Raw genomic sequence first — 268,831 nt, forward strand, 5'->3', positions numbered from 1 at the left:
TCAATTCTCTCCTTCCGCTATGTGGGACCTAGTGTTCAGCTCAGTCATCAGACTTGACAACAAGCACTTTTACTTGCTGAACTCCAGTACCTGTGTTCCCCTCAGATTAAAAAAAAAAAAATCGATTAACTGTGTATGTGCAGACCAGTGGCAAAGCACTTCCCTAGCATATACAAGTTCCCGAGTCTGTACCCAGCATGGGTGAAAAAAAAAATCAATATTCTTTAGAGCAGTTTTTAGGCTCACGTTGAGCTCTAAGGGAAAGCACTGAGAGTTCCCGTGTGATGCCTGTCCTCAGCCACCCACAGTCGCCCCCACTTCCAACACGGGGAAGCTGGGTGCTCCATCTGCTACAAATGATGAGTCTACATCATCACCTCCTTTCTTGCTGGCAGTGCTGAGGCTGCAGTGTGCACCAGGGTTTCCTCTTGATGGTGTGCCCCTGTAGGTTTGCACACTGGCAATGACCTGAACTGACCACTGTAGTAACTGACTTGGTCCTTCAGTGAAACACTCTAGGCTGGAAGGGATGGCTCAGCAGTTGCGAGCACTCGGTTTTAGCAGAGGACTCCGGTTTGAGTCCCAACACCCAACATGGCAGCTCACAACTGCCTGAACTCCAGTCCCAGGAGATCTGACATCCTCTTCTGACCTCTGTGGGCACTGCATGCATGATACACATGCAGGCAAGACACTCATACCCATGTGAATGTTTGTGTGTATTTATACAAATGTATGTACAGGTGCCTGAGGAGGCCAGAAGAGGGTGTCAGATCCTCTGAAGCTGGAGTTTCAGGTGGTTGTAGGTACTGGGAACCAAACTCAGGTCCTCTGGAAGAACAGCACACATTCTTAACTACTGAGCCATCTCTTTAGCCTCTTGAAAGTAATTACGTATGTATGTATGTATGTATGTATGTATGTATGTATGTATGTATGTATGTATTATTTATTTTTGAGACAAAGTCTCACTCTGTAGCTCTGTTTGACCTGAAACTCACTATGTAGACCAGGCTGGCCTTGAACTCAAAGAGATCCACTGTGAAGTGGCCTTGGAGTCAGCACAGAACACACTCAGACACCAAATTCTCAGCGCAAAGAAGATTTATTACCCCCAGAGGAAGAAGCCAGGATGGGGGAAGTGGGGGGTGGGAGTGGGGGTGAGGAGATTGAGGGGCTGCCTCTGGATTGGACAAAGACAGCAGCAGGCATTTCTACAGGAGTGGTTTTTAAGGAGAAGGGAGAAGTCTGTGCTAGGCTAAGTCAGTAAGTCCTGATTGGACAGGTTAGCCAGTGTAGCCAAATAATGAATTTTGATTTCTGGACTTTGGTTTTTGATAGCTGGACCTTGGAGTTTTATAGTTAGGCATAAGGAAGTGTCCAAATAAGGGAATAGACCTTGGTGACTAGCTTTAGGAATGTAATCTAATAGTTTAGCAAGAGAGAGGGCAGCAGAGAGGGCAAGACCTGCCAGTGCCATGTTTGCTGTGTTTGGGCTGTTAGAGCCCTTCACACTGGACTGGAGAAATGGCTCAGTGGTTAAGAACACCAACTACTCTTTAAGAGGACCCAGGTTCATCTCCCAGCAAGCATATGGTTCCTTTTATAGTGTACTTTTATAAAATCTAAATCAATTTAGCAGATCTTTTTTTTTTTTCTTTTTTTTTTTTTTTAAGATTTATTTATTATGTATACAGAAGAGGGCGCCAGATCTCATTACAGATGGTTGTGAGCCACCATGTGGTTGCTGGGAATTGAACTCAGGACCTCTGGAAGAGCAGTCAGTGCTCTTAACCTCTGAGCCATCTCTCCAGCCCCTTAGCAGATCTTTTTGTAGTGCATTTTGATTTATACCTTTTCCAGTTCTTTTAGTTTATGTTTAGTGTATATAAATATTAATTACTTGGGTTAATACAGCTGGACCACAGTCAGGGTCACAGAAATACCAACTATGTTGCCAAGGCCAACATGACTGTTGAGGAGTAGGGGGCTGAGAAGTGTTTACGCAGATACAAAATGAAGTCAGGACATAGTGGCTTTACCTTCATCACTTCAACACAAACCACTATTTGTGCATGGAGACCAAAGGACAATTTTATTTTCTCCTACATTTTTTGTTTTGTTTTGCTTTTTGAGACAAGGCTTCTCTGTGTAGCCCCAGCTGTCCTGGAACTCGCTCTGTAGACCAGGCTGGCCTCGAACCTGGAGATCCCCCTGTCTCTGCCTCCCCAGTGCTGGGATTAAAGGTTGCCCTAGCACAGCCAGTCTCTACCCAGGCCAGTGATATCTTCATCATATACTACTGACGTGCCTTTTCTCAGAATGTCCTCAAGTTGGAATCCCACAGGGGAGCCTTTTCAGGTTGGCTTCCATTGTTGATTAGTGTGTATCCAAGTTTGATGGCACGCACACATCTGTGACCCCAGCCTTTGGGAAGCAGAGGCAGGAGAAACGGGAGTTTGAGGCCATCCTGAACTAAATAGTAAGTTTCAGGCCAGTCTGAGCCATGTGATACCCTATCTAAAAAACAAAAAATATGGAAAGGACCTGGGAGACCAGTCATCGAGGAAAAGCAATCTCCTCCGTGAAAGCTTAAATGACTTGATTTCGATTTCAGCAAACCATGGTGGCAGGAGAGAACCGACTCCATGGGTCTGTCCCCTACCTCTGCATGTGCTTCTTTTTAACTGATCTGTTTATTTTTATTTTATGTTCATTGGTGTTTTGCCTGCACATATGTCTGTGGGAGGGTGTCAGATCTGCTGGAACTTCACTTACAGACAGTTGTGAGCTTCTATGTGGGTTCTGGGAATTGAACCCCGGTCCTCTGGAAGAGCAGCCAGTGCTCTTAACCGCTGAGTCATTTTCTATCCATCTACATGTGCTTCTTGCCACATGTACTCATACACATACATCATGCACACACATAATCATACACAATAAATAAATAAAATAATAAATGTAATTAAAAAATTAAAAAGAGAGCCTAACCGGGCGGTGGTGGCGCACGCCTTTAATCCCAGCACTCGGGAGGCAGAGGCAGGCGGATCTCTGTGAGTTCAAGGCCAGCCTGGGCTACAGAGTAAAGTTCCAGGACAGGCGCAAAGCTACACAGAAACCCTGTCTCGAAAAAACCAAAAGAAAAAAAGAGCCTGGTGGTGGTGTACACCTTTAATTCCAGCACTTGGGAGGCAGAGGCAGGCGGATCTCTGTGAGTTCCAGGCCAGCCTGGCTACAGAGTAAGTTCTAGGACAGCTAGGGCTACATAGAGAATCCCTGTTTCAAAATTAAATTAAATTAAAAAATAATAAAAAAATAAAAAGAAAGAAATTGCTGGTCGGTGGTGGTGGTGGTGGTGGTGGTGCATGCCTTTAATCCCAGCACTTGGGAGGCAGAGGCAGGTGGATCTCTGTGAGTTCCAGGCCAGCCTAGTCTACAGAGAGAGTTCTAGGACAACCAGGGATACACAGGGAAACCCTGTCTCAAAAAACAAAAACAAAAACCCAAAAAAGTAAGAAATTATTGTATATTGATGGCTGTGATGAGCCAGAGCCCATGGAAATTGTGGACCCCTCAAAATCTTTTGTGGATGGACCCATTCCTCTCCAAAAATGGAGACAGGAGCTCCGTTTGTGGCAGTCTTTATCTGGCATAGGGAGAACCAGCTGATGTGGAGTGATGAGGCTTTCTCAGTGGACTCCACCTAAGCCCTGTACCAGGCTCCACCCACTCCTTCCTCCCAATGCTCAGGCGGTTTTCTTCTCTCTGAAGTAGTTGACAATGCTGAACTGGAGGGTTTAATCAGGGGCTTGAAACCCAGCTTTCCCACTGTGTTCATAAATTATTATTATTAATTTTTATAATTATTCAAAATGTGTTCTGTCCCAAGGAGATAAGAAAGATGTTTGTTTTTTGAAGATGGGGTCTCACTGTGTAACCCTGCCTGTCCTAGAACTCACACTGTGTAACCCTGCCTGTCCTAGAACTCACACTGTAGGCTGGCCTTGAACTCAGAGAGATCTACCTGTCTCTGCCTCCTGAGTGCTGGGATTAAAGGTGTGTGCCACCACCACCCCGAATAGAGGTAAGAAGGATATATTGGTTCCCCAGTAGCCTTGGCTGTCCTGAAACACACTATGTAGATAAGGCTGGCCTCAAACTGCTGGTCCTCCTCTTGAATGCTGAGATTGCCTCCATTTGGTTTAGTTTATATAGTGCTGGGGACAGAATCCAGGATTTCATGCCTGCTAGGCAAGCACTCAACTGAACTACATCCCCTAGCTCCTTCTAAACTATTACCTTAACTAAAAAAAATTTATTTGTTCTACCTTTCTCTTTTTCTCTGTGCACTTGGGCAAGGAAGGGCATGTATGCATGAGAAGGTGCAGACACAGAGGTCAGAGGATAACTTCTGGGAGCCAGTTTTCTCCTTCTACCATTTGTGTCCTGGGGATACAACTCAGTTCAGACGGCCAAGCCTCTTCTCCTGACGAGCCATTTCACCATCTCTAGTAAACATTTTTTCCCCCCCGAGACAGGGTTTCTCTGTGTAGTTTTGGTGCCTGTCCTGGATCTCGCTCTGTAGACCAGGCTGGCCTCGAACTCACAGAGATCCGCTGGCTCTGCCTTAGTAAACCATTTTTAACTGCAATTTCTGTGGGGAAAGTCATTTATTCAACAAATATTTATTCAGTGTTATGACATGCAAAGGACAGTGTTGGTCAGAGCCTCTGCTTAGTTATGGGGCACAGGTACCGGCAGAGCACTTACTTAACATGAATGAGGTTCAATCCTCAGTAGTGGTAAAAAGTAAAAATAAAAATTTATATATATAGTGGCCTAGGCACAGAGGGGAGGTAGAGGCAGGAGGATCTCTTTCAGGCCAGCCTGGTCTACATAGGTCCTGGTCTAATTCCAGGACAGCCAGGTCTACACTTGAGAACTTGTCTCAAAACAAACCAAAAAAAGGTATAGTAAAGTCGGATGGCGCAAAGAACTACTGAGAGTTATAACACAAATGAGGGCCAAGATCAGGAGCGAGTGTGCCTGAAGGTTGCTATGGTTATGGAGGATGCCTGAGTGCTCTGACAGGTGGCTTGGAGCGTAGTGTGCTGCGTGGAGGGCAAATGCAAAGGCTACAAGCTAGAAGCGAGTTGGAGTGACAGCAGGAGACTGACGACGTAGTTTAGTGACCAGTCATTTGTGACCTTCTGGGTGCCTTTCAGTCCTGATAGTATTTATGCCACACCCAATATGGCGGCAGCACCCTGTCCATCCGGGCGCCAGCGGAAGTACGTATGGAGGGGCGCCGAAAGTGAGGCGCAGCCACGCCCCTTACCGGGGTTTCTGTGGAACTGTGGCGGTGCCGGCTTCGAGCATCCCTGCCCTGGCAGGCTGGGGGACTGCGAGGCTGCAGCTCCGGCGGCCAGCTCCGGAGAGGTACGACCGGCGCCTCTCCCGCCCCGGCGGCTGGGGACCCCTCGGTGCTCCCTCCCGACCCTGGCCTTGCTCCGAGGCCCATCCTTGCCCTCTCCTACCCTTCTCCCAGGCCCTCCCTTCTTATGTCCCCATCCTGTTTCCAGGCTCACAATCCGGATGGTCAGTATGGACCTTTTCGCGTGGCCTGCTGAATTTCTAGGCCTTCCCCCATCTCCCTGTGCGTTGGCTCAGCTCTCGCAGCTCCGGGACATTGCCCCTTCTGCTCCTGTTTTGTTTGTTTTACTCTGTAGCTCAGACTTGCCTAGAACTCAGTGTGCAGCCCAGGCTAGTCGTGAACTTAACAGCAATTCTACTGTTTTAGCCTCTGTAATCTGGGATTATAGATGTGCATCACCACGCGGGTTTTATGCCAAGCTGAGGATGGAACCCAGGGCTTCGTGCATGCTAGGCAAGCACTCTACCAACTCAGCCACATCCCCAGCCACCTCGCCCCCCGCCCCCGCTCCTTTTTTTTTTTTCTGTCAGCATAAGTGCAGTCCACTTCTTTCTGGAGCCTGGTTGTGGTGTGGGGAAGGGTGGTAGGGCTTAGGTCTGACCCCAAAGTTCTCTGATCTAGGTCCTCTGGAGAATCCCACTGAGTCTGGTTATATGGGTGTACAGTATTTTTGCAGACAGTAGTATGGGGGAAGGGTGGAGGATCTGGCTACTTCCCTGTTGCTGCCTGCCCATCTGAGTTTATATTTGTTCTTTCTTAGGACTCCCGCCTATGGGTACACTTTATTATATTAGTGTGTATGTATGAGTACCGGCATGTTCATGGCATGGCATGCATGTGGAGTTTAGAGGACCACTTTCAGGTCAGGAGTTGGTTCTTGCATTTCACTTTGTTTCAGTTACTTTTTTTTTTTTTTTTTTTTTTGGTTTTCGAGACAGGGTTTTTCTCTGTGTAGCTTTGCGCCTTTCCTAGAACTCACTCTGTAGCCCAGGCTGGCCTCGAACTCACAGAGATCCTCCTGCCTCTGCCTCCCAAGTGCTGGGATTAAAGGTGTGCGCCGCCAGGACCCGGCTTCAATGACTTATTTTTAATTATGTGTACGAACATATAACTGTGTGGGTATGGTTACATGAGTGCAAATGCCTGAGGAGGCCAGAAGTATCTCATGCACCTGGAGGTGGAGTTATAGGTGGTTGTCAGCCCCTCTGATGTGGGTGCTGGGAACCAAACTCAGGTCCTCTGAAACTGCAGTAGTCGCCTCTAACCTTTTTTCCAGCTTCTGCCTTCCCCTGTGTTGTTTCCACCATGGTGCATACTCCAGAGTAGCTGGCTTCTGTGCTTCTTCCTGATCCTCCTGTCTTGCATGGCAGAAGTGGGCCGGTGCATCCAGCATTTTATGTGGGTTCCAGGATTTGAACTTGGTCATCAGGTTTGCGTGGCAAAGCTCTTTTGCTCACTTAGCCATCTTGCTGGCCTTTGGGCACACTTTTAAGTCTTTGGAGTTACCTTGTATTTATCCAGGGAGACTTTCAAGTGTTTTCCAGAGTAGATGGAACATGGCTGGGGTCTGTTGGATGCTTCTCTTTTGAAGGAAACAGGGCCCAGAAATGTCTCCTCGATTGACAGGGAAGAGTGTGTGGTCCAGCTGCAGATTAATGAGAGAGGAATGAGAAAGGAGAGTGTTATAACGCTTGCCTCCAGCAAGAAGAGTTCTAGGGGAGCACTGCTGTGTTAGCAGCTCTCAAGGAGTTGTATGGGTTAGGAATTAGGCATGTCTGGCCATGTGGTCCTATGGAGTTCTGACTCAGAAGTCCCTCCCTTCCTTGAGTGGGCAGTACAACCAGCCAGTAAGGTTTGAGCCATCGAAATTAGATCTTGCTGTGTTGCCTGGGTTGCTGTCAAACTTACAGGTTCAAGTCCTCTTCCTGCCTGAGCCTTCTAAGTAGCAGGGACAATAGATCCACACAACTGTGTCTGGCTTATTTTGTGTGTGTGTGTGTGTGTGTGTGTGTGTGTCTTGTCTGTTTGTCTGTGCATGTGTGTGGGTGCTTGTGGAGGCCACACCTCTGGATACCAGAGGTCAATGTTGGGTGTCTTCCAGAGTCACTCTCTACCTTAAATTTTTTTTTTTTTAAAGTGGTGGTGCATGCCTTTAATCCCAGGAGGCAGGAGGCAGAGACCGGCAGATTTCTGTAAATTCGAGGCCAGCCTGGTCTACAAAGGGAGTTTCAGGAAATCCTTTGTTACACAGCAAAATCTTGTCTCAAAAAACTAAAAATAAATACTAAGTAAATTAATATTAATTAATTAATATTAATTTGGTTTCTCTGTGTAACAAAAGGTCTCCTAGAACTCAGTTTGTAGACCAGGCTGGTGTCTCTGTCTCCCAAGTGCTGAGATTAAAAGTATATGCCTCTATCGCCTGACTTTAATTATTTTTGAGACAGGATCTCATTATGTAGATTATGGTTGGCCTTTAACTCATAGAGATCCTCCTGCCTCTGCCTCCCAAGTGCTCGGATTAAAGATATGTGCCACCACACCCGGCACCTTTTTTTTTTTTAAAATGTGTATGAGTGTTTGCTTGCATGCATGTTTACGTACCATGTGTGCATGCAGCGCTCACAGAAATCAGAAGAAGGTGTTGGATCCCCTGAAAACAGAGTTATAAGTAATTGTCAGTCATCACGTGGGTGCTGGGAACTGAACCTGGGTCCTCTATAAGAGCAGCCAGTGCTCTTAACAGCTGAGCCATCATCTTTCCAGCTCCTCCACCTTACACTTTTGAGACAAAATCTCTGAACCTCACTGATTGAGTTAGGCTATCTGTCCAGGCATCTTCAGGGGTCCTTCTGTGTCTGCCTCCCCATTACTAGGATTACAGCTGCATGTCAACATTTTTGGTTGGTTTGTTTTTCAAGGCACAGGGTCTCTGTGTGGCCCTGGCTGTCCTTGAACTCACTGGTCTCGAACTCGAACTACTGAACTCGAAGATCCAAATTTGAAGATCCACCTGCCTCTGCCTCCCAAGTGTTGGGATTAAAGGCATACACTACCACCACCTGGCCTCTCTGGGTCTTTTACAAGGGTGCCAGGGATCCAAACTCAGGTGCTCATGCTTGTGTGGCAAACTCCTCACTACTAAGCCATCTCCCCAAAGAACAAGAGAGACTGTCAGTTCAAGGTCATGCTGACCAACCCAGCACTGAAATCCAGGTTGGAAGGAGAACTCAGGAGAGAAGAAGAGGTTGTTGGAAGCCTGAAGGGTATTTTTTTTTTTTTTAATTTTAAGATTTATTCATTGGGGTTGGGGATTTAGCTCAGTGGTAGAGTGCCTGCCTAGCAAGTACAAGGCCCTGGGTTCGGTCCTCAGCTCTGGAAAAAAAAAAGATTTATTTATTGATTGTGTATAATGTTCTGCATGCATGCCTGCATTTCAGAAGAGGGCACCGGATCTCATTATAGATGTTTGTGAGCCACCATGTGGTTGTTGGGAATTGAACTCAGGACCTCTGGAAGAGTGGCCAGTGCTCTTAACCTCTGAGTCATCTCTCCAGCCCAAGGGTAGTTCTTCTTTTCTCTTTCCTTTTTGATTTTTGTTGGGATGGATGTTGTCAAAGCTGGCCTTTACTTTATAATCCTGCCTCATCCTCCTGGGTGGTAGAATTACAGGTGTGTGCCATCATACAGATGCATGGGGTAATTCTTAACTTATGTCCTCATTTTTTTGCTCTGAGACAATGCAGGATCTAGTGAAGAAGAGATTGGCTGGGGCTGGAGTTGAGAACAGAGCTTTGGGCTCAGATGGAAAAGGAGCCATTTGTAAGCATATAGAATCAGTGTATCCCAGGGGCAGTGCCTAAGTCAGCCTAGTGAACCATAAGGCCACATCTTGGCATCTGAGCCTTTTTAAAAATTTTTTCAAGTTTTTTTCTTTTTCTCTGTTTTTCTGTGTTTGCATGTGTGTGTGCACCTATGCCTGTAGGATTACAGAAGTGCACCACCATGCTTAGCTTTTCAAATTCCCTAGCCAGCTTTGGAGTGTCATAGTTCTAAGCCAGTTATATTCCAGTTAAGTTGCCACAAGTAAATCCTGGCCAGAGCCTGGTGTCTGAAGGAAGGGTGGGCATGGCATAGAGTTGCTGTTCTTTGGAGGCAAGTTAGCCTAGTTCTGTGCTTTTTTTCCCTCTTAGGTAGTAAAAAAATAATCCTTGATCTAGGGAGATGACTTAGTAAAGTGCTTGCTGTGTAGATGTGGACCTGAGTCTGCATCTCTAGCCCACAGAAAAAGCAAAGCAGGGTGGTGGGTGTCTGTGGGTCTAGTCCCATGTTAGTGGAGCAGAGACAGTTGGATCCCTGGGGCTTGCTGGCTGGCCTGTCTAGATGAGCTCTAGAAAAATATGATAAAGACTTAGGAAGACAGTCCTTGTCCACCTTGGCTTCCATATACACACTCTCACCATCACATACATAACAACATCTCACACACACAACAACAGCACAACACACACACACACACATACACATATGTAAACAAGGAAACCCTTCTGTTACTTAAATCCATTAATTGAATTTATTAAAAGGCCTTTTAATAAAAAACCCAGAGCTAGATATTGGGGTAAATGCTGAAGATCAGAGAGAAAAAGGAACAAGCCACTGCCATGTCTCACCTTGTCAATTCCACGAATCCTCTGACTGAAATCCTCTGAGTCCTCACATGAGAGGCTCCAGCCGAAAAAGCTTCAGCCAAGAACCCTTTAGTTTCTGTCTCCCCACATCTTATATACCGTTCTCTGCCTGGCCATATCACTTCCGAGATTAAAGGCGTGAGTGCTTCCCAAGCAAAGGCCTGAGATCTCAAGGGCTGGGATTAAAGGTGTGTGCCACCACTGCCTGACCTCTGTGTTTAATCGAGTGGCTCATTCTGTCTTTTGATCTTCAGGCAAAGTTTGTTAGGGTACACAGTATATCACTACACCCTTCTGCAAGATAGGAGTGCTGGTGCACACCTGTAATCGTAGCACTCAGGAAGCCGAGGTTAGACCATGGGGAGTTCCAGGCCTGCCAGCTCCATAGTGAGACCAGAAAACAACAAAAGGTGTGTCACCCAGGGCCCTTCACCAAATGCCCACCCTGAGTGTGGGGAGCCCCAAAGGTGGCAGCTGGGGTCATGCTGCAGACCCAGGCTATGGTGTCTTTTTTTTCTTTCTTTTTTTGAGACAGGGTTTCTCTGTGTATCCCTGGCTGTCCTGGAACTTGCTCTGTAGACCAGGCTGGCCTCAAATTAAGAGATCCACCTGGCTCTGCCTCCTGAGTGCTGGGATTAAAGGCGTGCGCCACCACCACTTGGCTATGATGATATGATGATGATGATGATGATGTATATTTGTGAGTCTGTTTTGTGGTATATACATGTGAGTGCAGTTGCCCACAGAAACCATCAGATTCCCTGGAACTGAAGTTACAGGCAGTCAGGAGCCACCCAACGTGGGTGTTGGGAACTGCCCTTTGCAAGAGCAGTGTGCACTTGTAACCTTGGAGCCCTCTCTCCAGACATGACAACCTTAGTTCTATGAGACCTACATGGTGGACGAGAGAGCCGACTTCCACAACTTTACCAATTGTCATCTGACTTCCACAGGCACTTGTACACCAGCACACACTCAATCTCTCCTTCTCCCACCCTTCTCTGACTTAACACGGGAACTTGTTCACCAACTGTCTCTCTCTCACACACACACAGTATTACATATAGAAATGTAAAAAGAAGAGGGGAAATTCAGTGCTGCATGTACCTGTTAAAATTCCTGAGTGTCGGCCGGGCGGTGGTGGTGGCGGCGGCGGCGCACGCCTTTAATCCCAGCACTCGGGAGGCAGAGGCAGGCGGATCTCTATGAGTTCGAGGCCAGCCTGGACTACCAAGTGAGTTCCAGGAAAGGCGCAAAGCTACACAGAGAAACCCTGTCTCGAAAAAACCAAAAAAAAAAAAAAAAAAAAAAAAAAATTCCTGAGTGTCTTGTGTACAGTCTGCTCCTGCTGGGTAGCTGTGCCTGGAGGCAGAGGGGCAGGAGGGTAGGCTGTGGTTGAGGGGCCTGTATGCACTGTGTGCTGGTCACTGGCAAAGGCTGTAGAGGGCTGGAATGTGGCTTGGCTAGAGTGCTTGTCTAGCATGCATGAAGCCCTGGGTTCCATTCCTAGCACTGACGAGACTCGACCTGGTGGTGCATTCTTGTGATCCTAGCACTTGGGAGGTGGAGACAGGATGATCAGGAGTCCAAGGTCATCCTTGGCCAGTTTGTAGTCACTTTGGGCTACATGAGACACTGTCAAAAAGGAAGGAAGGAAAGAGAGTAGAAGTGATTGTCGGGAGCCAGTAGTGTTGGTACATGGGTATATTGCCAGCACTATGTTCAAGGCCAGCCTGGGCTATATAGCAAGCTGTTTTAACACCTAGGAAAAGCCAGAACATTTGGGAGTTGGCTGAAGGTGACCATCAGAGGTTCTTTATCACCTTGTCTCCTGGTTTGCAGTTCTAAGGGGATTCTGGGAACTCTGTTCTTCACCCTTCAGTGAAGAGTTGGTAGTTTTTCTGCTGTGGGGACAGGGTGGGAATCTCCTGTTCATGAATCCCTAGTGTTGGGATTCCAGACACGTGCTACCTTTCTCAGGTGTTTATGTGGGTGCTGGGGTCCAAACTCAGGTCCTTCTGCTTGTCCAGCTAGCATCTAATGACTGATCCACCCCCTCTCTCTGCTGTCCCTAACTTCTAGGACATGTCCAGCGATGATGATGCTGTCCCCACAGCTGCAGAGGCAGCGGGTGACACCCACCTGCTGGGTTTCTCAGATGAGATTCTCCTGCATATCCTGAGCCATGTCCCCAGCACAGACCTGGTTCTCAATGTGCGGCGTACCTGCCGGAAGCTCTCGGCCCTGTGCCTGGACAAGAGCCTGGTGCATACTGTGCTGCTACAGAAGGACTACCAGGTGAGGCAGGTGTGGGTGGGAAGCCAGGATTGACCTAGGTGCCATCCTCGGGGGGCTGGTGGTAAGGATGTTTGTACAGAAGACTGTGTACCCGGGAACGGTCACACATTAGGATATAGTGACAGAGCCAGGATAGAAAAGGGGAGGTGATGTGTGCCATGGAGGAGGGCATAGAGCCTGTGGATGTAGTTCTGGGAGGGAGGGAGCCTGGGCCCCAGATGCAGGGGTCAGCGGGAGGCCTCCTTCTCCATAGGCACCCTAGGATGAGTTACTGCACCACAGGACAGATTGTAGAAGGTCCTTGTGAAGCAGCACAGTGGGTGGCACAGTGGACGTTGCTGCCAAAGGGCTGCCCTCTCTTGCTCAGGGCGTAAGTCTCTGATTGACCTGAGACACAAGCCCATTGCGGTAGGCTACACGTGTAGTTCCAGCACTCAGGAGGCCGAGGCAGGGTGATCATAGCTCAGACCAGTTTAATAACCCCTTGTCTCAAACAAAAACAAATTAAAACAAAAAACAAACAAACAGATAGGTGTGCCTGATAGCATATGTCTATAATTCCAGCACTCAGGAGCTGAGGCAAATAGATCTGTGAGTTTGAGGCCAGCCTGGTCTACACAGTAAGTTCCACGACAGTCAGGGCTGTACAGAGAAATCCTGTTTCAAACCCTCCCCTCCCCCACAAAAATACAACAACAGTTTAGAGAGAGAGAAAAAAAACAAAAAAAATATATAGTTTTAAAAAAATTAGGTTGTCCCCGTCCCCGTCCCCCCCCCCACCCCCCGCCCCCAAGACAGGGTTTCTTTGTGTAACAGCCCTGGCTGTGCTGGAACTCGCTTTGTAGACCAGGCTGGCGTCCAACTCACAAAGATCCGCCTATCTCTGCCTCCCAAGTGCTGGGATTAAAGGCACGCACCACCATTGCCCGGTAAAATTAGTTATTTTTAAATGTATGTGTGTACCCATGTGAATGCTTTTGCCCACGGAGGCCAAAGTTATCAAATTCCCCTGGAGATGGAATTACAGGCAATTGTGATCCACCTGATGTGGGTGCTGGGAACTGTACTCAGGCCTTCCGGAAGAGCAGCACATATCACTCAACCATCTCTCCTTCCCCAGTTATAGCTTTTAGCAAGCAACTATTTTTCTTTTTGAAACTAGAGTCTTGCTGTGTACCCCAGGCTAGCCTGGAACTCTGTAGTCCAGACAGGTGTTAAACTTGTAATGCTCCTCCCTCGACCTCCCAGGTGTTGAGATGATAGGCATGTGCCACCAGGCCTGGGTAGCGGACATCTTTCTGCTTTTTCTTCCTGGGCACGGGGTCTCTTCCCTGTTGGCAGTGATAGGTATATGGGAGAGGAAAGGCAGGCAGCTTTTCTCAGAGCAGGAGTGGGGAGTAGCCATGGACACCTGTTTCTCCTGCCCTGTCCCCATCCTGCAGGCCAGTGAGGATAAGGTGAGGCAGCTGGTGAAGGAGATTGGCCGGGAGATCCAGCACCTGAACATGGCAGGCTGCTATTGGTTGTCTGGCTCTACCATTGAACATGTGGCCCGATGTCACAGCCTGGTGAAGGTGAACCTGTCTGGCTGCCACCTCACCTCCCTGCGGCTGTCCAAGGTGCTTTCAGCCCTGCAGCACCTGCGCTCGCTGGCCATCGATGTGAGCCCTGGCTTCGATGCCAGCCAGCTGAGCAGCGAGTGCAAGGCCACGCTGAGCCGCGTACGAGAGCTCAAGCAGACACTTTTCACACCATCCTATGGTGTGGTGCCCTGCTGTGCCAGCCTGCAGAAGCTGCTGCTCTACTTTGAGATCCTGGACCGCACACGTGAGGGTGCTGTCCTCTCAGGCCAGCTCATGGTGGGCCAGAGCAACGTGCCCCATTACCAGAACCTGCGTGTCTTCTATGCACGCCTGGCTCCGGGCTACATCAACCAGGAGGTGGTGCGGCTCTACCTCGCTGTGCTTAGTGACCGTACTCCCGAGAACCTGCATGCCTTTCTCATCTCCGTCCCTGGCAGCTTCGCAGAGAGTGGGGCCACCAAGAACCTGCTGGACTCCATGGCCCGCAACGTGGCCCTGGATGCCCTGCAACTGCCCAAGTCATGGCTGAATGGCTCCACCCTCCTCCAGCATATGAAATTCAACAATCCCTTCTACTTCAGCTTTAGCCGGTGTACACTGTCAGGCGGTCACCTGATCCAGCGGGTCATCAATGGGGGGAAGGACCTGAGCAGCCTGGCCAGCCTCAACCTCAGTGGCTGTGTGCATTGCCTGTCTGCGGACTCATTGCTCCGTAAGGCAGAGGATGACATTGACAGCAGCATCCTGGAGACGCTGGTGGAGTCCTGCTGTAACCTGCACCACCTCAATCTCTCAGCTGCCCACCACCACAGCTCCGACGGCCTGGGCCGCCACCTCTGCCAGCTCCTGGCCCGGCTCTGCCACCTGCGTTCCCTTTCCCTGCCTGTCTGCTCTGTGGCTGATTCAGCACCCAGGCCTGACCGTGCGCCTGCCCCGCCAGCTATGCATGCCGTGCCCCGTGGCTTTGGCAAGAAGGTGCGCATTGGGGTGCAGACCTGTCCCAACCCTTTCCTGGGCCAGTCGGCCCCCCAGCCTGCCTCTGTGTTCTGGTCTCTGCTGAAGAAGCTCCCTTTTCTGGAGCATCTGGAACTGATTGGGTCCAATTTCTCCTCAGCCATGCCCCGCAATGAGCCTGCCATCCGCAACTCCCTCCCACCCTGCAGCCGGGCACAGAACGTGGGGGACTCAGAGGTGGCTGCCATCGGCCAGCTGGCCTTCCTGCGGCACCTGACACTAGCCCAACTGCCAGGCATGCTGACAGGCTCTGGACTAGTGAGCATTGGCCTACAGTGCCAACAGCTGCAGTCTCTGTCGCTGGCCAACCTGGGCATGATGGGGAAGGTGGTGTACATGCCTGCTCTTGCCGACATGCTGAAGCACTGCAAGCGGCTAAAGGACCTGAGGTGAGGGCCTGAGGTGAGGGGCTGAGGACCTGAGGTGAGGGGCTGAGGTTGTGAGGGCCTGAGGTGAGGGGCTGAGGACCTGAGGTGAGGGGCTGAGGGCCTGAGGACCTGAGGTGAGGGCCTGAGGACCTGAGGTGAGGGGCTGAGGACCTGAGGTGAGGGGCTGAGGGCCTGAAGTGAGAGGCTGAGGACCTGAGGTGAGGGGCTGAGGGCCTGAGGTGAGGGGCTGAGGGCCTGAGGTGAGGGGCTGAGGTGAGGGCCTGAGGTGAGGGGCTGAGGACCTGAGGTGAGGGGCTGAGGGCCTGAGGACCTGAGGTGAGGGCCTGAGGGCCTGAGGTGAGGGCCTGAGGGCCTGAGGTGAGGGGCTGAGGTGAGGGGCTGAGGGCCTGAGGTGAGCGAGGGGCTGAGGGTCTGAGGTGAGGAGCTGAGGTTGTGAGGGGCTGAGGGCCTGAGGGGTGAAGAGTAGACCACCTCAGGCTTCTCTGAGGCTTCTGGGGTTTGCATGTGCAATCTGCCTGTTAAGGTGGAGCTCAGAGCCAACACAGGCCTGTCCTGGAGATTAAAGGCAGGAGGAGCCCCAGTGTCTGCAGTGAATGGCCTCAGGAAACTAGGGTCATGGTAGTTAAGCAGAACTATGGGAGGTGTGGGAGGCAGCGGTCCTGAGGATCCTGAGCTTAGCATCTCATCTTGTTCACTTCTCAAACTTACTTAGTCCTTGCTTCATGTATTCCACATAGTGCTACTTCATTAACAACCTTACAGTCTTAAAAAAATTTGTTTTAGATTTGTTTACTTTTATTTTTATATGTGTGTGTTTTGCTTGTATGCATGTTTGTGGCATCACATATGTACAGTGCCTGTGGAGGCCAGAAAAGCATGTTGGATCACCTGGAACTGGAGTTACAGAAGGTGTGGGTACTGGGAACTGAACCTGAGTCCTCTGGGAACAGCAGCCAGTGTCCCTAACCATTGAGCCATCTCTCCAGTGCTGTGTCCCGTTTCTCCCACTCCCATATCCCCCATTTGTGTGTGTGTGTGTGTGTGTGTGTGTGTGTGTGTGTGTGTGTGTTGTTTTGTTTTTTTGAGACAGGGTTTCTCTGTGTAGCTTTGCGCCTTTCCTCGAACTCACAAAGATCCGCCTGCCTTTGCCTCCCGAGTGCTGGGATTAAAGGCGTGCGCCACCACCACCCAGCACCATACCCCCCATTTTTTGAGACTCTGTGACTCAGATTTATGTGACTCTGCCTGGCCTGGAACTTATATAGACCAGGCTGGCCTTGAATTCACAGATCCTCCTGTTTCTGCATCCTGAGTGCTGTGATTAAAGGTGTGCTCCACTGTACCCAGCCCCAAATTTTATTATTATTATTACTATTATTATTTGTGTGTGTGTGTGTGTGTGTGTGTGTGTGTGTGTGGTGTGTATATGTGGGGATACATTGCACAATGTACATGTGGAGTTGGCTCTGCCCTTCCCCCTTTACATGGCTCTGAGGATTGACGTACATAGGTCTTAGCCTCTCACAGCAAGTGCTTTTACCCACCGAGCCATCTTGTTGTTCCACACCTGATTTTTTCCAGAAAAGGTGTCTCACTGAAACTGGGGCTGATCATTTTGGCTGGCCAAGGAGTTTCTGGGGGTTACAGATATGTGTGGCCTATCTGGGTTTAACATGGTTGCTGAAAATTTGAATACAGTTTCTTTTTGTTTTTGTTTTTGAGACAGGGTTTCTCTGTGTAGCTTTGGGGCCAATCCTGGAACTCACTCTGTAGACCAGGCTGGCCTCAAACTCACAGAGATCCACCTGCCTCTGCCTCCCGAGTGCTGGGATTAAAGGCGTGCGCCACCACTACCCAGTTGAACTCAGTTTCTAATGTTTACTAGCAAGCACTCCTTTTTTATAAAATTTATTTTATGTGCATTGGTGTCAGGATGTCAGGTCCCCTGGAACTGGAGTTACAAACAGTTGTGAGGTGCCGTGTGGGTGCTGGGTATTGAACCTGGGTCCTATTGGAAGAACATCCAGTGCTTTTAACCACTGAGCCGTATCTCCAGCCCACTAGCAAGCACTATTACCAGTTGAGCTGTCTCCCAAGCACCCTCACAGTAATTCTTGGCATGTGTGTAGCAGTTGGCTAGGGGCTTTAACTAAGGTGGAGGGGATGTCTGATAGCATGTGCACACAAGCCTTGGGGTTCTAGAAATGTTCATTGAGTACAAGCACACCTGTAGTCCTGGCATCCCAACATCCAGAAGGTGGAGGCAGGAAAACAGGCTGAGTTCCAGGGCAGCTTATATTAGCAAGACCCTTTCTCACCAAAGCCAAAAGCACAAGCACAGAGAGATGACAGTGTATTCAAACCTCCTTGATGCAGAGCAGTCAGGCCCCTGGAGGAGGGTGGGAGAGAGAGATGGGGCAGGAGGGCCAGGCAGAGGAGTGCTGAAGAGCTTCTGCTGGGAGCTGCTGCTGCTGGTGGTGGAGACAAGAGCAGGCAAGATGGGAGACAGATCATCTCAGGGTAAACTCAGACTTTTGGGAGTGGTGGCCTTGAGGAGGATAGCAGGACCCATCCTGAAAAGTGGGAGGAAATAGAAAACATAGGCCATTGTCCCTGAGAGTGAGTCTGAGCCCAGCTTGGGTGACTTAGCAAGACCCTGTCTTGAAATCTTTAAGTAAGGATTGAGGGTATAGCTCAGTGGTAGAGTACTTACTTAGCATGCTCAAGACTCTGAGGGGTTAAACTCCAGTACAAAACTTCCGGGTGTTTCCAGAGCCAGCTGTGGAGTGGATTCATGCTGAAACACTGTGAAGTAAAGGGTATTTTTGTCATCATCCAATATTTAAAGGATAGAAGTTCTATTGTATCCCAGCACTACTCAGGAGGCAGAGGCAAGTTTGAGGGCAGTTTGGTCTTCATAGTAAGTTCCAGGCCAAGCAGGGCTAATTAGTGAGACCCTACATAAAAAAAAAAAAAAGGTTCTCCAGGTGGTGGTGGTGCATGCCTTTAATCCTAGCACTCAGGGGCAAAGCCAGGTGGATCTCTGTATCTCTGTGAGTTCGAGGCCAGCCTGGTCTACAGAGTGACATCCAGGACAGGCACCAAAACTACACAGAGAAACCCTGTCTTGAAAAACCAAAAAAAAAAAAAAAAAAAGGTGCTCTTGTGCTGCAGATAGAACATGGAACGAAGGTCTTGTTCCTCTACCACTGAGCCATACCCCAGCCCCTCACTGGGGAATTCTAGGCAGGGGCTCTAACAATGAGCCACACCCCAGCCCCTTACTGGGGGATTCTAGGCAGGTGCTCTACCACTGAGCCACACCTCCTAGTCCTTGGATTTTTGGTTCCTTTTATTTGTGCTTTTGAGAGAGGGTTTCTCTGTGTAGTCCTGGCTGTCCTAGAGCTCTCTGTTGATCAGGCTGGCCTCAAACTCAGAGATCTTTCTGCTTCTGCTTCCAAAGTGCTAAGATTAAAGGTGTGAGTCACTATGCCTTGGATTTTTGAGATAGGTTCTAGATAGGTTCATCTAGCCCAGGATAGTCTCTAACTATGGTCTCACTCCATCTGGAATTATTGGCATGTACCCCCATGATCAGTGAGGGCCTTGCATATTCCAGGGACGCACTCCACTATGGAGCTCTGTCTCCGGCTCTCGTTTTACTGTGTTTTAAACAAGTTGTTTAGGCTTGTTTTGAGCTCACTGTTGTCATCCAGGAAGACCTTTAACTCCTGATCCTCCTACCTCAACCTCCAGAGCATCTGGGATCACAGGAGTGCCCTATCATTCTTCAATTGTAAGCATTCCTTTTCTCCTTCTGGGAAAGGGTCTCATGTGTCCTAGGTCTCATGTGTCCTACACATACTTTCTGTGTAGCTGACGATGACTAGAACTGCTGATTGTCCTGCCTTTGCCTCTCAAGTGCTGGGGTTATAGGGTGCTCCATCATACTAGGTTTATGCAGGACACACCATATAATGAAGTCCCTGCCTCTGGGCAGGCAAGAAGGGGCAGGACTTAAGGATTCCACCAGTCCATAGCTGTTGGTGGGTGGGTGGAGGCAACATTGGGGCCACAAAGTCATATCTTAGCCTAAATGGATTTGTACATGGCTGTCTCTAGTACAATTACTGCTTCTTTGGTACCTGTCTGAGGGTTGCTAGTGCTGTGATGAAACACCATGACCAAAAGCAACTTAAAGAGAAAAGGGTTATTTGGCTTATACTTCTACATCCCTGTCAGGACAGGAACTCAAATACGGCAGGAACCTGGAGGCAGGAGATGATACAGAGGCCATGGAGGGGTGCTGCTTACTGGCTTGCTCCTTTCTTACAGAACCCAGGACCAGCAGCTCAGGGATGGCACCACTGACAGTGGTCTGGGCCCTCCCACATCAATCACTAATTTTGAAAACAGTGCCCTACAGCTGGGCGGCAGTGGTACACGCCTTTAATCCCAGCACTCGGGAGGCAGAGCCAGGCAGATCTCTGAGTTTGAGGCCAGCCTGGTCTACAGAGCGAGATCCAGGACCAGGACAGGCATCAAAACTACACAGAGAAACCCTGTTTTGAAAAGAAAAAAAAAACAAAAAACTAAAAACGAAAAAATGCCCTACAGGTTTATCTGCTTATAGCCCAACTTTATGGAGGCATTTTCTCAATTGAGGTTCCCTTCTGTCAGATGACTCTAGCTTGTTTCAAGTTGACCTAAAACTAGCCAGCACAGGAGCTGTGTTAAGGGCCAGGCACAAAGCTGACCTTTCTCCCACAATATCCATGGATGCTGATGTCAAATCTGAAGCAGGAAGCCTCTCACCTATCAGTCTAAGCCAGAGCTTTGCCTGGTCTCAGGATCCACAAGGGAGGACAGGGCGTATCCTTTGCCTCTCGATCCCCTCCTAGCTTGAGTGTGACAGGAAGTAAGCATGTCCTGTGTTGCTCATGGCCCAGAACCTTCCAGAGCTGCTTAGCCAGGCTGTGAGCTCTGCTTCCTGTCCTCCTTGGAACAGAGCCATGCTCAGGCTGTCTGGGTCTGAAGCCTCTGTCTTTTCTGGTCACCTGCCCTGCTGCTCCAGCTTGATCTCAGCTGAACAGTCCTACAGCTCAGGAGGTCTCTGTGACAGAGCTGGTGTCCATGCTTGGGTGTCCATGTGTATGGGTCCTGTGCCTTCTGGCTATACTTGCTTTGGGAAACTGCCTGTGGGCTTTCTTACTCCCTTAGTTTAGAGGTCCCAGTCAGTTGATTGTGGTGGCATATGGCTAAAATCCCCCAACTTAGGAGGCTAAGGCAGTAGGATTGCCTTGAGTTCAAGGTCAGCCTGAGCTAGAATGAGACCTGTATTCAAAAGCAACAGGACCCCCCCACACACTAAAAAAAAAAAACAGATGTGACTGCATGCCTATCTGTCACCTCAACACTCAGGCGGTGGAGGCAGGAGTTCAAGCTCCTCCTTGGCTCCATTGTGAATTTGAAGCCAGCCTGGGTTACACAGACCCTGTTTTAACAACAACAAAAACAAGACAAAGTTGATATAAGCCTTGAGTTCCCCTCTGTAGAAAACTTTGTAGCTGTAGTGGGAAAGTGCTCTTACAGCAGCCACCCCTCCTCCCTCTCCCACATCTGCCTTTCGCCTTTCCCAGGCGCTCAGATGGGCGCCTTCCTCCTTGGCTGCATCTGTCACTCCCTGTAGTCACCAGGCCTTCCATTTCCTCACTGTTTTCTTTGTGGTGTCTCTCACACTTGTGTCTTCCTGTGCCTGTCCTGTTACACCCCTGATCCTTCCTGAAGCCAGTTAGTGCATGATCATTGTTTGCCAGAACGGCAAATGTATCACAGGTACAGGCTGGGGATGCAGCTCAGTCAACAAAGTCTTGGGTTTCATCCTCAGTACCATACAAACTGGGTGTGGTGACACACACCTGCAAAACCAGCATTGAGAGGTGGACAGAGGGAGGAGGGTCAGAGGTTCAAGGTCATCCTTAGGTACATAGTTTGGGCCAGCCTGAGCTACATGAGACTGTCTCAAGGGAAAAAAAAGAAAGACAAGATGGATCAGAGAATACATTTGATGGATAACCCCTCTGCTGGGCCACTGCTGTTGATTACTTCTTGTGATTGGGACCGTTTTCTGAATTCAAGGGTACCAGGTGAGACTTTGACTCTTTCAGAGCCAAGGTCTTTCCAGATTTTTCTGTCTTGCTGACAGTGTTTTTTTTTTTCATGGGTCCATTCAAACCTTGTGTTTTTGCAGTAGGTGTGGTGGTACACACCTGTTGTGCAGGGAGGCTGATTCAGAGGATTGTGTATTCCAAGCCAGCCTGGGCTATTGTATTGGTTTGTCCCTGGGACCTGGCATCCTCTCCAGAGTTAGGACCATGTGTGCATCATGGGAGGCCTGTAGGACTGGGGTTAAATTTGTCTTGTAGTCTCCCCAAGAGCTTGATCACAGTTCATAGTGGCATCTCTACCCAGGCTCCAGCCTGTGCCCACAGCCACAGAACCGTCTGCTGTGTGAGGTACTGCCTGTTCTGAACAAACACAGGCTTCCAGAACAGCCAAATGGCCCCATTCCTCTGGATCACTGCCTTCTGAGGCTGGCGAGTGAAGAGATGGCGCAGCAGGTGGCAGGAGCTAGCTGTAGGCTCCGGAGGCTTTGTTTGCTCAAGAGTTGCTTTCTGCGGCTATGGGGGCTGTCGGGACACCTGCATTTTCTGGGGGAGTCTTCTGATGGCAGCCCCAGGAATCCCAGGCTCACCTGCTACCACCTCCACTGCAGCCTGCCATGAACCTGAGCTTGTACCAGCCTGGCTCCCTGTGGGCTGGAGGCGCCACAGGGACAGGTTGTTCTGCCTGTGGGTTTGGGGCACACCTCTATGGTGAGGATCACGTGTCAGGCAGAAAAGGGTGCCACCTTTCCCACGACTGGAGGCGGGGTATTACCCTGAGTCACCCTAGGCTGCCTGGGCGGAAGCAAGAGAACCACTTGAGCCAGGCCTGGCACAGTCTCAGGAACAACTTTGATCTCTCCTTCTCCCTCATCCTGCTGGCTAAGAGTGCAAATCAGCCTCCTGAGCCAGAGGGGATGGGTATAGTCACCCCAGAGAGCTGAATGGCAAGGAGAGGTCTGATCCTTGCTGGCTGGTAGTTGAGCCAGTTGGGAAGGGTCAGAGTTAGGATGAGGTCTGATCTGGGTGGATCCCATGTCCTTGTTCCCTGTCTACCCTCAGATGGCACCTCCATTAGGTCATTTTGCCAGCCATCCTGGGTGCTGGCCAGCCTTGTGTACAGGGGAGGGGGTCAGGGCTCACTGGTCCCACAGTTGGAGAGTGAGAGAGATATTATATTCACACCAGGCTGAACACTGTGGCATGACTTCTTTCAGGGCAGGGTTCTGTAAGTGGCTGTCTAGTTGGAAACAGTTTAAAAGTATGTACAGGACACATTGCCACTGTAACTCAGTTGGCCTAGAGACACCTGGGCCTGCAGTGAAAGTCCATGCCGCCATCTAGTGGTGGAGGTGACAGCTGTTGTCTGGCACTGGGATTCCATCCCCTGCTGTTGAAAGCATTGGGGAGGGGGAGGACACACAGACACACACACACACACACACACACACACACACACACACACACACACAGGCTGCTTCTGGGAACACCAAGATTTCCAGGGGCCCTGAACCCCTCCTTCCTGCCACTTTCACACCCAAGAAGCACTTGGGAAGCTGAGGCAGGAGGACCACTGAATTCAGAGCTGTCCTTGGTAACAGTGAGATCCTGTCTCAAAATATAAATTGAGGGGTGAAAATGACTAATATACATGATAGGCATATGCAAAAATTTGGAAGAATAAAAACAAGATTAAAAACTAAAGGGCTGGGGGCTGGAGAGATGGCTCAGTGGTTAAGAGCACTGACTGCTCTTCCAGAGGACCCAGGTTCAACTCCCAGCACCCACATGGCAGCTCACACCTGTCTATAATTCCAGTTCCAGGCGACCCGACACCCACAGCAAAACACCAATGCACATAAAGTAAAAATAAATTTAAAAAAAAAAAAGGAAAAAAAAAAAACTAAAGGGCTGAGAGTATGGTTCAGTGGAAGAATTCCTAGCACTGCGAAAAGCCAGGCGGCGGCGGCGGTGGTGGTGGTGGTGGTGGTGGTGGTGGTGGTGGTGGTGGTGCACACTTTTAATGACAGCACTTGAGAGGCAGAGGCAGGTGGATCTCTGAATTAGAGGCCAGCCTGGTCTACAGAGCGAGTTCCAGGCCAGCCAGGACTACACAGAGAAACCCTATCTTGAAGGGGGGAAGAATCAATTAAAAATAGAAAAAATATGTGAAAGGCTAGGGTTGTAGCTCAGTGGTCGAGTCATGCTTAAGGGCCTGAGTTCAATCTGTGACATCACACTAACAAAAGCGAATAAGAAAAAGGGTGGGGCCATGGAAAAGTGGCTCAGTGCTTAAGAGCATATAGTACTCTTGCAGAGGACCTGGAATCAGTTCCCAGAAACAAGTGGCTCACAACCATTGGTAACTCCGTTTCTAGGGGATCTGACGCCTCTTCTGCCCTCCTTGGGTACAAGGCACACACATAATGCACATATGTGCAGGAATTCACACACATACATATAAAATATAAATAAATAAATATCTTTTTAATTAAAAAGGGTGGAGGGAATCAAAATTCCAATGAGAATGCGTGTCACTTGGGACTCTACAGACAGTGTAGGTGACTGGTATCCTTGGTGAAGGGGAAAAGCTGCATGGCCACCTCCATGGCCTAAAGAGGTCTGCTCATTGTGTCTAAGAACAACAGTGATCCTTCCTTGGAGCCTGTGTGGTGGGGCTTGTGCTCTGAGCTGATAAGATGCTGACCTCAAAGCAGCCCTGAGGGGCTTTCTTCCTTTTCTGCCCCTTCCCCACCCACTCTGGCCTGCTGGACCCCTACTTTCTCCTGCCTTCATCAGCTGATCTGTCTCTGAGTCCTAAGGCTGGTAGGTGTGACAGTATGGGGGTGGGAGAGCATCCTGAGGAAGGAAGGCAGATGGCCTTGAGCCAGTGCATGCTGGCAGGGTCTGTAGACAGTGACTAGCCGCTTCTCATCCTTGGAGTCAAGATCTCCTTGGGAGATCCAAGTCCCTGGCACTCACACCCCTCTCTCTGCAGGCTGGAGCAACCCTATTTCAATGCCAATGCACAGTTCTTCCAGGCACTGGGCCAGTGTTCATCTCTGCAGCGCCTGTGCCTGGTGTCTCGAAGTGGCACGCTGCAGCCGGATGCCGTGCTGGCCTTTATGGCCCGTTGCCTGCATGTTGTCGTGTGTCACATGTTCACTGGAGAATCCCTCATCACCTGCAAGAGCCTGCAGCAGTCACTTCTCCGGAGGTGAGTAGCATGGTCTGCCATGGTCTTTTGGTGGCTGGGAGGTCTTGGATGGTACCAGTGTCCCGAGGACCCATTGTCCTCAGCCCAGTTGCAACTTTGGGGAGATAGAGTACCAGATCCCAGCAGCATGATCAGAGGGCCTGGCCTCCTGTAGGGAACTCAGCCTCTGGTCTCAGCCACTTGGAAGGCTGAGATACAAGGATCCTGGGAGTTCAGGGCTAGCCTCAGCTACAGAGTTTATCCTGGGTTCTAGAAGCCAAAATCTTAGTTCACTGTGTCTCATGTGGGCCCGGGAGGGACTTCTTGATCCTGACCTCATCATTGTGAAGGCTTTGCCTTCAGACCTCCCAAAGCGTCACCTTTTGTTATTGAGACAGGGTCTCTCTATATCCCAGGCTAAGTTGGAACTCACTGTGCAGACCAGATTGCCTCGAACTTGTGGCTCCTTCTGCCTCTGCCTCTGAAGAGCTGAGATCTCATCCCTTTGGCTAGCAACATGTCAGGAGTTAGGGTTTCAGCACGAGGACTTTGGGGGCACAAGCACAGTCCCTGATCATTGCTGATGGTTTTGTTTCCTGTCTTCCCTTTGTTCTGCTTACTGAAATGCCACCATGGGAAAGACCTGCTCCTGGCTCCCCTGGTTTATCCATGTTTTTGGTCATTTTATCAGGTACCAGAATGGACTGTCAGTACTTAAATTTTGTATTACATTTGTACATTTATTTATTTTGTGTGTGTTTGTGGGACAGGTGTGCCTGCCACAACATGTGTGTAGAGGTGAGGGGACAGCTTTCAGGAGTTAGCTCTCCTGACACAGGCATCCTGAGGAATGAGTGTATTAACTACAGCTTACAGATGAGGGAGCTGAGGCACGAAGCTCTGGAGCCAGTTGGCAGCATGCAGGACAGAACTGCACCTTAGAAGGGAGAAAGAAGCTAGGCTTGATGCTACAAACTTGGAATCCCAGCACTCAGAAGGCTGAGGCGGAATAGGGAGTTTGGGTCAGCCTGGGCTACATAGTGAGTTCAAGGCCAGCTTGGGCTATACAACAAGACCATTTTAAAAAACAAGTAAGAGACTGAGAGTTTAGCTCAGTTGGTAGAGTGCTTGCCTAGCAGGCAGCAAACCCAGGGGTCAGTTCCTGCAGCATAGGGCTAGAGAGTAGTTAAGTAGTTAACTCAGTAGTTAAGAGTGCTTACTGCTCCTGCAGAGGACGCACCACCGGATCAGGTGGCTCACACCTGCAGCTGCCTGTAACACTAGTTCCAGGGTACCTCATGGCCTCTCCTGGCCACTCATGCACCTGTATACGTGTGGTGCACATAAACATATGTGGGCTCACATATACACATGAACCTAAATAAATAAATATTTCTCAATCTCTATAAGTACTGCAGATGTACTGGCACATGCTAGTAATCTCAGCATTTGGCTGGTGGGGTAGGATTCAGGTCGTCCTCTGCTACATAGTGAGTTTGAGGCTAGCCTGGGCTACATGAGACCCTGTCTTAAGAAAATGTCAATCAAGGGAGAGGGAGCTGTCCGGCTGGTGTGAGAAGCCCTTCAGGGTAAGTGCTGAGTCCTGATCCAGGCCCAGTTTGCAGGGTGCTCTGCTGTCGTGGTCCAGCAGGTGGCAGTGTTGCTCTCAGTGACCAGCTACTCAGTGCCCAGGGTGTTGTGAAAAGCAGGGCGGCTGCCCTCTTTCCTGATGCTTTTGTTGTCTGTTTAGTTTAAGAACTCTTTAGACAGGGTTTTTGTAGCCCAGGCTGGCTTTGAGCTCACTGTGGAGCTGAGGGTGACATTCAGCTTCTCACCCTCCTGCCTCCATCTCCTAAGTGCTGAGATTATAGGCATGCCACACCACCTTTGGGGTAGCCCAGGCTGGCCTTAAATTTTCTGCTTCAGCCACACGGAGTAACCCCCAATGCTCTTCTTCTGTCGCCTAGAGAGCTCAGGGAAGCACTGAGTACCCCCTCCCAGCTGCTGCATGCTTAGTGACCCCCTCATTGCACAGCGGGGAGGTCTCGGCCAACAAGGCCTTCTTCCCTGCTACTGTAATTGGGGAAATATTACTTCTTTCCAGGGTCACCTCAGGTCCCTGGGCAGTTGCTTCTTTCTCACCCTCCTGTATTGGCTGTCTTTGTTTTTGATGCCAAGACTGCAGCTCAGGCTCTTCATGTTTTGGGGTTTGGATTTGGATTCCTCCCACCTCACAGGAAGCAACTGAATTTAGGTTGCCTCTGTGTCTAATGTCACACACAGTGTCATGGACTTCACTTGTTCTCCATGTTTTGTGTCCCATGTCTTTTTTTTTTTTTTTAAAAAATAAGGTCTCATGTATCCCAGGCTAACCTCTGATGGAGTGAAGGATAACCTTACCCTTCTGATCCTCCCCTTTCTACTTCTCAAGTTTTGGTATCACAAGCATATGCTGCCACATTAGGTGTATGCTGTGCTGGGGCCTGTGTATATCTGTAGCTGAGCCATGTCCCATGGTATTTCATACGTCTGGTGCTGTTCTGGGGATTGACATCTTAACCTCCCCAGTGCTGGAACGGCAAGCGTGCCCCGCCTTGCCGGCTCCTTTTCTCACCTTTTGCACCGTGCAGCCCCCCTGGGTGTTGGATTATGTTCTTCTGCATGTCCCTCCCCTATGTGGACCTCTTTGCCCCTGTATGAATTCAGTGTCTGGAGACCAGACTCAGTGACAGAAATTCCTGGTGGACCCTGGGGACTTGTGGTCTCCCAGGATGATGAGCAGAGGAGTGTGTCTGCCCAGCTTATCCGAGTTCCTACCAGTACCCCTGACCTTCTGCTTTGTTCCTGGCCTCAGGCACACACACCTGTCTAGCACCATCCCTGCCTCTGTCCATATTCCTGTCATTCCTAGAAACTTGTACTGGCCAGTTCTGTGCGTGGCCATCTTGCTAATTGGTGTCTCCCTGCAGCACTGTGGCATCAGGGTCTGGGCCCTGGCATATGGCCCTGGCATATGGCTGAGCCCATCTTGTACTCCTCTTTCTCACTGCCATTTCTCAGACCTGGCAAGCAAGGAGGCCCCATAAGTCCCTGCTTCCATGGACTCTCCTCCTCAGACCTGTTCCTTATTAGCCCTGGGGACGGGGGGGACCCTGTGTCACCTGGTCTCTTGGTTTCCAGTGAGGGCTGGTCACTGTGGCATGGCTGAGGTCTAGCCTGCACATGTCTCACCAGTCCTGAGACCCTAAGTGAGCTTCTCCTACTTTGTCTCTCGTGAGTCGTATCTTCCAGGCACAGCTGGAACCTTTCGGTGATAGAGCAGCTCCGTGCCCTCCCTGGGTGGGCTGTGATGTAGGTGCTATTACCTGCTATTCCACCCAGTGCCGTGTTCCCAGTGGTTTTGAGATTGGCTTCCCGACTTCCCTCCTCACATTCTGCCCACTGTAGGCTCTTCATAGTGCCTCCACATGGCCCAGGCATGCTGGCTTAAATCCTGTGTAGGATTTTTCCAGGTCCTGCCTCTTCTCTGCATCAGAGCCCAAGTTCAGGAGCATGCATGATAGCCCCTGGTACAACCACAGCCAATAGCCAAGCCAGTGAAGGCTAGGGCAGAGCCACTGCTTCCCTGGAGCACGCAGACCTGACATCTATAAGCCCAGAGGCCTGTGCTAGGGTCATGCAGCCTCCATCCTAAAGATTCAGGAATCCCAAACCTGAGTGGGAGGCACTGTTCTCCATTTCCTCTCTGGCTGGTGTGACAGAGGTCTGCTGCCCACTGTGGTAGCCATGCCACTCTCTTTTGAGGCCCAGTTGGCATTGCCTTCCCACATGGGGTCTTAAAGTGTGTTTGTGGCCTGTTGCCGTATGTTGGGGCATATGGCCCTGGGAGGCCAACTGGCCGCCCCAGCCCCTACTGTGTCCCGTGTAGACACGGGGGCATTCTTCCCGTAAGTTTCCAGCTTGCCAGAACCATAGTTACCAACTTGTCCTCTGCTGCTGCGTTCTGGCAAGCTCTGGCCTATGGCAGCCCCAGGGGCCATGCTCAAAGCTGAATGTACAGATGTGACTCTCCATGCCAGGAAAATGGCTTGGTCTGCGTCAGGTCTGCATCTGGTCTGCAGACGTGCAGAGGAGAGAATGTTCTCAGGTGGAACAGGAGATTGCTTAAGTCTGGCCAACACTGAGAGCATGTCAGTTTTCATGAATGGATTAGGGACCGGGGATGTGGCTCGGTTGGTATAGTGCTTGGCTAGCATGCACAGAGACCTAGGTTCCGTCCCAGCATGGTACAAAGTGGGCATAGTGGTTTATAATCCCAGCACTTGGAAGATAGTGTCAGGCGAATCCGAAGTTCAAGGTCACCTTAACTGCATAGCAAGTATGAGGCCAACCTGGGAAACATGAAATGGGAAATTCTGTCTCAAAAACTTAAAAAAAAAACTGGCCATGGTGGATGGCGCACACCTTTAATCTTTAATCCCAGCACTTAGGAGGCAGAGGCAGGCGGATCTCTGAGTTTCAGGCCAGCCTTGTGTGTAGAGTGAGTTCCAGTGCAGCCAGGGCTACCCAGAGAAACCCTATCTTGGGGAGAAAAAAAGAAAAGAAAAAAGAATGGGCTTTGCACTGCTTTGTAGCCTTCACATCTTCTGTACGAGGCAGTTGGGATGTTCCCACTTGGCAAGCTGGCCACATGGGTCTACCTTGGCTATCTCGGTTGGGAGAACTGTGGCCTGGATACTGAACAAGTGACTGCTAAGTTCCAGCTCCATGGAGCATGCTCAGGAGCCAGGAACTGTGAACTGTGAGGCCTGGAGAAGATGGCCAAGGTGCCTGGGCCCACTGTAGCATTGGCAGCATGTAGGGGTCAATGAGGGACATGAGGTGTCTGACTGGGGCCACAGGCTATTTCAGATGCGAAAGTGTTGTCTGGTGTTTCATTTGGTAGTCTGTCATCTGGGTGTGGAGCCAAAGGTGATGTGACCTGGGGGTTCTATTCCTATTTCAGAGCTTCCAGTTGTTTTTATCTTTATGTGCTTGTGTATCTGTGTATGTCCGTGTGGGTCCAGTTACCTGCAGAGACCAGTAGAGGGTGCTGAATCCCCCTAGAACTGTAGTTACAGATGGTTGTGCATGGCCATGTGAGTGCTGGGAATCCAACTCAGGTCCTTTGCAAAGACAGCCAGTGTCAGTAACCACTGAGCCATTTGCAGTTCTCCCAGAGCCTCCAGGTTTCCAGATGAGTACAGAGTCAAGTCACATCACTGCTCCGGTCAGCCAGTGCTGGTTTGAGGGTGGTTAGGTTGTGTGGGTACAGCGCCATCTACCCTGTGCCCTTCCAAGCTTTGGTCTGCACCCCGCCTTTTCTGATGTCTCCTATGGGAACAGTGCAAGGGAATGTTTAAGAACAGTGGGGTGAGGTGTTTCCAGCTTTGGGGCTCCTGCTGACAGGAGCTCTGTGGGCAGAGAAGTGACTTGACCATCAGGCCAAGCGGAGCATTTGGCTGTTCCTGCCCCTCATCTCACCCCAAGTGAGTTTTGCTCTTGATCCCCTGCCTCTGCCTCCCAAGTGCTAGGATTAAATGTATGTGTCACCACGCCTGGCTTGTTTTTTATTTTTTTTTTTTTTTTTTTTTTTTTTTTGGTTTTTCGAGACAGGGTTTCTCTGTGTAGCTTTGCGCCTTTCCTGGAACTCACTTGGTAGTCCAGGCTGGCCTCGAACTCACAGAGATCCGCCTGGCTCTGCCTCCCGAGTGCTGGGATTAAAGGCGTGCGCCACCACCGCCCGGCTTGTTTTTTATTTTGAAGCAGGGTTTTTTGTAGCCCAGGTTGGCATCAAACCTAGTATGTAGCTGAGGATGACCTGAACCTCTGACCCCCAACCTCCATCTCCTGAGTAGTGGGGTTACAAAAATATACCTGTTTAATGGAGTGCTGGGGGCCGAACCCAGGGCTTCAGGGATACTAGGCAGGCACCCTACCCACTGAGCATACCCAGCCTGGCAGTAACTGTTTCCTCTTTTTCCTTTAGATTTATTTATTTATTTTATGTGCATAAGTGTTTTGCCTTCATGTGTGTCTGTGCATCGTGTGTGTCTGGTGCCTGTAGAGGTCAGAAGATGGTGTTGGATCTCCTGGGACTGGAGTTATAGACAGCTGTGAGCCACCATTTGGGTGTTGGGAACTGAACCTGGGTTCTTGGACAAGGTTTCTCTGTGTAGTCCTGGCTGTCCTGGGAATCACTCTGTAGACCAGGCTGGCCTCAAACTCACAGAGATCCACCTGCCATTGCCTCCTGAGCACTGGGATTAAAAGCATGCACCACCACCGCCCAGCTGCAGCCAGTGCTCTTAACTCCTGAGCCATCTCTCCAGCCCATCACTGTTTTTTTTGTTTGTTTGTTTTTTTTTTGAGACAGGGTTTCTCTGTGTAGTTTTGGTGCCTGTCTTGGATCTTGCTCTGTAGGCTAGGTTGGCCTCGAACTCAAATAGATCTGCCTGGCTCTGCCTCCTGAGTGCTGGGATTAAAGGCATGTACCACCACTGCCCGGCCTCATCACTGTTTTCAATGTGTGTACTCATCACTACTCTCTGTTCTTGAACCCTTCATGTTCCAGACAGATGTTCCATATGTGTTATATACTGACTGTCCAGCCCCAGCCCCAGCCCCAGTTCCCTCCTCTCTACTTTCTGGCTCTAGGACTCTGATGACTTAAGTAGAATCAGAAGTATGTGTGCTGGAGACTGAACCCAAGGTCTCCTGTGGCTCCCCGAGCACGTTACCTTCTGACCTGCATCCCCTGTTAATGACTGATCTCTGGTTCAGTTTCCAGGCTGAGAGGCCCGCATTGAACGTCGTCATCTTCCCCCTGCTCCACGAGGGCCTGACAGATGTCATCCGAGATGTCCCAATGGTGCACCTGGACGAGATCACCTTGTTTAAAAGCAGAGTGGCTGAGGAGCCACCGAACCTGTGGTGGTGAGAGGGTTGTCTGGCCCCAGACCCGCCACTCTTGTTAGCAGAGACTCTTTCTGTCTGAGTCTCCACAAGGGTCCAAGAAGCCAGCGGACAGTAGGTCCTTGTTTTGTGATGGGAAGAAAGAGTTTCCAGTTGTTCTGAGACATTTACCCTAGTCCCTTTGGGTTTCCTCTCACTTGCTCTCAGGAGTACTTGGCTCAGTGACAAGTGATCAGGTAGGCCATGGATGTGAGAACCTTCAGGGCCTGGCCACAGTCCCAGGGGCTTTGTGGGCTGCAGGCCCCAATCCACCTGCTTACGTCAGCATGAGGACTGTCCCTCTGTCCCTTTGTCCATGGTCATCTACAGTTGAGTTCAGTAATGTGACTGTATCCACATGGGGTCAGGGTGGGCTGGGCTCTCACTGTGAAATACCCACAATGACATCTCTGAGCCTGTGGCTCCTTTTCCTACTGAGACACATTTAGGGCATGACCCAATGGCAGAACACTCGCCTGTTTTGTGTGAGGCCCTGGGTTCCATCCCCACCACAAAGAAAAAGAAAATGTTTAACCAAATGATGTCTCTGGGATGTTTTCAACCCAATGATACCTGTGCCAGAGGGTCCCCTGGGGCAGGAACTGTGGGATGACATCATCCCCAAGCTGAGCCTGAGGAGTTGGGCCTCTAGCTCACAAGGGTCACTTCTCCCCACAGTTCTGCTTACAAACTCTAGGTGCCGTGGAGGTCTGAACGCTTCCTAGGAAGTCCACAACCACTGGCCTTGTTAGGATAGCTAAAAGCAGTAAAAGCCAGAGTGGGCATAGGATGCTGCAGCAGGAGCACATACCTGTTTAGTCCTTACAGAAATTCACTGAGAGCTGTGGGTACTGCTTTAGTTAGTGAGTGTGCATGGACCCCGGTTTCCATCCCCAGCACTGCTTACACCTTCATGGTGTCTCACACCTGTAATCCCAACATTCAGGAGGTCAAGGCAGGAGGTTGGGGCATCCTCAGCTACATAACTGAGGTAGAGGCTAGCCTGGGTTATGTAAGACCCTGTCTTAATCTCAATAAAACAAAAAGAAAAAAGAAAAGAAACTTGAGAGAGGACCCAGTGTCTGTGGCCTCACCCTAGTGAGACTAAGAGTCGGACGTGTGAGAGCCTGTAGCTGGATTGGTCCAACTGGACTCCTGCCTGGGCCTCTCTTGATGATGGGTCCCCAGTGTGCTGTGGACATTGATCTAGGTAGCTTCCAGTCTGGACATCTCAGTTCATGCAGGTCCACCAGACCTTGCTCACTGCTGGTGACCATCCCAGACCCAGCCTGCCCTCATCCTCTGTCTCCTTGGCAACAAGTCTTCCTAAGTTGTGGTCTCCTCAGCTTCCCTTCTAGGTAAGGAACAGAGTGAACTGGCCTCTGCGTGTGTGACCTATGGTCTCAGGCAGGCTGTGCCTAGCAGTTGGAGCCTGGGGAGGCCTGGGGTGTTAGGGAAACAGCCCTCAGACCCAGGCCCCAAGAGAAGTCCTTCTGCCTGGCCCCTGCTGTTCTAGCCCCGTGTTTATACACAGCCTGCAGTGCCGGCCCCTCCCTCCTCGTCCAGTCTCTTGCCTGAGAGGATCTTCATTCTCTCTAGGTGCTCCCTCCCAGAGGGGTCAGTCTGTCTGTAGGCCGATCCCAGGGGATACCCACCCCACACCCAGAGCTCTTGCCCTCACAGACCCAACACAGTTTCTGAGAGCTATAAGCTTGCCCTGTCTTTTCCTGGCATTGCCTGCCATGGGATGGGCTGCCAAGGTTCCAGAGGGCAGACTGAGGTCCCACACAGCTGTAGACAAAGGTCCCAAAGGTAGTGGGACTCCTTCCCCCAGTTTCTGGGCATGTCTTTAGAGCGTTAAACTGGCACCTGAAGGCCACTGTATAGGCTTTCCAGGACCAACTGCTGCATGTCCTTAAAATGAGAATGTGGCTGGTTACAGCCTAGGAGGGAGACAGTTTGCTTGGAGGTATCAGGTCTCAAGAGGCCTTGTGACTTTTTCCTTTAAAGGAAGTTCCACTCAGCTGGGTGTGGTGACGCAGGCTTTAATCCCAGCACTCGGGAGGCAGAGGCAGGTGAATCTCTGAGTTCTAGGCCAGCCAGGGCTACATAGACCTTATCTCAAAAAACAACAAAAACAACAAACAAACAGCAGCCTCGTTCCTTCAGACAGGAACTCACCTTTCTGCTTGGATTTTATTCCAAAGGCCAGAGCTGTCCTGTCAATCCTGTGAGAGCCAGCAGTTTTAGCCAGTGGTATCATTCATGTCCAGAAACTGGGCTGACAGGAAGGGGCCTGCTCACAGGATGCTGGGGTGCAGACTGTCTGAGGAAGCAACCCCAAGTAGTAGGCCTGGTATTCTTAGCGTCTCTTGCAACAGTCCTTTGACTTCAAGTGAGAATTTTCTCTCTTTCTCCACTGGGGACAGGATCCACCAGATGTCAATAGCGTGCTTATTTTTGCTAAGTGCTATTTTGGCACCGGTGTTAATCGCAATTTATAGCCTGCAGCATTTGACGCTGGGAAAAGAACCCACCCTAATGGTCCCCGATTGGCAGGACTCGGCTGTTAAGTGGCAGACCATATGCTGCCTGCCAGGAAGACAGTGAGTGCTTGTGCCTGGGTATCTGTGTGTCTGATGCGTGTGTGTGCGAGCGCTCAAGTACACATGTGTGTTTGCTCCTGCATGTGTGTGCACGTATACCTAGGTAGGCCTGTGTGCATGCACACAAGCTTGCATCTTGTGGTGTGTGTTCTCTGTGGTAGAAATTGAAGGTAGAGAGGAGGGAGATAGGTGAATTTATCTTTTGTAAACAAAAATCCCCTGACCTCCCATGGCTGCCTGTATCCCTGCCTCAGCCCAGCCCAGGCTGCTCTTGCCTCTGCCTCCTTCTCTAGATCTTGTGTTGTTTCTTGTTATATTTATTTTGGTTTTTCAAGACAGGGTCTGACTGTGTAGCTCTGACTGTCCTGGAACTCACTCTGTAGACCAGGCTGGCCTCAAACTCACAGAGATCCTCCTGCCTCTGCCTCCCAAGTGCTAAGATTAAAGGCATGTGCCACCACTGCCCAGCCAGCCCTTGTGTTTTATGTCCTGTCTTTGATGCCATGTCTCCTAACCCTGTGGCTTGGCACATACCAGCAAACCATACTGAGCTCACCGAGTGGCTTTCCTCATTTTCTCTCTTCTTAAAACCCTATGTGCAAGCGTGCATGTGTGTATGTATGTGCAGGTCTGTATGTGCCATGGCACATGTGCAGAGAACAGAGGGCAATCATGGGTGTCTCTTTTCACCTTCCACCTCTTTTGAGACAGGGTCTTTTGATTGCTGTTGTATACACTAAGCTAGCTGGCCCATGAACTTCCAGGGAGTCTCCTGTCTGTCTCCCATCTCTTGATGGGAGTTCTATGATGACGGATGTGCACTACCATGTCTGGCTTTGTGTGGGTTCTGGGGATCTGAACTCAGTTCCTCATGCAACAAGTACATTACCCACTGAGCTATCTCCCCAACCTGCTTTCCTGATTTTCATAGGGAGGAATTTTATCGGCCAGGGTAAGAAGTGTTCTGCTCTTATATGACAGGGACAGGCTCTGTCCTACCATTGACCCTTGGAGGCCCTGTAACAATGCTATGAGGTTCAGACCTGGTCTAGACCCAGGCTGTGGCCAGGGAGAGCTGGGCCCAGACACTGAACCCACTGGGTGCCTCTCATATTTGGGGATCCAGGGCAAATTCAGTGTCTGTCTACTGCATCAGACAAAGTTAAAAGCTAAGTGCTTAGCAAGATGATGGGGGTTGGGCTGGTCTAGGCTCAGAGGGGTCTGTGTGAAAGATCGGCCCAAGCAGTGGGACTGTGGGTGCCAAGGGCCAGGCCTCTGTGAGCCAAGGCCGAACCCTCAAGGAGGATGGACAGCCACCCTAACATCCCTTCCAAGAGATGCCAGCATGCCACCTTTCCTCCAGCCTTTGCTGTGACCTCCCCCTTAGAAGAGCTGCAAATTGCTGAACTCTTACAAGGAAAAATAAGAGAAGTGTGATGGGGCATACTTGTCGTCCCAGACCATAGGAGGTAGAAACAGGAGGATCAGGAGTTCAAGGCCAGCTTTGGCTATATAAGGAATTTGAAACCAGCCTGGCTACATGAGACTCTGTGCCACATAGAGATGAGAGAGAGAGAGAGAGAGAGAGAGAGAGAGAGAGAGAGAGAGAGAGAGAGAGAGAGGAAATTTTGAATGGGGTATGAAATGTGACTGCAGGTAGTGGGTCCTACATTTTTCCTGTGGATGTCACCAATTCACTGGTACTTGCAATTATTAGCAGCATCCACTGCACTGTTGCAAGGATTTTGTGACTGGTCTCATCTGCATTTGGGGCTGTAGGGTACAATAGAAGTTACTAGGCTCTGTCAATTCAGCATGGGGGTCTAGACCAGCCGTGGGTACTATGTTAGCTGCTCAGTGGTTGCACCTATATCTCTTTGGAGGACCCCCAGTGGGTGGGCTTTTCTTTGAATTGTTGGACCAGGAGCTTGGCTGAACCTGTCCCGCCCCAGGCAGACCCGGCAGGCTCCCATAGGGCTGCCAGCGGCGGTGCTGTTCAGGGAGGCCAGGGTCCCTGAACCTGCTGCTGCTAATGCTGGCCTGGGACCTGCCTCAGAACCTGGGCTGCAGATGGGGCAGGCTTGACTCCATCCAAAGCCCTGACCTCTGTGCTGACGAAGTGTTCACAGGTTGCTGTGCAAGGAATATGTGTACGAACAAGGGTTTCCACAGTAGGAGTGTGCATGCATCTGTAGGTGAGTCTGTGTATATGCACACACAAGAGCACGTGTCTAGGTAATAGCGTGAAGCCTCTCCTATGCCACTTCTGACCATGACACACTATGTGTAACTTTACGTGGCAGCATCTGAGTTGAATGTTTTGTTTTGGGGCATGGGGTAAGGCCTTGTGACCAGGTGCTAAGTGACCATCCCCCCCCCTTTTGATGACAGACTGCCCTGACTCCTGTCTAGCTTGGAGAACTGCCTGTAGTTGGTATCTGGTAGTGACACCCACCCAGGTGTCTCTATGGTGCTGACAAACTACATTCTGAATGGGTGTTCTTAATGTAAATTTGTGGCATGTAGAAAATCTCAAATAAAATGACCTTGATTTAGAAAACCAGGCAACTATGTGGTCCTTCTAACAGGGACTCTTGACTATCCATGTGTGGTCTGTTTTGTAGGCTCAAGTGGGGAGGTTCCTTCATTCTTTTTTTTTTTTAATTGCTTATTTTTTTATGTGCATTGGTGTTTTGTTTTGCCTGTGGAAGGGTGTTGTAGTTACAGACAGTTGTGAGCCACCATGTGAATTGAACCTGGGTCCTCTGCAAGAGCAGTCAGTGCTCTTAACTGCTGAGCCATCTCTCCAGTCCCCCTCCTTCATTCTTCTTTGAAACAGGATCTCAAGTGGCTTAGGCTGGCTTCAAATTTTATATGTAGACAAGGCTGTCCTTGAATTCCTAGTCCTGCTTCTGCCTCCCATGTGCTGGATTACAAGTGTGCACCATCATTCCCATCTGGTTATGGATATCAGTGTTGACCTTGGCCTCAGCAAAAACACCTCCATGTGGCCTCCTCTGGGCTAGTTGGTCTTCTTTACAACATGGCTGCCAAGTTTAAGTACAAGCATCCCAAGAAAACCAACAGATGTGTTCAGCTCTGGCTCTCGCCATTGTTGTCACCTCCACCCTTGATGGGCAGTCACAGAAGTTCACCACATTCAACAGAAGTGGACAGAGACACACCTCCAAGTATACTCAGGGGATTGGGAGTCTCAATGTGAAAGACCTGATGGGGTGGGAGGCAGTCCTGTGCCCATATTAGGAAGGGCATCTGTTGGCACTCTGGGTTTTCAGCCTAAGCAAGGCAGAGGCTGTGGCCTGGCTGTGAGGGGTGTGTGTGTGTGTGTGTGTGTGTGTGTGTGTGTGTGTGTGTGTGTACGGAGCATTGCCTCATGTTGGGGAGGCTTACATTAGAATATGCCTCCCTAGCCAGTGTCTATTTGTGGGGCACACTGGCAGCCATGGGGCCATGGACTGTTTGGAGCACTCCAGGAAGCCAGCTATCCTTAGAGTTAGCTGGGAGGATGAGGCTATCTGACCTTTGTCAAAAAGGAAAAAGAAAAAATCCAGGCGTGGTAGGGGATGGAAGACAGAGGCAGGTGGTTCTCTGTGAGTTCAAGGCCAGCCAGGTCTACAAAGGGAGTTCCGGGACAGCTAGGGCTATTATATTACACAGAGAAACCCTGTCTAGAAAAAAAATTGCGGCTGGAGAGTTGACCCAGTGGTTAAGAGCACTTGCTGTTCTTCAGAGGACCAGAGTTTGATTCCCAGAACTCACATGGTGGCTCACTATCACCTGTAACTCCAGTCCCAAGGGATCCAATTCTCTCTTCTGGCCTCCTTATGCAATGCACACATGTAGTGCATTTACATACAAACACACTCATACACACACACACACACTCACACAGACAGCACACATAAATAAGGATTGGGGCTGGAGAGATGGGTCCATTGTTGGTTTTGCAGAGGACCTAGATTTGGTTCTCAGCACCCACATGATAGCTCACCATCGTCTCTAGCTCCAGTTCCAGACTGATGACCTCTTCTGACTTATGTGGGCACTAAACACACATGTGGTACACAGGCATGCATGCAGACAAAACACTCATGCACATGAAATAAAACAAATTAAAACAATAAATCTTAGGGGGAAAGTTGAGTGTGTTGTGATAACAAGAACTCCCATAGAGACTCTGCCAGAACCACAGCCTTCATAGAGAAGCCTCAGAGATCATGTTCAAGGACATCCATCTAATGTCTGTGTTTAGCTTTGGACTGGCATAACCCCTATAATCAGGGATAACTTTTTAAATAACTTGAGTGACCTTGTTTTACCTTTAAAAGCTTCCCTTTAATGCTGGGCATTGTTAATGCACTCAGCCCACTGTGGGCAGCATCACTCCCTAAGCAGGGGACCCTCCCAAACTGCATGTGTGAGAATGGAAGAAGGCTAGGCAATAGTGGTGCACGCCTTAATCCCAGCAATTGGGAGGCAGAGACAGGTGGATCTCTGTGAGTTCAAGGCCATTCTGGTCTACATAATGAGTTCCAGGACAGCCAGAGCAGAAACACAGAGAAACCCTGTCTCAAAAAACAAACCAAAAAAAAAAAAAGTGTGACTCTAGACAGAACACTCCATACCTTAAATCTTATACTCAGATGGATTTTTGTGAATTTGAGGCCAGTCTTATCAACATAAGTGCCAGACTAGCCAAGGCTATATCATGATACCCTGTCACAAAAAAAGAAAAAAAGGGGCTGGAGAGCTGGCTCGGTGGGTAATAGCACTGGCTGTTCTTACAGAAGACCGGGTGTGGTTCCCAACACCTACATGGTGGCTCACAACCATCTATAACTTCAGTCCCAGGGTATCTGATACCCTCTTCTGACTTCAGGGCCACCAGGCATATGTGCATGGTCCACAGACATGCATGCAGGCAGAAAAGATGGAGAGCAATTGAAGATGCCGGATGTCAACTTCTGGACTCAAATGCACACACATACATGTGTATGCACATATATGAACACACACACAGAGAGGCCTCCATACACACACACAAGAGAAGGCTTTCAGTTGGCAAGACTGTGAGGGGAACAGGAGCTCTTTTGTCCTGGGGGTGGGAATGTCAGTGGGCTCTGCTAAGTCACGTAGACACTTTGAGCTGCAGTTACTGAGATTATGAACTCATGTAGATTTGACCCAGCAATTCCACCTTGGGGGGTTATTTCACAGCTCATTGAGCAGGCGCAAAGTGACAGATATGTAATGTTCATTATCAACATCACATGTAATTGCCAAAGTCTGAAAAGTATTCTAAATGTCCAACCACAGGGGATGGGTTAAATAAATGATCACATGTCCATCCAGCTACAAAGGGAATGAATGCAAAGGAAGAAAATGGCAGATGGAGAAACTTTGAGGCTGGCGTGAACTCAGTGGGAGACCACAGGCTCTGGGTTTTATCCCAGCACTATCAAAAAAAAAAAAAAAAGTCTTAAAAACTCACCAGGGTCGTTGAGATGAATCAGCAGGTAAAGACACTTGCCGCCAATCCTGACAACCTGAGTTCAACCCCTGGGACTCACACGGAGAGAATCAATTCTGAAAAGTTGTCCTCGGAACCCCACACACATTCCATGGTATAAGTTCAAGGCCAACTCACGATATAGTGTGAAGTCCTGTCAAAAAAACTATGCCATCAGCCGGGCAGCCGTGGCACATGCCTTTAGTCCCAGCACTCGGGAGGCAGAGCCAGGGGAATCTCTGTGAGTTCAAGGCCAGCCTGGTCCACAGAGCAATATCCAGGACAAGCACCAAAACTACATAGAGAAACCCTGTCTTGAAAAACAAAAACAAAAAAACTACATCATCAAAAAGAACAGCCAGGTGTAGTGGCACACACTTTTAATCCCAACACTCCAGAGGGAGAGGCAGGTGGATCTCTAGGAGTTCGAGGCCAACCTGGTCTACATAATGAGTTTCAGGCCAGCCAGAGCTACATAGTGAGACCCTGTCTCAAAAAACAAACAAACAAACAAACAAAAAAAAACCCCAAAAGCCCTACACTTCAGGGTTAGGGTTGTAGCCCAGTTGGTAGAGTGCTTGTCTATCACTCATAAAACTGCATAAACCCAGCATGGCGTTGCATACCTATAACCCCAGCCCTTGGGAGCTGGAGGCAGGAGAATGGAGAGTTGAAGACCAACCTGGGCTACTTGAGACCCTATGCCAAAAAAAAAATAATAATAATGCTTTTATATATGTGGATATGAGAAAACACATACAAGGTATTAAGTGGAGGAAATGAATTATAAAATAATTGAATCCTACCATGCCCGTGTGGGCTATGACTGCGTTGGTAGAGAACTGCCTAGCATACACATAGTTGCACATCTGTAATTCCAGCATTCAGGAAGTGGAGCTAGGAGGATAAGAAAAACTCAAGGTCAACCTCAGCTACATTTCCAGCTTGAGTTCAGCCTGGGCTACTACATAAGACCCCATCCTCCCAATCTTTACAAAATAAAAAAAAAAATTCACTCCATAAAAATCACAGGAAAAACTTCCAAAATTTCCTTTTTTTTTTCCCCCCCAAGACAAGGTTTCTCTGTGTAGCTTTGTACCTTTCCTGGAACTCACTCTGTAGCCCAGGCTGGCCTCGAACTCATAGAGATCTGCTTGCCTCTGCCTCCCAAGTGCTGGGATTAAAGGCGTGTGCCACCACCACCCGGCATCAAAATTTCCTTTTTTAATTTATTTTTATTTTATAAGCATTGGTGTTTTGCTTGCATGTATGTCTGTGTGAGGGTGTCGAGTCCCCTGGAACTAAAGTTAGAGACAGTTATGAGCTGCCTTGTGGGGGGTGCTGGGAATTGAACCTGGGTCCTTTGGAAGAGCAGTCAGTGTTCTTAACCTCGGAGCCATCTCTCCAGCTCCCCCAATTTCTGGCATCGAACTCACAGAGATCTGCTTGGCTCTGCCTCCTGATTTTTTTTTTTTTTTCTGTATTTCACTAAAAAGGAATGGACCACCCTGATGCTTGCTCAGAAGGCCCTGTACAGAGATGATGGAGAACTTTGCACATGTGGCTTTCAGGGAAACTAAAAAAGAAAAAAGAAAAAAAAAAAAAGCTCAACTAACTGAAAGAATAGTAATGGCAGTGAGGGCAAACATCCCTTCTCGTCATCTGGGCTGGAAGAGAGCTTAGTCCCTGACCTTTCCATATCAGCTTTCCAAGGAAGGCGATTCGGGAGCTACATGAAAGGATGTACACTTCTCTCTCTCCCTCTCCCTCCCTACCTCTCTTTCTATTTATTATATTTTGAAGCAGGTCTCTCTGTGTAGCCCTGGCTGTCCTGCCAGGGAGATCTTCCTGCCTCTGCCTCCACAATGCTGGGGTTATGGCGAGTAACAGCACCTTTCAGCAAAATGCAGTTTTTCTGTAGTCTTCTCTATTTCCACTCTAATGCTTTTCAGCTCATTGAAGTTGTTCATTTTGATGTGCAAAGAGTTGTCCTTTGACCTACACACACACACACACACACACACACACACACACACACACACACACACACACACCCCATACACACAGTTATAATAAATACTTAAAAAAAATAAAACAAGGGAGCTGAGTGTGTTGGCGCACACCTTTAATCCTTGCACTCCAGAGGCAGAGGCAGAGGCAGGAGAATCTCTGAGTTAGAGGCCAGCCTGTCTACAGAGCGAGTTCCTGTATTGGAAACCCTGTCTTGGGTGGAAAAAGTGTCACATATTCAAAAGGGAACCAAACTGAAATTCTAGTAGTTTCTGGATGATGACGACAATGATAATGACGATGCAGCCTATGTGTGGGATAGGGGCATGCCTGTCACTGTACCCGTGTGGTAAGAGGACAATTTGTGAGAGTTGGTTTTCTCTTTGTTCCAGGGATCAAATTCAGTTGGTCAGGCTTGAGTGGCAAGTGAATTTGCCCATGTAAATATTTTTTAAAAGATTAATTAATTATGTATATGGTGTGCCTGTGTGTCAGAAGAGGGCACCAGATCTCATTATAGATGGTTGTGAGCCACCATGTGGTAGCTGGGAATTGAACTCAGGACCTCTGGAAGAGCAGCCAGTGCTCTTAACCTCTGAGCCATCTCTCCAGCCCACCATGTAAATAGTTTTGAAGGGACAAAAGTGCTCAAAAGTCCACCTTCACAGCCAGGCAGTGATGGTGCACACCTTTAATCCCAGCACTCCGGAGGCAGAGGCAGGTGGATCTCTGTGAGTTCAAGGCCAGCCTGGTCTACAGAGAGTTCTCAGACAGGCTCCGAAGCGGCACAGAGAAATGGGAGTAGAAAACTTGGGAAATGAATGGTAATGATGGCTGCACCACACTGTCAGTTGCTTGATACGTATTTAACCATGGTTGAGATGAGAAATTGTAGCCAGGCAGTGGTGGTGCATGCCTTTAATCCTAGCACTCAGGAGGCAAGGCAGGCAGTTTCTGTGAATTCGAGGCCAGCCTAGTCTACAGAGCTAATTCCAGGACAGGGTTACACAGAGAAACCTGTCTCAAAAAAAAAAAAAAAATTTATAAGGCATTTATATTGTATCACAATGATTTTAGAAGGCTAAAGGATAGGGATGTGGGTCAGCCACAGAGGTCTTGCCAGTGAAGGGCTGCAGTGTGGCTCAGCGGTAGAGCACCTGCCTAGAATCCCCCAGTGAGGGGCTGGGTGTGGAAAGAATTCCTGAGAGTAGGAGTGGCTCCACCATCTTCCCACCCAAGCTCTTCTCTTGGACTGCAAACACTGTGAGCAAAACCGCAGTGGAAGGAGAAAGGCCCTGGGAAGCTGTCTTCCTCCAGGGAACAGTGAACACAAGAAATCTAGGTCCCTTTTCCCCAGAATGCTCCTTGCTCTGTTGCTCTGGCAACCAGCGCCTCCTTATCAAGCTGCAGAGAAATCCTGAAGGCCCCACCTGTTTTTCAGTGTGTGATTTAGGGCTTTGGGTGTTTTTAATTGTAGGAAATGAAATGAACAGTGCTCGCTCCCTCTGCATGGGGAAGATAAAGCCTGAAGCCGCCAGAGTGCTGTCTGCTGGGAAGAAATCTCTTTCAACTTGTGGGCGATTTTCCAGCGAGGCTCTAGTGGGAGCGAGAGGGCTGGCAATACACGTGGTAACAGACTCAGATGGAGGCTCTGCCATTTCAGGGGGTGGGGGTGGGGAGGTCCTCTCCCTATCAGGGAAGGCTGGGTCCTGGCCAGCCAGGTTCAACTTCTGGGACAGCATTCTATCAGACTGGAGACCTAGAGATCCAGGGAGTGAGACTAAAGACCTTGTGTCCCCCTCACCCCAGTCTTTCTCCTGGCCACACTCCACTCGACACTGCAGGCCCAGAGCTTGGACAGGATGGGGTGATGCCGGTCTTTAACTCCAGCATTTGAGAGGCAGAAACAGGTGGATCTCTGTGAGTTCAAGGCCAACCTGGTCTACATAGTGAGTTCCAGCCAGGCTAAATTGTGAGACCCTGTCACAAAATAAAATACAGCTCGGGGGGTGCAATGGCTTTGCAGGTAAAGGCAATTGCTTCCAAGCCTGATGACCTGAATTTGACCCTCAGGACCCACATGGTGGAAGGAAAGAAATGACTTCTTTTGTCCTCTGACCTCCACACATTGGGACATACACACCCCACATACACACACTAAACATAATAACAAAAATAGTTTGACCCTCCCTGACACTGGTCCCCTAGCTTCCTTCCATCTGGAAATCGTCCTGTCTGACTCCTGAAGTGGTCTACTTGCTGCTTGGAGTCTGCAGCAACTCATGTCCCCTGCATCAGGGTATATTTGTTAGCAAAATACAGGAAGCCTAGCTCAAAAGTTTGGTGTGAAGCTCAGTTGGTAGAACGCTTGCCCAACCACCTGTCACCCCAGCTCCAAGGGGGTCTAGTGCCCTCTTCTGGCCTCTATGGGAAACTACATCCATGTGAACACACACACACACACACATACATACACAAAATTTAAAAAAAAAGAAAAATAGGGAGCTGGAGAGATGGCTCATAGATTAAGAGCACTGACTACTCTTCCGGGGACCCTAATTCAGTTCCCACATGGCTCATCACCAGCTGTAACTCCAGTTCCATGGAGATCCAATGCCCTCTTCTGGCCTCCATGAACACTGCAAGCATATGGTTCATAGACGTACATGCAGGCAAATCAGGCATACACATATAATGGAAATAATTAAATCTGGCTGGGCATGATGGTGCACACCTTTTTTTGTTTGTTTGTTTGTTTTGTTTTGTTTTTGGAGACAAGGTTTCTCTGGGTAGCCCTGGCTGTTCTGGATCTCACTCTGTAGACCAGGCTGGCCTCAAACTCACAGAGATTTGCCCGCCTCTGCCTCCAGAATGTTGGGATTAAAAGCATGAGCCACCACAGCCCAGCATGGCTAGTCTTGTTAGGCAGCTTGCTCTGGAGACCCCTGCCTCTGCCTTCTGAGGCTAGGATTGCAGCTGGGCTGCCATGCCCACCCAACATTTATATGGGGATCTGAACTCTAGTTCTCACTATTGTATGTTCAGTGCTTTAACCATGAAGCCATCTTCCCAGCTCTGTGGCAGACTTGTTTGTGGTAAAGGGAAAGCAGACTGGGATCTTCCACAAGGATGAAGAGCCACACCCTTCAGGACTGCTTGGCAGCGTCTCTCTGAAAACACCAAAAGGCAACAGCTTCACATGTCCTGACCTGTGTCTTCACATCAGCAGGTGAAAGGCAGGAAGGAGGGCACAAGGGTGGCACAAGGATGACTCCATAGCAGCGAGAGTGCCCACTGTGACCCAGTGCAGATGGGCCTATTCTTGCTGTGTGGTTTAAGCAGCTTCCTCAACCCCTGAGCTGCTAATAATGGGGCCCAGAAAGCAGACACAAAAGCTTCGTTCTTCCTCAGACCTCAGTTTCCCATTTGTAAAGTGGAATGACAAAGGGGACTGCCATGAGGGCCATTGGGAGGGGACAGAGGGGCAAAGTAGTGCTGGGAACCCGACTCAGCATGAAGTAGGACAAGCATTCATCATTAGGTGCTTGATACGGAGTAGGCACTCAGCACCAAGTAGACACTAGGGATACAGTAGGCCCTCAGCACACAGTAGACACGGTGGTGGCTATTCTTGGTTGTCAGCTTGACTACATCTGGAATTAACTAAAACCCGAATGGCTGAGCCGGGTGGCAATGGCATATGCCTTTAATCCCAGCACTTGGGAGGATCTCTGTGAGTTTGAGGCCAGCCTGGTCTATAGAGCAAGATCCAGGACAGGCACCAAAAAACTACACAGAGAAACCTTGTCTCAACTAGAAAAACCAAAATATATATATATGTGTGTGACGGTATTGGAGCACCTGAAACTGGAGTCACAGGCAGTAATGAGCTGCCATGTAGTGCTGGGCATTGAACCCGGAATCTCTGGAAGAGCAGCCAGTTCTCTTAACCACTGAGCCATCTCCCCAGTCCCAGGATATTTTTCTTTTTTCCTTTTCTTTCTCTGTGTTAACAGCCCTAGCTGTCATGGAACTCACTCTGTAGCCCAGGGTGGCCTCGAACTTACAGAGATCTGCCTGCCTCAGCCTCCCAAGTGCTGGGATTAAAGGCATGTGCCACCACTGCCCGACGGAAGACCAGCTTCTAATCCAGATCTTTGGGGTGGGAAGATCCACCTTTAATCTGGGCCACACCTTCTGCTGGCGGCCTATGTAAAGGGCATGGAAGAAGGAAGCTTGCTCTTTCTCTCTGCCTGCCTGCTCTCACTCTCACTAGCACATCAATTCCTTCACTGGCATTAGAACCTACTTCTTCGGGATTCCAGCATATACTAAAGACCAGCTGAGATACCCCGGCTTGTAGACTGAACAACTACTGGATTCTTGGATCTTCCATTCATAGGCAGCCATTGTTGGACTAGCTGGACCACAGCCTGTAAGCCACTTAAATAAATAGATAGATAGATAGATAGATAGATAGATAGATAGATAGATAGATAGATAGATAGATAGATAATGAATTCTATAAATTCTGTTCTTCTATAGAATCCTGACTAATACAGATACCAAGGACATAGCAGGTGCCTAGAGGTTAATTCATAGTATACAGTAGGTTCTGTGTGCTTGGCAGGTCATGGTGACCCCACCTCCAGGAGGATGTGGCTTCTCTTAGAAGGAGGGCCAGTGGGGCAGAGGCACCATGTGCCTCTTGAATTGCTTTGGGTCATGAAGGTCAGTGGCTAAGTGGCTCTGAAGATGAGCAGGGCTAATCCTCCTGAGATGGGCAAGTGGCTTAAGAAGATTGGAGCAAAAACCTAGCCCTACAAACTCCATCTCAGATTAGAGATGAGAGTCTCCCACAGAGGCGGGGCTGTGAAGACCTCAGAGCTGACCCCTCCCCCACAGGACCACAGGATTGCTTCATCCTTACTACCCAGATGGCCAAACTCCTCCTCTATTGAACATGATAAGAAAGGACTGGACAACCAAACATGTTAGTGCAGACCTGTGATTCCAACACCCAGGTGGAGACAGGAGGGTTAAACTTCAAGGTCATCCTCAGTGAGGCTAGCCTGGACTAAATGAGACCCTTTCTCAAAAACAAAACAAACAAAAAAACAAAAAGCACAAAACCAAACTAAAACAAAAGAATGAGGCTCCTGAACCCGTGAGGTCACTTCAAGGACTTCTGGGAGAAATGGCCATGCCACCATCTCCTCAGGCGCTGTGGAAAGCAGGCTGTGTGTCACCACAGGATATGGAGCGATACAGCTTATCTCTTCCATCCTGAAGCCGTGCCCCTGCCCCCGTGAGTGTCTGTCTGTCACATGGAAACGTGATCCTATCTGATCCATACACAAAATTGATTTTTCTTAGCCAGGTGGTGGTGGCGCACGCCTTTAATCCCAGCACTCGGGAGGCAGAGGCAGGTGAATCTCTGTGAGTTCGAGGCCAGCCTGGGCTACAGAGTGGGTTCCAGGAAAGGTGCAAAGCTACACAGAGAAACCCTGTCTTGAAAAAACCAAAAAAAAAATGTTTTTTGATTTTCTTTTTTTGTTTTTGAAATCAGGGTATAATTATATCATTCTCAATCCCTTTTTCTTCTTCCTCCTAACCCTTCCACTCCTGTACTCTCCCTTGCTCTCTCTTGAATTTATGGCCTCAATTTATTAAATTGTTGTGGTGTGTGTGTGTGTGTGTGTGTGTGAGAGAGAGAGAGAGAGAGAGAGAGAGAGAGTTCAGTTCACATAATGTTACTTGTATTCATATGATTTCAGGGCTTAACACTTGGTACTGGATAATTAATTTAGGGGCTCATCAATGGGGAAGACTATTCTTTCACCTCCCATGTACATAATTTTTGTTGTCAGTACTGGGGAAGGAACCCAGGGCCTCACTAGACAAGAGCTCCTGTACTGAGAGATTCTAGGTAGGTGCTCTACCACTGAGCCACACCCCAGCCCCTCACTGGGGATTCTAGGCAGGTGCTTTACCACTGAGCCACACCCCAGCCCCTCACTGGGGGATTCTAGGCAGGTGCTCTACCACTGAGCCACACCCCAGCCCCTCACTGGGGGATTCTAGGCAGGTGCTCTACCACTGAGCCATACCCCAGCCCCTCACTGAAGGATTCTAGGCAGGTGCTCTACCACTGAGCCACACCCCAGCCCCTCACTGGGGAATTCTAGGCAGGTGCTCTACCACTGAGTCACACCCCAGCCCCTCACTGAAGGATTCTAGGCAGGTGCTCTACCACTGAGCCACACCCCAGCCCCTCACTGGGGGATTCTAGGCAGGTGCTCTACCACTGAGCCACACCCCAGCCCCTCACTGGGGGATTCTAGGCAGGTGCTCTACCACTGAGCCACATCCACTGTGTCTTACTGAGGAATCCTAAGTATTTCACAGCTGAGGCATGCCTTCAGCCTTTAACTAAACTTTTTTAAAATTGTGTTAAAATACACATACCATACAGTTTCTTACCTTAACTATCAAGTTCTTATCAAGCCACAGACAGTGTGGCACAACCATCAATGCCATTCATTTCCACAAGTTTTCCACTTCCCAAACTGTAACCTTGTCCCTATTAAACACTGACTCTCTCTCCTTGACCCCTGGCACCCAGCATTTTATTTTCTGTGTACATAAATTGGAGGATTCTAGGGCTTTCGGATGAGTAGAATCATTTCTTTTTTGTCTGTTTATTATTTCACTTAGCAGTGTGTCCCAAAGATTCACTTACTTGGCAGAATGTGTTGGATTTTTCAAGTTCATCCTCAGCTACCTAGTGAGGCTAGCCTGGACTACCTGAGACCCCATCTCAGAAAACAAGCAGAAAAATAAAACAAAACAAAGAAGAGGTGCCTGAACCCTGTGAGGTCATTTCAAGCCCCTGTGGGGAAAACGTTCATGCCACTGCCTCCTCAGTCCCTGTGGAAGGCAGGCTGGGCATGGTGGCGTACACCTTTAGTCTCAGCACTCTGGAGGCAGAGGCAGGCAGATCTTTGTCAATTGGAGGCCAGCCTGCTCTGCATGTCCAGTTCCAGGCCGGCTAAAGCTACATAGTGAGATTGACCTTAATCCCCACCCCCACTCGCCACCCCATAAGTGGATGGGGACTGGACAGACAGATCAGGGATTAAAAGCATTGACTGCTCTTCCAGAGGACCTGGGTGTGATTCCCTGGACAAAGCAGCTCACACCTGTCTGTAACTCCAGTTCCAGGGGATCCAGTGTCCTCTTCTGGTCTCTTCAGGTACCAGGCACTCATGATACATAAACACACATGCAGACAAAACATAAAAATAATAAATAAGAAAAAAAATTCAACCCCCCCCAAACTGAAAATAAATATTTCTAAAAGGAAAGTGGAAGAGCATTACATCATGTATATGTACACACTTTTGTTTGTTTTTATGTGTATGTATGTGTGCTTGTGTGAGTTTATGTGCCCCATAAGCATGAAGGATCCTGAGGAGCAGAGGGAACCTTACAGACAGTTATAAGTTGCCCTGTGGGTGCTGGGACCCAAACCTGTGTCCTCAGCAAATTCGGCCAGTGCTCTTAACCACTGAGCTACCCCCCAGCCCTTTGTTTTGTTTTTGAAACAGGGTCTCATATATCGCACACTACCCTAGAGCTCACTCTGTAGCCAAGGATCATCTTCATTTCAATTCTGTCAAGTGCTGGCTCATAGGTCTACACCGCCTCAACACACAGAACCTCAAGCCTTTCTCTTAAACTGTGTGCTAAGCTGCATGTCATTCTTGTCCCCCTGCAGGGCCCCTGCAGGAGCCTCCCAGGCCTACAGAGCAGGTGCTGGCCCCATTCCTGGGAGAAGGATGTTCTAGAAGAAAATTCAGCAGCAAGTTTAGGGTGGAACCTGCTGTGTGCACTGTGGGGGGTTATGTAGTTGAGTGTCAAGGAAGAGGCTGGAGCTGGAGGCTGAGGGGCAGCCAGGGTCTGGGAAGATGGCTCAGGCCTTACAAGCCTGAAGACTTCAAAACAAAACAAAACAAAACAAAAAATGCTGGCGGTGGTGGATCTCTGTAAGTTCGAGCCCAGCCTGGTTTAAAGAGCTAGTTCCAGGACAGCCAAGGCTACATACATACACACACACACACACACACACACACACACACACACACACAAAAAAAAAAAAAAAAAACAACCCTGTCTTGAAAAAACAAAAACAAAAACAAACAAGCATGAAGACTTGAATTTGATCCCCAGAACTCATCTAAAAGCTGGGCATTGTGGTGTGTACTTGAAAGGAGGCTCCGACGCTTCATGGCCAGATTAGACTATTCCATGTGCTTCAGGCCAGTGAGAGACCCAGTGTTTGTTTGTTTGTTTTGGTTTTTCGAGACAGGGTTTCTCTGTGTAGCTTTGGAGCCTGTCCTGGAACTCACTCTGTAGCCCAGGCTGGCCTCGAACTCACAGAGATCCGCCTGCCTCTGCCTCCCGAGTGCTGGGATTAAAGACGTACGCCACCACTGCCCGGCTTGATTTGTTTTTTGAGACGGGTTTTTTCTCTGTGTAACAGTACTGGCTGTCCTGGAACTTGCTTTGTAGAATAAGCTGGCCTCAAACTTAAAGAGACCCACTTGCCTCTGCCTTCCTAGTGCTAGAATAAAGGCATGCGCCACCAGTGCTGAGAGACCCAGTCCTAGAAGAGGCAGATGACACACAAACAGAAACGCATATATATGTGTATACAGATACACACACACACACACACACACACAGAGAGAGAGAGAGAGAGAGAGAGAGAGAGAGAGAGAGAGAGAGAGAGAGAAGGAGTCGCTGCCAAGGCAGACCTCACCTCTTCCTGGATGTTTTGTGCAAGGTTCCTGTATTCTGTCTTGGCATGGACCCTGGAGGCTTCCACAGGATCCAAAGAGCTGAGGCCTTCATGGAGCTGGATTGGGCAGAGCCTGGAGACAGGCTGGTGACCTGAGCAGCAGGAGGGTCAGCCCTTCAGGCCACTACGATTCCCCATCCTTATTCAGGTCTGACTCTGCATTTTTGTTTTTTCAAGACAGGATTTCTCTGTGTAGCCCTGGCTGTCCTGGAACTCACTCTGTAGGCCAGGCTGGCCTTGAACTCAGAGATCTGCCTGTTTCTGCCTTTCGAGTACTGGAATTAAAGGTGTGTGCCACCACTGCTGACTAGGTCTGACTGTTTTTGTCTGTGCTACTCAGGGACTGAGGAAGGCTGAGGTCTGTGGCAGGAGCAGGCTCTGAGGACCAGGTATGATGGACCTCATGCCAAGAAGTATTAGGTTTCCATCTCTTCTTTTGGCCTCAGTATCTTCAGCCACCTCTGCTTGAGGGCTCAGGTCTGAGTTGTACCAAGTTAGAGTCCAGACTGGCACTCCTGTGGCTCACTGTGTAGATGCTTCACAGTCCCAGTCAGAGAGCTGTGGCAGCAAAGAGTCAGAGATAAAGACACACACACACACACACACACACACACACACACACACACACACACACATGAAGAGAGAGAGGTAGAGAGAGAGTTAGACAGGGACATAAAGGCAGTGACAGAAGGGAGAAGGAAGAAAGATGAGCAAGTTGGTCTGGGGCATGGCTCAATGGTAGAACACCTGCCTAGAATCCTCCAGTGAGGGGCTGGGAGTGTGGCTCAGTGGTAGAGCACCTGCCTAGAATCCTCCAGTGAGGGGCTGGGAGTGTGGCTCAGTGGTAGAGCACCTGCCTAGAATCCCCCAGTGAGGGGCTGGGGTGTGACTCAGTGATAGAACATCTGCCTGGAATCCCCCAGTGAGGGGCTGGGGTATGGCTCAGTGGTAGAGCACCTGCCTGGATTCCCCCACACACAGTGAGGGGCTGGGGTATGGCTCAGTGGTAGAGCACCTGCCTAGAACACCCCTCCCACCTCCAGTGAGGAGCTGGGGTGTGATCAGTGATAGGGCACTTCCTCACTTGGATAAAGTTGTGGGTTTTATCCCCAGTACTGCCCAAAGGAGAAAAATGACAACAAGCAACTAACCAACCAACCAGATAAACAGGTGGACAAAAAGAGAAAGAAACAGAGGGGAGAGCCCAACGTGGTGGTCCACACCTCTCATCCTATACTTGGAAGGAGGCTGAGGCCAGAGTATGACAAGTTCAAGGCTATCCTGTGAGACTGTCTCAACAACAACAAAAAGGTGGTGGGCTGGGCTGCAAGATGGCTCAGTGGGTCTAGGAGCCTGCTGCCAAGCCCTGCAACCCAAGAGCTGAGTTCTACCCCAAAACTCATTGGTGGGAGGAGAGAAGCAACACTTGGAGCTTGTCCTCACTTTTGCACATGTTCAGTGACACTTAAGGACATGCACATATACATGCACAGAAGTAAATAAATTTAATTTTTAAAAATGGAAAGGTGACAGGCATGGTGGCTGGTGAAAGCCTTTAATCCTAGCACTTGGGAGGCAGAGAAGGTTGGATGTGGATCTCAGTGAGTTTGAGGCCAGCCTGGTCTACAGCGTGAGTTCTAGAGCAGCCACAGCTATGTAGAGATATTCTGTCTCAAAACAGCAATAACCAAAACTGGAAAGGTGAGAAGTGGTACCCAGCAGGGCCGTCAGCAGCTTGCCAGCCCCTGGGTCCCCCTGGAGGAACATGGTCACTATTTATGTGGCCCTATCTAGATGTGACCCAGCTTCCTCTCCCCCTGGGCCTTTCTGGGGGAAGGGAGTGTACAGTAATCTGTCACTTGTGCAGAATTCAGTGGCAAGTGGACAGCCCATCCTGGACTCTCCTTCCCTTGCTGGCAGCATCTTCAGTGGGCAGCTCAGGTTGGGACTTTGGGGGCCATCACCAACACTCATAAAGCATTTACCCATCATGCTGCTGGGAGGCTGGCCATCCAGCATCGTGGCTAGGTCGTCCCTAGGGTGTGGCAGACCAAAGAGAAAGGTCTGGCCCCAAAGGCACTATCCAGATGTCCAAATCTCTTAAAGCTGTCAGGTGACAGTGGGAACGCCAAGGCCCTGATGCAGGTGTGAAGGCCACAGGTGAACCTAGGACAGGCAGAGAGGATACATGGCTCTAGTATCTGAACCCTTTCTCCTCCCAAGAGACTCACAGGCAATCAGACTCCTAACTAGCTAGCTGCTGCTTTGGTCTCATAGAGACCGGGCTGGCCTTGAACTCATTATGTCATCAAGGATGACCTTGAACCTCTAATCCTCTTGTCTCTACTTCCCAAGTGCTGGAATCATGGGTATGCACCACTGTGAATGGTTTATGGGGTGCTGTGGACCCAATCCAGGACTTGTGCATGCTAAGTAAGCAATTTATCAACTGAGCCCCTCTGGAGTCTCCTTGTTTTGTTTTGTTTTGTTTGTTTATTTGTTTTTTGGTAATGGAGGATCAGGGCAGCAGGGAACAGACACAGGAATCAGTCTCAGAAGAGGCCTGGTGCTGTGACCCTTCACCCTCTCTACTACCATTGCCTAGGCGACCCTTCTCCATCTCAGCATTATGGAGTTGCTGTGGTTGCCATGGAGATGGGGCAAGTGGCCAGCAGGTGTCACCAAAGCCTGCAGAATCCAGAGGAGTCACAAAGATGGTGGGGGGCACTGGGGCCCCTCCCCCCAGGCCTCTTCTAGCTGTGTGCTAAGAGGGATCACCCTAGACTGCTAAAGCTAAAGCTACATCTCTTGGGGACAGCAACCTGCCATCAGGAACACAGCCCAGGACAGCAGAGAGAGAGGGAAATGTCCTTTCTGCAGCTGCGGGAGCTAACACCTACAGGGTCAAAGTGGAATGATTGGATGGAGCCATTTTTCCTTGTGAAATTATGCCTGAGGGTTGGCCTGGAACAGGCTGCAAACATGGACTGCTCTTGGTTTTTTGTTTTTGTTTATGTTTTGTTTTTGTTTTTTGTTTTTTTTTTCCCAGACAGGGTTTCTCTGTGTAGCTCTCCTTGAACTTACTCTGTAAACTAGGCTGGCCTCAAACTCAAAGATCCACCTGCCTCTGCTCCCCAAGTATTGGGATTAAAGGCGTGCGCTACCACTGCTCATCTCAGGGACTGCTGTTGTTTTCCAGGGCTTGAAGTATCTCTGGTCAGAAGCCACTTTACCCAGGTAGCCAGGCACAGGGAGGCTCTGTCTTGTACCCACCATCCCTCCACACAGAGACAGAGCCTACCTCTCTTCTGAGCTGCACAGCCTCCCGACACAGCCCTGAACTCAACGCTCAGAATCTATGACACACATTTTTTTTTTGTACTTAGTCATCATGGGCCTGAGGGAGGCCAGAAGACCCAGCCCACACTGGGTTCTCTCTCTCTCTCCTTATTCATTTCCCTGAGAAGTCAGTGGGTCCCTGGCCTGGGGGCTCAGTGGGAGGTCTTTCTCAGTCCCCCAAAATGACTTAGTACTACTCCCAGTTGGCAGAGTGCCTCCCTTGCATTCACAAGGCCATAGGTCCCATCTCCAGCACTGCACACACTAGTATGAGGTCCACACTGTTCATAAATGAACTAGCAGCCATGCTATAACCTCCTTTGCTATAGGAAGCAAAGTAAAGAGGCCACAGTAAGTAGTATTTGGATGACAAGGGCAGCTTTGACTCTGTTCCTGAATCTTCCAGGGGCAGGTACATCTAGTTTGGTGGCTGTTATGGTCCTTGGGGCTTAATCTGGAGCAAAGAGGGCCCGGCTTCTCACTGCATGAGCCAATTTGTGCCTTTCCCTAACCCTAACACAGAGAAGTTTTGACACTTGTTGATCTGCAGGGTTGTATAAATAGGCAGAGGGGTGCATGCCTGTAATCCTAGCACTTAGAGACAGGAGGATGAGAAGTTCAAGGTCATCCTCCACTACACGGAGAGTTTGAGGCTAGCCTAGGCTACATGAGACCTTGTCTCAGAAACAACAACAACAAAACACTATACCTTTTCTGGTTAAGAACTCAATACTTGACCCCAGAGAAACATTGTATATTACAGAAACATAAAGAAGAAATTAAGTAGCACCTGTCCCTTCCCCTGCCTCTGCTGATATGACGTGTGGCTTGAGGAGCCCTGGACTCTGCATCTCCCCTAGGTTCTGTCCTACACCCCTCATCTGCTATCCCAGCTTAGATGGTCTGTTCCCTCCAGTCTGGCAGGCAGGGTGGATGTTGCAGGAGGGGCTGGGCCATCCTAGGGTCCACTGACTTCTTGCCAGGCCTCCTCTCGCCAGCTGGCATGGTTTAAGAAGCAACCAGGTGTGGTGGTGCATGCCTTTGATCCAACGATCCGGAGGCAGAGGAAGGTGGATCTCTGTGAGTTTGAGGCCAGCCTGGGCTACATAGTGAATTCCAGGACAGCCAGAGCTACATAGTGAGACTTTGTCTTGAAAAAAATAAAATAAAATAAAAAGAAGCAGTCTCCTTTTCTCTGTGTCGTCATCACACCAAGACCCACTGGGTGTCAAGAGAGGCCTACCGTGAAGCTGTGGTCCAAGCAAGGCCCAGAAAAGCCAGGTTGGGGCTGGAGAGATGGCTCAGAGGTTAAGAGCACTGGCTGCTTTCCCAGAGGTCCAGAGTTCAATTCCCAGCAACTACATGGTGGCTCACAACCATCCATAATGAGATCTGATGCCCTCTTTTGGTGTGCAGGTAAACATGGAGACAGAACACTGTATATATAATATATAAAACTTAAAAATAAAACTAAAAAAAAGAGAAAAGAAAAGAAAAGCCAGGTGGCTCCCATCTGACCCCTGTGAGGCAGCAGTATTGACATAGGTTTCCCGGACTCTCTCAGTCCAACTGGAGAGTGACTTCCAGAGCAGGATAGGGGCAGAGAGAACATCCACCCATGCATCTGTCCATCTCTCTACTCATCTATCCATTGCCCTGCCTACATGTCCACCCATCCATCCTTCTGTCCATCCATCCACCCAGCAAACCATCTATCTAGTCATTCACCCATCCATGTGCTTCAGTCCATCTGTCCATCCATCTACCTATTCATTCATTCCCCATCCATCTGTCCATCTACCTACTATATATCCGTCTATCTGCCCACCCATCTGTCTACTTACTTACCCATCTATCTCACTAATCCATCTATCCATCCATCCATCCCCCCCCCCCATTCATCTGTTCTCTCACCCATCTACTCGTCCATGCGTCTACCTCAGTGAAGGCTTCCTTCCAGCCAGGCCCTAGAAGGCAAATAAGGACACAGTAAGATGGGCATAGTAGGTCACATCTATAACTCCATCACTTGTGAGGCTGAGGCAGGAGGATTGCCACAAGGGCAAGGCCAACCTGAGCTATAAAGTGAGACCCTATCTCAGCAAGCTGGCTCAGTAATAAAAGACACTTGCTGCCAAGCTTGACAGACTGAGTTCAATGCCCAGGTGGAGGAGAGAACCCTGTCCCTCAAGTTGTCCTGTACCTCCATTTACAAGCTCCATTGTGCATGTGCACACACAAATATGCCATAATAATAAATAAATTGTAATAAAAATTAAATCTCCCTCCCCCCAAGAATGAAAAGACAGTGCCAGGGAAAAAAAGAAAACAAAACACTAAGGAGTCAGAAGCAAACCCCTCTCCCTCACCTGCCCTGTGTTTCTCCAGCCTGGGCATCCTCTCCTAGACCCTTTTCTTGAGTGAGAGATACGAAGTCAGGTTCAAACAAATACTGTGTTCACCGAGGTCACCGAAAGGGACAGGTACTGAAGAGCTTTAAGCTAAAGTTCAAGGTCAGGCCAGTTCAAGGTCATGTTAGCTCTGTTCTCGGAGAACAGCCTGATGTCCCAGAGACAAGGGCTGCTATGGAAGGAGGGGGCACACCTGAATGGCTTTGGACAGTGGCAATTGATTGTCTTAAAGTTCAGGAAACTGTGTAGTCCTGGCTGTCCTGGAACTTGCTCTGTGGACCAGGCTGGCCTTGAACTCAAAGATCCTCCTGCTTCTGCCTCCTAAGTGCTGAGATTAAAGGCATGTGCCATTGCTGCCCAGCCATGGATTTTCTTTTAGCAACTTGTCCATGATGTATGTTGCTCTCCTATTAGCCACTTAGTGACTGTCTTAGTTACCAAACTGATAGCTGTGGTAACACGTTATATTCTAGTAGCCCTTATTTTACTGTTCTATTCTTCATTTTCTACATAAACTCTTATATAGCTTGGGCTAGCATCTAACTCCATATGTAGCCGAGAAGGACCCTGGACTTTCCCATTCTTTTCCTCTCCAGTGATGGGATCACAGACACTCATTTTATAGCAGAAGGACTATGTCTTAGTTAGGGTTTCTATTGCTGTGAAGAGACACCATGACCATGGCAATGCTTATAAAGAAAAGCATTTAATTGGAGCTGGCTTACAGTTTCAGAGATTTTTGTCCATTATTGTCATGACAGGGAGCATGGCAGCATGCAGGCAGACACGGTGCTGGAGAAGGAGCTGAGAGTTCTACATCTTGAAGTGTAGGCAACAGGAAGTGAACTGTGTCCCACACTGAGTATAATTTAAGCATATGAGACCTCAAAGCCCGCCCCCACAGTGACACACTTCCTCTAACAAAGCCACACCTCCTAATAGTGTCACTCTCTACAGGCCAAGCATTCAAAACATATGAGTCGATGGGGGCCATATCTATCAAACCACCACAGAGTGTCAAAGAATTTAGGGGTCATATTCTCAGAACTAAGGCACATCCCAGGATTAGGGGAGGCTAGGCTCCAGGCAAACTCAGGATTATGTAAATCCCTTTGTTAGGTCAGCAATCCCCACACTCCTTTCCTGGGAGGCCTGCAGAGGGCACTAGTGAGCCCAGGTCCACACAGGCATGGATGAGATGATATGATCTTCCACACCAAACACACACACACACACACACACACACACACACACACACATACATGCACATGCACACAGAACCCATTTTTCAGATGAGAAGACTGAGTGAAGCAAAGTGCTTGCTTCTTACCCATTTTCCCTTCCTTGATTAACAATGACCCATTCTGGCCACACCCCCTCCTGCCAGCACTTACCTCTCAGGGGTCCCCACAGCCACAGCTGACTGATGGTGAAATTAGCTGCCATTTAGTACCTTGGGGAAGAAATGGCTGTTGACAGAAGAGAGCCGGAAGCATCCGTGAATAATTCCTTCACATTAACAAAAATGCAAATAAAACGAAAGTTTGAATGAATACTGATCAAGCCAGCCAGCTGTGAAGGGGAAAGCCAACGCCTACATTATCCAAGCTGGGCTCCTATGGCAAGAGGCTGGGAGGGCCTGGTTCCCCCCAAGGCTGACATGCAGGGCTGTAATGGTACCCTGAGCCACTGTGATCTGTAATGGTGGACGATTAGTTCTCTAATCTGGCTTCTAGGAAACCACCTTCCCAGGTCCAGTATCCAAACTGTGAGCCAGGCAGGCTCTGTCCCTTCTAAGTTTTGTCTGCCTGACACCTCTATTCGTATGTGAAAACTCTACCACAAGACTGTCACTTCTTTCATTAAATGTATATTCACTGAAGTCTGCTGCGCCTTTCCATGGGAAAGAGTGATAACCGAACAAAGGCCCCTTCCAAATTCCTATGCTAACATCCTAAACCCCATAGGGGATAGTTCGTGAATTCCTTTGCATGGCTGGACAAAATACCCGGTAACTTATGGAAGGCAGATTTATTTGCGTTCTCCGTTTCAGAGATTTCAGTTCATAATGGTAGGATTTTCAAGGACGAATAGGATTTTGATAAGCAGAGAAAACACGGAAGTTGGAAGGACAGGCCCTGACTGGTTCACAGGTTAAATACTCGGCCTGGGGCATGAAAGCTAGGCCCAGGGCCTTGTCATGCTGAGATAAAATTTTTGCAAGTCAGGAAGCTGTCTCACCGGACACTGTATCTGACGTCACTTCAAACTTGGGCTACCCACTGGGCCATGGAAATGCACTATTTCCCTACTCCAGTCAGTCTTGCTGGAGGGCTGTGTTGGTTGGAGACTGGAGTGCAGCAATTTCTTCCCAATTGAAACCTTCTATCCCGGGGCGAGGCTCCTTGGAACTCAGGAAGTAAGCAACACACGTTTCAGGGAGTCTGAAATTTACCAGATGCAGAAGGCCCCTCCCTCCCTCCCCAAGGTTACGCAAGAGGTAAGGATGCGGAAGACCTGCTGAGCTGCCTGCCAATCCAGCCGAGAGCTCCAGCTTCTCTGAGTCGCCACCCGGAGGAGACTGACCTTAAGTGATGCAGCTGCCTTTGAGTTCAACATACTCCTGTAAGTGACCCCAGTACACTCACTGGGTTACTAAGTTGGACTTTGAAAGAATCGTTGCTTTGGTTCCCTGTCTGGGGTTTCTGACTGAGGGAATTGAACACTATCCCATGTCATTCATACTCTGTCTCTGTTATGGTTTGAGTCTGAAATGCCCATACCTCCCCCTACCCACCTCCATCCCCTTACCCCCCCTCCATCCCCCAACCTCCCCCTCCATCCCCCCACCCCGAGCCTTGGTCCTCAGTTGGGGGCATTGGTTTTGGGAAATGGAAACTTCCAGAAGTGTAGCCTAGCTGGTAGCAGTTCACTGGGGGATGAAGGTGGGGGGCGGGCAGGGGGTTGACAGTTATATTTGCCTCTGATTCCAGTGGGCTCTCTGTTTCTTAGTGAGTGCCATGTTCTTCCGCCATACGACCTCCACCCTGCCACCGTGGACTATATGCTTTTCACTTCATTTTGTCATTTTATCATAGCCATGAGAAAAATAACAATGCAATCTCTCATTCTGCATCCTGGCAGGCTGGAGGTCCTTCTGCTAGCCTTGCTTCTTACCTGCCCTTGTTTGTTTGTTTTCTTTCAAGATTTTATTTTTACACTTGGGAAGCAGAGGCAGGAGGATCTCTGTGAGTTCCAGGCCTGCTAAGGCGACACAGTGAGAAGGAAAACTTGTTTTATTTTATTTTATTTTTGTTGTTTTTTATTTTGGTTTTTTGAGACAGGGTTTCTCTATGTAGCTTTGCGCCTTTCCTGGAACTCACTCTGTAGCCCAGGCCGGCCTCGAACTCACAGAGATCCGCCTGCCTCTGCTTCCTGAGTGCTGGGATTAAAGGCGTGGGCCACCACGCCCAGCTAGGAAAAAATATTACTATTTAAAATATTGTGTGTGCATGTTGTGGTGCGCACTTGTGGGTGCATGGGTGAAGTAACTGAGGAGAGAAGCTGGAGTTTTGATGGTTATGAGCCGAGATCTGGTTCTTGGACCAAACTTGGTAATCTGGAAGAGCAGCGCCAACTCCTTACCTCTGAGCCGGCTGTTTCTCCCTCTTCCTTTCTGTCTGCTTTTCTTTTTGAGACAGGCTATTTCTGTGCAGCCCTGGCTAGCCTGGAACCTGCTATGTAGACCAGGTTCGCTTTAACTGCAGAGATCTGCCTGCCTTTGTCCCCTGAGGGCTGGGATTCGCAGGCCACCAGGTAGTGACAAGATCCAGCTTGCTTCAGTGTACTCTGGAGAAACACCCTCCCCTTCCTGTGCTGGCTCACCTTGGTTTCAGCTGCTTTGTCCCCTGTGCGTGACCCCTCCTTGCTGCTGCATGAGCTTCCCCAGAACAAGGCAGCCTCAGCCTTCCAGCTTCTTCCTGGTGGCTCTGAGTTCTACGAGTTCTACGTGTGGAAGCTGCCATCGAGGCCAAGCCTGGCTGCCCCTTCTGCTTTGCTTTTTGAAGTCACACTGTGTTCCTGGTGCAAGAGGGAGTGTTGAGGGTATTTTGTCATTATATAAGGGGACGTTGTGTGACCGTCCTGGGGAGACATAGTGGGTATACAGTGGGCAATGAGACTGGCCTCATTGCCATGGGAGGACATTCAAAAATCTTTATTTATGCCGGGTGGTGGTGGCACACGCCTTTAATCCCAGCACTCGGGAGGCAGAGGCAGGCGGATCTCTGTGAGTTCGAGGCCAGCCTGGACTACAGAGTGAGATCCAGGACAGGCTCCAAAGCTACACAGAGAAACCCTGTCTCGAAAAACCAAAAACCAAAAACAAAAACAAAACCCTTTATTTATTCATAAATTGTATGTGTATGTGTATGCCTCTCATACAGTGTGTGTCTCTGCACCACATGCTGGCAGGAGTCGACGAGGTCAAAAGAGGGCATCTGAGCGCTCGAGCCCCTGGAGCTGGGGTACCAGATGGTTCTGAGCCACCATATGGGTGATGGGAACTGAATCTGGGTCCTCTTAGGGAGCAGCCAGTGCTCTTAACCACTGAGCCATCTCTCTAACCCCATGAGGAGGGCCTTTTATCAAGTCTGGAATTAAGGAGCTAAGAGGATGGTGAGAAGGGGAAGGGGAAGAGGGAGAAGAAGCAGGGAAGAGGGGAGATTGAAGACAGAGGAGTGGGGGAGGACAGAAGTGAGAAATGGGAACGATGAAAGAGAGGGGAGCAGGAAGGAAAGGAGGAGGGAGACTGGGGAAGGGGAGCGTTCCGGCAGTCTGGATTTGTAGCCCACCACATCCTGAGACAGAGCTGGCCTCCTGGACATGAACACATGGTGACCGGGTCTTTTGGTCAGTCCCTGCCTTAGGCAGACCTGCTGACTCTTTCTGTCCAGTGTGACTCCTCTTAGGACTGACGCTTCCAGCAAGTGTGGCTTTGGAGGACTCTCCACCCCTTCCTTGTGTAAATCTGAGCTTGACCATGTCCTAACCATATGGAGGAAACCCACATCTACATGAGAGAAGGGGCTCCTGGGAAGGGAAACAGTGACAGTGACAGCAGCCAGTGGGGTGCGTTCTAGAGCCATGCATGCCTGAAGAGGTCTGCACTTCGTGGCTGGTTATAAGACTCGGAGCTGGTTTTTTTGTTTGTTTGGTTGTTTGGTTTACAGAAACAGGGTTTCTCTGTGTAGTTTTGGTGCCTGTCCTGGGACTCACTCTGTAGACCAGGCAGGCCTCGAACTCACAGAGATCCACTTACCTGTGCCTTCCGAGTGCTAGGATTAAAGGCGTGCGCCACCACCACTTTTTTTTTTTCCGGTAGCACCTCACATGTGATAGACAAGTGCTCTGCCCCTGAGCTACATACACAGACCCTCCCACTCCCCCCCCCCCCCCTTTTTTTTAAGACAGGGTTTCTCTGTTTAGCTTTGGAGCTCGCTCTGTAGACCATGCTGACCTCCAACTCACAGAGATCCACCTGCCTCTGCCTCCCGAGTGCTAGGATTAAAGGCGAGCACCACCACCACCCAGCTTTCTTCCCACTTTTTATTTGAAGACTTGTCTCATGTACCCCAGGCTGGACCCAAACTCACTAAGTGGCTTAGGCTGGCTTTGAACTCTTGATCCCTCCACCTATACATCTCAAGAGCTGGGAATATGGGACTATACTGCACTATGCCCAACTTCTGTAACTCATTTAAAAAATAATTTATTTTTATTTTTAAATTTTATTTGTAATTATGTGTGTGCATGGGTTAATGCCAAGTGAGTGCAGTGCTTGCAGAGGCCAGAAGAGGGTGTCAGATCCCTTGGCGGGAGCATTTCAGACAATTGTGGGCCACTCCACTGTGGTTGCTAGGAACAGGACTCTCAACCACTAAGCCATATCTCCAGCCTTTAAACAATTTTAAATTACATTTATTTGTTTATTCCATGTGAATTTGCTCATGCTTCAGCTGTGTGAAGAGCTCAGTGGACAATTTATGGGAGTGGGTTCTCTCCAACCATGTGGGTCCTGGAGATTGAACTCAGGAAGTCAGGCTTGGTGGCTGTCACCTTTCTCCGCTGAGCCATCCCCCTGGTAACTTTTATTTAAGACACTGTAAGCCAGGCAGTGGTGGCGCACGCCTTTAATCCCAGCACTCGGGAGGCAGAGGCAGGCAGATCTTTGTGAGTTCAAGGCCAGCCTGGTCTACAAAGCGAGATCCAGGAAAGGCGCAAAGCTACACAGAGAAACCCTGTCTCGTAAAAACAAACAAAACAAAAACCCAAACAAACAAAGAAAAAAAGACAGTGTAGGCTAGGCATGGTGATGTACAACTTGTAATCCTAGCATTTAGAGGGCTGAGGTAGGAGGATTGCCATGTGTTACAGGCCAGCCTGGGCTACATGGTGAGACCCTGTCTCAGAAACAAATGACTGGGCAGAGTGGCTCAAACCTGTAATGCCTACATTAAGGAGGCTGAGGCAGGAAGACTGAGAATTTGAAGTCAGTCAGGGATACTGCTTAGGGTGGTCTTGTATCAAAAATTGAAAAAGAGGGGGGCCTGGAGAGATGGCTCAGAGGTTAAGAGCACCGACTGCTCTTCCAGAGGTCCTGAGTTCAATTCCCAGCACCCATATGGTGGCTCACAACCATCTGTAATGAGATCTGGCGCCCTCTTCTGTATACATAATAAATAAACAAATCTTTAAAAAAAAAAAAATTGAAAAAGAGGAATTGGCAAGATGGTTCAGTGGGTAGAGGTGCCTGCTGCACACACATATCAACCTGCCCATGAGAATCCACGTAAAGGTGGAGGGAGAGAAAGGTGACCCCACAAAGTTGTTCCATGACAACTAAACACGCATACACACTTAATAAAATAAAAAGATTAGCCAGGTGGTGGCGGGGCACACTTTTCATCCCAGCACAAGGGAGGCAGAGGCAGGTGGATCTCTGAGTTTGAGGTCAGCCTGGTCTACAGAGTGAAATCCAGGACAGGTAGGGTTATACAAAGAAACCCTGTCTTGAAAAAAAATTAAATTTTTCATTATATTTTATGTGTATGAATATTTGCCTGCATGTATGCCTATGTACCACATGTATTCCTGGTGCCACAGAGTTCAGAGGCTGTGTTGGGTCCCCTAGAACTGGAGTTACAGATGCTTGTGAGCCACTTTGTGTTTGCTGAGAACCAAACCTGGGTCCTCTGGAAGAGCAGCCAGTACCCCTAACCATCTAGCCATTTGTCCAGCCCCAGATACATTTTTTTTTAATCTCTGTCTTTTAAGTCTCTGTGTATGTGATATATGTGTATGTGTGATTTCCTGTGTGTGTGCATGTGGAGGTCAGAAGACAACCTCAGGAAGACAACCTCAGGTGTGAGTCCTTGACTTCTACCTTGTCTGAGGCAGGGTCTCTTTTCTTTCTCTCTTTTTAAAATACTTTTATTTTTATTTTATGTGCATTGGTGTTTTCCTTGCACGTATGTCTGTGTGAGGGTGTCGGATCCCCTGGAACTGGAGTTACAGACAGTTGTGAGCTACCATATGGGTGCTGGGAATTGAACCTGGGTCCTCTGGAAGAACGGTCAATGCTCTTAACCACTGAGCCATCTCTCCAGCTCTCTTTTAAACTTTCTTTTCTTTTAAGAGAGGCAGGGTCTCTCATTGTTCACCATGGTGTCCCATCAGGCTATCTGGTTAACATGTTTGTTGATTGACTGAGACACAGGGCCTCACTATGTAGACCAGGCTGGCCTCAAACTCACAGAGAACCGCCTGCCTTTGCCTCCGGAGTGTTATTTTATGTTATTTCAGACCTTGCTATTCTCTCTCCCCATTTGTTACTAGAGCAAATGTTTCATCCTGTTTATTTTAACAGCGTGTATACACATGTGTCTATGTGTGGGTACGTGTATGTGAGGAAGTGCTGGCACTCACTGAAGTCAGGAGATCTGGAGCTGGAATTCATGAGCTGCCTGAGGTAGGTGCTGGGAACTGAATTTGGGTCCTCTGCAAGAGCTGTATGTATTCTTAACTGCTTAACTACCTTTTCGGTCTCTCTTTTTTATTCATTTATTTTGTTTTTTTTGAGACAAGGTTTCTCTGTGTAACAAGCCTGACTGTTCTGGAACTTACTCTGTAGACCAAGCTGGCCTCAAACTCACAGAGATCCACCTGCCTCTGCCTCCCGAGTGCTGGGATTACAGGCGTGCTCCCTTCCTCCCAGCTTTTGTTTGTTTGTTTGTTTTGGTTTTGAGACAGTTCTTACTATGTAGACAGTGACTGGCTTCTAACTCAAGTTCCTCCTGATGCAGTCCTCAACCTGAAAGCTGTATTGTAAATGGGCTATTCTTTAGTATTCAGTTACAGCCGCACAGGACAGACGAAGACACCATGCAGGAGCAGATGCCCACATGAACAAAATGTAGTCAATCTACATGGCAGAGTGTTACCCAAACTTAAAAACGACATTTTGAGAGACACTCCAACATGGGTGAGCCTGGGGAACAACAGAAGCCCGTTAGGGAAGAACACTGAAGGCCTCTGACGTGACTCGGTGGGTAAAGGTGCTGCCTGCTGAGCTTATCCCCAAGACTCACACAGTGGGAGAGAAATGATTCCCCAAAGTTGTCCTCTGAGCTCTTAGATACATGTCATGTCATGTGTACACACACACACACACACACACACACACACAGTCTCAACAAAATTAAACTAGACCTGTAGGTGAAGGGGCTAGAGAAGGGACTAGGGAGTTGTATGTAATGGGGACAGAGGTTCAGCTGGAAAAGGAAAGAGTTCTGCGGATGGATGCTTGTGATGGTTTTACAATACTGTGCATGTGGTTTTAAAAATTGGTTAGCATGTAGGGCTGCAGAGATGGCTCAGTGGGTAAGAGCGCTTGGAGCTTTTGCATAAGACCTGGGTTCAGTTCCCAGCACTCAGGTCAGATGTATCATAACCATCTCTAAGACCAGCTTCGGGGGAACTGATGCCCTCTTCTGGCCTGCTTGAGTACTGCATCATATGCACAAATACACACACACACACACACACACACACACGGTGGGGGGCACATAATAAATAAAATATTTAAAAATGGTTAAAATGGCAGGCCAATGACATGTCTCTGCCTTTGTATTTGCCACCAAGCCTGACAGAGTTTGATACTAGGCACCCACATGATAGAAGGAGAGAACCAACTCCTGCAGGTTGCCCTCTGGCCTCCATATTTGCACTGTGGCATGTGCATACTCTGTACACACACACACACACACACACACTGATCATAAACAAATAAATGAAAAAATAAAAAAAAAAACTAGTTAAGCTGGATGTGGTGGTACAAACCTTTAATACCAGCATTCAGAAGGCAGAGGATTCCTGAGGCAAGGCAGGGAGCTAAACTAATCAGATGACTCAGCTCCAGGCTCAGTGAGAGATCCTGCCTTAATAGATAAAGTGGAGAGAGCAAGAAAGACACTTGATGCCAACTTCAGGCTACCATAGGCACGCACAAGTTAAAATGGTAATTTTGTTTCCAGAGACAGAGTATCCCCATGCAGCTCAGGATTGTCTTGAATTTGAGTCTCTGGAGTGCTAGGATGACAGGCCTGTACCATGCCCTGGAAAGCTCCTATTTCCATATAAGGTCATTTGGAAGTATTGTTGCTATAAAGGTGAAATTAACTTTTCCAGGTAGAACACTGACAGTGGGTCAAAGTAACTATTCCAGGAGCTGGGCGATGGCTCAGTTCGGGTAAGAGGACACGCTGAGCAAGCATGAGGACCTGACAATTGTAACCTTTGTTCTAGGGACTTGGGGGGGTGGGTATGGAGACCCATACCAAACCAGAGGATTGCTGGAGCTTGCAAGCAGCCAGTCTAGCTCTTGGTTCAGTGAGAGACCTTGTCTTAAGGGAATAAGGTGGAGAACGATCAAGCAGGTAGCTCCAGACACCTACACCCCTGCACATACACTACACCCCCACACCTCACCCCTACACACAAGTACCGACTGCTTTGAAGTCAAACTTGGTGAACCAAGGAGTTTGCAGGACCGAAGTACAGGGGTTATTTGCAGAAGTGTGGGTGACCCTCAAATAGCCCAGTGGATTGTTACTACTTGTATAATCTGGGAAAAGGTCTGTGACTTCTGTAAGCACTTTTTTTTTTTTTTTTTGGTTTTTCGAGACAGGGTTTCTCTGTGTAGCTTTGTGCCTCTCCTGGAACTCGCTTTGTAGACCAGGCTGACCTCGAACTCACAGAGATCCGCCTGGCTCTGCCTCCCGAGTGCTGGGATTAAAGGTGTGCGCCACCACCGCCCGGCCTGTAAGCGTTTTAAATTGACTTTATTTTGAGAGCCCATGGCTTCCTTCTATGACAGAATGTTTTCAATTTTGAGGAGATTGCTTCCACACACAGGAATTAGGGGTGGTGACGCTGTTCAACCCATAACCGACCCCTCCAGAAGAGGGTGCTATACCAGGGGAACAGAGTTGTGCAGGGGGCATGCTGGGGGAGAATCAGGTTTCCAGCAAAAAGAATCAAGAGGGCAGATCTTCCTGGCCAGAGCAGTTCTGGAAGTTTCTTGGGAGATAATATACCATGGCTGCTGAAGCTGGGCATGTACAGGTGTTGGTGGGGTGTCCTTGCCTCCTGTTCCCTCTTTTCTGGGATATGAACACAGAGGTGTACTGCCCGAAGCTGTGAAGGGTGGGCGCCTGTCAGGTTTAATCTTGGCGGGTTTGTTTTTGACTCTCAGTCGATGGGAAGGGATTGAAGTGGGAGTAGGGAGCTGGCTGGTGCAGAGGGGAGAGAGAGGTTTCAAAGCTGTAGCCATGGGAAATGTTTTTCTTTCCTGCTTGAAAGAAAATGCATGCCAATGAAAGATAAAAGGAAAAAAGGAGCGACGTGTGTGTGTGTGTGTGTGTGTGTGTGTGTGTGTGTGTGTGTATGTGTGTGTGTGTGTGTGTAGAGAGATGAGCATGAGAGAGAGACAGAGACAGAGAGACAGAGACCTGGAAGCATACTGGCTCAGGAGATTTGGCAGGGTCAACCCTTGACATCTCTTTCCTGGCTTGTGTGTGTGTTTTGTGTGTGTGTGTGTGTGTGTGTGTGTGTGTGTGTGTGTGTGTGTGTGTTTACTTAGATTGCTCCCACTTCCCTGGGTCTTAGGGCCTGCCTGATGAGTGTGTCTCTGTTTGGCAAAGATGCCAGATGGCAACATGCAGGCGACAGAAACTGTGGAACTGGGAATGAGTGAGAAATCATAAGACCCAAAGGGAGATGGGATGTGTGATGATGTCTGGACTTCCAAATTATTATGTACTGGGGTCCATGGAGGTGCACAGGAGGGCCCGTGGATGTGCACAGGAGGGTCCATGGATATATATAGGAGGGTCCGTGGATATATATAGGAGGGTCCGTGGATGTGCACAGGAGGGTCCATGGATTTGCACAGGAGGGTCTGTGGATGTGCACAGGAGGGTTGGTGAATGTATATAGGAGGGTCCGTGGATGTGCACAGGAGGGTCCGTGGATGTGCACAGGAGGGTCCGTGGATGTGCACAGGAGGGTCCGTGGATGTGCACAGGAGGGTCGGTGGATGTGCACAGGAGGGTCCGTGGATGTGCACAGGAGGGTCTGTGGATGTGTACAGGAGGGTTGGTGAATGTATGTAGGAGGGTCTGTGGATGTGCACAGGAGGGTCCGTGGATGTGCACAGGAGGGTCTGTGGATGTGTACAGGAGGGTTGGTGAATGTATGTAGGAGGGTCTGTGGATGTGCACAGGAGGGTCTGTGGATGTGCACAGGAGGGTTGGTGAATGTATATAGGAGGGTCCGTGGATGTGCACAGGAGGGTCTGTGGATGTATATAGGAGCACTTAGCTTTCTACCCACACCCATCCCTACCCACCAGAGACTCTCCTTGATTTTTCTGATTTAAAAAGTAAGTATACTTAAAAAAATTATCTATTGTGTGTATACTGAGTATGTCTATTTTCTTTTTCCACCACCTGGGTTCCAGGGATGGCCCTCAGATTGTCAGTCATGGTGGCAAGTGCCTTTATCTGCTGAACCATCTAGCTGGCCCTTTATTGATTTTTGACAGAGGGAGAGAGAGGGAGGGAGAGAGTCTTGAGTGAGACATAGGCCTCCATTAATCAAACAGCAGAGGATGACCTTGAACTCCTGTTCCCTCAACTTCCACCTCTCAAGTTCAGGGATTGTAGCTATGCACCATTATAAGTACCTGGAAAAACTAAAAAACTAGAGTTTTATTTCTTTTCCTTCTTATGGAACAAGGTTTCACTCTGTAGCCTTGACTGGCCTGCTTCTGACTCCGGAGCACTGGGACTGAAGGCCCCTGTGGCCTGGAGTACAGCTTAGAGGTAGACAGAGCTCCTGACTAACGTGTATGAGTGATTGGATTCCATTCACAGCACTAGAAGGGGGGAAAAAAAGATCCTCTGAGACCCCGAACTCGCAGCCCAAGCAACTTCCTAGCTGAGTGGTTGTGACCTCCGGCATCTCCTCCATGAATTCTTTCAGGACAAACTCAGACCACAGAGCTGCGAGTCTGCAGTGGCTTCCTTAGGCAACATAGAAGAAGCTGGGAGGGCTCAGCTACAGGGGGTGGGACAGTCCCAATTTGGAAGCGGCCAGCCCAGATTTGGAGGCACCACGTGGGTTAGGGAGGCGGGAGGCCAGGAGCTGCCTCTGGGCGCCAGGCATGCTGTGGAATTTGCGCCACAGCTCCCTAGCATGCACGGGCTTGCCAGCCAGCCCCGCAGAGGCCCAAACAAAGCTGGGAGCCAGGAGAAAGGGGGAGGGGAAGGAACTTCTGAGATCAGCCAGCCCCCTCCTGGGGCACCGAGTCCCCACCTAGGTGCAGCGCCCCTCCCCAAACACACGTGCTGCCAAACCCTCCATTAGTCACCCCGGCACTCACACACATAAATCCGATTAGTCACACCCCGCACAAACTCGCTGCGGAACACACCCGGTCACACCCAGACAAAGACCCGAGGTCCCCAAAGAGGCCTAGTTTGTCCATCGGGGTCTGTTCCCCGTTCCCCAGGGACTAGCCTGGCGTTTTGCGGGGGAGGGCACCGCAGTCTGGGGTTCACAGGCGTTTTCGCAGCAGCCAACTCTCCCTTACAGGGCATTGCACCCCTTAAATAACCATAGTACCCCTTAAGCTCTTTCCAAACTCTCCTCGGGGCATACATGCTACAATATACATCCACCAATGTCCTTGGCCACCCTCTCTTCCGTCTTATCTGGGTAGTGCGTGGGTTGACACTGGGCCCCCTCCCCCACACCAGTCCTGGGACGGGTCTAGCAGGAAAACATTCCCCCCAAGGTCACCGCAGCTCTAAAGCGGGCAGCCGGGGAGCTGATTTATTTGCGGTTTCTTTGCAGTAACGCTATCGCTCTGATTCCGGAGGGGGTGGAGAAAAAGAAAAACGCTTGCGGTGGAGTTTAACCTTGGATGAAACTAGCAAAGCTTTGTTTTTTGTTTTTTTTTCCGAGGCGCTTCGTTGGGGCCTTGCACGGACTGCTTGGCCCGGAATGTGGATCTGCAGCCTCTTGCTGCTAAGCTACTACCCGGGTCAGTGCTCATATTTCTCTGCGCCCAGCCCAAATCCCTCGGCCCCCCTAAAAGTGCTTTTGAGACATCGTAGGGAACCTAAGAGTTCCGTGGGTGAGAACAAGGTTTCCACGTCCCTGCACCCCGCATCTGACACATGTAGATGCATCCAGGAGGGGATGAATGCTCGTCACCAGTGTTGCTGTCCCCACCCTGAGCCCCATGCACTTACGGAGACCAGCATAATGGGCTGTTGCCTGCCTCCTTGGCAAAGATAATTCTTGTGGCATTAGACGTTATTAACCGCAAATGCATCTACTTGGGTAGTTCCCCCTTTAGGGGTAACCGTCACCCTATGGCCGCCACCACCAGATGACCAATGCCTGCTTTTCGGATGGTTCAGTTCTGACTATTAAGGCGGGTGGTGGACTTGGTTAAAACCAGACCCGAAGGAGACGCTTCGGGGTGTCCTTGGCAAGGAGTCAAGGGAAGCCCACGAGGTCCTGCCTCCAAATAACATGCCTGTAATCACTTCGATCAGTTCTTGGATGCCCCCTCCCCAAAACATCCCGTGTAAGAGCCTGGGATTAATACGGGTCCAGAGTCTCCCTCTTTGGTATAAATGACCACACACCCACCCCAGACTCATCGAACTTTCCTACATGAAGTGCCTGGGCCCAGACACCCCTACCCCAGACCGTGATCTGTGAGGCCCGTCACTCGCGGTGCTGGCACCGAGTGGATGAGGCAGTTCCCTCTCTTTGGCGAATGGGGAAGTTCCTGGCTTGATTCCCTGCGTGGTCTCGGAGTCCCCAGGCCGTGACCAAGGAGAAAAGAGTGCCTGGACCAGCCTCAGGGAGGAGGGCCAACGAGCAGATTTATGACCCTACCGGGTCCCCGCGCACCAAATGCATCTCCAGCCAGACAGTGGAATGTAAGACCCGACCCGGGCCAGAGGAGGAGGCCAGGGTCGGAGGCGGGGCGGAGAGGAGCAGAAATCCGAAGTGGCCCGGTGCCACCGCACCAGGGTTACGGGTTGCGCGCTGGGGTCTGGGTGGCGTGCGAGGCTCTGGCACCATATCTTTGGGCTTGCTGGCGGGCCCGGGCTGCCCTTGGCTGGATGAATCTCTTCAGGATACCCAGCTGCTGATGGGCCAGCTGCAGCTAGAGACTGCGAGCGTGGCTGGGCCGGGCGCGGCCTCTCCGGGTTTTAGCGGCGCCCGGGCCGGGAGCTCTTGGGTAGCCGGATTTAGGATCTACGGAAACGCGCGCCTTAAACTCTACTAAGGCATCTCCAAGAGAGGCACAACTCAGCTTTCTCTTGGTGTCCCTTTCACTTCCGTCTCCAGTGGAGTCCCATTCCTTGGGAGAGCTGGTTCGGGGCAACGGATAGAGAGGGTTGTTTGTGGTGCCCTCTCTTAGGAATGGAAACTAGCTTTGTTTCTTTTTCCTTCTTCCCTTGATGGAGGAGTATGGGTTGGAAACCTGTCCACATCGCTAGCAACATCGGGATTGTGAAAGATGAGGGGGTGAACCTTTCGTGGGGCAGAAGTGAGGAAAGCGCGGGGTTCCCTGGAGCTGGACAAAGGCGCACTGCAGGGGAGGCAGCCGCGCTCAAGGTTGGCCTGTCCTCTGGTTTTACAACAAAGAGCTTTGAGTTTTGTCCGTGGGGACTCGTTCAGAGCGTCCAGACCGGGATCAGGGACCTGGAAGAACACACTAAAAGCCTCAGGAATGGCCGGGGACAACCATGCCGGACCAGACAGGCCAGCCCGGGTGGGTTGTCCTGGAACTGCGTGGAGGTCCCTCACCCCCAGCTCAATTTCCATCCAGTCAGTACAAAACAAAACACAAACACACACACACACACACACACACACACACACACACACACACACACACACACACACACACACACACACACACTGCGTCAACGGAGTTTTTTCTGGCCACGGATCGGTAAACAAGCGAGAGGAATGGGGGATGGGGAGCGAAAGATGGCGCCTGGACCCGTGGTCCGTGCGGTTGTCACCAGCTCCGTTTTAGGACGAGTACACCGGGCTTTTGTAGTTAAGTGTGGCTCAGCCTGGCCTGGAGGTCATTTCTCCAGACCCGGAGACTCTCTGAGGTGGTGGTGATGCAACCTCTGCTTTTTCTGGAAGTCCCCACGCCCCAACATGGCTCCCGGCCGTTGTTAAATGTGGGGAGACACAGGGGCTCAGAGACCAGGGCCCTCGCGTGCCCACCGCAGACAAGTACTTGGCTGCCTAGAGAGACTCGGGAGGGAGCCTGCGTTCCCCTGCCCGGGGGCTGAGAATCCAGCGCCACGGGTTCCCCAGGTCTAGTGCACCGGTGGCCCGAGGGCGGAGTAGCAGGCCGAGAGGGACCCGGGGCGCCGCACATTCCAGAGGGGAGCGGGCCACGTTCCACACCAACCACGGCCCTAATGAAACTCTGGGTCGGTATGCCACGCCAACAGGGCGCACACTTGAAAAATGCAAACGCCATCGGCAAATCCCGGGCAAATTGGAATAATTTTTTATTAGCAGCTAAATGATTTATGGCACAATACCCCGCCGTCACAATTACGGCGTCTTGGAGCATCCAGGGGTGAAAACATTAAACATTTATAAAAACAGGCCTTTGTTTTTTTTCCAACCCCGCAAGCCTTTTGCACAATCCCCCACCCCATCTCTCTCAAGATACATATTTTTTCTTGAGCTGTATTAAAATAAGGAAAACATTCTGGATCCCGGGAGGGATGAGGGGGTTGGGGGAGATCAGGGCCTGCGCTCTGAATATTGGAAGGCGATGGGGGTGGGGGAAAACGGTGGAACTGAGGCGTGGGAGGGTTTAACTGGGAACCCACAAAGGCCTCTGGATAAGGCTCAAGGGCACTAGGCGCCCCCCACCCCCTCATCCCGTTCCTCTCTCGTTTCCAGAAGCCCGCGCAGCTTAACCGCATTTATTTTATTTCTTGCAATCAACCCCCCCTCCCCTAAGGCACATAGACACAATACCTCCTTTCTCTAACCCCCCTCACTCCGTCTTTGCTCCTGGCCGTCCCCGGGCAGCACCGGGCGCCTCCGGTCGCCCCTGGCTGCCACTGAGACCCACGCGCCCAGCTCCAAGCGCTCGGACACCGCCGCTCTGTTCCCCTCGGCTCGGGCTATTTTCATTCTTTTCTCTCCTTCTCACTCCTCCCTCCTCCCCCTACTGAGCTCTAGCTTCCAAAAGAGGGCAGCCTAGAAACCAGCGCAGGAAGCTCCAGGAAGGGCAACTTGAAACTGCCCTCAAGAGGCCGAATTTTTTTTTCCTTCAAATTTATCCTGGAATTAAATTAGACACCCCCAGTTCTCTCTCGAATCTCTCTCCCCCCCTTTTTTTTCTTTCTAAAAGTGGAGAAAAGAAAATAGAACGGATGAGCGCTAACTAGCTCATTAAAAAAAACCCTCAGAAAAAAATGCCTTAAAAATGGATTTTCTTAAAAAAAAAAATAGCAGCAGTGCAAAAACGCTGAGTCCGCAGAGCAGGGCGAAAGAGCGGGCTTCTTTTGTTTTAATTAAAATCCTATAACCACGGTTGCTCTCGAGGCAGGATCTGCAAGCTCTCTGCCTTTCCAAGCTTCTTTTCCAGGGTAGGTAATGCCTAGCTGGGCTCGGGCTCCTGTGGGGCTTGCGGAGAGGGTGTGGGGGACCCTCCCCCCCAACTTAGGACTCGTCCCTTCGGCGAGGACCACACTCCCTGCGTCCCCAGACAGGTAGATCTGCCGTCCGCATTTCCCGGCCACTCAGCCTCGAAAGTGTTTTTTTTTTTTTTTGCTGAAGGAGCAAAATTAAAGTACAAAGTCTAGGGGATTGGGTCTCCCCTCCCCCTCTGGCCGCCGTGGCCAGCCAAGCACTTTTGGGCTTGGCTTGCTTCCTCTGAGCTCAACAGATTTTTTTTTCTCCCTTTCCCGGTCTCGCCCTCCCTGGAGGGGGCGCGGCGGATGGAAGGCGAGAGAGGCCCCCAGCCAAGAGGTTTTTAATATTACACCTTAATAGGTTTCAGAAGGCCCCGTGGAGAAATGCTAATAGGGCTGAAATGTCAGAACCGAGAGGGATTCAGCTCGCGCTCCGCCGACCTAATCCTTTTTTCTGCTCTGGTTTTTCTTGGGGGGTGGAGTGGATTTTTTTTCTGCTCTGGTTTTTCTTGGGGGGGGTGGAGTGGAGGGGGAAGGAGGGGCGCCCACGCCAAAAGGGGCTTTGGAGAGGGGCGCGCGGTACGCAATCGGCCGCAGAGCCCCACAGCCCGGGTTTCTATAGGAACCCTTTTTATAAGATGCAACTCACCGCTGCCTGTCGCCGCGGCCTGTCCAAAATATTAAATAGCAAAGCCTTCTGACACCGCGTTTCAGGGAGGGGACCCGCAGGCTGGGGCAACAGGGAAAAAAAAAGTCGGTCGCCTGCCCACCCTACCAGACCGCGACTGCTGAGGGGACAAGGAATGAATCGCTGCTTTATTTTAAAGAAAAACAAAAAAGAGAGAGAGAGAAAAAACAGGCCTTGTTATTTCGGCGTCTGAACTGCGCGCTTTGGAGTGGCACCCTGGAGAGGGAGCACCGGGCGCGGGCGCAAAGAGCAGCCCACCGGCTGCCGGCCCTTCCCGGCTAGCTTGTCACCTCCTCCCGCTGGAGGAAGCTGACAGGAGGCCTTGCAGAGCCCGGGATTGCGGCGACAACCATCTTCCTATATTTTGATCACTCAGCCCAGACGCAGGAGGAGGGGCTGGGATGGGGGGGAGAAAGAGAAACGGGGGGGGGCCGCTGGAGCTGGTGAGGGGGAGGGCTGCCTAGAAACAGCTCGGAAAAATTCTCACCACCAGTTTTGATCATTCAGCCCCGCCGTGGGGAGCCTGGAAACTGCTGGAGCCCCGAGGTCCGTAATTGGTTTTATAGGAATGGCTGAGGGCCAAGGTGTTTACATACGCGTGATGGGCGGCGCGCAGGGCCAATGCGCTGCGGCCGGGGGCTGGCCCGAAGGGGGGGGCGTGCACCCGGGAACAATGCGTGTTTCTTCGCCTGCGAGGCTCCCCTCCCCCAATCCCTTCTGCCCCCCCCCCCCGCTTTTTTTTTTTTTTTTTTTTTTTTTTTTTAGATCCAGCGAGAGGAACTTGAAAGGGGGGTTGTGTAATGTACCTTTTCCAATCCCGGGCTGTATATGGAGATTTGGGATTCTTTAAACCGGCGCTACCTGGATTTTATTAAAAAGCGGGGAGCTCGGCGGGAGGAAAGCTGGCTTTTCCGGGGGCTGCGGGAGCGGGGCCGCGGGAGGGCGGAGGAGTTGGCGCGCCGCGCGCCCGGCCCGGGGAGCGGTTTTCTACCAAAAAAAGGAAAGGCGGGCAAAAAGTGTGAGGCGGCTGCGGGTGGCGGAGGGGAGCGGCGGCCGAGGGATGGCGGGCAGTACGGGCGCCTAGCCGCGCCAGGAACCGCGGCGGTCGCCGGAGTCGCTGTCGGAGCCTGGAGCCCGGAGCCCCGCCGCGCCAGGTACGCTCCGGGCCCCGATGCTCCCCAAACTTGTGCAGCGCACCCTTCGGGCCCGTTCGGCAGGCGGGCCCTGAAACTATCGGGGTCTCCGGAAGGGACGCGGAGGGCAGGGACCTGGGGGAGAGGGCGCGCCACTGCGCCCTGGGCTCCCACCCGAGCGCCCAGCCTGCAGCGCCGCCGAGGGCGGCGGTTCCCTACTCGGTTCCCGGCAGGCGGCGGGCTAGCCGGGGGACGCCGAGACGGTTTCGATTATAGGCTGTTTTTAATTAAAAGCCGGAATTCAGCCATTTTAGCTGCATTTAAGAGGAGAAAAGTAGAGGAGGACGCAGTGGAGCCCCGCAGATGGCCATGCCAGCTTCTCGGCCATCGCAAAGGCTGCTCCATAGGGCTGGCTTCACCCCGACTTCCTTAAAGTGGGGCGCCTGGGCAGTGCCTTTTTCAAAACGCTGCCTTTAAAGATTATATTTAAGTACATGCGGGAAAGCTCCTCGAGTCTTTGAGACACATCCGGGCTGTGGCGATCGTAGATTTTTTCAAAAGTAAACGCGGATCTGGTAATCAGACCCTGATGAGAGCGAGGGAGGGTGAGAGGAAGAGGGGGTGTTTGTAACCAAAGCCACGTTAAAATAGGCGTCCTTAGCAAAGTTAGGGGAAGAGGACTTTGGGGTCTGGAGAAGGGCGGCCACCCGGGAGCCCGTGGCTTTGGCTTAGTCCTCGGCTACTAGAGCGCCCCGGGCCTCCCGGAATCAGAGGATCTAGAGCTGCCTGGGGCTGGCGGATGGTCTGCGAGGGAAGGGTGGGCTCTCCGAGACTTCCTTCTGCCCCTCACGGGAAAACGACAGATCTTTTAAACAAACAGCTTAAACTGGAATTACAAGGGTTTCTACCCGATGCTGGGGAAGCGCCCCGTTGCTGGCCCGCGCTGCTAAGGTTTTCATTTGTAGGTTATTTTGGGGGTGTGTGTGGGTCGCAAAGCTAGAGTAGAAGAGAGATCCTAGGAGCCCCCTTCTTTCTTCTTTGACGATCCCCCAAATCCTCCATACCACGCCACGTCCTCCCGTCCTCGGGATTCCCAGGCCTGGGCGTTGGAAAATGAAACCAAATCTTGTTTTGAAGGAGTCTTTTTCCAGTCGGCGGGCGAGAATGCCACGTCTCGGGGACTCGGATTCTGCGACTCCCAGTGGCTCAACGGGGGCAGCAAGAGGGGGCGGTGATCTTCCTTTAAAAATAAGCCCGCTTTTGTATCTGACCTTGGTAAACAACAACAAAAAGCCTCGAAACCGAACACTATTATTATTATTTTTGTCAGCTGACAAGGGGATCCACAATTCGGGGGAAAAAAGAGAGAGACGAGGGCCCCAAAAAGGTTAAACATTAAACTTTGCGGATCAGATAGTGGCATGGCGTTATGGACACATTTCGACCAACTCTAAAGAGTTTGCAGTTTTAAACCCCCGGAGCATGTGACGCCTGGGAAATAAAGCACTCTTCGGATTTGGATTTAGCTGAACGGGCGCGGTCGGCTGAGTGGCCTTCCCCAGTTTCAGGAGGACTTAACAGGCAGGAGTCCGGGTTGGGACGCAGCGCGCCGGGGCAGTTTTCCCAAGCCAGGTTCCTGGGAACCCCGAGCTGTTGGACCATAGGTCTTTGCATTTCGCAGAGAGGGGTCGGCGAATCCCGATTTTATTTCTAGCTAGCAGCTTGGTTCGCTACTCTCCGACTCTGAAGGGCGAAGCGACTTTCTGAAACTTGTTTTTTTTTTTTCTCCCCCCTTTTTTTCCCTTTCCTCCTCTTCTGTGACTTCCGCGGCTCATCTTATTCCCTCGCCAAGACGTCGTGTGCGCCTCCTCGCGCATCTCCGCTCGGCCGCCCGGAGGGGACTCACCGCGGGCCGTTCATGCGCCCCGGGCCGCTGGCCCGTGGTTGAGCGCAAGCCCCGCTGGCCGCCGCCATGCACGCCGCGGAGCGCCCGCCACCCGAGGACACTAGGACTACATCGAGGCCGAACTTTTAAAAAGTCCAACTGAAGCAGGCCGGTTGGCCGGGTGGGGAGGCTGACCGCGGCACTCCCGCGGAGGATGGATGGCCGAGATTTCGGGCCCCAGCGGTCCGTCCACGGCCCCCCGCCGCCGCTGCTGTCCGGCCTGGCCATGGACAGCCACCGCGTGGGCGCGGCCACCGCCGGACGCTTGCCCTCCTCGGGCTTGCCAGGTCCCTTGCCGCCCGGGAAATACATGGCTGGTCTCAACCTGCACCCGCACCCGGGTAAGTGTTGCTCACTGAGCTGGCACCCACCCTCCTGCTTTGAGGCGGATCCTGGGGAGGGAGCCCGGGGCAGACCTCCGCGGCTGGAATTGAGAGCCTCTGTTCTGTTTCACCAGAGTGTGCAGGAGGCTCCTCTCCCAGCGCAGAGGTCGGTCCCGAGGCTCTAGGAAGACAGTCTCGGCTTCTGTCTCTGGGGTACCAGATAGTCTCAGTCTTCCCAAGGCTCAAGTGTCTGCAGTCACAGCCACCCTGGGGGAATCCCAGTCCAAGCGCTCTTGAGGAAGTGGAGTTTGCAAAAATAAATAAATAATAAAATAAATGTAGGCGAGAAAACAACGTGTCGGCTCCGCACCTCGGGAGACAGCCGTTCCCGGATCATTTTCTTGGCGAGCTCTCTTCGTTGCATGGGTTCTGTACCCTCGTGGAGCCGCGTCCTGGGCGATTCCACAACTCGGAGGGTAGGGTGGGGAAATGAAGGAGAATAGGGACACCAGTTTTAGGAGCCTGATCTGTGGTGACCCTTAAGATTCTGGGGACCTGGTTATTTGGAAGAAATGAGTGTACCAGGTCTGTACAACCCAGCCGCCAGTCCGGCTGAGCCCGGGCTGCACTGGATACCCTGCGGTGGGGCACGGGAGGTGGTGGCTGAGAAGGCCCAGACCCTCACTGGTTTCCCCGGGCTACTCCGGGAAGAAGCAGAGGGCCAGGCAGGGCCGAGCCAAGCCTTGGCCACTGCGCGCCGCAAGAGAAGGGAGCCTGGGATCTGCAGACCTGCCTGGTGGCGGCTCCGTGAGCCGGTCCCTCCTCCCCGGCTGCTCCTCGCTTCTGCACTTGGCTTAAGGAGAACGCTCCAGCTCTTCCTTTAAAAGCACCACCTTGTCGATTTCACAGGGACCCCGCTCTTCTTGTCCCTGGAACAAGTCTTGGAACAGACACCCTGGGGGCCCACAGCCACCACTTAAGTTCTCTCTCTGCCCGCCAGGGTGACCAAGGCTCGCCGATTTGGCCTCTGCCTTTGATTTTTCTCCTGGAACTTTTCTAGAATCGGGAGTCTGGGACTCAGCGGGACAAAGGGCCTTTGTGAAGCGCCTGGCGGGGGAGGGGCGAGTGGAGATCCCTGCCGGCGGGGGCGCAAGGACCCGGGTCACCTCCCCTGGTGCGCGTGTGCCCCTTGAGAGCTGGAGGTGCGTCCGCACGGGGGTGGTGGTGACAAGACCGGATTCGTACAGGAATGGTGCCCTGTGACCCAAGTGGGGCATCAGAGACCACTCCCAAGGCATGATTTGGGAATGGCCTTGGGATACAAAGGCCATTTGGGCCAACCCCTCTTGAGCGTCTATGAAAGGGGCCATTGGAGGTTCATGGATGTGTGAATTTGCGTGCTTTTTGGGGGTCCCTGGGTTAGTTGGTCTGGCTGGAGGTGGTGGCAGGGGCTCCTCTTGTGGCCTGGGAATCTGACCTCAGGGTGTTCCTGGCTGGCTGAGTCTCAGCTTGTCGCCTGCTTCAGGTTTGCCTGGGATCTGGCCCAGACCTGACTGAGAGCAGCGCCGACGGCCACTCCTTGCCGGTGCACAGCCTTTTCCAACACTGATAGCATAACATAGTTAGACTGCCTCCCGTGCCTAACCCCCCATCTGGTGGATGGGATGGCTGTGGTGCAGACTAGGAAGTCCAGCTGGAAGCCTCCTTGGAATCCTGTGTCGTGGCCTTCTGTGCTTGGAGCTGTGTGACTTATGCACAGGGTGGCTTGAGGGCGTGGAGGAAATGGAGGGAAAGCCACTGCAGTCCCCCTGAGGCCTTGCTTACCAGAGAGGGAAGAGTAGGGGCCCTCGAAGCTCTCTATTACTTCCCGCTGGCCCCATCTGTCCCCCGCTCCAGATGGGGCAGAGAGACCGGACTCCAGGTCAATGCCCAGAGCTGAAGCCACACTTAATCCCATTAACCACGACATGGGACTGCACCCCATTCATCCCCTAGCGATGATGGGGATAGAGACTGGAGACACCCCTCCCCCCACTCCGCTTTCCTTGCGGGGTGCAGGTGCAAGATCTTTTTACAGGGCACCACCCTGTGCTTTTTCTGGCTGCCAGCTCTTTAGATCTTACCAGCCTTCTCAGAGCCATCTTTATTTGTTTACTTTTGTATAAAAAAAAAACAGAGAAGCTGAGCTATTTGCCAGGGTCACACAGCCTGGAGGGAAGAGAGTGTTTGTTACCACTGGGCTGGTCCCACTGGGGGATGTGTGGATTTGCCCATGGCTTCTAGGGTCAGAAGCATCTATGAAAGTCCACTAGACAGAGGGAGCTTGGTCTGGTAACCTTGAGGGAGGAGGGCTGTTGAGTGAGGGCCCGCTGGAGGCAAAGCTGTCTTCTCTGATACGGGTTTGGCTAAGGTCTCTCTCTAGTCCCTTCCTTAGATGAAATAAAATAAAAAACCAAAAACAAAAAACAAATGGGGTGCCAGGTATGGAGGCTCACACCTACAATCTCAGCACTCAAAGAGGCAAAGGCAGAAGGAACCAGGAGTTGTGGGCCAGCCTAGACTACATACCTGGACACTGTATCTTGAAAACGCGCGCTGCGCGCGCGGTTTGGATTAAAGCAAGGGTGGTGGCTTCTTCCTTTTTTCTTGGATATAAGTCCTGCTGTAGTTTGAGCAGTGACTATTCACAGCCTGTCAGTGAGCTGGACCAGTGGGCTGGACTCTTAAATGCCGGAGTTGGAGGGCCTGGGGGAGAATCTGTCTTTCAGTTCGTGTGCTGTTAACAAGATCCTGCACCTGGATACTTATTTTCTCTGAACCCACACCCTGGACTGAATGAGGGGTGGGACTCAGGGCTCTGGACACCGGAGGCACTGCACTTTGACCTGGCCCTTCAACAATAGGCAGCTAGCCATGGGCTCCAACTCCAACCGGGAATCCACCCGGTTAGCCTACTGGGCTTGATTTAGAAAGATTAATCAGTTAGGACCGGCTGGTGGAAACAAGGAATCCAGAATAAGGGGTTTCCCTTTCTTCCTTCCTTTCTTCCTTCCTTTCTTCCTTTCTTTCTTTCTTTCTTTCTTTCTTTCTTTCTTTCTTTCTTTCTTTCTTTCTTTCTTTCTTTCTTTCTCTTCTTTCTTCTTTCCTTCCTTCCTTCCTTCCTTCCTTCCTTCCTTCCTTCCTTCCTTCCTTCTTTCCTTTCTTTCTTTCTTTCTTTCTTTCTTTCTTTCTTTCTTTCTTTCTTTCTTTCTTTCTTTCTTTCTTTCTTTCTTTCTTTCTCTTCTTCTTTCTTTAGTCAGAGGCAGCAAGGGAAGGCCCGGGGAAGGTTCTGGAACCTAGAAGGGCCCCTTGGGTTCCCTGGTTCTTAGAATGGTCACCTCCTGTTCTTTTTTTTAAAACATTTTAAATGTGTGTGTGTGTGTGTGTGTGTGTACACCCCACTGCAGAGATCAGAGGACGGGGGGCTGCACTCGATTCCCTCCTACCCCGTGGGTCCTGGGATCGAACTCAGGTGTGGCCTCGGGCCCACTTCAGCCTCTGAGTCACCTTGTCGGCACCTTTGGTACTTCGGCAGCTGAAGCCTTGATTTTCTTCCTCCCTCACTTGTTCATTGCTTTAGCAAATGACTTCCAAGCATTTCCTGCTCACCAGGCATCGAACTGGGGCCTGGACCTGAGGCAGGGAACCAAACAGAAGTAAGGCTTTGCTCTTCCTTGGGGCTCACTTTCTAGTGTGGGAGCCAGGCAATAAACACACCAATCGGGAGGAAATCATTGTAAATGGGGACACAGGCCATGTAGAAAATAAAATGCCCTGGGTCTGCTGTGGCCCTTGGGGTGAAGGGCCAGGTCAGAGGGCTTGACCTCAGCCATCCCTAGAGTGAACTCTTTTGTGTGTCTGAAGAGCCGAAGGATTGACAGAATGCAGAAGCAGAGAGCTTGGTGAGGTATCAGAGATTTGAGAGCCCTGGGATCCTTCGGCCCAGTGGGAGATAAGAGTGTATGGGGCGGGGCAGATCTCACCCGGTCCCTGAAGACCAGCAATGAAGTCTTGGAATTTTAAACAGCCATTTTACAAAACTGGCCTGTACTCTTAAAAAAAAAAGAAAAAAAAGCCAGTGGTATGCAAGGTGGAGGTAGGCAGAGAGCCGTGACTGCTTAAGAGACAACGGAAAAAAATGGCCATGGCTACAGGCAGTGTGCAGCCCTAGACTGAATCTTGGTTTAAGGAAAAAAACCTGCTCCAAAGATTATGGAGGCAATTGGAGAAATTGGAATATGGCTGTAGATTAGCTGATAGTGATGAATCAACACTGTGTTCCCGGACACCAGTCACTGGGTTAAGCGCTATTTTCACTGTTTGGGAATAAGGATGCCGAAGTATTTAGGGCAGGGGATGCCATGTCTGCCGCTGTCTTGCGAATGGCTGGGATTGAAAAAAGGAATACTTTGAATTTAGATGTCTGGGCATGTTTGTGGGGGACCGTAGGTCATGTCAGATAACAAACAAAGTAAGAGGTATGGTGGAGTGATTGGAGCCCATGAAGGTCACAGTAGTTACGGTAATGACTTCAAACTTCTCTGAATTTGAAATTCTTCCAGAGTGAGCATGTAAGGGCAAAGGGGAGGGGGGCTCCCTAGAATGGCTTAGTGGGTAAAGGAGCTTGTCAATAAACCCGGGGACCGGAGCTTGATCCCTGGGATTCACATGATAGAAGGAGAGAACGGATTCTGGGGAGTTTGTCCTCTGAACTCCAGAAGTATGCGCGCACACACACACACACACACACACACACACACACACACACACACACACACACACACACACACACACACACACACACACACACACACACACACACACACACAGAGAGACAGACAGACAGACACCCCGGGGTTTGGTCAGAGGTGTTCATAGAAGATGGAAGGAAGTTTGATGGGACTCCCCCACCCCCTTTCTCTCTTTCTGTCTGTCTTTCTTTTAAAACAAAGTCTCACTGTGTAGCCCTGGCTGGCCTGGACTTCACTGTATAAACCAGGCTGGCCTCAATCTTAAGGAGATCCACCTACCTCTGCTTCCTGAGGGCAGGGATTAAAGGCCTTTTTTTCTTTTTAGTTTTCGAGATAGGGTTTCTCTGTGTAGTCCTGGCTATCCTGGAACTAGCTCTGTAGACCAGGCTGTCCTCAAACTCACAGAGATCCGCCTCCCTCTGCCTCTGGAGTGCCGGGATTAAAGGCGTGTTCCGCCACTGCCCAGTGATTTTTTTTTTTCCTTTTAAGATAGAGTTTTATGTAGCCCAGGCTGCTCTGGAATTTATGATCCTCCTGCCTAAGACTCTGGAGTGTTGGTAATTGCCTGGGGATGGTGGGGACATACTTGTATTTTGTTGTTGTTGTGGCTTTTTTTTTTTTTTTTTTTAAATAAGACAGGGTCTACTGCAGCCCAGGTGGGCCTCCTATTCACTACATAACTGAGAATGACCTTAAACTCATGATCCTGCCTCAGTCTACAAGTGTACAGCTTGATTTGGTTGTGGCCAGTTAGGATGGATGGTCTTGACTCCTTTGGTGGACCAGCTGCTGTTCACCTGATTTTGCTTCCATCTCATGATGTAGTTAGTATTCATAGTCTAGATTCTAGGCCCATCTATTGTTTGCTAACCATGCATGAAACCCTGGGTTGGATTCCCCCAGCCCTGCATTGTTCGCATATACTTTGTAATCATGGTTTTCCTTCGGTGAAGATAGGTTGAGGCCAGCTTGGGATTTGTGAGACCACTGTCTTAAAAACAAAAAAACAGAACAAAAGAAAAGCCCACCATCTGGAGTTAAGCCTCCCTCAGGGTCCTTTTATTTATTTTTGTATTGCTAGCAATGAAACCCAATGCCATATTCGTAGACCACTGAGTCGGATCCTCAGCCCATGAAGGCCTGGGGACCTTAGCATACATGTTGCCCAGAGAGGCCTGGCATCTAGCTTTGGTGGAAGTGAGAGCCGTCATATAGTGAGATCCTGTCTCAAGACAAAAAGTAGGACTGTGGAGATGCTGCTCAGTGGCAGAGCATCTGCCTAGATTCAGCTGGGGGTGTGGCTCAGTGGTAGAGCACCCTGCCTAGAATCCCCCAGTGAGGATTTTGGTGTGGCTCAGAGGCTCACACACCTTTCCTAACAATTTTACACATTTCTCAGCAGGAGGTAGCTGAGGTTCTGAACCTGCAGTCTTTTGATAAGAAACTGCTTCTTCTGGAGACGGCTGTTTTAGGGCTGAGGTTTCTTTCTTGTTGTTTTTATGACATTTATTTATTTATTTGTGTGTGTGTGTGTGTGTGTGTGTGGTGTGTGTGTGTGTGTGTGTGTGTGTATATATTCAAGTGTATGTTCCGAAGGACAATTTGCACAAATCAGTTCTCTCCTTGTACCATTTGGGTCCAGACGACCAAACTCAAGTCATCAGCTTTGGAGGCAAGTTGCCCGGGTGAGCCATCACACCTGCCCAGGCCTGAGACTGAAGTCTTGATTTTCTGCCTGTGATGAGTCTGTGAGTCTCAATTTTCCCATCTGCAAAGTGGACCAATTAATACTGAAAGCTTCCTTGTCTTGTGATGTTTGATGGAGCAAGCTCAGGCCAGGTGCCTGACCCAAGCACAGCCCTCTGCAGAAGTCACTGAGAAAGTGATTGCTGTAATTACGGACATCATTAGTGGGGTGACTCACAGATTCCTCCGACTCATCCACCACCTCTCCCTGGGCTTTGGAATTCCCTTCGTACTCTCTCTGGCAGAGCACAGTCCTTAGCCACCAGGGGCCAACCTAAGCTTTGATTTTATTTTTGGGTCTGGTGATTGACCCCCAGGGCTTTGCAGCTACCACTGAGCAGTTCCCCAGGCCCTCATCGCTTACTTTATTCTTTTACCTTTTTTGTATAATAGCCAAATTAAAATGCTTCCATTTTATGTAGCTCAAGCTAGCTTTGAACTTCTGATCCTCTTGCCTCTACATCCCAAGTGCTAGAATCACAAATATGTGCTATCAAACTCATACCCAGCTTTAAAATGCTTTCATCTCAAGTTTGTGGTTTATTTGACTTTTTTAGGGTATAGCTCAGGTTTGCCTCAAAACTGGGAACTTTCTGCTTCCAATATTGCCACACCCAGTGGTATATGCCTTTAATCCCTGCATTTCTGGATTTGGAGGCTAGCCTGGACTACATATTGAGAGAGTTTCAGGCCAGCTAGGGCTATATAATGAGACCCTGACTCAAAAGAAATCAAAGTATAACACCAAGCAAGGCAGGGTTAAGCATATATATATAGCTCAGTTAGGGCTTGCCTAACATGTTTGTAGCCCTGGATTTATTTGATCAGTTATGGTGAAGCTCACGGTGGTACATATGCCTGTAATCTAGTACTCAGAGGCCGGAGTAGTTCAAGGTCATCTTCCCTTGAGTACACAGTAAGTGTGAGGCCAACCCTGCCTCAAAGAACAAAACCAAGTTGGATGCCATGGTGCATAATTTTATATAAGAGCCGCCTGGCTCTGCCTCCTGAGTGCTGGGATTAAAGGCATGCGCTGCCACCACCACCGGGCAAGGTGCATAATTTTAATCTCGGCACTTGGGGGAGGCAGAGGCAGCTGGATCTCTGAATTCGAGGTCAGCCTGGTCTACAGAGAGAGTTCCAGGACAGCACAGCCAGGACTACGCAGAGAAACCCTATCTCCAACCCCCCCCCCCCCACAAAAAAAGAAATAAAAAGAATAAAGAAAAAGAAAAAAAGAGGAGTATTAAAAATAATGAAGTGGAGGGGCTGGAGCAATGGCTCAGCAGTTAAGAGCACTTGTTGCTCTTGCCGGGACCTGGGTTCAATTGCCAGCACCTACACAACAGCGCAACTATCTGTCTCTAACTCCAGTGCCACAGGATCCGATGCTGCCCTTTGACCTCTGTGGGCACTGCGTGCATGTGATGGTGCACAGACATACAAGGAAAACACCCATATATATATTAAAAAAAAGAGAAATAAAATAAAATGGAGTATGATAATAGGATATCTGTGAGATGTTTTTGAGGATTAAATGGTGCAAATGAAGCATTTAATAACACTGTGCCTGATATATCCTAGGGACCTAGTAAATGGTTATTATTGTGGTCATTGTTTACTCCCTCCCTGGATTCTACCCCTATCCTGATCTAGATGGAATACAGTTTTGTTTAAGGCTGGTTTTATTACTATGGCTTTGTAAATTTTGTTCCTAGAGTCAACGATGTAATAAAATTAATGTCTTCTGGAGTTACCTTTTTTTTTGTTTGTTTTGTTTTGGTTTGGTTTTGGTTTTTTCGAAACAGAGTTTCTCTGTGTAGCTTTGGAGGCCTCTCCTGGATCTCGCTCTGGAGACCAGGCTGGCCTCGAACTCACAGAGATCTGCCTGCCTCTGCCTCCCGAGTGCTGGGATTAAAGGTGTGCACTACCACTGGCCGGCTTTTTGTTTTTTTCAAGAATCCCTGGGGGCGGGAGGAGGCAGGACAGGGAAATCTGTGGTTGGTATGTAAAATGAACAGAAAATCTCTCTCTTTTTTTAAAAAAAGATTGATTGATTGATTGATTGATTGATTATTTATTTATTTATTGTGTATACAGCATGTATGACTGCAGGCCAGAAGAGGGCACCAGATCTCATTACAGATGGTTGTGAGCCACCATGTGGTTGCTGGGAATTGAACATAGGACCTCTGGAAGAGCAGTCAGTGCTCTTAACCTCTGAGATGGAGCACTGGCTTGCTCTTCCAGAGGTCATGATTTCAATTCCCTATCTGGATACAGCAGTTTATGTTCAGCAGTATCTACTGCCCAAGTCACCCTTGTATTTTCTTGAAGGTTTCTAGTCCTGGGTTATTCCATCTTCCTTCACATGGTTGTCTGCTGCTACTCTATTCCTTGATTTCAGGGCCTTCCTGTTTCCTTGTTTCTATGGAGCATGTCCAGCAGTTGCTTTCTGAGACATGGTGTTTTGAGGGCAGATCTTCTGAGGTCAAATGTGCCTGGAAAATGCCTTTAACCTGCCTTGACATGTTAGTGGTTAGTGATTTTACTAATTTCCACTATTCTAATGCTTTCAAAGGTTATGATGCTGTGTCTACCCCTCCCCCTGCCTTTCCCCTTTTTGGTGGTGCTGTGGATCAAGGCAGTACAGTGTTTCATTATTATGTGTTTAGCTTTGTGAACGATTATATGTACTTATTTTTTTATCCAATGACAGTTTCGTTCAGGTACATAATGAATTTTAGTCATTTGTACCCGCTCTCATCTACTTGCCCTTTTTTTGAAGCTCATCTTCCCAGATCTTCCTCCTGTTTTCATGGCTTTTTTTGTGCATGACCAGTCAGTTTAATTAAGAGTTTCTTTCTTGAGCTTGGGTGGCAGCTTAATTATTGGAACAGCTTAACCAGTGGCCATACCACTGAAGAAAAACAACACGCCACCCCCCTATGAACTGTCCACAGACCCTCAGAGCCTCACCCCCCTGGAACTCACTAGGTAGTCCAGGCTAGCCTTGAATTTAGAGTGCTGGGGTGGTTAAAGCCGTGGACTGCTCACTTTGAATCTTGATCTCTGTATGCAAAGTGCCCCCTCCTCCTCTAAATGCTTGATATCTTTTTATGGCCTCACAATAGTGGCACACGTAGGCTATGGAGACCCGGGGAAGGCTTGGCCTCTTCTAGCTGCGTGGGTATGAACATTTTGCCTAACTGACCCGCCTTTTTTCTCTCTGCTAAAATGGCTGATAATCGTCGCTTTTCACGACTGTGTGGAGGCTAAGTGTGATTAGGCGCAGAAGCACCTAGAGCGTTGCCTGGCTCAGAGAAAGCCTGAGCTGCGAATGGGGATTTTCTTCCCATCCTAGTTGTCTGGAGATTCTGTGCACAACTGACTGCCGTGGCCTCCTTTTGTGTCTGCTGTGCTGCGTGCCCCGGCAGCCGGTCAGTCTTAGAATTCAGTTCTTCCCGTCTGAAATTGTTTTTGAGTTTCTATTTTTATTCATATTTGATCATTTCCTGCCCACCATTCTCTCTCCGTGCCAGGAGTGAGATATCTTGAGGCCCCTGCTCCGGTAAACACATTTTCTGTATCTTTCCTTTCTTTCTTTCTTTCTTTCTTTCTTTCTTTCTTTCTTTCTTTCTTTCTTTCCTTCTTTCTTTCTCTCTCTCTCTCTCCCTCCCTCCCTCCCTCCCTCCCTCCCTCCCTTCTTTCTTTCTTTCTTTCTTTCTTTCTTTCTTTCTTTCTTTCTTTCTTTCTTTCTTTCTTTCTTTTTTTTCTTTTCTGAGACAGGACTTCACTATATTGCCCTGGCTAGCCTGGAGCTCTCAAACGCACAGAGATTCATCCATCTGTGTCTGCCTCCCGAGTGCTGGGATTAAAGGTGTGCGTCTCCAGGTCCAGCTTTATCTTTTCTTTCCAAAAAAAATTCCTTTTTTGGTATTACGGTTCTGTGTGTGTGTGTGTGTGTGTGTGTGTGTGTGTGTGTGTGTGTGATTCAGAGGACTTTTGAGAGTAGTTTCCTCTCCTGCCTGGTTTGGTCCTGGGATCTAACTCAGGTTGTCAGGTTTTGCTGCAATCGTCCTTACCCACTGAGCCATCTCACCAGCCCACACCTGCTTTGCTTTTTATTTATGTTTTGGCTTTTTGAGAAGGGGTTTCCCTGTGTAGCCCTGGCTGTGCTGGAACTCGCTCTGTAAATCAGGCTGGCCTAGAACTCAAAAATCTACCTGCCTCTGCCTCCTGAGTTCTGGGATTAAAGAACCCACCTGGTTTTCTTTGCTATTTTTTGCCTTTCTGTTTCTCAATCTTTCAAGATGTCCTCCTGCCCTCCCTCTTCGGTTTTTCGAGACAGGGTTTCTCTGTGTAACAGCCCTGGCTGTCCTGGAGCTCACTCTGTAGACCAGGCTGGCCTCCAACTCACAGAGAGCCACCTGCCCCTGCCTCCTGAATGCTAGGATTAAGAGCGTGCACCACCACCGCCCAGCTCAGAGATGTCTAGGATTTCTAACCCTTCACTGTCGTTTTTGAAGTTGGCTGTCATTCATCCATAGAATATATGTAATGTACACACACATTCTCCCCCCCCCCCCCAAGTAGTCCAGGCTGGTCTCAACTCGATATGTCTGTGAGGGCAACCTTCAGCTTCTAATCTTCCTGCCTCTATCTTCAGAGAGTGCTGGGATTACAGGTGTGTGCTCCCACAGCCAATTCTGGGGCTAGAACTTGGGTCTTCCCGAATGTTAGGCAAGCACTCTACTCAGCCCTGTTATTGTTGCTGATGTCATCATAGCATCCCGTTCTTTCATGGCTGTGTTAGCTCTCGAGACTTGGATGGTAGTGACTGTGTGTGTGTGTGTGTGTGTGTTTTTCTTTTTTCTTTTTTGGCTGGCTTCGAACTCACAAAGATCCGCCTGGCTCTGCCTCTGGGATTAAAAGCGTGTGCCACCATCGCCTGGCTGTGACTGTATTTTTTTGTGAGGTTTCCTTTTTCCTGCATTTTCTCTGTACCCTCTAGGTCTTTTGTCCTCTCTCGTCTTCTGGTTGGAAATGTGTAGTTATCTGTCTTGGAAGTCTCACTGCTTGGGAGGTAGAAGCAGGAGGGTCAGGAAAGAATTCAGGTCTAGTCTTAGGTCTGTATCAAGTTTTCGGGCAGCCTGGACTACATGAGAATGTGTCTGAAAAATACGGACAGGTTAGAGCCCTTGCTACTTAAGCGTGAGGACCAGAGTTCGGATCCCAACACCCACTTGAAAAGCTGGGCAGGGCTGTGCCTGAGCTTCCGTTAGTTGGAGTGCTTTGGGGCGTGGAGACAGACGGTTTCTGGGCTTGCTGGCCTCCAGCCTCGCTCCAGGTTCAATGAGGGAGCGCTGGAGAGTGAGAGGAGAGGCCACCCAACCCATGCTATCTCTGTAAAAAGATACCCCCCCACCCATGGTTGTTTTGAGACAGTTGTTGCTGTGTGGCTGACCTTGAGGTCTACCCCTCTGCCTCAGCCTTCTCCCCCAAGTGCGTGGATCACAGGGCCAGGCATATCTGGTACAGGCTTTAGCTGCTTTTCTTTTTGGCCTTGTATGACTCAGAAGTGAGAGTACGCTAGATGCTTTGGTGCCTGGGTTTCCGCCTGGCTCTGCCTCTGCCTAAACCCAACCTTGAGAATGTCTGTCTTTTTATAAGTTAATTCACTAATTTAACCATTGTTATTATTTGAGATAAGGTCTCTGACACACTTGTGTAGCCCTCTGTAGGTGAGGCTGTAGGTGAGGCTGGCCTTGAGCATCCTGCTTTCACCTGGAACTCCTGCCTCAGCCTTGGGCATGGAGGTGGGCAGAACCCCTCCCCCCCCCATGAATTCCAGCCTTTTATAGTTTCATCTTTGTCAGCAAGGGCTTGTGGGAGACTCTAAATTCTTCCATGAAAACAGCTCCTCAGGTATGGCAGACAGCCGTGGCCTTTACTGGGCTTTCCATATGCCATGTTCTATCCCCCGCAGGGCAAACAAAACAAAACAAACCCTGCCCAATCAGCTGTGGTCTTAAGCACCTCCCTGCCCCCTGGGTTTTAGAGATGCCAGGGCCTCCAAGTTGGGAGGACCAGAAATATTCTAATTTGATTGCCTTGTCTATTTGTTTTGAGACAGCATCTCACTCAGCTCCTACTGGCCTCCAAGTTCTTGGGATCAGCTGTCCAAGTGCAGAGATCAGGGACATGCACCATCATACCTTGGTGGTTTTTTGTTTGTTTGTTTTTGTTTGTTTGATTTGGTTCTGGGAATGGAACACGGATGCTATATCAGCATTCTGCCACTGTGCTACATCCCTGCCTTTGTGTGTTTGTTTGTGTGTGTTGGTGTTTATTCAGAGGCAGGGTGTTAGTGTCCCAGGTTGACCTGGGCTTTCTCTGTGTAGCTACGTAGGATGGTCTTGTTGCAACCTGGGGTGCTAGGGTAGGGTTATGTGTGCCACCAAGCCTGGTTTATGGGATGCTGGATTAGGCTAGAGTCACACCCCCCTAGCCTTTTGTGTGTGTGTTTGTATTTTCGAGCATGTACACGTGTGTGTGTGTGTGTGTGTGTGTGTGTGTGTGTGTGTGTGTGTGTGTGAGAAACTGGGCAATTGCAAAGTGTGTGTGCATGCATATGTGTACGTGTATGTGTAAAAACGTGGGCAAGAAAGAAGTGTGTGTAGAGGTCAGACAACTTGGGACATGGGCATTTGTTTTTTTTCCTTCCATGATGTGGGTCCCAGGGATCAAACTCAGATCATCAGGCTTGGCGGCAAGCTCCTCTACTTACTGAGCCATCTTGTCAACCCACAGAAGGAATTCTTAACTCTAAAGTTGTGCTACAGCTTCTGGTATGATGCCTCACTCTGAACCTACCGCTTTAGAAGTTCATCCACTCCCAAACTCTTTCACTCCTGAGGCTGGCGTGGTCCTTAGGGGATGCATTCTTTCCATAAGGAAGTCCCTCTGTAATTACCTGCTGATTGTGACCTGTCTGGAGCCTGCAGGCTTAAGCTGAGTGGACCTATTTGCATATTTTGGAGCCTTTGATACTCTTTTTATTTAAATTTTAAGCATCTAATTTTTGGGGTAAAATATCTCGTGTGTGTGTGTGTGTGTGTGTGTGTGTGTGTGTGTGTGTGTGTTTTGAGACAAAGCCTGGGCACCCCAGGGAGGATTGATTTGATTTTGTGATTGATTTGATTGATTGTTTGATTTTGTGATGGTTGAGGGGCTTGGATTTGGGGGGAGGCTGGAGGTCCCGTAGTAGGGTTTGAGTTTGAGAGGCAGGTAGGGTAGGGAGGCAGGGATGGGCTTTAAGTCCCTGGGACTAGCCTTTAGGCTCTCCTCCTAGGGTGGGGCTGGTTTTTTTAAAATTGGCTTTGCCTTAGCTCCATTCCTTCAGCCCAGAGGAGGTAGCAGCCACAAGTCCCCAGCCACTGCACCCAGAGAGCGCAGGGGAAGCCGCCACATCTGCCTCCCCAGCAGCTGCTGTCACCTGGTAAGTGCCAGAATGCCAGGGATGGGAGAGTTTCAGGGTCTTGCTTTCGAAACGCCCTTGATTATTTTGCAGGAGTGGGAAGGCGCAGAGAGGTTGGGTTGCCTGCCTAGGAGCCCACAGCTGGCAAGGGAAGCCTACAGAAGCCAGGCTTTAGCTGTCGCTGGGAAGCTGGGGATGGTGGGGGCAGGGCTTGGTGAGAGGCATTTTTCTTACTAGAGTTACTTAAAAAAAAAAATGACTTCTTATTTATTTGCGTGGATGTGGGACGGTGTATGTGTGCTAAGGTGCACACAAGGAGGTCAGAGGACAGTTTTCAGGAGTCAGTTCTCTCCTTCCAGCATGTGGATCCCAGGCATCGAACTTAGTCATCAGACCTGGCAGCAAGCCCTTTATCCACTGAGCCATCTTGCCAGCTGGTGCGTGTGCTGTGTGTGTGTGTGTGTGTGTGTGTGTGTGTGTGTGTGTGTGTGTGTGTGTGTGGTGGGGGAATGGTTGGGCATGCGGGCTTGCCTGCCGTGGCTTGAGTATGGAGGACACCTTTTGGGAATTGGTTCTCTTTTCGTTGTTGCATCATCCAGGGCTCGAACTCTGGACATCCGGCTTGCTCAGTGAGCACAATTACCCACCACACCATCTCATTCATCGAGACTCAACTTTTATTCATTTACTTGCCTTGCTTTTTTGGTAAATTATATCCATGTCAGAGTTCATGGGAATTAGTCAAAATAGAAAATATCCCAGGCTTCTGAAAGTTCAGATTAGTTACTGGCCGCACGCACCCTTTGTACCCCTTCCTTTCGCGCATTCCCGCACCCATAGTCCCTTCATAAGGAACAGCATATGCTCTACCGCTGAGAGTCCACCCCTCTCATTTCATTATGCGGCAGCGGCTAAGGCTGGCCTTGAACTCGCTCTGTAGCCCAGGCAGACTGAACGTGTGATCCTCCTGCCTCACCTTCCCAAGTGCTGGGGTAACAGGCTTGTGTTTTTACCCTCTTTCTCCCTCCCTCTGTCCCTCCCTATTTTTAATTCTAACTGCACAGTTCAATGCATTTATACTGTACAGCTGTCCTTGTCCCCTGACTTCCTTTCTCCCTCCCCCATCCCCTGGGACCTACCCTTCAGCTTCCTCTTTCAGTGAATTGGTAGTTCTGGGTTCCTTATCACCATGTCCCTCAGACAGCATTTACCCTTTTGTTTGAATAGGTTTTTCTTCCTTTTTAAAGGCAGAATAATATTCCACTGCATAGACATGCCACAAATTTGTTTACCCATTCGCCCACTGCAGAACTCTTGGGCTATTTTTGTCTGGGCTCTTTGAGAACACTGCTGTAATGCTTCTGGTGTGCAGATAACTGTTCATATGCCTGCCAGGGGTTAGCTTTACAGGACTGAGCCTCCAAATCTGGCTTACATTTTTTTATTTCCCCTTTAAGACAGGGTCTCTAGCCCAGGTTGGCCTTGTACTGGCTGGGTAGCCAAAGGTGATCCTATGAACTAATCCTGTCCCCACCTTCCAAGTGCTGGGATCATAGGCAAACACCTTGTCTAGCATTGTTTTTGGTTTTTTGCTTTTGTTTATTGAGACAGGGTCTTACCATGTAGCCGGAGCTGCCTTGTAACATCCAGGATTATAGGAGAGCATCCATACACACAGCTTGAATAGCGTGGCTTTAGGAGTCCAAGCCTGCTTCCTAATCCATGGAAAGGACTAGAACTACTGTGGCCAGTTTCCCTGATGCTTTTGGAAGCAGCATGGGGCAGGGCCTGTAAACAGGGAAGTGAGGCATGTGGACAGACTGATTACCCCATAAGCTGGAGATGTTTGGGAAAGGGGCAGGGAAGGGTGGGCCTCATTCTGTGTGTCTGTGTCATGTGAATCCTTTCCGGTGTCTAACAGGTTGGATTCCCAACTGCTGTGCCAAGGCCCTTAGGTGCCAAGTCCCAGGTATAGCCTTGGGAAGCCCTTTCCTTCTCCAGTGGGTGGTTTCCAGGGTGCCCAGTGCACCCAGACAATCTGAATATGGCCTGTGGACTGACTGACTCTCTCTCTCTCTGTCTCTCTGTCTCTGTCTCTCTGTCTCTCTCACCCTCCCTCCTTCCTTCCTTTCTCTTTCTTTCTTTCTTTCTTTCTTTCTTTCTTTCTTTCTTTCTTTCTTTCTTTCTTTCTTTCTTTCTTTCTTTCTTTCTTTCTTTCTTTCTTTCTTTCTTTCTTTCTTTCTTTCTTTCTTTCTTTTTTTTTTTTGTGGTTCCTAGAACTTGCTCTGTAGACCAGGCTAGCTTCTTAATTCAGAGATCCACTTGCCTCTGCCTCCCGAGCACTGGGATTAAAGGTGTGCGCCACCACCGTTACTGAATTTTCTTACATGTTCATACCCTCTTAACTTGTAAGAGTAGACAGAGTGAGAAATGAGCAATGATGATTGATTGCACAATAGAATAGTCAGAGTTGGGAATGGGGCACCTTTTGGTAGGTGCTTGACTAAAGTGCTGGAAGCCCTGGGTTTTCCCAGCAATGCAGCAACCAGGCATGGTGGTGCACACTGAAATCCCACCACTCAGGAGGTGGAGGCAGGGGATCAGGAGTTCAAGGTCATCTCCTGCTACATGAGTAAGTTTAGGGTCAGCCTGGGCTACATGAGACCCTGTCTCAAAAATAAAAAATGGGGCTGGGGAAATGGCTCAGGAGACAAGAGCATTTATTGCTCTTGCAGAGAACCTGAGTTTGGTTCCCGGTAGCCACAGTGGGTAACTCACCTGTAGCTCGGAAGGCTCTGTCACTCGTGTGTACATACCCACATGCACACATGCATACATAATTCAAACAATAAGTATTTAAGAAGACAATTATAATAAGTACACTCAGAAAGAAAAGTTTCGTTTTCATTCACTGTGTGTGGACGTCTGTGTGCCATCATGCCCTCCTGAAGGCCAGAGGACAACTTAGAGAGGTTCTTCCCCTCTGCCGTTTGGGTGCTGGGGATTGAACTCAGGTTGTCAGCTTGTTGGCAAGCTCCCTTGCGTGCTGAGCCATCTTGCTGGCCCACAAGTACACTTTAATACAAGTAGCGTGACTGTGGTTGCTCATAACAATACCTATTACTTATTTATTTATTCAAGATGGACTTACTATATATCCCAGGCTGACTTCAAAATTGATCCTTCTGCCTCCAGAGTGCTCGGGTCACAGGTGGACATTGCCAAGCAATCTTATGTTGTTTTCACACCCCTCCCACCTCTTCCTGAGATGGTTTCATGGAGCCCAGGCTAGCCTAGAACATGCTAGCTCTGTAGTCACTGATGACTTCGAACTTCTGATCCTCCTCCCTCCACCTTTGAAGGGCTGGGATCCTAGGTGTGGACTCTCCACCCTAATCCTTCTTTTGGGAATGACGTGAGACAGTTTATTTGACAAGATGAAGTGTTTGGAGTAATGTACGGGCACTGGAGGGGTGCAGGTGATGAGTGTTAAAGGCAGCACTGGGGCTTGAATGCATTGGGAAGAGATGCTTCACTTACGGGCAGAATAGATCAGAAGGGTGCACGATTCCATTCCATCAAGGTATTCAGAATGCCATGGGATTTAAAACTTTACCAGTTGTTTATTTCTGGGATTTTTTTCATCTAGCACTTCTGCATTATGGTTGAAATCACGAATAGGGTCAACTTCAGGTTTCCTCATTCATCTGGATTTTATCCAGAGCACAGGCAGGATGCCACTGGCTCTCCAAGAGGCTTGTACCCCAGCCCCCACAGACAGTGCCCCCCTTACGAGGTGATAAGGAAATGTGGTGTCTGGATTTCCCCATCAGTCCCTGGCAATCCAGGCAAGCCACAGCAGCTTTGCTTTCTCCTTTGTAAGTGAGTGCATTGTGACTAACTCCTTCCGGGATGAGCCTGGGGTTACAGGAGCTGGTGAGCTATGTGCTTGGCACACAGCCTGGTGTGTAGGAAAATGACTCGGGAAAGTTGAAAGTTTTATGAATGTCATTAAACCTTTTCACAAGAAACAGAGATACCCAAGCGGGCTCTCGTCCTGACTGTGAGCAAGTGGCACCCTTATTAACCCCAACTTCTGAAGATGTGTTTTTTTCTTGAAGAGCTGGGAATGGAACCCAGGGCTGCTTCATGCATAATATTCAGATGCTCTACACATTCAGCCCAGCCCATCCTTTTTTTCATTTGGTTTTTCAAGACAAGGTTTCTCTGGCTTGGCTGTGTATGTGTAGGCTGGAGAACAGCTTTGGGTGTCTGTCATTCCTCAGGAAGCTGTTCACTTCCTTTGAGGCAGGGTCTCTCTCAATGGCCTGGAGTAGGCTAGGCTGGTTGACTGAGCCCTAGGGATTTGCCTATCTCTACTTCCTTAGCCTTGGGATGACATGGGTGTGTCACTACATCTGACTTTGTGTGTGTGGTTTTTCAAGACAGGGTTTCTCTGTGTAATAGCCCTTGCTGTCCTGGAACTTACTCTGTAGACCAGGCTGGCCTCAAACTCACAGAGATCCACCTGCCTCTGCCTCCGAAGTGCTGGGATTAAAGGCGTGCGCCACCACCGCCCGGCGGTATGAGTCTTTTTAAAGTTATTTTATTGTTATTTTATGTTTATTTTGCCTGCATGTATGTCTCTTTACCATGTGGCCTACAGAGGCCAGGAAAAGGTGTTGGCTGTGAGCCACCATGTAGTTGCTGGGAACTGAACCCAGGTCCTCTGAAAGAGCAGTCAGTGCTCTTAACCACTGAGCCATCTTCCAGTCCACTGGTTTGAGTCTTAGTTTTTGTTTTGTTTTGTTTTGTTTTTTTAGACAGGGTTTCTCTATGTAGCCCTGACTGTCCTGAAACTCTGCTCTTAGACCAGACTTGCCCTGAACTCAAGAGATCTGCCTGCCTCTGCCTCCTGAGTGCTGGGTTATGGCATGCGCTGCTACCACTGATTTGAGTCTTAATTTCTTTGTCTTCTTTTTTTTTAAAATGATTTCTTTAGTTTTATTTTGTGTACATTGGTGTTTTACCTGCATGTATGTCTGTGTGAGGGTGTCCAATCTCCTGGACCTGGAGTTACAGACAGTTGTGAACTGCCATGTGGTTGCTGGGGAACCCAGGTCTTTGGAAGAGCAGCCAGTGCTCTTAACCACTGAGCCATCTCTCCAGCCCCAAAATCTTAATTTCTTGCTTTCTTCTTCTTGGTTTGTTTGTTTTTTTTTTTTTTTTTTTTTTTTTTTTTTTTTGGTTTTTCGAGACAGGGTTTCTCTGTGTAGCTTTGCGCCTTTCCTAGAACTTGCTTTGGAGACCAGGCTGGCCTTGAACTCACAGAGATCCTCTTGCCTCTGCCTCCCAAGTGCTGGGACTAAAGACATGCGCTACCACTGCCCGGCAGTCTTAATTTCTTAATCTGAAATATGAGTAACAAGGTTCCTAGGCTCTAGGGCTTCAGGAGAGTGAGCAAGAATCTGGGAAGTGTCCTGAGGCATGTGGGCAAAAGACACCTGAGGTTTGGAGGTAGAGAAGGGCTTGCGGGCTCCCCTCCCCCCAACTCCCTAAGACAGAGTTTCTCTGTGTAATCCTTGCTGTCCTGGAACTCACTCTGTAGACCAGGCTGGCCTTGAACTCACAGAGATCCACCTGCCTCTGCTTCCCGAGTGCTGGATTAAAGGCGTGCGCCACCACCGCCTGGCAGAAGTGCTTGGGATTTTGATGCCACTTTGAATGTTCTGATCTTGGAAGCTAAGCAACTTGGGACCTGGCTAATGCTTGGATGGGATAAGTACCTGGGTCTTTGGTGGATATGACAGTCATAAGCCTGAGGGTGTGATTGATATCCAGCACCCTTGTGAAAAAACAGAAGAGGTATCACCTGCCTGGAATTCAGGTGCTGGGGAGCCTGAGACAGGGGGATCCCTCAGGATCACTGACCAGCCATTCTAACCAAATCAGAGGCCCCAGTCCAGGGAGAGACCCTGTCATAAAAAATAAGATGAAAAGTGACTGAGGAAGACATCTGAGGTCAGCTTTAGGATCTGTATGCACGGACACACACACACACACACACACACACACACACACACACACTCTACACAATTCAAAGATAGTGTGTCAATAACTTATAACCACTCCTCATCTGAGGAAGGATAAACTATGTGTGGGTAGGGCAAGTGGACCCCCTCAAACCCTGACCTTGGAGAAGTCACTTGTGGCAACAGCTGGCACTACATGGCACCCCGTGGTAGACAGAGCTCCAATCATGTTGCAGAAGAAGCTTCTTAAATCTTTCCGTACATCAACCTCGGCTGTGCAAGCATGGGAGCCCGACTTCAAATCCTGGCACCCACGTTAACAGCTGGGGAGACGTGCATATGCTGAATGAATGTGAGTATATATACACACAGTGAGCCTGGGAGCTAGCACGTGGCCCTTGCTCACCCTAGGAATCCCACTTTGTCCCAGTTCTTCCCCATGGAGACTGACTTTCCACATCCACTCCTTCCGCTTCTAGCTGGGAAAAACCTTCAGCTTAGAACATTGCTGAATTAAATCTAAATTAATTGAGATTTAATAAAATAAAACAGTTCTTCAGTCTCAGTAGCTGCATTTCAGATGCTCAGGCGTGACATGTGGTCAGAGGCTACCACATCCCACAGCACAGTGTCTGCTAGGCCCTGGTCCTCTCGGTGTTGCTGTGCATCGTTTATTTACCCAGTCCTGTACCTGACAGACCCAGCTATGCTTGTGGCTTTGATGATGATGTCAGGCAGGGTGATGAGGCTGGTGGTCCTAGTGTATCTGTTCTGTAGGAGCTATTTAAAGTCCCGTGAATGGGACCCAAGACCTTGATCATGGTAAGTGGGTGCTATGCCACTGAGTCATACCCCAGCCCCTCACTGGGGGATTCTAGGCAGGGGCTCTATCACTGAGCCAACCTTCCCAGCTCTTTATATCTTTTATTGAGACAGTTAGAGCAGCCCTGGCTAGCCTTTGTCCACTCTAGTGCAGAGTGGCTTTGAACTTTCCGTCCTCTTGCCTCAGCCTCCTGAGTAGCTCCAGTGACTGTCCCGTGCCACCATTCCTGGTTTTGCGCCTGCTTTAGGATTGCAGCTCCATGCTCAGAGGGCATCACTGGCTTGCCTGGTCACTGGGAACTCCCCTCCCACCAGCTGTCCTTATTCCCAGCTTGGGAGGCACTAGTTGGGGCCCCTTGGATCCCTGACGGTGACAGGAGCCGTTGGTGGCATCCGGGCCCCAACGCTTCTGGGTTTTGCTTGCTGGGTTTCACAAGCCCAGGCAGGGGAAGGCCTGGGCCCTGCACTTCCGCACAGCCGGGGCAGGAAGAACTGGCGGCTGATGTAAGCCTTTGCGCAAACCCCTGGCGACTGGCTTCCGGAGCCTTCTACCCGCCATCTGCCACATCAGGGAGGAAGCCTAGGGCTTGGCAGGGCCCAGAGGCCCTATTTCCCCGGGACTCAGGCAGCATGGATGTACTGACCAGCCACAAGGGCCCTTGGGCCGCAGGAGTTTGCGCTGGACTCTGGGCTGCAGGAGTTGGCCGCAGTGACGGTGGCTGGACATAGACCATGGTAACAGGCATGTGGTCAGAGGGTGTGTGCTGTCTCTAGCTACCGCTGTCCCTACTCGGGGGGTAATTAATGAGGAAGCCCTGCCTTTGGCTAACTCAGTTTTCCTGTGTCTACCCCAAAGGGCCTGGGGGTATATTTTGGGATCTTTCCCCGTTTGAGAGGTGGTCAGTGGGCACTTGTATACAGGGCTTGCATGGGAGGGCTGTTGGGGGCACAGAAGCTGGAATGTGTATACACATGGGTGGAGTCTGTGATTTCCCTGTGGCTTAGACCAGGGGCCCCCCGGCATCTGAGCCACACGCATCCTGTCTGTGTGTCCAATGTAATGTTACTTGCATGTGTTGTTGCAAACAGTGCCTACCTCTCAGGGACTAGAGAAGGCCCTGTGTGTTTACACGAAGTCCTCCTCTGGGGACTGGCCAGGATGGGCACCTGGCGGGTGCTTGGTTAGGGTGCTGGGCCTAGTTATGTGTTCAGGGCTCGCTGCCTGTCTTGTGGGGTGTATTGGGGAGAGCTTGAAATCTCCCACGGAACATCTGGCCTATTTACTATTATTGTTCCTAAAACTATCATATCTATTATACAGTTCTTGTTAAATGCATGCCTCCCACCTGGTTTTTTTTTTTTTGGTTTTTCGAGACAGGGTTTCTCTTTGTAGCTTTGCGCCTTTCCTGGAACTCGCTTTGGAGACCAGGCTGGCCTCGAACTCACAGAGATCCGCCTGGCTCTGCCTCCCAAGTGCTGGGATTAAAGGCGTGCGCCACCACCGCCCGGCTGGTTTTTGTTTTTTTAAATAGGTTTTTTTTTTTTTTGGTAGTGCTGAAGATTGAACCTAGGTCCTCATGCATACTAGACAAACACTCTACGTTACTTCCCCAGACCGAGGATGGGTATATTAGACAGGGTCTCATCCTGTAGCCCAGACTACCTGGAATCTGCTACATAGCTCAGGCTGGCCTTGGGTTACCTCAGTCGATAACCGATGGGAACTATCATTGGCAGGCTCCATCTTTTTAAAAACTTTTCTCTTTGAGACAAGGGCTTACTGTGTAGCCCAGGCTAGCTTGGAACTTGCCATCCTTCTGCCTCAGCTCACAGGGGCTGGAATTGTACATGTATGTCACCATTCCTGACTTGCTGTTTTCCTCTCACCTTGTGATGGTTCCACATGTCACACCTCTCAGGTTGGGCTCTGAAATGTACCTCTGGGTGTCACTACTCTTTGGCCATGCCAAGACCTTTCCTCTTTGGGCGTCCACTTCTCCACCAGTTACATGGGCACTGTAAGTGTCTAGTGATTGTCCAGTTACAATCACTGGACACTCAGGCTTCTGCACATCATGGGTGACTGTGGGGTCCTTGGGGACGTTGGTGTCCTGTGCTGAGGTCAGAACATGAGCTCCTTCTCCAGTAACCATTGTCTTCCTTACACTCTGTGGGTCGCCTGGGTGGTCGCTGGGGGCCCCCTACTCCCATTCCAGACTGAACTCAGGCTTACATCTGCAGCCAGAGTAGTAAAGCTATTCTGTGTGTGTGTGTGTGTGTGTGTGTGTGTGTGTGTGCGCTCAGGGGAAGTCTAGCTGTCTTCCTTGGTTGCTATGGTGATTGGGCCCATAGGGTGTGGCCCGGGCTGGGTAAGGGGTGCCTTTTGATCTCTCTGGCAGTGAAGGATTCATGCAGTGAGGGGGGGCCTTGGTATGGTGGGCCAGGTGGTTTACTGGTTTGCTGGGTGCCTGACAGGGAACCCCCCCCCCCTTTTCTCTGCAGGCGAGGCCTTCTTGGGCAGCTTTGTGGCCAGCAGGATGGGGCCCTCGGCCTCGTCTCAGGGGAGCCCAGTATCCCTGCCCTCTGACCTCTCCTTCCGCTCCCCCACCCCCAGCAACCTGCCTATGGTGCAGCTGTGGGCTGCCCGAGCCCATGAAGGTAAGGAGTGGGCCAGATGGGAGGGGCTGAGGGCTGCTGGGCCACTGTCTCAACCATGATAGTAGCAATTTTATGTCCCCAACACCATTCTCAACAACTTTCTCACAGTGGCCTTAGTTTCCCCCTCTAGTACTCAGTGCTTATCTTGTTACCACAGGGCCTTTGCACAAGCTATTTACGCCTCTGCTTGCAGCCTCTCACCCCAGCCCACTGGCTCCTCCTTCATGGGCTGCTTAAGCAGTCACTCCTCTCCCTGCTGTTTTGTAGTAGAAGACAAAAGGTTTAACCTGTGTGGTTATTCCCAGGTGGTGTGCGTTTTGAGGTCAGGGGCTGGTGTTTATTCAGTGAGAACTATCCCCGCCCCCACATTTGCTCCCACCTCATGCCCCAGCTATTGAGGGGAGCCTCAGACCTATGTATTCTGTGCTTTTTTTTTTTTTTTTGGCAGTGCTGGGAATTGAATAAATCTAAGGCCCCATGCATGGGAGGCATGCCTCCTCCACCTCTGGCTCTGGATTTGGGGTATTGCTTGGTTGAGGTTAGGGCCCTCTATGTCTTGTGGACCCTGTGGGCTCCCCTAGAATCTGGGATACTGTAGTTCTGGGAGGCCCCTGTTGCCTGCTTTAGGCTGTCTTGGCCATTCCCTGTTTCCTGGGGTTGGAGACAGAATGAATGCCCACCAGCATGGGGTTGTGGGCTGCTGAATTTTGCTCAGTGGTGGCTGGAAGTGTCCCTGTCAGGCATGACAGCGTGGTCCTTCCTGTACAGAGGAGGTCACTAAGGCTGTTCTTCCTGGGCCTTTTGAGATAGGCACCTGAGTCCAGGAACGAGTATATATGTCTTGCAGGGAAGGGCTGTATCCCCTCTGCCAGGTGTTTGCCATGGTCTGGGATAATGGATGCTTGTGTGGGCTGGTGTTCTGAGTCCCTTCCACTGAGTTCAGCCTGGGTGAGTGGTGAGCAGAGGCTTGGCGCAGGTCACCTCTCCTGTGTCACCAGTTCAGTCCTCAGTCCTTCCTGAGATGCTGATAGCAAACACATATGCCACTGACGTGACCTGGTCCTGGGGCTGCGTTTTCGGGCCCGCTCCATCCTCTGCAGCGGTCTGGGAAAGGGACTGAGGTACCCATCTTGCAATATGAAAGCAGAGGGACCCGCTGCAAGCAGCTTGAGCACTGGTTCATGTTTATCTGCGATGCTGTAGACCGCCAGTCTGATTTGTTTTGCGGCTTGTGTTGTGGGTTGCCTTGTCTTGTTTAGTTTTCAAGACAGAGTCTTACTATGTAGTGCTGGCTGGCCTAGAATTCATTGTGTCAACCAGAATGGTCTTGAATTTGATGCAATCCTCCTGCCTCTGCTTTTCAAGTATTGGAATTACAGGTGTGAAGCCACCACTCTGGACAACCCCCTTTTATTTATTTATTTATTTATTTTGTTTGTTTGTTTATTTTGAGACAAGGGGTCTTTCTTACTGTGTAGCCCAGGCTGGCCTCGAACTCACAGAGATTCACCTGCCTCTGCCTCTGCTGGATTAAAGGCATGCGCCACCAAGTGCTCGGCTATCTGGTGGTCTTTAATGTATCAGGTGATGTGGAAAAAAGACGTCAGCCATGCCTTGCATCCCTAACCTCAGACAGACCGAAGACTAGGTCCAGGGATACTGTCCCTTGTTGCTCTCCAGTAGGACCCCAGCCCCAGGCAGGACGTAAGAAGTTTGCCTGGCCCCTCAGTGCCCGTCTTTCTGGCCCCTCATGCCCGTCTTTCATCCCTGCTTGCTCTTCGTTGTCTGCGTTTGATACCTGTCACCACCCTTTCTGAAGTCACACCACTTTCCCCTTGGGCTTCACTGTAGGAGCCCTTTCAGGGGACTTAAGAGGTCTTCCTTGCAAGACGGGGCAGCTAGAGATGCCTGGCTTCTGTGTTCAGAGAAGGCAAACAGTCAGTTCTGAGGCACACAGCAGAGGCCGGTGAAATCCATTCATCCAGGGTCCATACTCTACTGAGGTCTGGGCTGTAGGGTCCAGGCACTTCAGTTCAAAGCCGGGTTTAGCTACAATGTGATCTCTTAGATATCGGTCTATACTGTGAGTCTGTTTTGTTTTGTTTTGCGTTGTGTTTAATGTAAAATGAGATGATAAGTGTGTGGTCCTCTCAAGGTTGCTTTTGAGGTTTAAAATGAGAATCATGGCTTCCGAGTCTCCTCTGGGTTGGGTCCATTCTGATTTTGATTCTGGGGTATTTGAACTTGCATCCAAGCCCTTGTGGGTTTCCTGGGCCTCAAGGAAGGCTTGAGGTGGCAGGGTTTGGAGTGGGACAATGGCCACCCTGCGAACTGGTGTTAACCGCTCAGCTTCTTGTACCAGGGAGCTGACAGGCCACTGTGGTTTTTTTCCAAGGAAAAGAAAATGCTAGAAGGAAGTTCCCTGTGGGGAAAGTGTGACTGACTGGTCTAGACCTCTCTGTCTTCTCTCCTTAGGCTTCTCCCACCTGCCCAGTGGGCTGTACCCATCCTACCTCCACCTGAACCACCTGGAGCCCCCCAGCAGTGGGAGCCCCCTCCTCAGTCAGCTGGGTCAGCCCAGCATCTTCGATACCCAGAAAGGTTAGGAGCAGGAGAGGGTGGGGCTGTTGCCTGGTAGGGAGGGTGTGGCGGAGTGATTCCCTGGGGTTTCTCTGGGGGTGTTCTCTGCAGGATTCCAAATATCTTCCATGTTGTTTCCTTGGGGGGTCCCTAGGATGGAGCCCAGGGCCTTGCAGGTGCTAGGAAAAGGCTCTACCACTGAACTGCAATCCCCCTCCCCCAGCCTCTTCACGAGTATTTACTTTTCTTTTATTGACATAGGGTTTCTAGGTAGCCCTGGCTGTCCTGGAACTCACCATGTAGACCAGGCTGGCCTTGAACTCACAGAGATCCACTTGTCTCGGCCTCCCAAGTGTTGGGATTAAAGACGTTTACCACCATACCTGACCTTCAGCTATATTTTCTTTTCCCTCTTTCCTCCCCCCCTTTTTTTTTTCTTAGACACGGTTTCTCTGTGTAGCTCTGGCTGTCCTAGAACTCACTCTGTAGACCATGCTGGTCTTGAACTCACAGAGATCCACCTGCCTCTGCCTCTTTTTTTTTTTTTTTTTTTTTTTTTTTTTTTTTTTTGGTCTTTTGAGACAGGGTTTCTCTGTGTAGCTTTGCGCCTTTCCTGAATCTCGCTCTGTAGCCCATGCTGGCCTCAAACTCACAGAGATCCTCCTGGCTCTGCCTCTTGAGTGCTGGGATTAAAGGCGTGCGCCACCACCGCCTGGCTTTTCCTTTCCTTTTTTAAACTAATAATTGAATCATTTCCTTCCTTCCTTCCTTCCTTCCTTCCTTCCTTCCTTCCTTTCTTTCTTTCTTTCTTTCTTTCTTTCTTTCTTTCTTTCTTTCTTTCTTTCTTTCTTTCTTTCTTTCTTTCTCAGAGGACAATTTGGAATTCTTTCCTTCTACCACACTGGCCGGAGATCAAACTCAGCTCCTCAGGCTTGAGAGCAGACACTGTAACATGCTAAGCCATCTTGCAGTCTCTCCTTCATTCCTTCCTTTCCCTCCCTGCCTTCTCTTTTCTCTCCCCACCCCTCCCTTCTCTCTCTTTCCTCGTGCAGCCTATAGTGGCCTAGACCTTGCTCCATAGCTCTGGATGCCTTTAAACTTAACATCCACCTGCTTTTACCGCTTTGAATGCTGGAATTACAGGTGTCGGCCTCAAGGTGCCTTTTTGAGACACAGTCCCAAAGTCCCCTCACTGTCACTGTGTCACCCACAGCCTTTTAATACGCCCTGGATAGCTCTGAAAGCAGCCTTTGGCTTACTCCCTTCACAATGAGGAAACAAGCCGGGGAGGATGGGATGGCTAAAGTCAAGTTTTTACTCATTTTCCAGCCGTGCCTGGCCCTTCCCTCGGAAAGACCAGGTCCCTACACATTGTCTCTTTGGGGTGCCATGCACCCTTGGGTGAGGAGTGGGTAATTATTCTAGTTCACTGTGTCCTTTTCTCCCTAGATGGCTTCTACCTGCCTGCGCCTGGGACCTTGCACTCTCATGCACCCTCGGCCAGAACCCCCAGTGGCCACTCCTCAGGTGGTCCAGCCAAAGGCTCCTCCCGGGAAGGTGCAGGGAAGGATCGCTCAGGCCGTGGTGGAGACCCCCCTCCGTTGTTTGGCAAGAAAGACCCTCGGGCACGTGAGGAGGTATCCGTGCCCCGTGGCGTGGTGGACTTAACCCAGGAGGCCCGAGCTGAGGGCCGCCAGGACCGTGGGCCCTCACGCCTGGCCGAGCGTCTGTCACCCTTCTTGGCAGAGGCCAAAGCCAAGGGTGCTTTGCAGCCGTCCACCTTGAGCCTGTGCAATGGCGCGGTGGACGCAGGGCTGGTGGCCGAGTTGGGCCGTGGAGGTGCCAAGGAGGTGGCCAGGCAGGAGGAGAGTGCTCGGCTGCTGCGGCGGGCTGAAGCTCTGCTGCCCACGGCGAGGCCGTGTGGGTCCCCACTGCCACCGCCGCCACCGCTGCCTCCCAAGGGTCCCCCTGCACCCCCTTCCTCGACACCAGCTAGTGTCTACACCGTGTTCCGTGAACCAGGCCGTGAGCACCGCGTGGTGGCACCCACCTTTGTGCCTTCTGTGGAGGCCTTTGATGAGCGTGTGGGACCCATCCAGATAGCATCTCAGGCTCGTGATGCCAGGGCCAGGGAGCGTGAGCCAGGCCGTCCTGGCGTCCTGCAAGGTCCCCCTGGATCTCCACGGCTGGAGCGACCAGAGGTCCTGCGGGAGAAGAGTTCTGTCATCCGTTCCCTCAAGCGTCCACCTCCATCCGATGGACCTCCAGCCCGATCCTCTCGGTCCTCCCCGGATGCCCGCGCCTACCTGCCCCCCAAGGAACTACTCAAGCCTGAGGCTGATCCGAGGCCTTGTGAGCGTGCACCACGAGGCTCTAGCTCCTCTGCTGCCCAGCAGGCTGCTAAGTTCTTTGGCCTGGAACCATCCCGACTTCCCGGGCCAGAGCACAAGTGGAAACCTTTTGAGCTGGGCAACTTTGCCACCACGCAGATGGCTGTCCTAGCTGCCCAGCACCACCATGCCAGCCGAGCTGAAGAGGAAGCAGCTGTCGCCACAGCATCCAAAAAGGCCTACCTAGACCCAGGGAGTACAATGCCCCGTGCCTCGGCCACCTGCGGCAGGCCTGGTGCTGACCTCCACTCCGCAGCCCATGGACCCGGAGAGGCCTCTGCTATGCAGAGCCTCATCAAATACAGTGGTAGCTTTGCTCGGGAGGCCGTGGCTGTGCGCCCTGGCGGCGGTGGGAAGAAGAGCCCCTTTGGAGGCCTGGGCACCATGAAACCTGAACCTACACCCACATCTGCAGCTCCCCCCAGAGCCCAGGCCCGACTTACACACTCTGGAGTTCCTGCAGCTGGAGGGGGCCGGCAGCTGAAACGGGACCCAGAGAGACCTGAGAGTGCCAAGACCTTTGGGCGGGAGGGCTCTGGTGCCCAGGGGGAGGCCGAAGTGAGACACCCGCCTGTGGGCATTGCTGTGGCTGTGGCGCGGCAGAAGGACAGCGGAAGCAGTAGCCGGCTGGGGCTGGTAGACCAGGAGCGCTCTTTGTCACTGAACAAAGGTAGGTGCTGGGTCCTGTTTTTGTTTTATTTTGGTGGTGGGAAGGTCAAACCTATAGGATCACTAATGCACAAGATAGGCAAGTACTGTGCCACTCTGTTATTTTTTTTGGGGGCGCGAGTCTTACATAGACTCCAGCTCACGTTGTAGCTAAGAATGATCTTGAACTTTTGACCCCTTTGCCTCCACTTCCTGAGTGCTGGGACCGGCGGCATGTGCACCCTGACCCTGGTCCATGCAAGGCTGGCATAGACCCCAGGGCTTGCTGCATGCTATGCAAGCAATCTAGCAAGTGACCCACACCTCCAGCCCCCATTTCTCGTTAAGTTGCCCAGACTTGAACTTGCTATGTAGCCTAGATAGGATTTGGATTTGTAGTAGTTGGCATTACACCAGGCCTAGCCCCACTCTTAAATTTTAATCTGTGGGTGTGGGTGTGGGTGTGGGTACAGGTGTTATGCGCAAGTGTGGAGGTCAGAAGACAACCTCAGGAGTTCCTTTCACAGTCTACTTTGAGATAGGCTCTCTTATGATGTTTACCTATTGTGTGTGTGTATGTGCGTGCATGCCCAGACACACACGTGAGTACACTGCACACATGGAGGTCAGAGGACAAGTTGTAAGAAATGGTTCTTCTTCCATGTGGGTTCTGGGGATGGAATTCAGGTCTTCGGGCTTGGCAGCAGGCGCCTTCACCTACTGAGTCACCTCACTGGCCCGAGACAGTTTCTATTGTGGGGCTTCAGAGACCAGGTTAACTGGCACCAGATCTTCTGTGGATTCTCGTTTTTCCACTTCCCAGCTTTACATGCTTCTGTGGGATCTGAACTCAGGTCCTCACACTTGTACTTTGTTTTTTCTGAGTCCTCTCCCCATTCCCTAATCCTTGGATCTGCTTGCCTCGATGTCTCACTTCTAGTTACCTGCCCTCCACCCTTTTTAAAAAACAAAAACAGGGCTTCATTGTGTGGCCCTGGTTAGCTTGGAACCTACTCTGTAGACCAGGCTGGCTTTGAACTCATAGAGATTCACCTGCCTCTGGAGTGCTGGGATTTAAGGCATGCACCATCCACCGCTCCTGGCTGGTTTCCTACTCTTTTTCTCCCAAGCCTCGCCCGTTCCCCAGTGCTGCTTGTCCATTGTGGCTGCTATTGAAACTTTGATTGCCTTTCCCATTATCCATATAGACGTGTAGAGTACAGGAGAGGAGAAGGAAGAAAAAGACCATTATGTTTTCCCAGCACCCCAAACACTTTCCTGGCTTTCCCTGAATTCATTTCCCCGTGCAATTTGTGTCTACCTGCAGAGTGGCTAGCGCGGCATAGTCTTGGTCTTAATGCGTTGTTCCTGCATCACAGTGTGGGTCGTTTCTCCCAAGATGGTGGACTCTTTACAAGTGTCATTTTTTTTTACAGTCTTTAATATTCCATGGGGAGCACATGCCAGCAGGTACCATAGTTAGGTTTCTGGTCCCCCGTGGGCATTTTAAGTTTTTGCCTGCTCTCTTTTGTGTCGAGAATGCTGTGTGGAATATTTTTGCACATAGTACCTCTGTGCTGTTTTGAGTCACTTTGTTATGTCCTGGAGATTTCTAAGTATAGACTAACCTTAAGCCTCCCGAGTCGGGGACGAGGGGGGGGGGGGGACGGGGAATAGAGCTGGGTGTCGCTTCATTCAGTGCCTCTGGTGCCCTGTCAACCATGGGGCTTGGAGCATAGTAGGTGTGAATGCTTGTGGATGGTAGAGACGGCTTCCTGACAGGCTTTAGTGAATCTTATTTAAGTGAAGAAATGTATGTGCATGCGTGTGAGTGTAGATCATGTGTGTGCTGGTGCCCAGAGATGTGAGAAGGGGCCACCATATCCCTTACGCTTGCTGAGCCGTCTCACCAATACCCTGGCTGCTGCTGGTTTTTTGTTTGTTTGTTTGTTTGTTTTTTAAATTATTTCTATCTGTGTGTGTGTGCGCGTGTGAAAATGTGAGTATGTGAGCATGTGTTTGCACATATGGAGGTCAGAGAACAACTTCCAAGTGTTGATTCTTTCCTTCCACTCCGGGTTCAAGGGATCAAATTCAGGTCATTAGGCTTTGTGAGGCAAACAGTTTTATCCTCTGGATCGTCTGTCTCCCTTAGCATTTTTTGCCATTTTTATTGATTGATTGATTGATTAATTGATTTGTGTGAGTATGTGTTTGGGTTTGTGTGAGTATGTGGGCATGTGTGTGCCAGGTTGCATGTTTTAAGGTCAGAGGACAATCTTGGGTGCCAGTCCTAGCCGTCTACCTTGTTTGAAGCAGGGTCTCTCGTTTGTTACTGTGTACACCAGGCTAGCTGGATTGTGGGCTTTTGCAGGGCCTTTCCAGTCTTCGTCTCCTACGTCACTGTAGGAGCTCTGACATAAGGTCAACTATGTCTTTTGGGGATCCAAACTTGTGTCTTCACACTTGCACGGGTGAGCACTGTATCTGTTGATCCACCTCCCCAGCCCCCCCCCCCTTTTTTTTGAAACAAGGTCTTGTTAATAGCTGAGACTAAGCCCAAACTAGCCTCAAACTTGTAACCCTCCTGCCTCAGTCTCCCTTACCGGTGTTTGCCACCATGTTGAACTCATTTTTGAGGTTGGATCTTCTTCCGGAACTTGGTAAGTTGGTCAATATTTTGTGTATTTTGGAGACCTATTTTCAGCATCTTTATTGAGCTCTGCACTCTGTTATCTAAGGGCAGAGCCTGCTGCTGTGCTAAGGGTCTGTGGTTCAGGCATTGAAACTGAGTGTGTCCTGGTGAGGGCTTGGCAGGCTGAGTGAAGGCCGGGAAAAGGTCATGTCCAGCTGGTTTGCCCTTGTGTGACATCTCAAGGCAGACATTGTCTCATGTCCCCAACTTTTTCTCTTGGACCACAGTCCAGGACCACCCACAAAGCTCCCTTTCTGCAGCTTCCAGACTACACACCCATAGCTGTACTGGGACCTTGTATATATATATCTCCTGACATGCTCTGGGTTCCATGGTCTTCATAAGTGTAGTCTTCTCTACGACCTCTCTCTTGGACTGATTTCAGTCCTATTTCTCAGACAAGCTAGCAAGGCCAGGTGTTCTGTGTCACTCTTATTTGTAATGCCTCTGTCATTCAGGTTTCAGGGCCTCACCCAGCCTCAGGGCTGGGGTACTGGGCCTGGGTCTTTCTCCTACCACTGTTTTTATTTTTGGAGATGGGGTTTACTGTGTAGCCTTGATGAGGAACTCATTATACACATCAGGATGGCCTTGAACTCACAGAGATCCTCCTGTACTACCACACCCAGCTTCTAGCAGTATCTTTACCACCCAGTGCTCCAGCTGGTCCATGCTTGTTTTCCTGGTAGAATATCCCATCCTGTGTTGACTGTCCCTAGCTAGTCCCTGGATGTCCTTATGTCTCTTGAGAACATCTGAGCCTTTGGACTTTGAATCAGGATGTGTCTACTGACTTTGAAATCTTCTGTCATAGAGGTCTAAGTGAATGATGCTTAGTGGATGTTTGCTGACTGAACGATCGTCTTGCTCTGGGCAGAGATACCTAGCCAAGGAAGCCAGTCCTCTGACGAGAAGGGGTGGTTGCAGCAGCACATGCTTATTCTGGGATGGTATGATAGTGAACAAGTCTTCTACCCTGAATAGGGTTCTGTGACATGGTAGGTTACTCCTCTTGTGTGTAGGGTGGCTTACGATTTAGTGTCCAAAATACCTGTGCCTGCATGGGTCATAAGTGTGTGTGTGCAAGAAGAGGATATGATTTGAGTTTGGGCTTGAGAAGTTGTTTGTCTCTGGTGCTTTCTTTTACTGATGGGAATGAAAACCACTGTCACATGTACACTACCTGCTTGCTAACTCAGCCATGCCCCGGCCCCTCACTGTCTAGGCAGGTGCTCTACCACTGAACCATACCCCAGCCCCTCACTGGGGGATTCTAGGCAGGTGCTCTACCACTGAGCCACACCCCAGCCCCTCACTGGGGGATTCTAGGCAGGTGCTCTACCACTGAGTCACACCCCAGCCCCTCACTGGGGGATTCTAGGCAGGTGCTCTACCACTGAGCCACACCCCAGCCCCTCACTGGGGGATTCTAGGCAGGTGCTCTACCACTGAGCCACACCCCAGCCCCTCACTGGGGGATTCTAGGCAGGTGCTCTACCACTGAGCCACACCCCAGCCCCTCACTGGGGGATTCTAGGTAGGTGCTCTACCACTGAGCCACACCCCAGCCCCTCACTGGATATTCTAGGCAGGTGCTCTACCACTGAGCCACACCCCAGCCCCTCACTGGATATTCTAGGCAGATGTTCTGTTGTTGAGTTCTCCTTTTCTGTTCCCTCTCTTGCTTACTCCCATTGGCTCTTCACTGTTTCTTTGCAGGTTCCTGCCCCAGGGTTCCTTTCCTTCTACATATCTCACTTTTCTTCCAGACATCTGTTCTTCCTGGCATTTGCTGTTTGTTGATTGCATTTCTCTTCGGTTTTATGTGGACAGCTCTGTTGGGACCTGAGCAGTGGAGTGCATACATCTGGTGCAGGTAGTTGGATGGTGAACTAACCACAAGCAGAGTCGTCATGCTATGATCAGTGCAGTGAGAGAGAGGAATGAGGGATGTGATGGAGGGAGAGGTGGTCAGGAGCTGGTTCCTTCCTTCCTGATGTCAATTTAAGTTGAGTAATCCAGTGGAAGGGCATTCTGTGTGGAAGGAACAGAGTGTCCCTAAGATGGGGAAGGGATGCATGTGATTGACATGCAGAGATTGGCAGTTAGGACTAGGGAGGGCATCTGGACCCCGTGATGTTGGCCCAGGGCAGGGACTTGGCTCTGTGGGTGACTGGACAGAGTGAAGTGTGAACAGGTCATAGGTAGCTACAGAGTGATGTGGGTAGGGTGAAGCCCCTCAGAGCATGGGGTCAGGTGTGGTAGTCATGTCACATTTCTTTGGCAGCCAGCCAGTTTGCTGTCTGTAGTGGCCTGGAGCTCTGTCTAGTGGCCCTGGGCATGGAGGCTGCTCTGAGTTGGTGTCTAGTAGCAGGTGACACTTGGGACAGGAAGTAACCCAGCGCAATTCAGTCATGGTATACAGAATGAGCCTAGGCTGCATTCCAGGCACCTCCCCTTTCTGGGGCCCCAGCAGCAAGCGCCTCCCGCCGTATGCAGCTGGTCTTAGACACAGAGACTGGTGGCACGTGCCCTTCCCAGATGGCTGAGCCCTTGGGAGTGTGTGAGCCTGGTTGACGTGGCGTCTCCCCTGGGACAAGGAAGCATGAGCTCAGGCTCTGATTTCCAGGCACAGCTGTGGAACTCGGGGTGTCTCTCCGAGCCTGGGCCCTGCCTCATACCTGCCGTTCCTTTTCTAAGCTAGTTTCTCAATGGTTCCTGGGCACAGCCCCTTCTAGTTCTGCCATTGTGTGTGTGTGTGTGTGTGTGTGTGTGTGTGTGTGTGTGTGTGTGTGTGTCTGTCTGTCTGTCTGTCTGTCTGTCTGTAAGCTAGAAGTGCCTTCCTCAGTTTCTTCTACCTTTAAATTTTTTTTTCTTTTTTAAATTTTGTGTGTATGGCTGCTTTGCCAGGGTGTGTGTCTGTGCATCACATGTGTGCCTGATGTTCTTAGAGGCTAGAAGAGGGCATCAAATTCCCTAGAACTGGAGTTACAGGTGATTCTGAGTGGTCCTGTGGGTGGTGGGAAGTGTGTCCTCTGCAAGAACAGCAAGTGCATATAACTGCTGAGCCGTCTCTCCAGCCCCTACCTTTGGCGATAGAGTTTATGACCGAACCCAGAGCCCACTGGTTCAGCTAGGCTATCTACCAGCAAACCCCAGGGATCCCTCTGTCTGCCTCCCCATTGCTGGGATTACAGTTTTGTGCTGTTGTGTTCAGTTTATCTTTTACTTTTATATTTATTTATTTATTCTTGGTTTTTTCAAGACAGGGTTTCTCTGTGTACCCCTGGCTGTCCTGGAACTCACTCTGTAGACCAGTCTGGCCTCAGACTCACAGAGCTCCTCCTGCCTCTGTCTCTTAAGGGCTAGGATTACAGGTGTGTGCCACCATTGCCTGGCTTGTGCTCAGTTTTTAAATATGGGTTCAAGGGATTCAAACTCAGGTCTTTATTTCACCAACCCAGCCCTTTCCCGAGCACCTGGTTGGTTCTGTCACTTTTTGCTGTTATTCTTCTTGGCGGGGAGAGGGGTTTGTATTATTTCTCCAGTTGCTGTGATGGAATATCCAACAAAAACATTTGCTTAAGGAAGGAAGGAGGCATTTATTTTGGCTTATAGTTTGAGTGCGCGGTCCATCGTGGTGGGGGAGGCACAGAGGCAGGATTGGGGACATCTGTGGTCAGGAAGCAGAGAGAGATGCATGCTGGGGCTCAGCTCTCCTTCTCCTTTAGAACTTTTATTTGTTGATGTATGCACCTGTGTGCGCATGTGTATTCAGATATGTTGACTGTATGCACGTGTGGAGACTAGAAGAGGGTCTTGGGTGTCGTCCTCCACTCCTCCCCTACCCCGTGTCTTTGAAGCAGGGTCTCTTTCTGAAGGTAGAGCTCCTGTCACCTTGGCTCACCTGGCAGCCAGGCAGCCCCAGTAATCCTCAGGTCTCCAGTCCCTTGGAGCTGTGGTGACAGGTGTGTGCAAGACCTGGCTGGTTCTGTGGTTACTGGGACCCCAAACTCTGGTTCTTACAATGACGAAACAGGTTCTCTTAACTGCTGAGCCCTCTCTCCAGCCACTTTCTTCTCTTAATTTTTTTTTTTACATTTATTTACGTATTTGTGTATATGCACACACATGTCAAGCTCAGAGGACAACTTTCAGGAATTCCTTCTCTCCTTCCGTCAAATAGGTCCTGGGGGTCCCAGGGATCGAACTCAGGCTGTCGGGCTTGCCTACATTGCTTGCTGAGACGTCCCCTGGCCATGCTGTTCTTTACTAGGTCTGAGTCGGCAACCCAGAGCGTAGTTCTGCCCACATTCAGGAGTGGATCTTCTGACCTCTCATGAAGCCTCTGTGGAAACCCCTCATAGACAGACATGCTCACAGCTTTGCCTGCTTATGTCATTCTAGAACCCCGTCACACTGATGATGTTCACCGCCACAGGAGGGTTCCAAGTTAGTTCGAGAACTCCATGGCCTCAGAGGCAAGGAGTGTCCTGGCTGGGTCCCCCCACCCCATCTGAAGGTGGCATTGCTCCCTGCTTCCTGCTTTCCTTCCCTCCCCTCCTTAACTTGCCCTTCCAGTCACTTTGCACTGGTGTAAGTAAAGAGCTTGGTGAATGCTTCTGTGGACTGTGGCTCTGGGGAAAAGGGTCCTGCCGGTGGCCAGGGACACCTCCCTCCCCTGCCCCACCTCTGCCCACTCTCACCACTTAAATTGATCAGGGTTTCCCAGTGTGGGGCCTGATTTTTTTTAAAAGATGTTCTAGGAAGCCCTGAGGTTCACTCCAGGTAGACTTGCTGGCCCTATTCCATCTGCCTCCAGGCACTGGCCCTGTCCCATACTAGGCTGTTTGGCGGTCTGTAGCACGTGTGGCCCTTGGATGGCTGGGCTCATGTGGCTCCTGTGCTCTGGACGGCTGCATCCCCATCTTTGGGGAGACCAGAGGGTCTGCCGTCTCTGAGCTTGTCTTGGGCAGGGACAGTGCTCTTGGGGACTCTGAGGTTTTAGGGGTTCGGGGAGATAGATGAGGTACCAGGAGTTCAGTTGCTGCATCTCAAGTGGGACCTTGGCCTGTGAGAATCCTGAACTTGGCCTGCTCTAGACCCCGAGTTGGGTCTGTTGGGCCAGGCCAGGGGTGGCTACTCTGATTGTGTCGTCACATGACCAGTTTTATTTATCGATTTGCCGAGACAGAGGCTCATGTAGCCCAGATTGACTTCTAATTTGCCATGTAGCCCGAGGATAGCCTTGAATTTAAAATCCTCTTCTGTGTGTATAAACCATGCCTGGTATCCCCCTGTGGGGATAAGGGGATGCAATCCATGGCAGCTAGGCAAGCAGTTTGCCAGCCAAGCCATATCCCCAACCCCTTCTCCTTTATACCATTGTGTGAGTGTGTGTGTGTGTGTGTGTGTGTGTGTGTGTGTGTGTGTGTGTGTGTGTGTGTGTGTAAATGTGTGGGCATGGACATGTCACCCCATGTGTGTCAAGGTGAGAAGGCAACATATAGAAGCTGTCCCCCTACCCCCCCACTTCCACCATGTGGGTTCTGGAGATTGAACTCAGGTTGTCAGACTTGGCAGCAAGCACCTTTACCTGTTGAGTTTCCCCATCTTTCTTCTTTAAATTTTCTTCTTCTTCATCATCATCATCATCATCATCATCATCATCATCATCATCACTGCTTTTCTGAGACAGAGTTTCTCTATGTAGCCCTGGCTGTCCTGGAACTTGCTCACAGAGATCCTCCTGCCTCTGCCTCTCGAGTGCTGGGATTAAAGGTGTGCACCATCACTGACTTTTAAATACATTTATTTGGCCTGGAGAGATGGCTCAGTGGTTCAGAGGGCTTTTTGTTGTGGAGGATCCAAGTTCAGTTCCCAGCTTACAACCATCTGGAGCTCCAGTTCCAGGGTATCTAACACCTTCATCTGAACTCCTAGAGCACCAGGCAGGCATGATCGTAGTACATACACATACATGCAGGCAAAATACTTGTATGCATAAAATAAAAATGAAAAAGAAAAGACATTTATTTTGTGTGTTCGTGTATATGTATAGGCACAGGTATGCCACTGTGCACATGTGGAGGTCAGAGGTCAACTTGCAGGAGTCCGTTCCCTCTACCCTATAGATTTAGGGGATTGAACTCTGGTCTTCAGGCTTGGCAAGAAGTACCTTGATCCACTGAGCCTCCTCTCTGCCTTAAAAAAAAAAAAAAAAGACAGGATCTCACTCTGAAGCTCAGGCTATCCTGGAACTTGATATGTAACCCAAGCTGGCTTTGTACTCACATCTATCCTCCTGCCTCAACCAAGTGTTAGGATCACAGGTGTGTGCTGCCATGCCCAGTTGTTTGATTTTTATTTATTTTTTATTTTTGGAGACAGGGTTTCTCTGTGGAGCCCTGGCTGTCCTGGAACTCACTGTGTAGACCAGGCTGGCCTCCAACTCAGTGATCCATCTGCCTCTTCCTCTTGAGTCCTGGGGTCAAAAGCGAGTGCCACCATGCTTGTGTTTGATAGATTTTATTGTGTTTAAACTTATATCTGCAGGTGTTATTTTCACCACAGCTGTCCATATGAGTAACAGGCAGGCTCCTGGGATGGGAAGTTTCTGGGCCAAAGACCCCGGTCATAAGGATCTGTGTTGCTGGGAGAAAGATCCTCACAGGGAGGGTTCTGTTGGGTGTATGAGGGGAGGGCATCGATGGGTGAAAGATGTAATGAGAGTCTGGACCACTGTAGGCGGGGGACTCACTGCCAACTTTGGCCCCCAGGGCATGGCCGGACTGATGATGACTGCGATCGAGCCAGACACCGGGAGGATCGGCTGCTAGGTACACGGCTGGACCGCGACCAGGAGAAGTTGCTCCGGTGAGGGCTTGGGGTACCTGAGAGTCGGGGCTGGGGACTTTTGGGGTAAGGGTGATGAGGTGACCTCTGAGTTCCACCATGGTCCTTGAGAGCCAAGCCACCTTGGGCTTGGAGGCAAGTCCCCTCCAGCCAGTAGGGAAGAGCCTCAGCTGTCCCAGGCTCACCCTGGAAGCCCCCTCAGCTGTGGCCTTCTGTCTTTCCCTCCCCATTCCTGGGCCACCAGCGGTTCTCATACCTCCGTTTCCCTTTGCAGAGAAAGTAAGGAGCTGGCTGATTTGGCCCGTCTACACCCCACCAGCTGTGCTCCTAATGGTCTGAACCCCAACCTCATGGTGACTGGGGGCCCTACGCTGGCAGGCTCAGGACGCTGGTCTGCTGACCCCGCCGCCGCTCACTTGGCCGCACACCCCTGGCTGCCTCGCTCGGGCAGCACATCCATGTGGCTTGCTGGACACCCTTATGGTGAGTGTAATTCCAAGGGGATTCTCTCCTTGAGGGAAGGCTGGGACCAGCTAAATATCTCTCAGCTTCCTAGTAGAGGTGGGACAGACGCCTGTCCCCAGTCTGCCTGCACTCCTTAGTGTTCTTTTGGGATTCTCAGTGGTGACCAGGGACTAGAGTGCTGTCAATGGGCCTGGAATCTCCTTACATTGATGTGAACTTGGGTTTCTCCCCCTAGGCCTGGGACCCCCCTCTCTACACCAGGGCATGGCCCCCGCATTCCCACCTGGCTTAGGGGGCTCCTTGCCATCAGCCTACCAGTTCGTCAGGGATCCCCAGTCTGGCCAGCTGGTGGTTATCCCTAGTGATCACCTGCCTCATTTTGGTAAGTGACAGCCAGGGACTTTCCTGGCCTCCTGTGGGGGTGGGACAACTCTGCATACGGAGTGGGGACAAGTGGGCCCAAGAAAGCATCCAACCTCAGTCGTGTCCAGAGAACAGATTCTGACCACTCCATGAGAATTCAGTTAGGGTCACCTGTGGGGACTGGGTGTCCCTGTCCCTTCTGAGGCCCACTCTGCGGACCATGGGTTGTAGTCCCCATGGTGACTTTGGTACCATCCTGCATGTTGACATGCTCCAACTGTGACCTCTGAGGACATTCTCCTTGGGGGTTTGGCAGCGGTGTGTGCATATACACGGGGGATGATACTCCAGGCTGAGAAAGCCAGCAGGAGCCTCGGCTCTGGTATTGCCTGGCTGTCTGCACTGGGCCTTAGCATCTCCCTCTGGAAATGAGGTGAGAGTCCACATAGGAGCTAGGGCCGTGAGTGCAGCCCCCCTATTGTCTGTCTCCACAGCTGAGCTAATGGAACGAGCAGCAGTCCCTCCTCTCTGGCCAGCCCTGTACCCACCAGGCCGCAGCCCCCTGCACCATGCGCAGCAGCTGCAGCTCTTCTCTCAGCAGCACTTTCTGCGGCAGCAAGAGCTGCTGTACCTGCAACAACAGGCAGCCCAGGCCCTGGAGCTGCAGCGGAGCGCACAGCTGGTGGTGAGTCCTGGCCCCGTGGTGGGCCATATATGACTTGAAGAGAGTGGCAGTCTGGGAGGGCTGCCTGAAGGAGGCAGCATCTGAACAGAGGAGGACCAGAGAGAAGATCACATACGAAAGCTAGGGTGTGGTAGGTGGTACCCACTAGTGACAGGACCCAGTGAGTAGTGGAGAAACATGACAGAGGTGTGGGTTGGCGATGTTGTGACTGGATACCCAAGGGATCTTGGAGGTCCCCATCTGTCTCTAGGCAGTAGCTACTCGGGAGTAATCAGTTGGGTGGTACAAAGATTTTTCAGGCTCTGTGTCCTCCAGCAAGTGACTTAACCTCTCTGGTCTTGAAGTTTCTGCTTCCAGGAAACAGGGGTCCTAGTAATGGTTAGTTACTTAGCTCTTAGGTACATGTGGCCACACAGTGGCGAGTATGTGGAGCGGTCTTGGGTGTGTTTTGGGTACTAGCTGCCGGGCAGCAGTGAGTACTGGCCGTTGTAGAGCTAGGTTTCTCATTTTGATGTCAAATGTCTCAGTGGCCTGGTTAATGCAACTTAGCACTGAGCAAGTAGTTAAGCACACTAGGCTTCAACTACGAGGGTCCCAGCTGGGCCAGCGTCCTGGCAGCAAGGGATTTTAGGCCACAGGCCATCCTTGTAACAGCCTGAGCTCTGTGCCCTGCCCCCAGCCTGCTCTCTGGGTTCCGTAGAATGCCATGTTTATTACACGTGGGCCACGGTGGAATGTCTATGGTGTATGGGACAGGGAGGGCTGGGTGGCCTGGACCTTGGATCTTGCCTGATAGTCTCTGGAGTGGAAGGCTCCAGGGACCAGGCAGGTGATGATGGCTCCTGCTGTGCTGCTCCTACCCCTTGTCCCATTCCCCAGCAGGAACGATTGAAAGCACAGGAGCATCGAACTGAGATGGAGGAGAAGGTGAATAAGAGGAGTCTGGAGACCACAGGCAAGGCCGGCCTGAGTGCTTCAGGCCCAGGGCTACTGCCTCGCAAGCCTACCGGCCTAGCTACAGGCCCCACAGGCACCCATGGCAAGGCCGTGAGTCCACCCCCGTCTCCCCGAGCCTCCCCCGTGACCTCTCTGAAGGCCAAGGTTATCCAGAAGGTGGAGGATGTGTCTAAGCCACCAGCCTACACCTACCCTGCCACGCCTAGCTCGCACCCCAGCAGCCCGCCGCCTGCCTCCCCACCACCTACCCCTGGCCTCACCCGCAAGGAAGAGGCTCCTGAGAACGTGGTGGAGAAGAAAGACCTCGAGCTGGAGAAGGAGGCGCCCAGCCCCTTCCAGGCCCTGTTCACAGGTGAGTGTGCAGGACAGGGGTCACCTGTCCATGAGACACTGAATTCCTGAGTGTTCAATGGGCTTGGCTCATTCACTCATTCTTGTCTGTTCACTGCACATTCATTCACTCACTGGCTCATTCATTTATTCCTTCCCTCATTCATTTACTCTCTCATTTGTGAACCTGTGTCACTCCTGCTTGTCCATTCATCTTCCACGACAATCTGTTCTCTGCTTCATTCAGTCACTGAACCCTGTCCAGTGGCTCATTCATTCATCCATTCACTCACTCTCTTGATGAGCACTCTGTGGATCCCCCAGTCAACTCTGGAATGAATGTAGCTGAGATCTCTTCCCGGTCCCTTGTTAGTGTAGTGCAGGGAACATGGGTCTGATAGCATCCGTGCAGGCAGGCTACTCAGAGCACAGCGAAAACCCAGACTTGTAAACTCTGCACCGTCACTGCTGAGTCACCCTGGGAACACTTAGAGGTTCCCATCTGGGCAACCTCTTTGACCCCACACACATGCTGTCCCAGTGTCCTGTGTTCATTAGGACTGACTGCAGGTGGCTTTGGGGCCTGAGGTCTGTGTCCTCTTTAGTGAGCTCGCACTTGGGAGGATTTGGATTTTAATTCAGAATCCTGTATTAGTGCTGAGTTAGTTTGGGCAGTCTTTGGTGTAATGCTGACGCTAAGGGGTAAGCACATGCCTGGCCTCGAGCCTACTCTCTGGTAGACTGTTACGCGTGTTAAGCTCCTGTTGGGCATTGCCCAGGCCTGGGTCAGGACTGACGCTGCCACAGTCATTCCTCTCAGCCCCACCTCTTAGGACAAAACTGTATTACCATGAAGGATTTTGCTCTGCTGTGTTTCAAGACAGTGTCTCACTATGTACCCATGGTTGCCCTTGAACTCACAGAGATCTGTGAGCTTCTGCCTCCCAGGTTCTGAGATCAAAGGCATGCGCGCGCGCCACCACGCCCAGCTACTGTGAGATTTTTGAACACATGCTTTATTGGGGTGAGGTACAGCCCGGGCTGACTGACAGATCTTCATAGACCTTGTTTAATCATTTGCTTCTGGTCCAGTCCCGATTCACCTTTACAGTTGTAAGACCCTTGAGGACAAGATAGTGGCTGACTCTCCAAGGCTCAGACATGTAGAAGGCTCTTGGGTTATTTCAGGATCAGAGGGCAGGGTGTTCCCTACCCTGCAGCTGATCAAGCAGGAACGGTTGGTTTTATGTTGTGTCTTCCCTCTCAGGTGATGGGATAGGTTAGAGCCCCGGGGAGCCCCCTTCACTGACTTCTTCTGTCTTCGGCAGATATCCCCCCCAGGTACTCATTCCAGGCCCTGCCACCACACTACGGGCGACCCTACCCCTTCCTGCTGCAGCCCACTGCGGCTGCTGACGCTGATGGCCTCGCCCCTGATGTACCACTCCCAGCTGATGAGCCCGAGCGCCTGGCACTGTCTCCTGAAGACAAGCCCATCTGTCTGTCACCTTCCAAGATCCCAGAGCCACCCCGGGACAGTCCAGAGGAGCCCCTGCCGCTTGTTGACCGTGAGGTGAAGGCTGAGGTTGAGGATGTCGAAGAGGGTCCCACGGAGCTGCCTCCCCTCGAGTCACCATTGGCTCTGCCTGTCCCAGAGACCATGGTGGCTGTAAGCCCTGCAGGTGGTTGCGGAGGTGGCCTGCTAGAGGCCCAGGCACTGAGCACAGCGGGTCAGGGCTGCCGGGAGCCCTCTGAAGCCTCAGACTTTGCGCAAGTGGCTGAACCACAGATAGAACTACCAGGTAGGACAGAGCCCTGCGTGGCTGCCCTGGAGCTGGGGACTCAACTGACACCTGAGCCGCTGGTGGAGACTAAGGAAGAGCCGGTGGAGGTGCCCCTGGATGTGCCAATGGAAGGGCCCATGACAGAGGCAGGGCCTGAGGACAGCCTGCCCCAGCCATCCCTGACTGAGCCTCAGCCCAGCCTAGAGCTCTCAGACTGTGACTTACCTGTCCCAGAGGGCCAGTGTCTGAACCTGGAGGCCCAGGAGGCTGCACCTGCTCCAGGGAGTACCTGCTATCTTGAAGAGAGCTGCTCTGAATCACTCCTGCCAGGCCTGGAGGACCCGCTGGCCGGCATGAATGCACTGGCAGCTGCAGCCGAGCTGCCCCAGGCCAGGCCTCTGCCCTCTCTGGGTACTGGGGTACCAGCCGGGGAGAAGCTGGACACAGCCCCCAGCGTAGGCCTGGAACACAGCTTCCTGCAGGGAATCACCTTGCTGAGTGAGATAGCTGAGTTGGAGCTTGACCGCAGGGGCCAAGAGGTTGTAGGTAAGTCCTGGGGCTGAATGTTTCTGATGTTCTTTTTCAGAAAATTGATAAAAGCCAGTGGTGGTGGTCCACATCTGTAAATCTCAGCATTTCTGAATCTGAGGCAGGTCTGTCTCTGTGGTTCTGGGTTAGCTTGGTATACACAGCAAAGTCCAGGCCATCCAGTAGATTTACAGATCTAGATTTTTTTTTTTCTTAAAAACTTCCAAGGCTCCCAGAATGTCTTATTCACATTCTTTTTGTTTTTGCTTTTAATTGTAAAACCAGGATTGGTGGCACGAGCTATCATCCCAGCAACATGGGAGCCTGAGGCAGGAGGATTGTGAGTTTAAGGTCAGCTTGGGCTAGAGAGAATAGAAGGCCAGCCCAGGCAACTAATTGAACCCTGATCTCATGATAAAAAGTAAAAAGAGGGCTGAGGATTAGCTCAGTGGTAGAACACCTGCCTAGAATCCCCTAGTGAGGGGCTGGGGTGTGACTCAGTGGTAGAGCACCTGCCTAGAATCCCCCAGTGAGGGGCTGGGGCGTGGCTCAGTGGTAGAGCACCTGCCTAGAATCCCCCAGTGAGGGGCTGGGGTGTGGCTCAGTGGTAGAGCACCTGCCTAGAATCCCCCAGTGAGGGGCTGGGGTGTGGCTCAGTGGTAGAGCACCTGCCTAGAATCCCCCAGTGAGGGCCTGGGGGTGGCTCAGTGGTAGAGTGCTTGCTCTATGGGTTCCATCTCAGTATTGAAGTGGAGATGGGAGGAGTGAGAAAACATAACCAGAGGTGCCATTTTGATGAACGTAAGTCTCCAGTTCCATCTCCTTCCTCTGGCATTGTATGAGAGCAGGATTTTTTTTTTTTTTAAGTTAAATTGGCTGGGAGAGAGGTTGGGCGGGAGTGGGGGTGAGTGAGAGGGGCGACTCGATGGGTAAAGGCACCTACCACCAAGCCTTGATGGTCTTGAGCCCAGAACCTACATAATAGAAGAGAGAACTGATTCCCAAAAGTTGTCCTCTGAGTTCCACATGTGTGCTGCAGCATGTGTGTGCGCACGGATGTGTGAGACACACACACACACACACACACACACACACACAAGTAAATAAATGTAATGCAGTAAATGGAACATAGTTCTGCTGGTAGAGTGCTTGCTTGCTCAGCATGCATGAGATCCCATTCTCAGCACCACTTGAACCAAGCATGTGATCCCAACGCTTGAGAGACGGAGGCAGGAGGATCCAGACTTCAAGGTCATCTTCTGGCTACATACTGAGTTTGAGGCTCGGCTGGGCTATGTTAGACTCTCCCCCTCCCCCATCCCCAAAGGGCAGAATTTATTTGCTCATGGAACCAAAGTTGAGCAATAATAAAGCAGCATTAGATACAGCTGGATCTGGGCGCTTAAGTCATCTTGAGGTTTTTTTTTTCCTGTGCATGCCCGGTTGGTTCTTCCTTTTTCTGCCTCTCTCCCCTTCCCTGTTCTACTTTTCTCTCTGTTGACCTCATTTTGCCAGGCTCAGTGCCCTCAGTGGTGCCTTCAGGAATTCCTCCTGTGCCTATGGGCCTGCTCAGCTGGGCTGAGCCTGTCCTTCCCAGAGCCCCAGTAAGAACTCAGACTCCTCATCATGGGCCCACTGGAGTGCATGCTTTTTGCAGTACAAAAACCTACAGCTGAGGGCCTGTGGGGATGGCTCCAGTGACAAAGCACTTGTCACCTAAGTGTGAGGACCTGGTTCAAATCCCAGAACCCATATAAAGCTGGCTATGGAAACAAGCACCCGACATTCCTTTGTTGCTACAACAAAATTGGAGGCGGAGCTAGAATTCCTGCCTGTTGTACACACCAGGAACAAAAACCCTTCCTCAAACAAGGAGGGAGGTAAGGACTGACACCTGATTAGGCATCTGAACGTCTACATGTACTGTGGGAATGCATGGACACGGACACACACACACACACACGTCAGAGTTCTATTGTTGGGGAGCAGGGACTGCCTTCATGCACCTCCATACTAGGTGCCTGTTGCTTTTTGAGGAACCTCTCCTCATACTCCTAGAGATTAATTAAACCCCCAAATCAAAGGCCAGCAGTGAGCAATAGCTGGGCCCACCTCTAGGTCATCTCTAGTTGTGACAGCCACAAGCTTATTCACTTGTTTGCTGGAATTGCTTGAATAGTTTGCCAGTGACTGGGCCCCTTTGACTAGAGATTTTTTTCTTCTCTCTCTCTCTCTCTCTCTCTCTCTCTCTCTCTCTCTCTCTCTCTCTCCCTTCCTTTTTTTTAAAAAAAAAGATTTATTTATTTATTATGTATACAGTGTTCTGCCTGCATGTATGCCTGCAGGTCAGAAGAGGGCACCAGATCTCTTTACAGATGGTTGGGAGCCACCATGTGGTTGCTGGAATTGAACTCAGGACCTCTGGGAGAACAGCCAGTGCTCTTAACCTCTGAGCCATCTCTCCAACCTTTCTTTTCTTTTTCTTTTCCTTTTTTTTTTTTTTCTTGAGTCAAGTATGTAGCCCAGGCTGGCCTAAAATCTGCAGCAATTCCCCTGCCTTATCCTCTTGAGTGCTGGGATTGTAGGCATGCTGTGGACCCATCCAGTCTTTTCTTTTTGGTTTGTAGATGTCTGCCCTTTGCCTGTCTTTGTTTTAAGACTTTGACTTCCTTTGGGAGAAACCATACATATTAGATTAGGACCTACCTTAATCCACCTCTGTAGGAACCCTCTCTTCAGTCGAGGCCACATCCTGATGTACCTAAGAGATTGGTTGGGCTGGTGCACACCTTCAGTGCCAGCATTTGGGAGGCCAAGGCAGGCGGCTCTCTTGGACTGTAATATCTGGGATTAGAATCCAATTGTCTATAAGTTAGGGGTTGCAACTGTACCCATAAAGGCTGGCTTGGCGTGTGTACCCTGGGTAGCTTTGGATCAGGAGGCTGGTGGGAGGGAGATGGACCTTCTGGAACACAGGTCAGCTGTCCTCTGCCTCACTGAGGACCTTGACGTGATGAGGGTGGAGTAGAGCAGCACCGGCCTGCTTCATCTTGATACAAGGAACCTGGTAGGTTCACTACCTCCTGGCCTTCGTTTACCTAAGGATATATAAAAATAAAACCCAGGCCGGAGAGATGGCTCAGCTGCTAAAGCCTGGGCTCACAACCAAAAATAAAAGAATAAAAACCATTGGCTGGGTTCCTTGGGCCTGTAATCCCTGTTATGACTGAAACATGAGGAGTGAAAGCTCCAGGACTGCCTGTGTCACATACACGTCAGTTCAAAGCCAGCCTGAGTAACTGTTGCAAAGTAAAAAAAGGTCCGAAGATGTAGCTCAGGATAGAGTGCTTGCCTAACGCCTGCACAGAACCTTGGGTTCTATCTCTAGTAATGAATAAGCCAGGCACAGTAGGACAGCCTGTCACCCAGCACTCAGGAAACAGAAGCAAGAGTGTCTGGAGTTCAAGGCTAGCCTGGACTACATGAGACGCTATCTCAAAACAAAAGAGGAAAAAAGTGGAGCTGGAGAGATGGCTCTGTGTTTTAAGAGCATCGACTGCTCTTCCAGACGACCTGGTTTGATTCCCAGCACCCACGTGAGCAGTTTACAACCATATGTAAGTTCAGGAGCTTCAACACCATCTTCTGGCACACACACACACACACACACACACACACACACACACACACACACACTCGTGCACACACACAGAGATACACCAGGCAAAACACATTTAAAAAAAAAAAAAAAAAAGCTGGGCATGGTGGTACACACATCTTTTTTTTTTTTTTGGTTTTTCGAGACAGGGTTTCTCTGTGTAGCTTTGCGCCTTTCCTGGAACTCACTTGGTAGCCCAGGCTGGCCTCGAACTCACAGAGATCCGCCTGGCTCTGCCTCCCGAGTGCTGGGATTAAAGGCGTGCGCCACCACCGCCCGGCTGTACACACATCTTTAATCCAAGCACTTCAAGTGGTAGAGGCAGGCAGATCTCTAGGAGTCCTAGGTCAACCTGGTCTACATAGTGAGTACCAAGTCAGCTAAAGTTATATATCTCAAAACATAATTGAAGAGTTAATAATTATATATAAAAAAATTTGATTGAAATAAAACCCCAAACCACTGATTTTCATTAAGGGGAGATATTTTTCTGTCCTCTGGGATGTTGGCTGCAGCAATTCTGGTTGTCACTGGTTCAGAAGGACACTGCTGACATCTAGTGGGAACGGCAGGGAGACTTCAGTGATTCAGCCAGCGTGACACGGGGCAGGCCCCCCCCCCCCCCCCCCCGCTGAGGAGTCCAGCCAGCATTGGGAACCAGGCTTCCAAGCCTTGATTATTATATAAAGTGCTGGGCTTATTCACACTCACTCTCAGCCTTCAGACATGGATGATTTCATTTTCTTTCTCAAGTATGCCTGAATTGTACACAAAAATTGGTTAACTTTTAGATCAAAGAGAAAATGTCAATTTGAAAATGAAAAGAGGGCCATTTCTGTGAGTTGGAGGCCAGCCTGGTCTACAGAGCGAGATCCAGGACAAGCACCAAAACTACAGGGAAACCCTGTCTCAAAAAACCAAAAAAAAAAAGAAAAAAAAAAAAAAAAGCAAAGAGGGCCAGTGAGATGGCTCATCGAGTAAGGTGCTTGCTGCTAAGCTTGAGGTCCTGAGTTTGATTCCCTAGAACTCAGGATGGAAGTGAGAGAGCCAGTTTCTGAAAGGAGGTCCTTTGACCCCCATATAATACTATGTATATGTAGCAATTCTCTTTCTGTTTCTCTCTCATAAAAGACACACACACACACACACACACACACACACACACACACACACACACAGTAAAATAAAAACAAAATTAAAATAGCCCGGCATGGTGATGTAGAATGAAAATTCTAGCACTTGGGAGGCTGAGGCAAGAGGATTGTCAGTTTGAGGCAGACATGGTCTCATGTAGCTCACGTAGCCCTCAAACTCTGTATGTAACCAAGGACAACCTTGAAGTCCTGATCCCAGAGCCTCCACTGCCTGGGTACTGGGGTTATTCTTGTATGTCATTATGCCTGTTTATGGTGTTGGGGATTGAACCTAGGGCTTTGTGAGAGCAAGCACTGTATGACTGAGCCAACATCCCCAGCCCTCCATTGTGTTTTAATATTTATGCAGGAGGCTGGGTGTGTTAGAAACGTTTGAACATGACAATACATTCCTGGAACTCTGGCATACTATGTCACATCTGCCCCCAGGGGAGACTGTGTGTTGTGGTCTTTACATCTTTCTCCTTGATTTGTGCTTTTTAAAATATGTACTTTTAGCCGGGCGGTGGTGGCGCATGCCTTTAATCCCAGCACTCAGGAAGCAGAGCCAGGTGGATCTCTGTGAGTTCGAGGCCAGCCTGGTCTACAGAGCAAGATCCAGGACAGGCACCAAAACTACACCGAGAAACCCTGTCTCGAAAAAACAAAACAACAACAAAATATGTACTTTTTTGTGCATGTGTGTAATTCTGATGTGCATGAACACACACACACACACACACACACACACACACACACACACACACACGTGTTTAATGTTGATTTGCACATGCCACAGCATGTGTGTGGAAGTCTGAGAAAAAACATCTGGTGCCCGTTTTCCCCTTTATTCCCTGTTCGCCACAGGAAGTGCCGGGCTAGCTGGTTCTCCGAGTTTCTGGGGGAATTTTCCTCTGCCTGACTTCTGTCTCACCATAGGAACCCTTGTAGGAACACTGGAACTATGAGTATATGTTCCTGTGCTGGGCTTTACATGCATTCTGGGGATTTGAATTCAGTGCCTCACAGTTGCACAGTGGGCATTTTCCTCAGCTATTTTCCCTAGTCCAGTTTGTGGTTTTTATTTTTGTCTCTCTCATTCATTCGTTTGTTTATTTTATTATTATTTTTTTTCCTGAGACAGAGTTTCACTATGTACTCGTGGCTGATCTGGAACTCACTCTGTAGGCCAGGCTGGCCCCTAACTTCTAGAGATCCACCTGCCTTCCAAATGCTGAGATTAAGGATGTGCCCATGCCTGGCCCTTTTAAAAAAATATATGTATTATTTTTAATGTGTATGTGTATGTATACATGTGAGTGCAGGTGCAGAAGGGTTGGATCCCCTGGAGCTGGTGGCTCTGAGCTGCTAGATGTGGGTGATGGGAATTGAATTCAGATCTTTTACAAGAACAGCTCACTTCCTTACCTGCTCAGCTGTGTCTTTTTTGTGTGTGCTTCCCACCCACCTACCCACCGTTTGTTTGTTTGTTTGTTTGTTTGGAAGGAGGGAGGAGTCTCAGTGTGGCCTGAGCTCAGGCCTTCTGCCCAAGCCATCTGAGTGCTGGGGTGACAGGTGGTTCCCTGGACCTCTTTTCTGATGTAAGAAACAGCATATTCACCAATGAGAAATTTAAGTAGGAACACATGGGGATGGATACCCATTGTCCTGAGAAGGAACCTCTGCCAGCCTTTGGTCATTCTGAGGTAGTCCTGACCTTTCACACATGCTGCGGGGACAAAACTGTTCCATATCCCGGGTCCGAGCATTCTCTTGTCTTTGACACTGTGTCCTACATCCCAGAATGGCTTCAGTCCAGTAGATCACAGTGTGATGTGGCTGTGTGTCCACAGTTGAGCCAGAGCTGACTGCAGTTTCTGGAAGTTTGGTCTGGCCTCAGGATGGCTGGCTGGGTGGGTGCAGCCATCTTGCCGGTGGTCCAGGTCCCAGCACTGACTCCCCTGTCTCTCTTGCTTCCCCAGGTGCAGATCCAAACCTGGCCGTGCGACCCTCGCTGGAGAGCCTGCTGGCCGCCAGCAGCCACATGCTGAAGGAGGTGCTAGACAGCCCCTTCTCAGATCCGTTCAAGAACTTGCGGCTTCCGCGTGAACTGAACTCCAACAAGAAATATAGCTGGATGCAAAAGAAGGAGGAACGGGTGAGCCCGATGGCTTCTCTTCCTCCTGCAGGCTGTCCGTCCTTCCCCTCTTGCTACACTCTGTCAGGCATGTCCCTTGGGTGCAGTGTGATGACCTGGAATGAAAGCAGACTGGCAGCAAGGCCTGGGGCTACCCTTTGCTGCCTGTGTGGTCTTGGGTAGCTGCTGTCCACTGCAAGCCCATGTGTGTAAATAACACACTTGCCCTCATTAAACCATGACCATGTCATCTTAAGTGTTGATACCACCTGGCAAAGTTGGCATTAGGGGGTCCTGGACATAGAGAAGAGGCAGGTCCACAGAAAGTAGGGAACAGTGATCGAATAACCTAGTGGTTTATATATTGTAACCCCAGCAATTGCAAGGCCGATACAGGAGGATTGCTGAGAGTTCGCCTGCAATCTCAGTACTCAGGAAGTAGAGGCAGAAGATTAAGAGGTCAAGGTCATCCTTGACTACATACTGAGTTTGAGGCCAGCCTGAGCTACTTGAGACACTGTCTCTAAAATCCAACCGAAAAGGGGGACAGCAATGGGATTAAAGTCAGTCTTTGACGGGGGGGTGGGGCATCAGCAAACGTCAGCATCCTCATTTGTCTCCCCCTCCTCCTGACCCTCCCTCCAGATGTTTGCTATGAAGTCTTCCCTGGAAGACATGGATGCCCTGGAGCTGGACTTCCGGATGCGACTGGCAGAGGTCCAGCGGCGGTACAAAGAGAAACAGCGTGAGCTGGTCAAGCTCCAGCGACGCCGGGATTCGGGGTGAGTGTCTCCCCAGCTTGCACTCCATCCTGGACATCTGGTTGGTAGGTCGACTGTGGTAGTCATCAGGTGTGTGCGTGGACCCAAGCACCCCGCTCCGCGCCCCGCCCACCCCAGGTTCCCAGCCGAGCCTGTGAATTCTTTTTAAGGGACAGGCACGAGGATGCCCATAGAAGCCTGGCACGCAGAGGCCCTGGCAGGCCGCGGAAACGGACCCACACCCCGAGCGCCCTGTCGCCCCCCTGCAAGAGAGGGAAGAGCCACAGCGGTAGCGGAAAGTAAGGCTGGCCCCTCGGTGGATCGGGGACTGACTGGTACCCAGCTCGGAGGGGAGGAGCAGGGCCCCCCTCTAAGGCGCCCACTACTGGGCGCCAGGGGACCTGGTAGTGCCTGGTGCTCTGATCCCTGAACGGCAGCTCCCAGAGAGCCCGGAGTGCTGCTCAGACCAGGAGGGTGAGCGAAGAGAGTGGAAAGATGAAAGTGGAAAGATTGTCAGTGGCTTAACTCTAACCCAAACACTTGGCCCCGCCTTCCTGCCCCGCCCACTTCTTCCCCACCTGGGACTAATTCTTGCTTCTTTCCATGGCTCCTCCCTGCGGAAGTACCACTTCAGCTCCAGCCTTCTAGGACAGGCTGGATACATCCCTACCCTGCTGGGATCCCACAGGAGACCAGGGCTGCTCTCTGGGGACAAGGTCCTCTTGAGTGGCACTGCAGCCATTTCAGAGGGCCCCTCCTGAGGTGGTCTTGAATGCTGGCTGGGATGAGGGCTCTGTCTCTCCAGAGCCAGGCTTCTGTACAGATGGGCTCCAGCCTCCCCATGTACCTGTATGGGCCATATGAGGTCCGTTGAGGAAAGGGGTCCTGTAGCTTTCCGTGTTGGTACACAAGGGTGGGTGGATACTAGGTTGGCCAGTGCTTTGAAACAAAAAGGAGTCTGGAGGGCTCGGAGTGGCCACAGGCAAGGCAGTGGGATATTCATGGTCTTGTCATGAGAAAATGGCCTCCATCTTGCCACATCTTTAACCTTGGATGATCCTGACTGGGAAAAGAATAGAGATGAACATACAAGAACAGAGATGAACATATGTCTGTCACCAACCACAGGAGGCTAGAAGAGCGGCTGTGGAGAAATAGATCAAGTATCTGGGGCCACCAGCGATGTAGGCCTAGTGACCAGGAGGGTCACCATTATGCTAACCTTCTTGCTCTGAGTTCCAGCTCCACCACTCCTGTGACGCTGGCCCATTGTTAGCTCTCCTGAGCATCCTGTCTCTGTTTTCTCACCTGTTTAAAAAACAAACAAGCCAGCCGCACGAAGGCACTGGAGATACAGTGCACTGGGTAGAGTAATTGCCTAGCAGGCACCAAGCCCTGGGTTTTGCCCCTTCTGTTCTCCAGAAAAGGGAGTCCAGTGCAGGGTGCCCCCTTCACACCAGCATTTGATATAATCACCCCTCCCACCCTGGTAGATTTCCTTAGTATTTCCTGACCTTTACTCTTGGTGCAGTTTTGGTAGAGATATGTCTTAATAGTTCGTGTGTGTGTGTCTGTCTGTCTGTCTCTCTGTCTGAAACCGCATAAGAGAGAGGCTGGTGGAAGATGCCGACTTGAAGCCCCCCTCCCGCTTTGTACTCCATTCACTAGCATTCATCTGTCTTCCCACACTGGTCATTCTGGTGTCCATCACTGTTTCTTTCCACATCTAGAGCCCAACCCCTGAGGGCCACATGGGTGGATGACCCCCTGCCTTTGAGTGTGGCCTGCCTGAGGTGCTGACCCCCACGATGTGTTTGGCTTTCAGGCTAAACAGCAAATCCCTGCTAACTTCAGATGACTACGACCTGGGAGCTGGGATAAGGAAGAGGCACAAGGGGCCTGAGGAAGACCAAGATGCCCTCATCAGCATAGGGAAAGCCCGGGGCAGGAACCAGAGCTGGGATGATCACGAAACCTCATCTGACTTCATGAGTCAGGTCAGTAAATCAATCTTGCAAGACTCTGGGATGCAGTCCTCAACTTGGAGGTCTGGAGGTCATACCAGAGACAATGAACCTTCTCGATAGAGGACGGTTGGTCCCTACTGCTAGTTAACTTCCTCCCTGTGGGGAGAAAAGGAAGTCCCAGGGGAGATCAAGGACCTGGCAAAGTAACAGGAGGTGGAGGTAGGGCTAAACACTACATCAGTTTGTGTGCACTGAGACGCTGCTTAAGCCAGCGGGAGGTTAGATCGCAAGCGTGTAACCAAATCGCAGTTCCTCCGTTGTTTAGCAGTGTAATTGTTTAATGAGCACCTTGGCGTTGCACATGGCCTCGATGCTATTGTGAGTCAGTCTGAGTTCTCCGGGGGTAATTTCTCATTTCTACAGAGCCTTGAGACCGTGCACTTACGGACCCTGTTTCTGAATGGTAATGTGCCTCCTCATTAAGTCTTGTGGGAAGGAGGTGTTTTGATTGGTTTTTGTCATCAGAGGTAAAATGTCACATAAAGGGGCTGGATGGGGAAGATAGTCAGTTTGGAGCCGTGGAGATGCTCAGTGGGTAAAGCATTTCATGTTTAAGTGTGATGACTGGAGTTCAGATCCCTAAAACCCACGCACAGCTGGGTGGGCATGGTGGTTGATCTGTAATTCCTGTTCTTGGGAGGATCCCTGGGGCAAGCTGGCTGTTGAGACCAGCCAGAACAGCCAACTCTGGGTACAGTCCTAGCTTGAGTGAGAAATCCTGCCTCGGTATAAAAGGTAGAGAGTGAAGGAGGAAGATGCCGGCTGTCACCCTACACCTGTATTCAAATACATGTGTGCCTCTCTACATACAAACACACATACCATACACACATACATATGCAAAAAATAAGATTAAATTAAAAAGATATCAGGGCATGTGCAGAGAGTCCAGCCTGGTCTACACCACAAGTTCAGGCCAACCATGGCTTTATTGTGAGACCTTGTCTCAGGAAAAGAAAATCAGAATAAAATTTAACTCCTTTAATCCCAGTATTTGGGAGGTAGAGGCAGGAGGATCTCCGTGAGTTCGAGGCCAGCTTGGTCTACAAAGCAAGTTCCAAGACAGCCTGGACTCTGTTACACAGAGAAACCCTGTCTCAAAAAACCAAAAAGGGGGGGGGCATGAAAAGATTGCCAGTTTTTGTACACTAGGCTCTTCTTTCCTCAGGTGAGCGATTTTGTTAATTATCTTAGCAACGCTATTCCAAACCCTCCCCCACCTCCTGCAATGCTGATTAAAAATATATAGCTAGTACCCTGAAATGGCAGAGCGTTAATGCCTTTGAAACTGCACATTTCATTTCAACAAATGACTCCCATTGGCGATAGACAGGCAAGGAGAAATTTAATCTGTGAAATCTCTAATCATTCTCCCTGGTCTAGGCATTCAAGGCATACTCCAGCCGTTTTCTTGGCAGCTCTGACCCATTTAGTTGGACAGGCTGGTTTAGACTGAGAAGCAGCCTCCGGCAGCTGCCGTGGGAGGTTGAGATAGAAAGCAGATCTGCTCTGGGCTCAATTTCTAGTCTTGGCTCTCATCGCTTCATCCAGCTACCTTCTCCCGCCCATCTGTAGTCCTGCTTTCTCAAAGTTCTTCTATAGGCACTTCCAGACAGGGCTGTGGAAAGCCAGGATGGGAAAGCCGTTGCCAGCTATGATTGTTACCATGGTAACAGCTTTTATAAGTGATTACTAGACCAGGCATCATCTTAAAATATTTTTTTAAGTTTTACATGTTCGGGTATTTCGTTTGTGCGTATGTCTGTGCACCACATGCGTTCATCTCCTGGAACTAGAGTTACAAAATGCTTGTGAGCTACCTTGTGGGTGCTGGGAATCGAACCTGGGTCCTCTGGAAGAGCAGCCACTGCACCCTACCATGCAGTTATCTCTCCCAGGCTAGGAGTTTTTAATAAGTGCTTTATTTATTGCATTTATGTATTTTTAAATAGGTTTATTTCTGTTGTTTTTAAATGTGTATCTGTGTTTGGGTATGTGTGCACATTAGTGCAGGTAGATACCCACAGCATCCGGAAGACAGTATTATATCCCCTGGAGCTGGAGTTGCAGGGGATTTTGTGTTGGGAACTGAACTTGGGTCCTTTGCAAGAATATTACAGGATCTTAACCACTGAGCTGTCTCTCTAAGTCCTCACTTTTTATTTATTTGTGTATGTGCGCGTGCGCGTGCATGCTCATGCATGTTGGGGGCATGTATGTCAGGTACGTGTAGAGGTCAGAGTCTGTTTTCTCCAATCTGTAGGTTGTAGGGAATTGAATTCAGGTCATCAGACTTGGTGACAGGTACTTTACCCGCCGAGCCATCTCACTGGCCTGATTTAATGTTTTAAGGACCTTACACCCTGGTTATCTTCATAATAGACGCAGATAGCCCCATTTTAGATGGAAAGACTGAGGACTAGTTAAACAGTTTCGAGGAGGACATGGGATGAGAGTTAGCCCAGTCTCATAAGCATTGTGACCCAAAACTCATGATTCTCTTTGGCCATATGTCTTAATCTGTGACTCAACCTTCCTTCCCCAGCTAAAGATTAAGAAGAAAAAGATGGCGAGCGACCAGGAGCAGCTGGCCAGCAAGCTAGACCGAGCCCTCTCCCTCACAAAACAAGACAAGCTGAAGTCACCCTTCAAGTTTTCCGACAGTCCTGGGGGAAAATCGAAAACTAGTGGGGGCTGTGGCAGATTCTTGACTCCGTATGACAGCCTGCTGGGCAAGGACAGGAAAGCGCTGGCCAAAGGCCTCGGCTTGTCTCTGAAACCCACCAGAGAAGGTAAACACAAAAGGGCTGCCAAAGCCAGGAAGATGCAGGGGGGCTTCAAGGCCAGAGGCCAGCCCAAGTCTGTCCATTCTCCATTTGCCTCGGAAGTGAGCAGTCACTCCTATAGTAAGTATTGCCTTCAGCGCCACTGCATGGTCAGCGCTAATCTTACGTGCTCCGTAACCTTCCTTGCCCTCCTCTGAGGGACTTCAGGGTATCTCGAAGCATTGCACTATGCCTGAAGCCAGATGAGTGCCAGCAAATGGCAGATGTGGTGTTGGACAGGCACTTGTAATTGGTGGATGGAAGTGGATGCTAGTGGCCAACCTTCCATTGGCCATACAGTGGCCTGGAGAGTGACTTCTTTTTTTTTTTGGTTTTTCGAGACAGGGTTTCTCTGTGTAGCTTTGCGCCGTTCCTGGAACTCGCTTTGGAGACCAGGCTGGCCTTGAACTCACAAAGATCCACCTGCCTCTGCCTCCCGAGTGCTGGGATTAAAGGTGTGCGCCACCACCGCCCGGCTTCTTTTTAGTCCTAGAGGTGATGGGCTCCATTGCCTGCAGGAAGTTTGTCATTTATACCAGACAGAAGTGCAGCCATGGGTGGTGGTGTTAGTGGGTTATGGAGGGATTGGAAGATGAGTGTGGGCCTAAGTGGGAAGAGACAAACTGGGAAGAACCAGGTTCTGTTTGATCTGCTTGCCCATGACAGCTCACTACTATGTCTGGATGTTCTTTTCACTTTGAACACGTCTACTGCAATAGATAGCTGTGTGTGACTAAGGAGCCAAGGAAATGGAGCAGCCTGTGGGACTGAGGGACTGACTGAGCTTTTATTGCACTTAAGTAGAGACTGGAATCGTGGTTGGTGTGTCAGAGGAAGGCAGCTCTCCTTGGCCTCTTGTGGGTCTTGGCCCTCTACCTGTCAAGGGAATGGTACTCACTCTTTCTGTATGGATGAGTACCTGATGCCCAAGACAGGCAGGTACTAAGGATGCGGGTGCTTCGGCAGGCAGGAGGGGTTTCTCTATCTGGTCCCATGTCACAGAGCTTTGCTCTGACTGTCCTCAGGGTTTGCTTGTCTTCCGTCAAGTTCGCTGTGTCTTAGACTTTGCTAAGCTCTGGTTCCTAGGATATGTGTGTGGGTGATTTTAAGTGTCAACTGGAAAAAAAAAATGACACAATATGTCTTCTCCCCTTTTTTGCTGGTAGTGCTGGGAATTTGACCTAGGGTCTGATGTTTGCCAGCCCCAGTCCCCATCTCACTGTATCTCCATCTGGTGTCTCCCTCCGCTTCCCCTCTCAGTGCCTGGTCCCATTCCGTAGCTTTGCTGGTCTTTACAGTGTATCTGTGTATCCCGAGCTGACTTTGAGTTTTCAGTCTTCCCACCTCTACCACCTGAGTGCTGGGATTACAGACATGTGCCACCATGCTTGCTTAATGAGGTGGGGTTTTGTTTTGTTTAATCCTAGCGCTTGGGAGGCAGAGGCAGCCTGGTCAACAATAGCGAGTTCCAGGATAGCCAGAAGTACACAGAGAAATTCTATCTTGGAAAAAAATAAATAAAAATAATTTTTTTTAATTGTGTGCGTGTGTGTGTGTGCGCGCGCGCGCGCGCGCGCGCTCATGAGAGCATGTGTGTGTATCCTTGGAGGTCAGAAGAGGACATTGGATTCCCTAGATCTGGACTTATAGGCAGTTGTGAGCTGCCATATGGGTGCTGGGAACAGAACCTGGGTCCTTTGGAAGAGCAGAGAGTTCTCTTAACCACTGAGCCATCTCTCCAGCCCAGTGTTTTCCTCCCTCCTTCCCTCTTCCTTCCTCCCTTCCTCCCTCTCTCCCTCCCTCCCTCCCTGCCTCCCTCCCTCCCTCCCTCCCTCCCTCCCTCCCTTCCTCCCTTCCTTCCTTCCTTTCTCCTTTCCTCCCCCCTCCTTCCCTCCCTCCTTCCTTCCTTTGTTTGTTTTTGGAGACAGAGTTTCACTACGTGGCCTTGGTGGGCCTAGAATTCACAAGGTTGGCCTCGAACTCGCGGAGCTCTCTCTGCCTCCTGAGTTCTGGGATGAAGGCATATAGTTTAAACTTAGAGCATGTGTGAGCTTTGGAGTTCAGGCTCCCCAGTTATGGTCTTCCCCAGGTGTAAGTGGCCTTGAGTCTGCTCACGTGCAGGGAGGTGGACGCTGTGCCTGCCTCAGGGTTAAGTTGCTGCTTTGTGTGTATTTTTGTTTGTCTTTGACCTGTGGGTCCCCAGGACTGACACTGCAGTGTGTATGAGGCCTGCCCGTCCCCTCAGCCTTACACACGGGGAACGTGTTGGGTGGTATTGGCTGCAGTGCTCCTCACAGCCAAGTGGTCTCTGATTACTTAGGTCCCTGCTCATGAGCAGGCACAAGGAGAGAAGGACTGGGGAAGAGAGTGGTGGCCTCTTGCTTTTCCAGTTGGGGTTGGAGGACAGGAATGTCAGGTCATACCTGGTGTATCCCTATGGGAGGCTAAGTTGGTGAGTGTCACCTGTCGGCAGCTGTGGCCTTGGATCAAGTTCGAACACAGAGGGAATGATGGCTACTGCATAGCTTGACAACCTGAGTTCTGTCCTCAGAACCCACAGTGGAAGACAAGAACCAAGTCCTAAAGAGTGTTTCTCTCATCTCCGTATGTGTGTTGTGATACATGTGAGTGTGTATACACACACACACACACACACACACACACACACACACACACACTAAAACAGAAGAACATGAGAAGGTATTATGGTAAAAGACTGGTGGTTTGGTGAGATTTGACATCCTCCACCAGACTCAGTGGGCTGCCCTGAAGTTGGGGTCCTGGTTGTGGTGGAAAGTGTTTTAGGGACACGCTGTGCCCCTGCATGTTTCTCTTGGACTTGAAGATGTTAGGCGCTGCCAGGCTGTAGCTGTGTGTATTCATGTTCCTCTTGTTCCGCGTGGGTTATTAGAAGATCAAGGGATTACTTACTGTCTTGGCTGTGGGGCCCTTTCTTCTTGTCTTGCTCAACAGCCCAGCAACCGTGTATGGTGTATGTTTGGGTTGAAGTTGGAAGGGACCAAAGAGCCTCCTATGTCGGGCTCCTTCCCAACTCTGGCAACGCAACCATGTGTTAGGACCAGAGACTTAGAGAGAGCCATCGGCGGTAAGCTGGTCAGCTGGCTCTCTGATGGAAAAGAGAGTTGGGGGTGAGGGGAGCCCTGGCTGAGAGATCATTTCATTGTTGTGAATGCCCTCACCTACAGCCCATTTCAATCTGCTGTTGCTGTGAAGTTGAGCGAGAATCTGGGAAGAGATACATAGGATTGGTCCTGGTCAGCTGTGTCCTCCCCTTAGAAAAGCCCCTGGGCTGTGTGCCATGTGTAGGGTGGACAGGAACCACATGCCTCTGGCCAGTAGAAATTGAAGGGTCCTTCCTCAGAATTTTGCTCATGTGTCTTTGCCCCCAGCGCTCATACCCAGTGGCTGGAGAAGTAGATGTATCCAAGGTGGGTGATGGCCGCGGAGGAAAGGGCCTGGACTGCCTCTCAGTGGGCGATCCAAGCTGCTTGTGACAGATCAGAGAAGAGCTGGGGCTTCTTCTCACAATGCCCAGGCTGGTGGACAGTTGACGCTTGGTCCTAGCGCATTTCTGTTTTCAGAGCACTGACCAGAAAAAGAGACAACAGCCCCCCCCTCCTTGTGCTCCACAACTTACCTGTATTAAAAACATACTCCGAAGGGCTGAGAAGATGGCTCAGAGGGTAAAGTGCTTGTTGTGGAAGCATGAGAATCCAGTAGTTCCCAGGACCCACAGAAAAGACAGGTGTGATGGCGCATGCTTGTGATACCAGTGCTGGGCAGGCATAGACAAGGAGGACATCTGGGGCTCCCCATCAGCCAGCCTAGCCTACATGGCAAGTCCCAGGTCCCATTGAGAGACTTGTCTCAAAAAACAAGGTGGGGTCAGTGAGATGGGTAGAAGGCACTTGCTCCCAAGCCTGGCTACCTGAGTTCAATCCTTGGGACCCATAGGTGAAAGGAAAGAATTCACTCCCACACGCTGTCCTCTGTCTTTCTCATGTGTTCCTTGGCATACTCATGTCCCCACACACGGACACAAAAGGTATTAAAATATAACAATTTTTTTTAAAGTGACAAGAATTTGAGGATCCAAGGTCAAGGTTGACCTCTGGTTCCCGTACTCATGCGTACATGCACTCCACACTCACATACACAGACACAGACACAGACAGCACATACATACACACAAAATAAAATAAAAAAACCTACTTTGACCGCAGATACGGACTCAGACGAAGATGAAGACTTCTTGAAGAATGAGTGGTCTGCCCAAGGCCCCTCCAGCTCCAAACTGACCTCATCCCTCCTGTGTAGCATGGTGGCCAAGAACAGCAAGTCAGCCACAGGCCCCAAGCTGACCAAGAGGAGCCTGGCGGGGCCCGGGACTTTGAAACCCAAGGCGGCCGCCAGCAGGAAGCAGTCCTTCTGTTTGCTGCTCCGAGAGGCCGAGGCCCGCTCCTCCTTCAGCGACTCTTCCGAGGAGGACTCCTTTGATCAAGGTTACTAGCGCCAAACACAAAATAACCTTCCATGTTTTTAGAGCGAGAGTGAGTGGGAGAGAGCGAGCAAGTGAGCATGCGGGAGTGTGTGCACACAGCAGGGATGGCTGTAGCCGTCTAGGTTTTTGGCAGCGTAGTCTGCCCTATCCGCCTATATTTTTTTGTGTGTTCACTTTTTATTTTCGCTTAGACTTGTGATAACATCACTGGCCAACCCTTAGGGAGCTCTTACACGGACTCGTTTTTAGTCCCCCAGAATTTCTCACCCTCTTCCCTCTGCACCCCACCGGCCCTCCCCAAAGGGTCTCCCCTCCCCAATCCAAAAGCCTAACCTTGCCTTCCCAAGACCCCCAGGCCGGCCTGGGCTTTCTCTTGGCGTGAGCCTGGCGGAGGCTTGCCCAAGGAGCATTTTGTAAAAACGGACTTCTTGTGTGGGCGTGTGACTTGCTGTTTGTACCGCGGTTTTGGTAATGCCAAGCTTTATTAAACATGCCGAGTTCATTTTTAACTAAACTGTGTGCCTCGTTTCTCTTGCTGTGTCCTTAACTAGACGTCAGGTTGCCGTTTCCCTTCATTCATTGCTCCTCCCCCCTCCTCTCTCCCTCCTCCTCTCTCCCCGCTCCTCCTCCCCCACCGCTCCTCCTCCCCGCTCCTCCTCCCCACTCCAGAAGCCATAGACATGGGTGGACTGCTTTTCTGTTATTCAAATATCCCTGGTATCTTTGGCATCCATTCCATTTTTCAGGTGTACAGTCAAGTGTTGTTTCATCTATCTGTTTTTGTTTTTTTTTTTCCCCTTTTAAGCTGCTTGTCTGTGTTTTAATTTTCTGGAAGCTTCTGCTACTACCCACCAGTGGTTTAAAACAAAACAAAACAAAACAAAAAAAAGAACAACAATTAACTTACCAATACTTGTTTGCTAACACATTTCTGTTTTGAAGGGCATGTGGGCAGTACAGAGTCAAGGCCTTTTGGCCATCTCGTTGATTTTTGTTTTCTTCTTTTTTGTTTTCCTTGTTCAATTTGAAAGTGTTGGCTCGGTTTTCACATTGAGGGTCAAAAATGGTCTTCCGGGGGGCTGCTGACCCGAGGTCCGGCCTCAGCTCAGCCTAGGGGTCCACCACCAAAGAACATTCTGGCTCCCACTTTGGACATCAGAGTTGCAACCTGCAGTTAGAAATTTGAGAGCCCTCAGGCCCTTCAATCAGAAAATGTCCCTGCAAGGGAAGAAAGTGAGACTGTTCATCACCCCTGGCTAGGGTCTGTTTCAGGGTAAATTCCCTTTAGAGCTAGAACTTGAAAATCCCCAGACAGGTAGCAACATGTTACCCATTCCCCGAGCATGGCCCCAGATGTGGGGAGGAGGGTCACAGGAGGGTCAGCCCTGGGCAGGACTCTGGCCTACTTTCCAGTCTTCCTGGTTCCTGGGCAAGCTTTTCTCCTCCCACACCTGCCTTCCAAATTGGCAGAGATGCGTTTTGGGTTGATTGAGTGACGGTATGAAAGGAGCCTGGTGCCTTTTGGGCTGTTCCTGTAATATCTGAGCCAAGACAACCTGGGCTACAAGGCAGGTCACTGGCTCCTGTCACAGGCCTCCTCACCCTGGTCTTCTGCGGATGAGACTGGTTGGCCTCTATTCCCTCCCCATGACTTGGGGTGGGTACCTTTGCCCTTTCCCTACATGCCTTTAAAGTCAGGATTCCAGCCCCAAAGTTTTTGAGCCCCTCCACAGACCAGAAGCAGGCATCCCCAGGCCTCCTAGACAGTGAGTGCCAAGGGACCATAACCCAGACAGAATTTGGAGGGATGAGGGCCAGGGTTTGGCTCCCCAGCTTGCCCCTACCATTCAAAGCAAAACCAGCTGGTGAGGTCTCAGAAAGGGATATTTGGGTAATAGGGCCTTCCTGCCCCTTTGGTACTAAAACACTTAATTGGCGTGGCTTTTCTAGTATGTCTGCTTTCTCCTCCCAGCAGCTTGACCATCCCTCCAACCCTTGACCCCTACCCATGATGCTTTGAGTGTCTGTTTCGGTCTCTCGCATTTGCTCTCACGCTGCACTTGGACGCAAAGCGAAGGCTTGGGAGTAGGGCAGACGGCGTAGCGGGTTACTGAGTTTGAGTCCGAGCCTGGCTCGTTGCTCCGTAGGTAGGCAAAAAACATTTTCCTTTTCTATTCTCTGTTTACTCCCCCTCCTCGGGGTCTGCCCCCACCGGGTCTGGCAGCTGCACATCACTTTGGCCTTTATCAGGTTTTGGGAAGTCAAGAACCCAACCCCTTGCCCTGAGCCAGGATTTAAAAAAAATACATATATTGATATTAAAGTTTTGTGTTTTTTCCCCCCCTTCATTCCCTTGAGAGTCTTTGTTGGGACTTTTCTCCCCCTCTACCCTTGGCAAGCTCTGTGGATCCAGGTATAGACAATTCCAGAAATTCTTGATACTCCTTCCCTCTTCACGGTCTCTCAGCTCTCCTTGTCCTCATAGATGCTGGGCCAGTCAGACTAGACACTGCATGAGTCTTGACAAGCACCCAGTTGTGAGGACCACAGGAGACCTCAGGAGAATCCGGTTTCCCTCTTGGGAAAACACCCATTCTGGGCTTCTACCTTCTGGAATGTTCTGCAGCATCAGAGTGCTGAGACCAACCTGCTCCTGGCTTTCTGGGATCTGACTATGGATCTCAGAAACCCAGAGCAGGGACTCAGACTCGCCTCCCTGCTGGTGGTGCCTACTGCCCGAGAATCCTGGGAAAAATGTTCTGGACTTCCAGTCTCCACAGCTGAGCAGCCAGGACAGAGGGGGAGTTTTTAGAAAGGGGAAGTTCCCAGTCCCCATCCCAGCCAGCCACCCTCCCCATCCCCTGCCCACCCTACCCAAATTGGCCAACTCCAGGGAGGCCTGATGTGGGGTTACCCAGGCGCTGCCGAAAAAGTCTGCCTACACTTAGCCTGCTTTGCCGCTGTGGCCCACTGGGGCGGAGACAGAACCATGTGACGTCGCAATGTGATTGATCGCAAGTGCGCACTGCCTGCCTGCCCCTGCCTGCCCTGCTGGCATCCCCAGGCTGCTTCATCCATCACTCTGGGAACACCTCCCACCTCTCACCCTCTTAACCAACTTGCTCTCTCTCTCTCTCCCTCCCTCTCTCTGCTTCCCTCTCTCCAGCCCCTATGCAGACCCTCCTTAGCTATTCCCACCTCCCCTCCCAACCTGGCTGGCCCGGCAGAAGCTAAGGTTCCCTGCCCTAGACAGGCGGCTCAGGCCTCCACCCTCTGGCACTGCTGGCGCCAGCTGCAGCCACTAGTTGATCTAACAAAGCTGTGATGTGGACTTTAGCAGGAAAAGCAGTGTTTGACCACTATGTCCAGCCCTCACATCTGGGATGAGTGTATCTAGCCATTGCCGCCCAGCCCTGCTTGGGCCCCAGTTCACAAGCCCTGGAGGCATTTCACACCTGGTGCCACCTGCTCCTTGGTGCCATTTCTCTTGGAAGGTCCTAAGCCAGTCTGTACCTTAGGGTGTCCTCACTCTAGTGGAGAAGTTGGTTGCTTGTGCAGAGTAGTGCTGACGGTTAGGTTGTTTTCTGTCAGCCCCATTGCCCAGCCTAGCAGGGGATGCCAGCCCCTGAGCCAGCGGAGCCCGTTTCTGGGGTGAAGTTGTCCTCTTACCCAGCAAAGATCTGGACTGGACATCTTTAGCCTGAACTGCTGCCTGAGGGCTTGGCCTTGTGGGGGGTGGGGTGGGGGGCTTACATCCCTACTTCTGAGTGGACTGGTCTGCCCACCCCCAGGGTAGTCTGAGCCCAGATCCATAGCTGACACTGTTTCTTGTTTTTTCTTTTTGAAACTGGGTCTTACTGTGTAGCCCAGGCTGGCCTTGAACTGTGAGTTCCTCCTGCCTCAGCGTCAGTGTTTGGACCACAGGCATGTGCTACCATAACAGGCCATGCCACATGGGATCCTTTGTGGACCCTCCTAACCAGGCTGATGGGCTGGAGGGTCACCTCAGGCTCAGAGAGGCTCCTTAGCATGGGGGTGCTAGATTCTAGCTCTGTTTTGGTATTAAACTACCAGGGCCCCCTAGTCTCCAGGAAGGAGAGATCAAATTCTGCTTTCTGCTAACAGCTCCCCGCCTCCCACCTCTGCCTGGCCAAAATGCTATAGGCCCCTTGTCTAGCTCCTCCAGCCTGAGCCCAGCCCTCCCTTCTCTTCTCCCCTCCTCTGCCTCTCTTCTTTCCTATTTCCTTCCTCAGCCTCCATGTCTATGTCGGGGCGTGTGTGTGCGTGTGTGGACCGTGACGAGCGCTGTCTCCTGTCTTTGTCCATCTGTGTCTGTCCCCCGCCTACAGCACAGGTGCATGTCGGTGCTGCCCTCCCAGAAGCCCATCCTGACACCCAGAGCCACCCGTCCCCCTTCCCCAGGCTGCCCAGGCTGCCCCTGTGTGGCCTTGGGCCGTGGGTGGGACTGTGGGCTGGTTCTGGACCCTCCCTCCCCCAGAGGCCCTTGGTGAGGACAGAGACTGGAGCCAGGGTGGGTGGTGGGAGGAGGTGGGGGCAGCATGCACCCAGGTCAGGACCTTGATTTGTTCCTTGTTTTCTGCATGCCAGATGACAGCTCAGAAGAGGATGAGGAGGAAGAGCTGGAGGAGGAGGAAGAAGAGGAAGAGGAAGCCGTTGGTAGCTATAGGCTGGGTGCCGGGGAACAGGCCCTGTCGCCGGGCCTGGAGGAGAGTGGGCTGGGCCTGCTGGCTCGCTTTGCGGCCAGCGCCCTCCCCAGCCCTGTGGTGGGACCACCTCTGTCTGTGGTGCAGCTGGAAGCCGAGCAGAAGGCCCGCAAGAAGGAGGAACGGCAGAACTTGATGGGTGAGTGCCATTGGCTGTGAGGTGGGTACTGCAGGCCCATCACAAAGATAAGGAGACTGAGGCTCAGTGGTGGGTGAGAGGGCTGGGTGGCGCTTGTGTCACCTGACTCAGCCCGTACCTGAACAGAGTAGGGCTGGTTGATCCTCTTGGGCTGTTACCTTCTAGGAGGGGTGCCCAGGGTCACATAAGAACAGCTTTCTTCACCCTCATGATGTCATTAAAGAAACTGGTATTGCCAGGCGGTGGTGGTGCACGCCTTTAAACCCAGCACTCGGGAGGCAGAGGCAGGAGGATCTCTGTGAGTTCGAGGGCAGCCTGGTCTACAGAGTGAGTTCCAGGACATGCTCCAAAGCTACACAGAGAAACTCTGACTTGAAAAACCAAAAAAAAAAAAAAAAAAAAAAAAAAAGTAGAAGCTGGTATCTAGAGGGTCTCCGGGAGCTCAGGGAAGGCCATGACCCAGGCTTGGGGACAGGAGCCACTCTAGGGAGCAATCTCTAGGGAGAGAAAGAGTGATGGGTACAGAAGGAGGAGAAGGGGAGACATTTTGTGTCCAGGTCACTGGAGAAGCTCTGAGTCCAGCGAGGCAAAGGGGTGGCCTCGATGGCCTGGAGCTAGCAGCTGAAGGAGTCAGGGTTGGCAGGCTGCCTTAGTGGACTGAGGGCATGACATTAATTGGGGCAGGAGGCTCAGGCTGACCCTGTCATCATATCCTGAATCCTCTGTCCCTGATGAGTCCCAGGTGTCCTTTGCTGCGGCTGGTGATATGTCGCTCAGTGGATAGAGTGCTTGCTTGGCCTGCATGGAACCCTGCATTCTATCTATCTCCGGCATCGATAAACCAGATACAGCGGTGCGTGCCCGTAATCCCAGCACCTAGGAGGCAGGAGGATGATCAGGAGTTCAACATAGCAACTTGGAGGCCAGCCTAGGATATATGGGTCCCTGTCTCAAGTGGGGGCCGAGGAGCAGGCAGGAGGCCTTTCAGTTGTACTTTTGTTGATTTTGCCTGTGTGTGTCTGGGTGCATGCATGCCGCAGCAGACAATGCTGAGGTCAGCGGTTCCGGGAATTGAACTCGGGTCGTCAGGCTTGGTGGCAGGCACCTTTTTCTATTGAGCCATCTTGTTTGGCCCCCTGTTGTTTGTTCATGCTTTTCAACCCCTTCTCCATTTTCCTGGCATGTAGTTTGCTCAGGTCTTGCCTTGGAGTATGCATCCTTCTGGAAGTTGTACCAAAGCATCTTGAGCCTGAATCTTCCTTTCCTTCGGCTTGAGGCCTTAGGGCATTTTAATAGAAAATGAATGGAGGTCGTCTGGTGCTTGGTGTGTCATCCTCTGAACCAGACACAGTGTGGGTCACCTCTCCTCCCATTCGTTTTGTGGTATCCCCTACATCCAGATTTCTCCAGCGGCAGCTTCGAGCTTCAAAAGGAAACCTTCCCGTGGGCATTCTCTAGATGCCCCCAGTCACGTGTGATTCTGAGCAGCCATTGAAGATAGCAGATGTTTTAACCTCTTAGAGTGTCTGTTGGGTCACATCACCACTGGCAAATACTAACAAAGGTTTCCCTCGGGGTAGTTTGCTTCTTAATGTCTTTTAGAGACACAAGTGTCTCAATACCTACTCAATCGTATCCAGCTTGCAGTATCACACATATAGCCTGTTACTAGATCACTAGACTGCGTCTTACCATGGAAGCCAACATGAATGCTGAACAAGACTCCTGTAAGAACAGCAAGCACTCTTGACGGCTGAACACTCTCTCCAGCCGCTATTATATGGATGTGGGTCTTTTGCCCGCGTGTAGGTTTGTGCACCCTTAGGGCAGGACAGAGCATCAATTCTTTGGAGATAGATGGAGTTCCAGATGGTTGTGAACCACCATGTGGATGGTGGGGGTTGAACCCAGGTCCTCTGGAAAAGCAGCAGGTGTTCTCAACCACCGAGCCATCTCTCCAGTCACGCCCCCGCTTTGAATGTAGGTTCTGTAGTAATTTATTTCTTTTATTGCTGATACACTCCTTGATCAGTCTGGATAGAACTTGACTGCTGCATTAATCCCTTCCCCCTTCTTTCATTCTTTTTTATATTTATTTTGTATGTATGTGTGTTTGGACTTCCTATGGTGCTTGTGCGAAGATCAGAAGACAGCCAGGCTTCGGGAGTTGGTTCTCTCCACAGTTTGGGTTCCAGGGGTTGGGGATTCAGGTCATCAGGCCTGACATCAAGCTTCCTTACTTGCTGAGCCACAGCACCAGCCTGGGTTCATTGATTTCTGTTCTTTGCTTCCTGTTCTTGGGGCGTGTCAATCATTGGCAGCCACTTCCTGTTTTGCAGGGTAGACACTTGTGGTTGATTGGAGACCTTACTCTTTTCCAGTAGAAACATTGTTCAAAGATATAAGACTTCTCTGAAGACACAGCTTCAGATGCATCTCACGCATTTTGATGCTTTTGGTATTCTCGTTATTTAGGAATCATTCTAAGTTTCTCTTGCGATTTCTCCTTTGATCCATGATGACTCAGAAAGTTATTTATTCTCAGACAGTAGTTGCTTGGCCATCTTGTGGATCTCTGCTTGTATTCTGTTCTAGTTGGAAAGCACGTTGAATCATTTCAATGAAAAGAAAATCTGAAGCTCTCGTGCTTCCTAGGAAGTAAACACGAAATATGTACTGATAGCCTATTAACTATTAGTCATGCCAGTGTGATTCAGTGTAGTTCAGATTTACTCTTTCCATCATTTTGCTAGAGATAGGCACTAAGATCTGCAGCTGTAATTTGCAGACTTCGCTATTGCTTCTTTTAATTCTACCAAGTTTTGCTTTACGTGTTTGTAGCTCTGTTGTTGAGTGCATACATGTTTTTGATTATTTTGTTACCCTCTTGATCGTCATTGTTACGAAGTGTTTCTTTCTCCCCCCAGAGAATATGACTTGTTCTAAAATCCATTTTTATCTGCTATTACATCCTTGTGTTCTTTCTTTTTAATTTTTAAAGATGTATTATGGTGTAAGTGATGTGTACATATGGACATGTATGTCACAGTGAGTGTGATGGAGAGAACCAACTCCTGAAAGTTGTCTTCTGATCTCAATACACAGCTGTGCACATACCAGCTTCCCTCTTTTCAAACAGACAAGCAAATAAATCCTTTAGTTCTAATCAACTATTTCTTTGAATTTACCTGTTTCTGACGTGTAGAAATGAGACCCTGTAATACATAGCCTTGTGTGTTTGGCCTCTTTCATTCACTACAGTGGTTTTGAAGTTCATCTGTGTGGTAACAGTTGCTAGGACTTCATTGTTTTATATGTCACATGGTATATTTCTGTACCACATTTACTCAGGAGTTGATGCATATTTCAGTTGTTTCCATTTTTAGGCTTTTTTTTGGGGGGGGAGGGTGTTTCGAGACAGAGTTTTTCTGTGTAGCTTTGCACCTTTCCTGGGTCTCGCTCTGTAGACCAGGCTGGCCTTGAACTCACAAAGATCCACCTGCCTCTGCCTCCCGAGTGCTGGAATTAACGGCGTGCGCCACCACTGCCCAGCTCATTTTTAGGCTTTTATAGCAAGTGCTGCTTTAGATGTCTGTGTGCAGGTGTTTGTGTGTGCGTGCGCAGGTGGTTTTGTGTGTGTGTGTGTGTGTGTGTGTAAATATTTTTAATTCTTCTATACTTGAATTGCTGAGTGATTTGGGGAATTAATAAACCTTTTCCTTTTTGTTTTTAAGTATTTATTTTTTTAACTGTGTGTGTGTGTGTGTGTGTGTGTGTGTGTGTGAGAGAGAGAGAGAGAGAGAGAGAGAGAGAGAGAGAGAGAGAGAGAGAGAGAGAGAGAGAGAGAGAGAGAACGCACAGAGTGAGAGGGGAGAGAGAATGTGCACACGAGTGCAGGTGCACACCGAGGCCAGGAGCTGGAGTTAAAAATGGTTATAGTGAACCTCCCATATGGATGCTTGGAACTGAACTTGGGTCCTCTGTAAGAGTGGTACATGCTCGTAACCTCTGAGTCATCTTTCTAGCCCTGTTTATTTCTTTTTAATTATGATTGTGTGTGTGCACGCGCATGTATGTGCATGCATGTGTGTACCACTACATGTGTGTGGAGGTCAGAGGACAACTTCATAGGTTCAGTTTTCTCCTTCCACCTTTACATGGGTCCTGGGGATCAAGCTAAGTTGACTAAGCTTGTGTAACAAGGATCTTGACCCTCTGAGCTAGCTTATTGGCTGGCCTGATGACACTCCTGTTGCTGTGATACACTATTCTGATAAAAGACAATTTAGGGGGAAGAAGGAGTTTGTTGTAGCTCACGGTTCCAGTTTGCAGCTCCTCAAAGCAGGACAGTCAAGGTGGCAGGAATGTCACATAGCTGATTACATTTCAACCACAGTTAAGAGCAGGAAGAAAATGACTGCATGAGCTCTGGTGCTCAGCTTACTTACGTCTTCCTAGGGAATGGTGCCACCCACAGTGGGCTGGATCTTCCTACCTCGGTTAACATAATGAAGACTGATACCCTACAGACATGCCCACAGGCCAACCTGATCTAGACAATCCCTCCTTGAGACTCTTCCTAGGTGATTGGATCGCAGCTGAATTGACCTATAAGGACTTGTCTTAATCAGAGCCATTCAGCTCTAGGTCTCTTTAGCAAATTTCTTATTTCCAATACTGCAGTTTCCAGTTAATTTGTTTCTTCAATGGTCTCATTTCTTTTCTCTCTCTCTCTCTCTCTCTCTCTCTCTCTCTCTCTCTCTCTCTCTCTCTCTTTTTTTTTTTGGGAGGGTCTTATTTCTTTAGTGAAATTTCCATGCGTTGAAAACTGATTTGGGGGCTGGGGGTTTGGCTCAGTTGGTAGACTGTTTAGCATGCACAGAACTCTGTTTCACCCACACATAAGCTAAGTGTGATGGTGCACATTACTCTAGAGCTCAGAAGTTCAAGGTCATCCTGACACAGTGAGTTTGAGGCTGACACAGTGAGTTTGAGGCTAACATAGGCTACCTGAGACAGAGGTGGGAGTGGGGGTGGGGATATGAATTGTGGTTTTTTTTTTTTTTTTTTCTCTCATTCTGTAGCCCAGGTTAGACTGAAATTTGAGGTATTCCTCTCTTCCTCTCTCAGCCTTGTGGATGCTCAGGTTGCAGGCATAAGTCACCATGCCTAGCTACTGAGACATCATCAAAGAGCTCATTTGTCAGCCCCAGTGTTGGCTTCTTAGGGTCAAGTTCTTTATGTCTCCTTTGTCAAGGAAGTGTGGGTTTGTGTGCCGAGCATTATGGAGAAGTTGGTCAGAGTGAGAACATCTTTATTTTTCTGAAGTGAATATTTCTCTTCTTTCAGCAGATGGAGACTTGCCAGGGCTTGTTCGGTGTCTCTAGTCTTTGTTCAAGTTGCGTGTGTGTGTGTGTGTGTGTGTGTGTGTGTGTGTGTGTGTGTGTGTGTGTGCGTGCGTGTGTGTGCGAGAGCACACATGCATGTGGTGTGTGGCGGCTGCAGGATAACCTCCAGTACTGTTCCTCAGGTGCTGCTCACCTTTTCTGAGACAGCACCTCTTACTGGCTGCAACTTCCTAAGTAGGCCAGAGTCCCTGCCTCTGCACCCCCAGCTCTTGGGTTACAAGTACCTGCCACACCTGGCTTTTTTACGTAGGCTCTGGGAATTGAACCCAGGTCCTTAAGCTTGCAAGCCCTAACCATCTCCCTGGCCTCCAGGTCAGTTTTTTCTGTCATTTGAGCTGCGTTGGGTCTGTTCTGTGGGTGGTTGACTGTAGGGCTCATAGTCTGAGGGGTGGCTCGACAGAGTTTGATATGGCCTCTCTCCTACTCTTTAGGTTTCTCTTTCCTGATTTCTGAGATCAGGATTCATTTCTTTTTCACACACACCCCATACTTCCACCTTGCTCCAAATTCCTGATTAGGGGGTGCAAGGTGGAGATCTGACTTCTGTAGCTGCATGCTCTTCTTCCAAGAGCACTTTCTCCAATGTCCTAGTGTTTCCACAAGGGACTGCATATATTGAGGATGACCTTGAACTTCCAGTCCTCCTGCCTCTGCCTCACAGGTGCTGATTACAGGCCTGCACCACCAGGCAGGTTTTATGCTCTGCTGGGGATGGAACCCAGGGCTTCCTACATGCTAGGTTAACAACTCTTCTGGGTTTTTTTTTTTTTTGAGACAGTTTCTCTGTGTAGCCCTGGCTGTCCTGGAACTCACTCTGTAGACCAGGCTGGCCTCGAACTCAGAGATCTGCCTGGCTCTGCCTCCTGTGTGAGTGCTGAGATCAAAGGCGTGCGCCACCACTACCCAGCTAAAGGCTAGCAACTCTCTTACTACTGTGCCACACTCCAAAGCCCTCAAAGCTCCACAAGCCTGAGTTCTATGGCCTGAACCCTCCTCATGTGCAGGAATGCCCCCCTCCCTCCACCGCCAGCTCCTTCCCTGCATATTTCATCAGGGAGAAGCTTATTAACAAGTTAATTAACAAGCTCTTTAAACTTCGAAGGGACTTCTCACAAGCTCCCCCTCTCCCCCCATCCCTGCCACTGTAGCTTCCTCTGAGAGGGCTATGCCTCCCATGGGGATCCCTGTGAATAAACTGCCTGGGAGTTAGTAGGGCTGGGATTGGGCCCTCAGCTCCTTTGCTGGCCTTCTAGAGGACTGTCAACCCAACAAGCTATCTGGTCTGTGTGATGATAGACATCCCTTTTAGCCTTTGTTTCAAAGAGACATGCCACTGACTGAGCCCCCTGAATGTTGCCCCTGGGTGCTGGCTCTGTGCTTAATTTGAGGTTTGGGAACAGGAGAGAGACCCCAAGAAAACTCAACAAAGAGACCTCAAGAGAGCTATTTTTAGACCAGGGCAGGCTAGGATAGGCTACAATGTGGATGGAGAGGCCAGAAGTACAGGGAAGGATTGTTATGCTCTCAGAGGGACTGTGAACAGAGACAATGGGGGATCAGGTGGGTCATAGCATGCTTGTGTTTCCCAAGTCAAGGTTGTTGTGCCCTGGGCTGAGGGAACAGAGTCTGAGAGATCCAGGGCATGGCATAAGGGTCCCCGTTGTGTAGGGAAATGTTAAGTCACCTGAGGATGAGGGGAGGGACCTGAGGAGCCTCCCAGCAAAGAGTGGGCCTGGGTGACTAAAGACCCCAAGAGCAGGAAGGGAATCTGTCCAGGAGGCGGGAAGATGGGCCTCAGGCTTGGGGCTACCCCGACTCCACGCCCACCCCCACCCCCACCCCGCCTCCCTGTGCAGCCCTCACACCAACCTGGTTCCTGGTTTCTGCGTTTTCTGAGAGGCTGTGTAGAGAGGTACATGTGGGCCTACGGCCTACATATTTTAGCAGTGCTCTTGGAGTAAGGGGTGGGGAGCAGCCATGGAGTAGGGGATAGGGGACTTGGGCAAGCCCTTGTCTTTCTCTCTGGTATCAGGAGAGTGTGCTGCTGGGTGGGATGGGTCTGTGGATTTCTTCACTTGCAGACCCAAGTGAACGGGAAGGCCCATGGAGACCCTACCCACCAGCCCCTAACTCCTCCTTTCCACATCTAGGCGCAGAGTTCGAGTACACAGACTCAGAGAGTGAAGTCAAGGTTCCCAAGCAGTCACCTGCTGGGCTGCTGAGGCCCAAGAAAGGGGTTGGGGAGCCAGGCCAGTCTATGGCTGCCCCTGTACCTGGTACCCGGGCTTCCGGTCCCACCAGCCCAGACAAAACCAAGCTGGCCTCAGAGAAGGGACGCAGAGCCCGGAAGATACGTGGCCCCAAGGAACCTGGCTTCGAGGCTGGGCCAGAGGCCAGTGATGATGACCTGTGGACGAGACGCAGGAGCGAGCGTATCTTCTTACATGATGCCACAGCCGCAGTCCAGGCACCCAGCAACACAGCACCAGCACCCAAGCCCAGCCGCTGTGGCAAGGGTGGTGCCCCAAGCCCACGCAAGGACACTGGCCGAGCCAAGGACAGGAAGGACCCCAGGAAGGTAAAGGCTCAGCACAGGTCCCCCGGTGTCCATCCTGTGGCTTTGATGTTAGCAGTATGCCTTTGGAAGGTCCCACCATGTTTGATGGTCAAAAGGAACCTTGTTTTCTTCTCCTGTCCCTGACAAAGGGCCTTAGTCTGTTACCCATCATCTAAGAATAATAATTAAAAATGTAAATAAATATCTGGGACCTGTATTAACTATAACAAAATAGCCAACACAAACAATTTATAAGGAACAGGTTTCTGAGTTTGCTGACTCTTATATGTAACCCCAGCACTTGGATTATTTGATTGGTGTGTGTGTGTGTGTGTGTGTGTGTGTGTTTGGGTGGGTCTGTGTATGTGAGGCCGAAGGACAACTTGGTATAGTTGATTCTCTCTGTTGACTCATGTGTGGGTCCTGATGCTCCGAACACAGGCCACCAGGGTTGCATGAAAAGCTCGTTTATCTACGGAGCCACCTCTCAGCTCTGGATTAGATTTTTAGACGGGATCTCGTGTACCCCAGGCTGACCTTGAACTTCTAATCCTTCTGCCACTGACACATGCTTGTTGTCTCAAGGCTTAAAGCAAGGTTTCAGTGTGCTGGCTCCCTAAGCCGTGGCGTTCAACTCCAAGCCTTCGGCAGAGGCTTATAATGGCAGCACGTGTGGGTGTCACCTGTGACAGTTTGTGGGACACTTAGGTTATTTCCAGTTCTTTATTTGGAAAGACATTGGTCAGTTCCCATCCCACCTGCAGGGCAGAGTGTCTAGATCTCTATATTGAGATAGCCAGGAGGAGGTTCTTCACTGCAGAGCCCTGGAAAGTCTCACACACATCTACAGGTGGCTGGGCAGCAGCTAAGCCGTTTTAAATGCCCTTCCAGGAATATGGCTGCTAGAACTCATTGGTAAGGTTTTTATTATTGCTCTTGTTGGATTTTGATAGCATTTGAGTGAGTACTTAAATAAAGCTGGTCCCTGGATGCTATGAGACAGCCCCCTGCAAAGCAGAGCCTCTGTAGATACCAGAGGTCCTCAGAGGAGACATTTTCTAATAGGACTTTTGTGAATCTGGGTTGAACAAAACAAAATAGAGAGTGCTTGCCTGTAGGTGGTATGTGTATTGCTCCACAGTTTTTAAAAAGGCTAAAAGCTGGAGGCATGGCTTAGCTGTGAAGTGCTTACTTAGGATTCCTCAGTAAGACACAGTAGGCGTGGCTCAGTGGTAGAGCACCTACCTAGAATCCCCCAGTGAGGGGCTGGGGTGTGGCTCAGTGGTAGAGCACCTGTCTAGAATCTCCCAGTGAGGGGCTGGGGTGTGGCTCAGTGGTAGAGCACCTGTCTAGAATCTCCCAGTGAGGGGCTGGGGTGTGGCTCAGTGGTAGAGCACCTGTCTAGAATCTCCCAGTGAGGGGCTGGGGTGTGGCTCAGTGGTAGAGCCCCTGCCTAGAATCCCCCAGTGAGGGGCTGGGGCGTGGTTCGGTGGTAGAGCACCTGCCTAGAATCCCCCAGTGAGGGGCTGGGGCATGGCTCAGTGGGAGAGCACCTGCCTAGAATCCCCCAGTGAGGGGCTGGGGTGTGGCTCAGTGGTAGAGCACCTGCCTAGAATCCCCCAGTGAGGGGCTGGGGTGTGGCTCAGTGGTAGAGCACCTGCCTAGAATCCCCCAGTGAGGGGCTGGGGTGTGGCTCAGTGGGAGAGTACCTGCCTAGAATCCCCCAGTGAGGGGCTAGAGGCATGGCTTAGCAGTAAAGCTCTCTCCTAACATGCCCAAGGCTCTGGGCTTATGAAACATCCCCAGTAAGGAAAACAAAAAGCTCATATGTAAATATTTCTGCATGGTTACCTGGTTGTGTGTGCTTCTGGAAAGTTCTGTAATGATATTCAGGCTGCCGATAGTGTTGTTGCATAAACTCTCACATTTTAGCACTTTTTTTTGTTTGTCTGTTGGTACAATAAAATATACAGTAATGATAGAAATTCATTAAGAGGGCTGGTGAAATGGCTGGATGTGTAAAGGCAATTAAAGCCTGACCATTGACAACCTGAGTTCAGTCCCTGGAGCCTACACTGTGTAAGGAGAGAAGTGACTCTGGCAGACTTGGCACAAACACGCTCTTACTCACATACACTCTGGGTCAAAACTCCCAGAGTCTGACGTCTCTGTTTATTTCTCTTACACGTTTAAGCACAGATTTCCATGTGACAGTTATTACAACAAGGCTTCTGGAGTGGCTACATCTCAACTCCCTTTCAAAGGAGCAAAGCATCTGTGGCCTTAAGAATGAGTCCTATTGGCTGATGAACAGAGCTCAGGGCCAGGGCCTAAGAGAAGGGTTTGTAAATAAGCATAGGGATGGACTCTGTTGATGGAGGATGCAAAGACCTGGGACCTCTTTCATAAGGAAGGCTTCTTTTCACTGAGAGACTAAGCTCAGGATAAGGACTTAAATAATGCCCCAGCATATTGGGGCATTTTGCTCTGTAGAATAGCAAAAGACCACCAGGTTGTTAGACAACATCCACGCCAGCCTTCCGGGTGAAAAGGCATCATTTCATATTCTTTCTTTGAAGAAAAAAGGCCTGGACTTTGTAATGCGTTCTGGGAGCTGTGTCTCCTCCGCCCACCTCCTCGTCTGAGCAGCCTGGGCCCTCTGTGCCTTCTGACATCTCTACCTTTTGTTTTCTTCTCTAGAGGAAGAAAGGGAAAGAGGCTGGGTCAGCAGCCACGCTGCCACCAGCCCGTGTTTCCACCCTGCCTGACTCCAGGGCGCCTCACACAGGGCCCCTGGCGACCGCCAAACGGAGCAAGGCCAAGGCCAAAGGGAAGGAGGTGAAGAAGGAGGTAAATTGAGGCTGGATTGGGGCTCAGTTCCAGGTGTGGGCATGCAATGCTCCTAGTTCACTGTCATTGTCGCGCCGCCCCCCCCCCCCCCCATGCTGTGGCGTGGTTGTGCCAGCTCGGTTCTCAGCCACGCCTCCTATCGAATCGGGAACCCAGGGACACCCGAACTACTGTCCTGAGACCTGTCCCTCAGCGGTGCTCCCCTTGGGAGTCCTGAGGCTTTTCTCTGTTGACAGAGGGCCATGGTGTGCCTGGCTGTGCCGTCGCCATAGCCCTGTTTTCCCTCAACTTCATTATACATAGCTAGAGCTCAGTTTCTCTAAGGCGGAGGCCAAGGTGTCTGCTGTGATCACATGAGGAGAGGTTACTGAGCACTGAGTACCAGGTACTGTGCTGAGTACACAAGGCTTGGGCCACAGTGCTCATATTCATTACCTCTGCAAATTAACCATGGCCCTGGATGTCCAAGGAATGTTCCCAGAATGATGGGATGACCCATGCCTTGTGCAGAGCTATCAGTGTGCCCGTTCTCTCCCAGAACCGAGGAAAAGGGGGTGCTGTGAGTAAACTGATGGAGTGTATGGCGGCAGAGGAGGACTTTGAACCCAATCAGGACTCAAGTTTCTCTGAGGATGAGCACTTGCCCCGAGGTGGGGCTGCAGAGCGACCTTTGACCCCAGGTGAGTGCTCTAAGAGTCTGTGGGGGTGGGGGGGGGGGCGCTACCTAAAGTGTTTAGGTCTCAGCCCAAGGTAAAGCCCCAAAGCCTGGGCAGCTCAGCCAGCCTGTGGTGTGGATGGAGAGGGATGGGGTAGGCCAATAACATGTTGACCTTGGAGCTGGCAAGGAGACACAAGCAGTGTCTCAGTAAGGGGCTCAGTGTATGTCTTACTGTAAACCTAATTGTGCAGGAGGCAGGGAGACAAGCAGGAAGCTGCTGGCAGAGAGCTTCAGCTACCTTTGGAGCAACAGTGGGGATGAGGACAGGGGTGGGGTGGGGAGCGGGACACAACGATGACAGAGACAACTTAGAGCATGATGAACATTAGGTGGGAGAATGGACGGAATGTGGGGGGTGGGTCATATGTGCAGATGCATAAGGATGGAGGCAGGAAGAGGTGAGGGCTGATGTTTGGGGTCCACAGAGGAGCTGTGTGTACAATGGGTCCCAGAAGTGTGAGCGACCACACACTTGAGTTTGGCTACAGTTTAGAGGTGCTTTAAGGATGCTCTGAGGAGGTTACTTGGATCCTGTGGTCTGTTCTAGGAGGAGGAATGATGGATGTGAACTGTGGGGAGCAGGTTGGAAGAAGAGTTAGGCTGCCCCTGTCTGGGTGTCTTAGTCATTCTGGTGATGGAGCAGCCATCTCCATCCTCACATACGTGTCTAGGGGGCAGGGCTGCCCTCAGCGGGCATGCTGAGGGCATGCGATGGGGTGTGAGGGTACATAGCACCCTGCCGGGATGGTCATGCATGGCACAGTACAAGGATAAGAATGGTGCAGCCAGGGCCCAAGGGGATGACTGAGGACCAGGGGGTCCCCGTCTCTGCGGAGCTGGCATTCTGTTCTCTGCTGGCCAACTTACAGAGTTTGCTGTTTCCTCTGCCCATGAGCATGGAGGTAGAAGCCCATGGGGCGGAGAAGTGGGTTTTTCTTCCAGTGCCAGACTCCAGAGCTGCCTGATTTTATTTATTTGTTTGTTTGGTTTGTTCATTTATTTATATTTGAGCTTCACACATCCTCAGACATTGCTTCCAGGGGTGTCCCTTATTCTTGGATTCTAAGTAGGCTGTGTGCGGTGGGTGGAGCCATGCCTCCAGCTCCTCACTGGGGGATTCTAGGCAGGTGCTCTACCACTGAGCCACACCCCAGCCCCTCACTGGAGGATTCTAAGCGGGTGCTCTATCACTGAGCTCTGCCCTCAGCCTTCTTTGTAACTTTTCAAGGTGGAATTTCACTAAGTTGCCCCAGCTAGCCCCAAGCTTACTGTATAGCTCAGGCTGGCCACCACCACCAGCCCCAGTTGGGTTCTTTTTCATGTTTACCACTGACAGTGACCAGGTCTAAGGGTCTTATGGAGAAGAGAAAGGGAGGGCCTAAGGAGCCCCGGGATGGGCCATCTTGAAAGGGGGGGCTCAGGTGGAGAAAAAGAATACCATTCTAAGGACATGGCAGAAGAGGCTAGGCACAGTGTTGGAGGAAGATACCCTTAATATCTGTTAGGGAGCTTCCCAGCTGGGACCTCAAGAGTGTTTATTGATCTAGGGGATGAAAGAGTTTGTTAGTCGTGGCTTTGCATTTACCCGAGATCTTCCTAGTTGTCTGTAAAGGCTGGGAAGAGGGACTGCTTGCCCCCTCCCCATGTGCATGTGGGACCCAGTGTGTATTGGGACAGCCGTGTACACACATGCCCAACAACGTTACCCAGATGCCCCACAGCCTTCATTTCCTTGAGGGGGCCCGAGGAGTCAGCCAGGCAGGCCTGGGATGGTCTCCCTTAGACATCTTCTGATGCTACCTGCCTTCACTGTCCACCTCTTTGCAGCCCCCCGCTCCTGCATCATTGACAAAGACGAGCTGAAGGATGGCCTACGTGTGCTGATCCCTATGGATGACAAACTGCTGTATGCGGGACATGTGCAAACAGTGCACTCACCCGACATGTGAGTGACTTCTGTGGGGTTTTCTGGCTCAGCTCCCACACCCTCGCCTGGTTCTGCCTCAAGGCTACCTGGGCAGGTTGATTTTCCCCTGTCTGAGCTGGGAGATCAGCAGTGTAGGGGTTCTTGTGAGTCACTGAGGCCAGTAGTTGGGAGTTGTACCAGAGTAGACCCCAACTTCTGTTGGGTGGAGCCAGGCCTTTTGGGGCCCAGCAGGACGTGGGTAAGTGAGGTGTGCAACTCTCCTTTGGAATTGGGGGTCTGATTGGACATGGTTTCCAGCCCCTGAATTATATAAATGAGAAAGTGGATACAGGAAGAGTGAGAACTCAATCCATATTAGTAAGTTAATAGACACCCGAAGTTGAATCCCATGGACCAGGCAGCAGAGCTGGCAGGCTGGGTTTGTGGCAGGGCAGTGTCTGGAAGGAAGGGGGTTCTGTGACCACTGCCTCACTGTACATTTGGCCCTGGCCTTGCAGATACCGTGTGGTGGTGGAAGGCGAGCGTGGGAACCGTCCCCACATCTACTGCCTGGAGCAACTACTGCAGGAGGCGGTGAGTGGGAGAGGGGAGTTGACTCCAAGGCCTGGAGGGAGGGGCTCCAAGGCTGTGGCCAAGTGCTTTGCTCTTTCTTGGTCACCCCCTTCCTAGTCACCTTCTGACCCTCAGCCCTGTACTCTACCAGATTATAGATGTGAGGCCGGCCTCCACACGCTTCTTGCCCCAGGGGACCAGGATCGCTGCCTACTGGAGCCAGCAATACCGCTGCCTCTATCCAGGCACGGTAGTCCGAGGTGAGACACCCCTCCTCCCTAGCTCACCCAGCTCCTAATAAGTCGGTCTCAGTTCATCTGGCTAATGAAGCCAGCTCCCAGCTGGCTTAGTTATAGAGGCAGTTGCTGGTTTGCATAACTAAACTCCAGGGAGGGCTTTCTGGTATGGCTTGATCCAGGTACTATTCAGATAAAATCCACAGGACTCAGGCTCTTGGGATCTGATCTGTGGGCTGGCTACACCAGCTTCTTGGGAAGGTATTTCACCTTCACAAATCCTGTCAGAGAATGTCACAACTCCTGCTTTCCCATGTCGGTTGGGGGTTGACTGACTTGGCTCATGAAGTTTATTGAGACTACTACAGTGAGTTCACGGGGGTGGGCCCATTACAATCCTGTTCTTGCTGCTAAGGAACGCAGTCGGCCTCCCTTCTCCATCGACAGTGTATCACGGTGGATTTTCCATTGCTGTGACGAAGTACCAGGCAGAAGATGTCAGGGCAGAAGGACCTGTTTTGACTTGCAGTCTAGGCAGGCACATTGCTCTTCTGGTCCTCAACTCTGTTGATTCTGGGTCTGTATCAGTGTAGAGCGTCATGGCGCCACAATGTGGCCAAGGCCGCTCACAACCTGAGAAAAAGGAAGCAGAGAATGTGAGCAGACCAGATGCCAGGTACAACCTTCAAAAAAGATAATCCCCAGTGACCTGCTACTCCGGTGAGGCCCCACTTCTGAAGGTTTCCACCCCATATTAGCGCCAGCCACTGGGCATGAAGTATTCAACACATGGGGAAGTTGGGATGTTGTTAACCCCACAGAGAGTGGAAGATGGGCAGATGGAAATACATAGGGTGGGGCTGGGATGATGGCTCAGAGGCTAAGAATGCTTGCTTCAACATGATGAAAATCAGAGTTCAGATCCCAGCACCCGTGTAACAAGCTGGATTTCCTATACACACTTGTATTGTCAGCTCTGCAGGGTGTGGAGACAGGAGAATCACTGGGCTCACAGAAAATGTTGGCCTCTGGTTTCAGGGAGAGACCCTGACTTGACAGACTAGGTGGAGAATGATAGCTGAGGATACCTGCTGCCCTCTGCAGGCACATGCGTGCTTGCGCTCTCTCTGTGTGTCTCTGTCTCTGTCTCACACACACACACACACACACACACACACACACACACACACACACAGACATGTATATACAAACAAATGAGTTAATACCTATTTGAAGCCAAAAGAATAAACAGATATGGAGCTGGAGAAATGGTCCAGTGGTTGAAGATGCTTACTGCTTTTGGGTTCCCAGCAGCCCATATGACAGCTCACAAATGTCTGTAACTCCAGTTTGGGGGATCTGATGTCCTCTTCTGGCCTCCATGGATTGCATGCAGGAATACAAACTCATGCAGGCACGCACATAAACATAAATAAAAATGAGTAAGTCTTAATAAAGAAACAAATGTGTGCACCAGAAGACAGATGGTAAAGGTGTCAGGCAGACACATAAAGCAGATACTTGAGCAGCTCTAGCCAGCTCTAGTCATTCCAAAACCAAAATATGGGGGCAGGGCATTGGTGTTGGCCAAAAGGCCAAGCACCGTACACCCCTTGGCTACCTCTCATTTTACATACCAAAAGGCAGTATACCATTAAACAACAGGGTGTCCAGGACAGTCGGAGCCACAGGTAAGCTGGGAAGATATTTCTTTGCAATCTATAAGTCACTCATCAAACACCAGAAATCATGTTACTATGGTAAACATTTATCAGGAGTCTGGCATTCTGAGACTTTGTTCAGTACCATAAAGGACCAGGTGCTGGCCAAGCCTGCCTTGGGGGGCCCCTTGGAGTTTCAGGCCTGAAGCTGGCTAGCATCTTAAGGCTCCCCTTGGTCTCATCTGTGTGACATTCTATTTCGTTCATGGTTCATCTCTTCATTTTAACAGATATTTCAGTAGCTTATTTGTTTGGGGATGTGGATTCATGTAGCCCAGGCTAGACTCAAACCTTCTATGTAGACAATGAAGACTTTGACCTTCAGACCCCTCCTGCCTCCAGCTTCCAAGTACGTGTGCCATCTCACCGAGTTGGTGCAGTGCCAGGGATGGAACCAGGGCTTTGTGTGTTCATGGCAGGCACTGTGCCAGCTGAGCCTCTTGGGAGTTTTTAGAGAAAGAGCCCACGGATGATAGTTTATTTGGTCTTGTGTGTTACCATCTCTGTAGTCTACCCTTAGATAGAGACAGTTGGGCTGGGTATAAATTCCACATTGGAAATAATTTCCCCCTTCCTTCCTTCCTTCCTTCCTCCCTCCCTCCCTCCCTCCCTCCCTCCCTCCCTCCTTTCTTCCTTTCTTTTTCTTCAGTTTTTCAATATAGGATTTCTTTGTATAGCCTTAGTGGTCCTGGAACTTGCTCTATCTATAAACTAGGCTGGCTTTGAACTTGGAGAACCACCTGCCTCTGCCTCCTGAGTGCTGGGCTTAAAGGCTTGTGCCTCCATGCCTGGCTTCCTCTTACCTTTTCAAAGTCATCATTTGTTTTACTTTGAGACAGCATCTTACCATATAGCTCTCTGGCTAGTCCAGAACTCACTCTGTAGACCATGCTGGCCTTGAACCCACAAGAGGTCCACTTGCCTCTGCCTCCCAGGTGCTCAGAATAAAGATGTGCACCACCACACATGGCTGTATATGCTGCTTGTGTTGAGCTTCCAGTATTATTTGGTAAGTTCAGCATGTTGTAATTCCTAAATCTGGGGGCTGAGGAGATGGCTCAGAAGGTAAAGCAATTTCTGTGCACGTGTGAGGAAGTAGAATTCAGATACCCAGCACCCATGTAGATTCCAGGATAGTGGTCTTCCCATAATCTCAACATGTGGGAGACAGACCTGGGATCCCCAGAGCCAGCACGCCACCTAGTTAGATTAGCTGACTCACCGAGATCTGGGTTCAAGTGATAGAACTCACCTCAATATATGAGGTGACCGAGGTCAGGGAGGGTACCCAACGTCAGCTGCTGGCCTCCACACACGTGCACACATGTGAGCTTGCACCTACTGGAACACACACTTAATACACATGCAGCAAAACTAGTCCCTAAATCGTTATGGGAGGCTCCTTTTGTTCATGTCTCTCTTTAGAACTGTTTAGTCTTCTCGTTGTCTCTGGTTTTACAGTCCTGTGAGTGTGCATGTATGTTCATGAAGTGTAGGCTCATACATGCCAAGGCATTCATGTGGCGGTCAGGGCTCAGCTTGTAGGAGTCTGTTCTCTCCTTCCACTGTGTGGGTCCCGGGGATGCAACTCATGTCTTCAGGCTTGGTAACAAGTGCGGTTACCCACCAAGTCTCTGGCCAGGCCTGGCTTGGAACTCCTGATCCTCCTGCCTCGGACTCTGGAGTGCTGGGGTTACGGGCACACACCCCCACTCTTGTCTTGACTTTCTTCTCTCCCTTGAGGGTTGATTTTCAAGAAAATCTCTGCTCCATCTGCACATCTGTTTTTGAAGAATCTCACAGAGGGTGTTTTTCATTTGTTTGGGATTCCCTTGGCTCCTTCTCGCCTTCTGCATCTCTTCCTAGTCTGGGTTAGTTTTCTTCTTATTATTAGAGATGGTCCTGGCATCTTTATTGATCCTTAGTGAAGAGAGAAAGAGAAAGATGGAGAGCCAGTCTGGAGTTCTGCATGTTGGTGGGTGGGTGGAATCTTCTGCTCAGGGATTCCCTAATACTGGCACATGTAGGTTCTTCCTCCTCAACTGGTCGGTGCCACCAGGCCCACGTCTTTGAGGATGTGGATTTAGCATTTGCATATTGAGAAGGGGTTGGTGTGTCCCCATGTTCGGTATGCAGACGTACCCAGTACCCTTCGGTCTAGAGCTATAGGAGTCTTTCCGTTCATCCTGCTAGGCAGACGCCTTCATTCAGTATTGGGGACTCCTCCATCCTTGGCCTTGTTGGCCTCAACACCTTCCAGAACAGTAAAGTCAAAGCCAAACTATCCAGACTTGGTGGCACGGGCCTGCCAACATGGGTACTCAGGAGGCTGAGGCAGGAGGATCACAACATCAAGGCCTCCCTGGGCTACAGAGTGAGTTCAGGGCCAGCCTGGGCAATTTAAGTGAGGCCCTGTCTCAACAAATAAGAGTAAAAACAGGAGCCGGGTGTGGCGGCGCATGCCTTTAATCCTAGCACTTGGGAGGCAGAGGCAAGCGGATCTCTGAGTTTGAAGCCATTCTAGGCTATAGAGTGAGTTCCAGGACAGGCTCCAAAGCTACACAGAGAAACTCTGTCTCGAAAAAACCAAATGAGTGAAAGCAGGGCTGGGGATGTGGCTTGGAGGTAGCTCTGGCCTGACTCGCATGAGACCACAATCAACTGTGACTGCCCCTATGGAATGTAGACATATGTCCCACTTCCTGTCTTTGATATACAGAGCTGATGTACTGGTAATGCTTTTAAAGTGGTTTTGGGGAGGGTCTTAGGTATGAGCAAACCCAGATAGGTGTGCAGTCAGCCATCTCTACCCCCTAAAGTCTAAGACACAGAGCCAGAAATGAGAAAGCTGGCCCTCTGTCCTTGACCTGTGTGGTTCTTAACGCCCATGCCAGCCCAACTGTGTATACATCCCAGGGTCCTCTAAGGCTGTGCCTCTGTGTCCTGGGCTGCAGTCCTAGGAGCCTCCCTGACCAGCCTTTACCCTCAGGGCTGCTGGACCTGGAAGACGATGGAGACCTGATTACCGTGGAGTTTGATGATGGAGACACGGGCAGGATCCCCCTCTCACACATCCGCCTCTTGCCACCTGACTACAAAATCCAATGTGAGTGATGAATCTATGGCATGGGGTGGAGAGGGGGTATCTGAAGCCCCAGCTGGGCCCACACACCCAGACCCTTGCCTGACTACCCTGTAGCATATTCTACCTGCTTGTTGTTGCCCAGGTTCTCTTCACTTATCTCTGGGCCCAGTTTGGCATTTGGTTCTCTCTTGATTTGCGTTGCTGGGGATGGAGCCCAGCGTCTTGTACAAGCTAGCCAGGCACTCTACCACTGAGCCACACCCCAGCCCCTCACTGGGGGATTCTAGGCAGGTGCTCTACCACTGAGCCACACCCCAGCCCCTCACTGGGGGATTCTAGGTAGGTGCTCTACCACTGAGCCACACCCCAGCCCCTCACTGGAGGATTCTAGGCAGGTGCTCTCCCACTGAGCCACACCCCAGCCCCTCACTGGGGGATTCTAGGCAGGTGCTCTACCACTGAGTCACACCCCAGCCCCTCTCTTCAGATCTGAAGCTCTAGATGCTGGTGGGTGGGCAGGAATCTTCTGCTCAGGGAGTCCCCTGAGCTCTACCATGGAGCCACACCTCCATCACTAGAGGATTCTAGATCCTACCGCTGAGCTCCCTAACGTGGGTTGGCTGCAGGGTATTCTGCCTGCATGCCAAAAAGTCTGGTCAGTAGAACCTGAGCCACTATCTGCTTTGTCCTATAGGTGCTGAGCCATCCCCGGCTCTCCTAGTGCCCAGTGCAAAACGCCGTAGCAGGAAGACCAGCAAAGACACTGGGGAAGGCAAAGAAGGGGCCGCCACAGCACCCCAGGAGGCCACAGGGGCAAAGCCGCGAGGGCGAGGACGGAAACCCAGTGCCAAAGCCAAGGGTGGTAAGTTACCCCTGGTCTGGGAGGATGGGGATGAGACCACTGTGGGAACCAGATGCTGGGGCTCAGGGCTTCCCATGAATAGACCGCTCTCTGTCCTGTGAGAATTCTGTGCTGCTGGGCAATTTTTCCTGGGTTCACCTACTGCTTAGAGAAATTGGCAAGCGTTTGAAGGACCTACTGTGGGGCTTACACAGGGAGGAGCCTTGCCTCCAGGTCCCTGCCCAGGGTTCTCCAAAGGCTTTCTGACCAGGATCCCACCCAGCTCATCGAGCAGTAAGTCCTACCTTTGATCTCTGGTTGTGGTCTCTCTATTAGACAGAGCTGTTGTCCTGGAGGAAGGGGCTGCCACAGATGAGGTCCCCAGTGCTCCCTTGGCCCTGGAGCCCATCAACACCCAAAGTTCCAAGAAGAGTCCCCCAGAACCAGTGGACAAGCGGGCCAGAGGCCCCAAAGCTCGCTCAGTCTCTGCACAACCCAGTCCCGCACCACCCACCTTCTCCAGCTGCCCAGCTCCCGAGCCCTTTGGGGAGCTACCAGCACCCACTGCTGCCCCACTCATCAACATGCCTGTGACCATGCCTGCCACTCGCCCCAAACCCAAGAAGGCTCGGGCTGCCGAGGGGTCAGGTGCCAAAGGTCCCCGGAGGCCAGGGGAAGAGGATGAACTGCTTGTCAAACTGGACCATGAGGGGGTCATGTCCCCCAAAAGCAAGAAGGCCAAAGAGGCCCTGCTCCTGCGGGAAGATCCAGGGCCCGGGGGTTGGCCAGAATCCACGGGGTTGCTCAGCCTGGGTAGCTACTCACCAGCTGTTGGCAACAGTGAGCCCAAGGCCACCTGGCCCAAGGCTCTGGAGGGAGACCTCACTCAGGAGCCCGGGCCGGGGCTTCCTTTAGAGGATTCTGGCAACTCCAAAAGCCCAGACAAGGCCCAGGCTGAGCAAGATGGGGCCGAGGAGTCGGAGACCACTAGCAGCAGTAGCAGCAGCAGCAGCAGCAGCAGCAGTAGCAGCAGCAGCAGCAGTAGCAGCAGCAGCAGCAGCAGCAGTAGCAGCAGCAGCAGCGGTTCTGAAACAGAAGGCGAGGAAGACACTGAGAAGAGCAGGGAGGCCGGCCGGGGTGCAGGGGGCCGGACCTGCAGTGCTGCCAGCTCCAGGGCATCTTCTCCTGCCTCCTCCTCCTCTTCCTCCTCTTCCTCTTCCTCTTCTTCCTCTTCCTCTTCTTCCTCCTCTTCCTCTTCCTCTTCTTCCTCCTCTTCCTCTTCCTCTTCCTCCTCTTCCTCCTCCTCCTCCTCTTCCACCACAGACGAGGATTCTTCCTGTAGCTCAGATGATGAAGCAACCCCTGCGCCCGCAGCCAGTCCCTCCACGCAGCCAGCGCTCCCCACCAAGGTGTCCAAGCCACCTAGCAAGGCACGCTCCTCAGCTCACTCCCCAGGCAAGAAGGCGCCCCCTGTCACCCAGCCACTGCCCCAGCCCCCACCCCAGCCCCAGCAGACTCTGCAACCCAAGACCCAGGCTGGGGCTGGGGCCAAGAGCCGACCCAAGAAGAGAGAAGGCGTGCACCTGCCTACCACCAAGGAGCTGGCCAAGCGGCAGCGTCTGCCATCCGTGGAGAACCGGCCTAAAATTGCTGCCTTCCTACCCGCCCGGCAGCTTTGGAAGTGGTTTGGCAAGCCCACTCAGGTAAACTTCCTGGAAGGGAACCGTGGATGGGGTTAGTCTTGAGGTCCAGAAAAGCACCCTGGGTTCCAAAATCCATTTTAGTCCAGAGTCCATGTCCTGTATAGATAGCATGGCCTTGCCCAACCTGTTCCACAACCTTCCCTTTGGAGCTCAAGTTATGGACACTGGGACCCACATAGGCCCTCCTGTGGTGCTCAGGCCAGAAAGAGAGGGCCCTTACAAGCCCTTCAGGAGCTAGCCTGCTCATCATTGTACCTGCCTCAATGTCAGCTGCTTTTAAACCTCAAGGTCAGAGAACGGAAAGCTGTTTCTTAGCAGCAAGTGACTCGCGTCAACACCTTTTGCCTGGCTCAGACCCGGTATAGCCCCTGAGCTAAAAGCCCTAGTGTGGTGGGCCAGGGGTCATGGGTCCCACCTCTATCCTGACAGTCAGGGCTGGTCTTCCAGGAGCAGGTTCCAAGCACTCCCCACCCTCACTGTCTCCCATCTACTCACCTACATGTACAAAGAGTATACATGCATGTGTACACACGTGCCCATACCTGCTTGTGCAGGGGCACCAAGTGCTCACATGGACGTACGTTCAGGCACGCAATGTGCATGCACGGGTGCTGTTATGAATTGAGCAGAAGCATGCCAAGTCTCATCTCATCCCCACTAGCCACACACTGTCATGTTCTGAATACTTCATCCACTATAGTGGCACCATGTCTGATGATGTAGAAACTTGGGGAAGGTGGTCCCTGACTAAAGGAAGTAGGTCCCTGAGGGTGGGTCCTGAGTATATGTTAGCGCTGATCATTCCGTTTTCCTGTACAGCTGTGAAGTGAACAGCTTACCTCTGCCCCGTTCTCTCATTACCATGTGGGCGGCCCCAGCACGTAGGGTCAAACGACCATGGACTAGGTCCTCTGAGAACATGAGCCCAAAGCAAATCTCCTCCCTTTTTAAAAACTTTTTCTTCTTTCTTCTTTTTAATCTGTCAAGTATTTGGTCAGCAATGAGAAAAGTAACAATCATAAATAGACCATAGACACATGAACACTGCACACAGAAATAAAGTCATATGTGTCTGTGTGTACAGACATGCAATATATATGGGGCAAGGTACACGTGTACATGCACTTCTCAGTCGAGGGTATTGTCAGCAGCTATTCTGGAAACTTCCATGTGGAGTATGGTAACAGCCCTCCTGATGAACAGTCCACCCCATACCTGAGCTCCAGTGTGTCACTCAGCTTACCCTTCTAAATGACAAAGTACTCTGTGCATAGCCAAGGATGAACTTGAGTTTCTGCCTCTGTCTCCTGAGTGCTGGGATTACAGGCATATACTACCATGCCCAGTTTATGGCATACTGAGGATGGAACCCAGGGCTTTGGGTGTGCATGGTGAGCACTCTGCCATCTGGGCTCCAGGACCAGTGCTAGACACCATTATCTCTGGCCAAGTGCTGGGTGCCATAGTGGAGAGGCATATATGGGACTAAACTTCCCATACCGTGTCCAGGAAGCAAAGAAAAAGAGAGAGTCCTAGGCCTTGAATCCCCTTGAGGGCATACCTTAGTGACCTACTAACCTTAGTGACCTATAACCTCGATAGCCCCGCCTTGCTGTATCCTCACCACTTTTAGTAACCCCATCCTGGACAGCCATGACCTAATCCAGAGCCTTTGGGGGCAATCCATAACTGAACCTTGGTAGCCAGGCTTGTGTGTGTGGTTTCCCTGTCCACGGGCCCACCCTGGGCTTGTTCTTCGCAGCCACATGGTTAGCCCAGGGTTCCCAGGCTGTGTGAACAGCTCCGAGGAGATGCTCCCATTGGTCGGAAGTTCTTTCCTACACCCTTATGTCACCCTGACAGGTTTAGGAGTTGGGAATTAACAATGACAGTGGTGGGGGAGGGTACTTGGTGACCTCCCTTGGGGTTCGGGGAGACCCTGGCTTGTGTGTGGTATCAGCTCCTAGGTTCAGGGAGGCTGGAGAGGTGGGGTGCAGTGATGTCAGAATGAGGCCTGTTTGGGAAGGGGGCACTTTGTGGGCGTCCCTCCATTCCTCCCCTCCTTTCCTGCCTGCCCCTCTCCCCTCCCCTCCTTTCCTTCCTGCCCCTCTTCCCTCCCCTCCTTTCCTGCCTGCCCCTCTCCCCTCTCCTCCTTTCCTGCCTGCCCCTCTCCCCTCCCCTCCTTTCCTGCCTGCCCCTCTCCCCTCCCCTCCTTTCCTGCCTGCCCCTCTCCCCTCCCCTCCTTTCCTGCCTGCCCCCTCCCCTCCCCTCCTTTCCTGCCTGCCCCTCTCCCCTCCCCTCCTTTCCTGCCTGCCCCCTCCCCTCCCCTCCTTTCCTGCCTGCCCCCTCCCCTCCCCTCCTTTCCTGCCTGCCCCTCTCCCCTCCCCTCCTTTCCTGCCTGCCCCTCTCCCCTCCCCTCCTTTCCTGCCTGCCCCTCTCCCCTCCCCTCCTTTCCTGCCTGCCCCCTCCCCTCCCCTCCTTTCCTGCCTGCCCCTCTCCCCTCCACTCCTTTCCTGCCTGCCCCTCTCCCCTCCCCTCCTTTCCTGCCTGCCCCCTCCCCTCCCCTCCTTTCCTGCCTGCCCCTCTCCCCTCCCCTCCTTTCCTGCCTGCCCTCTCCCCTCCCCTCCTTTCCTGCCTGCCCCTCTCCCTTCTCCCTTCTCCCATCCCTCCTGAATTTTCAGTGGCAGATGGATTAATCCAGGTTCAGTGAGAGATCCTATCTCAAAATAAGGTGGCACCATGAATGGTGGCATGCGCCTTTAATCTCAGCACTCTTCAGGCTGAGGCTGGAGGAGCTCTGTGAGTTCACGGCTAGTCTGGTCTACATAGAGAGTTCCAGGACAGCCAGGGCTACATAGTGATACTCTGTTTAAAAAAACAAAAACAAAACAAAACAAAACAAAAAGAAAAGAAAAAAAAAAGGGTGCCAGGGCTGGAGAAAAGGCTCAGAAGTTACTAAAGCATTTAAAATTCCGTTGTGAGGCCCAGAGTTTGAACCACAGCACCTACATTGGTGGCTCCCAAACGCCAGTAACTTTAGTTCCCAAGGATCTGAAACGTTTCTCTTGCTTCTTTGGGCATCTGCACACACATGTGCACATACACTCACAAAGTCATACATAAACAAAATAAGTATGTTTTTTAAAAAAATAGGTAAGATGGAGAGCAAAAGAGGAAGACACCTATGGCCGCCACACACCTGCACCTCACATGCACACATGTGCACCTGAATGTACACCCATTACATGTGTATGCACACATGCGTACACTCCCTGCCTCTAAAAACGAAGAGGGGTGTAGCAGACAGCTTTTGTTGCTATGAGAGGACACTTGAGATAACTTGTGAAGAGGAAACTTTCGTTATGGCTCATTGTGTCCATCTGCTGGCCCTGGCTCTACTGCTTGGGTCTTTGTGTCCATCTGCCAGCTCTGGCTTGATTGCTTGGGTCTGCGCTAAAGCAGGAGCACATGGTGTGGCAGAATTGCTCATCTCTTGGCTGCCAGGAAACAGAGGCCTGAGAGCCCCTTTAAGGCTGTACCTCCAGTGACCTGCTTCCTCCTGGTTTGGCACCAACTCTTAACAGTTCCACTCCCTCAGTAGCGCCACCAGCTGGTCCTTCAATAAGCTCTCAGCGGGCGAACTCGGGGTGGGGTTGGGGCTTCCAAACTCAAGCTGAGGCATCCCTTCCGTGCAGACCCCCAGTATTGGTGGTAGGTGCTTAGGTCCAGGATGAGGGAATCCAGGCTTGCCCAGCCAGGGCCTGGCTGGTGGGGTGCCTGGCATGAGACTCCACGGGGCTGGGCACAGTGCTGGGCTCTGGTCCCTGACTAACACATCCTACAGCGGCGAGGCATGAAGGGCAAGGCTCGCAAGCTCTTCTACAAAGCCATCGTTCGAGGCAAGGAGATGATCCGAATTGGGGACTGTGCAGTCTTCCTGTCGGCTGGCCGCCCCAACCTACCCTACATTGGCCGGATCCAGAGCATGTGGGAGTCATGGGGCAACAACATGGTGGTTCGTGTGAAGTGGTTTTACCATCCAGAAGAGACCAGCCCGGGCAAACAGTTCCACGAGGGCCAGGTGAGCCTTTCCCTGCTGGGAACTGGGAGAGACCCTGGTACATAAAGTCAGACCCATGGTTGTTGAAAGGCAGAACCCATGGTTCTGTTGGTGTGCTAAAATACCCTGACAGAAAGCAACATAGGAGAGTAAGGGTTTTCTTTTAGCTGACGGTTCTACGTTACCGTCCATCTCTGTGGGGACAGCTGGTCATATCACATCCACAGCCGGGGCAGAGAGTATGAATGCATTCATGCTTAGTGCTCAGCTCGCTCCCTCTACTCAAACAGTCCAAGGTTCCCTGTGCAGGAATAGTGTTGCCCACAGTGGGCTGGGTCTTCGCACCTCAATTAACAAGATCAAGATAAAGCCCAGCAGAGGTACCCACACCCCAACCTTCCTAGAGGGCGCCGTATTGAGACTTTCTTCCCAGATAATTCTAGATTGTGTCAAATTGACGGTTAAAAACTAACCATCACACAGCTTGAGGCTGGGCATCTGGATACTAAGAACAGTGCCCCTACAAGTGAGGAGGTTGAGTCCAAGGGAGCTTGTATAGTCAGCCAGAGATCTCAGATGGAGGTAAAACAAGGCTCAGACTTAACCCTATCCCCTCATCTATCCCCCCAGCACTGGGACCAGAAGTCGGGGCGCAGTCTCCCTGCAGCCCTGCGGGCCTCCAGCCAGAGGAAGGACTTTATGGAGGTAAGAAGGCAGCGGCGGGCTGGTGCTGGGGTATCGGCTCTGTCCAGATGGGCTGGACTGTAAACTTTCTGCTCTGCCCCGCCAAGTCTCTCCCTCTTGTGTCTGTGGTTCTGAGCTACTGAGGTCCCTTTCTCTGTCCCACCTGCTCCCTGAATCTGCACATCTGTCCCTCTTCTCTTCTGTTGTTCCTCTCATTTTTATTTCTTTTCTGTGTGTCTGCATATATGAAAGTTCACACCCATGGTGGGGAGTGTGCGTGTGGGTGTGGGCGTGGGTGGAGACCCAGGGTCAGCACTGGGAGTCTTCCTTGATCGTCAAACCCAGGTCTTACTAGCCAGCTTGCTCCAGAGGTCCCCTGTCTCTGTCTTCTGAGGCTGAAATTACAGGTGGGCTGACACATCCACCTGCTGCTTCTGTAAGTTCTGGAGATCTAAACTTGGGTCCTCATAACTTGCTGCTTGTAAGATGAGGACCTTAACCCAAGGAGTCTGCACAGGCCATGTGTCCATTCTTACCTTGGGGCACTGTCTCCTCTTGCCATCTCTGTTTCTCTCTGCTCTCTTCATCTCCTGTGGTCTCTGTCTCTCTATCATTGTCTCTTGGTCTCTCTCAGTCTCAGTCTCTCCGACTCTTGCTCTGTCTCTTTTCGTTTCCATCTTTTTCCATCTCTATCGCCATATCTCGGCCTCCAGGTCTGTACCCTTAAAGCATCCCGGGGTCCCCCTGATCCAGAAGGGTTCCCTCCAGTCCCTAACACCGACACTGTGTCCCCGCAGCGTGCCCTGTACCAGTCCTCCCATGTGGATGAGAACGACGTTCAGACAGTGTCCCACAAGTGCCTGGTGGTGGGCCTGGAGCAGTATGAGCAGATGCTAAAGACCAAGAAGTACCAGGACAGCGAGGGCCTGTACTACCTCGCGGGCACTTATGAGCCCACCACAGGCATGATCTTCTCTACAGATGGCGTGCCTGTGCTCTGCTGAGTGCCCCCTACCCAGCGGGGCCCAGAGAGACCCCTCCCCACCACTGCCATGGCGCGGGACCATGTGTGTTGTGTGCATGCCAGTGTGCTCGTGGGCGTGTGCATGTGACCAGGTGGACGCCCCAGGCAAGTGCGAGTGTGTACATGTGTGTGCCCGTATGCATGCACGTGTGTGCGCACATGTGCACACATCTCTAGACCCTTTCTGGTCATCCCCTGGTGCCCTCATGCTGAGACACCTCCCCCCACCCCCACCCCCCACATCCAGCTATCAGGGTCCGGCTCTGCTGTCCCGTCAGGGTCATCTCAGAGGGGACTTCCCTCCAGCACTTTGTATGCGCTTAATGAGGCTGCCCTCCGAGCTCTGGGCCTGTGTACTTTGTTTTTGTGGATGGGGTGAGGGAGAGTTCCAAGGACCCAAACCGATGCTTGGTATAGAGTTCAGCCACACCCAGCACGGAGCCCATCGAAGGCCTTCCACCATGGGCCGGAGGGCCCCAACGCCAGCCAGCTTCACCAATCACTGGGCATCTGGGTGCCTGCATGCCCGGCCTCCACCCTCTCAGGACAGCCTGGACTTGGGGAACAAGGCAGGGGAGGGCAGCCCAGGAGCATCACCATACCTGGTGGGCCCCCCAGCCCAGACCCTTACACTACAGAAAACCCCAATGGTGCTGAAACCCGCGCCCACGCCCGGCACGGCCCGCCCGGCCCCCTCCACCAGGAGGATCCGAAAGGTTACCTGTACAGTTTATTGTAGCCTGCCCCTGTATCATACACCTTTAAATGGAGTCAACTTTTTAATTATATATATAAAGATAAATATATATAAATATATATATAAACTTTTTAAAACTGTGAAAAATAGCTATGAAATTATAAAAAAAAACACATTCTGACGTGCAGAATATTATTTTTTATTTCCTGTTAGATTGTGAGTGTCTAGCACCGGCTTTATGCCTCCCCCCAACTCCCCTGCACCCTCACCCCTGCCCATGTGTACTGTATGTGCCCCCAAATGGACGAGAGATGGAGATAGACAGAGGGGCCCCAAACCCAGCCCCCAGCTCAGCCCGAAGCACTTAACCAGCCCCCCTGTGCCTGCCAGACCCCAGTGGGGTCCCCGGAGGCTTTGAGCAGACAATCTTGAAGGAAGGAAAAGCCAGACTTCGGTTTTGTTTTGTTTTGTTTTGGGGGGGGTAATTACTGTTTCCTGATTTTTTTTTTAACATTTCTTTTGGAATTTTGTTTGTTGGCAAATTCTGTGTGATCTTTTTCATAAAAAAAAAAAAAAGAAAAGAAAGAAAAGAAAAAATTTAATTGGAAAAATACTATGGCTTGGAGTGGCTTATTTGGGAGCCTGGGATGGTGGGGTCGGTTTGGAGGAGCCCCACATGCCAGGGGCAAAAGCCAGGGTGCACCCTGGAGCTGCTCTACTAGGCACAGAGATGAATGGGCTAGGTCAAGCATTTCAGAAAGTTCTGGAAGCCGGGATGGTCTGTCTTGTTTAAAATTCAAGAGCTAGGGGCTGGAGAGCTGGCTCAATCATTATGAGCACTTGTTGCCCTTGCGGAAGGTCCAGACTCAGTACCCAGCACCCACATGGCAGGTCACAACTGTATGTAACTCAGTTCCAAGGGACCTGACACCTTGTTCTGACCAGGGATCACTTGGTGCACAGATATACATGCAGGCAAAGTAAATCTTGAAAAAAAAAATTAAGAGCTACAGGATGGAGAGTTTGTCGGTAAATTGCCCGAGTTCCATCCCAGGAAAGGAACAAGCATGGTGGTGCCCTCAGGATCGCAGGGCAGGGAAGGGAGGGCAGCCTCCATGGCTAGCCACTCCAGCCAAATAAGCAAGCAGGATGGCCTGCGGCCTGTGGGCTCAAGCCCACATATGGATGGGTCACGGTAACAGTTCTGCGCCCTGTAGAAGCTGGATTGACGGACTGGATGCTGGCCATTGCCAACCCCAAGTGTGAATCTGCATAGATAGCTACAGCCCTCATTCTGGGCTTTCCTACATCACAGCGGGGGAAGGGGGTGGGGTGGGGGTGGGGGGTGACAAGTGTTAGGTTGAGCAGGGAGACTGAGTAACGTGGTGAATGGGAAGAGTCACCCTGTTGTCATCTGGTGGTCCCTGTGACATCACCACCATCCAGGTCTTGATTCATAAAGGCTGCCCAGCTAGGACCCACAAGGGTTGCACACCATGTGAGTGCCCGAGGCTATAGGACTGAGGTGGCCCTCCTCCAACGCCCCATTTTCCCAGCCCATTCCTTGGGTCTCCAGGAACGGAGCAGTGAAAGGATGCTTCCGGTCTGGGAAGGTGGCTCAGTGAGTGCTAGACAAGCGTAAGGACTGAGTTCAAATCCCCAGAACTCAAAAAAAAAAAAATGAGTCCAGTACGGCCAGTGGGTGGTGGTGGGCGGATTCCAGGAGCTTGCTGGCCAACCAGTCTAGCCTAAAATGTTGAGGGGCAGCTGTGGTGAGACTAGATAAGGAAGGCAGAGGGGATGTGACAGTAGATGTTGGGGGTCTTCCTCTGGCCTCTGCACATAGAGAGAGGGAGGGAGGGAGGGAGGGAGAGAGAGACAGAGACAGAGAGAGACAGAGACAGAGAGAGAGAGAGACAGAGACAGAGACAGAGAGAGAGTCCAAATCATCATCAGAGCTGGCGAGACTGCAGCAGGAAGACTCCATTCCTGAGCAACCCGCCTCCTGGACCGAATGACTCCCTTCTGAGCTCTTCTTCCAATGCACCAGATGGGAATCCTCATGGGGCCAATGGTCACTAGGGGCCAACGCAAGCTCCAGATGGTCAGCACTAGGCACGAAGAACAGGCCCCTGACCAACCATCCGTTCTAAAAACACCTAGCTCAGGGCAGGTGGGGCTGCTTCATAGGTGGGACCACAAAGGTCTCAGCATTGTGGAGAAGACTTAATCCACCAGGGCCCCATTTTAATCTCCCCACCCTACCCCCAGTGGCTCAGTTCCCCCCACTCCCCCCACAAACACCTCATGAGGGACAGCAGTGGGCAGTCTCTGCCATCTTTAATGGCCAGTGCGGTAGTCAGAGGACACATAGGTAGATGGGACACAGCAGGGGTTGGTACAGGGTGGTCACAGCTGGGGCCAGAGTGTGCAGAGAGGCAAGTGTCCTGGCTCAGCAAAAGCCATCTTTGGCCAGAGGCCCCACAGCCAACCCCACCACCCAGTGACCCCACTCCCCAGCTCACTGCCATTTGCCAGGGTTTCAAGTGGGTCATGTTACTACTTGATTCTCAATGGACAGGGGCGGGGTGGCCTAGGTCAAGAGTGGATCTTGGCTGTCCCTGCATTATGGATAGGTTGAGTGGCGCTGGGGAGGAAATGGGAGGACCTCCCTGTTAAGCATGACCCTTAGCCTGTGCTCTAGGGGGTTGCGTGGGCGAAGTCCTCCACCTCAGGTGGGTACACCCAGGTCAGCTCTGCAGCTATGACTACGGGAAGCCTGTGTAGACCCAGGAATGAGTTTTCCACACTTAATGCTCTCTCTCTCTCTCTCTCTCTCTCTCTCTCTCTCTCTCTCTCTCTCTCTCTCTCTCTCTCTCTCTCTGTGTGTGTGTGTGTGTGTGTGTGTGTGTGTGAAGTGTCTAAGAAGGGGAGAAAATGGGACCAGGGACTGTCCCTTTCCTTCAAGATTTCTAACACTCATGAGGATGTACCACCTACCCAATAAGTGAAAACGACATTGAAGACCATGGGACCTTTGCAGCAGACCCCACAGTGGGGTCACAGGGAAGGGAGTCACTCAGACTTGTGGTCAGCCATTCTGGATGGCTTTGAGTCTGAATAACCCCATCATGCTGACAGGACAAATGTTGCGCCTCTGGACATAGAGGATGAAAGGCAGGTGTCTGACCAAACACAGAACACATGGGTAGGCGGTGTCCAGGGTGGTGAAGACATGTTCCAACTGCAGTGGACAGCTGGAACGAAGTGGTGAGGTGGCTTTAGTGGCTTAGGAGGCGGCCAGGACCCCGCAGGCACTGAGGCAAGGGTGGGGAGGGTCCTCAGGCCTTGGGGTGGCTGGCCTGAGCAGCCCTCCCTGGGCAGTGGGCAGGGTCAGGTGGGTCTGGCTCAGGGGCCGACGGGGATGGAGTCATTGGCGGTGGCTGTTTGGAAGCAGCTGCTGTGGGCATCACGGGTGAGGCTGTAGGTGCAGTAGGCAACAGCAGAGCCCAGGGTCAGCCCCGACATATAGGACACAGTCATGGTGTTTCCTGTGGGCAAGAGTGACCTGACCTGAGTAAGGGGCGAAGAGCAGCCATGGGAGCCGAGGCCACACTGTGCTGGACAATTTCTGTGGCCGTGGCTTCTCGGGTGTGCACTGTGGTGACAACTGTCAGTGCCTAAGAGCCTGTGACATCCTGTGTTAAATACTCCTCCCCTAGAAACCCACTGTCTCAATTTTGGGTCTTTTAGGAGTGATCTCACTGGAGTCCCTGAGGTCTTGCCTACTTCTCTGCCCTTCTCTTCCCTTCCTTCTTCATTCTCTTCCTTCTCTCCATCCCTCCCCTCCCTCCCTCCCCTCTCTCTCTCTTCTTTTTCTTTCTTTCTTTCTTTCTTTCTTTCTTTCTTTCTTTCTTTCTTTCTTTCTTTCTTTCTTTCTTTCTTTCTTTCTTTCTTTCTTTCTTTCTTTCTTTCTTTCTTTCTTTCCAGTCTTAGAGATAGAATGTGTAGCCTTTCACAAGCTAAGCCAATTATCTACCACTGAGCCACACCCCAGCCCCTCACTGGGGGATTCTAGGCAGGTGCTCTACCACTGAGCCACACCCCAGTCCCTTACTGGGGGGATTCTAGGCAGGGGTTCTACCACGGAGCTACATTTTCTGGCCTCTTTTTACTTTTTTTATTTTGAAAGCGTTCTCATTTACCTCAAATCAGGAATCCTCCTGCCTTAGCCTCCTGAGGAGCTAGATGACAGGCCTGTACCCATCAGGCCTGGCTTCTTTCCATTTTTATCTATTGCCTCCTGCCTCCAGCTGTCTCCTTCTTGGGGACAATTCAGTATGCCCCCACATCTGACCTGGATGCCCCTTCCTTCACTTCCCTATCAGTCCATGGCAATACCAGCCTCACCTTCAGCAGGAGGCCCCAAAACTGGAAGTTTGACTCTCTTAGACCTCATCTCTCCATCTATCAGCTAACCCTGAGAACCACTGAGACAGGTTCTAATACCAGCCCTTCCCCCACCTCCACACAAGCCTGTCCTCAGGCCTGGACCACTGCAGACGTTTTTGAATAACCTTCTCATCCCTGTCTGCTCCCGCTCTATCCACCTGGCCTCCACCTGGCCTCACTGGGAGATCAAAGGCAGGTGCTCGGGACCTTTGCACATATGACTCCTTCTGCTTGGATGCCATTTCTGGAAGCTTCCTGTACCTGTCTCCCTCACTTCTTCCTCCAGGATTTTGCTCAAAAGCCACCTCCTCAGTAAAATCTTGCAAGATTGTTCACATTACACCATACCCCCCCAATCCCTGAATCTGCCCCCACTTCTCAAACTAACATAACTCCTAGGACTTACCACCGTGAAACATATCACATCTGTTTGTTATCTCTCTGTTTATTGGCTGTCTCCATCTCAGGACTGTAACCCTGCAAATGTGGGCAGCGTCATGTCTCCACTGCCCAGGAGAGTGCCAGACATACAGGCTCCCCAAGTAGTAGCAGAATGAGTGAGTGAATGAATGAAATAAAGACGTTACTTACAGATGTCCTCATACCTACAACTTCCTTGTCACTTAACCCTTGGGACCAAATATATTTTCTCACTCACTGGCTCCCCTTGGCTTCTCCAGGCCTCAGTTTCCTTTCTAGAAGGGCACTAGGCTATCAAAAGGGAGCCCTGGGTGTCCCTGAGGCCAGTGAGTCTTACCTGCCAGTTCCCGCTGCTTGGGGCTCACTTTACCGGCTGCCAAGATCATGGGCACACTGCCAAAGTAGCCATTGCTGATGCCCATTAGCAGCGAGAAGACACAGGGCCAGGCAGGGTGGCGGAGGGCAGGCATGCCACTGGGGTAGACACACAGGATGAAGAGGGGGATGAAGACCACACGAAGGCAAGAACAGGCCAGCAGATGAGTGCCCCGCCAGTCCACGGGTAAGGCCGCCAGGATCTGCAGGTAGCAGGGAGTGTGCGTCACCCACCGAGCCAGGAGCCTGCCTCCCTACCAGACACTCAAGCTACATACAGCCTGTCCCCCGGCACCTGTGGCTCCATCCAGCTCACTTTGCAAGGCCCTCCAAAGCATTGCATGTACTTTTTTCCCTCTTCAGTACTGGTGATGGGGGATGAGACCTGGAATGTGCTAGGCAAGCACTCTGCTGCTGAGCCACTCCCCCAACACCTCACTGGGGGGATTCTAGAACATTTCTGAGTGGGTGGTGGTGGGGTGGCTCAGTGGTCGAATGCTTGCCTGACAAGGGCAAGGCCCTGGGTCTCATCCTCCATACTCCATAAAACACAGTAACAGCAAGACTGGGCACAAAGAGACATGGCTCATCTGAGCTGCAGGGTGGCTGGGGTCCCATTCCACCTCTGACCACCAATCTACTTGTGTGACAGATGTGCTGCTCAGCTGGCAGCCTGTGCCTGAATCATCCTCAGAGGGATCCACTAGTGACCATGAGGCAGGAGAACTGGGGTTGATTCTAGCCTGAAATGCACTTGTCGCCAGAGAAACCAGGCAGGGGCTATACTCCACAGGTCAGGGTTAGAGATGCCGGTACTCCATGACTTCCACCCTCCCCACCTGGAACTCACATGAACCCTCAGTCTGGGGTTGCCCCAGAAAGACTAGAGCCTTCCTGGGACTCCCCAAAGCCACCCTGTGCCTCACCTTGCCCACAAAGTCTGACAGGTTGAACACAGCCATGACCAGGATGGGCAGCCACTCGCCCAGCACGCAGTGGCGGATCTCGGACTCCAGGCCAGGAAACAGGCACAGTGTAATGAAGTAGGTTACCGCAATGGACAGCATGTCGGCCCAGATGACCCGCGCCACAACGTACCGGTGCAACAGCAGGGCTAGGGGAATTGAGGCGTGTTAGAGGGTGGTGTTCATGGGTCCCCTGATGTCTCAAGCCTGGGTGACAGCCCCACAGTGCCTCATACTGACCTCTGAAGGTGGGCCAGTTTCGTTTGACTCGTGGCTGAGGCACATCAAAACGCATGTAGGCCCCACTGTTGCTGTGGGCCATCTCATGGGCTGGGCTGTCCTTCGGGGACCTGCTGCTGGACAGGGATGGAGTTTGGTGCTCCTGGGTAGAAGGGGATGATGGGAGTCATGGGCCAGGGACCCAAGGCAAATGGTATAGCCACAGTCATCCAGACATTCAATCAGCGCCTACTGTGTGCACTTCCTTATCAAGGGCCAATGCTTACCTGCCCTCTTTCCCTCCACCCAGCCTCCCTCCTCCGAGCCCTGAGGTGGGTGAGAGCGGAGGTGGTATGCAGCATATAACCACCAGAGGGCACTCTAGCTTTCCAGAACTGTGAATTGGCCTTCCCAGGCTACAGCCAACCACTCAATGGATGGGTATTGGGGCCACCCTTGGAGCACCCCTGAGATGTGATGGAAGGGAGTTCATCACAGGATTCCCTTGCCTTCCATCTATTGGACTTCTTTGGACCCCACTTTCATGGCCCTGGGGTTCTCCCCCATTAGGCTTTGGAGATCTGCTACACATCCTGGGCTCTTCTCTCTGGCCATAGCTAAAAAACCATCACCTCCCACTGTCCCAACAGGGTGTCCTAGCAGGTGGGTCACAGGAGCTGAAGAGAGTCTTGGGCCACAGATGTGAGATGCCACAGCTGGTGGAGGGTCACAGACTATCCATGGTGCTCTGGAAGGCTGAAACAGCCCACAGGATGGAATGTCTCAGAGTACAGAAGCAAGCCTGCAGCCTGAGATCATATTCAGACACCTGTGTGGGAGAATGAGGTCAGGCCAGGCCACCGCACTTACAAAGTGGATGTCTCCTGATGCAACATCGTGGTGCACTCGGTAACCTGCCCGGATGGGGCGGCTGTCGCGGGGCCGTGTGGTGTAGTAGAGTACAAATCGGCTGCGCCGCACCAGCAGGTGCAACAGGAAGCACAGCAGCTCCAGGCCCGCGGAGACCAGGAAGAAGATGATGGTGCTGGCCCGCTCATCTGGGAGCAGCAGTTTAGTGAGGATCCGGCTCAGAGAGATCATCACCCCTGCGGTGCCTGGAAGTGAGGCAGTGGCTACTGAGCATTCCCAAGGCCTCTCTCAACCAAGCCACCCCCTACCCTGACTCCATCCCATCCACCACCAGTCTTCCCTCACTGAGTTCTACCCACTCCATCCACCCGCTGCTCCAGTCCCAATCCACAGTACCTGGTCTACCGTCCTACCAGGCCCCACCCGCCATCCTGTCCAAGGCCCCAACTTCTCCCAGCCCCACCCTACTTTGCTGATCTCTGCCAGTTCCATCCTGTCCAAGGCCCCAACTTCTCTCCAAGTCCTCCCCCAACCCCTTGAAGCCCCTCACCCCTATGTCTTGTCTCCGGACCCCCAGCCCAGCTGAGCCTGATCTCACTAGCCCCACCCACTCCTAGACTCTACCCATACAGCCTGCTTCAGCTCCCCTTCCCCCAGGACTGCTGCTGCTCTCACCCCACCCCCCACCCCCGTCATTTCACACCATGGGCAGCATCACTGAGCTGGTGTCCTGCCCTGAGGTACTCCACAGGGAGGACACAAGGCCCTGCCTTCCTAGGCTTAATGGAGAGAGGCCACAGATAAGCCATGGAAACACACAACAGTGGTACAGGGTATACATTGTGGCAGAAGACGTGTCCAGAGGGGAAGGATCAGAGTAGCGTTCCCTGGGAGGGGACAGTTAAGCCAGGGGGTCTGCGGTACTGGAGAGCCAGGCACACAGACTGAGAGTGAGCACTCCAAGTGAATAACAGTCACAAGGGTGTGTGAAATACCGAAAGGTTCCCACCCTCACGCTCCCAGCAGGGGCCAGTTGGAGGAGGGTGTCAGGGTCAAGGCAGGCAGGACTGCTGCAGAGAGCAGGTAGAGTTTTGCTTAAGTTCAACCCACAGCTGCAGAGCAGTGTGGGGCAAGACTAGTCATGTCTGCCATGAGCTGAAGAAGATGGGCAGGGCTCTAAGTAAGTCTGTGTTGAGGGGCTCTTGGCTACCAAATCAGTACACCAACACCATCCTGATGGGCTAGCCACACTGATTCCACCACAAAATCTACTGGTTTGGGTTAGGAATGTGGCTCAGTTGGTAGAGTGCTTATTAAACATGTGTGATGTCCTGGGTTCTACTTCCAACCCTTGGTAAAGAGAGTGTGGTGGGGCTGGGCGGTGGTGGCACACTCCTTTAATCCCAGCACTCAGGAGGCAGAGCCAGGTGAATCTCTGTGAGTTCAAAGCCAGCCTGGTCTACAGAGTGAGTTCCAGGACAGGCACCAAAACTACACAGAGAAACCCTTGTCTCGAAAAAAACCAAAGAAGAAAAGAGAGAGAGAAAGAGACAGAGAGAGAGAGAGACAGACAGACAGACAGACAGACAGAGACAGAGAGAGAGAGACAGAGAGAGAGACAGACAGAGAGAGAGAGAGAGAGAGAGAGAGAGAGAGAGAGAGAGAGAGAGAGAGAGATGGCACATGCCTGGAATCTCAACACTTGGGAGTTGGAAACAAGAAGATCAGAAGTTCAAGGGCATCCTCAGCTGTATAATTTGAAGCCAGCCTGAGCTATACGAGACCCTCTCTCAAAACAACAACAACAAAAATCTGCTGGCTTGCAAAGCCACCTGTGTGCTGACCACCTTCCAGAAGTCAGCTCTAGGTGGTGTGGTTTGATGTTCCAGGCAATACATTGCAGAAGAAGCCGAGATTCGGAGAGCAGCCCCTGAGGATGATGGTTGGGCCCAGCTTCTTGCTGGGTTGTGACTAGCTACAGAATAGAGGGTGGGATGGGACACACTTGGAGTCCTCCTGAAGGGCATGTCCAGAGGTCTTTTGAGGTCTGGACATTGGGTAAATTTCAGACTCGTGCAAGGGTGCTGTGTATCAGAAAGGGGCATCTGGGATGTGGCTTGGCAGACAAAAGGGTTTAAGTAGCAGAGTGATAAGCAAGGGTGTCTGGTGGTGGTGGATAGGGGGAATTTGAGGAGGATTTGGTCCTGAGCGCACACACACACACAGACACACAATTTTGCAAATTTCTAAAATTGAAACACTCCCTCCTAAAGGAAGGAGGAAGGTTCAAAAGACTCAAGAAATAAAGATTAAAAGTCTAGCTGAGGGCTGGAGAGATGGCTCAGAGGTTAAGAGCACTGCTTGTTCTTCCAAAGGTCCTGAGTTCAATTCCCAGCAACCACATGGTGGCTCACAACCATCTGTAATGAGATCTGGCGCCCTCTTCTGGCCTGCAGGGATATGTTCAGGCAGAACTGTATACATAATAAATAAATCTTTAAAAAAAAAAAAAAAAAAAAAAGTCTAGCTGAACCACACAAGATTCTCAAGGCCCCTCCTGAAGGTTATCCAAGCAGTAACAATTGCTGTGGGGAGGAGAGTCTCCCGCCAGCAGCAGAGCTGCCTGCAGGCTGTGCCAGGAGCCCGGGCACACAGTTTTCCCCAGTTAACACCGGGCCTGGGGTGGGCTTCTCAGTGATGCTCCTGTAAGTCAGTCCTAACAAACCCATAGGTGCAGCAAAGCTAGACTGGGTGGCATGGGTTTTGGTATACCAATGGTGTCCTATCTGGAGTGAGCAGACATTTGATTACATCTCTCTGGAAAAAAAATCACACAATGGGTACGCAAATATCCCCACCTGAATACTCACTGGAGCTATGGCTCTCATGCTCCAAAGGAATTCCACACATAGGTGTGCACACGTGTCCCTCCCACCTATCGGTCCATCCCTTGCCATTGACAGTCACCATCCCCAATCCAGCATGTGTAGAGCTTTCTGGAACACTTCCCTAACTAGGACATGCCCAGTAGGCTTCCCAGACTGGTGCCCCCTTGGGGGTCTCAATACTCACTCTCTCCAGTCATCACCCCCTGCGTGTACCTCTTGGGCAGTAATCCTGTGTAGCCATAGAAGCTAGATTGCTGCACTTAAGAGAGAGAGGGAGGAAGTGGTCAGATATCATTTGACACAGAGGCAATATGAACCGCCCGTGCTATGTTGGCTCTGGAGGACAGGTGCTCAGAGGGCCTAACACTAGAGCGGTGGTGAGTTTAACACAGCCAGACAGCAACATGGGGAGGAAACAGTGTTGCCCTGAACATCGCACACAGAGCAGCCACTTCCCTGCCCCTGGGGTTCAAGGTCACTGACAAGTACTGTCTGATGCAAGAGGAGACGATACATGTCCCTTGCTGGATGAGACAGGGCAAACTTACTCTCAGCCTTTTTTTTCAATAGTAGTGATGGTAGAGGCTATCGGTTGAAATGGGGCTGTCAACCTAAATCTCTGAGTGGCTCTATGGAACACAGCTCCCGCCCCATTTCTGATGGGGTTGGACCATGTAGTAAAAACAAGGGAGAGCCGGGCGGTGGTGGCGCACGCCTTTAATCCCAGCACTCGGGAGGCAGAGGCAGGTGGATCTCTGTGAGTTCAAGGCCAGCCTGATCTCCAAAGTGAGTTCCAGGAAAGGCGCAAAGCTACACAGAGAAACCCTGTCTCGAAAAACCAAAAAAAAAAAAAAAAAAAAAAAAAAAAAGCAAGGGAGAGCTGAGTGTGTGGATGTACACGCGTAATGTCAATACTTGGGAGCTGGAGGCAGCAGGATTAGGGGTTCAAAGCCAGCCTGGACTGCTTGAGACTGTCTCAGTAAAAAAGAGGGAGTGAGCTTAGCTAGTACAAGAGGTTGCTTGGCATCCATGATGCCCTGGGTTCTGTGCCCAGCGCTGCATAATCTGGGTGTGGGGGTGCATGCTTGTGATCCTAGCATGAAGGAGGTAGAGACAGGAGGATCTGGAGTTCAAGAGAACCAGGGGGCTGCATTCCAAACCTGTGCCACATGAGAGTCCCCTTGGTGCCTATGTGTGCATGTGTGTGGTGTGTACACATGCTCTGGTGTATTCAGAGACACATGGCCAGCACCTGGACTGACTCACCTTGTAGAGTGTGTTACCTGTGCAACAGGGCCACAGAGCACTTAGGCTCAGGCCTTCTGGTGCATCCTGGCCCCACTCCCTACCTGTGCATCCAAAGGCCACAGTACCCACAGCGGCCAGGTTGATGGCGTAAGCCTGGTCGTGAGAGAAGAGCTGAAGCCACACATCACATATGCTGATAAAGAGCAAGGGACCCAAGGCGAGGAGGTAGCCTACAGGGAGCAGAGAAGTCGTGAGGGGCACGGTGAGCACCAGGTGGGCGCTCCTCGCCTCACCCCATTTTCCAGAGAGCTATGTCTCAGACACTGTGGCTACCTGTCCCCTAGAATATTAGGCAGGTAGAAGACTCCAGGAGAGTCTACAGGGAAATTCTGAGGGTTTTCTGGAGGAGTAGTCATCCGAGCTGAGCCTTGAAGCTGAAAGTCACTTTACAGGGGGGATCTAGGGCTCTAACTTTAGGGGTCACAAGAGCCTGTGGAAGCGTTTGCCATTGTGCTGGCAAGTGGCCTGATGCTGGCTTCCAAGAACAAAGCCCACAGTGGTCCTAGAAAAAGCACGTGTGGAGCTGGAGAGATCACTCAGCGGTTGGGAGCACTGGCTGCTCTTCCAGAGGACCTGGGTTCAATTCCCAGCACCTATATGTCAGCTCACAACTGTATGTAACTCTAGTTCCAGGGGATCTAACACCTTCACACCAATGTACATAAAATAAATTATTGAAAATAAGGAAAAAGCACGTGTTTCACAGACAAGGCTAGGAAGCTAGGTGGGCAGGTGCCATGGGCTGAGGCGCTTGGAGCCTCTGGGAGGGGACAGCATAGAGTAGCTTTGAATACCTGTGGTGATCCTAGTGTGCAGGTTCAACCTCTCCACCACAACGTTGTTTAGAAGCACAGCCGCCAATGCCACCAAGATATAGGTGAGGCTCATGTCGAACACAATGGAGGTCCCTGGATATAAGAGAGACAGGGACCCAGGGACTTTCAACCTCTGCACTCACCCCTGCAAGGGCTCTTCACTCTTCCCCAGGGGCTGATTGCTCAGCGTGAATCAGTGGCTACTCTGAGGAGAGGAGATTCACATACTTGACAGTTGTCCCTCAGCCTGCCAGGTTGGTCCCTGGGTAACTCAGCCTCCACACGTAGGTCCATAACCTACCTTTCTTCCCTGTTGAGGTTTAAATGTGAAATGTCCCCATGGGCTCACACGCTGGAACACTTGGTCCCCAGACGGTGATGCTGTTTGAGAAGGCTGCAGACCCTTTAGGGGGTGGAGCCTCACTGGAGGATGTCAGTCACCAGGGAGGGTCTTGGGATTTTACAGGGGGAACCACTTCCAGCTCACTCTCTGCTTCCGGAGTGTGACTGCAATGTGACCAGCCAGCCTCCCACTCCCTCCACCAAGCCTTCCCAGCCTTCTCTCCCAGGGTGGACAATATCCAGCAAACCATAAGTCAGAACAAGTTCCTCTCTCCCTTCAGTGGCTTTTGCCAGGCCTTTTTACCATAGCAACAAGAAAGTAACAACTACATTCTCCAGATAAAGTCAATGCCACAGTTACTCATCCACCCAGTTTGGTACAGTTCCCTGCTGGGTCCCCAAAAACCACATTCAAAGTTCTCTCCATACAACATCTCCAAGCAGGATCCCACCCCTTGGGATTCCCAGAAGGCCCTGGTCCAGGCAGAGGGTACTGAGCTGCCTTCGAGGGCAATGTAGATGGCAGAGAGACCCACCTGGGTACTTGTGGTGAAGATAGTCCACATCAGTGATAAAGCTGTTGTATGGCAGTAGGAAGCCCACGCCAGCCAGCAGCATGGCAAAGTAGATGGCATGGTAGCGGTCATCTGGCACAGGCTCCTCTATCGCTAAGTGGGGAGACACCAGGAGAGACTAGTGAGCACACTCAGGCTGTGGCCAGTGCACCAGGGCTGCCATCTGCCACCACCACAGCCACTGTTGACGACCAGGGCCCCAGCCATCCACATCACTATCTTTAAGGCCACAAACATCACAGCCATAATGATGCCTAATCTATTTATTTATTTTTCAATGTGTGTGTGTGTGTGTGTGTGTGTGTGTGTGTGTGTGTGTGTGCGCGCACAGAAACAGAGGGCATCCCATTTCCTAAAGTTAAAGTTACAAGCAGTTGTGAGCCACCTGATGTGGGTGCTGGAAACTGAACTTGGGTCCTCTGGAAGAGCAGAAAAGACTCTTAAACTCTGAGCCATCTCTCCAGCCCTTTAATTTTTTTTTAATTTAAATTTTAGCCAGGTGTGGTGACACATGTCTTTAATCCCAGCACTCTGGAGGTAGAGGCAGGTGGATTACAGATGTGCACTACTGTGCTGTTTTGTTTTTTTTTTTTTTTATGAGTTCTGGGGTTTGAACTCATATCCTCATACTTGCTTGGCAAGTGTTTTACTCATTGAACCACTTCCCCAGGCCTGCTGATAGCCAATCTTGATTGTCAAGTAGACAGGGTTTAGACTCATGGTGGCCACGTCTGTGAGAGAGTATCTAGATGGGGTTAAATGAGATGGTAAAACCCACCCTGAACGTGGGTGACATCAATTGCCATGGACTGAGCTGAACAAAGCTCTCTTCTCTCTCTGCTTCCTGACACTAGCTCATGATCTCAGGTCATGCCTTCTTCGCCACGATGGACTGTATCTTTCAAACTGCAAGCCACAGCAACCCTATCCCTTCCTTTAAGTGGCCTTTGTCAGGCATTTTTGTCACAGCCATGAGACAGGTAACTAACCCAGCCACTATGGCCACCATGAGGGCTGTCACTGTACCTATTGTCCACCCATCACAACCACCCTGGCCACGGCAAGCCTGACCAAATAGTGGGGTGGCCTTCTGAAGACCCTGTGATGGGATCAGCCAGTGGCAATGCTTTGTGGGGCTGGCAAGGTCTAATGTTCTAATGCAGTGTCCAGGATGGGCAGTTGTCTCCCTAGACAGGATGCTGGGATCCAGGAACCAGGGTGGACATGGCCGTGATACATGGACATGTCCCTTTAACAACTACTGACAAAAATGCTCATTTCTGTCCCTGCTGATCTGGTGGGTTTCTTTCTTTCCTTTCTTTTCCTTCTTTCCCCAACTCCCAATAAGACTCCAGGCTGGCCTCCGACTCACCATGTAGCCAAGGATGACCTTAAACTTCCGATACTCCTGTCTCTACCTCCTGAGTGCTGGGATTATAGGCATAAACTACCATACTTGATTTATTTGATACTAGGGATGGAACCCAGAGTCTCACACATGCTAAGCAAGCTCTCTACCAACTAGGCTACATACTCATCCCGTGACCTAGGGAGTTCCAGCTTTGACACCAAGACATGATGATTTTGTTGTTTGGAGCATAAATGCTTGCCACTCTGGCCCTGAGTCCCCAGCCAAGACAGAAGACCTTTGTGGAAGGGGGATTGATTCCAACCATCAAAGGGATGGCAAGTTGATACTGTCTGTAGGAATGAGAAAGAATGGGTTTGGGGCCAGGTGTGGTGGTTCATGCCTTTAATCCCAGCACTCAGAAGGCAGAAGCAGGTGGATTTCTGTGAGTTTGAAGCCAGCCTAGTCTACAAGTGTGTTCCAGGACAGCCAGGGCTGTTACACAGAGAAACCCTGTCTCAAAAAAACAAAAACAAAAACAAACACAAGAGACCATGCCCGGCATATGAGAGGGCCTCTTGGCCTCTTGGGGCACTTCCATTCTCTGTCACAGCTAATGGGAGACCCCAAGAACCCAATGCAATCAGGGTCCCTAATACCCCAAGCCTTCAGAAATTAAGGCTCGGTCACCTGCCAGGACCAGTGCTTTGGGCAGGGAGGTGTCTGTTGGCAGCAAAGGGAACCCGAATGGACCAGAGAAAGAGCACATCATGAACATACACTACGATCACGTGGCTGACATTATGAGTATGTGTGTTGGGGGGTGCACATGTAGAGGGTGACATCAGGAGCTTTACTCCATCACTCTTCACCTTATTTTTGAGATAGTCTTTCACTGAACCTGGAGCTTACCAATGAGACTGGCTGGCCTGAGAGCCTCAGGGATTCTCCGCCTCCCCCAGCGCTGGGACAACAGCTGCTCACTACCACACCTGCTTTGTTTTTGTTTGTTTGTTTGCTTTCGTTGTTCTGTTTTGAAATTTTACTTACTTTTATTTTATGTGTGTAAGTGTTTTCATGAGTGTATATTTGTGCACCATATGCATGCCGGTGCCTGTGGAGGCCAGGAGAAGGTGTTGGATCCCCTGGAACCAGAGTTACGGATGGTCGTGAGCTTCCTTGTGGATGCTGGGATCGGAACCTGGGTGGTCCTCTGCAAGAGCAGCCAATGCTCTTAACTGCTGAGCCGTCTCTCCAGCCCACACACCCAGTTTTCATACACATTTTGAGGACTGAACTCAGGTCCTCGTGCTTGCATAGTAAGCATTTTACCCAGGAGCCCTCTACCTGGCTGCTTTTTTTTTTTTTAATGTATGTGTGTACATGCCATAGAGTGCATGTGGAGGCCAGAGACGACTTCTGGAAGTCAGTTCTCAATATCATGTGGATTCGGAGATCAAATCCAAGTCATCGGGCTTGGTGACCCCACTGTGCCAGCCCCTAAATATTTTTTATTCACTCTCACATGCCCTTATCAGTAATATAAGATGTGTTCATAGAAGGCTGGAGAGATGGCTCAGTGGGTAGGGGTGAGTGCTGCCAAGCCTGATGACCTGAATTTAGTACTCGGAACCCACCTAGTGGAAGGAGAGAACTGATTCCCGTAAGCTGTCCTCTGACCTCCATGACACAGGTGTGCTCTCCACCCCACAAGATAAACAAAGATAACAGACATATAATGTTTCCTCTTTTCTTTCCCTTTTTCTCTCTCTCTTCCTTCCTTCCTCTCTTCCTCTTTCTTCTTTCTTCCTTCCTTCCTCCCTCTCTCTCTCTCTTTCTTTCTTTCTTTCGATGTGCTCCAAATTGCTAGCTGTATTGTGGTTACAGGACCTGGAAGAATTGTCAGCATCTACCAATGATCTCTGAGGAATGGGCTTACATAGTGTCAGGGGCCTAAAGATGGACTGTGTTATGCTTAGTGGTGGTATGACCCTGATATGGCTTTATTTGGTATGTATGTAAATATGCTTTAAGGAGCTGTGTATGGGAGCTGAGTTGGTAAGTGGTACACTGTGAGGGACCATTTCATAGGCCATCCCAGCAGGCTGAGGCCTGGGGCCTGGTTGTTTATGTGACTTGCTGAGGTGTGGCTGGGAAGGGGTCTGGGGAGAAAGTCCCTCTGAAGAGGTCTTTGAGTTCATCCAAGAAGAATATGACTCTGAGTGGCTCTGGCCTAATCAGGTGAGGTATTTTGGTCTTCTGGGAACTGACCTCAGCCCGGGGTGGGGATGCAGGCCTGTCTGCTTTGGATTAGATTCTCTGCTGTGCCTGGGTGTGGTATGTCCCCACTGGGCTCATGTGCTGGAGAAGGTTTGGTCATCGTTGGGGCAATGCAGGTCACAGGTGGTTCGATCTTTGAAACGAGCTGATGCTTCTCTGCAAGAAGTGTGCTCTCGCTCATTTTTTTTTATTTTTAAGATTTATTTATTTATTAATAAGATTTATTTATTATAAATATAATTAAGATTTATTTATTTATTAAAATTACTATTTTATATTTTTAAGATTTATTTATTTATTAAAATTACTACAAGCTTTTTGCCAAGCTTCATTTTCTATCCATAATTTTTCAATGTCCTCCTTAGTTAAAGGTATGACAATTTCTGCTGGGTCTATTCCTGCTAATTGACAAAGTCTCAATTTTCCTTTCCAAATCAAGTCATAGATTTTTTCCACATAAGTTTTTAATTTTTTATTTGGTTTATTTGGTAAAAATATCCATTCCAATATAATATCTTCCCTTTGCATTAATATTCCTGTTGGGGAATGCCTAGAAGGTAAAATAACCAAAATGCAATCCAGCTTTGGAGCAATACGATCTACGTGCCCTTCATGTACTTTCTTTTCTACCAAGGCCAATTCTTTCTCAGCTTCAGGTGATAATTCTCTTGGACTATTTAAGTCCTTGTCACCTTCTAAGGTTTTAAACAAATTATTTAGTTCATCATTTTTTGGGAGTCTGAGTGAGTGAGCCATCAATAAGCCTGGCATTTCCTGTGACTTGCTCCCATTTCCTGCTTCCTCATGTGACACTGCCCTCAGAATCCCACACTGTGGTGCCAGTCTCCATGAGGCCCTCACAAGAACCAAACAGAAACTGGTGACAAATTCTTGACTTTCCAGCCACTGGAGGCTTAAAGTGCCTCTATCTTTTATTTTTTTTTTTATTTTTAAGATTGATTGATTTATTATGTATACAGTGTTCTGTCTGCATGTATGTCTGCAGGTCAGAAGAGGGAGCCAGATCTCATTATAGATGGTTGGGAGCCACCATGTGGGTGCTGGGAATTGAACTCAGGACCTCTGGAAGAACAGCCAGTGCTCTTAACTGCTGAGCCATCTCTCCAGCCCACCTCTATCTTTTACAAAGTACTTGGCCTAAGGTATTTTGTTATAGCTACAGAGTGTGCGCTAAGATAATGGCTTCACCAGACCCACTTTAGTAAGCCAAATTTCTTATAATATCTATAATCTATGTATGTGTACAGATCAACATGATATCTATAACTATTCTTCTTCCTATCCATCTATCTATCTATCTATCTATCTATCTATCTATCTATCTATCTATATATCCATATATCCTCTATCCATGCATCGATTTATCTTGCTGTTCATCCATCCATCCTTCATCCATTTATCCATCATCTAACCACTCATGCATCCCCACATCCATCAGCCATGCATCTATCCATATATCCATCCATCCTCCATCTATCTATACACCCTTCATCCATCAGTCATGCCTCTATCCATACATTCTCCATTCATGCATGCATCCATCTATCCATACATCCTCTATTCATGCATGCATCCATCTATCCATACATCCTCCATTCATGCATGCATCCATCTATCCATACATCCTCCATTCATGCATGCATCCATCTATCCATACATTCTCCATTCATGCACTCATCCATCTATCCATACATCCTCCATTCATTCATCCATCCAATCCACTATTCATCCATCCATCCTTCATCCATCTATCCATCATCTAACCCTCATCCAACCAACCCATTCCTCAGTCATCTTTCTATCCATCCATCTAGCCATTATCTATCTATCCATCATCTTCTATTTATTCATCTATACATCCATTCATGCATCCATTCATCCTTCATCATTCACCTAATACCCCTTCCAACTGTTCATCCATCATCTATCTACAATCATACATCCATATAGCCTCCATTCATCCATCATCTATATATCCCTCTATCCATCTGCCTATCCATCCACCCCATCCAATTTATGATCTATTTAATCTACCTATCCATTCACCCACCCACCTATCATTTAGCTATCTGTCCCTTTATCCACTCTCCCACTCATCCATCTATCGTTTATCTATTCATCTATCTTTTCAGATACCTATTATTTATTTATTTTTGTTGTTGTTGTTTGTTTGTTTGTTTGTTTTTTCAAGACAAGGTTTCGGGGCTGGAGAGATGACTCAGAGGTTAAGAACACTGGCTGTTCTTCCAGAAGTCCTGAGTTCAATTCCCAGCACCCACATGGTGCCTTATAGCCATCTGTAATGAGATCTGGCTCCCTCTTCTGGCCTGCAGGGATACATGCAAACAGAACACTGTATACATAATAAGTAAATAAATCTTAAAAAAAAAAAAAAAAAAAAGACAAGGTTTCTCTGCAGCCTTGGCTGTCCTGGAACTCATTCTGTAGACCAGGGTGGACTTGAACTCACAAAGATCCGCCTGTCTCTGCCTCCCGAGTGCTGGGATTAAAGGCGTGCGCCACCACCGCCCGGCTATTTATTTGGTTTTTATTAAGACAAAGTTTAGTTATGCATCCCAGGCTGGTCTAGGGTATTAGCAATCCTATCTCAGCTTCCCAAATGCTAAGATTATAGGTGTGAGTCATCATACCTGGCCTTCTATCATCCATCCATCCCTCAGTCCATCCATCCATCTATCTATCTATCTATCTATCTATCTATCTATCTATCTATCTATCTATCTAATTATCTGTCAATCAATCATTTATCTATCTTCTATCCATCATCCATCTATCTCTCTTTCAATCATCTATCTATCATCTTCCTTCCTTCCTTCCTTTCTTCTGTCTAGCATTTCCTGACTCTCTTTCTTTAACTGAACCCTGGTTGATATAGCCTCCACCACCAAGAGCACCATAACTGCAGCCTTTACAGTTCAAGTCAGCATTGATACCTGAGCACCGCTCACTACATATCCCTGTCTGCCAGGGCCCTTCCGCTACCATGTCTACTGTCATCTTTGGGGGCTGGCACTGAAGTGACTCCACCCCTCTGCACAGGAGCAGGTGTTCTTCATAACCCAACATGGGGCTCAGCCAGCAGAACTCTACCAAGAACGTTTCCGAGCCAGAAACAGAACTACTGCAAACAAGCAGCTGCACAAAATGCTACCTCACAGGTGTCCCCAGTTCCCAGGACGGTGCTAACGGACACTACAGTTTGCTGCAGTTGCAGTTGCTTTGAGGCCTGCACTGGGCACTGTCCTTCAAGCATGCACCAAGTCCCCAAGCAGGCCAGAGATAGGGGCAGGGCTGAACCCGAACCCGTCCCACCCCAGACCTGCTCTGCAAGTCCAATTGCACAGTAGGTTGGGACAGCTCTTTAGTTTGGGGAAACAGGCTCAGGGATGTTTTAGGTCTCTGCCCCAGATCACACAGTGGAACTGAGAAGCAGCGATTTGAACTTCCTATCCAAACCTCATTGCCTGCAGCCAGGAACAGTTTGCTTTGAAGAACAAAAGAGAAGGAAACTCTACAACCATGGCCTGTCTCTGTGGATGGCCACTAGCAAAGATCACATGACACAGTGCAGAAGTGAACATCGGGTGTAATCGTTACCCTAGCCACCTAACCCTGACTGAGTCTCTTAGTCTCCATGACAACCTGAGGCTCCTGCTGCCCCAAAGACTGACTGGAGGCTGTGTGGCCAGTCATGGCCCTGAGGAAGACAGTGTCACTTACTCACCAGAGTCTGTGAAAGTAGGGACACCCCTGACTCTGATACTTGGATCCTGAGCACCCTCTGCTGTTGTCTCCAGCTGGAAGTTGTCAAAGCTGAAACTTGTCACCACACTCTGGCCAGATGTGGCTGCCACACAGGGCTCCTTGAGGCGCTGGCTTCCAATGGAGCCCATTGCAGTTCACACTGTGAGGAAAGAAGATGAGGCAGAAAAAGTGGTAAGGGGAGGGGACACCATGCTCCCACAGCTAAGTCATCAGGCTGCATGCCCGAGGGTCGTCCTGTCCATTTATTCCTTACCCATTTGTTTACTTGTTTTAACATATTTTGCTGAACTGGGGATGAAGCTCAGAGACTCATACATGCTATGCAGGTGCTCTACAGTTAAGCCACGCCACCAGTCCCTCACTGGGGGATTCTAGGCAGGTGCTCTACCACTGAGATACATCTGCTTTGTTTTGAGACAGGATTTTCTCTGCATCCCAGGCTGGCCTAGAACTTGTGATCCTCATGCTTCAGCCTCCCAGAGCTGGGACTACAGGAATGTCCTACCACATCTGTCTTTATTTCTCCCATCATTTAAAAATATATTTTTAAAAATTATCTTATTATTTTAATTATATGTGTGTCTGTGTCCATGAGTGCTGGTTCCTGAGGAACTCAAAGGGCTCAGATCCCCCTTAGAACTGGAGTTATGAACCATATTGAGCCACCTGACTTGGGTGTTGGGAACCAAACTTGGTTCCTCTGCCAAAACAGTACATGCTCCTAACGGCTGAGACATCTTTCCAGCCCTGTTTCTCCTTTGATGTTTCATCATGAAGGATACAAGCTCAGCAGTGAGGTGATGTGACCTTGCCTGTTGCTATGGAAACTGGGTGGTAAGAGCAGAGACTACAGCCCAGGAGCTCAGTTCAGAGGTCTTTGTCCTAAGAGCAGCTAGGTGGCCTTCGCGCAGGAGAAAACCCTGGGCAAAGGAGACATACATAGACAGAGTGGAAAAATAAATTGGAGTTGGAATGCCAGGACCCAGTGAGCAATCAGAAACAACGGGTGACATTACAGAGACTGTTCACCAGCGAGAGCTGCAATGTCTCACTCATCCTTTCCCTCTGAGAGGAAGGTGCTGCTACCCGTTCCTCAGCTAGCCGACAGAAGGGAGCGATGCAGGGTAACAATACTCACTCTGCTCTCGTGGGCAGAAAGTAGGAGAGTCCAGAATCCAACCCAGGTTTGTGTGATAATGTCTTTCTGGGACACTGAACCATAGCTACAGCTCCCCCAGGAGATTCTAGGCAGGTACTCTGCAGCTGCGCCAGGACCCCAGCCCCTCACTGGGAGGTTTCAAGCGGGTGATCTACCACTGAGCCACACCCACTGCACTCTTTCTTGCCTCATTGTTTCTTGTTTCAGTTCAGATCTGCAGTCCTGTCCTTATCTTTGGAGAAAAGGGAACCCATGGCTGGGAAAAGCCCCGATACCTAGGTAACCTTGTGTACATGGAGTGTCTAGCTTTTCTCAGGTGAATTTTAAAACACTGTTGAAAATTTGATCTGAAAACAAAAAGATCCATACTCTTTCTAGAGCATGAGACATACACAGAGATGGGAACATCGCAGTGCTGGTCAGATCATGGACATAGACAGCTTCTCTTTCTCAGCAAGCACACATGAGAGAGGCCATGGAAGAAGCCGAGGCCCCCATCCCTAAGGGACCCCGCCTTTTGGAACTACATCAAGTATTTCTGTACCTGTGACACCAGCATGCCTTGTGCCATAGCCATCTGTTTTCATTTCTTTGCCAGGTCATTTCTGCAGCTCTTCTGCCTCAGTTTACCTCTTTCCCAGAGTCCAAGGTTGGTTCTTCCCACCAGTTACCAAATCCTCTTCCTGAATATATCTTTTCTCCATTCTCTCTCAACAGAGTTGTGTTAGGGTCAAGGGATCAAGACTGGGGTCTCCTTGGGGCCTTGGAACCCAAAGCATACTTAAGTTCTGGGGACCAAGGAACTTCCCATATTTGTGGCTGACCCAGAGGTGACTAGTACTCATGAACAAGAGGCTGGGAACTTCTTCTGGGAGATGGGAAGCCAGGTGAACCTCCCCTCCAGGCTCAAGACTTTCCTAAGGCGCCCCTCTCCAGCCACTCTGGTCCTAGTAACAGCATCTGGAATTGGGAGAGACTTAGAAAGGCTTAGGGCATAGCTGGCCTGGGCTTGAATGACAGTGGAGTTGGGTACAATCCTGGTCTTGTTTGTCACTTGCATACACTTGTCTGATCTCCAAAGAGGTGGGTTGGTGAAAGGCTTAAAGTTACCCAATCGGACTCCAGCCCACCAACCCTCCCTCACTAAACAGGAGGGGCTGGGTAAGGGGCTACTGTTGAGATACTATTCACAGTGTCCATGGACCCACTAGGTATAGAGGCTCAGTCCTGGAGGACACCCAGGATCCAAAAAGCCTGGCTCATGTTCAGTAGGGGCTCCTATGATGCAGTCTTCCAGACAAGCCGGACCAGCGTGAGAGGTTTCTGCCTGGCTGAGGCCACACCATCCGGGAAGGCGGATGTGTTCGGCATCCTGCCAGGCTGCTTGCTCTGGCTCAGTCAGCGTGGCGGGCAGCTGCCACCCACACTGTCCCCACGGCTTTCATCGCTCTCTTCTCCCAGCCCCCCACATTGAACATCCAGGGTCTCGGATCTTCCCTCGTATATTCACTTCAATTAAATTTTAAGGGCATACAGATAGACATGGGAAAGGAAGCTTTTCTCTACATGCCTGACTCGGGACCCCTTCGTGCTTGTCACAAAGGCATCGGAGATGACACAGGTCATTTCTTTAGCCTTCAGACCATCCTTGGCACCAGTTCACCCGCCTGGAGAGTGACAGAGTACTTCACAGAGAGGGACTGGGTGGTGGGTAGGAAAAGCTTAGCTGCTCACACTTGGTGTTTTAATGCTGATCCAAGCTGCCCCTTAGCACCGAGTGGGCCAAAGAGGGCTCCTAGCTCTCAGCAGTTCTGTCAAACTAGGCACACAGCGCCAGTCTGCAGAAGAGATGACCAAGGAGGAGAAGTCAAACCCACAGCCAGATAGCTCCAACAGGACCCTGACCTGGCTGACCACCACCGGCCCCTCCCAGTTGCTGTAGGGATTGTCTCCCAAGCTGCTTGCCCCACACCTGAAGCCAGCAGAAGGGGCAGGGAAACTAAATTTCACTTGAAAAGCCAACCTGCTCAACCTCATCAGGCCTTGAACTTCTGGCTCCAACCACAACTCCTCCTTACTAAATGCCCTTGGATGCCCCTGTCCCGTGCCCTGACATCATTTATGGAGTCTCCCTGCGCATCCTAAGACTCCACTCCTCGCTGTAGGGTTGTGGGTTTTGAGTCCCTTGGGAGAATCTCCTCTTTGAGAGCCAGGGGACAGATGAATGTAACATCAGTGCCAGACTGATCAAGGCCTGGGATGTCCTCAGGGCTGAGGGGCAGCTTGGGCCGATCTCCCTTCATGTTTTAGGTTTCTGCACAGTCCCGATACTGGCAGATCCTGATGTTTCTTCCGCAGGCAGCCCCAGCAGAACCAAAGTTGGACCCCGGGCCCACACGGCCCCCAGCAAAGGGGAGACCTCTGGTGCAACTCGGAGGTCGTGACCCAGTGCCCAGGCCCCACCTCTGCCCTAACCTTTCCCAAGAACTAGAACTAGACTGGCTGTACCGAAAGGATAGATGAAAGGAGGTGGGTCCGGAAGGAACTTCAGGTGCAAGGACCCCTGGGGTGTGACCAAAAGAGGAGGTAGTGCCACGACCCGGCTTGGCCAAGGCCACTTGCGTTTGTCCCCTTCTAGAGCTTGCGTCCTGCGCTCCCAGCTGAGATGCAGGGGGTCTGGCACTGGGCGAGAGAACCCCTCTTCCCAGGACAAGGAGTGCGGCAGAGATCCGGCTCCTGGGAGGGCGGGAGGAGAGGCGGCGCGACTGGGGCTGCGCGCCGCAGACAAAGGCTCCGACAGGTCCCTGCCGGCGTCTCCCCGCCACCTCCTTGGCGACACTCACCTCGGCCGGCCCCAGGCTGGGATCCTCGGTGGCTGCCAGCCGCCCGCGCCCGGACCCTGCGCGCTGCGCCCCGCTCGTGGAGGCTTGGGCCGGGCGCGGCGGGCGTCCTCCTGGGTGTCCCGGTCCACGGGCCCGGGTCCGGGAGCGCGTGCTGGGGGGGGGGGCACAGCAGCTGCAGCGAGCAAGCCCAGCCCGCGCCCCGCCCGTCCACATGGCCCCGCCCCCACAGCTCCGCCCACCATATGGCTCCGCCCAAGTCCCGCCTCCAGCAATGCTTCCCACCACCAGACGCCCCGCCCCATCCTTGTGACCCCGCCCCATCACACTTCTCCTACTCCACATGACTCCGCCCAAGTCCCACCTCCAGAGGAGCCTGCCGCTACCCAGACACACCTCCCTGTCTCCAAGCCCGCGCTCCACCCAATATGAATCTGCCCCTAACCCCCACTTTACCTTCTATTCACTCCGCCCCTAGCCCTACCCTGTCCTTCCTATATTCCCCGCCCCATTTTCTTTAACCATGCTCCACCCACTCTACATGGCCCCGCCCCTAGCTCCGCCTCTAAACTGCTCATACTTAACGCTCCCACTTCCCTTGGCTGTCTTCACCCTTGTTCCTTCTGTGCCCTTGGCCGGCCCCAACCCAGATCCCGTCCCCTATCCCTGCCTTCCACCTCTGCCTGCCTACCTAGCTCCGCCCCTATTTTTTTCCCACACCCTTTGTCCTCCCCCACTCCCTTGATTCCTGCCTGGCTCCACCTTCCTACTTCATTTGCCTAGTCCCACCCTCGTCATTCACACAGGTTCCACTCCCTTCTCTGGGCCCACTTTGTCACACCTACCTGGTCTCACCTTCAGGCTTTATATATGACCTGTCCCCCCTACCTGCTAGCTCTGCTCCATCACTTCCCATACGCCCCGCCCCTCGTGACCCCTCCCACAGCCTTCGCACGTGCTCTGCCTCTCTGCCCCGCCTCCCTTCCCCTCCCATGATGGGCTGTCCCCCACCAGCACACACACACACACACACACACACACACACACACACACACACACACACACACACAGAGCATGGGCCCATCATTATCCTGTACCACAGCTTTCAGTGGAAGTGCTGTCCTCTACCCACTCACACCCCACTTGGCTCTGCCTGGCTTCCTTCTCTACACCCCCATATCTGACAGCCTAGCACAAAAGGTGGGCTTAGTGTCCTAGCTGGCCTTCTTCACTGCCCAACCCCTCCAACCTTCGTGCCTGGGCTTAGTCTCCTGGAGCTTAAGCTTGCTATTTGTGATGTAGACCTGGGGCCTGCTCTGATTGCTGCAAAAGGGTCTGTTCTGACCCTGGCCCTGGCCATGTGCCCTCTGGGGGCCAGTAAAGATGAGGCCAGGAATTAGTGGGAACAGTGTCCTAAGTCTTTACACCCTGTGACCTGTCTGTAGGGACTGGGGGCTGTCAGGACCAAGGCAAAGAGAGATGCCCTTGCTGGATGCTCTCCCCTTGCCTGCATCCCCACTTCATTCTGGAAGTCTGTTTGGTTTGGCCCGTGGCTGGGGTCTTTCTTGTCATCTTGCCAGCCTCCCTCAAAGAGTTCTTGGGAGTGTTTTGTTGTTGTTGTTTGTTTGATAGCCTTTCCTTCTGTATGTAGTCCAGGTTGGCCTGGAACTCAGGATCCTTGTGCTGGGATGTCAGGAGTGCATCACCAGACCTGGCTCAATGGAGTGTCATATGTACACTCAAGGACAGCATGTGTCCCCATGGCCTGTTGGAGGTTCTGGTGAATTATAATAATCTCAGTATGAAAGACCCCAAGGCTTCACACGGTCCAAAGCTTCGGCAGTATGGATACAGCTCAACTATGGCACATGTCTGTTATCCCCCCACTTGGGAGGTGGTGACAGGAGGACCAGAGGTTCAAGGGCCAGCCTGGGCTACATGAAGTCCTACCCCACCCTATTCCCCAATTAAAACTTTGCGAAGGCATCCTGGAGTACAGGAAGCCACTCCTATTGTCCTGGGTATGGGAAACTTTCAAGCAGTGTTCTCTCCACAAAAAGAAGGGCTAGTGACAGGTATCATGTTCCATCAAATCCCCAAGATGAAACAAGACAGAGTGATGGAGTGATGCAGCACATGACTCTGGGGAAGGAGACGAGCAGCTGTCTAGGTGGCTAGCAAAGAGCACTCTGGGAAAATGGCATTTGAGTTGAGGTATTTGAGTGACTGATGGAAAGGGCCCTAGGGTAATGTGTTGGGGAGGTTTGTGGCCAGGGTGTTTTAGGCAAGAGAAATAGCAAGAACACAATGCAGAGGATGAGAGAGTTGATTACTCTCAAGTTAGGAGGGGAGGAGCTGGGTGTGGTGCGTCCCAGCACTTGGGAGGCTGAGGCTGACACAAGATTACCATGAATCCCAGGCCAGCCTGAGCTACAGAAACCTTGCCCTTACCCCTACTCCATAAAGACAATATATATGGAACTGAGGAGGGAGAGAAGGAGGAGAAGTGAAGAGGGGAGGGCAAGAGAGAGGGAGGAAAAATGAGGGGAGGTGGGGTCAGGAACTGAAATCAGACAAGGCCAGGAAGCAGTTGGAGCTTGGGGAGACATTTTGTCATTGGAGGGGAGGAGAACAGATCCAGACTTTGACATCCTTGTCTTCCTGAGAGAATGAATCAGGAGGATCAAAAGTTAAGGCTAGCCTGGTTGTAGAGTGAGCTGGAAGCCAACCTAAGCAACTTAGTGGGAATCTGTCTTAAAATGAAAGGTAAGAAGAGGGCTGAGTGTTTGACTCAGTGGTAGAGCACCTGCCTAGAATCCCCCAGTGAGGGGCTGGGGTGCGGCTCCATGGTAGAGCATCTGCCTAGAATCCTTCAGTGAGGGGCTGGAGTGTGGCTCAGTGTAGAGCACCTGCCTAGAATCCCTCAGTGAGGGGCTGGGGTATGGCTCAGTGGTAGAGCACCTGTCTAGAATCCCCCAGTGAGGGGCTAGGGCGTGGCTCAGTGGTAGAGCTCCTGCCTAGAATCCCCCAGTGAGGGGCTGGGGTGTGGCTCAGTGGTAGAGCACCTGGCTAGAATCCCCCAGTGAGGGGCTGGGGTGTGGCTAAGTGGTAGAGCACCTGCTTAGCATAAGGGTCTAAGTACCATCCCCAGTAGTACAAATTAAATAAGTAAATAAATAGTTCCCTTGCTGGTTCAAGTGTCAATTGGAATAACTCTTCTGGAAAGTACATTGGCCTAAAAACCATGCCTACCCTTTGGTCCAGAAAATCTAATGCAAGGAATTAGTTCTAAATATAGAAAGGCTTTGCATCCTAAGATGCTGGTGGCAATAGCAAGCACTGCGGGTGGCCACGTAGCTGAAGAAGGTGCAGACGTCATGTGCCTCCCAGCAGGAAACAATGTGAATGCTGTATTGAAAAACCCAAGAAAATCAGTGGAATCATGCGTGAACCCTACAGAGAACTCTTAAGTCCCCGAGATATGTAGATTGTTAGAAAGGATTTAGAATAACATGGGAAGCCAGTAGTGTGAGAGTGTTAAGCGACACAGAAATAGGAAGTGGGATGGAATCCAAAAGATAACTTCCACTCTCTCGGTATAGAAAAACCAGAGGAGTCGGGTAAAATGGCTTTCTGGGAAATGATAAATGAGCAGAAATCTGCCAAGAGAAGAGAAAGGGGGCTGGGGAGAGGCAAAGTCTGCAAAGTACTTGCTGTGCAAGCATGAGGACCAGAGTTAAAGTCCCCGGAGACCACATAAAAAATGTTGACGTGTGCCTGCAATCCCAGCGCTGGGGAGGCACAGACAAGAGAGTCCCTGGGGCTCTTTCTCCAGCCACTCCAGCCAAATCATCTAGCTCCAGGTTCAGTGAGAGACTGTCTCAACAAACACGCTGGGGTCAACAAGATGGTTCTGCAACACACACACACACACACACACACACACACACACACACACACACACACACACACACACACAAACCCCAAAAGCAAGCAACTTATGTAGAACAAGGCCTGGAGTAGAGACAGGAGTATCATAAAGAATTCTTGTTTCTCTACTCTCACACACTGGGCATCAATGGCTTCAAATAATAATAATAATAATAATAATAATAATAATAATAATAATAATAATAATAATAATCCTATGAGAGTTTTAAAGGTGATGGAACCCCAATGTTATGTAAAAGCAAAAGGAGAAAGAGAGAGAGAGAGAGATTCTTCAACCCAATGAAGATTACCCCAAGAAAATAAGAGCCATTTCATCTTTGAATAGTAGAAAAAAAAAAGTCTAAACATAGCTACAAGAATTAAGGGAATTTCAGAAAATAGGAATATGCTACACTGCAAATGACAGAATGTTGTTTACTTTTTAAAAATCTTATCCTTGTGTTTCATCTGCATATGTATATGCACATCAGTGTGTACCTACTGCCCGAGGAGGCCAGAAGAAGGTGTCAGGTCCAGGCCCCCTGAAACTGGAATTACAGCTGTGACTCACTATATGGGTGTCGAGGGTGGAATTCAGGGTCCTCTGCAACAACAAGTGCTCTTAACCGCTGAGCCATCTTGCCAGCCACAAGATTTTCTTTCTGTTTTTAGGGGTGTGTGTGTGTGTGTGTGTGTGTGTGTGTGTGTGTGTGTGTGTGTGCGTGCGCGCGCACGTGCATGTGCATACACGCACTGAAGATAGGACTCATGGCTTCACATGTGCTAAGCAAGTGTTCTACCACTGAGCCACACTCCCAGTAATTCATCACTGACCTACGGGAAGAGGCAAAAATCATACGATTATCTACTTAGTTGCTAAAAAGAAAAGAAAAAAAACTTTGATTAAATGTAATATGGCTGGCGATGTAATTAAGTTTGTTGAATAGTTGCTTAGCGTGTGTGAGGCCATGAGTTCAATCCCTGGAGCTTCACCAAATGGGGCACGATGGGGTGCACCTGCAGTTCTAACATTTGGGAGGTAAAAGCAGGAGGAACAGAGGGCTAAAGTCATCTTCGGCTACATAGCAGCTATGAGGCCAGCCTGAGCTATATGAGACCTTCGTCTTCTACTCAAAAAATAAAATAAAATAAGAAACACACAGGTTCTATGCAAAACACAGCATGATTCAACAAGCCACCTTGGGTTCTGGTACCAGAAGGGTTTTATATAGAATCCCTTGCAGATACCAAGGGACAACTGTACATTTTATTCATAGTAGTAAACTGGAGACAGGCCATGTGTTACGAATGGGAGATGGATCAAAGCCTGCAGCACGCCCACACACGGTGCCCACTCAGAATGTAAAGTTAAGAATTCCTCGTGCCCTGCACCTGTGCCCGCCTCGGATGCATTACTGGACCTAACAGACAGACACAAGGGAACACATCGTGTGGCCCCATTTCTGTGAATTCCTAGAACAGACTAGAGGACTCTAAGGGAATCAGATGTTAGCTACCCTCTGAGCGGGTAGGTGGGGCTGGAGAGAGCTGTGGGGGGAAGTGGAGGCAGTGCTCTGTGTCCTGGGAACACGTGTCTTGCACATTGTAAGCAAAATGTGCAGCAAAAGTGTTGGTCCTGCCTGGTGGTGTGCGCTTGTCTTTCTGGCACCCCAGAGTCGGAGGCAGGAGGATGAAGAGTTCAAGGTCATCCTTGGTTACATAGGGAGTTTGAGACCAGCTTGGGCTGCCTGAGACCCATCAACAAAGCAAAACAAACAAACAAACAAACAAACAAACAGGTGTTTGGAGAAATGACTCAGTAGATATGAGCACTTGCTGTCCAAGCATGAAGATCTGAATTTGGATCCCAAGCACCCATGTTAAAAGCCAAGCACTCCTGTAACCCCAGCCCCGTGGAGGTGGTGATGGAGACAGGGGATGGCTAGGGCTTGCTGGCTACCAGCCTAGCTTTTGGCTAAGTGCAAGACTCTGTCTCAAGGGAGTAAGATAGAGAGTGATAGATAGAGCAGGACACATGATGCCCTCCTACGGCCTCCACACACATGTGCACACACCTGCACTCACATGTACATATGACACACATGCAAATGACACACAAAAGAGTGCACACCTATAACCCCAGCACTTAGGAGGTGTAGGCAGGCTGTTCAGAAGTTAAAGGCCGTGGCCCATGGCTAGAAAGAGTCAGCCTGGGTTACAACACACACACACACACACACACACACACAGGTTCTCCATCGCTCCCTCCTTTCTTCTTTCCTTTTTAATTTCTCCTTCCATTCTGTGGGTTCTGGGATTGAGCTGGGGGCACCAGGCTTGCCGGCAAGCCTTTACCCCTGAGCCATCTCACCACTCCCTCAGCTAATATTTTATTATGAAAACTTCGAACATAAACGAAAGCGAAACGAGTTGCAATGGGTGCTCACTGCCTGTTCTGTTTCTTTTCTCAGCCGTCCCCCCACCTCCCCGTTCCACAGCCAGCCTCTGGCCCAACTTACGTTTAATACCTTTCAAAGGCTCATGCCTGTCATCCCTGCACTTCAGGGGCTGAGGCAGGAAGATTGCAAGTTCAAAGTTAACCTTGGCTAAATGTTGAAACTGTCAAAAGAAAAAAATGAAGGAAGAAAGGAAAGAAGAAAAGAGGAGAGAGAGAGAGCAAGGGCAGATGTGGGGGTGAGGATGCTGTACCCGCAAGTTGTCTTTTGACCTCCACAAATGTGCCCTCCCCACAACAAGTAAATGCAAATTTTAAAAGTTAAAAAGAGAGAAAGAGTCCAAGGGTATCCCCTATCACCCCTCAGAGCTCTTTCAGGTCTGTCCTTTGCCATCTGTTTTCTGCGGACATAAACCTAATTTATTCCCAACTTATTAGCTTAAAGCCATTAGTATTTTTCCCATCAACTCACAAGCAGCCAGAAGCCTGTGTAGGAGGCCTGCTCAGGACATGGGGAGGGAGAGAGGGAGGGCCATTGCCATGGTCACAGCGACCCAGTGTGGGTGTGGCCTTCATATTGACACCTGCTCTTGTTCAGGGACCGTGGTGCCCAGGGAGCCCTTTCATGGATGACAGCTGGTAGAAGAGGAAGCCAGGGCTCCACTTGGGGGAGGGTGGGTGTTATAATCAGTTACAGTGACACATCCCTGTGACACATTAACTACACTTATCCTCACAGTAACCCAAAAACTTGGGATTTCTGGGATCCTTTTGGGTGGACCAAGTTCAAGGCATCAAAACCTGACCTCGGACAGAGTGTCCCCTGCAGATTCGCCTAAGGACCTGCCCAAGCTGCTGGCTGGGACCTGAGGATCAACTGGTGGCTTGTCCTACACTCCAGCACCATGGACAGATTCCTAAGGCCTCCTGGGCAGAAACCAGAGCTTCAGGTAGCTCAGCAGTAAAGTGCCCACCTAGAATCCCCAAGGGAGGGGCTGGAGATGTGGCTCAAAGGCAAAGGGTTTACTTAGTGTGCAAGAGGCTGTGGGTTCATTCCCCAGCCCAGCAAAAAATAATAAAGGCATAATGCTTGCCTAATTTACATAAGCTCCAGGTTTATTACCAACACTGGGGCAGAGGGGATAGGGCATTAAAAATCAGTTTTTCTAGGGCTGGATAGAGAGCACAGTGGTTAGAACACTGGCTATTCTTTCCAGAGGACCAAGATTCGATTCCCAGCATCCACATGGTAGGTAGCTCACAACCAGCTGTAACTCAAGTCCCAGGGCATTCAAGGGCACCAGGCACATGCATGTACAAACATACATGCAGCCAAAACACACATGTACATAAAATTTTTTTTTAAAAAAATCAGTTTTCCCATGAAATTCATCCAGATTTGGTTTTTGAAGCACTTGTGTCACAGGCTGTAAGGACACTGTGAAATCCCACGGCACTGTGTATACATTTATCAGGGTGTGTTAGGACATCCTTGCAATTTCAGCAGCTGGGGAGGTGGAGACAGGAGAATCAGGAATTTGGGTACAGTTTGGGATATACAGTGAGTTCTGGGCTAGCCCTGTCTCAAAAAGAGCAAAGAAATAAAGACAACAAGAAATAAAAATAAAACAAAGAAATGGGAAGAAAAAGAGTTTTTAAGATAAAACAAAGAAAGGGAGGAATGAAGGAAGGAAAGAGAGAGGAAGGAAGCAACAGAGGCAGGGACTGTCCTGGCAGGGCAAGGATGTGCTGCCTGCCACACACTGCGGGGCTCCGGTGCCGGGTGTGTGTGTGTGTGTGTGTGGTGTGGTGTGGTGTGGTGTGTGTGGTGTGTGTGTGGGGGGTGCAGGCAAGTGCATCCTTTGCTGGGATCTGCATCTTGCCATTGGGAGGCTAGCTATCACAGAGGGCGGTCCAGCTTCTTGTCCAAGTCGCACAGTGCAGCAGGACAAATGTCCATCTCTCCCCAGCCCCCAAAATCTGTCCTTCCAATGCTTGCCCGAACCCCACCCCGCAGACTGCTAGGTCCCCTTGCGTCAGGCATTTAATGGGACTGAGCCTCCCGGACCTGGACTGGGGAGCGAGGACTGCGGGTGCTGCTGGAGGCTGGCTTGGGATCCGGGAGCTGCCTGGCCCGGCTCCAAGGGCTTTTTAGCTGGAAATACCTCTTCATTACCGGCTGCTGTGGTGTGACTGGCAGGTTTGGAGGGGATGGGGTGAAACACCTCGGGGACACCTAGCCTTGTTGCTGCCCCAGGAGTGCTGACTACATCTCTTCCCGCTAGCTGTCTTCCGGTACTCCTTTGAACTCCAGCTTTCAGGGACCCGTGGGCAATTCCCCACCCACCCCACCCCCCACCCCCGCTCTGCACCAGCTTATCCTTCAAAGCCTAGCTCCCCTGTCCTATGATTTTTTTCCTTTATCTCTCCTTTCCTCTTTTTTCTTCCTTCTCCTCCCTCCCTCCCTCTTCCCTTCCTCCCTTGGTACATAGCCCAGACTGCTCTTGAATTTCTGATTCTCCTGCCTCCCCCTCAGTGCTGGAATTCCAGGCATGCCCCCACTGTGTCCATCCTGTAGGCTTTTTGTCCATGTTATTCACAAAGATTCCCCCTCCTGGAGAAGCCTCCCTGCCCCACAGAGAGAGCCTTCTCATCTTCATGCTTTGTGCTCCTTCATCTCTAAGTTCCAGCATCACTCCTCCTCCAGGAAGCCTCCTGTGTCTTCCCTTTGCCACTGGGATGAGCCCCAGAGAGGGGAAGACATTTACCCAAGGTCACACAGCGGAGGAAATAAGATGAATGAGCAGAAAAAAGGCTTGGGGAAAAGAGGGTGAAGTGAGACGCCCTGAAATGAACCCCCAGGTGAAGAAAGGAAAGAGCACCAGATTCTCTGCAGACTCATCCACTTCCTAGAAGACTCACAGTGTGTCCATTTCAGTCAAGAAAACTGATGCCAGAGAGCACCAGCCAGACCCCACGGGAGTGGCTGAGGCAAGACTGATTCCAAGCCTCCCTCGCCTGCGCTGCACTCTCGTGACTCACTGCTGGTCCAGGGCTCCCGGCCTTGTCTGGGACCCCCCAGGCGGGGGCTCGCTTACCTGAGTCCACCTGTGCTCCCTCCAAGGCTTCTCCTCGTGGTGTGAGCCACGCACACACCTCTCTTCTCCTCTGTGAGCCACGCACACGCCGCTTGGGAAAGCTCTTCTACTCTCTATTTACAAGAGCGGGCTGCTGAGCCAGTGAGCCAGGGAAAATGTTTGGCTTCCGTGGGTGGGAGCTGGGGCCATCTGTTCCCAGGCGCTGAGAAAACACCGTAACTACAGCCACAGTGCCCAGCAGAGCCTCGCACTGCGAGGCCCTGGCACCCACAGGCTGTGCGTCCTAAGGCGGGGCACTGCCCTTCTGTGGGCCTCAGTTTCTGAGTCTATAAAAAAAACCAAGGGTCTTGTCAGCTCTGTGACTCCAGGATACTCCCCCTGCTTCCCTGTTGCTCTGTGCTTACATCCTTTTGGTACACCCTGCCCTGTGACGCCAAGTGCCCCCAGTGTGGAGAAGGCCGCTGACATCTTTGACAGGACCCTGGGCTACCTAGGACCAGCTTTTAGACTTTTATGACCAGTGCCCTCATTTGTTCCCAGGCTGAAAATAGCTTTATTGTTTCCTCTGAAAATAGAGAGAACCATTTCCAATCCAAAAATTTATGATGTAGGAGGGTAAATGGAGAGAGATAGTCCCTTCTGTCAGGAGACACATCTGTCGAGGACAGTGACTTTCCAGATGACTCTCTAAATGCTCGCCGTGTCTGGGGGTCCAGGATGAAGGAGATTGGATTAGGTATTTTGAGATCCACATGGGTTGGGGTACGTAGCTCAGAGATAGAGCGCCTGTCTAGAATGCCCAGTGAGGGGCTGGGGTGTGGCTCAGTGGTAAGCACCTGCCTAGAATTAACCAATGGAGGTCTGAGGTGGATCAGTCAGCAGTAGACTTTTTTTTTTTTCCTACCATGGACAAGACCAGAGGTTTGATTCCTAGCACCATAGAGAGAGAAGGGAGGCAGAGAGACAGATAGACAGAGGCATACATACAAACAGACAGGAAAGCCCTACCTCTCCCTGGAACCTTCAGCTCCCTACCAAGTCCTTTGGAGCTGTAGCTCCAAGGGTGTGGCTCCTTGAGGCCCTAGTCCTCCAAACCTGTCCTTTATCTCACACTCCAGAGAAAAAGAAGGTGACAAGTGTGGAACTTGTTCTGCCCTCGCTGTGTGACCCAAGACAAGTGCTTTAGACTCACCTAGAATTGGCTGTGTCACCTATAAATCAGGATGACAACAGGAGCCACGTCACAGTAGTGATGGGGTCACATTAGTTGACACGTGACAATTACTGATCCAGAGCTAACACCAAGTTGGGCATAAGTCCTAGGTGGTCAGTAGCATGAACAGATGTCCTGGGCACTGTGTTACTTGGTGTAAAACTGTTGTGTAAGGAGGGCACTTGCCTGGGAATGAGGCCTGTGCCAGTGACTGAGGCCTGTGCCCAGTGGGTGGGTAGAGCTTCTTGGTGAGGCTGGATTCTGCTTCCTATGGTGGATGTGGATACCTATCCTGGCCAAATTCTATTTAGGAATGCTAACTAGAGCTGTAACCCCCATCTCTGGATTTCATTTTTCAGTAAAAATTTCAAGAGGACTGTTAAAACTCCAACATAATTAAAAATTAAACTGAATAAACTCATGGGAGTAACCCACACTCTGACTCATCACTGAGTATTTTACTATTATCAGCATAGAAATGTTATTTCTACACGCTTTCAGGGCAGAGACACCGGGTCTCTTTTCAGCACCACAGTCCATGCCACATGATGCGGTTACCTTCCGGTCAGCCATGGTATGATATTTACACCGTAGAAATTAACCAGCACTTGTGCTGGCAAGATGGCTCAGTGGGTAAGGGAGCTTGCTGCCAAGCCTAACAAACTGAGTTCAATCTCTGGGACCCACATGAAAGAAAGAAACAACTTCAAGTTGTGCTCTGACTTCCACACTTGTGCTGTAGCACACATGCACCCATACAGACACACACACACACACACACACACACACACACACACACACACACACACACACACACACAATGTAATTTTTAAAAAAGATAAATTAACCAGTGGTAAAAACCAGGGCTTTTCTCACTGAGCAGCCCAATGTTACCCACATACCACTGTTAACCATCCACATTGGGGGACTCCTCATGCTTTATGAGTGTCCCAAAAACATATCCCAGGTCTTTGTCCATTTGGCTGCTGCCTGGACAACTGTGGCCTTCTCGCTCCCCCCACTTTAGAACATCTCCATCTCCCTTTGCGGTATCTCTCCCCAAACAAAGCAAAGCGTGCTACCAGAATCTCCGAATTCCTTTTTTTTTTTTTGGTTTATGGAGACAGGGTTTCTCTGTGTAGTCCGGGCTGTCCTGGAACTCACTTTGTAGACCAGGCTGGCCTCGAACTCACAGAGATCCACCTGCCTCTGGCTCCCGAGTATTGGGATTAATGGTGTGCGCTGCCACTCCCGGCTGGATCCCGGAAATCTTTTGTGGCTCCCACTTACACTCAGCACACCTAAGCTTCAAGTTCCAGCAAGGCCGGCCATTGCTGACTTTGCTCAACTCTGTCACTGTCCAGACCACCAAATAGACACAGCGCTGCCACCGGAAGCGGAAGCCCAGGTTTCGGTGCCCTGATGTTTCAGTTCCTTTGGGAATGCAGGCAGCCCCGAGGCTCCTGCTTCTACTTTCCTGATGCCGGCCACACGGCTGTTGCATGTGTGTGTCCCTTACATTGAGAGTCAACAAGGGCGTGTGTTTTGGGGAATAAAATCAGAGCAAGCATGGAAAAAACAGGGGTGTTGGGTGGGCCTGAGCTAACCAAGAGCAGTGACTGGAGGCCAGATCAGCAGTTTCCACTAATCCTTCCAGGTGGCTAGGGAGAGATGGACAATTGTGTCCACTTTACAGTCTGCTTTGTTACTACTGATTTAGAGACAGGGTCTCAAGTAGCCTAGGCTAGCCTCCAACTTACTATGTAGTGGAGGATGACCCTGAACTCCTGATTCTCCTCTCTCTACTCTGAGTGTTGGGATTATGGGTGTACGCCACATCAGTTTTGTGTGGTGCTGAATATTGAACACAGAGCTTCATGCATGCTAGGCAAGCACTCTAGCAACCCTTGTAATAATTGACTATGGAGTGTGAGCCTTTCATCTTCAACACCCCCCCCACTCCCCCACCGCCTAGGCCTTGCTCATTTAGGGCCAAGCTCCACATTCTCTTTGTTCTTGCTGTTTGCTGGACCCTTTCTCCCAGCTGGCAGAACAATCAGATGTTTGCAATGGGTATAAATGTGAGACCTGAGCATCGCTGGCGGTGGAGACATCCCCCAGGCTAGGGATCCAGGGGGAGCATGGCTGGGTTGGCAGAGGAGTTTATCTCGGCTGAATTTTCTAATCCTCTTCAAGGATTAAGGAAACGACACGCTTCCCTTGATAATGTCCTTTAAAGATTTAATAGGCATTCAGGCTTTCCAAGAGAAAGCCCTAGATGAGGAGTTTGAAGGACTTACTTAAATTCCTGACTCCCTGTGTGACCTTGGTCTGTGACTTCCTCTGTAAAGAGCTAGGTTGGTAGTGGACAAGTGGTCCAGGATGAGCTGTGTTTAGAAGCCCTAGGTTATAGTGGCTACAGTATGTCCTTCTGGAACACTGCCCCACCCATCTGCCCTGCCCACCATCAAGCATCCAGGGCAAATCATAGACCAGCAGTGAGGGACTTGGGTTGTAGTGAACAGTAGAGAGCTTGCCTAGAATCTCCCGATGAGGAGCTAAGGTGTGACTCAGTGGTAGAGCACCTGCCTAGAATCCCCCAGTGAGGGGCTAGGGTGTGACTCAGTGGTAGAGCACCTGCCTAGAATCCCCCAGTGAGGGGCTGGGGTGTGGCTCAGTGGTAGAGCACCTGCCTAGAATGCCCCAGTGAGGGGCTGGGTGTGGCTCAGTGGTAGAGCACCTGCCTAGAATCCTCTAGTGAGGGGCTGGGGTGTGGCTCAGTGGTAGAGCACCTGCCTAGAATCCCCCACTGAGGGGCTGGGTGTGGCTCAGTGGTAGAGCACCTGCCTAGAATCCTCCAGTGAGGGGCTGGGGTGTGGCTCAGTGGTAGAGCACCTGCCTAGAATCCCCCAGTGAGGGGCTGGGGTGTGATTCAACAAATGAATGTATTAATCCATTGATGGGTTCAGAGCTGAAAGGGCTGTTTGGAGATGGGCCTGGCTAGAAGTAGGTCCCTGGGTATGAGAGGTGGGACACAGCCCTTGAGGGATATATCTTCTTTCCCATCCACTGTTCACTTTTGAGCATTGTTCTCTGTCTATCTGCCTCCCTGTCTCTCTGTCTCGGTCTCTCTCCCTGCTTCCTGGCTGCTGCAAGGTAAGCAGGTCTCCTCCAGCCCACCCTCTCTTTCATGCTGTCCTGCTTTCCCTCAGGCCCAAAGCAAAGGAGCCTGTTGAACATGGACTGGATTTAATAGACTTCAGGCTTTCCAAGACAAAGTCCTGAAAGCCAAACAAACAAACAAACAAACAGAACAACAACAACAAAAACCAAGCAACCTTCCCCCCCTTGAAGTTGTTTCCCTCAGGTATTTTGTCACAGTAACCAACACCAGCAGAGGAGAGGCTGGGCCTCAAAAGAGGCTGGAACCAGGGACGAGAGTCCCAGGGACCTTCTCTGCCTCAGAGCACTCACACCTTCTGGCTCAAAGGAACCCTAACCTCCCAGCCCGCCTGGCTGTTCTCTTCTGCTGCTAGTGTTGCAAGAGGTGAAGAGGAGGGCAGTGGGATGGGGACTGGGAAGGCAGCTTTGCCCCCAAAGGACAGACTGTCTAGGAGGATTGGGGTCCCTGCACTTGGCGTGATGGAGGACTGCCCTGTGGCATCTAGACCATCGATTCTCAACCTGTGGATCTCAACCCCTTTGTGGGTCAATCAACCGGTTCACCAGGGTCGCCTAAATCCATCTGAAAAAACAGATATTCACATTATGGTTCATAACGGCAGCAGAATTACAGTTGTGAAATCGCAACGAAAATAACTTTATGGTTGGGGGTCACCACAACAGAGGAACTGTATTAAAGGGTCACAGCACTAGGAAGGTTGAGAACCACTGCTCTAAAATGTTTTCTTTAGAGGAAACTGAGAGTCTGAAGTTTGGGGGAACGAGAGTCCAGGAGTTCAGTGGGAAACAGAGATGAATCTATTCTAGTCTCTTTGATCCTTATCTGTATTATCAATTCCATGACAACAGGAGACTGTGCTTTTATGCCGAGAGTGATTTTTGTAACAACAGTATTTTTTTTTTTTATCTCTGCCGACAGTCCCAAATGCTCCTTTTCTCAGGGTGTGGCAAGCACAGCAGGTCACTCTAGGGTTTTGATGCCTCCGGGTGGGTCATAGCCATAGTCCTGAGCCCCTGGGGTAGGGGCTGGCCAGGCCACTTTCTGTTGGTTTCTTCTGCCTCCCGTCCTGTGCTCCATCCTCTCCATCATCTTTACCTCTTGAAGGACGTTTGAGAGCACCTGAGAGCTTTGTGGGGAAGCGTCACCCGGACTCTTCACTACCACTTGAAAGGATCATCTTCAACTTGAGAGGCCTCGGTGAGGCAGGCCCCTCACACACATGCCCAGTGTCACGAGTATACAGAATAGCACAGGCTGAGTTACACACAGACACTAACCTAGTTGCATGCACAAATCACACACAGGTACAGGGACACACACTGATTTGCATACATGCAGTCACAATGACAGATATACACCAGATACAGTGACATACATGTATACAGTGACACATATGCACAATGACACACCGATTCTCACACACACACACACACACACACACACACACACACACACACACGCTCACATACACAAATGTCACACACATGCACAGGGATGCAGATTGACTCAAAGGTACATTCTCACACACAAATGCACATTGGTATGGCTTGATTCACACACATACATTTTCACACATAGTAAATCACATAGCCATACAGTCTGATTTTTTTTTACACACACACACACACACACACACACACACACACACACACACACACACAAGCACAGACTTCAAAATTTGGATATAAGGATATGTTACTTTGGAAAGGAGACTCTGCTTTTGTTCCCACAGAAAGCCAGAGGCTATGGATTTGTTCCAGATTAAGATACATCAGGTTTGACCAGCCAAGACCCCCTGAAAGGTCTCTGATGACACCATGGCCCAGATGATCCAACATCCAGAACGGTTTGAAGGCAACTGGCTCAGACAATACATACAGCCTCATGGACTATTCCATAATCCTAAAATTTTCTTTGTATCCCCATAAGATACAGTGCCCCCTCCAGCAGGAAGTAGTAAGAGAAGCTATGCCCAAATTTCCAAATTATATGTAATTTTACTTTGTTAAGTTTAAAACCTTCCTTTTTGAAAAAAAAGAAAAGGGGAAGTGCTGTGGGATGTTCTGTATGGCAAATGTGTTGTTCTGATTGGTTAGTAAATAAAACACTGATTGGTCAGTAGTCCGGCAGGAGGAAGTATAGGCAGGACAAGGAGAAGAATAAAGCTGGGAAGTGGAAGGCTGAGTCAGAGACACTGCCAGCCGCCACAATGACAAACAGCATGTGAAGATGCCGGTAAGCCACGAGCCATGTGGCAAGGTATAGATTTATAGAAATGGATTAATTTAAGATATAAGAACAGTTAGCAAGAAGCCTGGTACGGCCTTACAGTTTGTAAGCAATATAAGTCTCTGTGTTTACTTGGTCGGGTCTGAGCGGCTGTGGGACTGGCGGGTGTCAGAGATTTGTCCTGACTGTGGGCCAGGCAGGAAAACTCTAGCTACAGAGCTGGAGTTATAGGCGATTGTGAGTCACCTGATATGGGTTCTAGGAATATAACTCAGGTCCTCAGAAAGAGCATAAGCATTCTTAGCAACTGAGCCATTTCTCCGGCCCACCATCACCATCATCGTCATCATCATCATCATCATCATCATCACCACCACCATCATCATCACCATCATCACCACCATCATCATCATCATCACCACCATCATCATCATCACCATCATCATCACCACCACCATCATCATCACCACCATCATCATCACCACCATCACCATACCATCATCATCACCACCATCATCATCATCATCATCACCATCACCATCACCATTATCATCATCATCATCATCATCATTTTGAGGCAGGGTCTTACTCTGTAGTCCAGGCTGGCCTCCTCCTAACTCAGTCTCCTCAGTGTTGGGATTATAAGTGTAAGCCTCCACACCCAGCTCCTATTGGATTCTCTAAGGAGCTCCTGACCTAAAAAGAAGATTCTACAGTTTTGCAACCCAGGGAGAGAAGAAATATTGACTGCACAAAAATAACTTCAGCTTTCACAGCCTGAGAGGTGAGAGGGTGCAGCCCCAGGGCCAGGGCTGGGGCTCTGGGCTGGGCTCTGCCAGCTTGCTGAAACAGGGAAAATTGGATTTGTGTGCGTGCGTGCGTGCGTGTGTGCGTATGCGTATGCGTGTGCGTGTGTGTGTGTGTGTGTGTGTGTGTGTGTGTGGTATGTGGGTATACATGTGTGGTGTGTATGTATGTGTGGTGTGTGTGTGGTATGTGTGGCGGGTGGGTATGTGTGATGTGTGTGTATGTGTGGTGTGTATGTGTGTGTATGGTGTGTGTGTGTGTGTGTGTGTGTGTGTGTGTGTATATGTGGTGTGTGTGTGTGGTATGTGTGTGGAATGTGGGTATGTGGGATGTGTGTGTTGTGTGTTATGTGTGTGTGTGAGTGTGTGTGTGTGTGTGCATGTATACACTAGGGGTCAGTCTTCAGTGTCATTCTCAGGAGTCATTTACTTTGATTTTGCCAACAGTCTCTCAGTAGGACCTGGAGCTTACAAATTCAGCTCAACTGGCTACCCAGCAAGCCCCAGGACACTCGTTTCTGTGTCCCCGTTCTGGGATTACAGTGTGTGCCATCATGCTTGGCTTTTTCATGCCATGTGCTGTGAATCAAACTCATATATCTTCATGCTTCTGTGACAAGGACATTAGAGACCAAGCCATCTGCCCAGCCATGATGGTGATGATAATGATCTGACAATTTAATAAACGCACATGACACATTTTGGTCTTCTTCCTGACTACCCTCTCATCCTCCTTACCTCCCCAGTGAACCCTCCTTCTCCCCAGCTAGCCTCCCTCTTATTTTTTATTTATTTCTAGTGACCCTTGCGTTTCATTATGGTGGCCTATGTGAGCATGAGTGGGGGTTATTTACCAGAGCACAGGCAACTTGTCAGTGGCTACACCACTGAGGAAAACGATCTTCCCTCCCCAGCACCATAACAGGGAAGAGCAGCTAGAATGGGCAAGGCCTCATGCACCTTCCCCACCCATGCTAAACGTTGGCTGGCTCCATCATGTGCCGATCTTGTGCCGGTAACCACAGCTGTTGTGATGGCATGCAGCCATGTCACATCCAGAAGACAGGGTTTGGCAGCTCTCTTCCCATCCTGTGGTTCTTACATTCCCTCTTCTCCCTCTGCTGTGATGCTCCTTGAGCCTTGTGGGGGTTGCCATGGATGTCCTATTTAGGGCTGAGCAATCAATGGTCTATTCTCAGCACGTGGACCAGTTGTGGGTCTCTGAATTCACATTACTACAAACAGAGTAGCACTTATCTATGGTTGTAAACATCACTATTTAGAAGCCACTTTGACACCATGTCCATTTAGTAAAACGACAGTATTAAGTTCTTCCCTAGGACATATGAGCAGGATTATAACCAGCATGAATTCCCTCCCGCAGAGCAGGCCTCAAGTCCACTCAAAAGGGGGTTGGCTACCCTTATAACAGCCATGCCACTCTTCACCAGTGGGCACATCTTGCTGGGCAAGTTGGTTTTGTAGTTCACAAGGTTCTCAGCTAGGTAAGACAAGACAGCACCATCTTACTTAGCCTAGCATGATGGCTAGCACCTTCCAGCACTGTGAAGGCTAGCCAGCAGGGAGGAAGCTTCCAGCTCAGTTCAAGTGTGATCTCTGTGAGTCTTACCACCAAACTGGGCCCCCCTGGTGTCTTTAATAATACCTGGCACATAAAAATTTACTGACATACACTACTCTCCACAGGCCCAGGTAGACAGTTATATTATCGTAAATAATGACAAATCTGCCTCCTCATTTACAAAGTTTTTTTTTAAAATTGTGGTAAAAGGCCGGGCGGTGGTGGCGCACGCCTTTAATCCCAGCACTCGGGAGGCAGAGCCAGGTGGATCTCTGTGAGTTCGAGGCCAGCCTGGGCTACCAAGCGAGTCCCAGGAAAGGCGCAAAGCTACACAGAGAAACCCTGTCTCGAAAAACGGAAAAAAAAAAAAAAAAATTGTGGTAAAAGATATACAACACAAATTTTGTCATTTTAACCATATATATATATAGTTCAGTGGTACCAAGCACATTCACAGTGTGATGTGCCCACCTGGTGACAGAGTATGCCACCATTCCAGACAGAAACTCTGGGTGCTAGTCACTCTTTTCATGGCTCTGACAACATTCCTGACACACAGTCTAAAAAAGAAAGGTTTACATTGGCTGACAGTCTGAGGGTACACAGTCCATCATGGTGGGGAAGGTGTGGCGGCCAGAGCGTGAGGCAGCTGGTCACACGACATCCACAGTCAAGAAGCAGACAGATGAATGCTGGTGCTCAGCTCCTTTTCTCCTTTTTATTCAGTCTGGGCTCCCACTCTGTGGAATGGTGCCATCTACACTCAGGCTGGATTCAGAGTATGTCTTCCCCACTCAGTTAACCCTCTCTGGAAACATCCAGGGGTGCTTGCTGCACAGGCATGAGGACCCACGTTCATCACCTCTGAATGCGGCTGTGTGCAACCTGAGTGTTGTGTATGTGCGTGGGGTGGGGGTGGAGACAGGGGAATCGCTAGTGCTTGATCGATGCCAGCTGAGTCCCAGGTTCAACAATGAGAACCTACCTCAGGGGGATAAGGCAGAAAGTAAGAAAGCAGGACACTCGATGTCCTCCTCGGGCCTCTGAGGGTGACCACACCACACGCTCACATGTATCTATACCTAAGAAGAGGGGAGGGGAGGGGTGACACACATGTTCAATGGCAAGTTCAAGCATAAAGCTGAATGGCAGCTGAAGAAGACCAGAGGGCCAAACACGGAGTTCTGGAGACTTGTGGGTATCTGTGCATCTCTTCACTGGCCTCTTTGTTTTCCCCTGGTTTATTTTCAGCACCTCAGAGCATTTGGGTTGCTATTGAGAACCTTCTCTCAGAGCTCTTTTGTAGCTAGCCCTCCCCCAGCTTATGCAAATCTCAAGCCCCCACACCGACTGCCACTGACAGAGATGGTGAATGCCACAGACGGGTTCTGGCTTTCACAGCCAACAGGAGAGGCAAAGGTGGGGCTGGGGGCTGGGTGGGGCATGCAGCCTCGTGGTGTCTCCATAGTCTTCATTCAGTCATTCAGCACCTGCTCCTGCACTATGGGTACACTTCTGAGACCCAGGGTGCCCCAGAGTGCTTCTTTGCTTTCTTGTTAAGCTGAGTGTGCTGGGTAGTGGTGGCACACGACTTTGATCCCAGCACTCGGGAGGCAGAGGCAGGTGGATCTCTGAGTTTGAGACCAGCCTGGTCTACAAAGCAAGTTCCAAGGCAGCCAGGGCTACACAGAGAAACCCTGTCTCAAGCCCTATCCCCCCCCCCCCCCCCCCCCCCCGCAAAAAAAGAAAGGGAAAAATAAAACATATTAAATGGAATCAGATATTGATCCACCTGTCCATCTATTGATCCGAAACAGTGTCATCCGCATGTGCCACTTCTCTCTGATGGAACTGGCTTCTTCCCTTCAGTTTCTGCCCTGACTTCGATTGTCTTGGCTTCATAGTCATGGTGGTGCTCAGCCAGTTCTGGACCAAGTTTGTAAGAATTCTGGCAGCTTCTGCTTCTTCCATCCCTTAGAAACAGTCACTATTTAACCACTGGGTTGACTAGGTACCGCCATGTTGGAAGGAAAGCAGAAGCAGCTTCATGGAGAAGGAGACATCTGGGTGTTTCATAGCTATGCTGCCCAAACAAACCTTATAAGAACTCATTATGTAGCCAGGCAATGGTAGAGCACGCCTTTAATCCCAGTACTGAGAAGGCAGGGCCTGGCATATCTCTGTGGTTTAGGCCAGTCTGGTCTGCAGAGTGAGTTCCAGGACAGTCAGGGCTACACAGTGAAATCTGCCCCACCCCACAACACCCAGTCCCCCAAAAGAAGAAAGAAATCAGTGTGTGTGTGTGTGTGTGTGTGTGTGTGTGTGTGTGTGTGTGTGTGGTCACATGTGTGCCACAGTGCACTATGGAGGTCAAATGACAGCACTGTGGACTGGTCCTTTTCTTCCATCTTTATGTGGGTTCTGGGGATCAAACTCAGGTTGACAGGCTTAAGTGACAAACACTTTACTCACTGAGCCATTTCACTGGTTCCCAAGAACATAACTATTTGTTTGAATTTTGAGACAAGGACTCATATAGCCCTGGCTGGTCTTGAACTCATTATGTAGCCCAGGCTGGCCTTGAACTAACTATGTAGCTCAGGCCAGCCTTGAATTTTGGGTCCCCCGTCTCTACATCCCAAGTGTTGGTTTACAGGTGTCTACCACCATGCTGAACTCCACATGTGGAATTTAAATAAAGAACCACAGGTCTCCTGGCTGGGTGTGAGCCCTGGTTTTAGGGTTATGGCAAGCTGAGTTTAGATCTTGGTAGTAGGTCTGTGAGCACAGTGGCCCTTAGAATCTTGGGATGAAGCTGTATCTGATCAGGGAAGGTCCTCAACAGGATGACTGGTGACCACCTAAGAAGACAGGATAATGGGGTAGCAGGTAAAGGGCTTGCCACGCGAGTGTGAGGACCATTTGGATCCCCAGCACCTATATAAATGCTGAGTGGGTGCAGTAGCCTACCTGGAAACCCAGCAAATGGAAGGCAGAAACAGGATCCTTGGAACATCCTGGTTACCTGACTAGTTAAACTGGTGAGCTCTGGATACAGGTGAGAGACCCTGCCTCAGTGTGTGAGGTACAGGGATGGAGGAAGATGTCAAACTGGGCCTCCACGTGCAAGTGCACCTGAACAAAAGTGTGCATCCACACATGTGTGAATATGTATAGATACCACATATACAGGCAAAAAAAATTAAAAAGACAGGACACGTGGGATAAGAGGTAGAGATTATTTTGAGGTACTGTTGGCCAAGGAATAGCTTGAGTCCCCAGAAGTGGGAAGGGGCAAGCAGGACAGAACACAGCCCTCTGCACCTCTAGTGTGGACTAGAGGACTCCAGAACTCCTAGAAAGGGAGAGTAAAGGTCTGTTGTTTAAATCCAATTCATGGCTCGTCCTTCCTTCCTTCCTTCCTTCCTTCCTTCCTTCCTTCCTTCCTTCCTTCCTTCCTTCCTTTTTTATAATTTACTTATTTTTATTTCATGTGCATTGGTATTTTGCTTGAATGTATGTCGGTTTGAGGGTGTCAGATCCTCTGCAACTCTGGAGTTACAGACAGTTGTGAGCTGCCGGGTGGGTGCTGGGGAATAACCCGGGTCCTCCGGAAGAACAGTCAGTGCTCTTAACCACTGAGCCATCTCTCTAGCCCTACTGTGGCACTTTCTTTCTTTTCTTTTTTTTTTTCTTTTTTCTTTTTTTTTTTTTTTTTTTTTTTTTGGTGTTTTCGAGACAGAGTTTCTCTGTGTAGCTTTGTGCCTTTCCTGGAACTCACTTTGGAGACCAGGCTGGCCTCGAACTCACAGAGATTAAAGGTGTGCACCACCACCTCCCGGCCTGTGACACTTTCTTATGGCAGCTTCAGGACACTGACCTAGCTGGTTGGTGGTGACAGAGCCCCTGTTTGTCACAGTACAGTAGTATAATAGTTGCTTCTTTTACTGCTGTAACAAAATGCTTGACAAAAGTGACTCAAAAAAAGGAAAGGTTTGTTTTGGTTCACAGTTTGAGGGTACACAGTCTGTCATGGTGGCAGGAGGGTGAGGCAGTCGGTCACAAGATATCCATAGTCAGGAAGCAGAGAAAGACGGATGCTGGTGCTCAGCACACTTTCTCCTTTCTCCATTTTTACTTAGAACCCAAGCCTAGGAAATGGTGCTGCCCATGTTTAGGGTGTGTCTTTCCACATCACTTTCTGGCAATGTCCTCACAGATATGCCCAGAGATGCATCTCCCTAAAAGCCAGTCAAATTGACAGATGAAGATGAACACCACAATCTAACACAGGTCCTGCATCCTTCAATGCTAAAAACAGAATAAAATCCAGGGCTCAGTTGGTAAAGTGCTTGGTGTTCAAGCATGAGGACCTGCGTTCGGTCCCCAGCACCCATGTGACAACGCAGAATGGGGGTGGCTCAAGCTTGTAATCACAGCAGCCAGAGAGGGAGACAGGCAGATAGATGCCTGGGGTCACTGGCAAACCTGCCTAACCTAATTGGTGAGTCCCAGGTCCAATGAGAGATCATGTCTCAAAAAAGGAGATGGGAGGGCTGGGGAGGTAACTCAGCGGGTAACGGTGCTTGCTCTACAGTCATGAAGTCCTGAATTTGAACCCTCACACCAGATAAAAAAGCGGGCATTGCTGCATGAGGGGAAGGGGTAGAGACAAAGTGGATTCTGAAAACTAGCTGACTGACTGGCTAGCCTAGCCTTAATAATGAACTTCTGGTTCAGCGACGGAAGGGATAGAAAAAGATATGTGATGTCCTTTTCTGAGCTCTGCATGTGTGCACTTGGGTGCACCCACCCACACACTCACATGCATGTAACACACACACACCCTGAGAATCAAGTTGCCTTCCTCTAGAGAGTCTTGTGCAAATTTCTCCTCCTTCAAATACTCAGGCATCCACTATGCACACCCTGGCTCTGTGGTCCATCCCAGGCTACACAGGCAGGGAGCTCTCTGGTACAGGGTGGAGCTGCCCAGGCTGGGAGACAAAGGGCAGCCTGGCCACCCAGCCAAGGGACATGTCTGCTGACAGGGAAAAGTGGGAGGTAAGGACTTGAGGGTGAGTGGATGACTAAGGCTGGCATCCAGACTTTTTTTTTTTTTTGCCACTCAGGGCCAGGTCTAGGCCACAGGGCTGCAGCCTGCCTGCTGTGCCATCTGTGACAAGCAGGTAGCTGTGGTCACAGCCGGTGTCTCCCAGGAGAGCCCTGCTAGGTGATGCTTAAGCAAATGATAAATTAGAGAAGACAGTTTTTTATCGACCTGCCCGTGGCCTTGCAGAGAAGAAATTGTCTGATTCTGTTGCCTGCTGGGGGGAGGGAGGAAGGCCAGGTCCTGTACCCGGAGGGTCACCTCCTAGGAGCTGCTGGCATCATGACTGCCTGTGAAGACCACTGTGAAGGCCTGCCAAGGTCATTGTCACAGAGATTGGCCTCTTTGTCTCCACATGATTTGATCAGGAGTTCCAAGTTGTGTGACTGGAACTAGAGCAGTCTCAATTCCTTCACCATGTGAGAGTTCTGGCCTTGGAGCACCATCCAGGGGACAGAGATGACTCAGGGATGCTCCCCAGACCCATGTCACATGCTTTTCCTGAGGTGATATGAACAAATGTCTATTCATTTGGAATAGGACACAACAACTAAGGAAATCACTCCACCCAAGGCTAGCTTGTGAACCACTGAGTTTACTGGGGGCCTCCCAGGAGTGTAGGTGAGAAATCCTACCCAGGAACCTGGGTGAGGGGTTCCCCACAGAAGCCTGGGTTAGGGGTTTCCCACAGAGGCCTGCCTGGGTAAGGGGTTTCCCATAGGAGCTTGAGTGAGTGGTTTCTACAAGAGCCTGGGTATTGGGTCCTACACAGGAGTGGGGGTACTGGGTCTCTCCCAGGAGCCTGGATGAAAACATACTATGTACATACAATGCACATGTTCACATTTACTGAAGACACACATGAACTTATGAACCACACAAATAGCCCATGAAACACCCATGAACCACACACCAGGCCCTCATGTGTGCAACCCATGAGTGCTGCCTGTGTGCTTTGGTCCTTCTCAACCAGGCTCATTCTGCATGGCTTCCCACGGCTTTTCTGTCCATGGCCTCAAAAATTCTAAGGGCACCCACACCCTACCACTCAGTGTCCATCATTTCCAGGTCACATACTTTTGATTTAGATTTTTTTCTTCTTCTCTTTCTTTCTTTCTTTTCTTTCTTTCTTTCTTTCTTCTTCTCCTCCTCCTCCTCCTCCTCTTCCTCCTCCTCCTCCTCCTCCTCCTCCTCCTCCTCCTCCTCCTCCTCCTCCTCCTCCTCCTCCTCCTCTTCTTCTTCTTCTTCTTCTTCTTCTTCTTCTTCTTCTTCTTCTTCTTCTTCTTCTTCTTCTTCTTCATTTAAGTAGCCAAGATAACTTTGAATTTCTGCTCCTCCTCTACTTCCACTTCCTGAGTGCTGAGATCTCAGGTGTGTGCCTCACACCTGGCTTTAGGCCTTTTTGTCCAATACATACACATTTGTTGGAAAGAAGATGGGGGGACTGTAAAAATACTTTGAGCTGGGTGGTGGCAGCAGTGCACACCTTTAATCCCAACACTTGGGAGGCAGAGGCAAGTGGATCTCTGAGTTTGAGGCCAGCCTAGTCTACAGAGTGAATGCCAGGACAGCCAGGGCTACACAGAGAAACCCTGTCTCTGGGGAGTATTAAAAAAAAAAGACTCCAGGAAAGGCGCAAAGCTACACAGAGAAACCCTGTCTCGAAAAACCAAAAAAAAAAAAAAAAAAAAAAAAAAAAAGACTTTCATCAATAATGCAGGGAGAATAGAAACTGCTGTGGAGGCTCCCGTGGTTAGGAAATCAGTTTATGAATCTGCTTTTGACAGGAAAGTTAACCGGAATACACACACTGCGGTATTAACTCGTGTCAGCTCTGCTGATGGGGTTTTTAGCCGCACCCCTGCTTTTTTCTTAACCTCTAGTCACTTGTTTCTTTTTCCTCCCCTGATCCTAGATGTGTTAGCCCAGGCTGGGTTTGAACTCACTATGTAGATGAGGATGACCTAGACCTGATCTTCCTGCTCCTATTTCCTGAGTGCTGAAATTCAAATCCAGGACCCTTTGCATGCTAGACAAGCACACATTCACAGCTACAATTTACACTTTTAAACAAATACTGCATTCACTGCAGTGAGCAGCCACCATCTCTACCTGTCCCAAAGACTTTCCCTCACCTAGAAGAACCCCTGAGCCCATTAGCATTTTTGTCCGACCTGTCTACACTGGTGCCCACTGCCCTGTGGTTGCCCTGCTAAGGGCTTTGCTCTCCCAGAACCACAGAATACACAGGCTTCAGTGGAGGGCTTTAGGCCAGTGTGCACCGTTCGTCTCCTTTGTAGAATGTGCCGAAACCTCATTCTCTTTTTAAAGCTGAACAATATTCCCTCATGTAGATGAGCCTCATTTTCTGTTGTTGAACAGGGCTGTGGCTGTTAAATGCTGTAGAAACATTTGTGTATGAGCCCGAGTTTGATCCTGTTTCCTGTTCTCTCAGACACGTGCACCGGAATGGAATTGCTGGGTCTGGTGGTCAGTGCACAGGAGGAACCCTACAGTGGCTGACCACTGTGCGTTATCACAAGGGTGGCAGGCTCTCCACAACCTCGCCAGCACTTACTGCTCTTGTGCACTTGTAGCCATCACAGAGGGTGTGAAGCACTGTCTGTTAAAACTTTAAAGCCCCCCCCCCCCCAAAAAAAAAATCTGGGTGTGGGCTGGAGAGATGGCTTAGCAGGTAAAGGCACTTGCCAAGCCACCCTGGTGGCCTGAGCTCCCACACAAAGGAGGAAGATGTCAATTGACTCTGTGGAGTTACCTTTACATGTGCATGGTGGCATGCAGGCTCACACACTTGTGAGCATGACTGCATAGATACAATACATACACACACACACACACACACACACACACACACACACACACACACACACACACCTATATCCATGCAGCACAAGCACTGTCTTAGGGTTTCTGTTGCTGTGACGAAAATACCATGATCAAAAGCAAGCTGGGGAGGAAAGGGTTTATCTGGCTTACACTTCAGCATCGCTGTTCATCACTGAAGGAAGTCAGGGCAGGAACTCAAACAGGGCAGGTTCCTGGAGGCAGGAGCTGATGCAGAGGCCGTGGAGGGGAGCTGCTTACTGGTTTGCTCATCCTGCTTTCTTATACAACCCAGGGCCAGCAGCCCAGGGCAGGCACCACCCACAATGGTCTGGGCACTCCCACATCAATCACTGAGAAAATGCACTACAAGTTTGCCTACAGCATGATTTTATGGAGATTCCTTCCTCTCAGATGACTTTAGCTTGTGTCAAGTTGACAAAGGAACTCTGGAGCTGAGAGGCTGGGCATGGTGGGGCACCCCTATAATCCCAGCACTCAGAAGGCAGTGAGAGGCAGGAGGATTGCCACAAGTTTGAGGCCAGTCTGGTCTACACAAAAAGTTCCAGGAAAGTCAGGGCTACATGGTGAAAGCCTGTCTCCAGAAACAAAAAAAGTCTAGTGTAGTGACGCCCACCTTTAATCCCAGCACTTGGGAGGCAGAGGCAGGTGGATCTCTATGAGTTTGAGGCCAGCCTGGTCTACAGAGTGAGATCCAGGACAGCCAGGGATACACACAGGGAAACCCTGTCTCAGAAAAAAGAGCAAAACACAAAAACAAAACCTCAACAATAACAAAAATGACAAGAAATTTTTTAAAAGGTGTTGAGCTTGGGGAGATGTCTCAGTTGGTGTTTGCCTTGCAAGCATAAAGACCTAAATTCAGATCCCCAGAACCTGAGAAAAAGGGCACAGCGATGTGTGCCTGTGCCTCTAGTGATGGGGGATGGGAGACAGAGACCAGTAGATTGCTGTAAGCTCTTGGGCCAGCTAGCCTGGCCTGTGTGGTGAAGATCCAGGCCAGCGAGAGATCCTATCTCAAACAAAAGGTGGAAGGTATCTAAGGACCAACACTAGTGGTTGTCCCCTGACCTCGGTATGTGTGCCATGCATGTGTGCACTCACACCTAGCCACACAGGCACCAAAAGAAAGAAATAAAAAGGGCGTCAAGCAACCCTGAGTTCAGTCCCCAGGATCACACGACAAACAAGCAATCCCACTCTCCCTTGCACGTGGGACAGTGTCACCTCCTATCTGTGGGACTCAGATCCCCAAAAGCTGAGCCCTGCCCCAGAGATGAAAGGAATGGGTGGCCCCTTGAACTTGCCTCCCTAGAACTCAGAACACAGGCCTTTGTTTGAACAGATTGGGTCTCACCCATGGGAAGTGGCACCCATCATGGTCCCCCAGCACTGCCTGCTGAGTCCACTTCAAGCCAAAGAATGACTTTGCTGGCCACTGAGACACCACATTTCATCTGCTGATGTAATTGAGGGCATAATAATGCCTGCTGACAAGAAGCAACCTGAAGGGAGAGGGGATGAACACAGAGCACAGCTGGGTCTGTCCTTCGATGGCCATGTCCCTTCCAGGAGCCATTTGTCAGCCTGATCTTAGGGGTGTCACAGATGGCTCTGGGCCCATGTGGGTGATATGTCAACAGTGGGAGATAGTGCTACAGCCACCTGAAGGGGCAGGGTGATTCCAGCAAGAGGCTGGCTTCCTGCTGCATCCACTCTGGTCCACATCCCAGGATGGCAGCCTCAGAGACCCAGCAGAGGTCCTCTGGCTGCTACACTGGCTGTTTCCCAACCTCTTCCATTCTCCCGGGCAATGGGCATTTAGACCTGCTCTTAACCAGACATTACACTTGGGGCTCCACTTAGTAACTGTCTTTCTCTCCTTGCCTAGGAAGGGCCCCTGCGATTCCACCACTCCTGTCACCAGCTGGGGACCAAATGTTGAGTCTGTTGGGACATTTCATACCACAATGTGGGATGAAGCACCGCAACCTGTTTTCCCACCTCTCCCTGGAGGACAAAGCACCCAAGAAATACACCCTTGATAGCACCCAAGGTGAGTGTTGATGTAATGGAGATACAGTCTCACTATGTCAGAAGCAGAAATAGTCATTTTTGAGGGCTGTGGTGCCCCCCCCATATACAAATAAACATTAAAAAAACAAAGTAGGAGCTGTTTTGTGCCATATTTGTCTTTGGAATTTTTAGGCCAGCTCCCACTGAGGATCCAGGAGTCTAACTGTTTAGCTTCAAGGATGCCCCACTCTGGCCAGAGGACCCCTTAATGAGCAATTCGTTAATCCCCACAGACACAGGCAGTCATGAGACTTGTGCCACCTAGTGGCTGTGAGAACAGCAAGGCCAGTCCTTGTCCTTGTCCAGTCCATTGTCCTTGTCCAGTCTGACTTGGAGCACAAGAGTTCACAGGCTGCCTCCTGCAGTCTATCTACTGACTATGGGCAACCCCTCTGGCTTCAGGACTCAGCCACAACCAATAGGGAGGGATGCCTTCACAGAACCCCGAGGACAGGCTGTGATGAGCATACAGGACCCCTAGTCTGGGATGTCTCTATTTCTTGATGTTAGCATGATTTAATTATTCAAACTTTTATGACATTTGCGTGTGCATGTGCATATTGTGTTGACGTCAGAGAACAATGCTCAGGAGTGGATTCTTCTTTCCATGTGGATTTGAACTCACTTCATCAGGCTTCAGTGCCTTGACCTACTGAGTCATCTCACTCGCCCTTAATTATTACTTAATGTTTTATTTAATGTGTGTGTTTTGCCTGTATGTATGTCTGTGCATCATTTGCAAGCAGTGCCCAAGGAAGCCAAAAGAGGACATTGAATCCTCTGGAACTGAAGTTACTGTTTGCCATCATGTAGGGTGTTGGGAGTCCTCTGCAAGACCAACAAATGCTCTAAACCACCAAGCCATCTCTCCAGCTCCCTTATCTTTAAAAACCTTTTTAAATTTGTATATGTGTCTATGGAGTATATGTGCACATGTGACCTACATACCTGTGACTGTCACTCTATCATGTGGTGAAGAATATGGCTGAGCTCTGGGACAGAGGTGGACTGCAAGACCTTGCTGGAGCAGCTGGGAATCCGTCACACTTACAGGAAGTGAGTGTTCTAGTCCAAAGGTAAGGTTGGCTGGAGAGCTTCAGTGTTACTGCAGGCTCTTCCTGGATAGTTAGGTGATCAGGGAAATTTCCAGGCCTTTAGTACTATTCTTTTGATGGTAGCAAGAATTGAACCAGGGGCCTCACACACGCTAGGCATAACCCTACCACAGAGGCATATCCCAGCCTTTTCATATTTTCAATAGTGATTTAGTTTTTTTTTTTTTTTAAAAGATTTATTTATTTATTATGTATACAGCATGTATGACCAGAAGAGGGCGCCAGCTCTCATTAGGTGGTTGTGAGCCACCATGTGGTTGCTGGGAATTGAACTCAGGACCTCTGGAAGAGCAGTCAGTGCTCTTAACCTCTGAGCCATCTCTCCAGCCCAGTGATTTAGTTTTAATTATATGTGTGTACCAGTGGGTGTATGGGTCTGTGCAGGTGGTCTTGGGGTTCAGAAGAGGACATTGGCTCCCTGGAGCTGGAGTTAACAGGTGGCTGTGAGCCACCTGACATGAACGCTGGGAACCAAACTCTGGTCCTCTACAAGTGCAACAAGTGCCCTTAACCACTGAGGCAGCTCTCTAGCCTTGTCTTTTCATTTCATGAGGCAGGGATTCACTAGGTTGCATAGGCAGGCTTTAAACTTTTTGGTACTCCTGCCTCAGCCTCCCAAGTACCTGGAATTACAGGTATAGACCCTAGATCCAGCTTACTATTTGTTTGCCTTTTTAAACAGTAAAAAACTGTGTGTGTGTGTGTGCGCGCGTGCGCACGCAGGCCATGGGACACACGAGGCTGCCAGAGGACAACTTGCAGCAGTCACTCCTTTCCTGCCTTGTGGAATCTAGGGACCAAATTCAAGTTGCCAGGCCCGCATGTGAAAGTATCTACTTGGTGAGTCAGCTCAATGGTCCTGGTTTGACCTCTGGCGACAATACCTGGAATACATTACATAGCCCACATTGGCCTTGATTTAAAATATATATATTTTTTAAGTGTATGGGTGTTTTGCTTGCATGTATGCCTGTGTACATGTGTGCAGTGCCCATGGAGGCCAGAAAAGGGCGGTGGATTCTCTGGGCCTGGAGTTAGTTACATACAGGTGGCTGTGAGCTGCCTGATGTGGTGCTGGGAACAGAACCCCAGTTCTCTTAAAAAGCAGTATGCACTCTTAACCACTGGGCCACCTCATGAGCCCTGCTTTGTCCATTTTTGAGACGGGATTTTTTTTTTTTTTTTTTTTTAAATAGGTGTTAGTGTCTACAGGTATGTATGTGTACTACATAAGTGCCTGGTGCCAAATGAGGATTTCAGATCCCTGGAACTGGGTTTGCAGACAGTTGTGAGTTGCCATGGGCTGAGAACTGAACCTGGGTCCTCTGGAAAGGTAGACAGTACTATTAATTCCTGAGTCATCTCCAGACCATTGAGACAGGGTTTCTCTGTGTATCCCTGGCTGTCCTGGAACTTGCTCTGTAGACCAGGTTGTCCTTGAATTCACATTGATCCATCCGCCTCTGCTTCCCAAGTGCTGAGATTAAAGGAGTGTGCCACCAAGTGAGTCTTAATGCGGCCCAGACTGATATTTAACTCCCCGTGCAGCTGAGGACGACCTTAAATTTCTGATCCTCCTGACTCCACCTCCCTAGTGTTGGCATCTCAGGCGTGTACCACACCATCCATCCAGCTCTGACAGGATTTGTAATCTCAGTGGCTTGGACGCAGACACAGTGTTAGCATCTGCCAGTTTTCCCTTAGAAGGAAATGTTAAAAAAAAAAAAAAAAAAAGAGCATCTTTAAGTGTATCTCAGTACAGAATGAGACAGGTGAGGATCAGGACAGTTCCCTTAAACTGAACTTTAAAAAGGTTTTATTTTTTTCAAAATTAAGGGATTGTCTTTGTCAGATACCAGAGAAGAGCTGATCATGCCTGCAAATCCAGAGCAGGTGTTCCTTTTCTGTCCCTTGTGCTTCTTAAAACCCACAGAATGCAAATGTACAAGACGCCAAGGGGCAAGTCCAGAAAAATGCATGTGCTTGGCAAGCAGCTATCAGTGTGCATTTCCAACGAGCTTCATCCCCCAGGAGACTTCCCACACAGGCCACCGCCGGCTTGGACCAGCCCTCCTCACACCTGGGACACCATGGGATAGGAACCAGATGTTCAGAACAAGTGATCTGGTAATTCCCAGCATGCAGAGGGCAGAAGCTACAAAGACTGGGGGCAGGGGGCAGGAGAACCATGCATCTTGATGTCAACATCATGATAAAAAGCATGGCTGAGTTAGATGTGCTGGCTTGTGCCCATAACCTCGGAACATGGGAGGTAGAGGCAGGGTGATCTTGGTCCGAGTGCAGCCTGGGCTAAATCGTAAGATCATCTCAAAGACAGAACAAAAAGAACCACGAATATTGGAGTTGAGCAAGGAATACATTTCTCGTCTCAGCTGAGCTGTGACCAAAATATTCTAGTCTTTTCCAAGCAGCCCACCTGCTGTCGAGTCTTGTCTCCAAGTCAAACTGTGAGAATGGAGTTACTAAGCCTGACTTGGCAGGGACTGCAGCCTCAAAGCTCCAAGGTCTCCAAGAGGGGCAGAACTGGGCAGCTCCAGGTAGAGGGAGCTCTACCTGTCTGGGCAGGGCATTTGCTGCAGGGGGATGGCAGCCCCGGGGCCCCTGCAGGGCATGGTCCATGCCTGATGCCCGGGGGGGGGGGGGGGGGGGGGGGGGGGGAGGCGGGGAGGGGGGTGTCTCTACACCACCAACCCCCAAAACAGACTCTATACCAACTCTCCCTTTATACTTGGTACTAAGGAGGCAAGACAGGACAGGGCAGATGTCCACACACATCATCCCATGCAACACTTGTGTTTCCACCTTCCACCTAGCTTTGCGGGCAGGCAGAGCAGAGCGGAACAAAAACCATGCACCTTACTCTGTGAGATGTTTCAGTTTTAGTGTTTATTGGAGTCCATTGCTGGCCAGGCCCTGTGCTGGGGCTCCCTCACACACCTCACAACAGCCCTGTGAGGTAGGGTTCTTCTTGTACAGTCCAGCCCGAGGCCCCGAGACCTGGCCCTAGTTCACACCATTAGTGGAGGCAGGACAAGGGACTCCATTGTTTTAGAAAATACAAAAGCTTTGGTCCCAATCCACACAAATCTTAAAAATTTTAGAGTTTTAAACTCTCATTCCCCATTTTTTTTTTTAAGTTGTCATCCTTTGGTTTTTTGAGACAGTTCTCACTCTGTAGGCCAGGCTTGCCCAGAACTATATAGTCTAGGCTGGCCTCAAACTTACAGCAATCCTCCTGTCTCACTCTGACTGTTGGGATTACAGGTGCGTGCCACACCTGATTCCAAAATTTTCTCTTAACTTTGGAAAATTAAAAATTTAAAAATGACCATTAGTGTGAGGCCTGGGGGTCAGCAATCACTCGAGTGTGTGTTCTATTGATTCAGCCCCTCAATCGGCTCTACCAGTGGTGAGTCCCAACAATGAGTGCCCACCTCAGAGAGCTACTCTCTCCTCCCTCCCTCCAAACCAAGGCCTGCAGGTGGTGTGCAGACCTCTCAAAGGTCAGCAGAGACTGACTGAGTCTGTTCAGCCTGGCAAGACCATGGAGTGAGGGCAGAGAGCCCTGGACACTGGAAGCTACCTTTTCTGACCAAATTTTCAAGTGAGGAAACTGGGCCCAAACATGTTTTTGGAACACTAACTTCCAAGAGAGAAGAAATCTCAGCAGATGGAGCTGAGCCCCAAACCCACACAGTATTCAAGTCCAGGGTCAGCACACAAGTCACACTTGAATCCAGACATTCACTCTTTGGTTCCAGGAAACCCCAGCTCCCAGTCAACCCTGTGCACTTCCCAGGCTCTTCTGGTCGGTACTCCCTGCCTGTGCCTGGTCTTGCAAAGGCCCATTTCATTCTCCAAGAGAAGCACCCACTGTGGCAGACCACAGGGCTGGGGTCCCATGTTATCAAGGTCCAGGACAGTCATACACAGTTTAAAGTTCTGTACCCCCAGCTCCATCCCTGCCTTATAAAATGTACATAGTTCGGCTACTGAGATGCTTCAGGGCACAGGCGCAGCCAGCAGCCAGATCTAGCTGTGGGCACCCCTTGTACCCCACCCATGTGATTAGCCACCGTGGGAACAGCAAGAGGAGACATCAGCAGGTATGTCTAGCCACTGGCACTCTGTAGAAACACTCTACCAGACTTAAGCAGACTAAACTTAAGACAGCTCCCTACAGCCCCTCCTGTCTAGAAGCCTGAGCAGGCTGGCAGAAGCTGGTACCCTGACATTATCCTCCTCATTCCCTGCTCAGACCTAAAGCCATGTTCATGAAGAAGCAACATCCCACACATTCATAACTCCACCACTAGGGTCTGTGTTTAGAATGCAGATTTGAGGACCTGAACTTTTCATTCTGTAGAGCTGAGAAAGGAGCTAGGCACAGTGGTACCTGTAATCCCAGCTCTCAGGAAGTTGAGGCAGGGGGAACGCTCTAAGTTTGAGGCCAGCACAGGCTATATAGTGAGTTCCAGGGCAGCCTGGGCTATAATGTGAATCTGTACTTCCCCCAAAGCCACCAAAAAGTCAAAAGCAAACAGAAGTGAGTGCAGTCCTGAAACCTGACGTCACTTTCCTGCACACTTCAAGACCAAGATAGAAAAGGCACGTCACCCTGGGGAGGGTCACCCCGGGGAGGGAGCCGTCTCCTTGAGGTCTCGCTACCTGTTGCTGCTGCTGCTAACTCTGGAGACTGGAGGGAGCCTCTGGCAGACAGATCAGGTCAGCAGACTGATGCCTGATGTCTGATGTAGCATCTTACACCTTTGTGCTTTTTGGGCATGGGAGCAGCTAGACTCTCCTCTAAAAACAACAACAAAAAAACCAAGTCACAGTTGTCGGATGGGGACAGTAGGAGACAGAGCATTTAATGACACAGACGAGACTGCCTTCCTTGGCTTCAGGCTGCTCTGGCGCATTGCCAAGTTCACCAGCCAGAAGAGAAGGCACAGAGCAGAAACTGCCTCTCCCTCAAGATCCCCACGGAGAACAAGACCCCAAACAACAGCCCCCCCCTCCCCTGGAGGAAGCTAGTCTCAGAATGCTCCACTCTGGAAAGAGTATAATAAGTTGGGGGAAATGGTCCAGGTGGGGCTACAGGGCAAGAGGACTCCTGACGGCGGCCACTGTCCACTGGTACCCTGGCTGTCTCAGTGGGCGGATGGGCCCTGTCCCTGCAGAATCACTGCGCACAGAGCTCTCTTCATCCCTGCCCTGCCATGAGACCTGACAACTGTGGTCTGCTATGGAGTGACCACTCGCTCTCCTACGCTGGCTTGGCACGTCACGCATGCAAAGCAAGGAGACCACAGACTTCACCAAACAGTTAATTTTGGCAAAAATAAAATAAAATAAAATAAAGAGTGAGAGAAAATAAAAAGCTAAACTTCATAAGCAGGATTAAAGTCGCTGAAGTGAAAACAGTGTATTTTCTCAACAGTATGGATAGGCTATAACTACAATCTCTTTGCTTTACAGTCTCTGCCATCCTCTCCCTCAATTCAGGTCAAAGTTCATAGCAGCAATGCACAAGTCCTCTGCCAGGCCAGGGGTCTGTTCCTGGGCCAGAGTTCACAGGTCCGGATCAGTCAGTCCGGAGAATCATGGGAGGATGTTCGCTGTCTTCATCTAGGCGCAGGGCACTGGCTTCATCCTCCAGGCATGCGCCCCCCACGGCACCCAGGTCATCTGTGTAGGCTGCAAAGAGATAAGAGTGCTATCCTCACAGAACTGGGCCCAGTGATTGATCCTGTGGCACCAAGGATAGGCTGCATCCAGGAGATGGCACTCAGTTATGAGTTATGGCCACACTAAGACCTTCCCAATGTGGTCATTAGAGTGAGGCCTCTACAGCCTCAGGCAGAGCCAAATGATGTCACCCATTTCCTAGCATGCACCAGCACAGCACAAGCCCTGTAAACAGTGGTAACTGAATAGATAGGCTGCTCTCTTACGAGTGACCAAGGAGACTTTAAGGGACTTTAGCTGGAGACACAGGTCATGTGTTATGGCTGAAAGGATGCTTCACAACATGGGGGCTAGCACAACCTCTCTTGCAAGCAAACCCCTTGAGTTTAGGGAAGTCAGCCACATGGATGGGGAGGGCCACGCCTGAGTGACCTCAGATGTCAGCCATCAGTGGCCTTTGTCCATGATGCATGAAGGTGGTAGGCTGGGTGGGCTCACACACAGCCAGAGTCACTGGCTACAATGACTGCCTCTTCCTCCCAAAATGAAGACTATAAATTCACTTTCACAAGCCTTGGGAGGAAGCTCTGTCCCATAGCTCAGTGGGAAGTGGTCACTCAGGGACAACACAGATGAAGAATTACCTTCTAAGTTGGCATCCTGCCCTTTACCAAGTCTCGTTGGGGATGAGGGCACATAGGCACCTTTGGCACCTGCCGCGCCATACGTCTGTGTTACTAAGGGGCAGTCATGAGATGCAGAGTCTACAATTTCACTGGTCGTCTCCATACTGCCATCGAGTCTAGAGAGAGGAAATAAACAAGGTCAGACTCACTGTTTCAAGCCAGGTATGGTAGCTCATTCTCAAAATTCCAGCACTTGGGAGGTTGAGGCAGGAGGATTCCCCTTAGTCTGAGGCCAGCCATGGCTGCGGAGTAGGACTCATCTCAAACAAGTTTTTCTAGAAGGACAGATGGACATAGTATGTATAGCACATCCTGGGGCCTGAGGTGCTAGCCAAGGAGACAGAATACTGTCACCAACACCAAGAATCTGCTCCCTGGGATTTCCACACAGTGACTTTAACACAGGAAGTCTAGTAAAGTCACACACATCTCAATCACCAACTGCAAATTCCCCACTTGCATCCTGAGGTGGGGTGGCAGGCTCCTGTGAAGACACCTCACTGTAAACTCTGAGCCTCACCTTCACCCAATCGTCACACACAGACCATCACAGACTTAGATGCCTTTCCTTCTTGGCTCTGAATGGCATCCTGTGGCCAGCAAGGGCAAATAGAGGCTCTTAGCACCAGAAAAGTGAATTTCAATGGGGAGACGATGCTTGCCAACAACACAGGTCAGCATATGGGCCTTGAGGGGATGAATGCACAGACCTATCACAATGCCCACAGCTGCAGACTGCCATGCAGAGCAGCCTCACCTGTGCTGACGCATCAGGGCACACTCGCCGCCTTCCTGGGGGTCCAGGTTGTACATGTATAAATAGCCATCTGATGCTCCTACCAGCAACCGTGGGATCTTCTGAATTCTAAAGAAAGTAGCCATATTTTAGAAGGAAGACTTTGTTTCTTCACAAAAGGCATGTGACTAATCCTACATCTCAGCCGGGCTAGGAAGAAACCTGCCAGCGCATTAGATGAAGACAGTACCTGGGGTCCTCAGAGTGAAGCTAGCAAGGCCAAGGGTGGCCTGGGTGTGAGTACACACTGAGTCCCAAAGAGCACGTGGTGGAACAGGGTAGCTGTCAGTGTCTCTTGTCACTAAGGGAGGGTACTTTCTCTCTCTTTCCTGTGTGTATATATGCCCATGGGCAAGAGCAAGGGTATGAGATGTCCTGGTCTACCACTCTGGGCTTTAGTCCACTGAACTGAATGTAGGCTGGCAGCCAGCAAGTCCCAGTGACCCATTTGTCTCTGCCTCCTGAGTGCTGGAAACAGGCACATGTGGCCGCACCTGGCTCTTATGTGGGTGCTGAGGACAGAGCTGATGCCCACTGAGCACCTCCTGGCCTGAGAGTGGGCGTGTCCACAAGCTTTCAAACATGCTTGTGCATGCTCTAGCAGAGCACTGAACTACAGCCTTTTTAGCTATTCAAGTTGGAAAACACTGTCAATTTCCAGAGCCAGAGCTGTGCTGTCCCTCATCTTACAGACAAGCTTTCCAGTGCGCCATGGCTGACAATCCCAACTGCACAAGAAGGACCCATGTGCTCCTAGATGGTGCCACTAAATAAATGTCTATTTCCTATTGTCTGACTTAATATATTCCATCAACACAAACACCCTGCAAAATGCAAAGAAGGAAATTCTGTGGTGAGAATGCCAGAGGACACCCAGGTATCGGGCCCGGGGGTCTTCCTGCTCGAGGCAGTAGTTGATGGAACCTAGGCTTGGACAGGCTGGACAGGGTCACACACACCTCTGCAACCTGGCAACAAGCACCGTGCCTCTGCTCCTGGCCCTGATGTGCATGGGGAGAGGGTGGGGTCATAGGCTCAGTCTGTACTCACGTGGTTAACGAGCAGATGTTTTTATGGCCACAGAATGGTAGGCGGACAGTGGCAAAGGCCCTGCCCTGGTTGAACATTTCTGTCACTTGTGAGGGCAGGTAGCTGGTAGATGCCATGAGCACCTTCCCAAAGTAGCCAGTCCAGGTGGTGGGCTCTTCTGGAGGTCTGGAAGGACACACCATCACACAGGTGAGGCTGGATCCTCACTGAGAACTACAGAGTCAGTGTAGACCCACTGACCAACCCTACACACTTCACAAAGATCAGCTGTGTACAGCACAGAGCATCCTGTGTTCTCCCTGCCCAGTCGCTGCGGCCACAACAGCATACTGCCAGGAGAATGTTTCTGGAGCAGCAGCACATACCCCAGACTTATTCAAGTTCCCATCATATGTCTCTTTAGCATGTGCATGCGTGACTGTATGGAGGTCAGGACTACTGTGGGAGTCCAGGTCCCTGTTTTGCAATGCGGGTCCTTGGGGTCACACTCAGGTGTCTCACTGGCTGCTGTGCAGTCCTTTGATGTGTGTCTTGAGCATGCTTTTTTTTTTTTTTTTTTGGTTTTTCGAGACAGGGTTTCTCTGTGTAGCTTTGCGCCTTTCCTGGAACTCACTTGGTAGTCCAGGCTGGCCTCGAACTCACAGAGATCCGCCTGGCTCTGCCTCCCGAGTGCTGGGATTAAAGGCGTGCGCCACCACCGCCCGGCTTGAGCATGCTTTTAACAACACTCTTGGATGGGACATAAGCTCCCATCAACACTGGCCCCAGTGGGATGCTCTTGGCTGCTGGAGGGAAGGGACAAGAAGTCTTTGCATTTGTTGCAGTTTAAGATGGAAGCACTCGCCGGGCGGTGGTGGCACACACCTTTAATCCCAGCACTTGGGAGGCAGAGGCAGGCGGATCTCTGTGAGTTCGAGGCCAGCCTGGTCTACAGAGTGAGTTCCAGGAAAGGCGCAAAGCTACACAGAGAAAGCCTGTCTCGAAAAAAAAAAAAAAAAAACAAAAACAAAAAAAAGATGGAAGCACCCATCTCCTTGATGACCTATAGGCAGGACAGAGCTGGGATATTTATTCCGGCAGCTGGCTGATCCCAGAGGCCCCAGTACAGAGGGCGTGGAGTGGGGACACACGGGCAGAAGACAAACTTGGGACCCTGACTCCTGGCCTCAGACCTTAGCACATCAGAGCATTCTCTGAGCAGAGGTCTCATGCTGAAGCTGGGCTTGGTGGTGTCGTGCCCACTCTATAGCCAGACTATGTCTGCACCCAAAAATGGTGTCACAGAGCAGGGTGGCTCTGTGCCATGCTTTTCTACTGAATGTGGACAGCTTACAATTTTGTGTGCTTTTTATTTTTAAATTATTAATATTTCGTATTTTTAAATTAACTTAAGATTTTATTGTGTGCACGTGCACATATGCTTGTGGAGGCCAGAGGACAATGTACACGAGAGTATTTCTCTTGCAACTTCAACTTGGTTCCCAGGGGTGGAACTCAGGTTGTCAGGCTGACACCTTTACCCACTGGCTATCTTATCAACCCTTGAAAGTGGAGACCAGCTAACTTAGTGGCAGCATATCCCTGTAACATTGCTGAGACCCTAGGTTTGATCCTCAGTGCCTCCCAGTCCCAAAATACATGTTAGAAAAGCTTGTTTTTTAGCTGGGCAGTGGTGGCACACACCTTTAATCCTACACTCATGAGGTAGAAGCAGGTGGATCTCTGAATTCAAGGCCAGCCTGGTCTACAGAGCGAGTTCCAGGACAGCCAGGGCTATACAGGGAAACTCTGCCTTGAAAAACAAAACAAAAAAGGACAAGCTTGTCTTTGCAACTCACTTTTCCCTCACAGCCTCAAGTTTGAAGATGTGCACAGTTTCGGTGTTGCTGGATGCGGAGAGGAACATGCCGTCCATGCTGAAGGCCAGGGAGCAGATGCTCACACACCTGAGGAACAGGGGGTGTGAAAGAGGGCCCAGCTCTGCCACCATAGAACACACTAGCAACAGCTGGGGGTGGGGGCGCAGTAGTGCCTCCCAGGGACTTCTAACTGTGGCCACAGAGGAGACACACGTGGCCCTACAGAAGTCTTTTGTTCTTCTTGGCCACTTCCTCAGGACAGAGGAACCTGCTTGTGATAAAACCAGTATGAGTTCATTCATTCATTCTGTCTCGAGTGTTACTGTGTAACCCTGGCTGGCCTGGAACTTAGTACACAGACCAGCTTGGCTTTGAAACTGCAATCATTTGAGCTGGGCATGGTGGTGCATGCCTTTAATCCCAGCACTCAGGAGGCAGAGGCAGGTGGATCTCTGTGATTTCAAGGCCAGCCTGGTCTACAGAGTGATTTCCAGGATAGGCTCCAAAGCTACACAGAGAAACCCTGTCTAAAAAACAAAACAAAAAAAAAAGAGTAGAGTTACTGTGGTCACGGAGTCTCGTGACAGCAACAGAACACATACTAAGACAGTGGATTAAGACACAGCCGTAGCGACTGACCAGGCAGGTCAGTCAGCAGTGCTGATGTTGTTTTAGGGCATCCCCCAGCAAGTGCCTCCGAGGTCCCTCAACATTCCACAGCCTAAATACACACATTTCCCCTTAACCCTTCAAGGTAGGTTAGTACTTTCAGTGTGTTTCCAACATCCCCATATTGATGGAGTGTATGCACCAAGTGGCACACTCTGGGATGCTGCTGTCTGAGTGCCTGCCAACGGGCAGGGATGCCAGGTCTACCCCAGGAGGGCCAGGCCCCATGTCTAGAATCAGGCCCCACATCCAGGCTTGACTCAGCAGCACACACAGATGGCATGATTAGGAAGGATGTAGGGGTACAGAGAGGCTCCTGTAGACACTGGACACAGGACACTATGCAGGAGCACAGGAGCATCATCTAGGTGTGATATGAGGAAGACAAAGATGCAGTCCCTGAAGGAGTGCAGCATCTGGACTGTGGCTTTCCTCCTAAAGTGTTTGGGACAGAGCCTTACTACACAGCCCTCCTCAGTCTTCCTACTGCTAGATTACAGATATGGCTTTGGAAAGAGACACGCCTGTTCTACCTCTGGGGACAACAAAAGGAAGGTGACAACAGACAGTGGCAAGTCCTCTAAAGAGCACAGCCAAGCATTCCTAAACACTTCTCAGAATTCAAAATGCAGCCCTGGGGAGGCAGTTACCTTACTGTGTTCTCATTACAAGGGAGGGAGGTAAGATCCAGAGGCTAAGGGACACGCTGTTGCTTTGTCACAGTCAGAGTGATGGCTCAAAGGCCTGAACAGAGCCAGTAGACACCACAGCCCCGTCCTGTCCTGTGTTCCAGCACCTGCCTTACATAGCAGTAAGGGAGGGAGTGTTAAGCACAGATGCACGATGCTGTGGGCAGGCAGGCCACAGAGGGAACTCTCACCCCTAAGAATAGCCCAAGGTATCTGCCAGAGGAGGGGAGCTGGGCAGAACCTCAGGGCAGGAACAGAGGGAGGAGCCCAGCAGGTGAGGCTGCTGTCCTCACCCTGAATCTCCTGGTGCTAGGTTTTCCCAGCCTCTCTCTGCTTCAGGCAGGGTCACGGACATGAAGAGCCAAGCAGCTTTCACTGCGGTGCTCTGTCCTATCCTTCCGAGACCAGTTCAGGAGGTGTGCTGTGACTGAGCTACTGTCCTTCCCAGGTGTCCTCCAAGCCTCCCTCGCTTGACCACAGGCAACGGAACTGAAACCCACAGGGCACTTCTGTAACCAGCCTGGAAACCCGTGTACTCACCTCTTCACTCCTCTCCGGAACTCGAACAGCTTTTGTCCCTCTGGAATGGAAAATACACGGATCACAGTCCCCTGGGTCAATAGAGAGTAAAGAGGGGGAAGAAAACAGACTTTTAGCTGACCTTTCTACTTTTTCAAATCATTCTACGAGCCATGCCGTCTGTTCCTAGGGGCAACTTGGCTGAAGGGGAGCTCTGGCCTCCTCCAGCTCTAGGGTAGAACATACCGTGCTGCCACAGACCAGAACATCACATCCTATTCTTGCTCAGCACCACAGCACTGCTCGAAGTCAGCCTACTGATCTGGACACAAGTAGCCTTGAGCCGAACGTGGAGCATACTATAGCGCCACACCTCAACTCAGAGACCTTACTGGAATCACTTACATTAATAATTAGACACACATACTTGGGATTTAAACATGACTTAAACACACCATTACCTGCAATAACAATATGCAAGAGACACCACCAATGTTTCAAAATAGTGATGTTTTAAAATATTATAGCTATTGAAGTGGTTTTGTTGTTGCTGTTGTTCTGTGTGTGTGGTTTTTTGAGACGGGGTTTCTCTGTGTTAACAGCCTTGGCTGTCCTGGAACTCAATTTGCAGACTAGGTGGCCTCAGAGATCCGACTGCCTGTCTTGAGTGTTGGGTTAAAGATGTGTGCCACCATACCTGGCCATTGTTTTTGAGACAAGGTCCCACTATGTGCCTGGTTGGCCTGGGACTCACTCTGTAGACCAGACTGGCTCTGAATTCAGAGACCCATCTGCTTCTTAAGTCAGTACCAGGCCCAGTGTTTTCCTATTTTGTGCCACAAACATTTACTTTTTCTTGTTTTGTAATTAGGTTTTTTGGGTATATATGTATATGTTTGTGGGTGCATGCACCACAGTGCACATTAGCCAGACGACAGCCTGCAGGAGTCAGTTCTCCACTACCATGTTTCAGGGACTAAACTCAGGTCATATGTCAGCCTCTGGCCTTCTCCACGTGTGTACATGCACCTGTATGTATATGAACATGTACACTTGCTGAACCATCTCACTGGCCCCTGCAGTATGTCAAACAATGGCACACTGCTACAGATTCAAGGTCTCCAGTCTGTGGCACTAATGGAAGGTTGTGGAACCTTCAGGAGGTGAGGCCTAGAAGTTCCTCTAGTCTCTGGAGTCCCTCTCTTCTTCCTAGCTATCAATCACACGAGCAGCTTTGGCTGTGGGACAGGCTCGAAGTGACAGAGCTTGCTGGCCACTAACTCATTTGTCCTCCACACAGGCATGTTTTTGCAGGGGGGAAAGCTAACAGTGAGGACAACTTATACTGTGGTAGCTACTCACAGTAGGCTCGTTTTGCTTTTCTGCGCATTGGGGAATATAAAAACCTGCTTGGTGACTCGGATTGTGGAGGCCATTGGCCCAGGTTTGGCCCAGGTTTCCCCCAGCTACGGCAGACATACCTTCTCAGAAGCAGTGGCAAGCTTGGTCCCACTTGCATCAAAAGCCAGGGCTGCTAAGGGACTGTCATGAGCCGGGATCATGTTTGCAGCTCTCTAAAAAGGGGAAATCAAGAAAACATGATTGTTACACAACAAGAGCCTTGTCTCCATGCTAGCTGGGCCATCATGTAGAAGCTGCTGTGAGGACACCATTACTAAGGTCAACAGGAGTAGTGCAGCCACGTGTCGGGCAGGCCGTGGAAACACTACTCAGACTGCAACAAGCAGGGCAGTTAACCCATTTGCTGGGTTCTAATATCAAGCACACCCTGGAGCTCAGCTCTGTGTGAGAGCTGCTAAGACACAGGCAGCTTAGCCAGACCTGCTCTGCCACCCTAGGAGAGCACCAGGGAAAGCCATGCTGCTGGGTCAAGGATGCACTGCATGCCTTCCCAGCAAAACACATGTGACGGAGCCTCGCAAGGACCTCACCAAGTTAATGGTGTCGAAGACCTGCACCTCTCCAATGGTCGCACTCCCTGGATACGCCAAGTAGCAGTTGTCATTGTTTATTGACAGTGCACACAAGCCTGTGGAAACATAAGACAACTGAATGCATATTGAGTCTAGGATGCTTTCTAGTGTTAGAACGGAGTTAACATTTCTGGAACAAAACCAATACAAAGTAGTAGCTAAACCTTCTCTGCACTCTCTCTCAAGTTCTGCACCCCAGGCCGCCCTGTCTGCCAGGATCACTCAGAGATGAAAGGCCTTTGGTTTGGAATGACCAGTAAGCTGGGCTAAAGCTGATCCAACCTATGAGCTTACACGCTCACAAGACAGCCCTACTAGGAAGGTGGCTCGGTAGGACTGGACCAGGAGGGAAGGTTGTTCAGTTTACCCTACCACATTTTATACCTGCCTCATGTGTGTGGACCAGAGAGGAGACTCCCACCTACGGCTATCTTTATTACATCTGTTTATTAAGCATGTATGCAACATGTGCCAAGGCGCATGTTAGTCAAAGGACAACCTGAAGGAGTAGATCCTCTCCTTCCACCATATGTGTTCTAGGAGTGGCACTCGGGTCCTCAGGTTTGGCAGTAAGTGCCCATTTACTTGCTGAGCCATCTCACTGGCCCAGTTATCTTTAAAAGGCCCCCAAAGAAACCAGGATCTCCCTTTTTAAAAAAAAAATAAATTGTAGGAGACTGGAGAGATGGTTCAGCAGTTAAGAGCACTGACTGCTCTTCCAGAGAACCTGGGTTCAATGCCCAGAACCCACATAACAGCTCATAGCTATCTATGACTCCAGTTGCAGGGAACTCAACACCCTCACCCAGATATACATGCAGGCAAAACATCAGTGTATATAAAATAAATGTACTTATTTTTGGTTTGCTTGTGTGTATGTGGATCTATGTGGCTGGTCATGTGCATGCCACGGTGCAGATGGAAGGTCAGAGGACAAGCTGCAGGAGTTGGTTTTCTCCTACAATGTGGATTCCAGGAATCAAACTGAGGTAGTCAGTCCTGGCGACAAGTGCCTTTATCTGCCGAGCCATCTCACAAGCTCAGGATCTTCTCAGCAATGGCTTACCTGCAGGGTTTGGGGGTGTCTCTCGGATGGTATGAAGTACCTTCATGTCCCGGATGTTGTGTATATAGAGCGACTCTTCCAAACACACGATGAGTCTCTACAAAGAGTGAGAACAAAGACCACCAAGCATGAGGAAGCACTGGGGCAGCATGTGCTGTGTTCCAACTGAGCTGACTCCTGTATCAAGATGCTCTCCACTCCTAGGACACCACATAGGTAGGTGCACAGAGCTCAAGTGTGTGCAGGTGCCTTTCCACTGCCAATCAGGTGCTAGAGTCATTTCCATCAGTCCCATAACTACATACACCAAGTGTACTACGGATTCTAACAGGGTGACTTAATTCAGTACCACGTGCTTGGGTGATGGCGGCAAGACCTATAAAGGCAAACTGCTTAGAAAACTATGGTGAGGGCTGGGGAGCTGGCTCGGTGGATAATAGCACTTACTGTGTGAGTGTGAGGACAGGAGTTCAGACCCCCAGATGCGGCAGTGACATTACAGCAAGATGGAAGGTGGAGATGGGAATTTCCCAGAAGATCATTAGCAAGCTAGCCTGGTGTACATGGTAGCAAACACGACACCCTGAGTCCAATAAGGTAGAAAGCTTGTACTGACACCTGAGGCTAAGCTTTGACCTCTACACGTATTATGCTACATATGCACGCCTCCCCCCCCATCCCGCCCCCAAATCTAACAGCAACGTGGTAAGCCCAGCTAGGTACACCTCTGGGTGCAGCTACAAGGCCCATCTTCTCATCATCTACCTCATCTGCAGTAGCAAAGAATGAGGCAAGGGACTGAAGGCAAGTTTGAGGCCCCATCACAAAATAAGTAAAAATAGGCTGAAGATGTAGCTTAGTGGTAAAGGCACTTGCTTGAGGTCCACCCTGAGCACTACAAAAACCCCTACAAAGCCCCAAAACCTATGGTGAATGAGGCATGGCTAAAATACAACTAAAAGCACAGGGAGTTATGAGAAGTGTAAAACGTGACTGTGGGCACAGGTTATTCTGCTGTAGAGTCTTACTTTTTCTTTTATGTGTGTTTGCTTGCATGTACACATGTGTACTGTGTGCTAGTTCCTGGGGAGGTGGAAGAGGGCATGAGATATCCCTGGAACCAGAGTTACAGGTGGCTGTGAGCCACCTCATGTGGGTGCTGGAGCAACAAGAAAGAGTTCTTAATCTTGGAGCTGTCTTTCCAGGTCCTCCCACCCTGTTCTTATTCATTTTAAAGACAGGATACTGGGGTTCCTCAATGCTGCTGCTGGGGTTGATTTCTGTGAGGAGCTTGGCACACACACTCCGCATGTATAGGAACATGTATCTGTTATGTCTTAAAACTTGAAAAGTGTTCAAGCTATTACATCCCACAACTTCCCAGCTGAACGAGCTGATGGGGCCAATTCCCAGTTCAATCAGGAAACCAGGAGGCATGTGTCTGGTTAACTGCTTTAAAAATAAGCAGCCCCTTGGAATCTAGCTCTTACAGTAAGGGAGACTGCCTGCTGCTGAGGCACCTTTCCCTGCAGAATGTACATGCTGCAGTGGCTACCTGTGTGCAAACGGAGGCCAGGGCTCTCAGGAAGCACACTCAAAGGCCCCCACACTATTGTGCCCTGTGGGTCCTGTTGGTTTGGGGGAAAATATATGTCACACTAACTGTGGTGATACTTTATTTGTGTACCCCAATAAAGCTTATCTTAAGATTAGAGAAAAAAGCCAGCCACTATATTAAACATAGAGGTCAGGCAATGGTAGCACATGCTTTTAATACTAGCATTCGGGAGGCAGAGATCCACTGGATCTCTGTGAGTTCAAGGCCACACTGGGAACAGAGCCAGGCATGGTGGCACACACCTTTAATCCCAGAGCTAACCATGGAAGTCTGGAGGTCTGTACAGACAGGAATGTAGCTGGGCAGAGAGAGGAAGTAAGAGGGCAGGGACAGAAAGGTATATAGGCGTGGGTATACAGGAAGTAGGTCTCTCCTTGGCTGAGGATTTCTAGTGGTAAGAATGTGACTGACTTCTTTCTGCTTCCCTGATCTCTCAGTTTTTATCCCAATATCTGACTCGGGTTTTTTTATTAATAAGACCGATTAGCAACTGTCTTACAAGTAAGACTGAAAGAAGGAAAAGAGGAAAGAGATTTATTAAAAGTATCATTTAGCAAGGCAGTGGTGACGCATTCCTTTAATCCCAGTGCTCTGGAGGCAGAGCCAGGCGGGTCTACAGAGTGAGATCCAGGACAGGCACCAAAACTATACAGAGACACCCTGTCTCAAACACACACACATAAAAAGCCGGGTGCACGCCTTTAATCCCAGCACTCGGGAGGCAGAGTCAGACGGATCTCTGTGTGTTCGAGGCCAGCCTGGGCTACAGAGTGAGTTCCAGGAAGGGCGCAAAGCTACACAAAGAAACCCTATCTTGAAAAACTAAATAAAAAAAAAATATCGTTTATAAAAGCAAAAGAAGGCACTGCATAAAAAGCCTATGCTATCCCTGCACCTGCATCTGGGCAGACAGTAAGACAGTGTCCCGAGGACCAACAGAGCGGGTGGGACAAAGCCAGTGTCATGCATCAAAGCTGCTGAGAATGGGGCTGCTGGTCTGGCTGAGCAAATGTGTTCAAGAGCCACGTAGGGTGGTGCACACCATTAACTCTAACACTATGGAGGCAGAGGCAGATGGATCGCTGTGAATTGGAGGCCAGTCTGGTCTACATAGCAAGCTCTAAGATAGCCAGGACTACAGAGACCCTGTCTCAAAAACCCAAAGGAAAGACATATGCAGGGATCTGGAGATGATGTGCAGGGCTGGGGAGGTAGTAGTCCAGGGTCAAAAGTCCAACAGTGTGAGACATGGGAGGAACACTGAATGACGGGCAGTACACACTTGGTTTCTTTCTTTGGTGTTATTTATGTGTGTGCATCTATATATCTGTGAGAAATGGTGGCTAGAAGCTCTATTATCCTCTGCCTTATTCCCTTGAGACAGGATCTCTCACTGAACCTAGAGCTAAGGCAGGTGGCAAGTAAGCTACAACAATCCTCCTGCCTCTGCCCCCCATAATGCTAGGGTTAGAGGTACATATGGCCAGCCTGGCTTTTTATGCAGCTGCTGGGGATTCAGACTCAGGTCCTCAAGACTTCTTACCATCAACATCTTCCCAACCCCTCCTCTTATTTTGAGACAGGCTCTCATACTTCTGATCCTCCTGCCTCTACTTCTCAGAGTGCTCAGATTACAGGTGTGCATCACTAGAACTGGTTTTACGCTGTGCTTGGGATGGTACCCAGGACTTGGGATATGGTGGGTACTCTACCAACTGAGCTGCCTACAGCACGAGGTGCCACTCACCTGCCTGTTCAGCTTCACAGCCAGTATCGTGTTGGAGTAGCTGTAGTTGCATATCTCGGTTCCCTTCTTAAAGTGGCAAACTTTCAGCTTCCTGGGAGCTTTGAGGCTGACGATGGCCACCAAGCTGCTTGAGAACAACCTCTCTACGATGCACACATCTTCAGTGTCAGCTGGAACCAGAGAAGAAAAACACATGCATGGATACATACATCTCCCAGTCAACACACCCAATCTGCCCATAGACACAAGTGCATGCACTTCTAACAGGCACATGCCACAGAACACTGTAAAGGACACATGGGCTGACATGTCCCCAAGAATCATAGTTCAGCAGGGGGATGGAAAGTCTCATCATCTGTAGCTATGGCTGCTGTCACTATAAATACAGATCACACCCTATGTGCAAACTCAGATGCCAAAGCAGAATCATGAAAGCGTGTCTTTAAATACGCTCTGCTGCTGGCAGGACTTCAAAACACACTCACTACATTTATTTGTTGGCTTATTTATATATTATGGGTGTGCGTGTGTGCCATGGAAAATGTGGAGGTCAAGGAAAATTTGTAGAAGGCTGTTCTTTCTTCCTACCATGTGCACTCTGGGGTTCCAACTCAGATTGTCAAGCTTGGCAGCAAATGCCTTTAGCATTGAGCCATCTCACTGGCCCACACTTATTCAAATAGGGTCAAGGAACATGATTCTGCAAGGGGGCGCAGGCTAAGCCCCAAACCACAGCTGCCGTGGCACTAGGTAGTGAACCACAGCTTGGTCAGCCCTGTGATCACAAGGGGAAGGAACTGTGCTATTGCTACATTAAGTGAGGTGGACTGATAAATGCAGCTCTATTTGCAACCGTGTAAGTCAAGAAGCATTTGTGTTTCTAGGTAAGTACATGGTTTCATCCTGTCTGCCTGACTCGACATTTGTGCATTAACACACTAAAAGGAAGCTAGAACTGGACACACCCATTTTTGTTAAAAGTGTGAGAATGTGCTCTTCCCCACAATGGAACAGGCAGTAAAATTAAGGCAGGATCCTAAGTTCTTTACAGTTTATTCACGGGCACTTTTAGCCAGATGACATAAATCACATTTGCTTCTTTTCCAGAGCAGCAAGGATGCTTTCACTTCAAGGATCAAAACACAAGTGGCTGCCACCTCAGGGAACAGGCCAGGGGGTGGGAGCCAGAAGGTGGCTCCTATGCTGCAGAAGCTTTGTCCAGCTGCCCAGATGTGCCTGGCAACAAAGGGCACAGGTAACACTGCTGGCTCTTGGAGGAGGCAGAGAATTTATATATGACAAGCACTCAAGTCACAGCCAACCAAGCTGGGCAGACAGACCTGAAATCCAGAATGTCAACTATCTGTAACACAAAGAACCTCCCTCAAGAAATCCCAAGGACTGCCGGGCAGTGGTGGTGCATGCCTTTAATCCCAGGCGGATCTCTGTGAATTCAAGGCCAGTCTGGCCTACAGAGCGAGATCCAGGACAGGCACTAAAACTACACAGAGAAAGCCTGTCTCGAAAAAACAAAAACAAAAATCCCAAGAACATCATCATGATAAACTTGCTAGGTAGGAAGAGCACCACAGTGTGGTGCTTAGATGGTACCTAGCATGCACAAAACCCTGGGATGATTTCCAGCAACACAAACTGGGCAAGGTGTATATACCTGTAATCACACCACTCAGAATGTGGAAAAGTGTATCAGTTCACAGGAGGCAGAGGCGGGTGGATCTCTTGTGACTTTGAGACTGCCTGGTTTACACAGAATTCTAGGCTAGCCAGTCACATAGTGAGACCCTCTTTTTTTTGTTTTGTTTTTGTTTTTGTTTTTTTGAGACAGGGTTTCTCTGTGTAACTTTGCGCCTTTCCTGGATCTCGCTCTGTAGCCCAGGCTGGCCTCGAACTCACAAAGATCCACCTGGCTCTGCCTCCCGAGTGCTGGGATTAAAGGCGTGCGCCACCACCGCCCGGCGACCCTCTTTTTTAAAAAAGGCTGGGGCTGGAGAGATGGCTCATCAGTGAAGATCTTTTATGGAAAACCTGAGTTCAGTTCCCAGCACCCACATCGGGTGGCTCACAACTGCCTGTAACTCCATCTCCAGGGGATATGATGCCCTCCTCTGACCTGAGGGCATCTACATTCCTGTACACAAAACACATCCATAATTTAGTAAAATTAATAATAGTAAATTTAGTAAAATTAAATAGTAAATTTAATAATAGTAAAAATAAATCTTAAAAAAAAGAGAAACACTTGTTGCAAAAGCATGAAAACCTGATCCCCAGCACCCATGTACAAAGCAAGCGTATGTGGTGCAGCACTGGGAAGGCAGAGACATGAGGGCCCATGCAGCTCAATGGCTAGTTAGTCCAGAGGAGTGTTAAATTGTCAAGCTGGTCTGCACATGACTTACCTCCCCCCCCCCACCCCCCATCCCCACCTCTAACACACACCAATTTTAAAAGAAAAGCCAGCTGTAGTGTGGTACTAGAAGCAAGAGGATCTCTGTCAATTTGAGGGCATACTGGTTCAAGCCAGCTAGGACTAGCTGCCCATACAGAATTTGTCTCCTCTTGGCTCTTGCTGTTAGTGATGAGGACTGGCTTCAAAAGCCCAAAGATGTAGGAAGAACTAGTTTATAGGGTTGGTAACTGTTGTGGAGTACTTGTTTAACTATGTAAAGATATGCTGCGTTTGTTTATGTTTCGGAATATTTGTTTAGCTATGTAAAGATGTGTTGCTGTTTTACCTTGCCTGTCTAAGGCGCCTGATTAGTCTAATAAAAAGCTGAACAGTAAATAGCGAGGGAGGAGGTATAGGCAAAACTTCCAGGCAGGGAGAGTAAAGGAGGAAAAGGAATTTAGGCTGGGGGGAGAGGGGAAAAAGAAGAAGAGATGCCAGGGGCCAGCCAGATACAAAGGAAGCAGGAAAGTAGGACAGACATATAGAATGAAAGAAAGGTAAAAAGCCCCAAGGAAAAATGTAGATGAATAAAACAGGTTAAATTAAGTTAAAAGAGCTAGTGGGACAAGCCTAAGCTAAGGCTGAGCATTCATGATTAATAATAAGTCTCTGTATCTTTATTTGGGAGCTGGTTGGTGGACCAAAGAAAATTCCAGCTACAGGTAACTCTAAAGATGGAGCACTAAAACTGACTGTGTATGTATATATGTATGTATGTGTGCATTCACGTGGGTGCAGGGACTGGTCAGAGGACAACTTCAAGCTCTGGTCATCCCAAATCTTTTTTGAGTTCCCATCTCCCCAGCTTGGGGATTACAGGTCCTTTTTACCTGTGTCTTCAGGATCAGAACTCATATCCTCAGGCTTGGAAGGCAATTACTTTACCAGTGACTTAGTCATTTCCATTGTGCAAAACTGAATTTTATGTAAATCCACTGGCCCTTTAAATGAAACCATGGGTGAGATAACCTAACACCTTTCTACATGCAGCTGTGTGTCAGCCATCACAGATTCTGAATTTGAGAAGCTGCCCTCAAGCCCTTGGGGATTTTACAGCCATTGCTTGACAGGTAGAAAGGTGGGGGGGTGGGGTGGGGAGAATAATCCTTGTCTTCTGCACACATTCCTAGTGAGGGATAGAGTGTGAAAGGGAGGTGAGGGAATGAGAAAGGACCTGCAGGATGCTCCTGTGGTGAAGTAGAGATTGTAGGAGCTGCTGGAGAGCAATGTTTCCAAGAGCAGACCTGTTTCAGTCACAGGAGCCCTTATGTGCTAACCCAACCTGGCACTTCAGCAGATACAAGGTCACCAAAGTATCAGGACTGTAACACTTAATAATGTCAGGAGCAATAAAATCCAGCAAGACTAAGTTTAAACTGTGGGAAACTCCACCCACTTCTTACTGAGCAGGAGGGAGGATCCCAGCCAGGTCCAGAGGCCATTAGGCGGTCAGGTCATCTGGGGGAGGGGCTGGGAGCTCCCTGTTGTGAGCACCAAACCCAGACTCCTCTGGAGCAAGGGTCACTACTGGCTTTGGGAAGGTTTCCTAAGTGCAAATGCAGCATGTTAAAACAGAGCCAGCGCAGGCACAAGACAGACCCAGGACACTACGGCCAGGAGCTCAAACTCCGTCAACTGGAGAAAATTACACCAGGGCTACAGAGGCAAACAACACAAAACGGCCAGTGTTTAGGCTAGGTGTGATAGTTCACAACTACAGGTGGCACTTTGGAGGCTGAGGCAGGAGGACTGCCACAAGTTTGAAGCCATTCATAACTACACAGTAAAATTGTGTTTAACAACTCACTGTTAGGATAAGAATTTGTACCGTATCAAGCTGATGAAAGAAAATGCTGGCTGTACTTTCAGGAGGGGAGGTTAAAATCTTTTTAGATTATGGATTAGCCTATAGAAAAATGTCTGCCGTAAATCAAACAGTGAAGGGGAAGATGAATAGGAATCTCACTTACACAACTTAAGTAAAACATAGCTCTCTGAACAAAACAAAAAACAAACCAACAAAAAAATTGTGTTTAAAAAAATAAAAGTCGCCAGGCGTAGTGGTGCATGCCTTTAATCTCAGTACTCGGGAGGCAGAAGCAGGCGGATCTCTGTGAATTCGAAGCCAGCCTGGTCTACAGAGTTCCAGGACAGGGAACCCTGTCTTGAATCCCCCCCACGCACCCCCCCAAAAAAAGGTAGCTAGGCAGGGCGGTGTATGCCTTTAATTCCAGCATTCAGGAGGCAGAGGAAGGTATGAGTTTGAGGACAGCCTGGTCTACAGAGTTCCAAGACAGCCGAGGCTACAGGCACCTGAACAACAAAACAAAGCAGCCAAACTCGTCCTTCCCCAAAACCAGGATTAGAAACCTAGGGACAGGCAGCAGGGGGTTGGGTAATGCACACTCTTATCCTAGCACAGGCAGAGGCGGGCGGATCTCTAAATTACAGGCCAGCCAAAGTGGGGAAAAACGGATATCTAGGGATAGGAAGAAAAACCTCTCGGCCAGGCATGGTGGCACACATCTTTAATCCCAGCATTTGGGAGACAGAGACTGGTCCAGGACAGCCAAGGCTACATAGAGACCATCTCCAAAACAAAACAAAACAAACAAACAAACAACAACAACAAAAAAACAAAACCCCAAAAGAAAAACCTCTAACACTATCTTCAACAATGGAAATCACTGCACATCCCTGAGACAGATCTCACTTGGATCCAAGTCTATTAGATTGTGGATGCTTTCCCTGCATAGGGATTAGCCATACCTTATTCAGTCCAATACCTTCCCTAAAATGCCAAACTAGTGTTTAGTCCCCCTACAATGGGGTGGGACATAGGATCAACTTCCCAAATTACTGCTTATATCCTACTTAGTTCATTAATCTGCTAAACAAACCAAACCAGAAACGCTGGACCTGAGCCCAGTATGGGGTGAGGATGCTCCCCCTCACCCCATGTGTGGTGCTACCTTGGCTAAGGGCAGACTGGCTAGTGTTTATCTGTTGACCCCACCTTTCCAAGGTCAGGAAGTTACCTAACAGCTTTATTCACCAGTGGCCAAGGCCACGTTCCTCAGTCAGTCATTTGACTCCTGTGTCTATTCTGTGAATGGGAACAGGCATCCACACTGCTGCTTGCACACCAATGTGTAGAACAGAGCTATTCACAACAGCCAAGAAATGCAAACAGCTCACGTGTGCACGAATGAGCGGATGACCCCAACAGGACAGCTGGAGAGTGTAACAGTACTCAGCAGTAACACAGAGGAAGGCCTGATACATGGGAGGGCAGGGAAGAGCTGTAAAAACATTCCACATGAACAGAGCCAGCCACACTCAGTTGCATTTATCTGCAAAGCCCAGACAGCAAATCTATAGATGCAGAAAGGAGATGAGTGGCTGAGCTGAGCTGGTGAGCTGGTGAGAGGGAGTGGGAGCGACTGCTAATGGACTTAGGCTTTAAGAGACGATAAAAACATTTGAAAATTCCACGGTAGTAGGCTGCTCAACTTAGCCAATGCACTGTAAGTCACTCAATTGGATACTTTAAACAGATTTATAGGCCATAAAGGTACAGAAACTATATCCCAAAGAGGCTGTTCTTGTAGTTGTTTTAAATCACACTAAAACCTGTCTCAGGTAGCTGAGTGCGGCCTCAGGCAGCCCATGAACTTTGGCTGATATAGTAAGACCTGACTGAAGCAAGAGGCTACCGACACAAGTGGCAGGGGACATCTCAGTACAAGTCAATGTCACCTGGGGAAATGGGCCATGGGGACAGGACAGAAGCTAAGTATAGGCAGACTCTTCAGGGAGTCTAGTCCAATGGGCGTCAGTGTGGATGTGAGATGTCTCTTAAAACACTGAAAACATCTGAAAGCTACTGGGTTTTCTGGGGGCAATTTTCTATCTGTATCTTTTATCTGACTTCCACAGGGGCCAGTAACCAGGAAAAGGGTTAGGCCTTCTGCAAATGGCAGGGGAACCTCCTTCTCCCCAGTCTCTGACTGACCAAGAAGAGCTGACTTCTGCATACGAGTGCATGTGTGTGAGTATGAGCAGGCCAAATAAAAGGTTGTCGATAGATGTGTGTTGGTCTCCCACTGAACCTGGTGCTTAGAGTGGCAAGACTGGCTGGCCAGCTAGCTCCCAGGATTCACCTGCCTGTGCCCCACCTTCCAGCTTAGGGTTATAGACACTGCCACACCTGCCTTTACATGGGTGCTGGGGGTCTGAACATGCTGAGCCCTCTCCCAACCCACTGAAGTTTACTAAGCTCGGTACTGACAGAACCAGCATACGGCATCCATGAGCCTCACACACTTGGTATGGCCCCTTTCCACTCAATCAAGGACAGCGCAGCTATCCTGAGAAGCAGTGGTAAACAGGCTGGTGAAGGAGACCCAAGGTGGCACACCAATGCCAGAGTGCACCCAAGTGGATACAGAGAAAACTCTGAACACAAACTTCAGTGAGCTCAAGTGGCAATGCCCAGTTTCCAGGTGGCCTCAGGCACAAAACTGTCGTTCTTCCTTGAGGTTGACTGTCTAGAAGTCTACCTTAGGAAAGGAGTTACTTGGGCTGTTTGCTTCCGTGGCATAGTGGATAGCTGGCAACAATGATGCTCCTCAAATGGGAAGAACAAAGACAAATTAATAATTGGTGAAACACATTTCCACACAGGCCTGTTTGTGCATGGGGCTCTCCCAGTGATGCCAGCCAAGAGCTGCTCCACTACAGCAGACTGAGGCAGAAGTGACTCCATTCCTGTAAAATCTCACAAAAATAATATTCTGACAGGTGCATGGCCCATCACTGGGAAAGCATTATTTCTCAGAGTTGAGGACATAGACTATGGTCTATAAGGTACTCTGTGTCCAGGGAAGGCTCCCACAGCCACTGAGATTCCAGACACTGCTGAGCTACAGATGGGCTCACTTCATGGACTTGCGGAAGTGCACATTTTGTGACGGGTGCTATCCCCACTCACAGACTTCTGATCCTATGCGGCATCTGGAGAAGCTCACTTCTCAACTCTGACATTTTACAAAGATCTCTTATGTATTTTGCTTAATAGTGGACACTGTTGTTGCAGTGACATTTAAGAGAAGAAAGCCACATGCATTGTGAACTTTCCAACAATGAGACACGGCCTATGGAGAATGGATGAGAACACATGGGGCAGAAACAACAGGCAGAGGACCCAAGTTTTTACAACTTTCCTTACATTTGAAATCAACTGGGAAAGTGGCTCAGTGGTTAGAATACTTGCCTAGCATGTAGGAAGCCCTGAGTTCCATCCCCAGATCCGCATCAAAACCAGAGTAGTGGAGCATGCCGTTAATCACAACACTTGGGAAGCAGACAGGAGAATCAGAAGTTCAAGGTCATCCTAATCAATAACACTGTGAATTTGAGGCCAGCCTGGTCTACATAACAAGACCCTGTATGGGAGGGGAGATTGAGAGACTGAGTTTGAAATAATGTACGGTAGCAGACACCAGTAAACCTAACATTCAGGAATCCAAAGCTGGAGGCTCACGTATTACAGGCCAGCCTGGGCTACATACCTAAAAAGACCCTGTCTCAACTATGAAAATAAGTGCATAGTCTGCAATCACAATAGCCTTGTCAGCAAAGACCTGACAGTGCTGCTGGGCAAAGCTTCTATTTTCTGTCTGCTTTAAAGAAAGAGCAGTGGCTGGTCTTGTTCCCTAAGACCTGCCTTGGCTTATTCTTTTGATAAAGCAGCAGGGCTGATAGCAAAGATTTGGTTTTATGATGGACTGCTAGGAGTCATGAGTACACAAGACCTCAAACTGGAGCCATAGAGTAAGCTTCTTCACTACCTGCAGAAGAGTGCTAGACAACTTTGACATCCACGCAGAGATGAACCAGTTTTCCCAGGAGTCATCTGCTCCTGTGTGAGAGGAGACAGAGCTCCCAGCAGCTTCTGGGCGGAGGAGTAAGTAAATGGAGGCGGCCAGACGGTTCAGCAGGTCAAGGTGCTTGCACAAGCCTGGAAACCTGGGTTCCATCTTCACAGACCATAGACTCCAAGACACTGCCCTTTAATCTCCCACACCCACCCTGGCACACACATGCTCGAGCACACAAATCATAAAACACATATGAAAGAGTATGAACTGGAATGTTCTGTCTGCTTCATCTATTTTTAATAGATTTAATCAAATCTCATTAAGGGGACACACAGGTTGGTACATACCTTCCCACACTTACAAGCTGCTATCAAGACATCACACTGTGTTCCCACCAAAAGCCAGGCAGGAAGTTCCTGTCTCTGCAAATGAGGACTGGGTTTTGACATTCCTCCTCACTCCATACACTGAGCCTCCCAATAAATGGAGAACCACAATTCCCACACAGCCGCCACCAGTGACAGCAGCTTTAGCTGCTGGGAAATGCCAAGGGATCCTTTTCCTGAGGTGGGCTAGCCTGGGGGAGGAGTCCTGTTTCAGATGTCAGGAATGCTGGCCAACAGCTGATGTCAATAACCACACGGTCCCATTTCAGTGAAGCTAGAGGACACTGGGGGCCAGGGAGGAGGTGAGTATGAGGACTGAAAAGGAGTACTGTCTAGCAGAGGCAGCAGGACACAGGGATCAGGACCAGGAGGGACTCTAACCCTGGTGCCATTCTCTCCTAATGGGTGATCACTTTTGAGGCAGTAACAACCAAGGCAATACTGAAGGGTCAGGCAGACACACTCCATCCTGGAGTCAAGGGCACCTGCAAGATGACTTCGAGCAGGAATGGAGTCCTCTACCCTCCTGGTGGGCAGGACTCTGGAATTCCAAGATGGAAGCTTCAGTGTCCTCCTCACCTTACACCAAGGGCTGGAAAGTCTTTGTTCATTAGAGTTCCCAGCCTCATGCTTGTCACTTCTGGGCACCTCTATTTAGAAGCAGCTGTCATTAGGCACCTGCCACTCCTCTTCAGCAGTCACACTAGTTTTCAAGACTGAATGTCACTTCAAGGCAGAGAATAGGCAATTTAGGGCCATTCTTGACTTCACAGTATGTTCGAGGCTATCCTGAGCTACCCAAGACTAGTCTTAAACCAAATAAGAGTGGGCAAAATCTGAGGGTAAGGGATAAAAGATGCTTGACACTGAGCTGAAACCTCAGCCCTTGGAAGATAGCAGATTTGAGGCTAGCCTATCTCAAAACCCAAAAAAACAAAGCCAGGTTTAATGGATACACCTTTAATCCAGGCACTAGGAGGCAGAGGCAGGCAGATCTGTGAGTCTGAGGCCAGATAGAGTTCTAGGACACCCAGGGCTACACAAATTCTGTCTCAAAACAGACCAACCCTAAAGGCAAAATCAAAAAATCCATCAACCCAAATTAAAACCATGAGACATGGGGCTGGGGATTTAGCTCAGTGGTAGAGCGCTTGCCTAGCAAGCGCAAGGCCCTGGGTTCGGTCCTCAGCTCTGGAAGAAAAAAAAACCGAACAAACCATGAGACAGTACCGCACACACCAGAACATCAAGAGGAAAGATACACAGTCATGTGTATGAAACCCCTTATATTATATATATACTGGTGAATGAGGCACAGACACTCAGGAAGTGTGGCTGTCTCTGGTCTGTTTTGTTGCTGCAGATGTAGTCTAGTCTGGGCTCACACCTACTCTCTAGCTAAGCATGAGCCTGAACCCCTGATCATTCTACCACACCTCCCAAGCCTCAGGATCACAGGTACACCCACCCCACCTGTTTCTTGAAAAAAACTACACATGCAGTTGCCAAACAAACAACTGGACTCTTGGGCACTCACTTCCAAGAAATGAAAGTTCATATCCACACAAAACCCCACCCATGGATGCTCACAGCCACTTTACTTGCAATAGTCCAGATCTAGACTCCATCACTGGGTCTCTCCATGGGTTAACAGTAAAGCTGTGAACTGCTGCTGCCCATCAACAAAAAGGAGCATACTGTCACACTAAGATAACTTCTTAGGGAATTGTGCTGACCAAAAGCCAATCACCAGGCTTTGGGGATGGCTCAGTCGGTAAAGCATTTGTCTCAAGTGTGAGGACCTGAGTTTGAATCCCCAGAACCTATGCCAAAGTACTGCTCTCCAGAGGATCAGGGTTTGATTCCCAGCACTCCACAGCTCTGAACAGCTGCAACTTCATCCCGGGGATCTGATGCCCTGCCTTCACATGCTTGCAGGCAAAACAAAACAAAAGAAAACCTGTTACAAGGGTTGTGCCCACACCTAGCCTTCCTGCCTCCAGCTGTGGCCAACGCTCCCAGCCTCTTGCCTGTGGTGCCAGTGCTGAAGGCCAACTGAACTGAAGCAGTCACACCCTTGGATCTCATGAACTGATCTAAATAAATTTGTTCTTCCTAGTTAGTTGGGTTTCAGGAACTCACTGTAGTGACCACAGAAACAACCTGATTAATACAACTTTTAAACCTGACAAGCCCAGTACTCAGGAAGCTGAGGCAGGAAGACTCCAGGACTGGAGGTAGATCAGTGGCTGCCAGGGTCAGACAGTGTGGGCAGGAGGAAACAGGGAGGGAGGGTTGTCAACATGAAGGGTTTTTATTTATTAGTTAATTATTATTTTGCCTTTTTCTAGACAGGGTCTCCCTCTGCACCTAGGCTGACAGAAAACAACTCTCCAAAGAACTGGGATTATAGATGGGCCACTGTGCCTGACTTCCAACTTCAAAAGCGTTCCAGGATAGTGGTTCTCAACCTGTAGGTCACCTAAGACCATAGGAAAACACTAATATTTACATTATGATTCATAACAGTAGCAAATTACAACTATGAAGTAGCAATGAAAATAACCTTATGGTTGGGGTCACCACAGGATGAGGAACTGCATTAAAGGGTCACAGCGTTGGGAAGGTTGAGAATCACTGCTCTAGAGCAAGAAGAGTTGTATTGGGATCGTGGTGGATTCAGGACTCTCTACAGGTATTCAAACATCACAGAATTAAACACACAAGCAGATACAAGTAAAACTGGAGACACGTGAAGAAGAAAGATGAGCAGTGATGCTCTGGCTGTGATATATGACAAAGAGGTTACATCTTAGGAATTCAGGCTGCATGTCAACTTAACGTGATTTCCCCTTAACAATGATGTATGGGGGAGGGGGCGGTGCTGCAAGAAGCTCAAGGGGTAAAGGGGCCTGCCACCCGCCAAGCCCCGATTCCAATCCCTGGGACCTACATGCCCGCAGGTTGTGTTCTGACCTATACACCCTCCAATACACAGTTTTTGTCTTTTTTTTTTTTAGAGACAGGGTCTCACCATGTAGCCTTGGCTGACCTTGAACTCAGCAATCCAACTGTCTCAACCTCCCAAGTACTGGGTTTAAAGGTGTGCACCACCACAAATGGTCACAATTTTTTTTAAATGTAGTAAAAAACATTTTAAAATGCGTATTGTATGTGTGCCTGCCCACAGAAAATAGAATTGTTAGAGCCTCTGGAGCTGGAGTTACATGTAACCGGATTACTGGAACATGTAACCGGATGTGTGCTGAGAACAAAATCCAGGCCCTCAGCAAGAACAATAAGTTTTTTAAATTACTGAGCCATCTTTCCAGTGGGGCTCCCTCCACCTTTTAAAATATACTTTCTGGGCTGATAAGATAGCTCAGCGGGTAAAGTGCCTGCTGCCAGACCCGAGTTTCATCCGGGACCCAAATGATGGAAAGAAAACAGACTCCTGTAAGTTGTCCTCTGACCTCCACACTGGTGTGGTGCTACATGTGCACATGAATGTCATACACACTAAACAAATAAAATGTAATAAAAACCCGTCTTTTTATTAAAAGTGTATAGGAGGTGGGTGGGGACAACTCAGTGGGTTGCCAGGCAAGCAAGAGGATCTGAGTTCAGATCCCTACACTGATGTAAAAAGCTGGGTGTGTTAGCTCATGCGCATGCCTGTAACTCCAGTGGGACACATGCATGCACGCAAGGACGGATAGACGGAAGGACCGGACAGACAGACAGGACAGGACACAGCAGAGGGGGAGGGAGTGTCCTTGGAATTCACTGGTCAGTTAATCTAGCCTGCCAGCAGGCTCCTTGTCTCAAAAAAAAAAAAAAAAAAAAAAAAAAAAGAGCTGGGCAGTGGTGGGGCATACCTTTCTCGGGAGGCAGAGGCAGGCATATCTCAGTGAGTTCAAGGGCAGCCTGGTCTACAGAGCGAGTTCCAGAACAGCCAGGGCTACATCTGTCTTGCAAAACCAAAAAATAAAAATGTGGAGAGTATTTGAAAAAGACCACTTGTGTCACTTCTGACCTCCACACCCACACAAACACACCACTCATACACACAAATTTTTTTATTTGTAAAAACTTACTTAATTTCACGTGTATATGTACTTCACCTGACTTGCTGTATGTGTACCATGTATGTGCCTGGTGCCTATGCATGTCAGAAGAAGGTGTCAGATTCCCTACTGGAGTTACAGATGTTTGTGAACTACCACATGGGTCCTAGGAACTAAACCAAGTCCTCTGAATGAGCAACAGTGCTCTGACCACTTAGCCATCTCTCCAGCCCCAATGATGTGTTTCACAGTCATTAACTCCAGTCCTAATCATGGTCCAACAGACAGACATTACTTGTGTTTTTTAGAGGCCCCAGCTTGTGGCCTCTCTGCTATCCCAAGTCACGGGCCACTTAGACTCCATCAAATGACAACAGCAGCCAAAGGAAACCACTCCTACAGGGTTGGAGCGGTTCTGTTTTCTAGGACCCTTTATGACAGTCACCTCATCTAAATGGCATTAAGGAGGAGATGGTGAAGGATGATGGATTATATATGGTAAGATGCCAGGTCCTGAAAGCCGGGAAAACACAACCCTAAATGAACAAATATTATATGCAAATACCCAGAGATCTAGAAGGACACCCAGGTTAGTCCCTAGTTGTGACTTCCTGAGGTGGCTAGGGTGGAAGAGGACTGGCCCAAGGCTGTGTGGACTTGAACTGTCCAGTGTTGGAGTAGAGGACTGCATTCCAATTCCAGTCCAACAGGTCAACTTTGTTTAACAAGGGAAATAAAGCGAGCACTTACTGCATTCATAGATCTGTTCCAGCTTATCCACAGAAGAAAGGGAGAAAAACTTATACCCGGACTTACTACCAACAGCTAGGGACCTGCAAAAAAGCCAAATTCAGAAGTAAGAGCTAAGGCACGTAGACAGCGATCATGCATAAATCAGCGCCCACCTTACCCCCCAAGAAATCACCAGTATGTCGGAGTTATCTCACAGGTCTGTATCAGATATATGGCAGAGGTCTGTAAAGCATATGGCATGGTCACAATAGTTAACAAGGTGTTGGGACCTGATGCACTACTGTCATCACACACAAAACCCAAGCACGTTAGGTGACTCTGTGTATGTAAGCAAGAACATGCCATGGCGCACAAGTGGAGTCAGGGGACAACCTGAGGTGTTGGTCCTGCCCTTTCATCTTGTTTGAAACAGAGATCTCATCATAGCTGCATACACCAAGCTTAGCTGGCTTCCAATGGTCCTGGAATTCTCCTATGTTGCTTTCCACCCAAGCTTAGAGGAGGATCAGGGTTACAGATGTGCAGCACCATGTCTGGCTTCACATGTGTTCTTCGGCTCTGAACTCCCCCTCACACTTTGCACAGCATGTGCCTTACTCTCTGAGCTGTCTCCCAGCCCAACAGTCACTCATTCCATGTATATGTCTTATGAGGGTACCCTGACCTTAAATATATTCAGATTTGTCAGTTACCCCCCAATAAAGCCTGGGAAAAGACTAGAAACTCTAAGTTTGAGACCTAAATGAAGAGTGATCAGTTGTCAGCCAGTGACTGCAGACACACGACTGTTTCGGTGCTTGTGAGCCTTCGAGTTCAGTAAGCTGTGCTGCATTCTACACTCTGAACACTAAGATATAACACAGGCTTGGTATCCATTCCTCATTTTGGGACTGCCTTTAGTACTTGCTGTGCTGTGCCTGAGAGGCAGGGTAAGAATAACACATATGCGGGTGGTGGCGCACACCTTTAATCCCAGCACTCAGGAGGCAGAGCCAGGCAGATCTCTGAGTTCAAGGATAGCCTGGTCTACAAAGCAAGTTCCAGGATAGGCTCCAAAGCTGCACAGAGAAACCCTGTCTGGGGGGGGGGGGGGGGACCAAACAAACAAACGAAAAAGAATGACACATACTAAGAAACTAGACCCTGGGAAGTATGGGAAGACTATCTTTGTTGAGTTAGATGGAGAAGTGAGGGATTCTTTTTGATGGCTTACGTTTGACAAGCTGTGTTTAGAAACTCCTAGCTTTGGCTAAAAGGCTTGGAGCAGAGTCTTGGTGACACCAAGTGAAGGGGTTCCTGATCAGAAAATTCCATCTCCAGAATGCAACTGACCAAGGAAGCAAGAGCAAGCAGCACATACGGCCTTCACCAGCAGAGAAGGATGGAAGAGAGAAGGGAGGAACAAAGGTTCAGACACTGGGAGAACACAAAAACAAATGGGCAGAGCAGAGGACTTTCACCTCATTTGTATTTGTACCCAGGACAACATTTGAGGCTACTTGAACAGAGGCTCTCTGAGCACTACTGAAACCACACTAGTATGAGATTCTCTAACAGCACACAGGACCATAAACTTTCTCTACCAGTCGGCAGGATGTGACTCCACTACACTGAGCTCTTTCAACCAAGTAATCAGGTCTGCGTATCTATACACACTGTGAGCAGTAACAGGTGGCTATGGTGGTACATGATTTTAATCCCAGCACTCGGGAGTCCAGTCTGGTCTACACGGCAAGCACCAGGCCAGCCATGTCTCAATTAAAAAATAAAAGAAGAAACAAAACAAACAACTCTCTAGAAAGGTTAAAAATAAAATCTCAGCAGCTAAGAACTTCTGGAAAAATTTGTGTTCAAGGAAATATTTTCGGTAGTGAACTTCTGCCCTCCAGGGTTCTCCCATTATGCTGTAAGCCTGTATTTAAGACCTCTTCCCTCCTTCAATAAACAGCATTCGGCATTAAATTAAAAAAAAAAAAAAGAAAAAGAAAAAGAAAATATTTTCCAGACAAATAAGGTTTGTTATCTTAAGCAAATTTTAATCTCTCTTACCTCAACTATTTCTGAATTTAAAATACAAACCACCCTAGCACTTGACAGGAAGAAGCGGGAATATCAGGAGTTCAGGGCCAGCCTGGGCTACATAGTGAGTCCCTGGCTCAAAGTAAAAACAAAACACCAAAAATACTAAGAGCAAAAAGAAAATAAGACAAAAATCATTCTTAAATTGTGTATTTTCCTGTGTGTTTTTATTTATATGAGTGTATCTACGTGAATACCTGCCACATGTGTGGGGATATCTGCAGGTAAAGTTAAAAGGCGGCTGTGAGCTGTGGTTGCTCTGGTCCTCTGGAAGAATAACAGGAGCTCTTAGCCACCTTCCCAGTCGCCCAAAGAAAATGTTCCTGTGTTCTGAAGACAAAAGGACACATTTTTTTGTTGTTGCTTATTTGAAACAGAATCTCAATAAGTAGATGAGGCTGGCCTGGGGCTTTTAATCTTCCTGCCTCAGTCTTCCTATGTGAACCAATAGGCCTGCTTTGGCAAATTCTTTTGGGCTCAGGGTTTTGTCTCCCACATCAGATGTCCAGACCATGATAGATAAATATATATAATTCTATGTGAGTGTGTATATGTCTGAATGTATGTATGTATACTACATGTGTACAGGAACTATGAGAACCAGAAGAGGGTATTGATCTCCTGAAACTAGAGTAACAGGTGGTCGAGAGCCAGCATATGGGTGCTGGCAACCAAATCTGGGTGCTCTGCAAGAGCACTAAGTGCCTTTAACTGCTTGAGCCATCTCTCCAGTCCCCTCACCCCCCTACCCCCCACACTCCCCACCCCCCGCCATAATAATTCAAAGATATTTTCTGGAGCTATTAGCACATGTGAGGCTCTGGGTTCAATCTCCAGCATAAAAACAAAGCAAAAGCCTACCTTTATAGACAGTTGTCAGTTTTCCTTCATGACTACCCTGTCCTCACCATCCCCCTTTTCACTTCTTGTTCACTTGGAAATCACAAATAAGCTCAGGGAGGTCCTTGCCTACAAGCGTTAGAAATGGATTCCTGGGTTCCAGAGAGCTTGGTTCTCAGTGGTTTTCCCCATGCACAGAATCATCATCCCCCCCCCCCCCCCCCCCATGTAACAGCTCTAGCTGTCATGGAACTTACTCTGTAGATCAGGCTGGCCTCAAACTCACAGAGCCCCACCTGCCTCTGCCTCCTGAGTGAAGGAATTAAAGGTGTGTACCATCACCACCTGACAGGCAAAATCTTTTTGATATTCTAGATAAACAGAACTGATTAGATTATTAAACACCTGGACTAGAATTTTAATGCCAAAAGTCTTCTAAACAGATTGTGCCCTTTTATCAGTAAGAAACAGAAGTTAAACCGGGCGGTGGTGTCGCACATCTTTAATTCCAGCACTGAGAGGCAGAGGCAGGAGGATCTCGTGAGTTTGAGGCCAGCCTGGTCTACAAAGCGAGTTCCAGGAAAGGCGCAAAGCTACACAGAGAAACCCTTTCTCGGAAAAAAAAACAAAAACAAAAACAAAAACAAAAACAAAAAACAGAAATTAAACTTTATCAAGGGAGGGCAAGTAATTAAATGACATTGTAAGTAAGCCTGGGTGCAGCACATCAGAGTACCTGCTGAGCATGACTGTGGCCCCTGGGCCTCAAGGTAAGTGTTTACCATTTTCATTACAGACACCAACAACCAGGTTCACATATCTCTCTTTGGTAGGTTCTTTTAACAGAAAATGCAGACATTATAATCATGGAAGAGACATAACCACATGAGAGGTGAAATGTGTTCTACTAGAAAGAAACGTTTGTGTTTCTAAGCTAACACAGGTCTAGGAATATTGCTCAGTGGTAGAGCACCCGCCTGGCATATGCAGGGACTTGAGTTCAAGCCCTGGTTGTTCAATGTTATCCTTAGGGACAGAGGGTAATACGGACTTCGAGAAATGATGGCAGAGTACTTGGTAGGAGGGGCAGGAAAACATCCAGTTCAAGGCCAGCTGAGGCTGCACAAAGAACTATCGCAAAAAACAAAGATGTGAAGGGTGTGTGGTGCCCATCTCTCACTCTGACACTGGGGAAGTAAACTCAGGAGACTCTGAAGTTCAAGGTCAACCTCAGCTACACAACACAGTGAGTTCAAGGGCCACGTTGACCTTGAGCTACAAGACACCCAGTCATAAACAAAAAGATGCATTTGCTTGAGCTGGAAAGATGGCTCAGTGGTAAGAGCATGTATTTTTTTTTTTTTCTTGCAGAGGACCTGAGTTCGATTCCCAGCACTCATAACAGGCAACTCACATGCCTGTAACTACAGAATAAGGGGATTGGACATGCCTCTGACCTCAGGCACATTCATGTACTCCCTTCTCATCTTCCTCTCCCATGAGTCAAGCCTTTTGCAACACCCTTTTGCTAGTTTATGAGGATATGGGCAAGGAACTGCCACTTTGACATAATATCTGTTACTGAATTTGAACACAGGCCTGAAACATGTAAAAGGCAGCTGCTTCCACTTCACTACGAGCGTGTGTAGCAGATGTGCCCCTCAGTTTCCCAGCCATCAGTCCACGGAGGCCTTTCCCCATCATTACCTTCCCCAGGAAAAGATCACACTTGATTATGTGGGTGAATGGGACAAGCCACCTCTGTAAACAGGAAGCAGACTGCTCCATGGCCACAGTGACCTGACAGGTGCTATGCCTCACTTAGGACAACAACCAGGCCAAGTTCATGAAGAACCTGGCCCATCTCACCCCAGACCTGTACCAGAAGCCCCAGGCCTTTCAGAGTATCCAAAGCAGAGGTCTTTTCTTGGTCAATTTCCATAGGGTGCTAACAATGCTCCCCAAGAAACATTAGAACTGGGAACTAGGTTGCCCTTGAACACATCATACAGGTTCTGTGGGTCACTGTCCATCCACCCTCTGCAGCAATCTCCTGTTCTCAACTATCTGCTCCAAAAAGCACGTAGAGGGGCAGCCAAGTTAAGGCTGAAGGAGCTTTGGAAACCACCTTCAACTTCCAGGCAAATACAAGCAGAGAGTAGTGCCTTCCAGAACGGTGCCTGGCACCTGAAATGGAGGAAGCTCAGTGGAAGAAAACAATGAATATCATTACGCACTGTCTAACCTAGGGGACGGGGTCGGGGACAGTCCCTTTACTCCAGGCCTCTGGGAAAGGAAGCTTAGAACAGACACAGCCACCTCTCTGACTTCCCAATTCTACTGGAAAAACTTAGTCCTGATGACTCGTGAGAATCCAGTGACCCTATTCACTGGTCAAGCTCAACTTTGAAAAGCTACAACGTGCCGGTCGGTGGTGGCGCATGCCTTTAATCCCAGCACTCAGAGTCAGAGGCAGGCAGATCTCTGTGAGTTCGAGGCCAGCCTGGGCTACAGAGTGTGTTTCCAGGACAGGCTCCAAAGCCACACAGAGAAACCCTGTCTCGAAAAACGGAGAAAAAAAAAAAAAAAAAGAAAAGCTAAAATGCTCCCACATAAACCGGTCACTTGAAGAAAAACACAGGTGGGAATCAACCAGACTAAACTGGGCGACCAGGATAGGCTGCTCTTCCTGTCCTTCTCATTGCTCTCCTTTAAAAACAAAAACAGACGGTAAAAAGCAGATCACACTGTAGTCACTTTAGGATAAGAATCACGAGAAGAGCGAGTGGTGGTGGCGCACGCCTTTAATCCCAGCACTTGGGAGGCAGAGCCAGGAGGATCTCTGAGTTCAAGGCCAGCCTGGTCTACAGAGCGAGATCCAGGACAGGCACCAAAACTACACAGAGAAACCCTGTCTTGAAAAATAAAACAAAACAAAAAAAGGATCACGAGAAGAAAAACCCCTCAATATTTGAAATCATATTACAAAGAGAAAGGAGGAAACTGACACAGTTTGAGTACAAATAAATATGTGAGCATTTAAATGACTACAGAATAGATGGATACTTCCTTAATGTCCAGTGGCCCCTCTATCCCTGAACACAGTAAATGGGATTCCACACAAAGTTCTACTCCTTGCTGGAAATTGTTTTTTAAATCGTGAGTGGTATGTTTATGGCATCTCTGCACATGTGCATGCAGATGCATGTCTGTGTGCACGTGCAGGTTACAGACCAGGATGGGAATCTTCCTCTACTGTACTCCATCTTGCTTGTTTTTGAGACAGGGTCTCTTACTGAACCGGAGATGACTCTGGCTTGAATGGCTGGCCAGTGAGCGCTGAGGATAATCAACCTATCCCTATTCCTGTGTCCACACAAACCCTAGGGTTGCAGATGGTCCCCACCCTGCCTGCTTTTACATGGGTGCTGAGGAGCCAAACTCAAGTCCTCATGCCCCAGCCCCATGTTCTTTTTTCCCTTTAGACTGCATCTTTCTATTTCAGTGGTTCTCAACCTTCCTAATTCTATAGCCCTCTAATACAGTTCCTGATGTTGTGGTGACCCCCAACTGCAAATTATTTTCATTGCTACTTCATAACTGTAATTGCTACTGGTACAAAATCAAAATGTAAATATCTGATGTGACCCCAAAGGGATCGTGACCCCACAGGTAGAGAATCACTGCTCTATTTAGTCCTGGCTGTACTGGAACTGAATATGTAAATTAGACTGGCCTCGAACTCAGAGATTCTACCTCTGCCTCCCAAGTGCTGGGGCTAAAGGTGTGTACCACCACACGGGCCCCTGTTCCTCTTTTAAGATGCAGAAGCCCTTCCACAGAACCTTTCTATTTCTTCCACCTGTAGCTTTAATAATCATGTCACTCCACTGAACTCCAATACAGCCCTAACCTGGAATTCCTTCCAACTTATGCCCCTATGTTTCAAGGTTTCTTTGGCAAGTCAAAAATGACACAGCAAGACTTGTTCGGAACTAATAACTTGATGAACTAGCAGGTTCAGGGCTAAGGAAGGGTGTGAAAAGATCCTGTTCGGGCCAGAGTGACACTTTTATTACACAGGGAACTCAGCAGATATAGAAACTGTTCTTAATATTCTCTATTTCAAGCAAGACATAAAGCCTTGTAATACAGATAGCCAGGCACAGTGTGCATGCCTTTAATCCCTGCACTCAGGAGGCAGAGGAAGACAGTTCTCTGAGATCAAGACCAACCTGGTCTACGTGGTAAGTTCCAAGACAGCCAGGGCCACAGAGAGACCCTGTCTCAAAATAAATAGACAGATGAGTAAAAACCTTGTAATACTAGCATTTCTTACCAGTCACCAAATCCTAATGACTCAGAAGCCAGATTGCTACTGGCTGGAACTACTTTCCTCCTGCCAGCGTTAGTTTATTCACTAGACAAACTGCAACAGGTTGTCCTGACAGCTTTCGTTGTGCTGGTTTAGGGCATACACAACATAGTATTTAGCAGCCTGAATGTGTGTGTTTTCATAAGTGAGGTCACACTTTTAGTGTCAGTGTGTATACACTTGTGTGGTGTGTCTTCCTCCATTCTCCACTTTATAGACTGAAGTAGGGTCTCTCCCTGAACCCCAGAGTTAACTGACTCTGCTAATTTAACTAGAAAGGGATGGGCTCTCTCCTCAGGAGTGTATGTGGTGCTGAGATCTCCACTCTGGTCCTCACAGCTGTGCGACAAGTACTTTGTCCATTGTGTCATCTCTCCTGGTGGCTTTACCTTTTATAGATCCACTGGACGTCTAGACTCAGTGTCTGTAGAATTCTGTTCTGTAGGTAGAAAAGACCCAGTGTGGTAGAACGAAAAGAACACTAGGAGAGCGAGCTCAGGAGACAAGACCCTGCTCCTGCCCCATCCCACTACTAACCAGCCATAAGATCTGGAAAGGCGCCAGGCCTCTCTGAACTTTACCGTCTCATCTGTGGCTGAACCAGGTGACCCACCTCCTTCCCAGCCTCAGGACAGCTCCCTGATCTTGAGAAGATTGAGAAAGTCCAACTGAGCACCTGTCGCACCTCCATACAGGTGCTTGCCATTTTTACAATTTAACTTTTAATTGAGGAAAAACAAAAACCTCAGTCTCTACCTTGCTAATGCTATTCTGCCAACAGCAGCCAACTACTTAGTGTGATGCCAAGTGACCCATTCCTTCTCCTCTTACATCACTTCCTCTTACTCACTTCCCAAGATGGCTCTTCTCCCTTCCAGTCCCATAACTCATCCTTCCTTCCTTAAAAACCTCATCTATTAACCACCTCCCAGGTATGCCAACAAGGCGGCCTTGAAGAACCAGATTGGGACCTACAGCAGATGAGTCTGGTAAAACAGGGGACTGCACGAAGGTTCTCTTTTACCCCGGGAATAGCTCACTTTGCCCCTCACCCGCTTGGAACACCCAGACCCCTTGAGGACAAAGTCTCTCTAGACCAAAGGCCTGGGTTTCTGCTGTTTGATTCTTGTTTGGAGGAAACAAAGTTACCTGCCAGAAAGAACGGCAGAGAAGAAACAAGAAAAAGGAAAAAGAAAAACCATGTAAAGCGATAGAAGAGGCACTGAAAATGAAGAGAAACAGGGAGGCGGGCGATGCCCAGGGCGGCTGAGAAACCCATTCCGGGTGACCGGCACAAACCGGCGTGCACAGTTCCTTCCCAACTCTGCGAAAGGCCAGGTCTGAGGACAGGTGGATGGGAACACCTCGAGTTCCATCACCTCCCCCGGCCCAGGAGGCAGCAGCGCTCGAGCGGCCGCGCGGGCTCAGAACCCCCCTCAGACACCCCTCGACTTGATCCAAGCCCTGACCTCTGACCCGGCCCGGTGCCCAAGCCTGGCCTTACGTGTTATCCTGGTTGAAGTTGGCAAACAGCAGCTGGCCGGCACCGGCCTCTCCGCTCTGGCTCGCCAGGTTCATGGCTGCGCGCGCGCGACGGGCTCGGACCCCCTTCGCGGGAGCGCGCACGGCGCAACTCGGGCTGCCCGCGGGAGCGCGCTACACTCAGGAGCTGCGCCCGATCCGGCTCGTAGGCTCGCTCGCCGCCTCTCGCTGCGCGGGGACCAACCGCCGCCTCATCCCGTCCCCACTCTTGTTTATGCTCCAGAGCCGGGATGGGCTGTGCGCTTGCGCAGCCCCGCCCACCCTCGCGACGCACGGAGGCGTACGGCGCAGGCCCGCTGCGTAGGCCCCGCCTCTTCACCTCAGGCTCCGGCAGGGGTTTCCGGTCGATTGCGCGTGCTTAAAGATGCACTGGAGGGCGCGCCTGCGCGTGGCGGAGAGTAGGCTGGTGCTTGCTGTCTGCGGACGCGGGGTTACCTTGTTGGTCTGCTGGTCTTTGTTCTGGGGACCTGTGGCGCATCGCCTTGCTTGTAGAGAATCTCCGTTTTACAGATGGCAAAAGCGAGACTCAGAACTGTAAACAGTGTACCAAATGTTGGATCTGAGACTGGAAACGATCTTTCCAAGGCGCATGCGGTCATGGTCCTTGGGACAGGATTCTACTTTAAATATATTAGTTCATGCAACAGTTTGTGGGAAGCATCTTTCTCCCCTCCCTCCTTCTCTTCCTTCCCTTCCTCTCTCCTCTTTCCCCAAAAGGATGGAAATGCCGGGTGGCAAATATCCTGGAGAAGAGCGAGACTTTTTTTGTTCAGCGTGGGTTTGGGTGAGAAGCCCCACAAGAAGGCTGGAAGAACAGCAGGTGGCGGGGTCTCTTGGACACTTAAAACTGAACCTGTAGGCAAGAAGCTGTTGACTCCCAAGCTCAGTGGGCTGTCCTAGAGGATAGAGGGGATTTAGTACAGCCCCAGAGACAAGGACAGTTGTGAGGAAAAGGTGGCACAGGCTCTTCCCCCCCTCAAACCCTCCTTGTTCTGTGTTTTTTGAAATAGGGTCCCATCGCAAAGCTACACAGAGAAACCTTGTCTCGAAAAACAAACAAACAAAAAAAGAAATAGGGTCCCATGTATCCTAGACTGGCTTTGAATTCTGTAGCTGAGGTTGACCTTGATTTCCTGATCTTGCCTCTACCTGCTAAAAGGCATGCACCACCATGCTCTGTTAAAGTAGGTTTTTTGTTTTGTTTTGTTTTAGTTTTTTTGGTTTTTCGAGACAGGGTTTCTCTGTGTAGCTTTGCGCCTTTCCTGGAACTCACTTGGTAGTCCAGGCTGGCCTCCAACTCACAGAGATCCGCCTGGCTCTGCCTCCCGAGTGCTGGGATTAAAGGCGTGTGCCACCACCACCCGGCTCTTTCTTTTTTAAACCCCACCAAGTTCATTTTGTGCTCCCTATATATTTTTGGTCGTATGGCCTTCCCCCTGGAGTGTGGTCAACCTATCAGGGACCATACCCTTGAAGAAAATTGACTCCTCTGTTCCCAGCAGGGGTGGGGCGTCATGCCCATCTCTCAGATTCATAATGAGATCCTGTTTGGTTTACCTGCATATATATGTCTTGTTTGTGCATGCTACCACTACTGTTCAGAGTTTCCATGTGCAGATGTTCCACTGTGTCCAGAAAACACTTTTCTTATAGTCGTCCACTGCCTCTGGCTCCTACACCGGTCCCTGAGCACTGGGAGGAAGGGGTGTGGTATATGTGCCCTGTTTAGGGTTGAGCATTCCAGTCCCCAGTGGGTCTCTGTGTTAATCAACATCTTCAGCAAATAGTAACTTCTCTGATGAGAGCTGAGAGATGCACTAGTCAATGGATGTAGCAATAAAGCTGTAGGGGTCACTTTAATACTACGTCCATTTAGTGGAATGTTGGTGGTAGATCCTCCCCTAGGGATTCTGACCTCACTGCCCACAGGTTCTTGACCCTGATAATAGTGCTGGGTGTGGATTTCATTTTGTGG

The 268,831-nt window shown here is 50.1% G+C and overlaps 4 protein-coding genes across 16 annotated transcripts; 2 read left to right on the forward strand and 2 right to left on the reverse strand.

Annotated features, from left to right (window-relative positions):
* Window positions 1-5,307: 5,307 nt before the first annotated feature.
* On the forward strand, window positions 5,308-36,928 carry Fbxl18 (F-box and leucine rich repeat protein 18). The gene is made up of 5 exons (XM_052754174.1): window positions 5,308-5,439; window positions 12,205-12,420; window positions 13,863-15,406; window positions 24,569-24,787; window positions 31,589-36,928. Exons 2-5 carry the CDS (start codon window positions 12,208-12,210, stop codon window positions 31,743-31,745), a joined length of 2,133 nt encoding a protein of 710 aa, XP_052610134.1. The 5' UTR covers window positions 5,308-5,439; window positions 12,205-12,207; the 3' UTR covers window positions 31,746-36,928.
* A 22,109-nt stretch (window positions 36,929-59,037) lies between these two features.
* Tnrc18 (trinucleotide repeat containing 18) lies at window positions 59,038-171,437 on the forward strand. 10 transcript variants are annotated; one of them, XM_052754164.1, is made up of 30 exons: window positions 59,038-59,143; window positions 77,519-77,952; window positions 101,307-101,462; window positions 103,938-104,063; window positions 105,492-107,102; window positions 116,555-116,651; window positions 116,905-117,113; window positions 117,331-117,477; window positions 117,953-118,143; window positions 119,023-119,452; window positions 120,759-121,760; window positions 128,516-128,691; window positions 129,316-129,452; window positions 129,602-129,730; window positions 131,257-131,428; window positions 134,004-134,364; window positions 138,528-138,806; window positions 143,414-143,668; window positions 151,227-151,654; window positions 154,334-154,483; window positions 155,022-155,163; window positions 157,029-157,146; window positions 157,626-157,701; window positions 157,832-157,940; window positions 162,627-162,743; window positions 163,417-163,584; window positions 163,900-165,266; window positions 169,111-169,347; window positions 169,957-170,031; window positions 170,808-171,437. In XM_052754164.1, the coding sequence occupies exons 2-30, from the start codon at window positions 77,766-77,768 to the stop codon at window positions 171,012-171,014; spliced, it is 8,859 nt and encodes a 2,952-aa protein (XP_052610124.1). In that variant the 5' UTR covers window positions 59,038-59,143; window positions 77,519-77,765; the 3' UTR covers window positions 171,015-171,437. The 10 variants fall into 10 exon arrangements, with proteins under 10 accessions (XP_052610124.1, XP_052610125.1, XP_052610126.1 ...); XM_052754165.1 differs by lacking the exon at window positions 59,038-59,143 and adding an exon at window positions 73,686-73,800; XM_052754166.1 differs by lacking the exon at window positions 59,038-59,143 and adding an exon at window positions 75,059-75,079.
* Window positions 171,438-174,054: 2,617 nt separating this feature from the next.
* Slc29a4 (solute carrier family 29 member 4) lies at window positions 174,055-205,998 on the reverse strand. Of its 3 annotated transcripts, none has more exons than XM_052754176.1 (11): window positions 205,878-205,998; window positions 192,355-192,534; window positions 184,922-185,053; window positions 184,023-184,136; window positions 183,270-183,398; window positions 182,105-182,179; window positions 179,033-179,277; window positions 178,184-178,325; window positions 177,905-178,092; window positions 176,941-177,181; window positions 174,055-175,282 (listed from the first exon to the last, which is right to left on the reverse strand). In XM_052754176.1, exons 2-11 carry the CDS (start codon window positions 192,521-192,523, stop codon window positions 175,140-175,142), a joined length of 1,578 nt encoding a protein of 525 aa, XP_052610136.1. In that variant the 5' UTR covers window positions 192,524-192,534; window positions 205,878-205,998; the 3' UTR covers window positions 174,055-175,139. The 3 variants fall into 3 exon arrangements, with proteins under 3 accessions (XP_052610136.1, XP_052610135.1, XP_052610137.1); XM_052754175.1 differs by lacking the exon at window positions 205,878-205,998 and adding an exon at window positions 196,398-196,596; XM_052754177.1 differs by lacking the exon at window positions 205,878-205,998 and adding an exon at window positions 196,063-196,289.
* Window positions 205,999-228,945: 22,947 nt separating this feature from the next.
* On the reverse strand, window positions 228,946-267,454 carry Wipi2 (WD repeat domain, phosphoinositide interacting 2). 2 transcript variants are annotated; one of them, XM_052754178.1, is made up of 12 exons: window positions 266,819-267,454; window positions 258,018-258,100; window positions 244,463-244,632; window positions 241,098-241,194; window positions 239,990-240,087; window positions 239,519-239,611; window positions 238,059-238,129; window positions 236,140-236,247; window positions 234,302-234,466; window positions 233,213-233,320; window positions 232,414-232,571; window positions 228,946-231,778 (listed from the first exon to the last, which is right to left on the reverse strand). In XM_052754178.1, exons 1-12 carry the CDS (start codon window positions 266,890-266,892, stop codon window positions 231,666-231,668), a joined length of 1,338 nt encoding a protein of 445 aa, XP_052610138.1. In that variant the 5' UTR covers window positions 266,893-267,454; the 3' UTR covers window positions 228,946-231,665. The 2 variants fall into 2 exon arrangements, with proteins under 2 accessions (XP_052610138.1, XP_052610139.1); XM_052754179.1 differs by lacking the exon at window positions 258,018-258,100 and having other exon boundaries at window positions 266,819-267,447.
* Window positions 267,455-268,831: the final 1,377 nt, after the last annotated feature.

Source organism: Peromyscus californicus, unplaced genomic scaffold (genome assembly GCF_007827085.1).
Source record: "Peromyscus californicus insignis strain IS unplaced genomic scaffold, ASM782708v3 Scaffold_2__1_contigs__length_46816999, whole genome shotgun sequence".
Classification (NCBI taxonomy): Eukaryota; Metazoa; Chordata; class Mammalia; order Rodentia; family Cricetidae; genus Peromyscus; species Peromyscus californicus.

Bases quoted from the DNA above. Each gene is read 5' to 3' on its own strand.
- Fbxl18 (XM_052754174.1), top strand. From the start codon at position 12,208: ATGTCCAGCGATGATGATGCTGTCCCCACAGCTGCAGAGGCAGCGGGT. The intron at 15,407-24,568 runs GTGAGGGCCTGA...CTCTCTCTGCAG, and splicing joins AAGCGGCTAAAGGACCTGAG to GCTGGAGCAACCCTATTTCA. The intron at 24,788-31,588 runs GTGAGTAGCATG...TCTCTGGTTCAG, and splicing joins CAGCAGTCACTTCTCCGGAG to TTTCCAGGCTGAGAGGCCCG.
- Tnrc18 (XM_052754164.1), top strand. From the start codon at position 77,766: ATGGATGGCCGAGATTTCGGGCCCCAGCGGTCCGTCCACGGCCCCCCG. The intron at 157,702-157,831 runs GTGAGTGGGAGA...GTACTCTACCAG, and splicing joins AGCAACTACTGCAGGAGGCG to ATTATAGATGTGAGGCCGGC. The intron at 169,348-169,956 runs GTGAGCCTTTCC...CTATCCCCCCAG, and splicing joins AACAGTTCCACGAGGGCCAG to CACTGGGACCAGAAGTCGGG.
- Slc29a4 (XM_052754176.1), bottom strand. From the start codon at position 192,523: ATGGGCTCCATTGGAAGCCAGCGCCTCAAGGAGCCCTGTGTGGCAGCC. The intron at 182,180-183,269 runs GTAGGGAGTGGG...CTCTCTCTTAAG, and splicing joins TGTGGCCTTTGGATGCACAG to TGCAGCAATCTAGCTTCTAT. The intron at 178,093-178,183 runs GTCAGTATGAGG...CAATTCCCCTAG, and splicing joins AAACTGGCCCACCTTCAGAG to CCCTGCTGTTGCACCGGTAC.
- Wipi2 (XM_052754178.1), bottom strand. From the start codon at position 266,892: ATGAACCTGGCGAGCCAGAGCGGAGAGGCCGGTGCCGGCCAGCTGCTG. The intron at 244,633-258,017 runs GTAAGTGCTCGC...CTCTGGTTCCAG, and splicing joins GGAACAGATCTATGAATGCA to CTGACACTGAAGATGTGTGC. The intron at 232,572-233,212 runs GTGAGGCTGCTC...TCCTCTCTCTAG, and splicing joins GCCCTGATGCGTCAGCACAG to ACTCGATGGCAGTATGGAGA.